Genomic DNA, 288,358 nt, shown 5'->3' with positions numbered 1-288,358 from the left:
CAAGAACCGCTGAACTGGGCCCTTCAAGGCAAGAACCGCTGAACTGGGCCCCGCCGTCTCAAGAACCGCTGAACTGGGCCCCGCCGTCTCAAGAACCGCTGAACTGGGCCCTTCAAGGCAAGAACCGCTGAACTGGGCCCTTCAAGGCAAGAACCGCTGAACTGGGCCCTTCAAGGCAAGAACCGCTGAACTGGGCCCCGCCGTCTCAAGAACCGCTGAACTGGGCCCCGCCGTCTCAAGAACCGCTGAACTGGGCCCTTCAAGGCAAGAACCGCTGAACTGGGCCCTTCAAGGCAAGAACCGCTGAACTGGGCCCTTCAAGGCAAGAACCGCTGAACTGGGCCCCGCCGTCTCAAGAACCGCTGAACTGGGCCCTTCAAGGCAAGAACCGCTGAACTGGGCCCTTCAAGGCAAGAACCGCTGAACTGGGCCCCGCCGTCTCAAGAACCGCTGAACTGGGCCCCGCCGTCTCAAGAACCGCTGAACTGGGCCCTTCAGGGCAAGAACCGCTGGCCCTTTGGCAGACGTGGCAGGGCAGGATCTATCTCGGGCAGGGCTGCAGGATGTCCTCTGGCCAACTTGCCTCCTCCAGTGGCAGTGGGGTCTGTTATGGACTGTATGGACTGTGGCTTTGCTCTCCCCAGGATGGCCCAGTGGGCAGGCCACCCACTGTATGGACTGTTTGGACTGTGGCTTTGCTCTCCCCAGGATGGCCCAGTGGGCAGGCCACCCACTGTATGGACTGTATGGACTGTGGCTTTGCTCTCCCCAGGATGGCCCAGTGGGCAGGCCACCCACTGTATGGACTGTTTGGACTGTGGCTTTGCTCTCCCCAGGATGGCCCAGTGGGCAGGCCACCCACTGTATGGACTGTATGGACTGTGGCTTTGCTCTCCCCAGGATGGCCCAGTGGGCAGGCCACCCACTGTATGGACTGTATGGACTGTGGCTTTGCTCTCCCCAGGATGGCCCAGTGGGCAGGCCACCCACTGTATGGACTGTATGGACTGTGGCTTTGCTCTCCCCAGGATGGCCCAGTGGTCATGGAGTCCCCTCGTGGATCTGGCGTCGTGTACTCAAGTGGCTGAGGCGCCCCCCCTTCCCTTCCCCCTGAGGTGCCTGTCCTATTTTCTTTCTGATGCCCCTGCAGTGTTCTCTCCGTGGAGTTCTTGTCGTGGGACTGGGCCTTGCCCCTTTGCACAGGACCCCTGTGATCCACGGACAGTGGTTGGACTACATTTAGTAGCTGTATATATTTTGTACATAGTTTATTTATTTTTTGGGATTAATGGCGTACATATTTCAATATATCTGCCCGTTTATGATCTCTTCTTTTGGTCTTTGCATTATTTCGGAGGGGGGTGGTTTGTGGGTTGTGACAGTGATCTGTGGGAATGCATTGATGTGTGTGTTGTAGTGGGTGTGGGTGGGTGGGTGTGTGCCGGTAATCTTTTCCCTCCCCTGTGTCGTAGGTGCAGTACTCACCGATGTCTTCCGCGCCGCCGGGCGTGCTCCTGGTATATGAGGAGGAATAGGAGTGCGGGGATGACCTGTAACTCTGGCTCCATACTGCCGGAATCTCGCGTGGAGTGCGTAGAGGTGAGCGTTTTCCCGTTCGTAGTCTGTTTCCGCCGTGTTCTTATCGGCGGTGCTCCCGCCCCGGAAAAGGTGGCAGATTGGTGGGTCGTAATAGGGTGGGCGGTACTTTGTCTGCCGCCGGGCTGTTGGCGGGAACCGCCGCGCTGTTTGTTTGTACCGCTGTGGCGGTCGGAGTGTTAAGTTGGCGGGCTGTGTTGGCGGTTCCCGCCAGGGTCAGAATTGCATATTTTAGACCGCCGGCCTGTTGGCGGCTTGGCCGCCGCTTTATCACCGACCGCCAGGGTCAGAATGAGGGCCATAGTATATCATTGTTTGCAGATGACATTGATGCATCTAAGGAATGTGACATTGGACTGAATCAGACAACATATGTACTTGTTACAGTTTGTGCAGTCCTCAGGTCTAAATTGAACTTGAATACATCCTTTGTATCCTCCACCAATCCCTGAAGACTAAAATACCCATTGAAGTACCTTTACCGTCCATCATGTGTGAACAGCAGATATGAAGATACTTGGGGATCCAACTATATTATAACAAGGCTGATTTGTCATGGAATATTATCGTTACAGCAATAACCTCCATTAAAGGCGATGTGGACATTTGGAACACAGAACTATTTAAATCGGTGGCAGGATAGATAACCCTGACTAAATGGGCACCTAACCAAGATTGCTATATTATTTTATCAATATGCCACTGAGATTTTCTAGTAGGATATTTAAAGACATGGACAGTGTCCTCCTGTCACTGATATGGAAACATAAAAGACATATGATGATGCTGCACATGAATCGACTCCCTGTTGGAGCGACATACTAAGAAAATACAATCAGGAGCAATGTACATCCTTACTGTCCTGATAAATGCCATGTTCGGACTACAAAAATCTGGTTACGGAAGCAGGCAGTCTATCTTGACAATTTTTGGCAAACAGATGACTGGCAAAAACCCTACATTTAACCTTGGGAGAAGTAATACATCCTCAGCTACTCATTAGCAATATGCTGCTCTCACTTCTCACAATGAGAAACCGGAGGTTGATAATAACAATACTCTATTGGATCTCATAGAAAAAAACAAAAACGTATCTATCTTAACTTCGTGAAAGATGGCTTCAGGCATGGGGACCGAGCTGATGGTCAGAGATTCGAAAATAATCCCAAATCACCCACAACAACAACACAAAACTTCTAGAAATGCAAGATTTTAGCTTCCTCGGTTCAGTTTCTTGTATCAAACGTACCGTGACACCAGACAACTACCTAGGATCTACCCAGCTCTAATCCCATCTTGTTCGAGGTGCAGGGTTTCGAAGGCAGATTTCTACTGCGTGGTGTGGTCGTGCCCAGTCAGACCATTGTTCTGGGAAAGAGTTGTAGTCATATTAGAGGAGGCACTGAGTAGGACAGGGCTGCCTAATCCTGATTTGTGTCTGCTGCGTCTAACGCCATGTTCTGTGAAAAAGAAAACAGGCAACATATTCCTGTATCTAGCCCTGGTCCTAGATAAAAAAAAGTGCACAGCTACGCATTGGAAATAGGCTATTGCATCTCATATTGCCCGGTGGGTGCATAAGGTCAGATACTGGCCGGAGATCGAAGGTGCAGTGCTCAGAGCAGAAAAACACAAGAGGAGTGGCATGACAGAGTTTACTCGGAATAAATTACACAATCTTTTATGACTGCAGCTAACTATGGCAGGGTGACATTATCTCACAAAACTTGGAACTGGCACGTAGGATGCACACAGAACGAAAACAACTTTGTCTAAAGCAATAAACACTATCTACATTCGAATGAGGGCCCCCAAATAGTCAATATTTCAACAGCACCAACCAAACTATCAAGGTATAAACAAAGATCCATAGACGCATGAGCAGGCTAATTTATAATTGTTTAAGTTAAGTGAATTCATAATCTTTGTATGCTTTTATGAAGCTTCTCGATATGTCAAGAAGAAATGACAACTTACAAGGAGAGAACTCTGTGGAATTTTATCCCAAACCAGACTAAGCCTATAACATGAATTATTACTAAATGTAGTATTGAAAAGAAGTGTGGAAGCTTATGTTTTGTTTATTTTTAAATACCAATAAAAACCTATTGTGAAAAAAAACAATGGGGCAGATTTACTGAAAAGTGGAGCAGCGTGGTGCCCGTCCAAACTTGGCAGCACCGTGACACTTTAGAAACGCAGGGATACGCCATATTTAATATAGTGCAAGGGTGTCTGCGATGAGGGTCTTGATTGTTTATGTGCAGGAAGGTGCCCCTTGCTGCACATAAACAATCTACAATAGCGTAATTTTTGAATGATTGTTTTTGTGCAGGAAGGGATTCCTTCCTGCACATAAACATTCATTCATGGCCTTGTGCTCTTTCTATGAGTGCTGCCGAAATGTATTCTTCTTTGTTGTGCCCTCTAATGCCACCCCTCGGGTGGCGTTAGTTTTTGGGGCTGCCACAGAGTTACACCTTGTAAATTTGGAGTAGAGTCAAAAGCAATGGGTGTTGGTGTGAAATGCCCACAGCAACACCGGTTGCATGCCTCTCTGCTGCAGAAATATCCGTCGGAAGGGCTAATATTTACAAGGCGGCATTAAGCCACAAAATGTGGCTTAGCGCCGCCTTGTAAATGTGGTGCACTGCACAGTGCCACCGAGTGTCACAAAAAAGTGTCGCTCCGTTGGCGCTAAGGCCTTGTAAATCTGGCCCAATGTATGTTGTTGAGTAGATATGCCTACTGCATGGCTCTAGTATATCCCCCTACTCAGTGTTAGACAGTAAGGAGGGAATGGTTTCTCCCTACAGGTTTTGATTTTTCACCAAGAGTTAACTAAAGCTCACCTGTCTAGTGGTTTGAGATCCTAGAGCACATCACTGAGGTTAGGAGGGGCACACCAAGGTCATCTCACTCCTTTTAAAGGTGAACGCTGTCCTTTTGTCGGGCTGAGAGGGGCTGGCATTGGTGACAGCACATGGGTTCAGTAGAAGGGATAGGCCTTTTATACCTGGCACCTCCACAGGAGAGATTACGACTTTCCTCTCCTAGTAAAAGGTTTACCTAGTCCACTCAACAAGGTCATTTGAGAGCACACAAGACTCCACACCTCATTCTGCTGAATATACAAGGCAAAGGCTATGGTGATGACAGCTTGGCTAATTTTGTAGTTTTCCTTTTCCTCACACCAATAGATGCATGTGTCCATCTACCTTTATCCTTGTATCAATCCATTAACAAAAAACAAAACATCCATCCATACATCGATTCTCATTTAGGTATCTATAAGTCCTGCAACATCCATATATGCTGTCAAGCAATATATCAATCAGTTGTTTATTTCAGGAACTTGCCCATAAACCATACCAAACATCATATAAAAACACACTTGGAAAATAAGAAAAGCTTATTATACAATAAATATTTCTAAAAATGTCCAACAATAAAATATAAATTACAATCGACTATTATGAAAAGTTGTAGTGTGACTGCTACAGCTGAGAGTTACGGCCTCATTACAAGGCGGGCAGTCCTAGGACCGTCAGCCTCACGGTGGCAGTTGAACTCCCGTGACTGGCGGTCTGACCGACAGATTACAAGTTTGGCGGGCAGACCCACCTAAAAGCTGCCACCCCTGCCGGAATCACAGATCCCGATGGGGTGACGTCATTCTTGGTTGTAGTCAGCCAGAGTGGCGCTGAACTCAGCGCCCCCTAGCTGATTACAACCTTGTTCTCCACCAGCCTTTTCATGGCTGGGACCGCCATAAAAAGGCTGGTGGAGAACAAGTGCTGGGATCCCAGGGCATGGGAAGTGTAGGGCCCCCCTGCCCAGCACTGTTAGAATGCACACTGTTTGCTTTGAAGACAGCTTCCATTCCGAGGGTGGTGGTCGGCCCTCTCTGTGCTACGAGATAGCACTCGGCTCCTATAAGGGAGCCGAGTGCTCTCTCGAGGGACTGTTCACACTGGTCTGACTGGAATTGCAATTTTCCTCCAGCCAGCCCGACGGGAACACTATAATAGGGCAGGGGGGATGCCACTGCCATGGGGGTGGCGTCCTCCCCACAAGTTTGGCGGTCCCGTGGTGGGACTGCCAAACTCCTAATGAGGCCTTTTGACAGTTAGACCTAGTATTCCCAATCAGGTTTCAATAGAATAAAGTGCTGAGTGAAAGACCATGCATAATACCAAACTACTGTAAACATATTAACATTATGGTAAAACAAAAATAGAATGCAATAATTCATGGAGACAATACATACGATTTTCAAACCATAGCACCTGACTTTTTTCCTGAGTTGCCACACTGTATATGAATGTTGGCTAATACCAAAGACTATAAGTGGACTGGTATCAAGCCGTAGAACTCAACAAGCCTCCTTAAATTTTCTCACACTAATAGAAATGCAAAGTGGCTTAATCCAAGTCCGCCTAGGTCTATCATACAAAACAAATAACACTTCTTCGACATCCTCAATCACATGACTACAAAATTTGCAGACTGCTGATTTGGAACAATTAAATTTCCAACCATTTTTACATTTACTAACGAGCAAGGTGCCTATCCTAAATTTTATGAAGAACTTGTGGGGCTGGGTGGTTCGATCACATCCATATAAAATTCCTTTGCATCTGCAGGTTTAAGGGATAGAAATTCATTAACCATGCCCCCGGCTTTAACTTTACAATGATGTGCAATGTTTTTTACTACTCCAGAAGGCAGTTTTTATCATACCCTTGGTGCCCATATTAATTGACGAAGGGTTACTCCAATAGGCACTCAGGCCTAAATCGTTAAGATGGATTTAACATACTTGAACCAAGGTATAAGGTGTAGCTTACCCTTACTTCAAAATTTCCTTTGCTGCCAACCTATAGTGGTGTAACTCTGGGGTGGACCACAGACTAACCCACTATAAAAGGGGTTTCAGCGATGCCACATCACCAAGCCTTTTAAGCAGTGTATCAAAGAATAATTGGGTCACAGGAGTGCTCTGTGGTAAACTAAACAAGGATCTCACAAAACTATTTTCTTTGAGGATCAAGCCTTTGGTATTTACAATCCCCTAGATTTCTGCCCCAGAGAGTGGTGCAGCCTGGGCTTTTGCCCTTTACACTTCAGTGACAGGCGAGACATATTTAGGGGTAGTTGCCTTGAGCCTCTTTGTGATTGTGGAAGCACTATGTAGCAAAGTTAGCTCACTTTTTAGGATGTGGGATTTTCAAATTCTACTTTTATCAATTCTAAACCCCCAAGTAACCAAATTTGTCTCACATTTGCAGGGTTGACGCCTTAATTGAAAACCCACCCATACAAGTTCTATGGGGTTTGAGTGTCATAACCTTAGTCTTTGAGGAATTCACCTCCAAACCATGAATTTCACACAACTTGGTAAATTTTGTTAAGCAGGTTTTGGAGCTCAGATGGGGTTTGAGATAGCAGAAGAGTATAATCCGTGAAAAGCAGCGCAGGGTTGGAACAGCCATTCAACCTTGGAGAGTCGTGTACATATTCACTTAGGTATTTAACATCACTTCTATACAACTAAAACAATGTTGGTGCAAGTATACTACCTTGGCGCACCCCACGGTTAGAAGGTATGTGATCAGTCAGTTTGCCACCCAACTCACACCTAACTTGAGCAAAGGTGTTATCATGTAGTCTGATGAGTATGTACTACAGAGAGTGATCTATGTCCATAGTCCATAGTCGCTAGGTTGGACCACAGATTCTGTCTTGGGACAAGGTCAAATGCTGATTTATACCAAGTAAAGATGGTCTTTGTAGAGCCTAAGATATTTCAAAACAGTATGGTCAGAATGAAAGATTTGATCCATTGTGCTCACCTTGGTGCAAATGTCTGCCTGTAAAAGGGACTGGATAGAGGCCTCATCAATCAATCCAGTCTAAAAGTCTAATCAAAACTTGGCGACAGAACACCTTCTCAAGGTTATTAATAAGACTGATGGGCCAATAGTTATTTGGTACTGCTCTGTCTCCCTTTTTATACAGTGGGATGATCTAGAGAACTCCACAAGGAATCAGTGATTTCCCCTCCTTCCGAAATCCCATTTGACAGTGCATTTATGTAGGACACCCAAATTGTGGGTTCAGATCGAAACCGATTACCTGGGACTTTGTCAGGGCTTTGTGCCTTCCCAGGCTCCATAGCCTGAATGGCTCTAAGTGCTTTTTTGAGCAAATTGGATCATCAGTTGAGACGTTCTCCAGGTTTTGCTCCTTTGCCTTTAATGCGACTATTCCTGTACTGACTTGGGTGTCAGTAAAGTGGTTCATATATTCAGTCATCCACCTATCTAGCTAGGCATTCAAGTCACCGTATTCTACCTATCCAACCATTCATGAACACAAAAGCATGAGCTCTGTTGGAAATGACCATCTTTTGTGTGGTATTCCCCCAGATTTTTGCCTTCCTTATCTGAATCATTTTTATGTTGGCCATAGGGCCATAGGACTGCACTATTTACTCCTACTAATGAGTAGTAAAGTGCTTGTGCTCTCCCTTCTGAACATGGTAAAATTTGAATAAACCTAATTGGGCCATTTAATTTACTTATATGTCTGTAGTACATGTACCTAGATCCTGTCACTTAAAAGCTCCTACTGGGCTGCAGCGCTCATTGTGCCACACACTAAACAGTCCTGTAAAACATATTTCCAGGCCTGACTTTGCAGACTTTGGGGATCATTATGAACATGGCGTGTTTACCGCCGTGTTCATGCTGGCGGTCATTTCACTGACAGCCAGCCCCCCTGGGACCCCGCTGGCCGCATAATGAACATTCTGCTGGGCCGGTGGGCGAAAACATTGTTTCCGCCCGCCGGCCCAGTAGGATGCATGGACGGGACATTGACGGTGGCTCCACATGGAGCCGCCGTCAATGCCTCTGTGCGGCGGGTGCAGCTGCATCCGTCATGCAGATCACTGCCCGTAAATCGGGAAGTGACCTGCGCGATGGGGCAGCCTTGCAGTGGAGGAGGGACGCCTATGGCGGCCCTCCCTGTGTTGTTTATATGGCGGTTCAGACCGCCATGCCGGTGGCGGTCTTTTCCGCCATCGCCGGCATGGCGGTCTGAACCGCCATGTGCATAATGAGGGCCTTTGTGTGCAGTTTTAAATGTCCATTTCGACTTGGCAAAATAAACCTTTTGCAAGGCCTATACCTTCCTTTTTTAACACGCATAAGTCACCCTTAAATTAGGCCCATAGCGAAACGTTGGGTTACATTACAACTTGATAATGCTCAATTTTGGTTTAGGAGCAGCTAAAACAAATTCAATGACAAATTTTAATAGTAATGTAAAATCCAACGTAATGGTAAAGTTGGATTGTATATCAACAGTTTGAACAATACATTTTTAGGAACTTGTCTTTTTCCTGCCTATGCCAAATGTGTCTTTCTGCCAGTGTCATGTGACTGGTGCATTGCTTCACTGTGATGAGATGTGGATTTGTCCCAGAGAGTGGACAAAAGACTTGGGTGTGGAGAGGTGTTTTCCTCCTTAGACATGATGGCATGGGGGTTGTGCCAAAACCCTTCCTGAGCTTCAAAGGGTGCCTACTCAGTCACTGGAATACCTAGCGTGCACCTTGGCCTGACTCCCTTTCTTTTACTAGTCTTTTACTGCCTCCTTTTCTTTTACTAGACAACGTGACTCAATACCCAGTGGGAGGGAGAAGCTGCCCTAGAACTGGTTTGGAGTGCTCACAAGGAAGGGGTTGCCAAAGCTGCTCTCCTTATGCTGTTTTTAAAACTTGTTTGTGATTACATGCACTCTGGCAGACAGCAGCATAGATAAGTCAGTCCTAACAACTGTTTCGGAGAAAGAAACAAACACAGTCACTTGCTATGTTTGTCTTACTGTTTTACGAAGACAACAAGTAGTAACAAGTTAAAGAGCCTTCTCACCAGACTAAGGCACTCTCTTTACTGTATTTGTGCTGCTTCGGAATGGGTAAATTGTGAACAAGTTATACCGCTGGTCCAGGTGGACCACTACTTATTAAGTTTATTAACAAATAGCTATCATCTTACTTGGAGGAACAGAAGATTTTAGATCACCGACTGGATGAAAAACAACTGGCTAAAACTCATCACAGACAAAACGGAAGTGCTGATCTTCCAGAATGATACCTCCCCATGGAACAACTCCTTGTGGCCTTCCAAACTAGGACCTGCTCCCACTACGACAGACAACACTCACAACCTCAACATCATCCTGGCCAGCAAGCTCACCGTGAAGAACTATATCAATGCAGTCTCTTCTTCCTGCTTCCTCACTCTTCACATGCTCCGTAAAGTCTTCAAATAGCTCCCTATTGACACCAGGTGAACCATCACTCAAGCCCTAGTAACTAGCAAACTGGTCTACGAAAACACACTCTACGTAGGAATCTCCAAGCACCTCCAGAAGAGACCACAGACCATTAAAAATACAGTTGCCAGACTCATCCTCGACCTCCCCAAACTGACCCACACCAACCCCTACTTCAAGAAGCTCCACTTGCTCCCCATCCAGAAGAGATGTCAATTTAAGTTGCTGATCCACACCTACAAAGTCCTCCACAATCAAGGACCTGCATACATCAACCTCTGCCTGAACTTTCACCAACCCTCCAGACACCTGTGCTCTGTATCCTGCTCCCTCACACATACCCCTGCATCTGCGGCAGCAACAGTGGAGGATGCTCCTTCTCCTAACTCAAGGCAAAATCCTGGAGCAACCTCCCCTTTTACCTACGGACCTTATTCTCTCCTCTGGAATTCACGAAAGGTCTCAAAATCTGGCTTAACTGAGCCCCATAGCAGCTTTGCTCACACAGGTGATTAGACGCGTTCTAGAAATCCTGATTGATTGATTGATTAGATATATAACTCAGTCTGGTTTCAGGACATTTTTGTACGGATACAGCATTGATTTACATTTTTGAGGAACTGTGAATTCTAGCACACAGGGGCTTGTCATAGGCCTGCTTCAGCTAGACCTGTCAGCCACATTTGATTCGGTCTCACATAATAAATTAATTCTCAGGATTACTAAGGTGGGTGTTGGAGGCACATCTGGGGTCTGGGCTACTTCATACTTGAAACAATGAAGGCAGGCAGTTCACTTGGCTCTCGCCTGTTATGAATTCATTGCATTGCATTGGGGAATCTCCTAGAGTTCATCTAAGGGTCTAGCACTTTTTATTTAACTTTTATGTTAGTCTGGTAGCTCTACTAACCAATATATTTAAGGTACTGAGCTACAAGCTATGCAGAAGATAGGAAAATTGTAACATAATTTGATTATAATGCATCCCAAACATTGGCCAAATTTCATGAATGCATGACAGCAACTACCACCTGGCTGGCGATAAACCTTTTAAAATGTAACTTGAACAAGGCAATAGTCTGCTCTATGTGCTAGGTCATTAGGTTTTAAATACTTTCCCTACCAACTTTGGCCACCACTGCCTGGCCTTTTCTCCTCTCGTATTTGGATGCAGATGTTTCCCTAAGTAAGTAAACTACATGTCAGCTGTATGATTTCACCAGATGAGGGCTCTTGTAAAATTCAGGGACCACGGAGCTCATCAGCTACACTAGCTCAGGATGCTTTATACTGGCTACCACTACCCAAGTATATCACATTCAGATTACTCTTTTAAGTATTTCAGGCCTTCCACCAGTATGGCTCTGGGTCCTTGAAACAGAAATTAATCAAATATGTTCCAATGCGTAGGCTTAAATCACCTTTTGCCAACTTCCTGGCAGTGTACTGATTAGTTGCTCTAGTGATCCTACATTCCTTGTCAGTGCTGCAGCACTTTGAAGCCAGTTGCCTGAACATTTGCTCCTTTGCAAATGTTCATGCCTTTCAGAAGAGACTTCAATACCTGCCTCTGTTCCCTTTAGGCTATGACTTACTCATACTTATCTTTTGCTAATGTTCTTTCGCACGAGGATACCTTTTTAGGTAACAGATTGGTTGAAAAAACTTATCTACATTACCTGACATTATACATGTAAGCCACGTGCACATCAATTTTCCTCTATGAGCCTGATTACGAGCTAAGGTGTTATTTATCGCGTATGATAAAAAAAACGATAGCACGGGGTATGTTATTTATGGGGGGGGCGATACATAATCAATCAATCAGGGTCTTGTTTAATGTGAACTTGTCACCCAAGGGGGTCTTCAGACACTGGTGTGCTGCTGCGGGTCTTGCGTGGCTGGTGATGGTCGAAGAGCCAGGTCTTGAGCTGCTTTCTGAAGTCCTTCAGAGGAGGGGCTGTGCACAGGTGGAGGGCGAGGTTGGTCAAGGATTTGGTGGTGAGGGAGAGTTCTCCGAAGCGTTTGCAGCAGATGCATGGGCGAGAGTGGCTAAATGCAGTTCTCTGGCTGGTCGGTGAAATATGAGGCGGTTGTTGATGTAGGTGGGTTCAGCATTATGGAGGGCCTTGTAGGCGTGTGTGAGGAGCTTGAAGAGGCATCTTTGCTGTACAAGGAGCCAGTGGAGGGCCCTTAGGTGGGGAGTGATGCTAGTTCTTTTGGGGAGGTCAAGGATCAGTCTTGCTGCACGGTTTTGGATGGTCTGGAGGCGGTTCAGGAGCATACTTCATGGTTCCGGTGTAGAGTGCGTTGCTGTAGTCGAGGCAGCTGGAGATGAGGGCCTGGATGACAGTCTTTCTGGTGGAGACTTGTATCAATCGGAAGATCTTGCAGAGCAGGCGGAGGTAGTGGAAGTAGGCAGAGGAGACGGCATTGATCTGTTGCTTCATGGTCAGCTGGGTGTCAAGGATGTTCCTGAGGTTGCGTGCATGGCTGTAGGGCATGGGTGGGGGACCGAGGGTGGATGGCTACCACAAGTCGTCTCAGGGGTATGGCTTGTTTCCAAAGATGAGGATCTCTGTTTTGTCTGAGTTTAACTTGAGGCAGTTGATTCTCATCTATGTAGCGATGTTGTTCAAGGTGTTTTGGAAGTTGGTGTGTGTGGTCTCGTCTGTGAAGGAGAGGACGAGTTGGGTGTTGTTGGTGTAGGAGATGATGTTGAGGCCATAGGTGCATGCTACATTGGCTAGAGGAGTCATATAGGCATTGAAGAGGGTGTGGCTGAGGGAGGAGCCCTGGGGCATGCTACAGATGATGTCTTTGGGGGCAGAGACGAAGGGTGGGAGGGGATCAGCCGGAGAGGAAGGAGGAGATCCAGTTGAGTGCGTTGTCTTTGATGCCGATGCTGTGGAGTATGGTGATGAGAGTGTGGTGGAAGACGGTGTTGAAAGCTGTAGATAGGTCAAGGAGGATGAGGGCTGCTATTCCCCCAAACTCGAGGAGGCATTTAATGTTATCGATTTCCACAATCAGGGCAGTCTCGGTGCTGTGTTTTGGCCAGAAACCGGATTGAGATGGGTCGAGCAAGTTGTTGTTTTCTAGGAAGTCTGTGAGTTGTCAGTTGATGGTCTTTTCCAAGTCTTTGTCGGGGAATGGGAGGAACAAGATGGGGCAATAGTTTTTGAGCTCACTGGGGTCAGCGGAGGGTTTCTTCAGGAGGGGCTTGACTTCGGTGTGTTTCCAAGCATTGGGGATGCTAGCAGTTGCAATGGAGGTGTTGAGGATTTCTGTGAGGGAGGCTTCAATTTCTTCTTTACCTAGGTTGTAGAAGTGGTGTGGGCAGGGGTCCATGGGGGACCCAGAGTGTATGGAATTCATGATGATGATTGTGTCTTTAGTAGAGAGCTGCTTCCATTCGGTGATCTGGTAGGGGTGTGTGGGGTGGGTTAGGGTGCAGGGTAGGTTGAGGTCAGTGGGCTGGGGATTGAAGTTGCTATAGATGTTGGAGATCTTGCGGTGGAAGTAGTCCGATAGTTTGTTGCAGAGGGCCTGGAAGGGGCGGATCGTGTTCTCAGTGGCAGAGGGGCAGAAGAATTCTATGATGATGCTGAAGAGTTCTCCGGCATGGTTGGCACTTGCCTCGATGCAGGTGGTGAGTGCTTCTTTTTTGGTCTCCCGGAGTCGGTGGTGATATATGTTGAGGGCGGACCTGAAGGAGTTGAGGTTGGTGGGGGTCTTGCAAGCGCCAGTGTCTCTCTAGTTGCCTGCAGTGACGTTTGAGGGTCCAGAATTCTGGGGTGAACCATGTGGCTTGCTTGGTGGGCTTGCTGCTGGTGGTGCTTTTCAGGGGGGCAATGGTGTTGGTGGCAGCTGAGAGCAAAATAACACCTACTACAAGTTTATGGGGAATAACATGCAGATTTTAAAGTGTTTAACACACTAAAATCTGCATGATAAAGTAATGCCATATTGTTTCCCCTGTTATATTTCAGCAGCTTGGGCCTGCTGAAATTTAATGAAGGTTGAGTTATTTAGCCATCCAAAAACTATCGGATGCATTAAACACCTTCATACTCGTAATTCCGACCCATGCATAAACAGGAGTTTACGCATGGGCTGGAATATTATGAGGGACTTGTAATCAGCCCATTTTATTTTAAAATACAGGGGTCTATTCACAAAGGTATTTTGGAGTACATAAAAACTTGCTCCTGTACTACTTTTTTTATTATCCTTGCATGCCTTTTTCTTCCTTTTTTCAAATCTGTTTTATTTATTTTCAGGCACTAAAACAATTGGTAAAAGCAATGCAAGTAGAGGATTTGAGCCCTGAAGTATAGTTAAACATGAGAAAAACAACCCCAAACGTTCCCTCCCAACCCCCCTGGGAGCACCCATGTACATCTGTCATCTATCAGAATTAGAACAATATTATGTAGGACCTGCTGCAGCTTTTACGTCTGTGGGCGTGGCCGTACCTGTGTCTGTGAGGCGTAAAAGTCTCAAGTGTTTGGGGCAGGTTAGTTCACGGAGTTCCGTGGACAAGAGGTTAATGTATGATTTCCAGAGTTCCCTGTAGGCATCGCCTTGGGAGGTTAATACCAGAGATAGCTTGTCCATCCCCAGAATGTGCCATGCTCTGTGTACCCAAGTCGAGTGGGTAGGTAGTCTCCAATGCCTTTTTGAAGCAGCCCGAAAATATCTATAATGGGATTATTCAGGGAATAGCCATATGCAATTAATACAAGTGGAAAGGACTGTGCTCTTTGCACATTTACTAATAAAGAGTTTCGTGCATGATTTACAAACGCATGTAAGAGTACTACAGAGGTTAGTGCATTTTTATGTACTACAGAATGCATTTGTGAACAGGCACACAGATTTTCATGAAAGAAACCTTTGACCCCGCTGCTGTCACACAGTTGGAGCTGTTTGCACGAAACAATCATTTTACTCTTCCTGAGATAAAAATACAGCCACTGGCAGGACTTAATTGTTACTCTTTCCTGGAAAGCCTAAGTGGCTTGTAATAATCCTGCGACCTTGGATCGCGGACGTTAATTATGTTAAAGCCACAACGAGGAAGCCTCTGGATGTTATTGAGCCTGTACTGAATCATGCACAACTTAATCAAACCTATTTTGCCTTGTCTACCATTTTCCTTTCAGGCAAATGATACTTCAGCTTCCAAAGCAACTGCACTGCTTGCTCATGTATTTGGCTCGATCAATGTAGTTTAACCCTTCGTACCTTCACGTCACACTCAAGGCGCACAATGGAGGCAATGAGAGGTTACATGAAGCGGTTTAACCTGCGTAGTGTACGAGGATAGGCTTATTTATGCCGTGAGTGGGTCATAGGTGTATGCGTGGTTTATGTGGTATGTGTTGTTAGTGCCTCCAAATGGGTTTTGTCAGTCCAGGAACTACTAAACCATCTCCAGAACCACCACCAACATTCAGTTCTGATCTGTCAATCTCACTTGTTAGGGACTCAACACAAATAGAGCCGAGTAGCACTTCCAATGGGACAAATACTGGGGGGCAGCTGGGGGAAGAGGGGAAGCCTACCTAGGTGTTCTAAACCTGTCTTAGTCATACATAAAATCACTCATTCAGAGACAGTCACACGTGCTGCAGTCCTTGTGGCTTCTACACACATAGGGATATGAATGATGGAATTAGGGACTATTCCTGGTTCCAGAGGTTCTCATCACATCAGGCTTTCCTTTCTTTTTCTATATGTTTCATTGTTTGGTGTTGCAGCAGATATGCTAATATGAGAATAATATGAGAATATGCTAATGAGTTGCACAAATAACTAATGAGAAAAATTTGACATTTGATTAACAGTAATTGAAAATAATGTGTAATGTGCAAAATGTGCCCATGGGGAATGGACACCATCTGTGTTAACAGTACTAAATAATGTGAATGTTTAATAATTATACTAATGTGTTGTAATGAGAGATATAAATTTATGTTATGATGCTTCATATCCTTAAATTAGCTATACCAGAGGCCTAGTCGGCACTGGGCCTTGCTTGTTTAAACATGGAGACGCGATGAGCTGCCACAGACTGGAACTGGAGAAAAGAGACCTTGAACTGTTCAGAGTTCACCATGAAACACTGCTAGAAAAATCTGCAAACTCACCAGCGGACAGGAGACAATCAGAACAAATTGATACAATTATGTGTAGAGTAGGCTAAATGTACTTTCCCAGGACTCGAACAATAGAGCTACAGACTAAGAGTTGGGAGAAACAATTTAGTTACCCGAAGAAACCGGATGATGTACTCGTCGACAAGAGGACCAATCATGTTAATGGAACTTGACTCTCAAAATAACGTAGACAAGAGGTAAACAAAAATTATAGGATAGAGTCATAACCCCTGATAAGGTTGACCAATGGGAAATTTGTGGAACGGACTGAGAGACCCTAATAAAAAGTCATGACATGAGGGGAAGAATCAGAACATAGAGGCGAAAGTTGATGACGTCAGGAGACGCTGTCCGAAGTGTTGAAACTTGGGCTTGCTTCCTGTGAGCCCAAGTCTTATTGATGACTGATGACCTGGAGATGAAGTCTGACTCGTTGCTGATCTATCTTGGATAGGTAGTTATAACCTGACTGACTAATGAATGCTTTTTCTTTCCAGGTACCAACTGCGCTGCTTTAAAATGTTTTTCTCTTCTAGATAGACTTTTCTGAATTTAATGATTTTGACTAAATTGTTTTAGCATGAAGACCCACATGCTGATGCTAATTTGGAGATAGGTAGGCTGGCAAGGGTGACTTAGGGTGACTTAGACTTACTGACTCATAATGCTGAATTATTCGATTGCTCATGAATTGCTATGCTTCGTTTAACGTTGGGTGCAGAGAAAGTGCTGAGAATTCATTGCTTTTGTTGCTAATAAAATTTGGAAATCATGATATTGTTGAAGAAAGTTTTATGATTAGAATTGTAACTAATAGGGAATAAAACGAACTAACTTTCATATGAGTGATGGTGGTTTTTCTTATTAGACTAGTTCAGGGTAATTTAAGTTGAATGCTTGACTAGGATACCCTATGCGATCCAAAAGATTCATCAACCTATGCACGTCCCCTTGTAAGTTTACTTACTAAGGACAAGGCGCGCTAGCAGTTTTTGGTAGCAGAGGATGGTTAGTTTCCTTAGGGAACTAGTTAAGTGTTGAGTAAAAGGTTATGGTGGTAGTTTAAATTTTATTATAGTTGTTTAGATTTATGAGGTTTGAATTTTGTTTGTCTGAAATGATAATGGTAGCAAAGATGATGTTCCCTTAAGCCCAGAAATGACTTTCCCATATCCTCGATCCCGTGAGTAGGGTTGGGTATGTACCTGGCGTATTTGAGATAGTACGAGATTGGTAGAATTGCGCTTGTCTAAGCTTAAGCAGATCGCAGGTGAATTGTGATGTATGTGAGGTGAAGAGTAGAGAGTTTGCGTACTCCAGTTTATAGTTAGTAGGACTGTGCGTACTCCTAAATGGTGTGCGAGTAGAGAAGCAGTTGAACTTCATATGTGTGTGGCGCTTTGTGCTAAAAAATTGTCCACATGGTTGTTGGTGATGTACGGACCCTGCGTGGTCTAAGACTCCGGCGTATATTGACAAGTGTATGAGACACTTGGGTATATGTTGTAATCTGTCTGGTTTAGTAGGTTGATCAGGCACGGTCAACAAGTCTGAATGAATATATGATGAATATAAGAAGCTTCGACTGAGATTTGGCGAGTCCTATGTGCACCAGGACAGACCCAAAGATTAGTTGAGAGTAAAGTTTGCGGGTCAAATTTTACTTGCGAACGTGGGGGTCTGAGAAAGAGGAATAGCTAAAGTCCCAGAGAGTGCCTTTTAGTGAAAATCTGTAAGGTCCCTGAAGCGATTGTGTCCCTTCCTGTAGTAAACCAGCCGATTTGTTCTAGTTATCATTTGGTGAAGACGCTTGCAATATAATTGCATTAGTTGAATGAATTTGAGTCGAGGAGGGCGAAGCCGCAAGACTTTGTCAGCCGCTGTGTGTTAGTGTGACGTCTGTGTGTGCTGCGCTGGGATATGTCGGTCACTGAGAAGAGCCGCGACCGTATTGGCAGCAGTCCACGAGAGGCAATTGGTTGAACGAACGGGTGAAGGGAATCTTGGGAGTAAAAGTCATTTCACTGAATGAATTGTAATACATAAAACTGGCAAAATGAAGTTTTTCAAGGCATTTAGGAGTGAGTTGAGGGGTGAATCTTACATTAAGGGTTCAGTGAGGGAACAACCCCCCCGGAGGATAGTCCAGCACATCTCGTAATGACAGAAAAGGTCGTAGCTTCTTGTCTTTGGTTAAAGCAATGGCGCGCATTGACAAAGAATCAAGGAACCTTAGCATTTCCAGACCTGGAACATTTAATTTAAGGGTTCTAGACCAGTTGCGATTATCATTGTATGGCATAAGACCGTTACTGAGACCAACACAGTTCGAGGCTTTAGCAGTTTGGGAGCTAGTGGCCAGACAGCAGCACAAGCTGAAGACCAATAGAAGGATAAAGAACATGGAGATATCACTAGCCGAAGCTAGGTGGGATTGGGAACAAAAAAGTTGAAGAATTGCAAACCATGAAGGAGATTAAGGGGGTCATTCTGACCCTGGCGGTAATTACCGCCATGGCGGAGGTCGGCGGTAGCACCGCCAACAGGCTGGCGGTGCACCGCTGGGCATTCTGACTGCGGCGGTTCAGCCGCGGCCAGAAACGGAAAGTCGGCGGTGTCCCGCCGACTTTCCGCTGCCCTTGAGAATCCTCCATGGCGGCGGAGCGCGCTCCGCCGCCATGGGGATTCTGACACCCCCTACCGCCATCCAGTTCCTGGCGGTTCTCCCGCCGGGAACAGGATGGCGGTAGGGGGTGCCGCGGGGCCCCTGGGGGCCCCTGCAGTGCCCATGCCAATGGCATGGGCACTGCAGGGGCCCCCGTAAGAGGGCCCCAAAAAGAATTTCAGTGTCTGCCTAGCAGACACTGAAATTCGCGACGGGTGCAACTGCACCCGTCGCACCTTCCCACACCGCCGGCTCAATTCTGAGCCGGCGTCCTCGTGGGAAGGGTGTTTCCCGCTGGGCTGGCGGGCGGACTTTCGGCGGTCGCCCGCCAGCCCAGTGGGAAAGCCAGAATGACCGCCGCGGTCTTTCGGCGGGAACCGCATGGCGGGCGGCGACCGCCGTCCGCCGCGGTCAGAATGACCCCCTAAGATGTTCTCTGCAATCACGGAAGTTGACGATTCGGATAAGGGAGACGATAACAAGGAAAGGGAGAATGAGGAGAAAAGAAAAGGGAAAAAGTCTTATGTAGACGATGGCGATTCTGATGTAGAAGATTACATTACACAGTTGCTGAGGGATAGACCTCCACCTATGACAACTTATGCAGGGAATCCGGGGGATATTGCTACAGCCCCTCCTGCTTCTCCTGGGACATCCCAGGGAGCCGTGGGTGCTGTACAAACAGAAGGAGGACAGATACCAGAGGTAGTGCGCAGTACGCCAGTTGCAGGAACGAGACCTGAAGCTCAAGTACAAGTACCTACACCTTCAGCACCAGCGATTTACCCGAATGTACCAGCTCTTGAGACTGTTTAAAATATTGTGGTGCCGTGGGAGCAGGTGCATCTGCAGCCAATACTAGTTCAGACAGACCCAACACCAATGTTACTGCCGCCAGCACAGATACAGAATATGCCAAGACCTAGGGGGTCATTCTGACCCTGGCGGTCATCGACCGCCAGGGCCAACGACCGCGGAAGCACCGCCAACAGGCTGGCAGTGCTTCCTGGCCAGTCAGAAAAGGGAAACCGGCGGTTTCCCGCCGGTGTTCCCCTGGCCATAGGAATCCGGAACAGGATGGCGGGAACGGGTGTCGTGGGGCCCCCTAACAGGGCCCCATAAAGATTTTCAGTGTCTGCTTTGCAGACACTGAACTTCGTGACGGGTGCCACTGCACCCGTCGCACCCCTTCAACTCCGCCGGCTCCATTCGGAGCCGGCTTCATTGTTGAAGGGGTTTTCCCGCTGGGCCGGCGGGCGGCCTTCTGGTGGTCGCCCGCCGGCCCAGCGGGAAAGTCAGAATGACCGCCGCGGTCATTTGACCGCGGTACGGTCTTCTGGCGGTTCCCGCCAGGCGGGCGGCTTCCGCCGCCCGCCGGGGTCGGAATGACCCCCCCTAATCAGTTAACTGGGACATCAGTGGATCTTGCACCAGTTATGAATCAGGCAATGGGAGTACCACTTACATGAAGCACAGGCTCTAGTATAGCTCCAGATGCAATATCGCTACTGATTACTGTTGGTCCAGCGGTACCCTTATATGCTCAGAAGAATTCAGAAGCAGGGGGACAAACTGAGATATCACAGAACTTAGGGAGAAGGGGAGCGGAAGACTCAGCACCGATTACATGATCCTCAAGTATTTGTCCGAGTGAGCTTAAATCTCCTGTGGGATTTAGTCCTCTAGTGGCATTACCAGATGCGAATCAGAGTATGAGACTTTTGACATCACAAGCTGTGGGGACAGGGGTACAACAGTTGCCTTTGGTTAGTGCGAGTAACATTTCATTACAAGGGTTGACAGCACAGCAGTTAAATAGTTGGCTGGACAGTTTGAGTTCTTCGCAAGGTGCCTCAAAAGGGGAAGAGAAACTGAATCGAGTAGGACTAAATATCGAGGCAAATGAATTGGTTGAGGGAACAATAGGATTAAACAGGTAAGAATCCTATACTGAAGAAGAGCTGAGGTATTTGTGTCCGAGGATTACAAAGGAAGTGGGAAAAATACACCAGAAATTAGTAGAGGTAGCAGAGAATCATGACATTGATCTTTGCTGCAACATTGGCTTGTGGGACCTTCTTGGTCAAGAATTAAAAGAGCAGCAATGTGAAATGGCCACAACAGGAGCTCTGGGACTATTGTGCATGTGATTACGTTATCCCTCACCACAAACTAGGGAAATGATCCATGCCACTTTCAGGAGAGAGGCCACTCCTTTTGCATCAGATTGGGAATGGTGCAGGGAAACCATGTATCCTCAGGGAATACCCATCTGCAGCTCAGGATGGAACTTCTATCCAGCTGTCTGACCCTTTGTTCTGTCCTAGCACTGAGCCACTTCACAGGTGGAGGCACACTGAAAAACCACCTGGATGTAGTAGGAATCCTCCCTTTTCAGGGATCATCATCCTTGTCCAGATCCATCATTCTCAGCCAAAGCAGAATTAAGACATACTTATTCAACCACCTGAAGACTAATGCACTCCATAAGCATGCTGGCAACCAGCCCCTGCTTATACAGTATATTAAAACACCCTTCTGTCACAAGGGGTAGCTAACAAATACATAAAAAAGTATGATGTCTGTATCCATGTAAATAAAGGCATCCATCATAAGCATGCACTGGTAATGGTATCACTCCACTAATCTATTCACTGTGTTCAACAAAGCACGCACTCTGTAGGGAGGAAAAGGGGCCGCTTGATTACCAATATGACTGCAGTAGCAGTCAGTTCTAATAGTTAGTGACCTTAACCTGACGCATGTACCCAAGCTTCAGGTGTGCAAGGCCTTTCCTCTGGTTACTGTGGCAGTCACCACTGCTTAGTTTGAAAAGAAAGAGTGCCGGTAACTGCAGCTTTCAACAGAAGCAATTAAACATCAGAGTGCCAAATACCAAGGATCCACTTCCAGACATCCTTTACCCAGTGCTTAATTTGTAAATGAAAAGGTACCGGTGCCCAATGCCCGCCTCTTAAACATGCGGCTGCTGCAATTAAATGTGCAAACACGGAATACTGAGGCAGGGTAATCCTGCAGCCATCTCGGGCCTCTTCAATCCATTTAAAACTACTCCCTGCCCTTTCAGCTCACCACAGCAGCTTTCTGCTTTCTCTCATTGTGACGCTTTTTCGTTTTTCTCTTCCTCAGTCTTTCCCAAATGTGTCTTTTGCTTGCAGCAAATGCTTGAGGCAGAAGACTGAGCACCGGCCCTAAAAAATAAGTGCTGGTGCTCAGCACCGGAAACAACAAGCACAAATTAAGCACTGCCATCACCCCTTTTTCTCTCTCTCTCTTGCAGATTCTTGCTTTCTCCCTTTGTTCCCATTTTGCTGTCTTTCTCTTTCTCCATCTTTCTGATCTCAGTGTTTTTCCCTCTCTTGCACTCGGTAAATATGTGATGTGCAAAAATAGGTGCTGTTCTCTTAAAAATAAGTGCGGGTGGCCCCCACTTGCAGCCACTAGCTCAAATGAAGCACTACATGCCAGTAACCATTGTAGGCTGCTGTTGTTTACCACTGGGATCCCATGAACTTGACTACAAACCTTTTGTCTGTTTTTACCCTTGAATGGCTCAGTATTTTGATCATTCAAGGAATATACCAGCAGGTGATGGTGTTTTTGAAACTTGTTTACAGTTTGACACAATAATCATGCTCCTGGGTGGTCATTTAACCATGGTCTGCCAGCTCAGCAGTGGCCGGGGTCTCCGCTCCCGTGGCAGAGGCCAACTTCCATAATAAAAGATGCTCATATGCCTTACAGCGACCTCTGTGAAGAAAGAGAATATAGTGGTAGGATGAGAGCACTTTTGTTACTACTAATATCAAGTGGGCCATCATGTTTCACTGCACTGCCCAGCATTTATTGCTATTTTTCTCAAACAAAACACCAAAGCAGGAGCTTGCTTCTTACAAAGAAGCATGCAGTGCTCCTAATGTGGTCCTAATTCACATGGAGGTTACAGCTTGCTCCTGGGGGCCATTGTGGACTTTCCTTGCCTGGGTCTACCATGCCTCACATGGTGAACTCGTGCAAGAAAAATGAATAATGGAACCTATCCTGAATAGGGCACGACAATCCGTTGGCCCAGTAGCAGATGGACTGCGAGGTCAGGCGTTTCTACTGGCAGAGCGAGGTGAAGTTCTTCCATTTGTAAACCCTGTCTAAATGTCACATGGTTTTTTAGGTGGTAGCACTTATTGGATAACCTCTAGATGACTCTCTTAATGTTCAGTACAAGCTATTTGTTTTGGACAGAATGTGACTTCATTTGCACGCAAGTAACACAGGTATGTTAAAATATTAATAGCATTATAGACATTTGTATCATACAGGTCGGCCATCATAAATAATACGTAGCCGTAAGAAAATTTTGGGTCTAAATTCTTTAATAGTGACTGTATTTCTCAATGATTCTATGTGCAGGACAGAATGTTAAAAATGTATTAAGGATGCTAATTTATGTGTGCAGTGTAGTCAACGGTACTGCATCAAAACCTCCTCCGAGGATAGAAAAATGGATGCTCCAGATACAGGACTACCGATGTCGGTTGGAGTATTGCCCAGGGTCTGAAAATCCAGCGGATTATCTATCTAGACACCCACGAGCAGCTTCAGATGAGGAGATGCACGATGCCCAGGAGACAGAAGAATATGTCAAGTACGTCTCAGAACGATCGAGACCACTGCCCGTCTCTCTCAGTGAGATAGTCAAACCTACCGCTAATGACAAGTGTTTTCAAAAGGCACTTTCTGCAATTCGAACCAACCAATGGTATGGGGTAAAGAGACAACTGCCATCTCTTGGTGCTGAGTCCCAGCAGATTCTTGGAAGTTTGTATAACGTTAGAGACAAACTTACAATAGATGTAGATAGATGTCTGCTCCAAGGATGCAGGTTGGTTGTCCCATCATCTCTCACTGCCAGGGTGGTGCAATTAGCCCACAATGGACACCAAGGCATGGTCAAGCCAAAGAGCCGACTGAGGTCTCAAGTATGGTTTCCTCCCATTGATGAGCAAGTCGATGAAGTGGTGAAGTCATGTGTGTGGTGCCAAGCCTCTGGTGAGTCAAGCCGCTCTGTCCCAGTTAAAACTGAACCCAGTCCTGATGCACCGTGGGTGTCAGCCAGTCTCGCTTTTGGGAGTCTCCCAGATGGTTGCCACACTATGGTTGTGATCGATGATTTCTCCAAGTACCCTGAGATGAAAATTATACCTTCTCTCACTGCTGAAATAGTGGTATCTCAGATGGAGAAAATTGTAGCCACCCATGGTCTTATCGCTAAAATCAAAACCGATAAGGGCTCGCCTTTTCAGAGTCGAGAAATGGCTGAGTACTTTAAGAACACTGGCATTCGCCATCATCGGATCACGCCCCGTTGGCCTCAAGCCAATGGAGAAGTAGAGCGTTTTATGAGAACTCTTAACAAAGTAATCCGTATTGCTCATAAGAGTGGTCAATCCAGCGACTATGGCATTTATCGCCAGACCCCTCACTCAACTACTAACCGAGCTCCTGGACATGTAGTTTTTGGGCGAACAATTGTTGATTCCATCCCACATCACAGGTCCTGGGTCCTACCAACTTTAAACAAGGACCAGGTTTTTGAACGGCGTTTGGCCACCAACAAGTATGCCAGCTACAAAAGACGTGCTATACGCTCTGGCCTTAAGGCAGGTGACAAAGTGTTGCTGAAAGAAACGTCATCTGGCAGCAAGTTCTGAATGTCTTTTGACACAGTTCCGTGGACTGTCATTCGTCGAAATGGATCCTCAGTTGTGGCACAGCGGGGACCTGTTGTTGTTACCCGTAATGTTTCCTTGTTCAAGAAATTCTGTTCTCCAGCCACTGATGTGCAAAATCATGATTTCCCAATTCTTCATGATGACGATGGGTTCATACAGAGTGGTGTTGCTACTAGTGACCCCTGCTTGCCTGTCTTGAATGATCCAGGGCCGGCCCCTGTTCCTAATGATGTCACCTATAGAGAATCAAGTCAAAGCTCTGTCCTGGGGAGGTCAAATACTACCAGATATAATTTGCGCAGCAACCCGACTCCCTCCACCAGACTGCATGATTATCTCATAGATGTTTGATATATATATATATCCCTGTGTTATTTCTTCATTTGATTTTTTGGAGGAATGTAGTGTCGCATACCAGTGATGAAACTGGTGCCAGGACACTACCATCAGTGAGGATCAAGGGTGTGGAGGTTTTCCTTGGCCCCACGTGTTTTCCCCCCTACGTTATTTTCCGCTATAGCGTGGTTTTACCCTGCTGTCTTCAGGGCTAGTATATAATAAAAGGGCGTGGCTGTAAGCGGAAAGGCAGGTGATGCGGAGCGGTCCAGAGGGTCGTCTCCATATCATAAAGCGCTGCTGCATCTGGCGCGGTCACGACCCATAAAAGAAACTGAGTTACTCCTAAACATACAATAATGTCGGGAGGTGCCGACATTACATGCAGTTTGTCCTAGGTTCAAAGCAGGTCATAGAGCAACTCATTGGGTTAGAGCCCAGGTAACTGAGTACTTTCCCAAATACCTAATAGCACTCAAAACTGAACTGAGTTCCCAGCACCCAAGAATATCTGGCTGACAGACACCGTCCAACTGGTGCCAAAAGTCAGTATTCTAAGAAGGAAACTATGGTGCTGGAAATATACATAGCCTCTGAAGTATAAGTGTTAGGGACCTGTACCTTGTAAATGTCAGCTTGAAATGTTTCATTGGTTTGGGCATCAATGAGACCTGGTGCATACATCGGTTCACACTGGTTTAGGTGTAAAGCCATACTGAACTTTAAAGACAATGGGCCATATGTATCATGCATTTTTGGGGTTGCAAAACAGCCGGACCGGGCCCTTTGTGACCGCAAAAATGCATTTTGGAATGTATGAATTCCAATTTGTGATTCAGTAACATGTTACCAAATCGCAATTTGAAATTGTGCATACACACCCATTCGGTATTAGGAAGGGTGTGTCAAGGGCATCCCTTTCTAATACCGAATCACAGCGGTATGCATGAATGTTTTGCGACTGAAATGCGGCCACAAAACATTCACATTTTAACACCTAATTCAAGTAGGTGGTACCCCATTCGTAAATGGGAGGGGGTCCCCAAGGGACCACTTCTCCTTTGTGAATGGTAACAAATACATGTTTTAAGAGCAGGCATTGTTCCCAAGGACCACTGCCTACTCCTAAAAAATGAAAAAGAAAACTTTTCATTTTTCTTTTTAAGACTCATCCCATTTTTGCCCTATGGAAAAATTGGCTGCATTTTGAAAAAAAAGATTGCTTTATTTAAAAGCAAACACATACATGGTAGTCTGCTGAGAGCAGCAGGCCACCATCACTGTTATTTTTGAGTTTCCTAATGGGTCACAAATTGCGATTCAAAGAGAATCGGAATTAGGAAATTGCAATTTGGAATAATTATACATATGGCCCAATATTACTGGAACTATACATCATAAATAGATTGTCCAAATAGGTAAAGAAATAGGCAAAACATAATATACACAACCAGTGCAACACAATCAAGCACTTATGATTAAATAGAAAAAAACTTGTGTGGTAAGGTTTACATAGTTGTTTAGAGTTCTGTGCCAGTATCTATTATAACACTCATATGTTACCATGGTGAACTCATCTTTGTTGAGGGTTTCAAATGGAATGCTTATTAATGAAAAAAGGGAGCTCTGGAAACAGTTGGAGAAGCTGGGACCGGAGTTTCTCTTACTTCAATAAACAACATTTCGACTCTACTTGAATGCTTGGACTTCTTATAGAAGAACTAACTTCCACACCTTGTTTCCTTTTTGAGTATTTAGAAATGCATGCTTCCATCAAGTATGTCAAGAGGAAGCAGGAATTCACCAATACAGTAAGATCTTTGATGATTACAGCACGTATGTGATCCTCAGGTGTACAGGCATCACAGCCTGGTCAATGTCAGCTGGATGCAGACTTACGTGCAAAAGCTTGTTCCCTGAATTACCCCACACACAGATCCCAGTCAGCTGGACATTGCTCTTGTCCATATGAGGGTACCTTATGTCATCCTTTGGCATCTCAAAGTCTTGTCTTCCTGTTAGAACATAGTTTGTTCTCTGTGTTCTCAGATTCATTGCATCGTCTGTGTGGGAAAAGTTAAGTGGGTAAGGATGAAGCGCAGCAACTTCCAAATTCCTGATCCTGGTTACACATCTGTCCAAGTTGGTGCTGCCGAACGTCATCTGAAGTCCAGAACAGTTAAAATGCTTGCTTAGGATGGGCCTCTACTTATGGAAAAACAGAAATCACTGGTAGGAACACACTGCTAATCACAATACGTGTTGTGTTCAAAATGTATAGTTCTAGACAAATCATCTTTCCCCCTTGGTATGCTGCCAAGACACACCAAATACTTAAAGGACATGCCAGCTGGAAGGACACATGATAGGCCTCATGAGAATAGGCCTTCTAATTTCTAGAATGTCCCAATCATAGGACAAAAGGGCAGACCACATATGACCACATTGATGAGTAATAGGGCAGATAGAATGCAAAAAACCCAATAAGGAATAACTTACCACTAAGCAGATATAGGTCTCAGCAGTCACACCCGGTTGGCAAGTCCTTTATTCTCTAGTCAACATATGGCCTGGCACGATGCAAATGCCAATCTACTAACCTACTAAGACTGAATGCGGAGATTGCTTGACCAAGCTTTATTTAAGATGTCCATAAACAAGAAGAACTTCCAACCTGTCCTGCAATCTCTACATATTAGCTGGACATAAGACACGCAATACATGGACCGCCTTACATGATACATTTACATCGCTTGCATATTGCAGTACATAACAGTTCCCTTTCTTTTGGCCTCCTTCGCCAAATAACATCTTCATTTCAGATGTTAAGACAGGCATAAAATTGTATTCATTTTGGAAAGTCAATATTATATTGAATTTTAAGAAAGCTTTCCTCATGTTACAGGCCTATTTCTCTGATACATACTTTTGGAAAGTTATGATCAACCATTAGTCATACACCTGCAAACGTGAATGGAAGGAGTAGAAATTATTTTCAAAGTGCAATTAGGATTAGAGAGGGACTTGTCTTACTCTACACTTCATTAACTAAAAATATGAGATTTATAAGGTTGCATTTTACGCCTGTGGCTTGTTGGCGTATGTATTTTATTTGATGGAGTCAGAAGAAAGATGTTCAGGAAATTCATGGAAGAAAATATTCGTAATGTGTTAAACCTGGTATCCTTGACTTGGTCTCTCCTAACATTTTGCCTGTACTTCCCAGGTTATTTCTGTGTGCTGGACTCTGTTTTTGCTGTTCTTGTTACTCTGGGCACTTTACCACTGCTGACCAGTGCTAAAGTGCAAGTGCTCCCTATGTGAAATTGTATGATTTGGCTTTTCCATGATTGGCATATTTGATTTACTAATAACTCCCTAGTAAAATGTGCTAGAGGTGCTTAGGGTCTGAAAATCAAATGCTACTAGTGGACCTGCTGCACTTGCTGTGCCACCCCCATGAGTAGCACTGTCTCAGTAAACATGGCTCAGACCTGCCACTGTAGTGTCTGTGGGTGCAGTTTTAAGATGCTAGTTCGACCTGGCAAGTGTACCCACTTGCCAGGCCTAAACCTTCCATTTTTATACATGTAACACACCTCTAATGTAGGTCCTAGATAGCCCCATGGGCAGAGTGCGGTGTATTTTAAAGGTGGGATGTGTTCTGATGTGTTTCACATGTCCTAAGTGAAATAATGCCAAATTCGGTTTTTACTGTGCAATGCCTATCTCTCTCATAAGTTAACATGGGGGCTGTCTTTAAATATTATTAAAGTGCAGATTCCCTTTGAGAATTTAGAGTTTGGGTTCTCTGAAATCACAATTCAAAAATACATCTTTTAGTGAAGTTGTTTTTTAGATTGTTAATTTGAAAATGCCACTTTTAGAAGTAGGCATTTTCTTGCTTAAACCATTCTGTGACTCTTCCTGCTTGTGGATTTCCTGTCTGGGGCAGTTTGACGGTTGGGCTATTGGTACATTACCTCTAGACAGTGAAACAAAGGGTGCTGGGGTGTAGTCTGCATATCCTGGTGAGCCATCTGAGGGGGGAGTGGTCATTCACACCTGAAAGGCCTGTGCCTGCCCTCACACAATGCAGTCTCCAACCCCCTGGTATGTGCCTGGGGCCTGGCCTGGGTAAGGCAGGATCTTGTGAACAAGAGAGACTTTTCTTTCAAGTTTGCCTACTTCAAAGGCAGAAGGGGTATAAGTAGTGGACCCAAATCCCCAGACTTTAGATCACTTTTGGAATCAAGAGGAACCTCTGCCAAGGAGAAGAGCTGAGGAGAAGTGCTGCCCCTGCCTGTGACTGTGCTTTGTTGGGCTATCCTGCAGTTGCTGCTTCTGCCTGTGAAAGGGGACAGAGACTGGACTCTGTTGTGCATTCCTGCTTGAGAGGAATCACCAAGGGCTTCGAGTAGAGCTTCCCTCCTGATTTGAAGCCTCAGGGACAGCAAAGGCTTCACCATCCAGTTTTGAGTCTACATGCTGTGGACTCTAGCTTGCCAGAGTGTGCCATTCCAATTCCTGGGCCCCTGGAAGTGACTTTCTCATGAAATCCTGTGAAACAATGCCAGATGACGCCGTACGACTTCGCTAAGGACGACGATGCACGTAACTCACAATATCGCCTGCACCTGAAGCTGTGGACCTCGCAGAAGCGTGATGACTCCAACGAATCCGCAGGCCTTGCATCACTGCAGCTGCTGATCTCGCACGACTTCACTGAGATCGGAGTGTTGTAGCACCAACGTTCGTGACACCCTACTCCGTCACGGCGCCTGTGACCCCGTGGCATGAGCGCGACCCTGTGAGGTCACCCTGCAGCATCGTGACTTCTCGGACTTCGTCTATGCCGGAGGTGTCAAGGGACTGACAACTCACAATCAACGCCACCTCACCTCCACTGCTCTGCAGTAAGGACCCGACTCCGCTGCGCAACGCCTCTGCTCCTCTGCCCCATAGCACCAGACCTGACGCTGCATCGGATCCAATGACGCCTTGCTCCCTGAATCTGTGCACGACCTGTTTTCTACTTGTTTTACAAAGGTACTGTACTTGGGGATCCGTATGACTCCTAAACGGTGCCTGTGGCATCGCATTGTGGGAAACGACTCAGCCACGAAGCCACTTAACATCAAATTGCACCATTTATGCCTCTAGGCACTATTGTTGTGTTTCTGAGTGCTACGATCATATTTTTAATGGCGTGTTGTGGATTTTTATCATATTTGGTCTTGTTTATTTAGATAAAATATTTACTACTTTTCTAAACCTGTGTTGTGTAATTTTGTAGTGATTCACTGTATTACTGTGTGTTGGTACAAATACTTAACACATTGTCTCTGAGTTAAGGCTGCTTGCTCATGCCAAGTTACCAAACGGGTCAGCGGGGGTTAACTGAGTTTGATTCTCCTTTACCCTGACTAGAGTGAGGGTCCTTGCTTGGACAGGGAGCAACCTGACTCCCAACCAACGACCCCTTTTCTAACATAATGTTTATGATTATTATGGTTCAATTTAAATTTGGCCAGAAACAGAACTCTTTCATTCCTGTACACTTCTGGAGTGAGATAAGATTGTATGGTAGCCCTCCTCTATGCTTTCGCTGTATAGCCTTAGTTTTACCAATGATCCATAAACCCCAAAGTTAAAAAAATAAAAATCCAACAAATTGTTGCTCAGATGGATGGAGCAGTTTTGCTATTAGTTATGTTGAATGGCCTGCAAGTATTAATAGACTGGCTTACTAGGTACATGGAAATGAAGGAGCGATAATATATCTCTTTTAATTTTTTCACACATTCAATTGTAAGCGTGAAATTTTAATTACATTTTGTCTAAAGAAAAGTGGTTCACACAGATGTCCCATCTGAGACAGTTTCTCCTCAAACAAATCAGCTGTTAGTATCTTGCATGCCATCTGAACGCAACGTATCTACTGAATTTTCATACAAAATACCACCAAGTAAAATTCGTGAAATTTCTTTAAATTGTACAACATTCCCGAAAAAAACTAAATTTTGCACACACCTAAACTGCTTATAATATTCATAGAGTCTGACAACAGAAAGTCAAGAAAATCTTCCCACTTAGATGCATCTATTGCCAAACAGAAATCAATCACTCAGTCAATCAATCAAAAAATTTATAGAGTGCGCTACTCACCTGTAAGGGTCTCAAGGCACTGGGGTGGGGGGAAGGAGGAGGGAGAGGGAAAGCCGATTACTGTTCGAAAAGCCATGTCTTGAGGTGTTTTCTGAAGAGCAGGAGGTTCTGAGTCTTGCGGAGGTTGGTGGAGAGGGAATTCCAGGTTTTGGGGGCGAGGTAGGAGAAGGATCTGCCTCCAGTGGTGGCGTGTTGGATGCAGGGGACTGTGGCGAGTGCAAGGTCGGTGGAGCGGAGGTGGCAAGTGGGAGTGTGGAAGTTCACTCTTTCGTTGAGGTAGGTTAGTCCAGTGTTGTGGAGGGATTTGTGTGCGTGGATGAGGATTTTGAAGGTGATCCTTTTGTCGATTGGAAGCCAGTGAAGGGATCTGAGGTGAGAGGAGATGTGTTCATGGCGCGGGAGGTCCAGTATGAGGTGGGCGGCTGCATTCTGGATCCTCTGGAGTTTTCGCTTGCGCTTGACTGTGGTGCAGGCGTAGAGGGCGTTTCCGTAGTCTAATCTGTTGCTGATGAGTGCATGGGTGACGGTCTTTCTGGTCTCTATGGGAATCTATTTGAAGGTTTTTTTGCAGTATGCAGAGGGTGTTGAAACAGGAGGAGGTGATGGCGTTGATTTGCTGGGTCATGGAGAGGGAAGAATCCAAGATAATGCTGAGATTGCATGCGTGGGTTGCAGGTGTTGGGGGGGATCCTAGGGCGGTGGGCCACCAGGAGTCATCCCATATAATTTTGTTGGGGCCGAAGATGATGATTTCGGTTTTGTTGGAGTTTAGCTTGAGGTGGTTATCTGTCATCCATTTGGAGGTGTCAAGGAGTCCGGCGTTGAGGTTGGTTTTGGCGGTGGTAGGGTTTCGGGTGAGTGAGATGACGAGCTGGGTGTCGTCTGCGTAGGATATGATGGTGATTCCGTGTGGCCGGAGGATGTTGGCGAGCGGGGCCATGTAAATGTTGAAAAGGGTGGGGCTGAGGGAGGACCCTTTGGGGGGGAATAACACTCGAAAGCTCTTATTATTTAATATTTCAATTTTCAAATGAAATAGTTAGTGCGACTAGCTCTACACAAAAGTGCTTTGGGGATTTAATGATTCAGAGGTAGCACAGAAAGTGAATGATAGTTTAGTTGTCTTTACAAATTATGCAAATTAGTTAATATGACAATTATCCTTCATTATTGGGCATACCGCATATTTGTGACAAGATATGAGTGACTCTCTTAACTTTGTGGACTTTTGTCTCGATAAACCCACATGCCACAATTTATACATGGATTTTAAAGGGTATCATGACCTGCTGTAATGTATATAAGAGGTATTTAAAGAAAATAGGATGAAATGAAATTTAATAAATCTGGTGCTTAAGGATCGACAAAGGGTCCTAGAAAAAACCCTAAAGAACGAAGAAATTGATTTATAATGTGTACTATCTAGGGTCACAAAATCAAAGGGAAGATTTTAGTTCAAGAAATTCTCTCTTTCTCGTAAACATTCTACATAATGAAAACAAAATTGACTTTATTAAGTGAGTTTATTTCTCTTCCTTTGCCGTTCATTGACGTTTCTGTTAAACATTATATTTGTATAAAGCAATGAAACTGATTAGGTTCAAACAAATTGTATGAACTCAAACTTTTTTTTCTAATAGTTTTGAGAATTAAACATCATCTCACTCACAACCACTATAAACAAACAGCACTGCAGGGTAAATCAGCCTTTCCACGTTTGCAAGTATGCCCAGTGAAACACTTCCACTTTCATGCTTGCATCTAATCAACTCTGGTGACTCACTATCTGCAGGCTGTTGTGTGAACTATTCTAGTTCTGTAAGAGACTGACTATATCAGGCATAGTCAAAATAGGTAATCTCAGGAGTTAAGGTGACTTCTGAAATATGTCCTGCCTGACAGGCTAATCTGAGCACATGCTATTGAAGTACGTCCAGAGTTGGAAGGGATATTAGGTAATTCCCTGGCTTCTGACATAATCTAAAAGCAGGACTATGACAAGATTTGCCTGCACCAAAGGCATCCTAGAGTTGCTCACAATGTTGGATCTTTGAGTAGAGTAAAGCCAAGGCAACTCCATTAGTGTTTACAATGTGTATGAGATTGTTCTTCCTACCCTCAGCATCCATCTGCAGCATTATGAAACATTTTTGCAACAGTTTCTTCTTGGATGCAGGGTTTAAATCTTACTCTGTCCACTGGTGTAACTACATCCTTACCATGTTATGTTGTAGCTGCTGTTATTATGGTATCAAAAAGCTCTTCTTTAGATCATCTCACATCAATTCAGGCCTTTTATCTGTTTGCCAACTTAACTTGTCAATAAGGTCCTTTACTACTTATAGGTCGCACAGAGGGCTTCAGGCTGTCTGCTTTATAAACATCAAAGATGTTATCTATTTGATGCAGATTGGGTTAATTATACAGATTTTGTATGTAGGTAAAGAATGTCATGGAGTTGTCCAGAAAGGCATTCATCTTCTCTGGTGCAATCATACCAGGAATAAAAGACTTGGTGGTGGAATCGCTATCATCTTCAAAAAATGCATCCAATACTCCACCACCTTAGAAAGCACCACCAGCAACATGGACCACCTGACCTAAAGCTCCTCATCGCCTCCAACTGCACTCTGAGCAGCACCCTCATCTACCATCCTCACGGACCACACACCAACTTTGGCAGCACTATTGCAGACTTTGTTATCCCCTGGATCCTCAACTCAAGTGCCTTCATCCTCCCTAGCAGACTCAAGTACCACCTGCAGGACCTCATTGATCCCAACATGACCAATCTCCTCAAGGAAATGTCCGAATTTGGGCTCATCCAGCAAGTGGAAGGCCCCACACCTGTTGCCAGTCACCTACTGAGGCCCACCTTCACCAGCGTCAGCAACATCCCAGTAGGTAAGCCCCCATCAATCACCACATCACTTTTATTGTACCCATGCCGCACCACCGCAGAAACAAGACCACCAAATTTCACAATGGGACTGGAACAAGATCTTTGAAGTATCTGCTCTTCCAAACTCCTACAAGACTAGCCTCGACATCAGCAACTTTCTAGAATCTATCTCCAACTTCAACTCAAGAATCACCACTTGCACAGATAGTTTGGCTCCTCCCAGATGTAACAAAACCATAAGAAGAAATTAAACACTACTACAAATAACTTGAACACCGAGTGAGTCAAAGTCAGAATTTTACTGACAAGAACATCTACAAATCCATCCTCAGACAGCAGCATCAGCAAATTAAATCTACCAAACGCTAAGTGATTAATGACCACATTGAAAGCAGTCTTATCTGACAGAGATTTCTAGCTGCAGATTCCTTACTTCAGAATTCCCTGGCGTCAGCTTCGAATCCGGAATTTTTCTGCTGAGCAGTATCCTGGTGGCGTAGTTCAGATTTGCGTGTGGAGTCCGGCTCCGCGTGGAGTCGTCAGCGTCGTTGGAGCCGTCTGTGACATCACAGTCTTCTATATAGGCACCACCCCAGCGCGCTTACGTCAGTTCTTTTCCTTCCATGCTGGTTAAGTGCAGGTCCTGATAGAGCTACCCTTTTTTCGACATTTCTTCAAAGATTTTTTCAATTGTCTGTGTGAATGACTTCAAGGAAGACCGGATTCAAATCGTGTGGCGCATGTCATCGCGCCATGCCGGTCACTGATCCACACCAAGTTTGTATATGGTGCCTCGAAAAGGACCATGATGCAAAGTCATGCTTTGAAGGTCGGGCCATGGCTCCGAAGGCTTTGAGAGAGAGATCTCTCCAACTTCTAGCGGCCCGGCAACCGTCTTCGATCGTTGCGACTCAGAGGAGATCACGGTCCCGCTCTAGGAGGCGGTTGCGGCACCGTTCCAGGAGCCCCAAGTCATCTTCCTCACATTCAAGGTCATCAGAGCATTCAGGTAAGAAGCACAAAAAGAAGAAGTCCAAGCAGTCTTCTACTTCGCCATGCCCGTCAGCCGACAAGGCATCCAGGGAACATCAACGTTCTGAGCGTGGTTCCGCAGAGTCGTCACCAGAGTCGACTCCACGTCTTCCCCCCTCATCGGGAACCAGAGCGACCCCAGCTCAAATGAAGGAATTTTACAAGGCTATGTTCCTTGTTTTTGAGCGGGCTGCACCCTCGGTGGGTCTTTGGGCCCCTTGGGGTCAGCAGGGGCCCCATCAGATTCGACATCAGTGGCTTCGGCCTCAGCACAGTTGGGGACCCCAGGATCCGATAGTGGATCCGGACCGGTGCTGAATTCTCTCAGTTGACCTCCTCCGGCACTGGACCCGACGTCCACGCTGCCTCCACCACCAGCACCAACCTGAGGTGGTAGCCCCATCCTCATTCTGGATAATCTGGAGCCAGAACAACATTGTGCGACTTCAATGGCGCCAATTAGGCCCAGATCAGTGTCTGAGGCTTATTAAGAACAGCCAGGCACATGTGAGAAGTGGTAGGGGTCTGAGGACCCTTTGGAATATGGATTGGAGCATGAGGACTGGTATGAGGATCTAGGGGAAGCCAGTGGACTGGATACTATCCAGATACTGGCATGCTTTCTCCTCCCGCTGTGGCTTCGGAGGAGTGGGGCATCTTATGCCATGGTGGTGCGTAGGGCAGCTGAGGTCTTGTACCTAGACTTGCCTGCGGTGCCAGTCAGGACTAATCTCCTGAAGGAGGTGCTTCAGCTAGTGGTTTCTACATCGGAGCTGATGTTACCCTTCAATTAAGCCCTCACAGATGTCCTTCTGTGAACGTGGTCCAAACCCATCACAGGGGCTCCTGTGAACAGGGCAATTGGCCACCACCACAGACCAGCTCAAACTGACCCTAGTTTCCTTTCCGAACACTCCACCCCGGAGATCTTGGTGGTTCAAGCATTCACTTCCTGTGGTGCCTTCCCTTCCACTCCCCCAGATAGGGAACCCAAGAGGCTGGACCAACTTGGAAAGAAGTTGTTTTCATCCTCAAGCCTGGCATTGAGGTCGGTAAACACCTGTTGCCTATTGGGCAGTTTTTCCCATACTTAATGGGATACGGTGGCACAAGTGCTGACCCAGGTCCCGGAGGGCGTACAGGACACTCTCACCTAAGCTGCCAAGGATGGGAAAGATGCAGCCAAGTTTACCATCAGGTGTGGCTTGGACACAACCGACTTGATGGGCAGGGCGATTTCTTCGACGGTGGCCCTCCGACGCCATGCCTGGCTACATACCACTGGCTTTTCGGGTCGAACTTGATGGACATGCCTTTTGATGGCTCACGCCTTTTTGGTGAGAAGGTAGACTCTGCGCTTGAAAGGTTCAAAGATTTTCAAGCTACGGCCAGATCCTTGGCCTCTCAGCGCCAGCTCCTCAGCAGTCTGTCTCTCGCCCCTTTCGAGGCTTCGGGAGGGGCGTGGTACCATGCCAACCACAGGTTAGCCACCGCCCTCCGGCTTCACAGTATCCCGTACGAGGACGAGGTCATGGTACCTTTAGACAAGAGGGTCTAGCCAGAGGTCGGCCCTCACCCAGTCCCCCTCTTCCACAATTCCAAAGCCCTCCTAGTATAGTTCTGCAAGACCATGTCTGCCCAGTTGGAGGGAGGATTCAATTTCATCTCCCTCACTGGCGGTCCATAACATCAGACAAATGAGTCTTGCAGATCATACAGAAGGGCTATTCCCTCCCCTTCCAGTCTTTCCCTCCCTCTATCCCTCCGGTAAAAGAATGGCTGATGGAAGATCACTTGATGTTACTCCGGAAGGAAGTTACGGCTCTTTTGGCCAAGAGAGCCATAGAAAGGGTGCCGATGTCAGAAGTAGGCAGTGGTTGTTATTCCCGCTACTTTCTGATTCCCAAAGGAACAAGGGTCTTCGCCCTATTCTGAATTTAAGGGATGTCAATCTCTTCCTCAAAAAGGAGAGATTCAAGATGCTCACTCTTGCTCAGGTCTTGTCTGCCCTAGATCAAGGAGACTGGATGGTAGCGTTGGACTTGCAGGATGGGTATTTTCACATCCCCATCCTGCCCGCTCACAGGCGTTACTTGCGGTTCAAGGTGGGCCACGAGCACTTTCAGTTTACCATGCTCCCCTTCAGTCTCACCAGTGCCCCTCCGGTGTTCACCAAAGTGATGGCGGTGGTGGCAGCTCATCTGCGCAGGTTAGGGATTTCAGTCTTCCCCTACCTGGACGACTGGCTGTTGAAGGCTTCGACGGCCCAGGCTTCAGTCTACGGCGGACCTCCTGCAGTCACTGGGGTTCACTAAAAACGTGCCGAAGTCACACCTGACTCCCTCTCAGAAGCTCCCTTTCATCGGAGCTATTCTGAACACAGTACATTTTTGGGCCTATCCTCCCGAAAAGCGAGTCCAGGATATTCAGGTTATGATAACGATGTTTCCGCCTCTATCCTGGACTTCAGTGAGACTGACTTTGAGGCTGTTGGGACTCATGGCTTCCTGCATTCTATTAGTCAAACATGCCAGATGGCATATGAAGGCTCTGCAGTGGGACCTGAAGTTCCAATGGGCACAGCATCAAGGAAAACTTATTGACATGGTTCAGATCTCAGAGGGAACTGCAAAAGACCTGCAGTGGTGGTTAGTGAACTGTGATTGGGTCAAAGGCAGACTCCTCTCCCTTCCCAACCAGATCTCACAATAGTGACAGATGCATCACTCCTGGGATTATAGATCTATGGTGTCTGGCGGAATCGGGGCTTCATATCAACTTGTTGGAGCTTTGGGCAATCTGGCTCGCATTAAAGGTATTTCTTTCTGTTGTGAAAGGTAGTGCAGATGTTCACGGACAACACTAAAGGAATGTGGTACTGCAACAAGCAGGGCAGTGTGGGGTCGTGGACCCTTTGTCACGAGGCTCTACGTCTCTAGACATGGCTGAAACAGCAGGGCATAACCCTGGTGGTTCAACACCGGGCAGGTTCTCTGAACGCCAGAGCAGACAAACTCAACTGGTGATGCTTAGCAGATCACGAATGGTGTCTCCATTCGGAGGTGGCACAAGGACTCTTTCAGCAGTGGGGAGTGCCTTGGTTAGATCTGTTCGCCTCCAAAGAGAACTTGCAATGTCAGCAGTATTGTGCGTTGGAGTTTCCAAGGCAGCTATCGCTAAGTGACGCTTTTCGTCGCAAGTGGAGTTTAGGCCTCCTGTACACCTTTCTGCCCATACCACTTCTGCCCAGAGTTCTCAATAAAATCAAGAGCGACAAGGCCCAAGTAATCCTAGTGGCTCCGGATTGGGCACAGAGAGTCTGCTATCCAGAGCTTCTCAAAATTAGTATCAATCCTCCAATCAGGTTGTCTCTTCGGGAGGATCCTCTGTTGTAGCAGCAGGGGAAGGTTCTCCACCCGAACCTGTCATCTCTGCTGCTTCATGAATGGAGATTGAGTGGCATCAGTTGATAGTTTATGACCTACCTCCCGAAGTCTGTAATGTAATTCTGGCAGCCAGGCGTCCCTCTATCAAGACGGTTTATGCCTGCCGTTAGAAGCATTTTGCATTATATTGCACAGGGAGGTCTATTGATCCTCTTTCTTCTTCTCTTAAAAATATCCTTCTTTTTATTCTGACACTCGCCCAAATTGGTTCCTCCTTGGGGACTCTTAAGGCTTATCTTTCTGCCTTATCGGCTTTTTTTCGACTACCTGATCAACAATCTTTGTTTAAGTCTCCTATTGTACAGAGATTCTTAAAAGGGCTTTGTTAGACCTGACAGCGTTAGGGTGGTCACCCCTATGCCTGCCTCCCTCCACTTTTTCGACACTGTTTTTGCTGGCTTTTAGACTCTGCGCACTTTACCACTGCTAACCAGTGCTAAAGTGCATATGCTCTCTCCCTTAAAACATGGTAACCTTGAATCATACCTGATTGGACTTTTTAATTTACTTATAAGTCCCTAGTAATGTGCACTCTCTGTGCCTAGGGCCTGTAGATTAAGGGGGTTATTCTAACTTTGGAGGAGTGTTAATCCGTCCCAAAAGTGACAGTAAAGTGACGGATATACCACCAGCCGTATTACGAGTTCCATAGGATATAATGGACTCGTAATACGGCTGGTGGTAAATCCGTCACTTTTCCATCACTTTTGGGACGGATTAACACCTCCTCCAAAGTTAGAATAACCCCCTAAATGCTACTAGTGGGCCTGCAGCACTGGTTGTGCCAACCACTTAAGTAGCCCCTTTTCCTTGTCTCAGGCCTGCCACTGCAAGGCCTGTGTGTGCAGTTTCACTGTAACCTCGACTTGGCATTTAAAAGTACTTGCCAAGCCTAAACCTCCCCTTTCTCCACATATAAGTCACCTCTAATGTGTGCCCTAGGTAACCCCTAGAGCAGGGTGCTGTGTAGGTGAAAGGCAGGACATGTACCTGTGTAGTTTACATGTCCTGGTAGTGTAAAACTCCTAAATTCGTTTTTGCACTACTGTGAGGCCTGCTCCCTTCATAGGCTAACATTGGGGCTGCCCTCCTGCAGTATTGAAGTGGTAGCTGCTGATCTGAAAGGAGTAGGAAGGTCATATTTAGTATGGCCAGAATGGTAATATAAAATCCTGCTGACTGGTGAAGTTGGATTTAATATTACTATTCTAGAAATGCCACTTTTATAAAGTGAGCATTTCTTTGCACTTAAATCTTTCTGTGCCTTACAATCCACGTCTGGCTGGGCTTAGTTGACAGCTCCTTGTGCATTCACTCAGACACACCCCAAACACAGGGTACTCAGCCTCACTTGCATACATCTGCATTGTGAATGGGTCTTCCTGGGCTGGGAGGGTGGAGGGCCTGCTCTCACACAAAGGACTGCCACACCCCCTACTGGGTCCCTGGCAGACAGGATTGAACTGAAAGGGGACCTGGTGCACTTCTTAGCCACTCTTTGAAGTCTCCCCCACTTCAAAGGCACATTTGGGTATAAAACAGGGCCTCTGCCCTACCTCATCAGACACTTGCTGGAGAAGAAACCTGAACCAGAAACTACATCCTGCCAAGTAGAACTGCCTGGCTGCTCAAAGGACTCACCTGTCTGCTTTCTACAAAGGACTGCTGCCTTGCTGTTGGCCTGCTGCCTTGCTGAACTCTTGTCTGGCTGTGAAAGTGCTCTCCAAGGGCTTTGATAGAGCTTGCCTCCTGTTCCCTGAAGTCTCAGGACCAAAAAGACTTGTCTTTTTCACTTGGACGCTCCGTGCGCCGAAATTTTAGACGCACAGCTTGTTCCGTGGCGAGGAAAACGCCGCACACCGACGCTGATCGATGCGACGCCTTTGGGACGACCGGAACTTCGATGCACGGCTTCGCAAGGACAACGCCGCCCGACCTCCAGAGGAGAAATCGACGCGACGCCTGCCGTGAGATCGAAATTTCGACACGCAGCCCCGCAGAACGACGCGCAGCTGGAAAACAAGCAGGAAAATCCAAGCACAGACCCGGGACATCTGGTAATCCCCGCGATCCACAGAAAGAGACTGTCCGCGCGCCGGAAAACGACGCACGACTTCCCCGCGTGAAAAATAACGACGCAAGTCCGTGTGTGCTGGGGAGAAATCGACGCGTACACCCTTTTTCCACGTATCTCTTCTTCTGTCGCCCTTTGAGGAGATTTTCCACTCCAAACCAGGTACTTTGTGCTTGAAAGAGACTTTGGGGGTGATTCTAACTTCGGCGGGCGGCCTGTTCCCCCACCAAAATACCGCTCCGCGGTCGAAAGACCGCTGAGGGTATTTTGGGATTTGCCCTGGGCTGGCGGGCGGCCGCCAAAAGGCCGCCCGCCAGCCCAGGGCAAATCAACCTTCCTACTAAGATGCCGGCTCAGAATTGAGCCGGCGGAGTGGGAAGGTGCGACGGGTGCAGTTGCACCCGTCGCGTATTTCAGTGTCTGCTAGGCAGACACTGAAATACTTTGTGGGGCCCTCTTACGGGGGCCCCTGCCGTGCCCATGCCATTGGCATGGGCACGGCAGGGGCCCCCAGGGGCCCCGCGGCACCCCCTACCGCCATCCTGTTCCTGGCGGGCGAACCGGCAGGAACAGGATGGCGGTAGGGGGTGTCAGAATCCCCCATGGCGGCGCAGCAAGCTGCGCCGCCATGGGGGATTCTAAGGGCAGCGGTAAACCGGCGGGAGACCGCCGGTTTACCCTTTCTGACCGCGGCCAAACCGCCGCGGTCAGAATGCCCTTCGGGGCACCGCCGGTCTGTCGGCGGTGCTCCCGCCGACCCTGGCCCCGGCGGTCTGAGACCGCCGGGGTTAGAATGAGGGCCTTTGTTTGCTTTTTAAAGACTTAAGATACTTTATATCACTTTTCAGTGATATCTCTACAAATTCACATTGCAACGTTATTCGTTTTGACCTACAATTATCCTGATAAATATTATATATTTTTCTAAACACTGTGTGGTGTATTTTTGTGGTGCTATATGGTAATATTGTATGATTTATTGCACAAATACTTTACACATTGCCTTCTAAGTTAAGCCTGACTGCTCGTGCCAAGCTACCAGAGGGTGGGCACAGGATAATCTTGGATTGTGTGTGACTTACCCTGACTAGAGTGAGGGCTTTTTCTTGGACAGGGGGTAACCTGACTGCCAACCAAAAACCCAATTTCTAACATTGGTGATCAGCGGTGAGGATAGGACTTGTGTTTGTGCAGTGACATACAGTAGCTAAGTATTTCACTACCTACCCACAGTTGAAGGTCAACTTGATTTTTATCTCTTTTTGCTAAATTTCGTTTTTTTCTTCCTGACAATTTTCAAAAACTAAATCCTCACTCAACATGTCTCTGACTGGGTCTCAAATGGGAGACTTTGACCTAGTCCTGTTGGATACATATACGGTCAAACAGCTAAGAGGGTTCTGCAGGGCAATGAGGGTACCCACCCAAGGGGCCTCCAAAAAGGAGGACTTTCAAGTGGCGCTGAGGGCCTGGGCAGAAGCCCATTTAGAAGAGGATGATGAGGAAGAGGAGCCAGAAAATGGCCCTTCAGAGGATTTGTTGCTATCTGTGGATGATGTTACCACTGCAATTGTGCCCCCTTCCAGACCAGGGAGCAGTGTCTCTGTGCAAAGCCTGACCGCAGAGGAAAGGAGAGAGGAAAGGGAGTTCCAATTGCAAATGGCAAAACTGAAAATTGAGGCTCAACAGGAGGAAAGAAGGGCTGAGAGAGAAGCCAAGCAAGCTGAGGCTGAAAGAGCAGCCAAACAAATTGAAGCTGAAAGAGAAGCCAAACAAGCTGAAGCTGAAAGAGCAGCCAAACAGGTGGAAGCTGAGAGAGCTTTGGCTGAAAAGAAACTATTGTTGGCTCATGAACTGAGTCTCAAGGAGCTGGAGATCAAGGCAAGACAGTCTGAATCCAGCAATAATGGTGGCAGCATACAGACAGGACCTGCTGGAGAAAAGAAGGTTCGTATACCCAAAAATGTGGTGCCCAGTTTTGTGGTGGGAGATGACATAGATAAATGGTTAGCTGCTTATGAAGTTGCACTAAGGGCTCATGAGGTTCCTGAAGGGCAATGGGGGGTAGCTATGTGGGTATGTACCGCCATTGGGGAGGGACACACTTCTCACATTAGATCAACCTGATCAAAACACATACCCACTTCAGAAAGCCACTTTACTTGCCAAGTTTGGGCTGACCCCTGAGGGATACCGTCAGAGGTTCAGAGACAGCACCAAACAAACCACACAAACATGAGTAGATTTCTTTGACTTTTCCAGTAAGGCACTGAATGGATGGGTGCGGGGCAACAAAGTAGATGATTATAAAGGGTTATATGACTTGATTCTGAGAGAGCATATGCTTAATACTACTTTTACAGAGTTGCGCCAGCACTTAGTGGATAGTAAGCTGACTGATCCCAGGAAGCTTGCTGAGGAGGCGGACCTCTGGGTTAGCACTAGAGTGTCCAAGAAGGTACCTGGGGGGGACACCCACAAAGGTGGTCAGGGTTCCCAACAGAAGAAAGAGGGGGGAGATAAACTTACAGATAAGGAACTCTCCAAAGGCCCCCAAAAGAATTCCCAGGGAGGGGGTGGCAACCATTCCTTTTCCAGATTTGGGAAAAAGCCAGGGACATATGATAGGTCAGGGAAATCCAACCCCAAATGCATGGAGTGTTACCAGTATGGTCACTATAAAGGTGACCCCCAGTGCTCCAAGAGAGTACCGTCCACTACTGGACAGACACCTGGGTTGACTAGTGTAGCGCTGGGGGGAGATGGACCCAGATAGCTTTGGGGAACAGGTAGAGATTTCCCTAGTGTCCCTGGGAGAAGGAGAAATGGTGCCCAAAGCCCACATGCCCCAAAATACTTCCAAGTACAGGCAGTGGGTAACCATTGATGGGCAGAAGGTGAAGGCTCTGCGTGACACAGGAGCCAGTATGACTACTATCAAGAGTCAGCTGGTGTCAACAGAGCAGATAGTCCCTAATACATTCCACCAGGTCATAGTCGCTGACAATCGTGAGAGTCACCTACCGGTGGCTCTGGTTCCCTTTGAGTGGGGGGGGTCTCTGGTACTCTGAAAGTAGCTGTGAGTCCTGCCATGCCTGTAGATTGTCTGTTAGGCAATGATCTTGAGCATACTGCTTGGAAAGAAGTGGAGCTCAGATCTCACCTGGAGATGTTAGGGTTACCTGAGTGGGTCTGCATGACCACACGGTCCATGGCTGACCGAGAGGGAAGTCAAGGGCGTCTGGAGCCTGGAACAATGGCCCAGAAAGCTGCCAAGAGGAGGGGCAAGGGGCGCGGGAAACCGGTCCCAGAAGTTCCCACAGTGGTTGACGGGGCTCCTGAGGAGGAGGCTACCGAGCCAACTGGGGAAGACATTGCCACCCTAGGTGACCTACCGGAGCTTGCTGATGCGCGAAGCAAGCCTTAGACCAGGCGGCAGATGAAGCCTCTGGCGATCACCACATATATTGGGAGAATGATCTCCTCTACAGTGAGCCTAAGGTTCCGGCCTTTGGGGCAGCGCGTATGCTGGTGGTCCCCCAGTGTTACCGAACCTTCCTACTGGGTCTGGCTCACGACATTCCCCTAGCAGGACATTTGGGGCAAGGCAAGACCTTTGACAGGCTTGCCACTCACTTTTATTGGCCCAGAATGAGGACAAACTCAGATAAGTTCTGTAGATCTTGTCCTACCTGCCAGGCCAGTGGTAAAGTAGGGAAAAGGGTTAAAACCCCCCTGATTCCACTTCCTGTCATTGGCACCCCCTTTGAAAGGGTGGGCATCGACATTGTTGTTCCATTGGACCCCAAAACTGCCTTAGGCAACAGGTTCATCCTGGTTTTGGTGGACCATGCCACCCGTTACCCAGAGGCAATCCCTCTGAGGACCGTAACTGCACCGGTGGTGACCAGAACTCTGATGGGAATATTTACCCGTGTGGGATTCCCAAAGGAGATAGTGTCTGACAGAGGCACTAACTTCATGTCTGCATACATGAAGTCTCTGTGGGATGCGTGTGGTGTAACCTACAAGTTCACCACACCCTATCACCCCCAATCTAATGGTCTTGTGGAGAGATTCAACAAGACCTTGAAAGGCATGATTGGTGGCCTACCTGAGGCCATGAGGCGTAAGTGGGACGTCCTCTTACCATGCCTTCTCTTTGCTTAACGAGAGGTCCCCCAGAGGGGGGTGGGGTTCAGTCCCTCTGAGCTTCTCTATGGGTACCCTGTCAGGGGACCCTTAAGCATTGTCAAGGAGGGGTTGGAGAGAGCTCCAAAGGCACCCCCTCAGGATGTGGTCAGCTACATGTTGGCCCTCCGCAACCAGATGACCCGCTTCTGGAAAGAGGCACAAAGTAACCTTGAGGCCAGTCAAGAGGTAATGAAACGCTGGTATGACCAGAAGGCCACCTTGGTAGAGTTTCAACCTGGAGACAAAGTGTGGGTAATGGAGCCAGTAGAGCCTAGAGCTCTCCAGGACCGCTGGTCTGGCCCATTTGAAGTAAAGGAGCAGAAAGGGGAGGCCACTTACCTAGTGGACCTCCAAACCCCTAGGAACCCCCTAAGGGTGCTCCATGTCAACCGGCTAAAGGCTCATTTTGAGAGGTCTGAGGTCAACATGCTTCTGGTCACAGATGAAGGAATGGAAGAGGAGAGTGAACCTCTCCCCGACCTCTTCTCTGCCCAAGAAGGTGATGGTTCAGTGAAAGGGGTCATCCTCTCTGACTCCCTGACTCTAAACCAGAAAGGAGACTGCTATGAGCTGTTGGAGCAGTTCTCCCCCCTGTTCTCCCTTACTCCTGGACTGACCCACCTCTGTGTTCATGACATTGACAACGGTGACAGTCTCCCTGTGAAGAACAAAATTTACAGGTTATCGGATAAGGTGAAAGCCAGCATCAAGGAGGAGGTCTCCAAGATGTTAGCTTTAAGGGTTATTGAGAAATCCAGTAGTCCCTGGGCCAGCCCAGTGGTGTTGGTACCTAAGGCCACTGCCCCAGGTGCGAAGCCAGAACTTCGGTTCTGTGTTGACTACCGGGGTCTCAACTCAGTCACCCGGACTGATGCTCACCCCATCCCCCGAGCTGATGAGCTCGTTGACAGGCTGGGCGCTGCCAAGTTCCTGAGTACATTTGATCTTACTTCAGGGTACTGGCAGATCGCCCTGACTGAGGGGGCTAAAGAGAGATCTGCATTTTCAACCCCTGATGGCCATTACCAGTTCCGGGTGATGCCGTTTGGGTTGAAAAATGCCCCCGCTACCTTCCAACGGTTGGTTAACGGGGTCCTAGCTGGCAAGGATGCATTCTGTGCAGCCTACCTGGATGACATAGCTGTCTACAGTTCCAGCTGGGAGGAACACCTGCTCCACCTCAAGGAGGTGCTCCAGGCCCTGCAACAGGCAGGCCTGACCATCAAGACTAGTAAGTGCCAGATTGGGCAGGGTTCCGTGCTGTACTTGGGACACCTAGTGGGTGGTGGCAAGGTGCAGCCACTCCAGGCCAAGATTGAAACAATCAAGGCCTGGCAACAACCTAGAACTCAGACTGAGGTGAGCGCCTTTTTAGGCCTCACTGGATACTACCGCAGTGTAGTGGTACCATTGTGTCACTCTTGACAGAACTCACTTCCAAGAAACAACCTAGGTTGGTGAATTGGACAGAGGCTTGTCAGAAAGCCTTTGACTCCCTGAAGGAAGCCATGTGCACGGCCCCCGTGCTCAAGGCCCCTGACTACTCCCAGGAATTTATCGTGCAGACAGACGCTTCAGAGAATGGCATAGGGGCGGTCCTAGCACAGCTAAATGAGGAGGGCCTAGACCAACCAGTAGTCTTTATTAGCAGAAGGCTATTACCACAGGAACAGAGGTGGAGTGCTATTGAAAGAGAAGCTTTTGCTGTGGTCTGGGCACTGAAGAAGCTAAGACCCTATTTGGGACTCACTTCCGGGTTCAGACAGACCACAGGCCCCTCAGATGGCTCATGCAGATGAAGGGTGAGAATCCAAAACTCTTGAGGTGGTCCATTTCCCTACAGGGGATGGACTTTACGGTGGAACATCGCCCAGGATTGACCACGCCAATGCTGATGGTCTCTCCAGATACTTCCGCCTTAGCGATGAGAGCTCGCAGGAGGTCGGGTAGCTCTCCCCACTTTCAGCTGGGGGGGACACATGTTAGACCTGACAGCCTTAGGGTGGTCACCCCTAACTTTTTGCCTGCCTCCCTCCACTTTTTGGACACTGTTTTTGCTGGCTTTTAGACTCTGCGCACTTTACCACTGCTAACCAGTGCTAAAGTGCATATGCTCTCTCCCTTAAAACATGGTAACCTTGAATCATACCTGATTGGACTATTTAATTTACTTATACGTCCCTAGTAATGTGCACTCTCTGTGCCTAGGGCCTGTAGATTAAATGCTACTAGTGGGCCTGCAGCACTGGTTGTGCCAACCACTTAAGTAGCCCCTTTTCCTTGTCTCAGGCCTGCCACTGCAAGGCCTGTGTGTGCAGTTTCACTGTCACCTCAACTTGGCATTTAAAAGTACTTGCCAAGCCTAAACCTCCCCTTTCTCCACATATAAGTCACCTCTAATGTGTGCCCTAGGTAACCCCTAGAGCAGGGTGCTGTGTGGGTGAAAGGCAGGACATGTACCTGTGTAGTTTACATGTCCTGGTAGTGTAAAACTCCTAAATTCGTTTTTGCACTACTGTGAGGCCTGCTCCCTTCATAGGCTAACATTGGGGCTGCCCTCCTACAGTATTGAAGTGGTAGCTGCTGATCTGAAAGGAGTAGGAAGGTCATATTTAGTATGGCCAGAATGGTAATATAAAATCCTGCTGACTGGTGAAGTTGGATTTAATATTACTATTCTAGAAATGCCACTTTTAGAAAGTGAGCATTTCTTTGCACTTAAACTTTCTGTGCCTTACAATCCACGTCTGGCTGGGCTTAGTTGACAGCTCCTTGTGCATTCAGGCAGACACACCCCAAACACAGGTTACTCAGCCTCACTTGCATACATCTGCATTTTGAATGGGTCTTCCTGGGCTGGGAGGGTGGAGGGCCTGCTCTCACACAAAGGACTGCCTAACCCCCTACTGGGACCCTGGCAGACAGGATTGAACTGAAAGGGGACCTGGTGCACTTCTTAGCCACTCTTTGAAGTCTCCCCCACTTCAAAGGCACATTTGGGTATAAAACAGGGCCTCTGCCCTACCTCATCAGACACTTGCTGGAGAAGAAACCTGAACCAGAAATGACATCCTGCCAAGAAGAACTGCCTGGCTGCTCAAAGGACTCACCTGTCTGCTTTCTACAAAGGACTGCTGCCTTGCTGTTGGCCTGCTGCCTTGCTGAACTCTTGTCTGGCTGTGAAAGTGCTCTCCAAGGGCTTGGATAGAGCTTGCCTCCTGTTCCCTGAAGTCTAAAGACCAAAAAGACTTCTCTTTTTCACTTGGACGCTCCGTGCGCCGAAATTTTCGACGCACAGCTTGTTCCGCGGCGAGAAAAACGCCGCACACCGACGCTGATCGACGCGCCGCCTTCGGGACGACCGGAACTTCGACGCACGGCTTCGCAAGGACAACGCCGCCCGACCTCCAAAGGAGAAATCGACGCAACGCCTGCCGTGAGATCGAAATTTCGACACGCAGCCCCGCAGAACGACACGCAGCCGGAAAACAAGCAGGAAAATCCCCGCACAGACCCGGGACATCTGGTAATCCCCGCGATCCACAGAAAGAGACTGTCCGCACGCCGGAATACGACGCACGACTTCCCCGCGTGAAAAATAACGACGCAAGTCCGTGTGTGCTGGGGAGAAATCGACGCGCACACCCTTTTTCCACGTATCTCTTCTTCTGTGGCCCTCTGAGGAGATTTTCCACTCCAAACCAGGTACTTTGTGCTTGAAAGAGACTTTGGCGGTCATTCCAACCGCGGCGGGTGGCGGTAGCAAGCAGCGCCACCATGGAGGATTCCCTGGACCAGGGGAAAACCGGCGGGAAACCGCCAGTTCCCCTTTTCTGACCGCGGCTTTACCGCCGCAGTCAGAATGGCCCATGAAGCACCGCCAGCCTGTTGGTGACCGCCAGGGTCAGAATGACCCCCTTTGTTTGCTTTTTAAAGACTTAATATACTTTATATCACTTTTCAGTGATATCTCTACAAATTCACATTGCAACTTTATTCGTTTTGACCTACAATTATCCTGATAAATATTATATATTTTTCTAAACACTGTGTGGTGTATTTTTGTGGTGCTATATGGTGGTATTGTATGATTTATTGCACAAATACTTTACACATTGCCTTCTAAGTTAGGCCTGACTGCTCGTGCCAAGCTACCAGAGGGTAGGCACAGGATAATCTTGGATTGTGTGTGACTTACCCTGACTAGAGTGAGGGCTTTTGCTTGGACAGGGGGTAACCTGACTGCCAACCAAAAACCCCATTTCTAACAGGCTTGTACATATGATTCCACCTACGCCTAATGTTATACCCCAGTGGGACATTAATCTGGTGCTCACTTTTCTTATTTGTGCTCCTTTTGAGCCTTTGCATAATTGTCCTCTCGGCTGCTCACCATCAAAACAGCCTTCTTCGTGGCGATCACATCTGACGGAAGGTTAAGTGAGATGCAGACTTTATCATTAAAACCGCCGTATCTCACGGTATATCCTGATAAGGTAGTCCTCAGAACTCGTGCCTCATTCCTCCCCAAGGTGGTGACCCCTTTTCATCTTGGTCAGGACAACACCCTGCCCACCTTCTTTGCTCCACTGCATCCCTCTAAAGAAGAGGAGCATCTCCACCCTCTGGACCCAGAAAGTGCATTGTCGTTCTACCTTGACCACACAAAAGAGTTCCGGGTGGATGACCAACTCTTTGTGGGGTACGTCGGTGCAAAGAAGGGTCGGGCAGTTCAGAAACTAACCATTTCGCACTGTATTAAAATCTGCTATTCATTGGCTAAGAAGCAGCCTCCTGAGGGCTTGAGAGGTCACTCTACAAGGGGGAAAGCTGCTACCATGGCGTTAGCTCGAGGCGTACCCATCCTAGACATCTGCCAGGCGGCAACATGGGCTTCCTTGCAGCTAGATAGAGTCTCTACCGAAGGTAAGTAACTTGTTCAACCGTGCCACGGAAATCTTTGCCATAGTGAAAGACGTCACATCTCTGGCAGCAAGTTCCACCAGCATAGCCCCCTCGCAGGACCTCTGCACCTAGCTATCGCTATTCTTCAGTAACAAGATCACAAAATCTGCAGGCCCCAAACTGACCCTTCCAACCTTGCAGCACTCCTGCCCATTACTACAAACACCCAGAGGACCACTCTGACCCAACATCACCACTCGCTCCTAAAGCCTGAAATAACCTTCTCCTACATATCAGGGCCACCTCCTCAATTCTTGAATTCCCCAAGAAACTGAAGACCTGGCTCTTCACCTATCCATGACCCTGGCACGGCCAAAACAGATCCTGCTTCAGCACCAGGATGAGGTGAGCACTACACAAATACACATAATATAACATAAAAGGTGCATATATGATCTTTATATCCAAATAATGATATGCACCATCCTCTTTGTCTTCTGTTGGAACCTGTAGGTGAGGCTTCACTTTGTTCTGTCTTTTCTGCTTTTTTCCTCTTTATCACTCTTTCACCCTTTTTGTCTGTTATCCTCTTTTTGCCTGGTTTTCAGTTTTCTTCCTTTCACTTTCTCGCCGTTTCCCTGCGCTCCCCCACTGCTGCTGTTGCTCCTGCGGCCACACCCCCCTCCTTTCGAAGCACTTCCCATCCTCCCAACTCCCAGCTGACCAGACACTCCCTCCCCTTTTTAATGGTGGCAGTGCCCCCCGCCTGGACCACACCCATGCCATGGATACTGGTTCCCGCACCACCCGTTGTTACATCGCAAAGACCCTTCACGCACTGAACACAGGATGCTTCACAGCCTGCCATCTCGCATCACCAAGAGACACCCATGGACCTTTCTCCTGCTTCAGCTGCCACCAAACCCTCACCCTACATGAAACGCCAGACCCTCCTGGCACAGGACCATCGAACACCCACCCTGAGCACCTCAACTGCATCCTCCCCAACATAGGCTCCCTCCACAAACATGCCGTAGACCTCTGGGACCTGCTAAACTCCACCCGCCCGGACATCACGTTTGTCACTGAAACATGGACAAACCCAGCGTCAGAACCGGATATCGCCATCGCCATCCCAAGCGACTATTAATTGCTCCACAATGACCGGCCCCCTTGACCTGGCAGCAGACTGACCATTGCACACAAAACCACACTTCGCCTGACAACCAATGCAGAGGAACACTCCCCCCTCATGGTGAACCTTCATTTCCTCATCCATGTCACCCTTAACTCCACCTTCCAAGGCACCTTCATCTAAAGGCCAGCCGGCCCCTACCCAGCCTTCATCGAGTCCACTGCCAACATTATAGCTACCCACGCACTCGCTTCCATGGACTACCTTCTCCTCAGTGACCTCAACTATCACATCGACAACCGCAATGACCACAAAACCGCTTCCCTGCTCGAAAACTTTGCCACAATCGGCCTCAAGCAACTGGTCACCTCACCAATACACATCACTGGGCACACATTCAACCCCATTTTTTCCTGCAGCAACAACATCACCGTCGACAACACCTCCACGCTACACTGGACTGACCACCACTGCATTAATTTCTCATTCACCACACCTACAGTCCCCTTCTACACCGTCCAATCCCCACAAAGGAAATGGAACCAGACCACCAAGGAACAGCTCACCAACACCCTCAGCAAGTCATCAGCTCTCCACGACACAGATGCAAACATCTCAGGACAGAACTTCCACCAATGGGTCTCCAAATGCACCATCCTAGCGCCACTCTGAATGACCTCAGGTAAACACAACATCAAGAAGGCCAGCTGGTTCTCTCCAGCACTCCAGGACTCCAGGCACACCTGCAGATGACTAGGAAAAAGATGGAGAAACAGCAAGTCCCCAGAGGACTTTGTGGCCTTCAACTCTGCCATCAAATCCCACCACCACCTCATCAGACCCACTAGGAAAGCCACCCTGCAGGACCGTATCAGCGTCACCACACACAATAAAAATCCTGTACATCTTCCACTCAGGTTTCAGGAGCAAACACAGCACGGAGATCGCCCTCCTCACCGCCACAGATAACATCTGCTTGCTCCTCGACCAAGGCCAAACAGCAGCCTTCATCCTACTGGACCTATCGGCCGCCTTCAACACAGTCTGCCATCACACCCTCTGCTCCAGACTCTAGGCACCCGGCATCCGCAGCAAGGCCTTACAGTGGATACGCTCCATCCTAATGGCAGAACAGAGGAAGTCAGAATCCCGCCATACCTTCTTCCTGAGCCTCACACTCTTCAATATCTATATTGCCCGCTTGCGTCCATCGTCAAAAGCCACAGACTGAACATCATCTCCTATGCCGATGACACCCAGCTGACCATCTTGCTGACTGAAAACCCGACAACTGCCAAGAAGGATTTCCACAATGAGATGAAAGCCATCACAGCCTGGATGAAGGAGAGCTGCCTCAAGATCAGAACTATCAAGGCTGAAATCCTCATCCTGGGGACCTCAACATCCGCCCGGGGCGACTCCAGGTGTCCTGCTACACTCGGTAGCCTCCCCACCACAACATACCACGCACACAACCTCAGCTTCATGCTGGAGTAATCTCTCGCCATGACCCACCAAATCAACTCTGTTGCATCTTCCTGTTTCCACATACTTCGACTTCTCTGGAAGATCTTCAAACGGATGCCAAACAACTGCCGCAAGACCATAACCCAAGCCCTGGTCACCAGCAGACTGGACTATGGTAACGCCCTCTACACTGGCACCACCCAGAAGAATTTGAAGAAACTACAGCACATCCAGAACACGTCTGCCAGACTCATCCTGGACGTCCCCCACCGCAAACACATCAGCAGACACATAAGAGAACTCTACTGGCTCCCCAGCGAGAAAAGGATCAACTTCAATCTCCTTGTCCACGCATACAAGCCTCTCCATGACCTGGAACCCACCTACCTCAACCACCGCATCACCTTCTAGTCCCCTGCCAGACCTCTCCGCTCCACTCAACAGGCAATAGCCACCATACCCTGCATACAGAAGACCTTGCCTTGAGGACGATCCTTCGCTTACCTTGCGGCAAAGAGCTGGAACACCTTGCCGCTCTACCTCAGGCAGTCACCATTGTTACCTCAATTTAGGAAGGACCTTAAGACCTGGCTCTTCAAATGAAGCACAAAGGACTGACCTCCACAGTGCTTTGAGAACCTTACAGGTGAGTAGTGTGCTCTACAAATGTCTGATTGATTGATTGATTGATTGATTGGCTTTAGAGTTCAATGAGCCATGGTCTGTCAAATATAGTGGAGAAATATTGTTTTCATGACACAAAAGTCATATGTATCGCTTTGATTAATCTGAAAAGCTACAAACAGTTCAAGGAACTTAGGGCCAGATGTACATAGCTTGGAGTTTGCGATTTCCTAATAGTGAATTTTTGAGATTTGCTATTAGGAAATCGCAAACAGCTATGTACAACAGTGTCTCAGGCACTGTTTGTGATTCCCAAATGGGTTGCAATGGACCTGCCTCATTAATATTCATGAGTCAGGTCGCAATTTGCGACCCATTGGGAATGGCCACAATCACAGGGATGGTGGTCTGCTGGGGTCAGCAGACCACCATGTCTGTGATTGCTTTTTAGATAAAGCAATCTTTTTATTTTTTGTAATACATCCTGTTTTCCGTGGGAACACTGCCTGCTCTTAACAAATGTTTTCACCAAAATTCACAAAGGAGAAGGGGTCCCATGGGGACCCTTTATGTTTGCGGATGGGTCACCACCTCCTCTACAAAGTCGGTAAAGTATCTATGCTTTACCGCATTCTGGTCGCAAAACATTCATACATAGCAGTGCGATTCGGTATTAGGAGGGGATGCCCTAAACACACCCCTTCCTAACACTGAATCGCAAAAGCAAACACCAGTTTACCTGCTTGCAAACAGCCCGATAGGATGTTTGCGACTGGTAAAATGCTTTGTACAACCGGCCCATAGTTCTATCTTGTTTTAGTGAGTTTAATGCTACTAAAAGAATTACCAGATTTTAATGTTTGTAATTAATGGATGAAGTACCCTGACTAGAGTGAGGGCTTTTGCTTGGACAGGGGGTAACCTGACTGCCAACCAAAAACCCCATTTCTAACAGGCTTGTACATATGATTCCACCTACGCCTAATGTTATCCCCAGTGGGACATTAATCTGGTGCTCACTTTTCTTATTTGTGCTCCTTTTCAGCCTTTGCATAATTGTCCTCTCGGCTGCTCACCATCAAAACAGCCTTCTTCGTGGTGATCACATCTGACGGAAGGTTAAGTGAGATGCAGACTTTATCATTAAAACCGCCATATCTCACGGTATATCCTGATAAGGTAGTCCTCAGAACTCGTGCCTCATTCCTCCCCAAGGTGCTGACCCCTTTTCATCTTGGTCAGGACAACACCCTGCCCACCTTCTTTGCTCCACCGCATCCCTCTAAAGAAGAGGAGCATCTCCACCCTCTGGACCCAAAAAGTGCATTGTCGTTCTACCTTGACCACACAAAAGAGTTCTGGGTGGATGACCAACTCTTTGTGGGGTACGTCGGTGCAAAGAAGGGTCGGGCAGTTCAGAAACTAACCATTTCGCACTGTATTAAAATCTGCTATGCATTGGCTAAGAAGCAGCCTCCTGAGGGCTTGAGAGGTCACTCTACAAGGGGGAAAGCTGCTACCATGGCGTTAGCTCGAGGCGTACCCATCCTAGACATCTGCCAGGCGGCAACATGGGCTTCCTTGCAGCTAGATAGAGTCTCTACCGAAGGTAAGTAACTTGTTCAACAGTGCCACGGAAATCTTTGCCATAGTGAAAGACGTCACATCTCTGGCAGCAAGTTCCACCAGCATAGCCCCCTCGCAGGACCTCTGCACCTAGCTATCGCTATTCTTCTGTAACAAGATCACAAAATCTGCAGGCCCCAAACTGACCCTTCCAACCTTGCAGCACTCCTGCCCATTACTACAAACACCCAGAGGACCACTCTGACCCAACATCACCACTCGCTCCTACAGCCTGAAATAACCTGCTCCTACATATCAGGGCCACCTCCTCAATTCTTGAATTCCCCAAGAAACTGAAGACCTGGCTCTTCACCTATCCATGACCCTGGCACGGCCAAAACAGATCCTGCTTCAGCACCAGGATGAGGTGAGCACTACACAAATACACATAATATAACATAAAAGGTGCATATATGATCTTTATATCCAAATAATGATATGCACCATCCTCTTTGTCTTCTGTTGGAACCTGTAGGTGAGGCTTCACTTTGTTCTGTCTTTTCTGCTTTTTTCCTCTTTATCACTCTTTCACCCTTTTTGTCTGTTATCCTCTTTTTGCCTGGTTTTCTGTTTTCTTCCTTTCACTTTCTCGCCGTTTCCCTGCGCTCCCCCACTGCTGCTGTTGCTCCTGCGGCCACACACCCTCCTTTCGAAGCACTTCCCATCCTCCCAACTCCCAGCTGACCAGACACTCCCTCCCCTTTTTAATGGTGGCAGTGCCCCCCGCCTGGACCACACCCATGCCATGGATACTGGTTCCCGCACCACCCGTTGTTACATCGCAAAGACCCTTCACGCACTGAACACAGGATGCTTCACAGCCTGCCATCTCGCATCACCCAGAGACACCCATGGACCTTTCTCCTGCTTCAGCTGCCACCAAACCCTCACCCTACATGAAACGCCAGACCCTCCTGGCACAGGACCATCGAACACCCACCCTGAGCACCTCAACTGCATCCTCCTCAACATAGGCTCCCTCCACAAACATGCCGTAGACCTCTGGGACCTGCTAAACTACACCCGCCCGGACATCACGTTTGTCACTGAAACATGGACAAACCCAGCGTCAGAACCGGATATCGCCATCGCCATCCCAAGCGACTATTAATTGCTCCACAATGACCGGCCCCCTTGACCTGGCAGCAGACTGACCATTGCACACAAAACCACACTTCGCCTGACAACCAATGCAGAGGAACACTCCCCCCTCATGGTGAACCTTCATTTCCAGATCCATGTCACCCTTAACTCCACCTTCCAAGGCACCTTCATCTAAAGGCCAGCCGGCCCCTACCCAGCCTTCATCGAGTCCACTGTCAACATTATAGCTACCCACGCACTCGCTTCCATGGACTACCTTCTCCTCAGTGACCTCAACTATCACATCGACAACCTCAATGACCACAAAACTGCTTCCCTGCTCGAAAACTTTGCCACAATCGGCCTCAAACAACTGGTCACCTCACCAATACACATCGCTGGGCACACATTCAACCCCATTTGTTCCTGCAGCAACAACATCACCGTCGACAACACCTCCACGCTACACTGGACTGACCACCACTGCATTAATTTCTCATTCACCACACCTACAGTCCCCTTCTACACCGTCCAATCCCCACAAAGGAAATGGAACCAGACCACCAAGGAACAGCTCACCAACACCCTCAGCAAGTCATCAGCTCTCCACGCCACAGATACAAACATCTCAGGATAGAACTTCCACCAATGGGTCTCCAAATGCACCATCCTAGCGCCACTCTGAATGACCTCAGGTAAACACAACATCAAGAAGGCCAGCTGGTTCTCTCCAGCACTCCAGGACTCCAGGCACACCTGCAGATGACTAGGAAAAAGATGGAGAAACAGCAAGTCCCCAGAGGACTTTGTGGCCTTCAAATCTGCCATCAAATCCCACCACCACCTCATCAGACCCACTAGGAAAGCCACCCTGCAGGACCGTATCAGCGTCACCACACACAATAAAAATCCTGTACATCTTCCACTCAGGTTTCAGGAGCAAACACAGCACGGAGATCGCCCTCCTCACCGCCACAGACAACATCTGCTTGCTCCTCGACCAAGGCCAAACAGCAGCCTTCATCCTACTGGACCTATCGGCCGCCTTCAACACAGTCTGCCATCACACCCTCTGCTCCAGACTCTAGGCACCCGGCATCCGCAGCAAGGCCTTACAGTGGATACGCTCCATCCTAATGGCAGAACAGAGGAAGTCAGAATCCCGCCATACCTTCTTCCTGAGCCTCACACTCTTCAATATCTATATTGCCCGCTTGCGTCCATCGTCAAAAGCCACAGACTGAACATCATCTCCTAAGCCGATGACACCCAGCTGACCATCTTGCTGACTGAAAACCCGACAACTGCCAAGAAGGATTTCCACAATGAGATGAAAGCCATCACAGCCTAGATGAAGGAGAGCTGCCTCAAGATCAGAACTATCAAGGCTGAAATCCTCATCCTGGGGCCCTCAACATCCGCCCGGGGCGACTCCAGGTGTCCTGCTACACTCTGTAGCCTCCCCACCACAACAAACCACGCACACAACCTCAGCTTCATGCTGGAGTAATCTCTCGCCATGACCCACCAAATCAACTCTGTTGCATCTTCCTGTTTCCACATACTTCGACTTCTCTGGAAGATCTTCAAACGGATGCCAAACAACTGCTGCAAGACCATAACCCAAGCCCTGGTCACCAGCAGACTGGACTATGGTAACACCCTCTACACTGGCACCACCCAGAAGAATTTGAAGAAACTACAGCACATCCAGAACACGTCTGCCAGACTCATCCTGGACGTCCCCCACCGCAAACACATCAGCAGACACATAAGAGAACTCTACTGGCTCCCCAGCGAGAAAAGGATCAACTTCAATCTCCTTGTCCACGCATACAAGCCTCTCCATGACCTGGAACCCACCTACCTCAACCACCGCATCACCTTCTTGTCCCCTGCCAGACCTCTCCGCTCCACTCAACAGGCAATAGCCACCATACCCTGCATACAGAAGACCTTGCCTTGAGGACGATCCTTCGCTTACCTTGCGGCAAAGAGCTGGAACACCTTGCCGCTCTACCTCAGGCAGTCACCATTGTTACCTCAATTTAGGAAGGACCTTAAGACCTGGCTCTTCAAATGAAGCACAAAGGACTGACCTCCACAGTGCTTTGAGAACCTTACAGGTGAGTAGTGTGCTCTACAAATGTCTGATTGATTGATTGATTGATTGATTGGCTTTAGAGTTCAATGAGCCATGGTTTGTCAAATATAGTGGAGAAATATTGTTTTCATGACACAAAAGTCAAATGTATCGCTTTGATTAATCTGAAAAGCTACAAACAGTTCAAGGAACTTAGGGCCAGATATACATAGCTTGGAGTTTGCGATTTCCTAATAGTGAATTTTTGAGATTCGCTATTAGGAAATCGCAAACAGCTATGTAAAACAGTGTCTCAGGCACTGTTTGTGATTCCCAAATGGGTTGCAATGGACCTGCCTCATTAATATTCATGAGTCAGGTCGCAATTTGCGACCCATTGGGAATGGCCACAATCACAGGGATGGTGGTCTGCTGGGGTCAGCAGACCACCATGTCTGTGATTGCTTTTGAGATAAAGCAATCTTTTTATTTTTTGTAATACATCCTGTTTTCCGTGGGAACACTGCCTGCTCTTAACAAATGTTTTCACCCAAATTCACAAAGGAGAAGGGGTCCCATGGGGACCCTTTATGTTTGCGGATGGGTCACCGCCTCCTCTACAAAGTCGGTAAAGTATCTATGCTTTACTGCATTCTGGTCGCAAAACATTCATACATAGCAGTGCGATTCGGTATTAGGAGGGGATGCCCTAAACACACCCCTTCCTAACACTGAATCGCAAAAGCAAACACCAGTTTACCTGCTTGCAAACAGCCTGATAGGATGTTTGCGACTGGTAAAATGCTTTGTACAACTGGCCCATAGTTCTGTCTTGTTTTAGTGAGTTTAATGCTACTAAAAGAATTACCAGATTTTAATGTTTGTAATTAATGGATGAAGTACCCTGACTAGAGTGAGGGCTTTTGCTTGGACAGGGGGTAACCTGACTGCCAACCAAAAACCCCATTTCTAACAGGCTTGTACATATGAGTCCACCTACGCCTAATGTTATGCCCCAGTGGGACATTAATCTGGTGCTCACTTTTCTTATTTGTGCTCCTTTTGAGCCTTTGCATAATTGTCCTCTCGGCTGCTCACCATCAAAACAGCCTTCTTCGTGGCGATCACATCTGACGGAAGGTTAAGTGAGATGCAGACTTTATCATTAAAACCGCCGTATCTCACAGTATATCCTGATAAGGTAGTCCTCAGAACTCGTGCCTCATTCCTCCCCAAGGTGGTGACCCCTTTTCATCTTGGTCAGGACAACACCCTGCCCACCTTCTTTGCTCTACCGCATCCCTCTAAAGAAGAGGAGCATCTCCACCCTCTGGACCCAAAAAGTGCATTTTCGTTCTACCTTGACCACACAAAAGAGTTCCGGGTGGATGACCAACTCTTTGTGGGGTACGTCGGTGCAAAGAAGGGTCGGGCAGTTCAGAAACTAACCATTTCGCACTGTATTAAAATCTGCTATGCATTGGCTAAGAAGCAGCCTCCTGAGGGCTTGAGAGGTCACTCTACAAGGGGGAAAGCTGCTACCATGGCGTTAGCTCGAGGCGTACCCATCCTAGACATCTGCCAGGCGGCAACATGGGCTTCCTTGCAGCCAGATAGAGTCTCTACCGAAGGTAAGTAACTTGTTCAACAGTGCCACGGAAATCTTTGCCATAGTGTAAGACGTCACATCTCTGGCAGCAAGTTCCACCAGCATAGCCCCCTCGCAGGACCTCTGCTCCTAGCTATCGCTATTCTTCAGTAACAAGATCACAAAATCTGCAGGCCCCAAACTGACCCTTCCAACCTTGCAGCACTCCTGCCCATTACTACAAACACCCAGAGGACCACTCTGACCCAACATCACCACTCGCTCCTACAGCCTGAAATAACCTGCTCCTACATATCAGGGCCACCTCCTCAATTCTTGAATTCCCCAAGAAACTGAAGACCTGGCTCTTCACCTATCCATGACCCTGGCACGGCCAAAACAGATCCTGCTTCAGCACCAGGATGAGGTGAGCACTACACAAATACACATAATATAACATAAAAGGTGCATATATGATCTTTATATCCAAATAATGATATGCACCATCCTCTTTGTCTTCTGTTGGAACCTGTAGGTGAGGCTTCACTTTGTTCTGTCTTTTCTGCTTTTTTCCTCTTTATCACTCTTTCACCCTTTTTGTCTGTTATCCTCTTTTTGCCTGTTTTTCTGTTTTCTTCCTTTCACTTTCTCGCCGTTTCCCTGCGCTCCCCCACTGCTGCTGTTGCTCCTGCGGCCACACCCCCTCCTTTCGAAGCACGTCCCATCCTCCCAACTCCCAGCTGACCAGACACTCCCTCCCCTTTTTAATGGTGGCAGTGCCCCCCACCTGGACCACACCCATGCCATGGATACTGGTTCCCGCACCACCCGTTGTTACATCGCAAAGACCCTTCACACACTGAACACAGGATGCTTCACAGCCTGCCATCTCGCATCACCCAGAGACACCCATGGACCTTTCTCCTGCTTCAGCTGCCACCAAACCCTCACCCTACATGAAACGCCAGACCCTCCTGGCACAGGACCATCGAACACCCACACTGAGCACCTCAACTGCATCCTCCTCAACATAGGCTCCCTCCACAAACATGCCGTAGACCTCTGGGACCTGCTAAACTCCACCCGCCCGGACATCACGTTTGTCACTGAAACATGGACAAACCCAGCGTCAGAACCGGATATCGCCATCGCCATCCCAAGCGACTATTAATTGCTCCACAATGACCGGCCCCCTTGACCTGGCAGCAGACTGACCATTGCACACAAAACCACACTTCGCCTGACAACCAATGCAGAGGAACACTCCCCCCTCATGGTGAACCTTCATTTCCAGATCCATGTCGCCCTTAACTCCACCTTCCAAGGCACCTTCATCTAAAGGCCAGTCGGCCCCTACCCAGCCTTCATCGAGTCCACTGTCAACATTATAGCTACCCACGCACTCGCTTCCATGGACTACCTTCTCCTCAGTGTCCTCAACTATCACATCGACAACCGCAATGACCACAAAACCGCTTCCCTGCTCGAAAACTTTGCCACAATCGGCCTCAAGCAACTAGTCACCTCACCAATACACATCGCTGGGCACACATTCAACCCCATTTTTTCCTGCAGCAACAACATCACCATCGACAACACCTCCACGCTACACTGGACTGACCACCACTGCATTAATTTCTCATTCACCACACCTACAGTCCCCTTCTACACCGTCCAATCCCCACAAAGGAAATGGAACCAGACCACCAAGGAACAGCTCACCAACACCCTCAGCAAGTCATCAGCTCTCCACGCCACAGATGCAAACATCTCAGGACAGAACTTCCACCAATGGGTCTCCAAATGCACCATCCTAGCGCCACTCTGAATGACCTCAGGTAAACACAACATCAAGAAGGCCAGCTGGTTCTCTCCAGCACTCCAGGACTCCAGGCACACCTGCAGACGACTAGGAAAAAGATGGAGAAACAGCAAGTCCCCAGAGGACTTTGTGGCCTTCAAATCTGCCATCAAATCCCACCACCACCTCATTAGACCCACTAGGAAAGCCACCCTGCAGGACCGTATCAGCGCCACCACACACAATAAAAATCCTGTACATCTTCCACTCAGGTTTCAGGAGCAAACACAGCACGGAGATCGCCCTTCTCACCGCCACAGACAACATCTGCTTGCTCCTCGACCAAGGCCAAACAGCAGCCTTCATCCTACTGGACCTATCGGCCACCTTCAACACAGTCTGCCATCACACCCTCTGCTCCAGACTCTAGGCACCCGGCATCCGCAGCAAGGCCTTACAGTGGATACGCTCCATCCTAATGGCAGAACAGAGGAAGTCAGAATCCCGCCATACCTTCTTCCTGAGCCTCACACTCTTCAATATCTATATTGCCCGCTTGCGTCCATCGTCAAAAGCCACAGACTGAACATCATCTCCTATGCCGATGACACCCAGCTGACCATCTTGCTGACTGAAAACCCGACAACTGCCAAGAAGGATTTCCACAATGAGATGAAAGCCATCACAGCCTGGATGAAGGAGAGCTGCCTCAAGATCAGAACTATCAAGGCTGAAATCCTCATCCTGGGGACCTCAACATCCGCCCGGGGCGACTCCAGGTGTCCTGCTACACTCGGTAGCCTCCCCACCACAACAAACCACGCACACAACCTCAGCTTCATCCTGGATTAATCTCTCGCCATGACCCACCAAATCAACTCTGTTGCATCTTCCTGTATCCACATACTTCGACTTCTCTGGAAGATCTTCAAACGGATGCCAAACAACTGCCGCAAGACCATAACCCAAGCCCTGGTCACCAGCAGACTGGACTATGGTAACACCCTCTACACTGGCACCACCCAGAAGAATTTGAAGAAACTACAGCACATCCAGAACACGTCTGCCAGACTCATCCTGGACGTCCCCCACCACAAACACATCAGCAGACACATAAGAGAACTCTACTGGCTCCCCAGCGAGAAAAGGATCAACTTCAATCTCCTTGTCCACGCATACAAGCCTCTCCATGACCTGGAACCCACCTACCTCAACCACCGCATCACCTTCTAGTCCCCTGCCAGACCTCTCCGCTCCACTCAACAGGCAATTGCCACCATACCCTGCATACAGAAGACCTTGCCTTGAGGACGATCCTTCGCTTACCTTGCGGCAAAGAGCTGGAACACCTTGCCGCTCTACCTCAGGCAGTCACCATTGTTACCTCAATTTAGGAAGGACCTTAAGACCTGGCTCTTCAAATGAAGCACAAAGGACTGACCTCCACAGTGCTTTGAGAACCTTACAGGTGAGTAGTGTGCTCTACAAATGTCTGATTGATTGATTGATTGATTGATTGATTGATTGATTGGCTTTAGAGTTCAATGAGCCATGGTCTGTCAAATATAGTGGAGAAATATTGTTTTCATGACACAAAAGTCATATGTATCACTTTGATTAATCTGAAAAGCTACAAACAGTTCAAGGAACTTAGGGCCAGATGTACATAGCTTGGAGTTTGCGATTTCATAATAGTGAATTTTTGAGATTCGCTATTAGGAAATCGCAAACAGCTATGTACAACAGTGTCTCAGGCACTGTTTGTGATTCCCAAATGGGTTGCAATGGACCTGCCTCATTAATATTCATGAGTCAGGTCGCAATTTGCGACCCATTGGGAATGGCCACAATCACAGGGATGGTGGTCTGCTGGGGTCAGCAGACCACCATGTCTGTGATTGCTTTTTAGATAAAGCAATCTTTTTATTTTTTGTAATACATCCTGTTTTCCGTGGGAACACTGCCTGCTCTTAACAAATGTTTTCACCCAAATTCACAAAGGAGAAGGGGTCCCATGGGGACCCTTTATGTTTGCGGATGGGTCACTGCCTCCTCTACAAAGTCGGTAAAGTATCTAGGCTTTACCGCATTCTGGTCGCAAAACATTCATACATAGCAGTGCGATTCGGTATTAGGAGGGGATGCCCTAAACACACCCCTTCCTAACACTGAATCGCAAAAGCAAACACCAGTTTACCTGCTTGCAAACAGCCCGATAGGATGTTTGCGACTGGTAAAATGCTTTGTACAACTGGCCCATAGTTCTATCTTGTTTTAGTGAGTTTAATGCTACTAAAAGAATTACCAGATTTTAATGTTTGTAATTAATGGATGAAGTACCCTGACTAGAGTGAGGGCTTTTGCTTGGACAGGGGGTAACCTGACTGCCAACCAAAAACCCCATTTCTAACAGGCTTGTACATATGATTCCACCTACGCCTAATGTTATGCCCCAGTGGGACATTAATCTGGTGCTCACTTTTCTTATTTGTGCTCCTTTTGAGCCTTTGCATAATTGTCCTCTGGGCTGCTCACCATCAAAACAGCCTTCTTCGTGGCGATCACATCTGACGGGAGGTTAAGTGAGATGCAGACTTTATCATTATAACCGCCGTATCTCACGGTATATCCTGATAAGGTAGTCCTCAGAACTCGTGCCTCTTTCCTCCCCAAGGTGGTGACCCCTTTTCATCTTGGTCAGAACAACACCCTGCCCACCTTCTTTGCTCCACCGCATCCCTCTAAAGAAGAGGAGCATATCCACCCTCTGGACCCAAAAAGAGCATTGTCGTTCTACCTTGACCACACAAAAGAGTTCCGGGTGGATGACCAACTCTTTGTGGGGTACGTCGGTGCAAAGAAGGGTCGGGCAGTTCAGAAACTAACCATTTCGCACTGTATTAAAATCTGCTATGCATTGGCTAAGAAGCAGCCTCCTGAGGGCTTGAGAGGTCACTCTACAAGGGGGAAAGCTGCTACCATGGCGTTAGCTCGAGGCGTACCCATCCTAGACATCTGCCAGGCGGCAACATGGGCTTCCTTGCAGCTAGATAGAGTCTCTACCGAAGGTAAGTAACTTGTTCAACAGTGCCACGGAAATCTTTGCCATAGTGAAAGACGTCACATCTCTGGCAGCAAGTTCCACCAGCATAGCCCCCTTGCAGGACCTCTGCACCTAGCTATCGCTATTCTTCAGTAACAAGATCACAAAATCTGCAGGCCCCAAACTGACCCTTCCAACCTTGCAGCACTGCTGCCCATTACTACAAACACCCAGAGGACCACTCTGACCCAACATCACCACTCGCTCCTAAAGCCTGAAATAACCTGCTCCTACATATCAGGGCCACCTCCTCAATTCTTGAATTCCCCAAGAAACTGAAGACCTGGCTCTTCACCTATCCATGACCCTGGCACGGCCAAAACAGATCCTGCTTCAGCACCAGAATGAGGTGAGCACTACACAAATACACATAATATAACATAAAAGGTGCATATATGATCTTTATATCCAAATAATGATATGCACCATCCTCTTTGTCTTCTGTTGGAACCTGTAGGTGAGGCTTCACTTTGTTCTGTCTTTTCTGCTTTTTTCCTCTTTATCACTCTTTCACCCTTTTTGTCTGTTATCCTCTTTTTGCCTGGTTTTCTGTTTTCTTCCTTTCACTTTCTCGCCGTTTCCCTGCGCTCCCCCACTGCTGCTGTTGCTCCTGCGGCCACATCCCCCTCCTTTCGAAGCACTTCCCATCCTCCCAGCTGACCAGACACTCCCTCCCCTTTTTAATGGTGGCGGTGCCCCCGCCTGGACCACACCCATGCCATGGATACTGGTTCACGCACCACCCGTTGTTACATCGCAAAGACCCTTCACGCACTGAACACAGGATGCTTCACAGCCTGCCATCTCGCATCACCCAGAGACACCCATGGACCTTTCTCCTGCTTCAGCTGCCACCAAACCCTCCCCCTACATGAAACGGCAGACCCTCCTGGCACAGGACCATCGAACACCCACCCTGAGCACCTCAACTGCATCCTCCTCAACATAGGCTCCCTCCACAAACATGCCGTAGACCTCTGGGACCTGCTAAACTCCACCCGCCCGGACATCACGTTTGTCACTGAAACATGGACAAACCCAGCGTCAGAACCGGATATCGCCATCGCCATCCCAAGCGACTATTAATTGCTCCACAATGACCGGCCCCCTTGACCTGGCAGCAGACTGACTATTGCACACAAAACCACACTTCGCCTGACAACCAATGCAGAGGAACACTCCCCCCTCATGGTGAACCTTCATTTCCAGATCCATGTCACCCTTAACTCCACCTTCCAAGGCACCTTCATCTAAAGGCCAGCCGGCCACTACCCAGCCTTCATCGAGTCCACTGTCAACATTATAGCTACCCACGCACTCGCTTCCATGGACTACCTTCTCCTCAGTGACCTCAACTATCACATCGACAACCGCAATGACCACAAAACCGCTTCCCTGCTCGAAAACTTTGCCACAATCGGCCTCAAGCAACTGGTCACCTCACCAATACACATCGCTGGGCACACATTCAACCCCATTTTTTCCTGCAGCAACAACATCACCGTCGACAACACCTCCACGCTACACTGGACTGAACACCACTGCATTAATTTCTCATTCACCACACCTACAGTCCCCTTCTACACCGTCCAATCCCCACAAAGGAAATGGAACCAGACCACCAAGGAACAGCTCACCAACACCCTCAGCAAGTCATCAGCTCTCCACGCCACAGATGCAAACATCTCAGGACAGAACTTCCACCAATGGGTCTCCAAATGCACCATCCTAGCGCCACTCTGAATGACCTCAGGTAAACACAACATCAAGAAGGCCAGCTGGTTCTCTCCAGCACTCCAGGACTCCAGGCACACCTGCAGACAACTAGGAAAAAGATGGAGAAACAGCAAGTCCCCAGAGGACTTTGTGGCCTTCAAATCTGCCATCAAATCCCACAACCACCTCATCAGACCCACTAGGAAAGCCACTCTGCAGGACCGTATCAGCGCCACCACACACAATAAAAATCCTGTACATCTTCCACTCAGGTTTCAGGAGCAACCACAGCACGGAGATCGCCCTCCTCACCGCCACAGACAACATCTGCTTGCTCCTCGACCAAGGCCAAACAGCAGCCTTCATCCTACTGGACCTATCGGCCGCCTTCAACACAGTCTGCCATCACACCCTCTGCTCCAGACTCTAGGCACCCGGCATCCGCAGCAAGGCCTTACAGTGGATACGCTCCATCCTAATGGCAGAACAGAGGAAGTCAGAATCCCGCCATACCTTCTTCCTGAGCCTCACACTCTTCAATATCTATATTGCCCGCTTGCGTCCATCGTCAAAAGCCACAGACTGAACATCATCTCCTATGCCGATGACACCCAGCTGACCATCTTGCTGACTGAAAACCCGACAACTGCCAAGAAGGATTTCCACAATGAGATGAAAGCCATCACAGCCTGGATGAAGGAGAGCTGCCTCAAGATCAGAACTATCAAGGCTGAAATCCTCATCCTGGGGACCTTAACATCCGCCCGGGGCGACTCCTGGTGTCCTGCTACACTCGGTAGCCCCCCCACCACAACAAACCAGGCACACAACCTCAGCTTCATCCTGGATTAATCTTTCGCCATGACCCACCAAATCAACTCTGTTGCATCTTCCTGTTTCCACATACTTCGACTTCTCTGGAAGATCTTCAAACGGATGCCAAACAACTGCCGCAAGACCATAACCCAAGCCCTGGTCACCAGCAGACTGGACTATGGTAACACCCTCTACACTGGCACCACCCAGAAGAATTTGAAGAAACTACAGCACATCCAGAACACGTCTGCCAGACTCATCCTGGACGTCCCCCACCGTAAACACATCAGCAAACACATAAGAGAACTCTACTGGCTCCCCAGCGAGAAAAGGATCAACTTCAATCTCCTTGTCCACGCATACAAGCCTCTCCATGACCTGGAACCCACCTACCTCAACCACCGCATCACCTTCTAGTCCCCTGCCAGACCTCTCCGCTCCACTCAACAGGCAATAGCCACCATACCCTGCATACAGAAGACCTTGCCTTGAGGACGATCCTTCGCTTACCTTGCGGCAAAGAGCTGGAACACCTTGCCGCTCTACCTCAGGCAGTCACCATTGTTACCTCAATTTAGGAAGGACCTTAAGACCTGGCTCTTCAAATGAAGCACAAAGGACTGACCTCCACAGTGCTTTGAGAACCTTACAGGTGAGTAGTGTGCTCTACAAATGTCTGATTGATTGATTGATTGATTGATTGGCTTTAGAGTTCAATGAGCCATGGTCTGTCAAATATAGTGTAGAAATATTGTTTTCATGACACAAAAGTCATATGTATCGCTTTGATTAATCTGAAAAGCTACAAACAGTTCAAGGAACTTAGGGCCAGATGTGCATAGCTTGGAGTTTGCGATTTCCTAATAGTGAATTTTTGAGATTCGCTATTAGGAAATCGCAAACAGCTATGTACAACAGTGTCTCAGGCACTGTTTGTGATTCCCAAATGGGTTGCAATGGACCTGCCTCATTAATATTCATGAGTCAGGTCGCAATTTGCGACCCATTGGGAATGGCCACAATCACAGGGATGGTGGTCTGCTGGGGTCAGCAGACCACCATGTCTGTGATTGCTTTTTAGATAAAGCAATCTTTTTATTTTTTGTAATACATCCTGTTTTCCGTGGGAACACTGCCTGCTCTTAACAAATGTTTTCACCCAAATTCACAAAGGAGAAGGGGTCCCATGGGGACCCTTTATGTTTGCGGATGGGTCACCGCCTCCTCTACAAAGTCGGTAAAGTATCTATGCTTTACCGCATTCTGGTCGCAAAACATTCATACATAGCAGTGCGATTCGGTATTAGGAGGGGATGCCCTAAACACACCCCTTCCTAACACTGAATCACAAAAGCAAACACCAGTTTACCTGCTTGCAAACAGCCCGATAGGAAGTTTTTGCGACTGGTAAAATGCTTTGTACAACTGGCCCATAGTTCTATCTTGTTTTAGTGAGTTTAATGCTACTAAAAGAATTACCAGATTTTAAAGTTTGTAATTAATGGATGAAGTACCCTGACTAGAGTGAGGGCTTTTGCTTGGACAGGGGGTAACCTGACTGCCAACCAAAAACCCCATTTCTAACAGGCTTGTACATATGATTCCACCTACGCCTAATGTTATGCCCCAGTGGGACATTAATCTGGTGCTCACTTTTCTTATTTGTGCTCCTTTTGAGCCTTTGCATAATTGTCCTCTGGGCTGCTCACCATCAAAACAGCCTTCTTCGTGGCGATCACATCTGACGGGAGGTTAAGTGAGATGCAGACTTTATCATTAAAACCGCCGTATGTCACGGTATATCCTGATAAGGTAGTCCTCAGAACTCGTGCCTCTTTCCTCCCCAAGGTGGTGACCCCTTTTCATCTTGGTCAGAACAACACCCTGCCCACCTTCTTTGCTCCACCGCATCCCTCTAAAGAAGAGGAGCATCTCCACCCTCTGGACCCAAAAAGAGCATTGTCGTTCTACCTTGACCACACAAAAGAGTTCCGGGTGGATGACCAACTCTTTGTGGGGTACGTCGGTGCAAAGAAGGGTCGGGCAGTTCAGAAACTAACCATTTCGCACGGTTTTAAAATCTGCTATCCATTGGCTAAGAAGCAGCCTCCTGAGGGCTTGAGAGGTCACTCTACAAGGGGGAAAGCTGCTACCATGGCGTTAGCTCGAGGCGTACCCATCCTAGACATCTGCCAGGCGGCAACATGGGCTTCCTTGCAGCTAGATAGAGTCTCTACCGAAGGTAAGAAACTTGTTCAACAGTGCCACGGAAATCTTTGCCATAGTGTAAGACGTCACATCTCTGGCAGCAAGTTCCACCAGCATAGCCCCCTCGCAGGACCTCTGCACCTAGCTATCGCTATTCTTCAGTAACAAGATCACAAAATCTGCAGGCCCCAAACTGACCCTTCCAACCTTGCAGCACTCCTGCCCATTACTACAAACACCCAGAGGACCACTCTGACCCAACATCACCACTCGCTCCTAAAGCCTGAAATAACCTGCTCCTACATATCAGGGCCACCTCCTCAATTCTTGAATTCCCCAAGAAACTGAAGACCTGGCTCTTCACCTATCCATGACCCTGGCACGGCCAAAACAGATCCTGCTTCAGCACCAGGATGAGGTGAGCACTACACAAATACACATAATATAACATAAAAGGTGCATATATGATCTTTATATCCAAATAATGATATGCACCATCCTCTTTGTCTTCTGTTGGAACCTGTAGGTGAGGCTTCACTTTGTTCTGTCTTTTCTGCTTTTTTCCTCTTTATCACTCTTTCACCCTTTTTGTCTGTTATCCTCTTTTTGCCTGGTTTTCTGTTTTCTTCCTTTCACTTTCTCGCCGATTCCCTGCGCTCCCCCACTGCTGCTGTTGCTCCTGCGGCCACATCCCCCTCCTTTCGAAGCACTTCCCATCCTCCCAACTCCCAGCTGACCAGACACTCCCTCCCCTTTTTAATGGTGGCGGTGCCCCCCGCCTGGACCACACCCATGCCATGGATACTGGTTCCCGCACCACCGGTTGTTACATCGCAAAGACCCTTCACGCACTGAACACAGGATGCTTCACAGCCTGCCATCTCGCATCACCCAGAGACACCCATGGACCTTTCTCCTGCTTCAGCTGCCACCAAACCCTCACCCTACATGAAACGCCAGACCCTCCTGGCACAGGACCATCGAACACCCACCCTGAGCACCTCAACTGCATCCTCCTCAACATAGGCTCCCTCCACAAACATGCCGTAGACCTCTGGGACCTGCTAAACTACACCCGCCCGGACATCACGTTTGTCACTGAAACATGGACAAACCCAGCGTCAGAACCGGATACCGCCATCGCCATCCCAAGCGACTATTAATTGCTCCACAATGATCGGCCCCCTTGACCTGGCAGCAGACTGACCATTGCACACAAAACCACACTTCGCCTGACAACCAATGCAGAGGAACACTCCCCCCTCATGGTGAACCTTCATTTCCAGATCCATGTCACCCTTAACTCCACCTTCCAAGGCACCTTCATCTAAAGGCCAGCCGGCCCCTACCCAGCCTTCATCGAGTCCACTGTCAACATTATAGCTACCCACGCACTCGCTTCCATGGACTACCTTTTCCTCAGTGACCTCAACTATCACATCGACAACCTCAATGACCACAAAACTGCTTCCCTGCTCGAAAACTTTGCCACAATCGGCCTCAAACAACTGGTCACCTCACCAATACACATCGCTGGGCACACATTCAACCCCATTTGTTCCTGCAGCAACAACATCACCGTCGACAACACCTCCACGCTACACTGGACTGACCACCACTGCATTAATTTCTCATTCACCACACCTACAGTCCCCTTCTACACCGTCCAATCCCCACAAAGGAAATGGAACCAGACCACCAAGGAACAGCTCACCAACACCCTCAGCAAGTCATCAGCTCTCCACGCCACAGATGCAAACATCTCAGGACAGAACTTCCACCAATGGGTCTCCAAATGCACCATCCTAGCCCCACTCTGAATGACCTCAGGTAAACACAACATCAAGAAGGCCAGCTGGTTCTCTCCAGCACTCCAGGACTCCAGGCACACCTGCAGACGACTAGGAAAAAGATGGAGAAACAGCAAGTCCCCAGAGGACTTTGTGGCCTTCAAATCTGCCATCAAATCCCACCACCACCTCATCAGACCCACTAGGAAAGCCACCCTGCAGGACCGTATCAGCGCCACCACACACAATAAAAATCCTGTACATCTTCCACTCAGGTTTCAGGAGCAACCACAGCACGGAGATCGCCCTCCTCACCACCACAGACAACATCTGCTTGCTCCTCGACCAAGGCCAAACAGCAGCCTTCATCCTACTGGACCTATCGGCCGCCTTCAACACAGTCTGCCATCACAACCTCTGCTCCAGACTCTACGCACCCGCATCCGCAGCAAGGCCTTACAGTGGATACGCTCCATCCTAATGGCAGAACAGAGGAAGACAGAATCCCGCCATACCTTCTTCCTGAGCCTCACACTCTTCAATATCTATATTGCCCGCTTGCGTCCATCGTCAAAAGCCACAGACTGAACATCATCTCCTATGCCGATGACACCCAGCTGACCATCTTGCTGACTGAAAACCCGACAACTGCCAAGAAGGATTTCCACAATGAGATGAAAGCCATCACAGCCTGGATGAAGGAGAGCTGCCTCAAGATCAGAACTATCAAGGCTGAAATCCTCATCCTGGGGACCTCAACATCCACCTGGGGCGACTCCAGGTGTCCTGCTACACTCGGTAGCCCCACCACCACAACAAACCACGCACACAACCTCAGCTTCATCCTGGATTAATCTCTCGCCATGACCCACCAAATCAACTCTGTTGCATCTTCCTGTTTCCACATACTTCGACTTCTCTGGAAGATCTTCAAACGGATGCCTAACAACTGCCGCAAGACCATAACCCAAGCCCTGGTCACCAGCAGACTGGACTATGGTAACACCCTCTACACTGGCACCACCCAGAAGAATTTGAAGAAACTACAGCACATCCAGAACACGTCTGCCAGACTCATCCTGGACGTCCCCCACCGCAAACACATCAGCAGACACATAAGAGAACTCTACTGGCTCCCCAGCGAGAAAAGGATCAACTTCAATCTCCTTGTCCACGCATACAAGCCTCTCCATGACCTGGAACCCACCTACCTCAACCACCGCATCACCTTCTAGTCCCCTGCCAGACCTCTCCGCTCCACTCAACAGGCAATAGCCACCGTACCCTGCATACAGAAGACCTCGCCTTGAGGACGATCCTTCGCTTACCTTGCGGCAAAGAGCTGGAACACCTTGCCGCTCTACCTCAGGCAGTCACCATTGTTACCTCAATTTAGGAAGGACCTTAAGACCTGGCTCTTCAAATGAAGCACAAAGGACCGACCTCCACAGTGCTATGAGAACCTTACAGGTGAGTAGTGTGCTCTACAAATGTCTGATTGATTGATTGATTGATTGGCTTTAGAGTTCAATGAGCCATGGTCTGTCAAATATAGTGGAGAAATATTGTTTTCATGACACAAAAGTCATATGTATCGCTTTGATTAATCTGAAAAGCTACAAACAGTTCAAGGAACTTAGGGCCAGATGTACATAGCTTGGAGTTTGCAATTTCCTAATAGTGAATTTTTGAGATTCGCTATTAGGAAATCGCAAACAGCTATGTACAACAGTGTCTCAGGCACTGTTTGTGATTCCCAAATGTGTTGCAATGGACCTGCCTCATTAATATTCATGAGTCAGGTCGCAATTTGCGACCCATTGGGAATGGCCACAATCACAGGGATGGTGGTCTGCTGGGGTCAGCAGACCACCATGTCTGTGATTGCTTTTTAGATAAAGCAATCTTTTTATTTTTTGTAATACATCCTGTTTTCCGTGGGAACACTGCCTGCTCTTAACAAATGTTTTCACCCAAATTCACAAAGGAGAAGGGATCCCATGGGGACCCTTTATGTTTGCGGATGGGTCACCGCCTCCTCTACAAAGTCGGTAAAGTATCTATGCTTTACCGCATTCTGGTTGCAAAACATTCATACATAGCAGTGCGATTCGGTATTAGGAGGGGATGCCCTAAACACACCCCTTCCTAACACTGAATCGCAAAAGCAAACACCAGTTTACCTGCTTGCAAACAGCCCGATAGGATGTTTGCGACTGGTAAAATGCTTTGTACAACTGGCCCATAGTTCTATCTTGTTTTAGTGAGTTTAATGCTACTAAAAGAATTACCAGATTTTAATGTTTGTAATTAATGGATGAAGTACCCTGACTAGAGTGAGGGCTTTTGCTTGGACAGGGGGTAACCTGACTGCCAACCAAAAACCCCATTTCTAACAGGCGTATACATATGATTCCACCTACGCCTAATGTTATGCCCCAGTGGAACATTAATCTGGTGCTCACTTTTCTTATTTGTGCTCCTTTTGAGCCTTTGCATAATTGTCCTCTCGGCTGCTCACCATCAAAACAGCCTTCTTCGTGGCGATCACATCTGACGGGAGGTTAAGTGAGATGCAGACTTTATCATTAAAACCGCCGTATCTCACGGTATATCCTGATAAGGTAGTCCTCAGAACTCGTGCCTCTTTCCTCCCCAAGGTGGTGACCCCTTTTCATCTTGGTCAGAACAACACCCTGCCCACCTTCTTTGCTCCACCGCATCCCTCTAAAGAAGAGGAGCATCTCCACCCTCTGGACCCAAAAAGAGCATTGTCGTTCTACCTTGACCACACAAAAGAGTTCCGGGTGGATGACCAACTCTTTGTGGGGTACGTCGGTGCAAAGAAGGGTCGGGCAGTTCAGAAACTAACCATTTCGCACTGTATTAAAATCTGCTATGCATTGGCTAAGAAGCAGCCTCCTGAGGGCTTGAGAGGTCACTCTACAAGGGGGAAAGCTGCTACCATGGCGTTAGCTCGAGGCGTACCCATCCTAGACATCTGCCAGGCGGCAACATGGGCTTCCTTGCAGCTAGATAGAGTCTCTACCGAAGGTAAGTAACTTGTTCAACAGTGCCACGGAAATCTTTGCCATAGTGAAAGACGTCACATCTCTGGCAGCAAGTTCCACCAGCATAGCACACTCGCAGGACCTCTGCACCTAGCTATCGCTATTCTTCAGTAACAAGATCACAAAATCTGCAGGCCCCAAACTGACCCTTCCAACCTTGCAGCACTCCTGCCCATTACTACAAACACCCAGAGGACCACTCTGACCCAACATCACCACTCGCTCCTAAAGCCTGAAATAACCTGCTCCTACATATCAGGGCCACCTCCTCAATTCTTGAATTCCCCAAGAAACTGAAGACCTGGCTCTTCACCTATCCATGACCCTGGCACGGCCAAAACAGATCCTGCTTCAGCACCAGGATGAGGTGAGCACTACACAAATACACATAATATAACATAAAAGGTGCATATATGATCTTTATATCCAAATAATGATATGCACCATCCTCTTTGTCTTCTGTTGGAACCTGTAGGTGAGGCTTCACTTTGTTCTGTCTTTTCTGCTTTTTTCCTCTTTATCACTCTTTCACCCTTTTTGTCTGTTATCCTCTTTTTGCCTGGTTTTCTGTTTTCTTCCTTTCACTTTCTCGCCGTTTCCCTGCGCTCCCCCACTGCTGCTGTTGCTCCTGCGGCCACACCCCCCTCCTTTCGAAGCACTTCCCACCCTCCCAACTGACCAGACACTCCCTCCCCTTTTTAATGGTGGCGGTGCCCCCCGCCTGGACCACACCCATGCCATGGATACTGGTTCCCGCACCACCCGTTGTTACATCGCAAAGACCCTTCACGCACTAAACACAGGATGCTTCACAGCCTGCCATCTTGCATCACCCAGAGACACCCATGGACCTTTCTCCTGCTTCAGCTGCCACCAAACCCTCACCCTACATGAAACGCCAGACCCTCCTGGCACAGGACCATCGAACACCCACCCTGAGCACCTCAACTGCATCCTCCTCAACATAGGCTCCCTCCACAAACATGCTGTAGACCTCTGGGACCTGCTAAACTCCACCCGCCCGGACATCACGTTTGTCACTGAAACATGGACAAACCCAGCGTCAGAACCGGATATCGCCATCGCCATCCCAAGCGACTATTAATTGCTCCACAATGACCGGCCCCCTTGACCTGCCAGCAGACTGACCATTGCACACAAAACCACACTTCGCCTGACAACCAATGCAGAGGAACACTCCCCCCTCATGGTGAACCTTCATTTCCACATCCATGTCACCCTTAACTCCACCTTCCAAGGCACCTTCATCTAAAGGCCAGCCGGCCCCTACCCAGCCTTCATCGAGTCCACTGTCAACATTATAGCTACCCACGCACTCGCTTCCATGGACTACCTTCTCCTCAGTGACCTCAACTATCACATCGACAACCGCAATGACCACAAAACCGCTTCCCTGCTCGAAAACTTTGCCACAATCGGCCTCAACCAACTGGTCACCTCACCAATACACATCGCTGGGCACACATTCAACCCCTTTTATTCCTGCAGCAACAACATCACCGTCGACAACACCTCCACGCTACACTGGACTGACCACCACTGCATTAATTTCTCATTCACCACACCTACAGTCCCCTTCTACACCGTCCAATCCCCACAAAGGAAATGGAACCAGACCACCAAGGAACAGCTCACCAACACCCTCAGCAAGTCATCAGCTCTCCACGCCACAGATGCAAACATCTCAGGATAGAACTTCCACCAATGGGTCTCCAAATGCACCATCCTAGCGCCACTCTGAATGACCTCAGGTAAACACAACATCAAGAAGGCCAGCTGGTTCTCTCCAGCACTCCAGGACTCCAGGCACACCTGCAGACGACTAGGAAAAAGATGGAGAAACAGCAAGTCCCCAGAGGACTTTGTGGCCTTCAAATCTGCCATCAAATCCCACCACCACCTCATCAGACCCACTAGGAAAGCCACCCTGCAGGACCGTATCAGCGCCACCACACACAATAAAAATCCTGTACATCTTCCACTCAGGTTTCAGGAGCAACCACAGCACGGAGATCGCCCTCCTCACCGCCACAGACAACATCTGCTTGCTCCTCGACCAAGGCCAAACAGCAGCCTTCATCCTACTGGACCTATCGGCCGCCTTCAACACAGTCTGCCATCACACCCTCTGCTCCAGACTCTAGGCACCCGGCATCCGCAGCAAGGCCTTACAGTGGATACGCTCCATCCTAATGGCAGAACAGAGGAAGTCAGAATCCCGCCATACCTTCTTCCTGAGCCTCACACTCTTCAATATCTATATTGCCCGTTTGCGTCCATCGTCAAAAGCCACAGACTGAACATCATCTCCTATGCCGATGACACCCAGCTGACCATCTTGCTGACTGAAAACCCGACAACTGCCAAGAAGGATTTCCACAATGAGATGAAAGCCATCACAGCCTGGATGAAGGAGAGCTGCCTCAAGATCAGAACTATCAAGGCTGAAATCCTCATCCTGGGGACCTCAACATCCGCCCGGGGCGACTCCAGGTGTCCTGCTACACTCGGTAGCCCCACCACCACAACAAACCACGCACACAACCTCAGCTTCATCCTGGATTAATCTCTCGCCATGACCCACCAAATCAACTCTGTTGCATCTTCCTGTTTCCACATACTTCGACTTCTCTGGAAGATCTTCAAACGGATGCCAAACAACTGCCGCAAGACCATAACCCAAGCCCTGGTCACCAGCAGACTGGACTATGGTAACACCCTCTACACTGGCACCACCCAGAAGAATTTGAAGAAACTACAGCACATCCAGAACACGTCTGCCAGACTCATCCTGGACGTCCCCCACCACAAACACATCAGCAGACACATAAGAGAACTCTACTGGCTCCCCAGCGAGAAAAGGATCAACTTCAATCTCCTTGTCCACGCATACAAGCCTCTCCATGACCTGGAACCCACCTACCTCAACCACCGCATCACCTTCTAGTCCCCTGCCAGACCTCTCCGCTCCACTCAACAGGCAATAGCCACCGTACCCTGCATACAGAAGACCTCGCCGTGAGGACGATCCTTCGCTTACCTTGCGGCAAAGAGCTGGAAAACCTTGCCGCTATACCTCAGGCAGTCACCATTGTTACCTCAATTTAGGAAGGACCTTAAGACCTGGCTCTTCAAATGAAGCACAAAGGACCGACCTCCACAGTGCTATGAGAACCTTACAGGTGAGTAGTGTGCTCTACAAATGTCTGATTGATTGATTGATTGATTGGCTTTAGAGTTCAATGAGCCATGGTCTGTCAAATATAGTGGAGAAATATTGTTTTCATGACACAAAAGTCATATGTATCGCTTTGATTAATCTGAAAAGCTACAAACAGTTCAAGGAACTTAGGGCCAGATGTACATAGCTTGGAGTTTGCAATTTCCTAATAGTGAATTTTTGAGATTCGCTATTAGGAAATCGCAAACAGCTATGTACAACAGTGTCTCAGGCACTGTTTGTGATTCCCAAATGGGTTGCAATGGACCTGCCTCATTAATATTCATGAGTCAGGTCGCAATTTGCGACCCATTGGGAATGGCCACAATCACAGGGATGGTGGTCTGCTGGGGTCAGCAGACCACCATGTCTGTGATTGCTTTTTAGATAAAGCAATCTTTTAATTTTTTGTAATACATCCTGTTTTCCGTGGGAACACTGCCTGCTCTTAACAAATGTTTTCACCCAAATTCACAAAGGAGAAGGGGTCCCATGGGGACCCTTTATGTTTGCGGATGGGTCACCGCCTCCTCTACAAAGTCGGTAAAGTATCTATGCTTTACCGCATTCTGGTCGCAAAACATTCATACATAGCAGTGCGATTCGGTATTAGGAGGGGATGCCCTAAACACACCCCTTCCTAACACTGAATCGCAAAAGCAAACACCAGTTTACCTGCTTGCAAACAGCCCGATAGGATGTTTGCGACTGGTAAAATGCTTTGTACAACTGGCCCATAGTTCTATCTTGTTTTAGTGAGTTTAATGCTACTAAAAGAATTACCAGATTTTAATGTTTGTAATTAATGGATGAAGAGAGAGATCTTGTTTCTAGTGATAGCCATTTCTGTGGGCTTTTCACATTTACAAGTGATTTTTAGAAGATAGCTGAATTGTGAACCATGGCAGATCATGAAAGATCATGTGTACTGTCTACATCAGTGTCCAATCTTTGTATTTGTTGGCTACTCCTAGACCTAGAAACGGCGACTTTCTGGCATCTGATGGATACCCTTGGCACCTTAAAGCCACCTTTTGGAAACTGATGTGCATCATTGATACTAAATCAGCACCACTCGCAACTGACTATTTCAGAATGCCCCCAGTATACCGTCACCACCATTGCTTATGGTGGGTACCCTTGTCTTTAGTGGCTGTCGCTTGCATCTTGTGTATATATAAACATAGGTGACACATTGTGGGCATCCCTGGAATACCAGTCATCCAGGCCATACCAGACATTCAGAGGCCATTCCTAACATTTGCTGTTATATGTTCCCCATTCATGACATGCAATGATGATGCATGGGCATGTGTGGCACAATCTATCCATGTGGGGCAGTTGGAAAGGTGAGTCCCGGATGAAAATTATAAAGTGATATTTGGAGACCAACTATTGTTATTTACAAAAAATAAAGAGCCTGTGTTACATACTAACAGAGAGTGGTTTAAAACAGTGACAAACGTTATTTGCAGAGAAAAGGTGAGCTGTGTTTTTTAGGAAAAAATAGCGTATTAAAAAACAAGTATTAAATGGCAAAATATGGGCTTTTTTAATAACTGGCAAGCTGATGTTTGGGGAAACATTTTAATTAGTGATCAAAAGTCATAAACTGGTTTCAAAGAGGAAAATAGTATATTTGATGCTGTGGGACAAAAAGAGTGCATTTCCAAACTGTATAGCAAGTTGATATTTGAGTCATGATTCATACACGCTTTAGACCATTTACTGCTCATATTACAGAGGGTACCTGCTATTCTTCTGGTTATTTCATGACTCATTTGGAATATATTGATATTTGATGACATAATTACTGTTACTACAATCTGACTGACGTACCGTAACAGAAGCTGGCTGTCTAAGAAGGTAGGGTATCTGTACCCTGAGTAGCAGTCTCTAAGATTTGTCTGAGGGACAGCTGTGATAAATAAAGCTTGAGACTTTAAAATATGTGAACCTTTTATTGTTGTCATCTTGCCCTTTTCAAGTTGATTCTCGGTCATATTGTTAGACTGTCAGTAAAGTAGTAACTTTAATGTTTCAGTAAAAAAAAAAATCATATACCACATAAAATCAAATGCAATATATAAACAAATTCAGTAACGTTCATAAGAATATACCTCATTAAGACTAGGGAAAAGATACAACATATAAAAACATTAACAATCTGCGACCTGAAAAAACATTTCACAATGCGCTAAAACCTATTTTGGGAATCGCAAAATAGGTTAGTGATTTGGTATTAGGAAGGGGTGTGTTAAGGGTGTCTCTTCCTTATAGCGACTCGCAGTGGTATGTATGAATGTTTTGCAGTTGCAAAACATTCGCTTTTTACCACCAAATTTAATTTGGTGGTAACACATTTGCAAACTGGAAGGGGTCCCAAAGGGACCCTTTCCCCTTTGTGAATGCATGCAAAAACGTTTTTTTAAGGGCAGGCAGTAGTCCCAGTGGTTAAAAACTGAAACTGAAATGTTTCATTTTTCTTTTTGAAATGCATCTTTTTTTCCTTTAGCGATTCCCATGAATATTAATGAGGTAGGTCAATAGTTAGTAGAGTATCTCATCATGATGGATCACATTTCATGACTGCCACCGGTAGTTCGTTTGGGTCTGAAGCACCCAAATTATGGGAAGAGGTAATAAGCCTTTCCGTTTCTGATTGTGAGATAGCATATTCTTCCAGCCCTATCTTGAAGTCTGAGCCCTTCCATTCACTTTGAGAACGGCCACACAAGTCAGACAGGTAATCTTTCCAGCACTTACATGAGATGGGATAATCCCGGCCTAATTTGTAACACACGCTTTCGATATCCTCTAGTAACCAGAAATTTCTTACGTTTATCAAGGAAATTGCATCTGGAAGCTCCATTCACATCTGTTCTTGATGGGTTTGTTTAATCCTGATGATTTCCTTTTTTGAATGACCTCCGAGTTCTTTCACCAGCTAGATATGTCCACTGAAAAGCCCTTCTTATTAAGGAATCTCAGATTTTGCCTATATTGTTTTTTCAATGAATATTTGTGGAAGGGGCTTCATAGTTTCTCAATTTTTATTCCCTTCTTGCCTATTGTAGTTTGAAATTAAAAATACCTGTACGAAGATTATTACAGTTGAAGATGCCCAGAAAATGATTAACTTGTACAATCATAGTGGATTTCACGAATTCAATAACAAAAGGCTGTTCCCAAATCTTACGTAGCAGGATGTTCAGTTTAGAATTCCAAAAATCATTTTTTTCTCCTTTTACTAAAAAGTGCTCCTTATTTAGATTGTTGGCCAAGTCAAACCTTTGACTTTTTTTTGGAAATTACAATATGCTGAGGGTTCTGATCACTTTCTGCTCTTATAATTATTTAGTTATCCTTGATTCTGTTAAATTCTGCCACATGAATGAATGTGTAATCCTCTGGTCCTGAAGATGACTTGAGCCAGCTGGTATTTAACATATCCCTATACAATTTAAACAGTCAAGATCATAAAAAGCTGAACTAATCATATGCCCTGACCACTTTTGTTTTGGCAAAGGTTGCTCCAGGTTCTTTGAAGTTCAGATCATCGTCCTCTTGTCATCTGCTAAAGTGCCTGCATGTAATAAAATGTTATTATAACCACCAGTAAGTAACACATCATGTTTTTGCTGAGCAGATTAGTATTTCAATTTGATTAAATATTGTTAGAATTTCCTTTCTATCTGGGGGGGGGCATGGGTAGAGTGTGCAACCAAGATGGCCTCGAGAGCACTCTCTCCAGCTGATCAAGAGCACCTTCTAACAAATACGGGAATCAGGTGGCGTGAAGAGAGACAGGCCTGCAGTATTGCTGCAGCTCTGGTGACAATTTTCCCCAACTAAGCTGTGTTGGGAACACCAGAGCACCAAGACGGCCATCAATGTAGGTCAGGAAACACAATGGGCCCTGCCATGCTTTTCACATTAGTTTATGGGTTAATCACTATGATTATTGGAAAGTGGGTTCACCCACGTCTTCTTCCATATCATACCGGAGGATTTCTGGAAAGACTCTCGGGTTTATACACCATCATCTGGGCCTCATCATCTGAAGGTGGCATAATCTTTGGAGACAAAATGGTTGCCATGGATACCACTTTATTTGCTGCTTCTAAATGACTGTAAATCATGTTTTGTACTTCACTGGGTGCTCCTAATTCCTAAACGAGGTGTCTGAATACATATTTGTCTCTGCTTATGGGGCATTGTGACTCTCTGTGATTGTGGCTATCCTTCACAAATGGAGTTTGGACCTACGCATGATTTCATTACTACACTTTCTAATATTTCCCTTGGTCATAGACATGTATAATCATTGCTAATAACCTCTACCTCAGGCTAACATCTACGAGAGGTGTTTCATTGGTGATAATTACCTCCTTCCATATAAAGATGACCAAAGGTAGGGACAGAGAGCTGAAAGATTCCAAAGAGCTCAAAAGAGACCAGAAAAGACCTAAATGTATGCCAAGTTGCCAGACTCGCCATTGAAATCCAAGTCAGATCAATCTGCTAATATGGACCTTATTCTTCAATGGCTCACTGCCTTTCATGAACTGGCTTAAAGCAAGAAAACTAATACAGATCTGAAGAAAACTGACATTCGATGTCAAAGGAATGATTTCAAAAGTCTTGCTAAAAGGATCACACAGGAAATGGATCTCACTTACTCTGAATATTGCCTTTAACTCATAGGATCCCCTCTGGTATACCCACGGTGGACTCCTCCAAGAGCAAACAACATCCGAGGACCATGATCTTTATACCTCTCAGATATCAACGTGGAGAAGATTCTGAAGAATATGAAAAAAACATCAGTACATATCTTGGGAAGGGAAGGGTTTTCTAGCCCTCAGACACCAACTTAGATCTTTATCCATACAACATTCCTTTGTTGGTCCTTCTTGCTTCAAAATCATCTTCAATGATAAATCCAAACTCTTTTCGGATCCTGATGATCTCCAGAGGTTCCCCCAAGATATTAAAAATTCGGATATGGACCAGTGAGCTAAACCAGTTGTGATTTCATTTTATGTTCATTTGGCTCTGAATGTGAGGCTTAGTCTGTTTCCCAGTTAACATGGATTAATGTATCTCCTTTAGCTTCCTACAAATTTGGGATCTCAACAGCTTTCTAACACAAATGTGCTGTATGGATCAATATTGGTTTACTAGTATGATGTGTATTTGAGTTTTATTCTATTTTGTCTATAGCAACTAGAAGCTACAGAGATATATTCTTTTCAGAATCAGTGGCAATACTGAACTCATGCTTTTCACTAATGTTATGCAAGTTCCACGTTACTTTTTTACTTAAGATACTGAAGACAGTCTGACTTTTAATGATTTTTTTGCCTGTTTTATGCTCTGCAGGGGTTTCCATAGACTCTGTGCATGCAATTATCATCTATTTGTCCACAACTGCTATCTTTATCTTTGCAGGAGACCTCCTCATAGCGCTCCTGTTTTCCTCTCATTCGTCAAATATGTTGGGTGGGTTTCTGAGCTTTAGAGCTCCTTTGGAATGGGGTGGGTGGGTTCTTGGTTATTTTTGCATATTTCCCTTTTCTTTTCTTCTTACCTGTATTAGCCAACTCCCTAATAACTGGTTAATTATGTTGCTATTCTACCTTCAGGCAGATTCTTTTATGAGACTTCTTTGGCCTTTATTCCGACTCAGTCTTTCATGTCTGCCACATTTATTTCATGTCAATCCATTCCACCGTGTTATGTAGAGTTCCAAAAGGATAGCTTATACAATACTGTACACTGTATCCTTGTTGCTAATGATATGGGTGCTTCCAACATACACTCACATAAAATACCCCCCCTTAATACCAAGGGCCTTAACAATCCTGTTAAAAGAAGGAAAACAGAAGATTACTGCTGTAAACTCAGGGACGACATCATGCTTTTGCAGGAGTCCAAATTAGATCATTCAGCATATCTGAAACTCAGATATCACTGGATAAATGATTGCTTTGACTCACCTGCATGGCATAAGGAAAATACAGTTGTAACCCTTACTTAACAAAAAATTCGAATATTTCAGCCACCTTCCAAGAATGTGGCACCGAAGGCCAATGGCTGATTGTTTTAGCCAAAAATGGAGGCGTTGAATTCTGTATCATGAATTTTTAAGCCCCTAATGTGGTAGATTATGAATTCTGGTCCTCTCTCAACAAAACAATTACAGATCTTCCACAACCTGATGGTATAGTTCTGAGGTGAGACTTTAATCTTTCCTTGGATGGCTCACTTGACAGCTTACCTCAAGTCAACTTTTGTCCCAACTGATCACACGGCCAACTTGCAAATGTATGCACCACACATAAATTAATTAAAGTTAGGAGGATCCACAACCCTGCAAGTAGTGAGTAAACGCTTTACTCACACCCTAGTTAATCCTTTTCAAAGACTGATTACCTTTTAGTAAATGACCAACTTCTTCAGCACTGTCTTCTCCTCAGATGGAACCAATTGTGGTCTCAGACCATGAGTGCATTTCTCTCGAATTACAAAGGAGTGCTCTTGCCCCAATATCTTACCAGTGGAAAATGAAGGTTGTCTTCTTTCCCCGTTTCTTTTTGCCCTATCCATTGAACCTTTGCTTGAATTAATTAGAAATTATTGAGTCATCAAAGGTATTTATTTTCCCTCTGGTCCACAAAAGGATGAGACCTAGTCTGTTGATGTTTTCATCTTTACAGAAGAGGAGGATAAGGCTGTCCGCTGCATGCTAAAAGTAATCTCTGTATCCTGCTACACCCGCAACGAGAAAACTGAGGTCTTCCCAATTAATATACATTGCTTTTTTTCTTTATATATTCAAAACTCTGGCCTCCAATGGCCTATCAACTCACTAAAAAATGTAGGTATATGTTTTGGGAAGGACTTTCATGCAACCCTGCAAATTAATGAAGCAAAAAACATTTCATAAATTGAAGAACTGATCACACAGTGGTCACCAAAATTCAATACTTGGAGGGGTAAACTTGAAGCAATAAGAATGATATTTGTGCCCATAATCATTTTTCTGATTAGCATGCTAACTTTTAAATGTTTAATGACTTCCATAAATCAATAGATAACATTTTGATGGACATTTTGTGGAAAAGCAAAAGAGCCAAGATTTCCATTAAGAAACTGAGAATGGATAAGGAGGAAGGGGGAGTTAACTTCCCAGATTTTCTTAGATATCAACAGGCAAGTTGGGAAGGCAAGGTGTCTACTGGTTTTCTCATGCCATCTCTAATATTCCCACATGGCTTTCTATGTAGAGAGAGTTGACTGCTCCTCTTCTTTTATGTGCTCTTCTGATGATTCACAATACTTGGACACAATACACAATACCTCAATCACTTCTCACAATACGGGATACCATTGACTCCTTATGATCTGTCGACAGAAAACTATCACAAACACTCCCTAAATCAGAACTAGCTTCCTTGTTATTCAATAACCAGATCAAAATAAATGGTTAGGAGGATTTTCAAAAGAAATGGAGGTTGAAAACCATCCCTCTTCTCAAAGTTCTTGGTACAGAGCCTGTTTATTTTGCTGTTTTACTGAACAAATACAAACTGTGCAACCTAGATTTTTACACTTTCTTCAAGATAAAATCTGCTACCATTAAGTTAGGCCCCATCTACAAACCTACCTATCCACAAATTGAGCGCAATTTCCTTAAGATAAGATTTGTAGCTTTTAAAATATATAACCTTTCCCAGGTCTCAAAAATATGAGCAACAAAATCTAGCTGCAATAACTGGAGTTTGATTTTCCAATTGGAGACTGATGTGGTTATACCCCCTCTGCATGGAAAAATATGTAGTTCTTCTTTTGTAGGGAAGATCACGACTACCCATTCACAAATGAGCCATTGGATTGTACACAATATCTATTGGACACCATTTAAACTTCATAGGTTGAGGTTATAAGAATCAAATCTATGTTGGAATTGTAAATTGGGTGCTGGTGACACCACTCACATGTTTTACTACTGTAATCATGTCCGCCACGTTTTGGCAACACATAGAAACCATGATTCAAAAGATTTTTAATGATCAGTTTCTCATAGATGCCCCTATAACATTATTAGGTATACATGCTTCCTCTCTGTTTGAGAGTTTTTCTGCCCCTTATGCCAGATAATTCATTTACTACTCGCCGTTGGTACGAAGTTGTTTCTTTCTGAATGGAAAACCTACTCCAACCTTTCCTCGCATACTTGGTGGTCTTGAGTTTGTTTTCTCAGCAGTGCAGATAACTCATGTTTCAAAAAATCATGTCTCATCATCATCATCCAGGAAACTATGGAATGCCTTATTTAGTTATTTACAAAAGAATAAAATACCTTTATATTCTTCATTAACTTTGCTATATGTTAACACGACTTCAAACGTGGAACATCGGGAGGTGGTAACCCGCTACTATGTTTTGTACAGTTCACTTTCTTTCTGGCTGAGCATTTTGATGTCTTGAACTAACAGATACATCTCCCTTTCCTCCCTCTACCCATTTACTGTCCTTTATTTTTTTACTTTTCTCAATATTAAAATTGTAGTTGTTAGCTTTGTTGCATTTCAATACCTACGGCTGTTACTATTCCCCAAGTCATTGTGTCTTTGAACTTCTCATTGACATAACTTTTAAGTTTCTCTAAAAATTCTTGGGTACCGTTCTTTGTGCTTATAATATTGCCTTTACTTTTATTTCAAGATGCATCCATTTAGTAGTGTGCCGTATCATACCTTTAAGTAATTATGCCTTTAATTATGATTATATTTTTACTGTACTGAAACGCTGCATGATACAAATATTCTTTCAATAAACACTTTTGAAATCAAAAAGTTATTTTCTATCCTTTGTCAGTGTAGGAGAAATGTATATGTTAATTAATAATTAACCAGATCTCAAATGTTGACTCAAATTTAACCAGAACTGTAAGAGGATAATTTGCTTTCAACAAGATACTGTAGATGTAAATTCCCAGTTCACAACACAGCAATACTAACAAACCACCACGTGGTCTTCTTTTTCAGCCTTAAGTTGCTGGAACACCAAGATTTATATAGTTTTGAAAAACTATATCTTCCATTTTCCACGTCTCCTGTGAAGAAATTATATGATATGAGTTAAGGAATAAATGCAAATTATGGTGATGTTCGTTCAACTGATTGCCCAGCACTACTTTGTTCTGAAGAGCATACTTCCAGGGAGACTAGGTTACCATTTGGCCCTCTCTTCGTCTGGAGTTTTTTTTCCTGAACACCTGAGAAGTTTACCAGCCTTACACCTTGATGAATGTTTGGAACAGTAATTAGAATTTGCTAGGTCGGAACCCTTGACTGTCGGCAAAGGAGTTAGAGCCACCCTCCTTTTTGACTTATTTGTGAATCTTTTTTTAGTAAGTGGGGTGGGTTATTTTATTCTTCTTGTTTTATTATTGTTAGACTGCAAATCAACTTGGAAGAGACAGGATCGAAAAATGAAGCAAAATGGAAGGCTAAATTAAAGGAATATTCAATACAAATCAAAATAGCACATGTATATTTGAATATAAATTTTTCTTTAAAGTGTCTGTGATTCGTCAATTTTGGGTGTAAGTTTCAGTAACAAATAATCACATTGGATATTGTTGTCTTTCAGGGCAGACTTTCCTCAGGCACCTTGGAAGGGCTGGCATTGCTTCGCCCACGAAATTAAATATTTGATCACTATCCCTGCCTTGCTTACTTTACTCATCTCCTCATTACAAAAGGGGATAACCAATGTAAGCTCTATTTACTTTAAATGTTCACCAGCTGCCAGTAACATCACAGCAAATAGTCAATTCATGGACACTGCAAGTGGTTTGAATTAATTGTTTACCAAGGCCATACAAACACATATAACAAAGACTGACATAATTAAGTGCTAGTTTGTATTATATGTTCATTTTGACTCACAATACAATAAAATGGAAAGACATATTTATGTACAAGTTTAAAACCAAAATGTGAGTACCTAATTACGGGCATAATACATGTTATGCAAATAGGTAGTCCGCATATTCAGACTTTGTTCTGTCAAGATTGAACACTTTAATGCATACTGTTTATTAAAGAGTTGGAATAGGCAATATGGTTACTAGGAGATTTCAGAACAGATGTGTGCCAATAAAGAATCTGGTGAGCTGCAGGAGAGTTAGTCACATCTCAGGTACATCTCATATGAGACTGACTCCACCTCCGCAACCATTCAGAGGCAATGGCCCATCAAGAAACCACCAGCCTGCCAGCAGGTACCTGATTTCTGGACACATCAGATTGTCTTTGATTCATTACAGTCAGGAAAAATAGTCCATAAAACAATTTTGTTGTCCACTTCATAAAACTGTTTGACTTTTATAGGTGAAAAATAATTATCAGTGAGGTAAGCGGTAGCTGGCCTAGCTTCAACATTCACCTGTGACGTTACACAGGAACAAGACCTAACTTTGTCACATAAATCCATGTTGTTAGGAGAACACATGTCCATTCCTGGGCTTTCTTGTGACAAACCAAATCATTATCATGAAGTGTGTTGATAGTGCATTGGATGCAAATCAAGACTACACCTCCCAGAGTACAAAAGGGAACCAATTGAAAGTCTAGGACTGGAAGAATGATTTGGAATGACTTGGGGGTGAGGTGACAGCCATAACGTGACTTTTTGGACTGGGATTGATACTTGTGTTCAAAATGACAGTTAGTATTGCGAGTATATCATGCCACTCATACTAGTGATCATGGCATATGAACATTTGATTATTAAAAGTATGTTAGGGAAAAAATGCGTGCTCAGTATACAAAGGAAGAATGAACCTAGGAGACAGAGCACCACCTGCATCCCCAGATGTTCCATTTCATAGAAGGGCTTGAGAAAAAAGTTGAATAAACTTAATGCAGCAGACCCACTCTTGTGGGAATTCTAATTGGCCACTATTGCAAATGGTTTGTACTGAAGGGAGTTGCTCGAATGTGGGTTGGAACGTGTAACGAACCGCTATGTAGCAGGTGTGAGTTGATCTCAGTTGTATCTTGAGTCCTATGGCTTTGGTTGACATTCTCATTTAACTAATATATTTCTATTGTTTTTTTTTCATCTGGACATTTATATTGCAATACCTGTAAATCCATATTCAGAAAACCGGTAAACCGATCACATATTAATTCATGTAATTCATTTGATGTTTTCAGATTATACTTAGAATAATTTACACAACCAAATTTAGTGAGGGCAGGTTTATGCTCAGAGTGAGATTATTTTAGCTTAGATCAGGTGAGGGTAATTTATCTCAGATCTGAGAACCAGATCCATGCCATGTTTTCAGTACATCTATATAAGATACATTTATAAGTAATTTATTTAATGAAACTCATTTACATAACCAGTCGTTGTCCTAAAAAACTGGGCCCAGATTTATCAAAGGATTCTGTTGCCTTTGCGTCAAGCAAGGTAACCTAAGGGCAACACAACCAATAAGTCAGATTTACTAAGCCATGCAAAGCCACCTTGCGTGGCCCTAAGTGGCTTGGTAAATCTGGAATAGCGCAAGGCAGTGCAAGTCGCTGCCTTGTGTTACTTTGCAACAGGAAGCGTTACATGTATGGAGAGTGGATGTCCTCACGCATCCAACTATGCTTTTTGGCACATTCTTCGATTTACCAAGGCAAGTAAACCTGGGAATGTGTCAACATGGTACACCTTCCCAATATAGGAATTCTGAGGAGAAATATCTCTATATATCTCCTCGTAGTTTCCTCTTTCTTAGTGTGCTGCAGAATGCAGCATATTGAGAAAGAAAGGATTGTTTTTGTGCAGGTAGATGTCCTTGGTACCTTCCTGCACAAAACAGTCCTGTCTGGAACGCAGGCACTCTCGCAACATGGTGCAATGGTCCCTGCATTGGCGCTAGGCAGCACCCAGTGCACCAACCCAATGAGTGAGCAGGAATGTGCCATATATTGGTGAATATTGCACATTCCTGCCCTCCCCATTTAACACAGCATAGCAAGTAGTCTTGCTGGGTTGTGCTGCGTCTAATAACGATAAATCTTGCCCACGGTGTGGCTCCTGTCACCTTGGACCTATTTTGTACACCTCTGCCTTAGATGGATATTTATGAATTTCAATCCAGTCCATTATTTAAACTGGGCATAAGGTAGCTAGATAGTGTACTTACATGGCTGTACTGGAAATCAAAACCAATTCTGGCACAAATGTGCAAAGCAACCTCACACCAGAGGTGGCAGTGACTAGAAAGGAGCCATGGGGTCATGGTTGGGTCATGGCAGCCCACCCTGCTTTGAAAGCAGGTCTATCACCGACAGCCCACCAGGAAAATGCTGGGCTGGCAGACCATTTTCCTTTTCTAGGTGAATCTTTAGAAGCTAAAGGCTAAAGTGAAATTTTCCCTAAAATATGTATATGAAATACTAGGCAAGCAAAAACAGTTAGGTTGAGGGCATAGCCCTTATACAAGAGTGAAAGAACTTCGCCCACTGCTGCTTGGGAATCCCTGAAAAGCGAAATACGTATAATACAAAACAACATAAAAAACGTGTCAATGAGCCACAGGCAAAGGAGACATGAATGCAACCTCAAGTTGAATACAAACATTATGTTAATAGCAAATTCCAGGCTTCCGTGTACAATACAATTGCCATTCATTTTGCTACATTTGACTGCATTTAATACCTACAAAGTAGAATCAAAGAGAACAGTGCGTTTAAACAGCTAGCACCAGAGAATTACATACTTTTTTCACTGACACTGTGCAGGAAAATTACCAGCGTCATTCCCAACCTGTTACAGCACAGGAAGGTAAATATTTACATCAAATACAATGTCTGAATATTTAAAATATTAGAAATGCAAAATGATTCCCTTTTTTAAAACAGCATATAAGGAGACCCAAAAGAAATAAAGATAATTCTTAAATATAATAATAAAAATAACCCAACTGAATTGGGCATGGATTGTTCGAAGAGCTTGCCCAGGAGTATTAGTGCACAGTATTGAGCATGCCTAAAAGAAGTACATTTTATAGGAACTGGTTGTAACAAATATGTATTGGTGTTCTTTAAGCTGCTTTACCACCTACTAGTCTGTCTATGAACATGGCTGTATTCTATTAAATTTTATTTAAAGTGTCACCCACTAATGAAGGCCCCTTCTATAATATCCAGTACACTAGCAGAGTTGCCCTCATTTGCACATCTGGGTGGCCCAGTGTAAGCTCCATTACACAGATTGCACCAGGCCATGTTCTCCTCCCACGAGAAACCCACAGATCTTCCAGTAGCCCCTACGGTTGGGGGTTGCTAAAGAGGGGCTATGCAAGCCCAGGGTGTCTGTTTCCATATAGAGGCCAGTGCACGCTTGCACCAACCATCACCAGAGGCCTCAATGTTCCTTGAGGTATGGCAAAACCTCTAACTGCCCCACAACTCCAGGGGACAATAGGCTCTCTAAAGGCCATATGCATTCTATTAAACACCCACAGAAATGTGAAACCATCGCTCTCTGACTTTCTAACAAGGTTTAAGAGCTCAAGTGTACATTGAAATGTTTTGGATCTCTACTCCTGACATAGACACTTGTTCAAAATGGGCCATTCAATGGGAATACTTAATGGCAGCAGGGAACTCTCTAGTGTGCCCGGTAGGTCCAAGGTATGGCATTGGCTGACATCCCCTCATTGTGTCTCCTCAATACAATATCAGCAGTAGACTGCCCCCATACACACCCTTAAGTAGAAATATCTGTAGCAAGTCTTCTGCAGCTATGAATCACTGATCAGCAATACTTAGCATAAATAGCAATAATTAATTTACCAAACTGGGCAGCTCTCTATCGCTTCCTGTGCAACTCTTCTGCATTTCATGACAAAAGTTCCTATTCTCTCAAAGTCCTTTTTGAAGAAATGTGTAGCTGATTTACTGACAGGTACATTATTGCTTTTTTCCTCTACTCCTAAGTTATGGGTGGTTAACACATTTTACAATATGTGTAATATTGTACTTTCTTGAGGAAGTATCCATAGAACTCTCTACAAGTGGTAATGCCCACATTGTGCAAATATTTTAGATTCATAATTACAAGCGTGCCAACTTTAAAGAAGCTGATAAAATTTCTTACCTTGCCCTCGATAAAACAAATTAACCTATAAACAGTATCTTGTTAGAATAGCCACATTTCGGCATGTGACCTTCCAACATATTAAAATGTGGTGCCCTATATGCTTCATTCATTTCCATACAAGTTATTTATGTGTTTGTCATCTTATTAGCTGGTTGGTACATGTGTGGTCGCCATGTGCTTAACAGAACAGAGCACATGGATCAAGGGCTAAATATAAGATAATTAATTTAGGACCATGAAATACACCTCAACATTATGGTAGTGTTTTCTAGAAACAGATATGCAAATCAATTGACAAAAAGAAGGAGATTAGTCAATGTCTTGAAAGTTTCATTCAGGAAAGTAGGCTGCTGGTATTTTTCATGTATGTTACGTGACCCTTAGGTGGTTTTGACCTTTTTAAATAAGCATGATCTGCAGGTAAGATGTTTGTTTTTACAAGCATTAATAGCATTGAGGAGGTGACTGTAGTTGGCCCTTTTTTTATATAGATCAATGTATTCACTAGATACAATTTTTCTGTTTCTTGAATGGATTTAAAATTGATTCACACTTATCTGAATTGGATTAAGGAGCTGATAGCCACCAGCACGAGCTATATAATACCATCTCCCTCAGATTCTACCCCTTCACTGGTTATTCAAAAGTCACTTTTGAAACTTGTATAATACCACAGCTCTCTAGAAAAATGGGAATTACAAATACATATGACCCATTAGTAGGTGTGAATCCACTACGCCAAACATTTAGTATTTGAAATATTTATATATGTATTTATATTCTATAATTAGTAGGCATGTTTGCAGGTGTGATAATAAATTTTATGTATTTTAGAAATGTGACATTATTCAATATATGGTGAATTTATCAAATGTGACAGGTTAAAAAAACATCACTTTACTCGAATGTTGTGTAGTGGAAAGCAAAATGAGTGATCCAAAGCCTTGTAAAGCAAGGCATCTACCACACACCAGGTATCAACATAACATTTATGGAGCAACCTATTTAAATTCTTAATGGATGTCTCTGTCTCATCAGGAAGCAATACCTTCATTGGAGACTTTGGGGGTCATTCCGACCCTGGCGGTCATGGACCGCCAAGGCCGGGGTTGGAGGATGCACCGCCAACAGGCTGGCGGTGCATCAAGGGCAATTCTGACCGCGGTGGTAAAGCCGCGGTCAGAAAAGGGAAACCGGCGGTTTCCCGCCGGTTTTCCCCTGACCCTGTGAATCCTCCACGGCGGCGCTGCAAGCAGCGCCGCCATGGGGATTCCGACCCCCTTCCCGCCAGAACCAGGCTGGCGGTTTTCACCGACAGAACCAGGCTGGCGGGAACGGGTGTCGTGGGGCCCCTGGGGGCCCCTGCAGTGCCCATGCCAATGGCATGGGCACTGCAGGGGCCCCCCAACAGGGCCCCACATTGATTTTCAGTGTCTGCCTAGCAGACACTGAAATTCACGACGGGTGCAACTGCACCCGTCGCACACCAGCAACTCCGCCGGCTCCATTCGGAGCCGGCTTCCTCGTTGCTGGTGCTTTCCCACTGGGCGGGCGGGCGGCCTTTTGGCGGTCACCCGCCAGCCCAGTGGGAAAGGCAGAATGACCGCCGCGGTCTTTTGACCGCGGTACGGTCTTCTGGCGGTTCCCGCCAGGCGGGCGGCTTCCGCCGCTGGCGGGGGTCAGAATGACCCCCTTTGTTCTGTACTGGGGAGATCTAAATGATGTGACTGTGTTGCACCTCTCTTCTTTTTTTGTATGAAATAATAATGACTTAAAATACTTGAGATGTTCAGCCTCTCTAAAGGCTTAATTCAAGACCTCCAACTTGCTGTTGAAGAGAAGGTTAAGGCTGAAACTCTGATCTCTATTGATTGATCTGATCACTTCCTTGTCCCCTTCTGTATCCTTTCATCCTGTTGTGATTTCAGACCAAACAAAGATACCCAAACAAAGGGTCATCAATCTTAACAACATCGACCTTGGCACCAAGAATACACCCTAAGCTCCAAAGGTTGTCATGTTAAATCAAGAAATCAATATGTTTTGTGAAGCAATACTCAAAAGGTCTTGACAGGGATCATGAGCAAAAGAACTCTTAAAAACTGAAAAGAATAGAATTCTAAAAATCAACGCAATGGAGTTCAAGCAAAATGAAAAAAAGAAAGGAATACTTTTAGAGCTACAGAGTGGGCATGGAACACAAATTCTTTCCCTCTAGCCCCTCTGGCGCTAGCAAATCTGAGTGACAAAATAAATTACAAACAATACATTTTTGTCCAACTTTATCAAAAAGGATATTGGCCATGCAAACGTTTTTGAGCTAATAAATAATTCCATGCAAATTCCTTATGAGGGGAACACCATCTTCTCCAAAACAATCCCAGAAATCCAAAGTAATTTGCTCATCCTAGAGAGAAGCATCCAAATCAGAAATGCTTAGCACTACTGCCAATCAAAAACATCCTATGTTAGTGTGCCCATGTCTTCTATACATTTCAGTGAGATTGGCTCTACAGTCTTAGCACACTGGACAACCCTAATTAACTCCTTCTGTCACAAAACTCATTGCCCACACTGCTTAAAAATTAGATGTCCTCACACTTGAAAAACCGAAGAGTGGAGATTCAAAGTATCGAAACAACTTTCCTCAAAGTTCCACCTAACCCATTCTTGGAAAATTTGCTGAAAGCAGAGTACAGGCTCAGCTCACATTTTTAATAGCTGAAAATGTCCTCCCTGATAAGCTTCTATCTGGCTTCAGAACAGGAAACAGCATAGAAACTGCAATTCTAAATATAGAATGATAGCTGATGCCTGCCATACTCCACTGTTTGGATAAGGATGTCGCCTAAATATTTACCCTTCTGGATCTGTTGGTGGCATTTGACACAGCAGATCACTTCACTTTTCTTGAGATTAAGGTGAAAAAGGGGTGAGGCAAAAAGTCCTCAGATGGTTCTTTTCAAGCCCTATAAAATGTTGTCAACTCATAAAATGAAGGAACTCTCTAACTCCAACATAATAATGCATACAGTACATCTAGTGCCTCTAACAATAGTTCTACATAAAGCTTCTAGTATAGCCTCTGGTGTAGCAATTGGCACACAACAAGTTGGCCATATCTCTTCAACTTTAATCACACTATTTTGACACCCTCCAATTAGGCAAGCAGGTATCTGTCAACTAGCCTGATTCTTCACTCTTGTCCCCAAGTCTTCCTGGTCCTGGATTTGACTATCTCAGGTTGGCAGAGAAACAACTTTGGAGCTCATTTTCGAAATTCAATCATTCAAGGAGAAAAAGGGGCTGATTTAGAGTTTAGTGGGTAGTTAACCCATCCACCATATTTATATATCAATGCTGGACCTGCTGTGATCTCTATGCCTTCAGAAGAATTTCCATCACAGTGGTTACTCTGAAAGTATTGCATGTTTGTTTCATGGCCACCATCTTTTAGAAGAAGGTGCACAGAAACTGATTTTTTTTCCAAAAAAATAACTCCCAAAGCAGGAGTTCGTTATCAAAAAAAGAAAAAAGACCAATGACCCTCACACCCTGGGAGTTTTCTCCCAGGGTGTGGGAATCATTTTTTTCTGTCTGGTAAAATGCAATCTACTCGATCAGAGTAAGCTTTCCAACAGTAGAGTCAACTAGGGCACCACCATCAGAACAATGGTCTACCTGACTCATGATAGACTGTGCAGACTGAGGTTTTGACAGACAGAGTACATTGGCACATTTGTCCACCAACCTTTTAGTCAGCCCCAAAGACACTAAAGCAATCCTTCTCTTTGAGTGGCCTCAGTGGGTGAAACTTCATACCTCTGGCCATCAGGACATAAAGGGGCATCGTAAACAGAACTAAAGTGGGTGCTGTTGCAATGCTACCTTACAGGGCAAAGGACCATTTCAGTCCCAAAGGCTTCTACTCTGGAAAACCTACATTCTGTCATGAAATCTGATGCTATTTTGTGTGTTCACAATATTTTTCACTATTATTTGTTTTAACATGCATTTTTCAAAGTTCCCACTAGGCTAACGTATTTTTGTGACTTTGCTTGGTGTAAAGTGCTCTACACTAAGAGCCAGATGTAGGTATATATGATTTTGTGACTCAGAAATTGCGAGTCAGAGTGACTCGCAATTTGCGAGTCGCAAAATCATATGCAGAATGGTGTCCATGACACCATCTGCGAATCGCAAGGGGGTCGCAAAGACCCACCTCATTAATATTAATGAGGTGGGTCGCAATTTGCGACCCCCTTGCGATTCCCTGCACTCACAGGGATGGTGGACTGCTGGAGACAGCAGACCTCCATGTCTGTGACTGCTTTTTTAATAAAGCAGTTATTTTTTTTTGTATTGCAGCCCGTTTTCCTTAAAGGAAGACGAGTTGCAATACAAAAGAAAAAATGAAACCATTTGGTTTCATTTTTTCAGAGTAGGCAGTGGTCCATTGGACCACTGCCTGCTCTGAAAAAATATTTTGGGCGACATTCACAAAGGGGAAGGGGTTTGTGAATGAGTTAGCACCCATTTAACATGGGTGCTAACTGCGAATTGCTTTGCGAGCGCGTTCGCGGTCACAAAGCAATTCTGCATCGCGGTGCGGATCGCAAATAGGAAGGGAACACCCGTTCCTATTTGCGAGTCGCATTCTCACAAAATGGGAATGTGCATCTCGATGCCTGTTTTGCATGGTGCAAACTGCGAATTTCGCAGTTTGCGCCATGCAAAACGGTTGCTACATCTGGCCCTATGTTCCTAGTTCCTGCTACAGAAATCTGCTATTAAATAAAGATTAACAAATAAATATCCTAAGATATACTGGAGAAATTGTCTTGCCTTAATGAATAATAAAATACATGTGCTACAGTAAAGTCTATGCTGAAATATTTCAAATATGTAATTTACTAAGGGGTATATGAGGACTTGGATTCGTTAAACTTTGTTGTGGTATTCATGGTAATTTGTGAGTATAATGACCTGATCAGGACTCTGTTGTAAATTAGAAATTCTTCATGTTCAAAATGATGCAATAGATATTGTCTGAAGGAACATTGTCATAGAACCTCCCTAGCTTAGTAGGATCAGAGATGATGAGCGAGGAAGCAATTTGTTGCAGGGTCAGACTAGCCCATAAGGCAATCAGGCAGTGCCCAATGGGCTCTCTGTAGGCCTTTTTTATGGTCTGCTGGGCCGGTTTTTACTGTGAATTCCCTTTTTTTAAAAACAACAAACAAATGCATGCTGCCTTTCATATCTTGCAAGACAATTATAGAGTGTGTTTCCAAGTTAAAAACTGCCCCCCTTAGCAAGCATAGGCACCTTTTTAGCTTTATAATTCACTAATGGGGGCACTTTTATTTTGGTGCCTGGCCCTGTCCCAGTTTGATCCTGACTTGTTGTAGACTTAGGTAAACATCACTTGTCTGCTATGAAGTGTGTGTGTGTGTGCTTTGGGGAGGGGGTGTGAATGATCAGTTTTCACTGTTTGCAAAGATACAGCAGTAGTAGCTGCAGTGTGCCTGAAGACGTATACCACGAAAGTGAGAGAGAGATAATTACAAATCTGCAGAGACAAAGTGCCAGGTGGAAGTCTTGAAGCTCATCTCTCATTTACAATTAGTGAGCTACTATGATAATCATACCTTCAACCACGAGTCCCTAAAGTATCAGTTGTCAGCTCTGCCCATAAACAGCCCTTGGAACTGCTCAGGTGCCAAATACTCATGTCGTAATCAAATTGCATCGTAGACAACATGGATGAAGGAAAGGTATAAGGTGGGAATGTTGTTTTCCCGATGTATTGGTGTTAAGCTATATTTTATTTTTTAAATATGCTTGTAGTTTTTTTAGAAGTTAAAAATTGAAAGGCTGTTTTTTCATTACAAGCTTCGACAAACTGTTTTTTTAACATACTGCAGTATTCCTATGGAAAGACATCAGAAGCTATGTTTTTAACTTAGAAGACTGAGAACAGAAAACACTAGCAATATGTAAAACAAGTACGGTATTATCCGAAAACCGATGAATGTGTTGACTCTATTTACAGGTTAGTGCTGATTTCATAAATCAACATAGTTACAACAATATATGGAAACCGTAAGGGAGAGTGTTTCTTTTTTGGCTCATTCTAATAAACTACACTTACAGGATCATTTGTAAGTTATTAACAGGTTAACTATCCTACGGTATTAGGACTTATAGTTAAGAAGCTGTGTGAATTGGTTGTGTGGGAAGAGGAGACTATTTGCCTAAGCTTGCATTATTTGCATGGTTGTTATTCAGAGTTATATTTCTCATAGAGGGGTTAGGTTATAAAGCACATGGGACTATCTCTGCCTCTCCCACTACTGCCTAGAAGTACTGAGGTGGAGCGGAGGCACTATTTTAAGTTACAGTCATTTTAGTAAATAATTGTTGATATTTATAAAACACTGTTCTGCAAAGCTTCCTTAAGATTGGTATCTGTGTCTAAGAAATTAGGTTGACTTAAACTTGAAAATTGAAACCCCCACTTCTCTTGAGGAATACAAAATGCTATATATTTATTTAGGTAAAACGGGAGGATTGCACGTCAAAATAAAATCAGTTTTTTCGTCTGCCCCAACTGACCCTCATGAAAAATTCAGAAAGGGCTTGCGCTTTTCCAATCATGCATAAATGCCAAGTAGAATACCATATAATTATATAACATAAGCTAATAAGTGACTATGAGGAAGGTCTGTGGTCCTGTTGTGTCCCTCTAAAGGTTTATACCTTCAATTCGAGCCATGTACCTCTGATGTCTTGGCTGTTGAGCCATCCGGAATGATTAATCTGTTACACAATCCCTCTTCCGCCATCTATCCCACCGTTTCACCACGTCCACGTGCAAAAGCGAAAAGAAAAACAACTTCAAAGTAAGGAATTTGCTTAACAGAGGAAAGCCTTGTCATCAAATTGTTCCATGAAAATTATTCAAATCCTGCCCCTCTATGGCTTTTCCTATCCCGAGATTGTGCTTATTGATCCATGTCTAACCTGATATTTTATGCTCACTTATTCCAATCAATCCGTCTTACTATCCCATGGCATTCTGTTACATCTATATTGTTTTTTCTCAATCCAAGGTTAATTACATTTTCTACACCTCCATTTGTTGTAGTTGTGAGCTTCCCTATCTCCATGGCCATCCTAAATGTTTGCTGTTCCTAATGGATGTCGGTAGAAATCATTTGGAAACTCATACATGATCACCACTTACTACAGAAAACTAAAGAATAGGATGGGTTTCCAAAAGTGAATAACCATGGAAAAACTTAACATCAAAACTTGCAAGATCTTAAATGTTATATGGGCTCTCAAGCTCTATCCCACTGTGTGACTTTCAGGGATCATCTGACAAGCACGATACAGGCTTTTCATTAGCCAACTTTACCTGCAGAACTGACAATCTTATTTTTCCTTCTGGGCCCTAGCGAGATTAGGAATAAGTGAATACACCAGCCTTCCGAGATCCCGATAAATGTATTGGTTTCTCTTCGCTTAATGTTTTGCAAATTCCTGTGTTGCATCTGATGGGTTTCTTTTTCCACTTCTCTCCATTTCCATTTCACTGTGCTGCAATGCTTGCAGTTGTTGCAAAGTGTTTTCTAAAAGTGTGTCCTGATTTGTTTCTGTCCCTTTTTATCTGTAAAAGATTGGACATTGAAAGTAATAAATCACTTTATTTGACTAATTTGTTGTTATGGGTTCTTCAAGAGATTTTGCTGACTGAGTCAGTAAAAAGGAATTTCTTCAAAATGCTGCAGTTCTGCAAGGCCAGGATTAAGTTACTTAGGGGTAGTGCATAGTGTTGAACGTGCCACAGACTTGTAGTTATACAGCACTGACATGGCTAGCAAGTTGGAGAAAGGTTTTAAGACTCAAGAGATGACTTCAATGTACAAGATAGTTTCTCTCATTTGGATTCAAAGTAATGGACCTAAGTTAAGATGGAGGTTGTGATTGTGGGGTGTATGGGGTCAGTTTTATTTCCTAATGCTTGTACATTGTTGCTGGCGCTGGTGACTGAATACAAGATAAAGTTAAGGTTTCTTGGATCTATCAGGAAATATTCTGCGAGGTACACTGCCCCACTTTTTCATACTCCAATGGAACACATGTACTACTAGTAACAAATATGAATACCATCAAGAGTCGTCCCATCCCTAGAAAAAAGGAAACAGGTTTTCCCAAGCATGTTGTTGAATTGATGGTAGGGGGGCTGGGATGGGGGTGGTTTAAATAGCTCCAACCTAGTAGTCAGATGGTTACAATTTCCTGAAATGCAGAATGTCACAGGGAATCTTTGGTGAAATTGAGCCTGTAACCTCCAAATTATGACTACACAAATCATATGACTAAATAAAGGTAGCAGGGAGTGGAAAAATGTGAGCATGAATAGGTGTATTCTTCTAACAAGCATCCCTTTAAAATGGAAAATATTATTTAAGTCATGTGTAGAGAAGACCTGGTCTCCAATGAGAAGCAATGTGAGCAGCCTCATTCAATAGATATTGGCTTAGCTTTCCAAATAGACTGTCTCTTTACCTCAATTCCTTTATTCCATTGGATGTCAGCGTGAAAAGGGAGCAACCAATCACAACAGAAATGCCCAGATACCCACAGGTGATCAATGTTTAAAAACACTACCTAGAAAAAGAATATGCTGATATCATCTGGGCCTCCTTGTATTCATAAGCAGTTGTTAAGCAAAAGGCACTTAATTTCCTATCAGTTCATTTCAAATGAAACGTTAATGATCCGCATTAGCCCATTTGTGGTGTGTTTTTACAAAGAGTTTGGCCCTGAGCATTTATCTGCAAGAACTTACTTTTAAGTTTCTTTCATTGGTGAGCATAACCAAAGAAGTGATTGGATTACACATGGCAATGCAACCAACATGTTAAATAATTCATAGAAGACATATTATCACACCAAAAGTAGGGTTATTACATTACACCACTGAAGCGACAACTATTTTTCTGGATGAGCCCGGCACCGCAAATCTGAACTAGTTTTTCCAGTGATGAAAGGCCTAGTGTAGGCATCTCCTGATATGAATGGAATGTTAGAAGGTAAGGCTGCAGTAGTGTCACCTGATGAAATCCATCCCTGAGAAAGGGGAAAAGCGAGAGAGAAGATTCTACAGAGTTGGTTCCTGTTGGTCAGGTGAATGTCTTCAAAAAGCTGTTTTGAATCCTGAGTTGAAGAAAAAAATCATTTTCTTGGTGTGTGTGATGTTAAAACTTATAGTAAAAACAGGTTCATTGCGTTTTATGGCAGGAAAACATGGAAAAAATTGCAATAGTTGCAGAACTGGTAAAAAGATGGAAATACTAAATCCTGTCATATTAGACATTAGTTCTAACTTCTACCCGTCCAATTTTGACTAGGATAAAATGAACTTACAGCAAAAGGCAACTACACACCAGCTACACAATGAGAAACACAAAATTATATAATGGATGTAACACAAACAATGTCCTAGTAGGTGGACCAGTTGTGGCCAATGTCAAGGTCAGATGGTTTTAGGGTGAGCTGGCTGGACTAATCGTAGGACTGGACGCATCTGACCGACTATAGTCACTGACAGAGCCTGTTCTAGAACTGCTGCTGCCCCGGCTCTTCAGCATGCCAGGGTGAAATGTGGCATGGCGCCGGGCATGTTTTGTCAGGTGATCACTACGCATGAAGCGTTTCTCGCATATGGGACAGCCAAACTTCTTCTCGCCGGTGTGTGTGCGGTAATGCCGAGCCAGCTCATCAGATCGCGCAAACTTCTTGGTGCATTCCTGCCAGCTGCATTCAAAGGGCTTTTCACCTAATGGAAACAATGACATTGTATCATTAATTCAATGTGTTTTGAGGTCGGAACCTACACTACATTTAAACCAAACTTCTGTCAAGATATCAACAAGCATTTATTAAGTTCACTAGAGTTCAATAGAGCCTCATATAGGGGGTCATTCTGACCCTGGCGGCCGGTGACCGCCAGGGTCACCGACCACGGGAGCACCGCCAACAGGCTGGCGGTGGTCCCTCGAGCATTCTGACCGCGGCGGTTCAGCCGCGGTCAGAAGCGGAAAGTCGGCGGTCTCCCGCCGACTTTCCGCTGCTCGGGGAATCCTCCATGGCGGCGGAGCGCGCTCCGCCGCCATGGGGATTCAGACACCCCCTACCGGATGGCGGTAGGGGGTGCCGCGGGGCCCCTGGGGGCCCCTGCAGTGCCCATGCCAATAGCATGGGCACTGCAGGGGCCCCCGTAAGAGGGCCCCGCAAAGTATTTCAGTGTCTGCTATGCAGACACTGAAATACGCGACGGGTGCCACTGCACCCGTCGCACCTTCCCACTACGCCGGCTCAATTCTGAGCCGGCGTCCTCGTGGGAAGGTTGATTTGCCCTGGGCTGGCGGGCGGCCTTTTGGCGGCCGCCCCCCAGCCCAGGGCAAATCTCAGAATCACCGCAGCGGTCTTTCGACCGCAGTGCGGTGTTCTGACGGGGTTACTTTGGCGGGCGGCCTCCGCCGCCCGCCAAAGTAAGAATGACCCCCATAATTTTACAGCAGTGACTGTGCTAGGTAGAAATTACACACAGGCAAAAAATAATAATACTGTTAAAAGTCGCTGAAATGTGTCTTTAAAAGCCTAGAGAAATGTTTGTTCAATATTTTGTTATTGAGGCGAGTGCAAGTATGTTTTCTGGTTTCCTTTAAGCTCATTTTTGTCTCTTTCTAGTATTTTGCTCGTATGGTAAGTTTGTTAAACCTCAATGAGCTGCGTATTTGTATGGCTCGCTACTCTTTGTGTATCTTTTAAACACATTGTTGGTAATGTACAGGATTTTAGACTGGGATATATGTGTATATATTTTTTATTTATTTATGTTGTTCTTGTTTTAACCATCTCTCTGTGATTAATATATGAATGAATTCTTCCATATCATATCCGTTCTTATTTCCCTTTTGTATAATTATTTCTTCCTTTCACTTTTCTTATGCTATTCTTTTTGTTTTTTTGTTTCAGCTTCAACCTTTACTATCATTCTCAGTATAATTTGTTATCTCTACTTAATCTGTATAGTATGTCCTTATCCTCGGTTGTGTTTAGGCCTTCTTTGTATTTAGGGGTTTGTTATAAATAATTTTGATACACAACTATATATACGCATTACGCAATCTTAAACCACTGTCACAATTAAGTTCGAAGAAAAGTATTTAATTAAAACATGTAACTGAACAATAAATATAGTTGAAAATCAAAATCAGTGAAATACAAATCAGGAAAAGACATTTCATTGAAAGTATGGTGAATTGAGTCGTGCATTCGGACTAAAGATTCGGGGAAACGCTAGGATCGAGATTAGTATCAGGGTAAAGCTTGAAACAGTTAAAATTACAGTAGATCAGAATAAGCCATTGGGTTATAGCAGGGGTCAAACTTGGAACTTAGAACTTGGAACTTACGTTAGGGTTAGGTTACCATTAGAGGATAGTAAACAGGTTGACGGTTAGGTGAGTGTCAGGTTATGATTGTGGTCAAAGGTTAGGGTTGGTTTAATGGTGGAGTTGGGATAGGATCAAAGGACAATAGTCAGATTTTTGAACCTTACTGTGTGCGAGGATGAACCACTAAGAAAGACAATAATTAGTGTTTTTATATGGACATGTTTGCAGTTCATTTCTACTAGCAGTGGCTGATTTGGGAGGAAGGACAGTCACCCTTTGAACCATTCTGATAAGATTACCAATTCGGGAAGCATTTTAGCGAGAGATTAAGGCTGGAATGGTTGGAAACTACTCCGACCTGAGCTCAGAAGGTGTTCCAGTGGAAAGGAGCCAAGTAGAAGAAAAAAACAAAAAGTGATTTTGGACACAGCAGAGTTTGCTTACTCTAATATGGTAACTGTTGCCAGATCATAAAGATTTAGGTTGCAGTATAGGGAGAGAAGACTGGAATTACATATGTAAGGGCAGGTTGTGGATAGTTTTGTAGACAAGTTAAGATAAGCTTTGCAGGTGGTGGAAAAGCAGCCAAGTTGTAGATGATACTGGGGGGGGCAGGTCTATGATGACCGAGGGTGAAGAGTATGCAATTTGCTAAGCTGACAACTTGTAACAGTAGTGTGCTTTGTTTTTTGTGAGTTGATAACATTGTAACAATAGAGTGCCTTTTTCATCCGTGGCTCACAGCCGTTCTCTGCTGACACAACTATGTAGGGAACACTAGCTTTTACGCCTCCTTAAACACAAAACTGTTCTCCGACACACAGTGGAACCTACTTACATTATATCTGATGTGCTTTCTGTTACAAGGTGATATGTTGATACATACCACTTCATAATTTAGCGCTGAGGGTGGAAACACAGTGCAGGGAGAATGAGCGTGTTAGTTAATAATGTTTTTATTCCTTTCCAGATTTTGGATAGTTTGTTTGAAATATTTAAGTTGTACGCACAACACACTGGACATTGTTACAACAAATGGATTACATACACACATACCTCTACCGGATTTCATGTATTAAACTGTTGTACTCTAGATTGTACACTATATTATGCTCCTTAACTCCTAGCAGTTGTTACCAAGCGGGTGCAGACTTTCTGAATGCTGTGTGATGCATCTGCATGCTTTCATGAATCTCACAAATCACCTAGGGGTATATATGCTCACCACTGCATGACACATGTATGTCAAGGTATACAGTTTTATGGTATGTACCGAATGATACATCTAAGACTGTATGCCAATTTCAAAACAATAAACAGATTTAAACAAAAAATTAGAGTGCCTTGTTCATTGTGAATGTTTTCTTGGGGAGTTTCAAATTGAAAGGAAGGTGGGAACATACTTATAATAAGCAATTGATGTTATGTAGCTGTGGCTTTGGTAGAGATAAAGGAGTCCATCTCTATTCAGGAATCAAAGAGCACTGAAAGGGTTTATGGCTGTGGAGGAGGGAGCAAGGATTTCTCGGGAAAGAGGTACAGGGTTTTGTAAAGGTAGGCAGGCAGGGGTTATGGGAGTACACGATTTCCTTTCTTAGAGTTGTTGAGCATGAGGGAGAACAAGATCATCCAGTACTGGATAGCTGTATGGCAGGTAGAGATTTGGGTTGAAGTTGGGAAATGGGAGGAGGAAAGATAAAAAGATTCAAGGCCCTCTGCTGTCAACTGCTTAGGCTCTAAACATTGTTTCAGGGGCCACAAAGTTTAGTCTGTGATGCGACGAGGGCCGCATTGATGCCAGCAAAGTGGCAGTCTTGGAGGGGGGGAAAGGAGGCGGTAAGGTGGGTGTTTTTCATGTGTAATAGTAACCCAGGCCACCCTATGAGTGCAAATAACAACTGGCCTGCCTCTTAGTTCACTATTCGCAATGTTGTCAGTGTGTGGAGAAGACTTCAATCAACCTTTAAAGAAATACTTGCCTGTTTATTTTTTTTATTTTTTTTATGTAAGTGCTGAATCGAGTGAACAGCTGCTGGGTACTGCTGTTGATCAGGGGGCCTCATATAAAGGTCAAGAGGGCCGCATGCGCCCCCGGGCCGTACTTTGAGTATCACTGCTCTAGATACTTGCAGGGCAAATTCATTCAATGTGCGCCTATTCACACCTGAACTCTTATTCTTTATTCCATTTGAAGAAAGCACAGAACGGGAGTTCCTTTTCTTACTGTCCCGTGTCTCTTTGGATCTCTCAGGGGTTTGTATTGGCATACCATGTACATCTTCCCTTTTTAGGTCAGCTTTTAGTATCATCCATAGGCAGGAAGCCTTTGCTAAACAACAATCTATATTTTCATTCATTCCTTTATTCATTGTTAGTATACAGATATTAGAAGTTTTTGCAATTATCATTTCAGACTTAAAGAAATGTGAATAGAGCCCACAGGGCAGTGAGTTGTCAAACAGAGGGACAACTTCCTAGACAAAATTAATCCCTAGAAGTATATTCCTCTTCATATGTGTGCTGCAGAATGCATCACACATCGAAAGAGGAAGTGACAAGGAGGACTAAAGATATTTCTCCTTATTAGGCATCTGCCCAGTAGGTACACCATTTTGGCAAAAACTGGTCTTTGTAAATCTGGTTTGTGTCAAAGCACATGGGTAGATGCATGTGCACACCCATGCCCCACCAATGCAGTGCCTACCTGATGCAAACTAATGCATTACCTTGTGTTTCCTTGTATTTACTGAAACATTTAAAGCTGCTTAGTAAATGGCAAAAAGGATTTTGTGTTGGAGCTGTGCCACAACAGTTAAGAGACCCTGATACAAATTCACAGCATATCTGGACCTAAAAATTACAAGTGATTGGCTGGGAGAACACAAAGCCAGTATATAAAACGTAAACACAGTGATTGTGGCTGTGTGTACTAACAATACCTTATTAATTCCTAAAGAAGCACTTCTTTGCAATCTTACAATAACAATAGATTGAGAAAAAAACAATAAAGATCTAAACCCAGACTTTCAGTTTGCATGTAGTTCATTGATGCCACTAAACAAGTCACTGTGCTATAGTAAAAGACTTGCAACTTATGAACTAGATGTTACACATTGATCTCAGCATCAAAAGCTGTACACCTAATATACTTAAAAATACCAATCTATGATCTGCATGTTACATGATGTGCAAGCACATTATGATACTCTGACCCAAATGTGTGACTATACACAACACAGAACTCTCCCAGGAACTGGGTTAACCACTGGAGTTTTCTCATTGCTATTATAACCCCTTCAAGATTGATAGGGCACAATGATCTCTATATCAGATGTCTTAAACCTGTAAGATAATTTAAAATACAGCCTCTTTATGCATGGACTTACTGTCACATATACCATTGCTGCCAACCTCCCTGCAGCAGATCTTTTAAAAAATAAATGTATGTGGACTGCCAGACTCCGCTTTTTAAGCTCCACCAGCCCCATTTCCTCTGCCACACCTTAACCCCCAGTTGTTGGGTTCCCATGGTACATTTGTCCAGTTCCAGCACTGGTCCCGACCTTTGCAGCATTGAAAAAAGTTGTCTTTTGAGCATCGCACAACTGGCTTGGCGTACACATCTTGCCATATATGAATTGTTCAATAAGGGCCCTGCCTGCGGTTTTGGCTGGCACAGATTCCACTGCGTCCTGCAATTAAAGAGAGATGCGCTGGAAACCTTGTCAGGTGTGTCTCCCATTCCATTATGGCAATCCTGACACAGGGGAGGGCTACCAAAAGGTGAGACACAATGAATGCAGGTGGTAGAAAAACCTGTAGGCAGGAGGTGGAGTGGATTTACACTGTAGTCCCTAATTCAAGAGTGGAAATTTAAAAGATGCATTAACATATATGGGCCATGTAAAAGATGCTCCCACTAGTGATGGGGTGTTAGGCTGGGGCCCTGCTGATATTAGCATACCCATGACCATGTGACTTATGTAAACCAGTGTCTAACAAAGCAGATGCTTGGAAGCCAAGGCCAAATCTGGGCTTGCTGCCGAGTTTGTTGTGTTCAGAACCCAATTACACTATGGCTCTGCAACTAGAATATGTGGCAGGCTCATTCACCAGGGGCATTTCACCCCTTGAAACCGTGTATTCACATATTTGTGACTCGGTCACAGAGTCAGAATATGTAACAGCACCATGTGTAGATGATGTTTCTAACATGACTCCAAGGCACTTTGCTGATCGTGTCTGTAAATCACTAACACACACGGAACTCATTTAGTTGCGTTGGCAGAATTACCCTGATGTCTACCAAGGCGCCATTATTTTGCGATAAAGCAGGCACATAATTCCGCACGTGAGGGATTAAAGGCTGAAGACAAAACGCACAGTTCACTTGCGTGGGGCACTGATTTGTCAAGGAGTGGTAGGATGCGTGATGTTACACAGCAGAGTTTAATTCGTAGTTTGCCAAAATGCAACATCCTGCAGGGAAGTAATGCGGATTTCACCGGCTCTATTTTCAGGCAGCCACACAACCAAAGCTATTTATACACGTTCTATAAAAAGTCATTCGCCACGCCTCCCACATCCAAAACTGGAGTCCTGCGTCTGCGGGACGACCACAGAGGAAGAAACTAATTCAGTGCCAGGACAATTCTACTCTGTGACCCTGCTCACTGAAGGCCAAACTAGTCTGAGGAAGCAAAATAAAGGTAAAAAGCTGAACTGACAAAACTGAACGCGCTCCGCTTTCTACCTAAACATATATACGCTTGTTCAAGCAGCCTGCCTTTCTTGGCACTGGAAAGTGACCAGTAGGCAGGATGCGGATGGCACAAGGCGAAAATGGGCGGAGCTTTCATGTCTGAAACCGGTAATGGAATTTCAGGAAGGGTCATGGGGTAACCTTGGGCTCATTATAAAGCTGCAGTTTTAATAAAAGCCCATCAGCAATTACACAGTCTTAAGGGAAGAAATATGGAGTGTATTGGAGTGGAGACCAATAATCACACAGAAACATGGACACAAATTTACCAATATCTGACGCAACACAGCTGCTGCACTACCTTGCGTCAAAGAGAGAGAGAGGAAGTGTGCTGTATCTCTAAGATATGGCGCATTTGTATTCACTGTCAGCGCTGGAACACTTTTGGCTGCTATGCCCCAACACACACACACTTGCGCATGTGTCTCAAAAGCACAGATTGTGTTTTGGAAGGAGACCCTTCCAATATAAAACTTAACCTTTGAGACTTCTCTTACTTTGTATGTGTGATGTACAATGCAGCACACAAGTAACGTTGGGCAAATATGAAGAAATAAAAATATTTCTCCCTGGTACACCTGCCTCAAGGAGGTGTGCAATTTCTACGCAAATCCCTTTCTAGAAATATTATTAGATAGCAATTTGCATCAAAACCTGTGGTAGGTTGCAGGGGAATGCCCATGTATCACTCATGGAACCACCCCTTTGATACAAAGTAGTGCCTAGCACACCTTTGTGTTACTTTGAGGTACTTTCCAATACAAATTCTGGTTTGTGTTGGATAGTAAATCTCATCCTAACAGTTTGTGCCGGGTTTGCAAATCATTTGTGACGCAAACAGTAATCAAAGCTGGGCTACAGAGAATAATTGAAAATGTAGCCTACCAGGCTAAAAGCGTGAGCAAAGAAACCCTGTAACACATACCATTCCCGCAAAGCCACAGATGCGAAATGGTCAATTTTTATATCTATGTGTAAATACTTGTGAAAAACAAGCCCATATGGAATATTTGCACCCAGTTTGTTTGTGCTATAACCCAAAGTAATTTGAGTTTCATGGTCAGTTACCACTTGGCATGAAATGTTGGTATTTGCTCTCACGTCCAAATAGAACAAATTGTAAAATCAAGAGCAATGCACATTTGTGCTTGATTTTACATTTGCCGGTGGATCTAAATCAGCAGTTAGTCATTTTCTAAGCATTTGTTCTTGTGCTCTGATTACTACCCAGAGAGGCGAGTTCACAATTTTGTGTTGCACAATGTTTAAAATACCATGCAGAGCCACATCTCCTGAGATTGGCAAGCTGCTGCTGTCATCCTCTGGACTGGTGCTTTAATGAAGCAGTCGTATGTGACACTCAGCCTCACACCATGCTGCAGTGCTGAGTGTGTGCTGTCTTTCATAGGATGTGTTCCAGGACAAATCCTTATGCCTTATCAAATTTCACAAAGATCCCACACATTATATGTGTGTTGGGTGCTTCAGAATACATGTAATATGTAGGAGTTTTCTCAGAAATTAAAAATTTCTTCTGCTGCTTTCTGCTTCAAGAAAGCATTAGTTTTTGATGCAAAAACTAGTTTGGTTGCATTAATATCTGTGGGTACTTGTGCTGATCGGCTTAAGTAGAGTTCCAATAATGTCCCTTTGGTGCAAAGCAATACAAATAACTTTTTTATGTTAAGAAAAGGGACCTTTCCAGCACAAAATACATTTGGTACTGGCAAGTATATACCAACGTGTTGTTTTGCATGACTTTCCATCAGCTTTCATCACTTTGCAACAGCACAAAACTTTAGTAAATAAGGACCTGCGACTCTCCAAATTCTACTTCTTCCCCTTAATTTCTGGCAAGTTCCATGTATACAGACATTTATTTCTGAAGAAGAGTTTCCTTATGCTATTCTTGAAAATCAGTGTATTTATATTAAGTGTATTCTGACTGCATCTAGTGTTTTCGTGCGTCAGTCTTTTGCACTGGGTACTAAGGTCCCCCTGGGAGATCAGAAATATAACACTCATCTAACTCTTTCATGTGATGCATGCACACAACTGAACACAAACATAACCGGACACGCACGTACAAAAACAAGGATGTAGAATGTTTTTAGCAATTCTTTTAATTTTATTTCGAAATTCCCTACCTTATGAAAATGGTGTGATTTGTTTAGAAATGTTGCATCATACAAAGTTTGTCAGATGCTAAACCTGGCAACCTGTAGGTTCTCCTAACACAGTTTGAGGGTGGTAAACTGCAGTGTTACCACCAATAGATTCGCCACTGGCATTGCAGCTGGAAACTCCCTCATGACAGAGCAACCACCAGCATTTAGTGACAGATATGGCTGAATTGACAACCCTCCTTGCAACTGAAGCAGTGGAACATTGTCTGCCACCCTTGACATCCTAATCATGCCTTATGTGCATTAACAGAAACAATATAATATGTGTTTTAAGTAAAGTGGTGCACTCAAAGTCAATAACAAAGTGCATTCACTGTAGTGATAGGGAAATCATGTATTGGATGTATTGACCTGATTAACTGAATTGTAATCATTGAGTACAATATTGTAACCACCCTCATGTTATTTGAAAATATTTGCATATAGGACAATAACGATTTATGTAATGTGTACACTAATGTTGAAGATTAATGTTTAATTATAAGTCTGCATCACATCTATGCTTATGTACTGATAAAGTTTGTATTTATATTAACTGTCATGCAATCCGGATTTAGAAAATGTAATTCACATTTTATTTATGTGGAGTTTAATTTGTGCACAGTATATCATGAAACTAAAAGCGCATTAGCTAATGTTAGTTTGGCTACGCCCGAATTTCCCTAACGTGAGAAACTGTTTGTCATTTTCTGCTAATGTGTCATTTTCATTGTAGGTGCATGCTCATGAAATGTTAGTTTGGAAATAGATGTGCTATTGTTTTACTAATAGAGAGTCAGAGAAAAAGGCCTTAAATACAGAACATTGGGAGCTTGAGAGTAAAATGACAGTTCCTATTCACACATGTTGCAAAAGATGTCCACAGGACCAAGGACAACAGCGTTCTCAGGATTGCTGTGGGAAGCTGCAGGTGATGTTACAAGTTGCACTGTGGGACAGGATAGCACAATGGAGTTGTAGTGGAGTGATGAAAAAGACAATGCCTAACCGATTTTGTGATATTAACTAGGGCTTTCACTAACTGATTGTAGGACACTTTCTCCTGGACTTGAAGGGTTATAGACCTCTTATTTTCCCCTTTGCCCCATGCTTTCTGAGTGTGTCTTAGGCTTACACTTAACTAACTCACAACACTCTTGACCAAGCTTCTGAAAAGCTGACACCTTCCTCTTCATTTTTTCAAACTCCTTTTTGTCTTATTTTCACTCCTTACATTTTGTCCTTGTATTTTCTATTTAGATCTTTTTCAGCAAGATTAGCCTTTTAGGAGATTTCCTGTAACTGTCCATAGATGTTTTTAACTTGCACTCATGTATAAGAGAAATGCCCAGCATCCGTTTTCAAAGCACCAGATACTAATGCTGATATTCTTGTATCACAGCTACTGAGTTCTTTATTTGCCTCATGCTGATGTGTTTAAATTTCTTCAGAAGATTTGGCTACCCTATAGTGATAGTGTATCTTTATACCATATTAATGAGATTTGTTTACATTAACCTGAGCAGTAATTAGTAATGAAACCCTTTCAGTTCATTTCTGTTTTGGGTCCTTATTTTGTGACCAAATTGATTGCACTGTTACATTAATGTTGATTTAATGTTACCTGATTCCCTAGTGAAATCCCTTGCATGGGTTCAAAGATCCTCGAATTAGAGCATACGAAATGCTCCATCCATAGGGAACAGAGGCAGGAAAAAACAATCAATGTCTCCTGTAAACTGGTGGAAAACACTTATCATATGTTAGTAACACTAACACAGATTTTTGGTTTTCCTAATACAACTCTAATTTTGGAGGTTTTTCTTTAAAAGACAAAACAAAATATCACCAGTCGTCCATGTCACCATGGCCTAGCCAAGATGTCCGACACTGCGCTATTCCACTGAATATGCTCCAGCCGTGTCTTTAGAAGTAGTGTCAGTGAAAAGTTTGCACCAAGTCAGCATTAAACTCTTGATAAGGTGCATGTCCTGCAGCAGGGACAGCAAAGCCAGTGCTTCAACCCCCCTAAAAGCTTGCCAATGCACATGCTGACCTATAACATGGAGTTTATCAATGTTCACTTCCCAGGTCTTTTTTTACATCATTTTACAATACCATTACTAAGAGGCATGAGTTATGGGATGTATTAACACCTTCACCAAACTCTTGTACCTTTTCTTAAATGTGCAGTAATTTCTTTGACAGAACTTGCTTGAAAAGTGACAATGCACTGTAGGATCTCAGTGACAACACAAATAACTGATTTATCAACAAAATCCTAAGCACTCCAGGACCTCTTCACAGCTTAACTCTGATGCCTTTTCCGCTCCCCTTCTATAGCTAAGATGATGAACCTACCCCTCTGGTTCCATTCTTTCACTAAGGACAAAGCTCTCCTTCATGACTTACACGTAACCCAGATTCAAGTTAGGGTCCACAGTGATGCCATCTCTCATTTGTGAAAGACTGCACAGATATACATGCTAAGGTAATAGCCTATAGTAACAACTCCTCCTTTACTTCAGGTATTGCCCTCAACCCACTTTAACCATTCTCACCCCTTGTCTAAATAAGACTTCTCTTTAATAACACTGTCCTCTCAAACTACCTCCTCATTCCTGACCTACCCCAACTCTCAAAAATGTCCAACAGAAAGTCTATAAAGTGCAATAGGATTCTTGAACTTTATACATTTCCGGCTCTTTTCACCAGGGCATGAATATGAGACAGACTTGGTGACATTGGGTTGTTATTCTGTCCACTGCTGACCACACAAATGGCTCTATAGCCTTGCCTATAAACACTTTCCTATTCACAACCTTCAACATGGTGTTGGGTGTATCATGTTGGAATGCAATACAGTTTTGGGGGGAGACACTGGTATCAGCACAGATGAACTTTCACGTAAATGGATGACAAAATCCTTCTCTATACTCACTACGAGCAAAAGAGTACTCATTAATTGGGTAGGCAACAGCACCATAAAGATCAATAGCTGCAAAGCTGAGGTCCTTTCCTGGGTCACAAACACCTGCTACATCCTTTTGCCTCTATTTCACTTACCCTCACCAAACTTTGGCATACATTTTCCAGCTTCAAAATTGATACAGGCTTTCATTTTACATAAGTTTACACTTTATTACTGGCAGTTCACAGCATGTCACCTTGTAATCCATGCTTGACTTTAATATCCCTATTTCAAAGACCTGTGCACTGGTATCAGTATATTCAAATTAAATTGGTCAATGTAACTTCTAAAGGTAGACCATTGGCTTTTTGAGACCTTCCTCCAACATTTACACTTACTCCAGATAAAAGCAAGGGTAACACTGCAGATAAGTTCCCTCACTGAGCGTGCCTGGTTGCAACAGCCCTCGATGTCTTCAGAACTAAATAGCCTCATAGATATCTTTCTCATTTCTGCTGTGTACCAGCAACCATTTCCTGCTTGTGTCCAAGGCGTAGGAGGCCAAACCTTTTGCTGTGGTTGCTGTTAAGCTATTAATCAAATGCCACTTCCCCCACTACAAGATTATATGCTTTTTTGAAAAGCTGTGTAGTCCTTCATTGTATTTTTCATTTAACATCTTTAGCATCTTTTCTCCCTGATTCCTCTCTTTTGCCAATTGCCTCTTTTTGCTGTGTTCATCCACATAAAGATGCACCTAGAGCTGATTTACTACCAGTTAAATAGTAAAGATACTCTGAAGATGATTAGGAAAATAAATGATATACATATAGGAACAAAAACTAAATAAACTATAAGTCCAAGACTGGAGTGGCCCACTGGGGAGCAAGACTCTTAGCAGACACAGTCCAGGCCCACATACTGAGTTTAAGGTTGTTAGAGTCTTTTCTGTCCCTGAAGCTCTGATCAGGAGCAAAAACTGTTCAGTTTAATCCTACATCTCCAATCTACAAGAAATATTATTTCTTTAAAACAAATACCCTCACCCAATCTGAAGTCGCTAGCTTCATTGGGTCTCTTCTTTCACTACGAAAACTCATTCAATGGTAGAAGCTGCTATTACCATACCTCACTCAACAGGTAGGTGATGGAAGGAGCTGTTATGGGTGTTTTGCTGTTCAAATTGAAATTCCTTTGAAGGAGAGGCATAGGTGTGCAGCGTGCAGGGGGTTAGTGACATATAGAAATAAAACTGCCTTATGGTGGACTTCAGTCGATGTACCCAATAGGCAGGCTAAAAATACAGGGGGATGAAAATGTACAACCCTATTTCAAAAATTTGAGTCAACATGTTTCTGCCCATCTTTCAACCTTAGTTTTATTTAGCGGACTAACTACTTTTAAATGTCCTGATGAATGTCTCAAACTCTGCAGGCTCCAAATGGTTAGGACAAGAAAATGCCAACTTTCCAAAAGTGGCATTTTCAGAATTTTGACCTAATGTATGAATTTACCATTAGAGAGAGTTTTGAATTGAAATTCTTTAGATACCAAACTTAACATTCCTACTTGCTTCCAATTGGAATCTATCACTTATTAATTGTAATAGGGTAACCCAGTGGGATCGTATTGCAGAAGCAGGCCTTGCAGCACTAAAAATTTGTAGTTTTTCAGAACATGTAAAAGTTAAAAGAACATGTCCAACCTTAGAAATACATGGCATCCTGCTCTTTGGACTATTTAAGGCCTACCCAAGGGGTGACTTAAATGTATTAAAAAAGGAAAGGTTAGGCCTGGCAAAATGTTTCTATTGCTAGATGGAAATTGCAGTTTAGAACTGCATTCTCAAGCTGCAATGGCAGGCCTGAGACATGTTTAAAAGGATACTTTAGGCTGTTTAAGTGGGTGGCACAATCAGTGTTACAGGCCCACTAGCAGCATTTAATTTACAGGCCCTGGGTACATGTAGTATCACTTTACTAGGGACTTACAAGTAAATGAAATGTGTCAACTGGGTATAAACCACTTTTACGATGTATTAAGGAGAGAGCACAAGCCCCATTAGCACTGGTTAGCTGTAGTAAAGTGCACGGAGTCCTAAAAGCCAACAAAATGTGCTCAGAAAAGAGGAGGGTGAAGGCAGTAAGTTTGGGGGTGACCTTGCAGAAAAACACCACGTCAAACAACTTGCTTAATTAATATTCATTAGGCAGGTCACAATTTGCTACCACACATGAATGACTGCTATCACAGGGATGGTGGCCTTCAAGGGACACTAGATCGCAATCAGTGGGAATGCATTGTAAAACTGAAAACGTTATTTTTCAAAGCAGACTGAGGGGGTCATTCCAATGGATGACCACGGAAGCACCGCCAACAGGCTGGCGGTGCTTCCCTGCCCATTCTGACTGCGGCGGTAAAGCTGCGGTCTGAAAAGGGGATCCGGCGGTTTCCCGCCAGATTTTCCCTGTCTGGGCTGAATCTCTTGCAGCGCCGCCATGGAGATTCCGACCTCCTTCCCGCTACCCTGTTTCTGGTGGTTTTTACCGCCAGGAACAGGATGGCGGGAACGGGTGTCGTGGGGCCCCCTAACAGGGCCCCAGCATGATTTTCACTGTCTGCTTAGCAGACAGTGAAAATCGCGACGGGTGCAACTGCACCCGTCGCACCCCTGCAACACCGCCGGCTCCATTCGGAGCCGGCTTCTATGTTGCAGGGCCTTTCCCGCTGGGCCGGCGGGCGCTCCTTTGGCGGGCGCCCGCCGGCCCAGCGGGAAAGCCAGAATGGCCTCTGCGGTCTTTTGACCGCGGAGCGGCCAAATGGCGGTGACCGCATGGCGGCGCGGTCAGAATGACCGCCTGAGTTCCTTAAAGAAACTAGGGCTGTTTTTCCTCATGTTTATTTAATTACCACAAAATACAGACAAGAGAAGCTTTTAAAAACAAGCTACATCATATCAGCTGTGTCCAATAAAACAGCAGGGTGCGACAACAAAATGAAAGTTTTCAGATTTAGAAAACTTCAGTGAGAGCAGTAGGAATGGGCGAAAGTTTCACTCCATGGAATTCCATGGAGTTACATGAAAACTCTGCAAGATTCCACAGAGTTTCACAAATGGCCAGAAATAGCCACATGCTGATTTTTAGCGCAGAGAGCTAATCTGTGCTAAAAAATCAGTGTGAATGGCACCACGTGCCAGGACAGAGGGGGCTGCTTCTGGAGTCAATTTTGCTGCCACTCGTGTAGATTTTCTATTCGTTTGGCAGCTTTCTGGCTGCGAACGGTTGTGATCGCTCACATTGCAGAAGTGTCACCTGGTACCCTACTAGTGATTGAAACAATTATGCTAGGGGACTCCAAATCTTGCTTGTGCTTGAGAACTTACCATTGGCGAGGCGTGCACGAGAAAAAATTCCACCATGCAGCAGTTGGCAAAAATTGGCCGAACTCTGCGTTACATAGAAGGGCCAAAATGACATCCACCCCAGAATTTACCACCCACCCATGAATAGCAAGAAATGGTCCCCTGGACCACCGCCTACTCCTCCTAAAGCTGCCACCCCGGCACCAAAAGGGAAAGGAGTTCAAGGGGGACTTGAGAGTTGTCACTGATCAGTGGTTTTGTGACTGGAATTAGGGTCACAAACCATTAATTCATAGGCTGCCAAATCACAATTTGGAAGGAACCCTCCACAAATGCTGCTTCCAAATTAGAATTTGGTAATCATTTCTAAACACATTTTGTAAGTCAGTAAAACATTTCTGAATCAAAAATGTGTATATTAGTTTTCGCAGTTGCAAACACAGCATTTTTCCAAGTCAGAGGGTTTGGGACTGCAAAATTCCTCTGTACATCTGGTCCACAGTTCCCGTCAAACCTTAAGCATGAACTGTTTGCGCTCTGCTTTAGCTGAATTGTAATATGTTGTACTCCAAATGAAATATCTATCAGGAGAGAGAATGGAGAAAACAAGGGACCAAGTGTGATAGAAGGAAAGCATTTTACATATACACATGATCATTTATTGACAAATCTGGTCTAAAATAAACACTAATACTTACGCAAGTCACCTCTTTGAATTAATTTGTGTAACCTGCCAACATTATTTTTATGGGCGCATTACGCTTTAACATTTGGGAATGCATTCCTGCTTTAAATTCTCCACAAAGTCATGGGCCAACTCAACCTGGGTAATTTTATGTGGCTTCTAGGAATTACAAAATCAACCTGACAAGATATGACGCAGACGATTGTGGGTCAATGAATAATATTTTAGCATCTACAGCATGGCGTGCCCCAGATGTTGAGATTAAAGATACGAACCCTGGGAACATGTAATTGTCTAGATATTTCTTTGCAACTCTCGTTGATTTAGTTTCTCCGGCACTGTTACTGCAGCTCTCACTCTGTCTCTTTTCTACAAGAGACCTCAGTAAGAAGCATAAAGTCCTCTCAGATTCCTGCAACTTGAAGCTGATCTTCAAAGATGGGAGTTGACTACTTTTCCCGCCGCACACTCTACTCCATCTTGTTTCTCCCACCTTCTCCGACTGCTTGAGCACCAATACACCAAACCTTCACTTTCCCTCCTCCCACAGGCCTTTAAGGAAATCAACATCCACCCACCCATCCCCTCGCCCTGACTTCAGCAGAAAAAATGTATATTAAGATTAAACTCTCAAAATGGCATGCCCTCTCTACTGAACTTTACATAGCAGAGCAAAACCATTAGTCAATGACATCTGGTCCTTAGTTTTGCTTGACAAGGGTTTTCACTTCGCACATGACTGAATCCTATCTGGACTACATAACCGAGTATGATAACAGACAGAGGAGTTTTAAACTGTAGATTGTTAATAACACACAATATAATAATAAACCTTAAAATTCATCAAACACCCCACCCCATCCAACACCCCACGCTTTAAAAGAGTTGTGTTCAGGAGCCTTCTGAATTAAGAACACAGAAACCTGTTTTTCTGCCAAAATGCCTATCGCTTATTTGGTATATGTTTAATGTGCTGTGAAACTCTAAAATGTGATTACGTCATCTCAAAATATACATATAATATCATGCCCCTTCTTGTGGAATTGTATTTAAAAAAGCACAAAACCAAATGCTTTATAAAAGGCGCATCGTTTTAAAAATAAGAAGCTAGAAACCAGAATCATGTTTAGGCATCGTGCATTTTCTGACAAAAGAAATCCGACCTGTATGCTTTCGGCCTGGAATTCCTAATTATGTCTGACAAGTGCTCCTCACAGAAAAGCATGTCTGCTTGCACGTGACATGACGGGGAGCTCCTCGGGGATGTGCGCATATTATTCCTAGAGGCGGCGTAGAACACAGTCAGTGCTCCCGCTCTTCATAGTACCATCTTAAAACGCTTGTCCTTTTCAGTGACAGGTTTTCCAATGTACGAATTTGTCTGAGCTGAAATGGAGCTAAGAGACCTGTGAAACAAGCCCAGGTCAAATGATAGGGCTGCAGAGGCCTTTAAGTCAATCTTGCAGAGCACTCCTCTACAGTGCCATGAATTAGGGAGCTCATGCTGTGAATAGCCACAGGGTAAGTATTGCAGTTAAAAGAGAGGATTAAAATGACAGTGTATAACATTCAGATCAGTTTGTCCCAAGGGTATCTTGTAACGACAGCGTCGCAGAAGCGCTTTATCAGAAACATTGCCGACTGCAAGTCACTCCATTCCTTTGGCACCATTCAGAGCCATGAGTTAGCCTTGAAACATGGATAGTTAGATTTTTCAACTGTGATGTCAGGTTTTACCTGGTGGTAATTGCTTAGGTTTACCGGTGCACAAATAGTAATACATACTAGGCACAATATGCCATTTGTGCATGTTAGTCGCCATTATTGTATGTCTAGGTTACATAAAATGGCGATACCACATACAAGTCACAAAGCAAATATTCGTGCCAGGGTTATCAGCACGTGTTATTTGCATCCACATGTAAATAACCCACTTTGTCACTCCATGGATACTCAATACATATATTCACTGTGTTTGTGTAAAGATATGCAGAAAAGTAATGCTAAAAGAGAAATAAGTGTAATACATTCTAAAAGACTGTAAAAATTTACTTTGGAGCAAAAATAGAAAACATAATGCCCATGCAAAATGTTTACAAGCACAGCAAACACTGACTATATGATTTTCTGTACAGTAGTGTAACCAAAACTAATTTATACAGCCCACCATGCCCACTTGCCCACCTAATGAAAGGCATCAACGTAGTTATGCCTTACAGTCATTAATAACCAAGTAGGATGCTTATACTGAGATGGAATGAGCTACCAAGTTGCTGAAGACAATTGATACATTTGGATAGGGAGAGAAGTATAGCAATTGACACCTTTTGTTAAAACTCATTTCAAAATTAAAAACACATTTTCAGTGACCTCTGTGATGTATACACCACCCAGTGGCCTTGACTCAAAAGCAGTTAACTCTGACCTGGAACAATTGTCCTCATCCCCATTAAGCCATTAGACCCTATCAGGATAGGCTACCCCTCTCTGATCCTTAAGGAGAATAATGTATAAAACCTGAAGTGTGGTTTCCAATGCAGACTCACTATGCCCCTTCTGTGGTAGATCAAACTGTCATGCTAGCCTACTTGACCATCCCTAAGGTTGCAGCCTTCTCTAACCCTTCTGCGATACATCAAACAGGCATACAGTTCTACCAGGCCGCCTTAAAAGTCACATGGTCTTGGGAGAACCCAGCAACCACCACGAGGGAAAGAAATAGAACTGTACATCCACAATGAGGTGGCTAGTCAGGTTGTTAATACCTTAACCTAGCTATTGTTGCTGTAATTTCTTTTAAGTATTTTAACTACATGTATTTATAAAACTAAATACACAGTTTCACAAAAAAATGTAAATCTCTTTGGAGAAATATCTTTTTTTCATTGTTTTTAAATACGTGGAGTACTGAACAAAGCTCTCATTAGCAGGAAAAAAGATAGCCAGACCCCAATTAAGTCTAACTTGTGCCAATAAGAACGCATGGTGCACAATGCTATCCTTTCGGAAATATAGAGAAATGTTAAAGGTCCAAAGTGACTTCCATATAGATGACCATGAACATAAGTGACCATGGCTTGGTAAGAGCTGCTTGCTGGTCGAGCTGAAAGATGTTACTTTTGGACACAGAAATCTTTTTGGAGGCCAAAATTCTTCAACAAGGCAATCCCATCTGATGCGGCCATTTAGGGATAAAATTGACTGGATATATTGATTGAGTGCTCTTGAAGTAGCCTCAAACATTTCATCCAAAACAACTTTGAGCAGGAAAAAATGCTAAATTGAAGCTACCTAAACTGAGTCTTTTTGTGTTTGTTTGGCACCTAATCTTGTCCCTCCTCTGAACTGTTCTGACTTTTACCTTTAATAAAAGGTGCAACATGTTCCATACTCTCTGTGCAAGTCCATGTTTTCCAGTAGCAGGAGGTCTTTAACAACAAATTCTTTAGGTCTACAGGCAAACAACCAGTTCTAATTGGTCCATCATAATTCTCTGTGGCAGGCAATTATTTTCTCAGTCTCATACTTTTATATTCTGATCACAGAAAAGAACATCCATGGTAAAATAAAATACAGGAGCACTGTTCAGTTCCAAATAGTAGGTTGGAAATCTTCCCGGTACGCAACAGCTTCCTCTGTCTTGGGACCATTTGCACCATCCCATCAGAAACAGGAAGTTCCAGAGGGTAAGCAGTTTTCTCAGGACGACCCTGAATCTTATTAGGACCAACAGGGTAGCAGGGGACCAGTGCCACTAGCCCTGGAGAAAAAGGCAAGAGCAGACATCCAACCAGCAGAGGCTCAGTTATGAAGTGCACTGGCCTTTGGACACTTTCTACATTGTGCAACGGAACACTGAGGATGGTGCACAAATATTCTGCTATGTTTTGACAGTTTTGTTACTATTTTCATTTCAATGAGATGCTCTGTCAGAGATACTGCCTTTATCAGAGGTGTCCTACCTAAATTGTAAACTATATTACAAGTATTTATAATCCTTTTCTGGTGGGGCATATTAACACTACCTGGTCTACTTCCAGGGTTTAGAGAGCATGACATTGCCTAGAAATATTTAAAGTTGAAAAGTGATAAGTAAGTTGTACCTGCATGACATTAGATTGATCCATTTAAATTCTAGAACCCCTTTCAATGTGTCTGACTACTCTCCTTTTCATTGGAATGTTCTTCATTTCCATAAAAACCTGCTCTGGGATATTGACCAGGCCAGCTCATGCCAGTGAAATATACCTAACCAACATGAACCATAAAGGCATATTTATGAAAAGTTCAGGCAAGGCAGGGCAGCAACCAAAATTGCTGCACTTCATTGTGCAAATGGGAGAGAGCTAAACAGTTACATATCTACTAATATATGGTGCCCTTATGCTCTCTACCTCTGCTAGTGCACTTTATACCGTCTAGCGCCAACACATTCACCCTTGCATCATGGTTCAAGGGTGCCTGCGTTACAGGGAGGATTGCATTTGTGCAAGAAGAAATAACTTCCTGCACAAAAAGAATAATGAGAGGCAATTTCCTTTTTATATGTAAGATGCACTAGAACTAGAGGTTGGAAACCTACCCAAAAGGGAGGACTATGCAACAAGAACAAGATCAAATACTTATTAGTGCAAGAGTGCAAGAGTATAAATAACCTAAGTGTGAGAAAGTGGGTTGTTTGTTGACTGGGGTGTGAACCCTGGTCAAGCAACAGCCACAATCTGTTGCAAGTTGCCCCAGAAAAAGTTACTAAATTAACATGTACTTGACACAGCAGGCAGTCCTCTGACAGTCCTTCCACAGTTCCAGTAGTGAACTGAGGAGCAAGTCTGAGAGCATTATTTTTATGCCCTGTTGCCCTGCTCCTAGAAGTTGGGAGAAGATTCAGAAGGGTTCTCTGAAGTTCCAGGAATTTCCTGCCTCCCTCGCCCTGGCTCCTAGCTGCCTGCACTGACAATACAGGGTTGGTAAGCCTATTGTGTGGTGACAGAGCCCAGCCTATTCAGTTGCAAGTGGGGCTGTGCTGAGCTCCGCCCCCATCAAGTCAATTAATGGACCATTCAGGCTCTGCTAATCTCTCTATTGTGTGACTGTCTGGGGTGAACCCACAAAGTCCCAACTGTCTGTCACATCCAGTCATGTGACCTAAGGCAGGTTACAGGCACAAAGGGTTAAGGGCAGGAAAATGCCAACTTTTTAAAAGTTGTAGTTTCAAACGTGTGATGATAATCCAATTTTACCATTAAACAGGGTTAATCGTTACAAGTTCATAGGTACCAAACATGACATATCTAACACATCTGGTTTAGGAATTACGATGTATTAATTTTAATATGGAATCCCCAAAGTTGCCCTATGGCAGGGGTAGGCCTCTTAGTAGTGAGAAAATGAATTTGGGAGTTTTTCACTACTAGGCCACACAGCACCCTGCCATATGCGCTAATTAGGGTCTCCCTTAGGAGTGAAACATGTAATAAAAGGGTAGTTGAAGGCTTGGCAAGGGGTTTTAAATGCCACATCCACATGGCAGTGGGACACTGCCTTCAAGCTGCAATGCAGGCCTGGAACAAGTTTCAAGGTGCCACTTAAGTGGGTGGCACAATAAGTGCCGCAGGCCAACTGATAGCATTTCATTTACAGGCCCTTGGTATATAGTATAACACTCTATAAGGGACTTACATGTAAATTAAATATACCAATCAAATCATGTTTAGGTGTGTGAGCACATGCACTTTAGTACTTGTTAGCAGTGGTAAAATGCACAGAGTCCTAAGGCCAACAGAGCAAAGATCCAGACAAAATGGAGGCACGTAGACAAAAGGTTTGGGGGAAGCCCACCCTAAGGCTGACAAGTCTAACACTAAGTGATGGTTGAAAGCTGTGCTAGAGAAACAATTTTACATACAGTGCCAGTTTTAAGTAGGTTTTGCTACGCACATAGTAGACCATCACTTGCACATGTGGATTTTCTTGGTCCATATTTCTTAAATGGATTGTGGATACTTGTCTCAATATGTTGAGTTTGAACTAGTGATGTGAACACTGTGCTTTGGCATTTGACTTTGAAAATAGATAAACCCCCCCAGTTTATTTTTACTGCTCAAAGATCATACACTAAATATGGAATGGTTTGCCATCAGAAGAAATAATTTCCAAAACTGTGAATAATTTCCAACACAGTGAATTTCTCCTAGTGCACGCTCTTCTTTTTTTTTTTTTTTTTTTTTGGTGGGGGCGCTCTCGGGCCTCTGTTCTTCTACTGGTCAATACATTGAAATTGTCTCAAGAAATACTGTTTCATATTTAAAGATGCTGCTAGAGGTTAATCAATATTGCATTGGTGTCTCTCCATTAATTAGTAAGAATGTGTATTAGTTTCACCTTCAAAGGTATCACCTTGGAAACTTTCTGTCGGTTCTATGTCCGTCAGCAACCCCAGTCCAACTCTCTCAAGGAAATAGCATCTCTTTTAACTTTAGCTTCTATTTAGAGGTGAACACAAATGGTCCACGCACGTGGTCTTCACGTGTAATTACAGAGATCACGCATCTGCGAAAACACAATAGGAAAGCATGCAGAACTGTTGCAAAGACGGCCTGCGCCACTTAGGCCCTGATCACAACCAGCAGGAGAAGGGTGTGAATTTCTGGGAATAGCAATTGGGTAGTATCTGGTGTTTACTTGGTATGCAATCTGCCCCTCATTTCTCTTTCCGGATTCGAATGGAGCATAACACGTGTACAGAATAATTGGTTTTGACCATTTCTAGGCGTGTAATTAGTGCTTCTGTGCTATTTGCCTATCCTGAGCTGGAAGAAAAAAATAAGGGTGTGCCTTCTGTGCCAAGGTATCAATAACGAAGTGGATTCAAGCAGTAACATGCACCTGACTCGGAATTACCTCAGAAATTTGGATTGAACAAATGAGACAGATTCACAAGTAAACATGCATTCTGCGACCAAGTGCAGATTTAACTATTTTTGCAATTCACAAACATGCCCAGTTCTGCGCCTAACAGGATGCACCAGCCGCAATGCTGTTTTATCAGTGCATAATTGTACACCCAGACAAATATTTATTGGAAAAGGTAGTCCCACTGTGCTACTGCATATTTTTCTTTTCTTCTTGTCTTTTTCTTTCACTTCAAAGACATGTTTTCCTAGGCGAAACCCCCTTCCCCAAACCTCTACGAATTTTGAGGACTTACTAAATCTATGACCATTTCAATAATGGGAAAGTGTCTGAGAGGAATTTGTGAAAGGCCACAAACTCTGAAGTTTCCGAAGGTTCACACAAACGCTCGAGGCAAACTATGCCTTGATCTTCCTGTTTCCCCACCCCCTCAATTGTATGGGATTTACTACTGCCTTACTGTATGCATACTTGACATACAATTTCTCTAGCAGTAAATGCATACACGCCTGTTACATGACCGGTAGTGCTGGACATGCAAGAATTACTGCAGGAACACACGAATTGGGGGTACAGGTGATTCATCCAGCTGGAGTCATCGATTGCAGAGTCATAGGCAAATGTTTAATGAAAGTCACCCTAAGCATTGTTTTTTTCTAACATGGAAAAAATTGGCATCTTGGAAACAAAGTGATAGTTAAGATTTTCATTCTTACTTCATTGGTCAAAATAGACTGCATGCTTAGGAGGTTACTGCACCTAATGCTGAGAATTTCATTTTAGGGTATTATATTAGTAAAATAACTCATGTGAATAAGGCACTTGCTGGAAAGAGCTGTGTAATCTCTAGTCATACATTTGAATTATTAAATAGCTCAGAGGGTTGGTATGTTTGTTTCCAAGAGTTACATGTAATACGTATATCACTGATTTCTATGGCAGATAAAATAACGTTATTCTACAGGTTATGAGTTAGAAGTAAAATGGCTCAGTAAGGAAAGCATCACTTGCAAACATGTATGTAGCCTTCATGGCATAAATAAATGCTTATCATTACATGTCAAAACATTCACTTTTTATTTTGTGCTACACAATGTAAATGACTGTAAATAGACAGACTGAGGTACCACAAATTCCTACAAATCAAACATGGTTTCCAATACAGAGATTCTGAGTGAAAAATATTTAGGGCCCAATTTATAATTTGGAGTAATCTCCGATAGCCTGGCAGAGGATTTAAAGTCCGCCAGGCCACGACTACTCTGCCCGCCAAATTCAGAAATTATCCCCAAGTTGACTGTAATTTCCAAGGCATTGGCAGAAACTTCCACCATGGGGGTTCCTGGCAAAATATTTTTGAAGTTAGCTGCATGGCTCCATCATTTTGAGGGAGCCGTCCATCGAACTGTTTTCTTTTTGAAAATACAAAAGAAAATGCTCCCCTCTCCATAGGAGTAATTTCCTTTGGCGATGAGAGTAATTTGCAGTTGATCACAGCAAACATCCGACTGCATATAAGGCTGGCAGACCTCAGTCTTAGGGGTATGGATACTCTGTCGCTGTTGCAACAGAGCATCCATACTGCTAAAATCGAAATCAGGCCCTTAATTCTCACTTTATCTCTTGGAAACTTGTGACACAATTGTTGTACCCGCAGCATAGTAGAGTGGGACATTTTTAAAAGTCTCATTGATTTATGTTGTAATGATGGGTCTGGACAGCGAGGATGTCTTCATTACGTATTTATTAAGCACAGTACATAAATGTGACCTCCACCTCGGCCAGCTTGAATCAACCGTTCCCAGGCAGAATCTCACGTTACTAAGACACGTTTTCTGGCCTTTTTCCTCCCAAGAGAAAAGTTGCGCCCATCTATTGCTTCTAAATAGTTATCAAATACATCTATCCATTCTTCCCATTCAAGCGAAGGCTCACCAGGTTGAGGTAAAAACAATGGTGGTGGCGCAATGGAATGCAAATCCATGTTGATGTTGACACCTAAAATACAAATATCAAAAATATCAAAGTAATCTTCCCCGTAAACAACAATAATGCAATAAGAACATGAAAATATACCAAGTCAAATTTAAAATCTAAAGTTTTCCAGATTGTGACCAGCTTAAGTCCATGTCAAGTTGATGGTAAGGTCCTTTCCTCTAATACCGTAACACCGGAACCACTTGCCGTGAAGACCTCTTGAGATAAAGAACGAACACAGATGAGACTACACACCACTCCGCGCCCACCATGAAAACTGAGATGAGCTCAAGTCCCACACGCTGCAGGATGTGACCGCACACCACTCCGCGGTCGCCGTGAAGAACTGAGGTGAGTTACGCGCTGCAGATTGCGCTGTCCACGCAGCCAGTCTCGCGCTCTGTGCTGAAAGAATAACAGAGCCAGTCTCGTGCTCTGCGCAGAAAGAATAACAGACACCACCACGCTCCACTCAGCGCGCGTGACTTATAATTACCGTTGGCTGTGTTTCCTTTACACACAGTACCTGCGCTGTACTGTATGCGCAAGATTGTAGCAATTTAGCGCTAAATTGTAGCACAACACTGTATAGTAACAAGGCAAAAGTTAAAATTCAACGAGTCCCTTCTTTTCCTTTTTCCGGACTCTAGCGCTCTGCGCTGAACGAAAGTCACACTCCACACAGCGCCCGCAACCTATAACTACCGTTGGCTGTGTTTCCTTTACCCACAGTATCTGCGCTGTACTGTATGCGCTAAATTGTAGCAAGACGTCGCTCCAACGATATCCTTTCTCTTCCCTTTTGGTCTCCAGATGACCACAGCCTCCGTTGATTCCTTCCGACAATCCTAAACTTTAATCACCATCAACAATACAGCTGTATTGTAACCAGGCATAGATTCAACGAAGTCCTCTCTTTTCCACTGCACGCTAGTCCGTTTACTCCTTGAGGATAGAGGTCACACCACTTCTAGGTCGTAGCAGCTGGCTCCAACTCGTCGCCAAATTTATGTTGTAATGATGGGTCTGGACAGCGAGGATGTCTTCATTACGTATTTATTAAGCACAGTACATAAATGTGACCTCCACCTCGGCCAGCTTGAATCAACCGTTCCCAGGCAGAATCTCACGTTACTAAGACACTGTTTCTATAACAACCTACCAACATTCTATTCTAACCAATAGCACATTATAACAACTTTCCAATAGAGGAAGGGAGTACGTTTTAACAGAATTGCAAAAAAATGGTAATCAGGGATGAATCTGGATATAAGCTAGGAGTTGTGCTGCTCATTTGACATCCGACCACTGCCAGTAAGATACACAACTCAGAACTAGCAGTTGTCCAAGCAGTGAGCCATTTACTGCTGTGCTGCACCAGTCTGCATTTTAACTTGGTAGAAACCCTGGATGTTTCCCCATGTCATGACAGCGCTTCCGGGCACTTACAGGAATTCTCAGTGGGACCAGACCAAGAACGGATTCCAGAACCCAATAGCAGTTACTCTATTCCAGCACTGATGACTAGTATAAAATGGCCATTTTGAGCCATAAACATATGTTGAAGCTAACTGGACCTTATCTCTACATTTGAACTGCGGAGTATATTGGGCACAAAAAGTCAGACACCTGATACTACTGGAGTTTTAACTGGGGAGTTTTGCACTTGATTTTTACTCACTAGTATAAATTACCCCCATGAGTAAGAAGATTTGACTTTTAAACTGCTAACAGAAACAAGCAGCACTTGTTGAAGAAAGAGCTTGTATTTTCTTCACTAGGTTCCACTCAGGGGCCCATGACTGCTTAGAAAATGAAATAATTTTGACAGATTAATAAAGTGTTTGTAAATAAAGAAGCAACTTTGGAAAATGTAAAATGTTAAGAAAATTTAAAGGAATTTGCTATCGGAGGCTAAAAATTAAGTTGGTGTCCTCTGTTGAAGTTAGAAAGGCCCCAGCCTTCCCATGAAACTTATTTTGTTTATATTTGTTTGTAAATTAAATGAAATAAAATATTTCATTGTGTGTATTTCTTTGATGAATGCCTGTTTCTGCATTTTTGTTCAAATCAATGAATTTGCTTAAACTTGGGCCCTGGGCTTCCAGTAATCACTCTGTGGGAGTCTCTGGATTCTAATAATTATTCAGTGGAGGTTCCTGTAGTTCAGTAATTATTAAGAGGGGTTCGCAGAAGTCAAAAGGACAAGAACTACTGCAGCAGACCAAATAAGAATATTGTCTTTATGTAACCCATAGTTCACAATGATATAGTTTTAAGGTTCTGCAAAGAACAGGTATCAGTCACTATTATCAAGCTCAGTAGGCCTCATTTTCTGACATTTGGATCCTTAAAGATAAAAATCTAAGTGCCTCTATCAGAATCAAAACTTGCATCTCTACTTCTTTTTATAGTAAAATATTTGCTTAGTTTTCATATTCTGGTGGGGAAGTCTGAGTACTTAAGGTAAGAGCAATTATCATGACTTTATGGGGTTGGTACTCAAATTACTGACCTCAGTAGATTAAGAAGTTTAACAGCAATAACTCACTGGGCTGTCTCTTACAGTACACATTTGCCCCTGTTTTATTCGTGCATTAACCACTCAACGTACTGGCCTTTGTTTGTATGACCTGACTTTATAACAATTCTTTTGTGCACTTCTTCAAATACGCACTACTCAAGTAATCTCGAATGTACACGTTGTTCCCTAATTCCAACACTGATGATTAACACAGTGTCAACAATGCAGATTTCCAAGGCGCTGGCTCCTGTAGGAAGGCGAGGCCGCTGGATCAGAGGGAGGGTGATCACAGTTATTTGTTGCTGTGCCTTAGTTTAGTTACCATGGCTGCAGCCGGGACCTCGGATTCCCAAAAGATAGAGTGCTCTACCTTGGGAACAAATATGTTCAAGATAGCAGTGCTTCCCCAGCAGATGGTACAGTCTGTTCAGGAGAGGCGTGGGAGGGAGGGTGAATTTCAAAGGGTTACTATGAAGACAAACTTGTTGTTTTGCAATGCAAGAAGGTATTCGCTTGATTTGTTTTACGATTTACAGAACTAAATTAAGATTAAAACAAATACACCTCCTTTTACCCAAGACTGGTCAATTTTAGTACCACGGCAATAATCATACTTCACATGATTTACTGTCTGCACATATGACAGTCAGGTGATTCTGTTCCCTTTATACTACCTGTATATTGAAGTCTAGGGCTCACATTATTAGGTGCAGGACATTTGTAACCTTGAAAACAACCAACATAATTAATTTTACCTAGTTTTCATGTCTTTTCCAAAATAACAAAGAGGTGATAACTGAAACTCTTAAAGAAGCTCACCTTTTGCACCATAAAGGAAACTTTTATCGATCTCTGCCTCCCTATGCCTGTCTTCTAGCCTGTTTGTTCTTTTTGGCAAAGGTTTTAGAAAAGTGTCAAGTAAATACAGCCTGATATAACTACCATTCCACCTCAATGACATAGACTGCGTGGCATGGCAGGCCCCTTCATGCCTCTGTTTGCCATAGGATGTTTTTTTTGCTGGTAGTGGAAGATGGAAGTGGCACATTGTTAGAAATTGGGTCTCTAGTTGGCAGAGGTATGCACCTTGTCCAAGTAGGGACAACAATCTTAGTCAGGGTAAGTCACAACACAACCTAAATTATCCTCTGCTCACCCTCTGGTAGCTTGCCACAGAGCAGACAGGCTTACCTTAGAAGGCAATATGAAAAGTATTTGTGCAATAACTCATAGAGTAACACAGTGAAAACACCATAAAAGTACTCCACACCAGTTAAGCAAAATAGATAATATTTATCTGAATAAAATAAGACCAAAACGAAAAAAATCCAATATGCACAAATCAAGATACCACTTTTTAAAGGTTTAGATGAGTCTCAATCCTTAAGAATCAGTGGTTGTATCCTTTTCACACACAGTACCTGGGATGCGTCAAAAATAACGATGCAGAGGGCCGCAGAGGAGGAGATGTATTGAAAAGTAAAGGGATGTGTCAATTTTAATGGCGCGGCAAAGGCGATGCGTCAATTCTTTCCACGCTGCAAGGCGATGTGTCAGTTTCCGGCAGGCAAGCCTTGGTTCCTCACAGTGATGGGGGGATATTTTTAAGCCCTAGGAGGATGAGTGAAAATCCAGCACACGTTAAGAGGCAACAGGCTCTGTGTCGATCTGGCCGACAATGCAGTGATCTTTCAGCCACTAGGCAGGCGCTGCGTCGATCCAGCAGGTGTTGCATCAAATTGTGCAGGTGTTGTGTTAATTTTCCGATGCACTGGATTTTCTTCTTTTTTGTGAAGTCTTCGCTAGCCCTGAGACCTCAGAACAGGAGGCAAGCTCAATCCAAGCCCTTGGGGAGTACTTGTGGAGAAAGGCAGAGTCCTTCTAGCAGAGTCAGGGGTCAGCAGGCAGCAGGGCAACAAGCAGGCCAGCAGTACTTCCAGTGAAGCAGTCCAGATGATTCCTTTGGGCAGCCAGGCAGCCCCTCTGCTAGAGTCCAATTGTAGGTCCAGAAGTGTATGATATGGTGGGGTCACAGACCCAGTATATATTCCCCAAAGTGCCTTTGAAGTGGGGGAAACTTCAAAGAGTATTTCTGAAATGCACATGTTCTATTTCAACCCAGCCCTGTCTACCAGGAGCCCTGTGGGGGATCATCAGTCCTTTGTGTGAAGGCATGTCTTTAAAGTGAGTGTTAGTGAGCCCCTCCACCCTTCCTGCCAAGGAAGACCCATCAATATGCAGATGAATGCAGATTCAGCTGAGTATCCTGTGTTTATGGCTGTCTGGGTGGAATGCACAAGTGGAGCTGTCATCTAGCTCAGACCAGACAATGATTGGAGACAGGCTGTGAGAGACAGAGATTATTAGTGCAGGGAAATGACTACTTTCTAAAAGTGGCATTTCTGAAATAGTAATCTAGAATCCAACTTCACCAGTAAGTAGAATTTCTCACTACCTTTCCAACCGTACCAACCATGACAAGTTTATTCCTCTCACAAAGCGTATAAGGGGATTTCTCATGCTAGCCTATGAAAGGAGCAGGCTTCACAGTAGTAAAAACAACTTTGTTTTTTTTCACTATCAGGGCATGTAAAACATATAAGTACATGTCCTGCCTTTTACTTACATCGTATCCTGCTCTTTAGGTTTCCTACGCCCTACATTTGGAGTCTCTTATATGTAGGAAAAGGGGGTTTTATGGCTTGGCAAGTCGTTTTAAATGCCAAGTCACAGTGGCAGTGACACTGCACACACAGGCTTGGCAATGGCAGACCTGAGACATTGTTAATAGGCTACTTATGTGGGTGGCACAATCAGTGCTGAAGGTCCACTAGTAGTATTTATTTTACAGGCCCTGGGCACATCTACTGCACTTCACCAGGGACATATGGATAAATTAAATATGCCAATTGGGTATGAGCCAATGTTACCATGTTTAGGGGAGAGACAGCACAAGCACTTTAGAACTGGCCAGCAGTAGTAAAGGCGCAGAGTCATAAACCAGCAAAAATAAGTTCTGAAAAAATGGAGGGAGGCAGGCAAAAAGTTGGGGGAAGACCACCTTATTGCTGTCAGGTCTAACACACATGTTATATCTTTTCAAGCTGTCACCTCTGGAATCCACTTCTCTCTTTAACCAGCTTTGGTATCTTGGCTGCTAGTTTCTTGCCAATAACGCTCAAGAGGTAAGATTTCCTCCATGACATCAGTTTCACTTTAATCAACAGGATTGGTGCCTCCCCATACAAGCTTGTAAGATGCCAGTTAAAAAAGTTGCACACCTTGAGCTTGGAGCTCCCACCTCTGCATACATTTGAAATGTATCCTCAATTGTCTATTCATCATGCCTTTTAAAAATGTCATTTCTATGCCCCTAGCTCAACAATGTATTTGCCACAGTAACCCAGACCAGTTCCATATCTGTAGAAAGAGTGTCAGCCACTGGACAAAGTACCCGAATAAAGACCAGCCACTTCAACTAAATAGCTCTTAGACAAATGGATGTTTTTGCTTTTCTAGTTAACCTTAACATTAGGTGAAATCTACTGCTGTCTGTTCCACAATTGTTAACTCCAAGACAGAAAGCCTCACTTTTATTTTCACTGACTACTGCAGAATATCTAGCTGCCCTAATGATTTCTGCTATCCAGTCCATCAATTTCTAACTGTGGTAACTTAGACAAAGGGCCTGATTACGATCTTTGAGGATAGAATACTCTGTCATAGGATATAATGGAATCATAATACGGCAGACTGAATATCCGTCAAGTTTGTGACACAGTAAACCCTTCCGGCAAGATCATTATCAGGCCCAAACTTTGTTTAGTAAGTTAGACATACTCTCTTGATCACTGTAACACATTGGGTTATTGATTGAGGGTGTGGAAATCTTTCTCAAGCAACAACCACAATCCTTGTCAGAGTGAACCATAAAAAGTCACTAAATTAACCTGTGCTTAACCCTCTGGTAGGTAGGCACAAAGCAGTCAGGTTTAACTTAAAGGCCACATGTAAAGGTTTTATGCAGCACACAAACAGTAATAAAGTGGAAACAAAGTATAAGACAATTCCCACACCAATTTAGGAAAATAAAGTAAATTATAATAAATAAAATGATACCAAAATAACAATCAGTAGAACTGGAGGTATGCAATTTTGATGTTTTAAGTAAGTATAATGCTTTAAATAAGTATAGTGCCTAAAAACACAAAGTGCCACTCGTGGTCATCCGGTCGTGCTAGGCCAGGGAAAAGGCATAAGCTCAGGCTGACCATGATGGACTGTGGGCTCGATATAGGAACCAGCTTAATCCTGCTGAAAAAAATTACCTTCTCAAAGTCCAGGGTGAAGGGACCAGTTCACATGGAGGAGGCCGCGAGGAGCACGAACGTTGACGTTGTAGCACAAAGAGCAGGCAGGGCATTGCAGACAGTCAACACTGTAGCACAAAGATCTAGTCAGGCATAGTAGACGGTCATTGGCGGAACTTCAGGTTGGAGGTCACTACGTGCTGTTGTTGCTGTATCGAGAATTGCAGATCTCACATTGCCCATCGTCACTGGCTGTCGCTGTAGCACAAGGAGTCAGGTACACTAGAGCTTCATGTTCTCGGTCATCGTGGGCAGCAGTCTCGGTATGAACAGGCACGTCCGTGATTTGCAAGGGAGAAAAACTTAAGGATTTCCTCCTTTTCCTACAGAGGAATGCACTCTGATGCCAGCCCAGGGTCCTGGACCTGAGGAGACACCTCTTAGGGATCAGAAACTCACTCTAGCAAAAGCCAGCAGTGCGCAGACAAGTCAAGTATAGGTCCAGACAGGTCCAGTTTCAGCAGGTTAGCTGGGGAGTTGCGGTGAGGCCTCTGGAGCTTGCTATGTCCTTGTAACTCAAAACAGGAGGTCAGCTAAATCACCATTGTAGTAACTCAGATCTTCCTGGGGAAATGGAGATGGTACAGCTATCCTTTGGCAAGGCAGTCCTCAAGCAGCAGGACAGTACTCAGGTGGTCAGGACTCTAGCAGCAGTGTAGTGCTCTGGTAGCAGAAGGGCAGTCCAGTGGGGGTGCAGGCAGTCTTGCACAGCCAGAAGGATTCCACAGGTTCAAAAGTGTACTGAAGAGGTGACTTGGAAGGTCCAATATTTATCCCAAGTATCAGCCTTTGAAATGGGGATAACAGCCTGGCTACACCCACATCTGGTTCTAAAAAGTGCCTCCCTTCCTCTAACATGGCTCCATATAATTTAGGGTGACAAAAGACTGGTGTAAAGACCCTTTGTGTGTGCTGGAGGTAGCCCTTTGAAATGTAAGTGGGGCAGGGAACAAATCCACCCCACCCATTCTGTAAGAATGCCCCATCCTGAAAGCATCTAATCCCTCTTTGTCTCACTGTTTGGATTACACTAAGGCCAACAGCCAAGCTATTGTCAGTCATATGACCCAGGATACAGGCAGCAGGCACCAAACTGATAGGACAAAAAAACGTCAACTTTCTAAAAGTGGCATTTTCAGAATTGCGACTTAAACTCCAGTTTCAGAATAGAGTCCAAACTTGACATCTCTATCTGTTCCAATTCGAAAGTTAGCACTTACGAATTTAGGAGTTTTTCACAACCAGGACATATAAAACTTAAAAACACAAGTCCTACTTTCTAAATACAATGCACCTTGCCAAATGGGCTGTTTAAGATCGATCTTAGGGGTGGCTTACCTGAATTCAAAAAAGAAACATTTAGGCCTGGAAAAAGGTTTGTTTTGCCAGGGTGAAATGTCAGTTTTAAAACTGCACTGGATGCTGCACAATAAGTAGTGCAGACACACTAGTGGCATTTAATTTACAGACCCTGAATACATGTAGTCCACTGTTCTATGAACTTATAAGTAAATTTAATGTACCAATTGAGTGTAAATCAATTTTGCCATATTTAAACGAGAGCACGCATGCACTTCAGCACTAGTCAGCGGTGGTAAAGTGCATAGCATGTAGTCATAAACACTCTTCAAGACAGTATAGGCCATATTTATTACACCTTCATGCAATGCAAGGCAGCAAGTAAAGTTGCTGCACTGTACTGCACTGAGGAAAACAGAAAGAGTTCAAAAGTGCCATATCTTCTAAGATATGGACTCTCTGATAGCACTGGTGTACTTGTGGCTGCCTACCAAGGCAAGCACTCTTGCACTATGTTATGGGTAGGATTGAGTTATCCCTTTCTGCAGAAAAGCAATACAAAGAGGCATATTGCTGTTTCTATGCATGATGTGCCAAAACGCATAGAAAGAAGAGGCAATGAGTAGAAAAAACATATTTCTCCTTATTACGGCTCAATCTGGTAGGTGTACTGATTTCACATAATTACAGCTTTACAAACCCTATAGTTCCACCCAAGGATCACCTACCACTAATAAATGTACCACAATGCAGTGCATGCTGCTGTAGTGCATTACACTTCTTTACAAAATCACGCAAGTCCACGCAAATCAGGCCTTGTGTGGTTTTGAAAATCCCAAATAAGCATTTATGTTGCCATGCATCACCTTGTGCGAAGCAAGGGCGATGGAGAGGCTTGGTAAATCTGGGCCTCTGTCTTGTTCCCAAAATTCTAGGCTACTCCAGAATATTATTGGGAGAACTTCAACAGATGCTTCTTGTCAGATACACCTTTCAAATATATTGACAAATGTGACAGTCTCCACTTTATTTTTATTCCCAGAAAGCCACATTCCTTTTTCCACCAATCTTAAATGCTGTTCTCCTTTGTCTTTAAAAGGAAACTGACACTACGTATTTCGAGATCTCTTATGGCTCACTCCTTCAAATAAAGTCTCCACTTTCTGTGCTCCACACTGCGCACCATATCTGGCACACATAAGCAGTTCAGACTTTATTATTATTCTTTATAGCCCATTCAATCACTGTTTGTCGAACAATTGAAGCCACAATTGTGTAAAACTGGTGACCTGGGCTCTCTGGGGGATATCTAAGATGTTGCCAGGACCACGTGATGCTTCCCAGTGGGATCCTGCTAACCAAGGAGGGAACACCTGTGACTCTGCCCACACGCATCATGACCACAGTCTAACAGGGAGTACCGCTGCAACAGAAGAAGGGAAGAAACAGACTGTCTACCACACAGTCTACAACTTCAGCAAAAATAGTGCATCCGGTAAGGGAATGCACTTGGAAATTTTAACGGGAGGGTTCAAACCACTGATTGTTTTTGAATATTGAATGGCCCACACTATAAAAATCCTAGAAGCATACATTTTCCTTTTCCAATGCTAGTTATTTCCCTTTTTCGAAATTTATTAGGGAAGAGTTACCACTTGGCAGCTGCCATATTTCTCCTCCTGACATTTCAAGTACAAAAGAGGCACAGGATCCTTTGTTGCTTTATGTAGAGTATTCCAGTGAGTACAGGTACAGTGGAGCACCTTACATGTGAATGTTTGCATCTATTGGAAGATTTCTTAAGGTCTAGAGCTCCACTCAGCCACTCCAATAGTGCTTGTATTTGCAGCTGTTTTAATGCTGGCATCACTTTGAGTCTGAAGGTAGATTGAACTCACTCATGATATATATTCGTTCTTGTCAGGAACTTGTAAATGCAAGTGAGTGCAAACCGAGAAAAATGTGCAAATATTACAACCAAAACACACGAAAGATATTTGTACGTACTGCCTCTCATTTACTACAACAATGTATAACTAGGTAACTAGCATACAAGACTTAGGAAACAATTGGCGCAGTTATTTGAACTGTTAAGTTTTTGCGGCTTGACTAGGCAGCAAGGGTTAAACAATCTGATTCTGTGACAACTCTACCCTGCAGAAAATGGGCCACATGTAGTTATTTATTTTTTATATTTTTTAAGCATATTTTCATGTTTTTAATTCCAACAATATATTAAATCAACACAAATAGGCGTGCGTCAACAGCAAACGCAACAATTATGCACAACATCTGTACGTGATGATACATCAGTTGCACAATCTATTTCACCAAGACCCGCCCTTCTATTGCCATCCAATTTCACATTCTTTCCTTTTCCCTCACACTTACTCACTATTTTGAAGGGAAACAGGGCCAGATTTACTAATTACAGGTTGCAAAAAACTGATTTCAATTTGCGACCAGTATTTTTTTGGAGTAGTAACGACTTTTATGAACTAACCAACATACTAATAGGTCACTTTGTACAAAATTCTAAATTATACAGGGCCGCAATCTGACTTACCTCTTAAATAATATTGAGGCAGTTTGACAATTGCAGCTCACTCTGATTTGTGGTCATCATATGGAAGATGGCCTGATAAAGTCAGAGCAGACTACCATGTCTGTAATCACCTTTAAATAAAGTGAACGTTTTTATATGCAGCCAGTTTTCCTTAAAGGAAATGGTGCTGCATTTAAAAATAGTTCTGTTTTTTTAGCTGCCTGCTTTGAGAGTTGACAGTGGTTCTTGTCTTCTCTCCAACAAATTTCCTTTTAACATTTGCAAAGGACTATCAGAATGGCTTATCACCACATATCATGATGTGTTACGACTTGACAACAGTCGCAAAACACTGAGCACATACCAGTTTGGAATGGATGCCTTCAATATGCCACTTCCAATTTGCAAATCGATATCCAGTTCTAAAACTATTTATTGACTCTCAAAAAACACCATTACTACAAGGCAAAACAATATTTTTGCAGTTAATTCAGACTGTCTGTGACTAAAACATTTAGCAAACAAACACAAATGATTGACGGAATGCGGAACCAATCAAACATTCACACCCAGTCACAGATCTGGATTTAAAACATCAATTCTTTTGCTCACCATGCCACCCCAGTTTGGACCCAGCCGTATAAAAATCAGTCTTGACCCTGTTCCCCATGGGAACAGCCCAGCCCGAACTGCCAGGCCAGGTCCTTCCTGGATTAGAAACAAGCATCCTTTGACCGTTGTCAGGGTACCACCCTTCATCAGCAAGCCTAGCTTGAATCAAGTGGCATAATAAGCCCGGATCCACGTCTGGGCATACCCGGCGCACTTAGGGTGACAAAAACAAACAAATACAAATGAGTAGCAGAAAAACAATGGCTTTAGGCCCAGATCTCTGTACATGGGGGTGAATGTTTGACATTGTTCAGCATTCCGTTCATCACTTGTTCTTTTTGCATTTGTCACCCTAAGTGGGAACATAGTGCACATAGACTTTCATCACAGGCATATGCATTGCAATTTTAATCCTGGATACAAGATGAACTGCATAGTTCAGGATCTACAGAAGCCACATGAAAGGTACCATGGCAATGTAACCTAAAATGTTTCTGCAGTAAGGAAGTGGGCATGATAAAGACCACAACCAATGAAAAGACAGCTATATAAGTTAGCAGCAAAGACATCATTTAGTGGCATATTTACAAGAAAGTGGTGCACCGGTCTTGATGCACCACTTTTCTTGTGTCGCCACTCCCCCACCTAACAACACCATGGTTGCACCATATTTACAATATGGCGCATCATGGCGATCGTTAGTCCAATAGCGTCAACATTTTTGACGCTATTGTGGTGCTTTGCTGCACTAGAGCCAAAAATGTTGATGCTAGTGCAGCAAGCATAGGGAGGCCCATTGATTAAAATGGGTGCATCTTTTTAATGCCTGCTCTGAGCAGGCATTAAAATAGATGGAAAAATGGCACAGTAAAATGTTGTAAATTTCACTACACCATTTTTTTGGGCCTCCCTGTGTTGGATGCTCCCCTTGCAAGGGGTGTACAGTGGTGCAATGCAGGCATTGCGTCACTTTGTAAATACGGTGCAGGGGAAAATTCACCTTAGTGCCGCCTTAGCAGAAAAAAAATGATGATACAGCATCAGAAGTTGGTGATAGGAGCTTGTAAATATGCTATTTGTTTGAGGGCGAGTTACAGGTCTTCCTCAGTCGATCGCTCATTTGGCTATTACAGAGACCAGATCTGGATTTAGGTCTAATGACGCGGGCCATACTTTCAAGATGGGATGTCTGCTCTGTCTTCAAACGTGAGGGTTTTAGCAATATTCCTGTTGAGAGTTGGTTCACAAGAAGTACTTAAAAGTGGTAAAACATGGGAAACAAGTTTGAGCCGTGATGTTCTTTACAAATATTTGTTCTAGCTCCAGAGCTAATTGGATATGAGAGAGAAAAGAGACCAGCCTCTGAAATCAACCCTCAACAGACAATTTAAAATAATGCAATGACAATGGTAGAAATAGTGAACCAAGCCCTCCACCAATTCGTTTTCCTCAGTCTCTCAAGAAACCCTGCTATGAAATAGGTCAATGACTTGAATCTATAAAAAAAATTCTCCTTTGAGTCATTGTTGCTTTATGTAAAAGCCTGGCTAGGTTTATAAATTATATAAAATCTGGCATATTTCAGGTGTGGAGAATGGTGGTGAGATTAGTGAGACTGAAGGAAAACCATAAAAAATAATCTCACCACTATGGGCCTCGAAAGTCATTACATTAGTAGGAGAGGCCAAACATCAATTTGTTTAAAACAGGTAAATACAGTCTGCTAATGAGACGGGGTCAAAGTTAGTAAAGGAAATCTGAGGGTGCCCGCTCACAGGCAGTTGATTTTGATTTAGCTAGGTATGTTGGCTTCAGTTATTTGAGCTATGTAGATTTCTTGATGAATATTTTCTAGCTGTGCAATAACAAACACCAGGATTGACAGAGCACCACTGAAGGAGTGATAATGGTGGCCTAGGCAACAAGTTTACATTTTCCCCAAACACCCTAGAAAGTATTAGAGCCAAAAGAAACAACAAGACATTAATAATACACTGTTATAATTTTTTGTCTTAAGCCTTATATGGGTTGTAACATTTTTCTTCCAAGGTTAGCCAATATACAAGAGCAGGGCTATATGTGGAAGAGTTGTTTTGCGGGTACGTTTTATTTGCATACTTGCCATAGGAAAAGTAGTGTGTGGACAACCCATATATTTAGGTTTTGAAGAAAGGAAGCATGGGTTTTCAATAAGAAATAAGTAGCATGCATTGAAGTCTGTCTAAGACACAGCTGCCCAGTCTATGGGCACAGTGTGTTGTAAGTTGTTAACAATAATGGATTCATGGCGGAAGACAGTCATGCCAAAAAGAACTTTGAGATCATTGGATCAGATCAAGGAAAAGGAGGTGGTGAGTATTCCAGCATATTCTAAATAAAACATGAAATAGAACGTGTGGCCCAAGTAGTGCGAGTGTTGTGTCACCAAAATGTAACAAAGTTGGTGAAGCTTTCTATAAAACTATTCAGCCCAGGCACTAAGGTTACCTGTGTCCATCATTTGTATAGGGAAGGCTGGTAGTGGAGCAATACATATAGCAAAAAACACTCTTGAATGCAGAGACGAGCCCAAGGGAGATAGCACTCAACAGTAATATGGTGTGAAGGTGGCCCAAGTGCCTCTACTCTAACAGATGGGGATTACATATTTTACATGGGATTACATATTTTACATGAGCGATATAAGGAGAGGTTTCCTGGATCATAGCTATACCATCTCCCTGCATTCTGTGAGGTTCTTAGACGTAGGATATTCTAGTGGAGCTGCTTCTGCGATCAACATTTTATCCAAATAAGAAACTTTAAGCTGAAGTGTCCTGCATGTGCCTATCCGTTCTCACTTTCATTTCAATCTTTGTATGCAGTCCATTGTTTATTGATACAACCTGCATGGGTCTGCTTCTGTGTATCTGTGATTTAGATCTGCCTCTCATAGGGACTCAGACATTACCTAGACACAGCATACGTACCATGTCCGAGGATCTGTGAGTTTTTTGGTGGTTGATGGCCACCATCTTATGGATGTTGAATTCAGGATATACTGAGATCTTGGTCACATTGTTGTGCAAAAAGGATCAGGAAGAACCTTTGTGGCCAGAAATCATGGGCTGTTTAACCTCACTTTCTAAGCTGGTGTGGAAATCATGGGTGCTGCTGGATGACACTAGAGACTCAAGCTGCAAAAATCACCTTACACCTATATTGCCCATCTGTGTATCCTTAAGAAAGATCTTCCCAGTCATCAATTTAAATTCAAATATCAGTGTGACAAATGCAGTCATCTTATTAAGACTGGGTTACGTCAAGTCCTGCTACCTGGAAACCTCAGGAAAAACGTCATCAACTGCAGCTCAAACAGCAAGAAAAAATAGCACATTTCACCGTTGTGCTCAGATCCTTTCACTGGCTGTCCACCTCTCCAGAGTAATTTTTAAAACCATAACTATCGTAACTAATTTATGTATTTGTGCACCATATGAACAAATTAACAAAACATGAGATACCCACTGAGCCACTCTCTTTGATTGACCTGATCAAAAATAGAGAATGTTTGTGACCTGCGTACCTACAAAGAGGACTATCTGAGAGGAATGATTTGCTATGGACTTTATATTAAGGATGAGCGCAAGCATTAGAGATGGTGACTTGACTACCTTGTGCATTTGCTGACATTGGAGGGTGTGTTTTGCATGATCGGCTAGTGAAAGAGAAAGCTGTGCTTTAGCCATTTGACAAAACATCAAGGAGTAATTATTTAGTTAAAACATCGGAACAGATGATGCACAACATTTACAAATGAATACACTTGCAAGTGTGCACACCCGGAGTCTACAGCCAGTCTTAGACTAAAAATAGGGGCATTTTATTCTTAGGAGTTAATCAGACCCCTCCCACTCCCATATGAAGGGGGATGGATACAGAAAGAAACTGCCATCTCACCACATCCCTTTCATGCATTTTGTAAGCGCGAGACAGTCTATATATCCCATAGCCCAGCGCTTTCTCAACAACTATGATTTCAATCTCAGTCTATAGAAGTGTTGCATTGTTGGGAAGCTGCACCCAAACGTTAAAGAAAATAGGTACAGATGTACTAATTGCTGGTCACAAGAACCTAGATGCAATTTGTGAACAGTATTTCTTCAATGATTAACAAAATTTATGAACCACCTAATGCACTAATGGTTTCGTTTTTAAAATCCCAAATAGGCTTGGTTTGCAATCCAATGTACCTCATGAATATTAATGAGACATTGTGAAAACAGCAACTCCCTCTTCACAGGGATGATGGTCTGATAAGATCAGAGCAGAACCCCATGTCTGTTGGCCTTCTAGGGTCAAGCAGACAACCATGTTTGTGCTCGTCTTTCAATAAAGTCAACTTTTTTTATATGTGGCCATCAAGGAAACAGTCCTGCATTTAAAGAAAAGGTTTACTGCTTTTTAGAAGTTTATTTGAGATATGGCGTTGGCGCCCTGAACCATTGCTACTCCCCAACAAACTTTCATTCGTAATTAATTTGCAAACAACTTTCAGGGTTAAGCAACATTTTTTGCTGTAAATTTAGACATCTAGTACACCTGGCCATAATTCTTCGAATTGATGCTCTAGTCTCTTATTGTGGCTAGGACTGGTTCATCATTTATTTTATTTTTTTGCAATGCTTGAAAGAATAGCTCCAGAGTTCGGGGAGGTTTTAGAGGTCCATTTACAGCGTGAAGGTCCACTAACTGCGTGTAGTCAACGGTGTGTGGTTTCTTGACAAGAGTTTTGCCCACAAAAAGCAGCACCGGAGGCTTGTTAAAGACTCTTTGTAGTGATTGTAAGAGATCTGTAACATAATCTTGTAAAATAAAGTCTTGACATGCGGTGCGGATATCTCATTCCAGTCTTTAGGATCTAGCACTCTAAATGGAAGAGTTAAATTTGAGGTAAATTATTCTGAAACCACTATAGTACATGATATGCTCTTCGATTAAAGACGGTGCACAAATGTACATTAAAACCACATGTTCGTTATAAAACAGTGTGCTGTATGTGGACGTAACAAAGTCTTGTGCACTATGATTTTTGTGGAGGAAGCAAACAATTATTTTTTGTGCATTATGAAAGAATGCTGCAATGTCAAGGTATTATTTTAAAAGAAAACTCTAGTTACAGAAATTGTTTTGTGTTTAAAGCTCAAAAAGCCGTTTGTGTATTGTGCTCAAGCAATGACTAGCAATTAACTCATTGACGGATTGACGAAAACTAACATAAGGACCCACACAGACCCATCAGGACCCAAATGCTTTCATTCTTTTATTAAGGCTTTTCACAATGCTTCCCTGTGTCTGCACGTCTTGTTTTAGATCACGTGACTTTGTCCTGTGGGTTTCAAGTAGTATCGGGGACATGTTCACTTTAAATATGATGTTTCACAATGTTTTTGTTAGCCATTGTTAAGAAAGCCGAGTCAGTCAGTTCACTGGATCATTTCTGTACTCGTGCGGGATTAGATAAACAATGGATGTGTACAGAATTTGAATACCTACGCCCAAGGTGTGACATGAGCTGTCAATATATTGTTTCTATCCCTCCCTGCTAAAGAGATAGTCTGGGTGAATGATTCAGGCACTATCCTTTCAATGTCGACTCCTATTGGTTGGTATTGCCTACAGCAATGAATTGTGTTGATATACTTATTTTATTTAATTCCTTTTGCGTCAGGCACCCATGTTGAATTACACTGACTAATCAGAAAAGTTTGGAACATTATTGCGTAAATACGAAGATATGACACATACAGTTATACATAGATCTGTCCTCACAGTCTCCTTTAAGTGGGCAATGACTCACTAGCAATAAGCTATTTGTAAAACACTGTACACCATAGTTATAACTTAATTACTAGTTTATTTTATAATTTGTAACATTGTTCATTTCATGGATTTGCAAAGTAACTATCTAGCAACAAGTCTAATACATTTTAAGCATCACTCCACAAATTAGTTAGCTACTTTTGAATAGATAAATCCATATGCTCAAAATGATTTAATCTAATAAAGCAATGAGACGTTTGTCATTCCGTTAAAGAGCTAAATGTGATGGATTAGTGCTTGAGACGAGGCCTAGTACACTGTATTAAATAACCCATATCGTTAGGAAACATGGGGTGCAATTTACTAAACCTTATAGATTTATATGCAGGCATCAATCAAGGGGCTGATTCCCAAAAGGATTTTCGAGGGCAACCACAGGTAATGTGAGTGCTGCACAAGGTGTCGAAGTTGCCATCTAGAACCCCAACCTTAAAACTCCATTTTATTGATTCATGAGCCTCCACAGCTTTATGCGGTGTATGCCCCCTGTTAAAACCAGTACTACTGGAGAATAGTCTTGGCAGGAACCGAAGACCGTATTGCTTTCTGCTTTCTGCCACAGGCTTTCTCTCCCGCTCACTGAATTAAAAAAATATACCTCATGTCTTGCTACTTTCTTCCATTTCTTTCACCATCAATTCCTCCTTCCTTTCAAACTTTTAAAATTAAGTATATCTCTAGACACTCTCCCTCAGTATGCCCCACTCCCACATATCCAAATGTTATCCAGCATCTTGTAGCCTCCCACACATCCCTAGTAGGATTGCCATGCTAGGAGGCTAATACGATCCTACCATAATGACAGCAGAATAGATTTCTTTACCACATCTAAGCAAAAACACATTCTCTTTTTCACAAATTCTTTGGCTGAAAAAAATCCTACAAAACGTTTTTTGCAAGTATTTTCTTCAAAAGACATAGGGGGTCATTAGGAGCTTGGAAGTCTTTTGGGAAGACCGCTGCTGTGGCGGCTGCCAAAAGACTGCCATTTGGCGGTAATCCGACCAACATATTAAGAATTACACTGTGAAGTCCGGAAAAAAAACAGCCACATTTTCGAAACTGCAAGGACACTGGAGGACAGAAAAGAGGCGGTTCCACCACTAGCACTGCCAGCCCAACAAAAATCCTACCATCAGATTACGATCTCCAAATAACAACAACAGTTCTTCCATGGCGGAAAACCACTGGCAGAGTGAACCGCGGCGGTCTCAACTCACACCACACTGAACATCACACCACATTGGATAGTTTGAATATCCCACACCTGACACACATCCACACACTGGACACACTTACACACTCCACTATATAACACACCCCTACACAAACCACAATCCTTTGCAAACAAAACACCACTCACAGCCACAGAGGATCAATAACGAACACAGATTTCCTAAAACAACTTCTGGCACCTATACACATTTCACCACATATACATCACACACCTGCAAAACACACAATTTACTTTTACATAGAACACACAACAACTGTCAGCCACTCACATCACAGCACCTGCACCACTTATGTTTTATTCAGCCTTTTTCTTTTACACTACCTCACCATCTTTACCACCACTACCATGTCCTCACAAAAACACCCACATTTCACTGACAAAGACGGTGGAGAAAATTGTCAGGGTAGAGCCACACCTGTTCTGAGCACAGGTCCAGCAAATATCAATAGCCAGGAAAATAAAGCTGTGGCAAAGAATAATCAACAGTGTCAATGCTGTAGGCACCTACCCACGCACAAGGGAGGACATCAGGAAAAGGTGAAATGATCTTCGGGGGAAGGTGCGTTCCAGGGAATCCAGGCACCAGCTGGGAGTACTGAAGACTGGTGGTGGGCCCCCGCCTCGTCCACCTACTTTCACATCTTAGGAGGAGAAGGTCTTGGACATACTGCATCCTGAGGGCCTTACAGGAATACCTGGGGGAGTGGAGTCTGATACGTCCCCACAGCATTCATGTCACCAAATTGTTTCACCCTGCATGCTCCCACACCACCTTACCCCACCTCAATTAACAAACCACCCACAACTGCTTTGTTCAGATGTCCTAATACCCCTCTCTGGCATGCCACATGTCCACTAAACTCATCTGGCAGCACAGCTCTTGGGAATGGCATGTGAAGTACTAGGAACTGATAGCACTACAACTCCCAGAAGGCAATATCCCACCATTATGAAAACCTGAACAGTGCACCAAAAGTGAGATGTCATGAGTGTGAAACTAACTACCAATCTATCCCATCATGAATGCCCAACTGTGACACAGGTTATGGCAATGACAGCAATGCAAAGGCCCACTCCCACTATCATTGCAAGCAAATCAAAGCTACAGCTGAATGCCCCATCAAACTGCCCTTAGAACAAAGATTCCTGAGACTGAAATTTACTCCCCTGAGCTGGAAATCTAGATGCCAAAGGGGATGCACATCCAGTACATCCAGCTAGAGGTCAATGTCTATTGCTTACTCCCATACTGTGTCCCTACTCTGGCACTATTGTGCAATGTCCAGCTTTTTTTGTGCCATGAATCACGCCAGACACTTCACTAGGCAACAATGGTGAACACCCATGTCAATAGTCAGACATCATAAGATGGTATCAACAGTCTAATGACTACCAACCTAGTTTAACATCTTTAAGCATGATATATGGTATTGAAATTACAGAGTCTCATGTTGAACTAAGTAATGTTTTGCAGCAGCTGTCATTGTTATTTCTGATGATCATGTTAAGGCACTGTGTGCATCTCACAGAACATCACTAATACTCTAAATGAAACATCACTTGTTGTATCACTTAGAGCAAGTCTGTGTTCCACTTCTCCCACAGCCATTACCACCATGGAAAGGATGCCAGAGACTGCCACTACCCCTCGGGATCAAGGCCCCAGTTAGGACAACAACCCTGGATGTGTGGACATTGGCCCATCACTGACACCTGTTCAGTCCACAACTGTCAGCCTCACCCTGCCCACATCGACTCCTCCCAGCCCTGTTGCATGAACATCACAGGCAACCATTCACCCCCAAACCTGTGTCCCAAGGACTGCTTCATCCATTGTGTGCTCCCCCCCCTCCCCCAGTACAGGTACCTTATCTCACCTTGTCACTCCTGACAATGATGGTCCTGCCGCTACTAGAAGTGGGCACACAGTGCCAGGGGCACAGGCTCGTGGTGGTAGGGTGCGTGGGAGGGATTGTGTGAGCCAGAGAATGGGGGCTCCAAGGGACAATGCTGACCAGGAACCATCTCCCAAGTCTTGGGAGTGTACCAAAATTTCCAAGGCATGATGGGCCAGGTAGTCACCATGATGGGGAAATCCGACAGCTACAGAGGGATAACCACCAGGAAGTTATGCAGCAGGAGCAGGGACAAAATGCCATCCTAGCTTCTATTGTTGGGGTGCTGAGGAACATTAAAACCACCCTGAGTAGATCCGCCACACAACATCAGGCCTATTTCCCTAGTAATGACTCTTCAGGTCCTTCAACATCTGCAGCTGCTAGTAGAATGGAGGCCCTGCCAGGGGAAAGACATGCCTCAAACACCCGATCATCTGTAGCAGAGGAACCCCCCTGCAAACGTGGTTGTCTACCCAGACATCCAGGAGGAGCAGATGCAAAGACTAAACACACTGCCAGAAAGTAAACTTCCTCTTACTGGTTCCTCTCGTGTGCCACAGATACACCCTGTTGACTGTTCTGAAATGTAACTCCATTTTCCTGTGGTGCAAGGAAATTGGATTTGTGTTTCCTAATGGTGCAACACCTAGCCTGATGATTTCAGCCACCATGACTGAAACCTTCACTGTTTACTTTGTGTGTTTTTGGTTACTATTCACACATATTGTTTTCAATCCCCCAATAACTTACACAGGTCTTGGGTAAGTGTCATTTATCAACCATGTGCAACTGTCATGTATGCCAGCTCTAGTATCAATATGTCCCTCTGTATTGTACAGCCTTTGTTATGGACATCACACTTGTACTGTATAACCAGGAGACTCATTACATTGGGACTGTAACACAGACAGAAGCTTATACAGCTGCATCCTATATCGCCACACATTTATTTCTAGATTTGCAAACAGCAGATAGAATAGTACTGTTAGTGACTTATGATTGTTAGCTTAGGTGTCATACTCTACTAACCCTTAGGATAGAGAAGTTAAGGACATGTCAGTCTTCGTACAAGCCTTGAAGAATACAGATTGTCCTCTGTAGCGCCATGTAAAGCCTTATCACATCACCATACCTTAGCTTCCTAATAATCATACCTGATGATACAGACAGAGATCAGTACTGATGTCCCCCATACAAGGACCTTTCACTTACATTGGTCACATACCTGTAGGCTTGCCACTCACCTATGTCAGTCCACAGAGACATGCACAGTAGTCTGTAAAGTAGGAACAAACTGATAGCTATATTACAGGTAGGTCACATACAACAGAAACAATTATGATGATAGAGGATCTGTTTCAACATTTTCACATGTTTCAGACACATATGGACACACATGAAACCATCTGACCACCTCCAGTACCAAACAGATGTTCTTGGTGGGAAAACACGCTTGCCCCCTGGGTGTCCTGGCAGTCTGGCCATCTTAGGTACACACCACATACTCATGCCAATCAGTACCTGGTTTCATCCATGTCCACTTCTCATGTCTGCCTGCAATTCCCATCTGCCTCTAACACTGTCTGTGACTTGCCAATGATAAAGAACCAAACAGAAACTCAGCAAATCTGTGATTGACAGAGATAATGGAGAGGACATAACTGTAAACATACATCCTTTCTGACAAGCCATTTACACAAGTGTGACCTTGCATATGCAGTAACAAATTAGGACACAACATACCACTCTGTTCTGTACACAATACCAAATGACAAACTGCATGCACAACTGACTCATTGGCATTGGAGCTACCTAAGACCTCGTAGATGATGGTAAATAGGAGGTGGCATGCCAGCCTTCAATTCTAGGTCACAAAATGAAATCTCACCATTAAGAAGACATCACATACCTTGAGTCAGTTGAAGTACTGATTAATGAGATCTGCCCTGAAGTCTCCAGATTCATCTTCATCTGGCTCATCATCACTTGGCAAATCTGCATTTCCACCCACAGGTTCTGCTACCTCCCCCCTCATCTGGTGTGAATGGTATCTGGCGTCTCAGGGCAAGGTTGTGAAGCATGCAGCAGGCAACAATTATTTCACATACCATATTGAGTGAGTAGAGGAGGGCTTCTCCAGATATGTCTAGACAGCAAAATCTTACCTTCAGGAGCCCAAAAGTCCACTCAACGACAGGCCTTGTCCTTCCATGGGCCTCATTGTAGCGAACTTCCCCTGGCGTGGTTGGGTACCTCACTGGTGTCAACAACCAAGGATGGTTTGGATAGCCTGAGTACCCTGTAAGGAATAGGTGTAACAACACAAACATATATCTAGGACAGGCACATTTGTGATAGCAACAGATAAACTTAACAAACACACATGTCAAATGTGACTTACAAACCAGCTAGGCCCCCTCTGTGTTGAGTCGAGTCATCAGCAGTGGGATATTGCTGTTCCGCATGATGAAGGAATCATGGACTGATCCTGGATACTTCACACTGACTTGTGAAATATACTGGTCTGCCAAACACACCACTTGGACGTTGATGGAGCGGTAGTGTTTCCTGTTCCTGTATACCTGTTCATTGGCACTGGGGGGGGGAACTAAGGCAACCGGGGGGCCATCTATGGCTCCAACCGCATGTGGAATGTGTCCCATAGCATAAAACTCTGCCTTCACATGGACCAAATCCGCACTTTGGGGAAACCATAATGTAGCTGTCCAGGTGTTTCAACAATGCACACAGTATATCCTTCAAAACTAGACTGAACATGGGCTGAGACATCCCTGCGGTTAGGGCCATTGTTTTCTGAAAGGACCCAGTGGTCAGGAAGTGTAGCTCTGACATGACTTGAACGATGGGAGGTATGCCATTGGGATTGCGAATGGCAGGCATCAGCTTTGGCTCCAACTGATCACAAAGATCCATGATTGTCTGCCTATTCAGGCAACCGATTTGTATTATATGTCTGTCCTCCATGGTGTGCAGGTCTACTATTGGGCGGTACCCTGGAGTGTAACTATGTGGAAAAACAAATACATTCTAGTTGACTTTTACAATGTACACATGATGAATATGTTCATATACAAGTCTGTCGGTGTCAGATACAACATATGACAAGTAAAGTACATCATTTTGCTATGCATCCTATGACACTCCTCTTGGTTCACATTCCCTGAATCCTCTAATGTACTATACATGCATATTTATAAGTGACTGTCAGTGCTTGATAGTCCAACTAAGTTTACATGTGAAACATATTTGTTGCACCTATGCTACATTACCGACGCACATAAGATGTTGAGAATAGGTGTACATTTCCATTACCACTAATCCCTCTGTCACACAGCTTTTACTATTCACATGCACAATTAAACTACTGAACATGAGGGCAGCACTTACTGATATTTCGCACAATATAGGGAATCATTAATGACACAGATTCCAATACATTTCCCTACATATAATTGCATCAAAATGGCAGCTGCCTAACCTACTGTACTGGACATGAGGAAGTGACCTAACTCCGCAGGCGGATGCTGTCATGGTGGTAGGTGGTTACAACCGTGGTGGAGATTGTCATTGGAACACATTTCTGTCTTTGACTGCCATGGGCAAATGGCGATGTCTGCCGGTGGTGATAGTTCTGTACGTGGTGGAAATGACCATCATCTTCTGCAGTATTGCTCACTTGACTCCTGACACTGTTGCCAGCAAGACCTCCACACCGAAGCTGCTGTGTACTGCCTCTGGGAGCTATCATGCCACGTCCTGCAGGTGATAGGGCCCAGCCTTCACCCCAGAAGACCTGGACAAGCTTGTGGAGGAGGACCTACCCCTGTATAAACAGCTATATTGTGCATCAGAAGAGCAAGTGAGTCCAATGGTATACCAATGTGGGAAAGTTTGAGTGTATGATGGTGTACATGAAATGTGAAGTAGTGAAGGTTTTGCCACTCATGTCTGGGTGTATGGAAATGTGTACATGTGCATAGGTAGACATACAGTAGTGTCACATGGCAGATAGTCTGTAGGCTAACTTCCTTCATACACAGCATAGATTGCAGCATAGACAACAATGATGGTGTGAGAAATGTTTTTGAAGACACTCCATCTTATGGACAATCATATGGCCTGGTCATATGTGTGTAGTTAATACCAGGTACTAATCATGCATGTTGTATGGGACACTCCACTTCACACATGGGCTGCCTGCAGATGCTAAATTGTGAAGGAGTTTGAACTTAGAGGATGGAAATGTTTGCCTACTTGCTGTGACTGAAGTGTTCTGTATGGTGCATGTAGACATAACTTTCTCCTTTTTTCTGTGTCATCTATGCAGGTCAACGCCATAAAAAAAAGGGAATCTGGTGTGCCATCACCAGCGGAGCACCCACTGTAGGAAGTGGTGGAAGGACCTGAGACGTCAGGCCTGGAATACCGCAGAGGTCCAGCTGGGGATGTCTTCCCAACGAGAGAAGGGTGCCTATTGGACCTTAACCCCCATAATAGCCTGTAGTTTGGCAGTGGCCTACCCTGAGTTAGATGGTCATTTGAGAGAAGCACAGCAGCCACAAGGAGGTAAGTACTGACTACACACATTTAAATCCCTTTGCCAGGTCAGTGTTTGATGTGTAAGTACAGTGGTGGCTCATGAGAGGGAAAAGGGGCAGGGCGGCACATGGCGGGGTGGTGAGGGGGAACATGACAAAAAAATATATAATATAATTTAAAAAACATACCTTTTTGGCCTGTACCTCGCCACTCCCATACGCTCCTACACTGGACTGCTGGCACGGGCTCCCAGCCTGCCCTGGGTCCAATCCTAATGCTGCTTTCATGCTGCTGGCAGCATGAAAGCAGCATTAGGATAGGATGGAGTGCCCAGCCGGGGCACTCCGTTGCAGAGTGGATATCTCTGCCTGCTGTCTCCAATCTAGCAACTCAGTGCCTGCATTGCGGGGTTGAAGAGAGCCCAGTACACATGTGTGTTTGGCCGGCCCGAGATAGCTGGCTAAACATACATGCACCCTGAGGATGAGTGCTGTGCACTCTCTCTCGTCCTGGTCACAGCATGATGGCCCCTTTCACAATAAAATGATAATAAATGTTGTTTATTATCGTTTTATAGTGAAAGGTTTGCAGCTGCTGCTACTGGCGGGGTTGGGGCAACGCTCCTCCACCATAGCGGAAGAACCACCCCTGTGTAAGTATTTAAACTGTAACAATGTGCTAATTGCTAAAAATAAAGGGTCTCCTAGGAACACATAGAAGTACAGTTGCTACCACTGATACACAGGTGTGGACATGGTATTGTGTATAGGGAAATTTAACTCATCTATGTTAAGCCTATTGTATCAAAGCATGTGGTGATGCACATGTGACAGTGTCATATGTGTACATCTACAGAGCTATACATATGTGGAATCTGCTGTGTCATCCTTACCACCTACCGATCCATAGTCCAGATATCCTGTAGGTAAGTTGTCCAGCTCTCTGGTCTCAGTCCATTCCTATTCCATTGGCTCTAGCTCTATGTGCAACATAGGGACTCACAGGTGAGATACTGGCCAAATATTCCTGATTTGTGAAATAGATGTAAACTTCATCTGAGGGTGTTATCTCATTCAGTAAGTTCACATGGCATACGTGCTACTCATACTTAAAGGTGTGAGGAGGTGTCCCTATTGTTAAGTGTGGACTGTGAATTGGCAAATGTGATGTTTGATCAGGATGAACATCCTACATGATGAAAGGCATGGTGGTAATAATACATTCCTAGTACAAGATATATCATACTTGAGTTCATACTATCTGAATATCTATACATGTTGTTGAGAAGGTAAGAGGATAGCCTGCAATTCACTTAGCCAATTTAATGTTGCCCATGCTACATAAGGCAGAACATCTCGTACAATGGTGCTTCCTGCCATTTGTAAGATTTAAGATTAAGGTTTGGCATACTTACTTTTGCTCTTCTGATTCTGTTTTGGAGTATTTTCATATGGATAAGCTCATTTAACCATAACTTCATAGTGTTGCAGGTGTTAAATGTTTGTTGAATGGTATATGCTGGCAGTCAAATTGCTGGACTCTAGGTGTATGTGTCAATCATAGTTACTTTAGAAGTGGTTACTGTCAGTGTAACTGAACTCCACAGATGTAAGGTGACTCATGTCTGAAGTGTTGATAGTGATGTTGGTCATTTGATCTTGTCATATTGAAGTTGCTATTCAGCTTGATTAGTGGAATTGTATGTGGCCTTCATGCACACAACAGGTATCCACTGTTTTGAAGTTGTGGGTATGGTACCTGTGGTTGTCTGTGGGTGTATCCTGTGTGCTAAGTAGACCCCTATTGCTGTACATGACTTTGTTTTCTATGTGAGAATGACTAAAATGAGTAGGTCCAGAATGTCTGTGTAATCCTTGGCAATAACACAGTTGATACATGTGTTGCTGAAATGGATTAGGAGTCTAATATACTTCAAAACTGGCTATGCCAAATTGAGTAGATGCATCTGAGTTTTTTGCCATTGTGAATATTATAGACACAGTTACATTTTAGAGATGTGATAGCTAAGCAGCATGCAGTTTTGTAACTGGAATGTGATGAGATAACTTTTACAGAACATGACATCTGGCAATGGACTGAACAAGTGTAGATTTGGAGTAGGTATGAATTTGAAATCAAAGTTAACATTGATTTCCAGTGATAGATTGCTGTTTCATTGTGATGTTCTGTATCGGAATACACTTCTTATGTTGCTAAAATATCTTGTGCAGAAATAGTTTGTGTTTGACCTGTACTGATAGCATGGTGATATAGTTGTCAGATAGTAAGCTTATTTTGGGTGTGACATTGTTTTAATATAAGGTTGTGGAATGAATGTTGTTGTTGGAATATGATGTTGGATCAAAATGGATTCAACCTGGGGTTGTTTTACACATAGAATTGATGTTACTGTAGTGTATGGTGTAATGTGAGTGGTATGGAAAGAATGCGATGACCTTACCTCTCTCTCTCTCTGTTTTTCTGCATCAGCAGGCAAAGGAGACAGGGCACAGCTGAATGGGGAAGCTGCTGGCCATGGGGGTGGAAGTCATGATACCACTGACACCAAGGGACCCAGTGGCCCCGAGGGTAAAGGGAGTGCCACGGGAAAGCCGGGATCCAGTTCTTCATATTCGGAATCCTCCTCCAGTGGACACTACCTGGTGGTGGGGGACCCATCTTTGACCACCCCAGCACCATCTCAGTCCGCTACCCCCCCTTACTACCACAAACCCAAGAGGTTGGGCATCTCCTTTGCCACAGGCACCTCTGCCCCTGCCCCTGCCCCTATCAGCCCTTCTGCACTCAGTGAGGAGGCTATTGACCTCCTGAGGTCCATCTCTGTGGGTGAGTCGACCATGGTGAATGCCATCCAGGGACATTTAACTCAAATCCAATAGAGTAATGAATTCTTGGAGGGCATTCACAGTGCACTGGCTGGCCTACAGAGATCCTTCCAGGCTCTAGCCTCCAAACTGATGGCAGCCAGTCACACTTGTCTCCCGCCCCCCTTCACCTTAGTCTTTCCAATCCCAAACCCCTCTTCCCCAACCCAGCCAAAGTACACAGACAGACAGGCATGCATCTACCCAAGCATCCAAGGGTAACCCAGACAAACACAAGCCCCACAAGACACACCACCGGCATGCACACAAGCAACATTCAGATGCACACACAGCAACAGTTACAACCTGCCCTGATACCCACACCAACCCCAGCATCACTGACAGCACACTTGACACACCTGCAGACACTACACCAACATTCACAGATCCAGCCACCACACCAATCCTATCCACAGACAGCACCACAACAGACCCTCAGACATCCACCCCAGTCAACACACCCCCAGACACCACAACCACTAACACACCTACATGCAGTAAATCCACCATACCTGCAGTCACCACCGCAACAGACTGTCACCCATCCACCTTGGCATCCCCCAGCACCTCCACCCTTTTATACCAAGACACATAAACACCCCCACTCACCCACCCAACAGACACCCACCACCCACAAACATACCTTGCACAAACATGCACCCCAGACATCCACACCACCACCTCAGACAACCACTCCCTCTCCCTCCACACCAAACCGTTTTGTTATGACCGTCCCTGTCTGTGTAAAAAACTTTTCCTTTCAGAGTTTTCCCTTTTCCTCATCACTCTCCCACCTCGTGATACCCATAGATGTTCTGTGTCCCTCCCCAAGTCGGCCCTACCACCTCCAAAGAAAACCCAAACTCCCCTACACCTAAGATAAAGCTAAGACCGCCCTCACAAACCAGATCCCAAAGGCCCCCCTACAAAACCTAAACCCAAACACCCCCGCCATAACCCCAAGTTAACCCCTGAGGTGCCTGCCCCACAGATGGCCTTACCTGTGGAGGTTAAATGGCAGTCAGAAGTCAAGTTCGGGGCACACATATGTGCACTGTGTCCATTAATACTGTTTTTTAAGGACTGGCCTATAGCCTTTGTTTTTCCAATATTTTGGTATATAATAATAATTTAAGCCAACTTGTTGTTGGTTTACTGTTTGCATCTTTGTCATGCATTTATTTCCCTAATACAGAGCTGTTCCTGGCTGACATTAGTTGTGGGTCTATATGTGTGTGTGTGCTGTTTGGCCTACCTGTGTTGGTTAGCCAGTATGTGAGGTTGTGTCCAGTGTTTTTGTCTGAAAGTGGTAGGGTGTATGTTGTGTGATGGACAATTGTGTGTTCAAGATTTTTGTTGAATTGGTATTGAGTATTCTTTGTGTTGAGATGTGTTTGTTGGTGTATTGTGTGGCTTTGTGTGCTTTGACTGTATGTGTGCATGTTATGTGCATGGTATGTTAGATGCAATGTTTTGTGTAAGTCGATTGGTAAGTAGTGTGGTTGTGTATGTGTGTATTTTTTTATCTGTTGGTATAACGTTGTGATGTATGTATAATGTGTTCCTGGGTAGTGTCCCCTGTGGGTCCCTGCCAAGAGACTGGTGATGGTGTGGTTGTGTTGTGGTTGTGACGTGTTATGGTGTTGTGGGGTACTGTGTGAGTGTGGGCCTGTGCAGTGTTTCCGTGCATACCTGTGTGTTTTTGTGATGTGTGTGTGTTGGCCATAGCATGGTTGTTGTGAATATGCAAGTGTGTGTTTGGCTGTATTTGAGTGTGCATGTTAGTGTGCTGTTACGTGTGAGTGTCGTCCTTGCATCCCCTTCCCGAAAGTAGGTTGTGTGAGTGTACAAAAATTGACAATCTACAACAGTAACAGGTAAGTGTGTGTACTTATGGTTGCTGTCGTCGTCGCAGATTCCAAAGTCTTTGGGTGAGCAGGAGCAGCAGGAAGACGTCTAGTTCAGGTTCCATGGCGGCTCCGGACAAGTATGGCTTCCTGAAGGTGGGTGTCTCCTTTTATCAGTTGGTTTCTGTGGTGGTGCGACTGCAGTGGAAAGCTTGGCAGTGTTTTACCTGATAATCTGTCCGGCAGAAACATAGCCTCTGCTGGCCTGCAGGTGGCTACCCCCGTCCATGGCAGCCAGACTGCAGTGGCGATGCCAGTGGTGCTTTGGCTGTGTTCTGTACTGTATATCGCCAATGTCATAATTTGGCATTGTTCTGTGCCGCCCTGTTGGCTGTACGACCACCACCGCCAACATGACTGTCCTGAGACGGCCAAAGTTATAATAAGACCTATAGTTTCACAAACCTTACAAAACTTTGCAAACTTCATGAAGTGTAAAGGTCTTAAAACTTCGCATAATGCCATTGATTAAATCAGGACCCGTAATGGTATTGATTTCTTGAGATAGTGTTGGTTGGATAGAGTTTTAGAGTCTTATTTAGAGTTTGTCAGACAGGATACCCCATCAAAAGTATGACAGCTATCCCATCCGCCAAATTACTAGCACCATAGGTTATAATGCACTTGTAATACAATTGAGGGCCACCTGCCACATTTGTGACAGAGTATCCCATCAGCCAAACTCTAAATAAGGAACTTAAATCATAATATCTAGTAGTGTCCACGTGCACTATAAAACTAAATCTTTAGAAGGTTACCCATGATCCTTGCAGGGAACAATATGTTTGTACATGGAGCTCATTTAATGGAGCACAGAAGATGGCTTCACGAATGCATCTGAAAAGAGAGAGTATAATGGCTGACATCAAACCTACAAAGGATGTATTGTACACAGTTTGGCAAATCCTTAAAATAACAAGTTTGAATTCTGAACCCTTTACCCTACCTTTATTCTTAGTCAGTCCAGCACAGAGAGTCCGAATTATACCTAGGCATCAGAGTATTATCTGTCGGCATGACAGAGTACTTTACGGAGGGTTCTCTGCCCACCGTATTTAGATATGTCCATTGGGCCAGTGGACATATCTTCATTTCCATCATGAGAGTTCCTAGAAATGCATCGAAAGTTCGACAACAAGACAGAGCCATACATCAAACTTTCAAGGTTATTATTATTTTTTTTTAAACACCAAAGTGGGATTATTTTTTTTAAAAAAACAATGTCCTCCTTCGCCATGGCAAGAGGGGCATTTTTAGTTTTTCACTGCCCCATACCATCAAGGTTTGAATGGCGAAGGCTGACAGTGATATTAGGTGGGTGGACATATAGCCAATTCTCTGACAGGTATTTATTGTTGTCAAACTATGGTCTGGCACATTTAAATATGGTGGGCAGCTCATAATCTTGATGGTAAGGATACTCCGTCTCCAATACATAAATTAGGTCCCAAATTTCTTCACTGGACACCTGACTGATTTTGGATTTAGATCTATCCAATACCTTAACACCTAATATAATTATTGAACTCTGACAAAATATGTTGCAATTAATTTTGCATGGCATTTCTGCTTATATAGAAAGTAAGCATTGAAGCAAACTGATTTTTTTTGTTATTATAAGAGAACTATGTGGCAATTCATAAAGATATTTTGAAATAAAATTTACACTGACCAATCTGTGCAAAATACATTATTGCATAGAAAGGTTTGTGAAAAAAGCTTTTCATCAGTCAGTCTTTGTAAATGTTGCTTTAATACTGGTGGAAGCATTTGCCGTTTTTCCGCCAGTCAGTTAGGTGTCACTGTCTCTTTTGCACTAGGTTGTTGGTAAAATGATGGCACAAAATAGCACTTCACAAGTTAAAAGTTCATGTAACCTCCCTTGCTCAAGAAATGTTGTGTCAAATCAAATAGGCAGGAAAGGGATTGTAGACTCATTGGAAAAAAATGTTGCTTTAATACTGCTTGGGGCAGTTGCCATTTTTCCGCCAGTCGGTTGGGAGTCACTGTCCCTTTTGACCTAGTTTGCTGGTGAAATGTTGGTGCAAAATTGCACTTCACAAGTTAAAGATTCCCATAATCGGCCTTGAAAAAGCAATTTTGGGTCAAATCAAATATGTGGAAAAGGGATTGTTGACTCATTGCAAACAAATGTTGCTTTAATACTGCTTGGGGCAGTTGCCATTTTTCCACCAGTCAGTTGGGTGTCACTGTCCCGTTTGCACTAGTTTGTTGGTTACATTTTGAATGTTCACGTAACCTGCCTTGAAAAAGCAATTTTGTATCAAATCAAATAGGCAAAGAGAGGGCCTGAAGACTCTTTGGGAAACTTTTGTAAGCATTTACCGCTTATGAATCATTTTAATTATGTAAAAGTGATACGGAAAGTCTGAAGCTGTGGCTACAGAGTAATGCAGGAGGAGGGACGGGTAGGGGGGTACGGAAACAAAGTAAAAAAAAAAAAAACAATTAAAAGAACTTACCTTGCTTCTGTCCCTTCCGCCTCCTGCCGCCTCACGCTCCTCTTCTTCCGGTGTCCCAGCATTCATTGCTGGGACACAAGCACATGCTCCCCAGCAATCCTGGTGCTGCTTTAATGTAAAATCTTGTATGAAAGCAGAGCAAGAATAGGTCTGCATGGCCGTGACTGCCACTCAGGCACAGCCCAGGGGTCTGTGCAGTTTCCCCAGCCAGGCTGTGTACTCAAGGAGAAACCTAAGTGTGCATGTCTGTTTGGCTTGCCTCAGACGGACGGCAAAACACACATGCGCACTTAGGTGCATTCTCCCTTTCTCCCCCCTCCCACCTCCTGAGGCCCAACCCCGCCGCTCCCTACAATGCTGGCTGTGTCAGAAGAAGTAAAATAAAATGATCTATATTTGTGTATGTCTGCTTCTGGCACAGCCAGTGGGGCGACACGCCTTTGGCATAGCGAAGGAGCCGCCCCTGAAAGCCTGACCCATAAATACACTCCATTACACATTGGATAAACTGATTTAGCAGGCATGTTGCTTCTTCATAGTGTAAGACATTGGTACAATGGCAGTAGAACAGAATATTGAGGGCAAAAATATTGTGAGGCTAAAATATTGTGGCAAAACTATTGTGCACCAAAACATTTAGAAGGTGAGTGCTTATAGGTAAGTGTAGAATTAATACTCTTAACTCCTCATCAACATACCTTTAAGATATTTATATAATCAAGTCACATGTATGTAAAGTTAAGTACAGTAAACCTATGTTTACTTATATAAAAACTTACCTTCACAATATTTTGGTCCTAGATGTTTTTGCCATGATATTTTGGCCCATGATAACCTGAAATAAATATACTGTTGAAGTAACTGTCTAGGACATGTCTGCAAGCAGATTAGGCAAAAATATCAAATACTGATGAAAGAGCGAAAACATTTTTTTACTTAATCACACAACTCAGCTATAACTTACAAGATGAAGTTATATACATGCACATCCGGGTCACCATAGCCCCTTGAATTTTCAGTCCCTGAAGCATCCTTTAGTAAGTATCTTTCCCAGTTGTACAAGAGCCTGAAAGCAGATCTCTGGGGGATGGGAATAACAAAGAGTTCATTATCTCTCTAACTCCAGACGTAGGGCCTGATTTAGATCTGGGCAAAGAAGAATACTCCACCACAAATGTGACGGATATCCCGTCTGCCGTATTACGATCCCATTATATCCTATAGGGATTGTAAAATGGCAGACATAAAATCTGTCATGTTTGTGATCGAGTATTCCCTCCACCGAGATCTAAATCAGGCCCAAAGTCAGTAAGGTTCTTCACTTTATGAAATTATGCCAGGCTGCTGACAATAAAATTTATGAGGGACTATTTTGCATCAGACTATTTTGCAACTGAAAAGTACACTGAATCCTCACACATTTAAGGCTTTATCTCATAAAAGCACTGTATATATAAAGCAACTTTTTGGGGCATATTTATAATGCCCTAGTGCCACCTTGCACCACATTAACGTCATAATTTTTTATGTTAATGTGGCCCAACGAGGCCGAAATCCCCATGCCTTATTTACAGGGTGGCGCAATGCATGCATTGCACCACCCTGCAACCCTTTGTGCTACATTATGCCTGCACCAGGTATAATGTATGCAAATAGGGTGTTCCCCCGTTAGTGAAGCCGAACAAATGGCATAAGGAAATCTATGAGATTTCCTTGCACCATTTGTTACGGCACTTTTAATGCCTGCTGAAGAGTAGGCGTTAAAAGGGGGTTTCCATTCTTTAGGATGCTACTCCTGCAGAGTACATCAAAAGCGTCATGAAAAATTTCGCTATTGCCCCCTACTATGTGTCATGGCACGCCATATTTTAAATACGGTGCACACATGGTGGCAGTAGGGGGGTGCTAAGGGGCGCATGGTAAGTGGCGCTGCACTCGGTACTCTGCCACTTTCCATACATCTGCCCCTTTGTGTTTTGTTTTTTCAGTGCAGCAGACATTTTAGAATGAAATTGTGTGGGAGTCACAAACCCTGTACCCTACCAAAACACATACACAACACACACACAAAACACACACAAAGCATAAGAGCGCACATATCAGATGTTTAAAATTTAACAAGCATTGGTAAAGCCCCCAGGTCTGGGCTTAATATGGTAACAAATGGAAACCTGGCAGGCACATATGTATTTTGCTTTCATTAACAGCCTCTTTCTACGTCACTGGTTATGTTGCCTCTGCCACAATTAGGTTATAATTAGGCCTTGAATACATTTTAATATGCTGGTGAAACTCATCTAATTCCTGAATTTCGTGTGGTGTGAAATTCTCAAAATTACTTAGATTTTTGAATTATGCAGTTTTGCAAATGTTTTGCAGGTCAGAGACTTGGCACAGAAAATGTCACGCCGAGAGACATTTTTAATTCCCCAAAAGTCTCCTACAGGCATCTCACAAGACTTTATTTATACCTGAAGTTCTATCTTTTGTAATAACATGTCACAAGGGATACCGCAAACACATTTTGCCTTAAAAGTAGAAAATGTTTTATGGAATACCATGAAATTCAGTTGGAAAAAATTATGCAATATCGCCCACTCTTGGTTGTAAAATATTATGCTCCTGTGGGGCTGCAGTGTAAATTGGATGACCTTACAGCTTTGTGATTCAAAATTCGGAAAAAAAATTGAGCTCAGATTAGAATCGAACATCGGTGTGGTAGCTTATCAGTAGGACCCTCAGTAAAATTCCTCAAATGCAGAGTTGCACCCCTCTTATTATTTGGAGAAGAGCTTGATCGGTGAGCTAAATGGAATCTTTTCAAAAGCAATTGATTGAAGAACTTCTTACATTTTCCATCCAGCTTGTTCTGGTCCAGGGAGGACCTTACCTCACAGTTCGGGCTGGACTGTTCCCAGGTGCATATGGCTGGGTCAAAACAGGAATGACATTCTGCACAAAAAACGATGGATTTAGGCCAAGATCTCTGTACTAGAGGTGAATGCTCGACATAGTTGAGCATTTGTCCATCAATTGTTCTTTTTTCTTTGCTTCTAAATTACAGCAATGCACAGAATTGTAGAAAGGTTTTACCCCAATTTATCAGTGATTACTTGGGATCCACTGAGGTGTTTCCTTACGATTATGTTCTTGCTGACAAAATACTTCTAAAAGACTTTGGTAATAGACTCTACAAGTTAGGGTAGGAGTTAATCCTAACTGTAAAAGCCCTGATTTCATCAGATAGATTAGTGAAGAGAATTGTATATGTTGGTTTGTGAATAGTGAACTTTGGTGTGTATGACATCTACTAATGTAATGTTCCCTCTTCTTTTCATGCCAGCACTGATATGTTAAGGACACAGACACCTACTAATATTACATTGGTGCGTGTGTGTTTTTTTCAATGTTGCTTTTGGTCTTTGATTATTTCTATGTAGTATTAAAATGGAAAACTATTGTATAACTGTTGTAGGGGTGATTGGTCATCCACATTTATGTATGTATTTTAAAGACAATTGTATAGTATTATAGCTCACATTTATGTCATAACCAACTCACATATAAGCAGAAGACCAACATTTATTCAAACAAGTCAGGAAATGCTCTTTTAACAGTGATCAGAAGGTTTGTGGCTTTAGAAGCTATTTACGTAGATCATCTGGTAACAGGAGGCTGACCTTTGAGATGCACACCTGCAGTCCTCTGTAACTATCAGAACTGTTATATGGACCAAAAGAAAAGCTTATTCTGATGGGACAAGAATGGCCTTTGTCCACCATATTTGCATTGGCAATAGCTCTACTGAATTTCAAGGTGCTGTTTTTCTGAAACAGGAGAGGTTTGTTCAAAAAGACAAAAACAAGACAATAGCCCTGACTTTCTTTGTTTTTGCTGCAACATTTTATAAGATTTTATAACTGCAAATAATGCAAAATTATCTTCTCCCACTTTTTCACAAAATAAGAGTTCCAGTATCACCTAGACTATATCTAGACTTGGGTCTTTTCTGGGATCCCTGTTTACATTTTCTGAGTATTTCCTGAGATACTGTGTGTTGCCCCAAAGACTGATTGTGAGATATGTTATAGGCATCATCAATTTCCTAAAGGAGTTGACATTTGATCTATTAAAACAAATACTTATGACAAAGGTCCTTTACAAACTCATACCGCAAATGGCTACTTTAAAGCCAGTGGAAGGCGCATTTGCAAAAACAGAATGGTTTTAGAGTACTACCCAAACCTTTTTACTACAGTGGGTAGAATTGGCTTTGCCTAGCAATTGCTTTAAGTCTGAGGAATACCTATACTGATAAACATCCACCACCTCTATGTCACAGTAGCTCCAAGTGTAGAAAACATCTACATTGGTCATTTCGAAGAACATGTCTTTTACCATGGTAGATTGTTCAGAGATGATGCCTTGTATTGAGCGGTACAGAATATAATGAAATATTTGATGACATGGATTAACAAACAAGACACACATCTATTTTTCACCTTGGTATATAGTCAGCAAAGGCAGGTTATGTGACTGCTGTCATTTTTAGAGAGACAAACACTGGAAACTCTGTTGTATTATAGGTCATATAACCTCAGAACGTCACAGGATAATTTACTGGTTTGCTAGTTATTTTGTTACAGAGGGAACTGTACTACCAGCAGTGATTTCGGAAGCTAAGTAGAAAACATTGCAGGTCATCCTACACGATAAAGCCATACTAATAAAATTATAAAACAAGGTTTCAAATGAGCAATGAGTACTCCCACAGAAGCATCCATTGACATTAAAAATAAAGACTTTACTGAGGGTAACATCACAATAGTCAATAACTTTGATGCACTGGAAATCAGGCAGACAAAAAGTGATTAAACACACTAGAGAATCCAACAGACAGGCATGTGCACACTTCCACAACCACGCTTTGCAATTAAAAGGGCTTGAAATCTAAAGGATCAGTTGGTGCATAGGTGTTCTACAGGATCAAATGATGCACAGATGACCAAAGAAAAATCGTATCCATAATAATATTACTCTATAAAAGATTTCTGTGACTGAAAATTGTCCATGCTGGAACTGAAATCTCTGCCCACATACATGTAGGAGCAAAGATATATTGAGGAAAGACAGTACAATCTGGGCCATACAAATTGCAGTAGTCTACTCTCTTGTGTGTGTAAATGAACCTACATGGGTACAAGTAAGGATACAGGAATACTTTAGTACTTTCAAACAAAGCAAGTTATCCGCCAAACGTGTGACCCATTTTAAGGGGAAAAACACAGACACTGAATTTACACAAGCCATTTTGGAATAAATTGTGAATTACACCAATGATGTTGAGAGAATCCAGAACAGGAAGCAGATTGGTTGCTTTTTATCACACAAATTAGATCCAGAACAACTTTGATGAGATAAAAACCTACGTTTTCCTCTGAACCACATGACTATGCAGTGCAATTTTGCAAAACATTTTGTTCTCCCTGATGACACTGCATTCATTTGAATTCTACAACTTTTAAATATCACTTAACATTGTCTCTATTACACATCACTTTGTTCACTACAATGTATGCATTTAAAATTAATTTGACAACCAAATATTGCACAACCATCAACATGGGATAAAACTCTGCTGGCACACGTTTTCTTTTTCTAATGCACAAAATATGCAGTGTTTTCTAAGTAGCCAGATTAGTTTCAAAACCAGTCCGTCGCCGTCCTCCCCCTTTGGTGCCACTGCAATTAAGAATGGGCATGGATTGTGGGGAGTACAGTTTCTTACACATCACATAAATTGCTTGACACTTCGGTAAAGAGAATTTGCTGTACAATTTATCAACTTGTTTATTCATCTGTAAAACGAGTCAAACTCACATTCGGGGTGAATATTGAAGTACCTACATTGATCAGCTCCTGGTATGTGTTTACAAGGTCCAATGGTGAGAAAACAATTATGGCTATTTGGCTAGAAGTTACTCTGCGTGAAAAGATTTTTACTTTTTTGGTAACGATTACTTTTGTTTAATTCATTTTAGGTCTTTACTTCGTCAGTTAGAGTAACAAGTGTATCTGGTCTTAAAACTCGCAGTGACATACAAATATCACTATGATCAATAAATCGGAGCTTTTTTTGGTCCTCTGATATTCTGTGAGAGTCAGTCCAACTGCAGTGGTGACCGGATTTCACCTGCTTTTTTTCCACTTATTGTGAGAATCGTGGTCACTTTATTTCACATCATTGTCTATGTGTTCATAATGTACTGAACAGTTTTCTCTCTACTCTGAACGACTATAAAATTCTTATTTCCTAACATAAGAGGTATTTGCAACTTGAGTGTTTGATTTATCAATACCTGACATTTTACACACAACTACACATTTGGTGCCAGCATGTTTTCTTTTTCTTTTACTTCTGAAGGCATGTGTGATGATGCAAGAGACACCTCGACCCACGAAGGGCACTGAGTATACTGAGACACCGAGTAAAAACTATTTTATGCATGCTCCCGTGAGTCTCTTTACTACTCTGTGTAACTCATCTGATTTGTAGAGAGCCACCCGGGCTTTCTTCTCTGTTTACGTTACGTTCCGCGCGTCCAGCTGGAATGCGGAACCGAGCTGTAGTAATAAACTCGGGGCTGCACTGACGCAGTTCCCCTTGAGACTACATCCCCTTTGTACGTGTCCTCATTTTGTCCACCGAATACTGTGGGGCCCAGCAACACTACAATGGCGACAAGCGGGCTTACGACACTTCTGCGTCGTAATTGAGTTACCCATAACATTGATTGAAAGAAATTCGTGACCGGCACATCCCCCGCGCGCCGCATAAAGAAATACTGAGGAGCGTGTGGCCGGACGGCCCTCGGCGGTTTCTGGGAGAGGCGCGCCGCACCCTGCCTACGAGGTATGCCCCACCTCCCCCTTTTATCAGCTTCCCAGCCGGCCCGGCACTCCATCGATCCCTGCAGTGGCCCGCGAACAGGGAAATAGATTCCGATCCTCAACCTCACCTTCGGCGCTGCGGGAAGAACAGCGTCCCTGCTGGGAGGCCCGGCAGCATCAGGAGGCTGCGTGCGATTGAAAACACACGTGCATGCCTCACAGCCAGAAGCGAGACTCTCAGGCTGTGCTCCCCAGAGAGGGGAACACAGCACAGGAGCCCGCGGGGCAGGAGCCCCGACCAAAACATGAAGGAGGGCGGAAAGCCCTGAAGGAGGATCAAATAAAAAAAATAAAAAAGGGGGATAGTAAAAAAGAAAAAGAAACAAGGGGAAACCAACAACACCATAAGTAAAATACACCAACTCAAGGAGAACAGCAAAGTGGGGTAGACCCCAAAGAAAAAAAAAATAATAATAAAAGAGATACTACAAGAAGGGGATCTGCAACCCTAAGAAAAAAAAAAAAAAAGTTTTTCTCTTTCTTTCTCTCTCTCCCTATGGAGCATGGCTAACTACATTTGAAGGTGGCCTGAAAAAAAAATAGATAAAAGAGGCACTACAAGAAGGGGACGTGCAACGCAACAATAAAGGGCCTGATTCTAACTTTGGAGGACGGTGTTAAACCGTCCCAAAAGTGGCGGATATACCACCTACCGTATTACGAGTCCATTATATCCTATGGAACTCGTAATACGGTAGGTGGTATATCCGCCACTTTTGGGACGGTTTAACACCGTCCTCCAAAGTTAGAATCAGGCCCAAAGTGCCTACAGACCGGGAGAGATCATGAGTGCCCCACCGCAAGAGAACCCCCAGCTGCCGGCGCAAGCAGGTGCCAGTGCTCATTCCTCAGTCACTGCACTGCCCCCATTTAGCCAACTGATTGGCCCGGCCACAGCTTCACCAAGATGGCGTCTATGGTTAAACCGATTAGAAAACTACTTCTGCTCCACAAGAGAGACAGATGGGGCTGTGCGCAGATCTCTCATGCTGCTCATGGGGGGTGATGAGCTGCAAGAACTGTTCGATGCACTCAAAAACACAGGGGATAAATCGGATTTTAATGCGGCAGTGGAAGCCCTTAATAAGCATTTTGACCCACAGCTGAATTCAGATTTTGAGCGTTTCAAACTCCGGCAGGCTCAGCAGATGGATGTTGAGTCAATGGACATGTTTTATGCGAGGCTAAGGAAGCTAGCAAGTTTGTGTGTAGGCCTAAATCAACAAGAGGAGATTAGAGCACAGATTATTCAAGGATGCCGGTCGAACGCATTAAGGAAGCTCATCCTACGCCAGCAAGGCATGCCTCTGGATGACATTCTGGTTTTGGCACGTTCACACGAACTATCAGCGGTGCGGGCGGATGCTATAGCGGCAGTACGAGGGCAATCACTGGCCGCTGCGTCAACCACACGCCCAGTCCAGGTGAAAAAAGAGCAGGTGGACGCCATTCAGGCTCGTCAACCGCCGGGACGAAAAGAAAACTTTGTCAGACAGGGTGCGCGCACCTGTAGGAGTTGTGGGTACGAACACAAACCACCAATGGTGTGCCCGGCAAAAGGAAAAACATGTGATAAGTGTGGCAAAGACAATCATTTTGCGAAAGTGTGCAGGTCCGGAAGAGGCTGGCAAGGAAACCAGAAAGGAAGAGACACCACGGTCAGAAGTGTAACCAAAGAGACTGAGGAATTAGGTGAAGCCCTGGCTCAGAGAACTCCAGTCTTCGAGGAAGATGAGGATGAAGACATCTTTGTGATCTCGTTCACCGGCGGGAGACAGCAGAAAAAGCGACAACCACCCATGAGTAACGTCCAGATTAATGGCAAGCCGGCGACGGTGCTCATAGACACGGGGGCATCGGTGAATGTGATGGATGAGACTCTATTCAAACAATTGACTCCAACACCCTCGCTTGCCCCAACTACCACTAAAATATACAATTATGGGGGCCGAGAGCCGCTTCCTCTAAGGGGCACGGTGGAAGTGGCAGTGTCCAGCGGGCAGGTGACAACACAGGCAAGGTTCTATGTGGTCACTGGAGACCGAGGCACTCTGTTGGGGTGTCACACGGCGGAAGAGCTGGAACTTGTGTTTTTCGCGCGACAAGTGTATGACTCCCACGCCGACCACCTAGTTAATGAATTTCCGCAGCTCTTTGAAGGGTTGGGACGACTCAAAGGAAAACGTGTCAAGCTACACATATATCACCGAGTTACGCCCATTGCCCTCAGACACCGATGCGTTCCGTTTCATCTGTGACCAGCAGTGGAGAAGGAACTACAGCTACTTGAAGAGTAGTGATTGCGCCAAACCCAAGCAACCGGGCGCCATTCGTCTCTGTGTCGACATGCGCCTTCCTAACAAGGCCATTAAAATAGAGAGGCACATAACACCTACGATGGATGACATCATAGCTGACTTGAATGGGGCGCAGTGGTTCTCGAAATTGGACCTCAATGCGGGGTATCATCAGCTGGAGAGGGACCCCGACAGTAGGAACATCACCACCTTTTTAACACACGTGGGGCTTCGGCGATACAAGAGACTGAGCTTTGGGGTATCTTCGGCTGCCGAAGTATTTCAAAACATGATTAGAGAGACGCTGTCAGGCCTGCAAGGGGTGATCAATTTGATTGATGATATCCTCATCTATTCCAAAACTAGAGAAGAACATCACCAACATATAAGGGCTACACTGCAGAGGTTGTCGGAGGCAGGGTTAACACTCCACAATAAGAAGTGCGCTTTCTATCAGACGTCTGTGGAGTTTTTTGGCTATGTTTTTTCAAAAGATGGTCTACAGGTGGATCCTCGTAAAGCTGATGCCATCCGTCAAGCGCCAATTCCGAAAAACCCCACTGAAGTGAGAAGCTTCCTGGGCATGGCAACCTATTGCGGGAGGTTCATTCCACAGCTCGCGGCTATGGCGGAGCCTCTCAGACAGCTCACCAAAGCTGGTCATCGGTGGGAATGGAGCCCAATGGCGGACAGGGCGTTTGCTGACATCAAGACAGCGCTACTAGACAAATCAACTATGGCTTATTTCAATCCTCACAGACGTACCTAGGTGGTGGTGGATACAAGTCCAGTGGGTCTTGGCGCTGTTCTTCTCCAAGAACAGAACCAACAGGAGTGGGTTCCGGTTGCGTATGACAGCAGAGCATTGTATGCAGTTGAGACACGATATGCCCAGATAGAACGAGAAGCTCTGGCGATTCGGTTGGCGTGCAAACATTTTCACCTGTATTTGTATGGTCAAGAATTCCAGGTGGTGACCGATCATAAGCCTCTTGTCGCACTGTTTGCCGGGTGCCCTCGCTTGGCGCCCCCACGAATAGAGCGGTGGACTGTTCTGTTGCAACCTTACAGGTTTACTGTTATTTATCGACCAGGAGCAAATAATCCGGCGGATTACTTATCTCGCCACCCGTCCCAAATCACGATCGATGACTCCCAAGAGAACGATGAAGAGAGCACGGAGGTGTTCGTCAGTATGGTGGTACAGTCGGCATGTCCCAATGCCTTAGGTTTAAGAAACATTGTTGATGCCACCAAGGGGGACATGATACTCAATTAGATCAAAGAAGCACTGAGTCATAGAAAGTGGAAGCTGTTCTTGGAAAAGACTAATGTAGCCAACTACGAATGCAAGTTAGCAATGCAAGGGATGTGGAGGGTGCGAGATGAGTTGTCCACAGATGGTCAAGGACTGGTTCTTTGAGGAAGAAGAATCGTACTGCCTCAGAGTTTGTGGGCCAGAGTGGTGGAACTGGCACATCAGGGCCACCCGGGCGCTGGGAAGACCAAGGCAAGATTGCGGGCAAAAGTGTGGTTCCCTGGCATGGATAGTCAGGTGGACGAATTGGTGGGGAAATGCCATTCATGCGTCATCACATCTGGAGAACCACCCTGCTGTCCAGTAGTCACTGAGCTGGCTAGCACAAAGCCCTGGACAAAAGTGAGTATGGATTTTGGGAGTTTCCCGGACGGGCGGCTGACTGTCGTCCTCATTGACTCGTGCACCAAGTTCCCTGTTGTTGATGTGGTGTTGTCCACGGCATTTGAAAATGTGAGGCCGGTGCTTCAAAAGGCATTTGCTATGTTTGGGCTCCCTGACTAAGTCAGAACAGACAATGGTCCACAGTTCAATGGACATGAGTTTTGGTCTTACCTGGAAGGATTAGCCATACATCATCGCAAGGTCATGCCATACTGGCCGCAGGCCAATGGGGATGTCGAGAGGTTCATGCGAACTTTAAACCGAGCACTCAGAATAGGTGTTGAACAAAGAGCAGACAGTGAGCAATGCCTACACCAATTTCTAGGTGCTTATCGGCAGACACCTCATAGTACTACGGGGTGTGCCCCGGCCGCGCTGATGTTTAAGGTTCCGCCTCGAGATTGCATTCCGGCTGTTCCTCAGTGGACATCCCCAGAACTGGATGTTGAAGCCACTCAGCAACGTAGAGAACGCACTAATCGAAAAGCTACTGAATGACGGCGAGGTCGGTACAGGGGCTTTCAGGAAGGAGATATGGTGGTAGTGAAGAACCGCCGGCCAGGGGGAAAATTCCAAACTCCATTTGAACCTGAACCCTGGCAAGTCATTAGTGTGTGGGGTGCTATGATAACAGCCGCACGAGGCAGGCAGAGAGTAACTAGGACTATATCACACTTCAGGAGAGCAGGGGTTGTGATCACATCCGAGGAAGAAGGAGAGATCGATGACTCGATGGCTGAACCCCCAGCAGAGGAAGGACAGACTGAAGGTGCTCAGGGAGCGGCACCAAGTGCACAACACCTTCCAGGTGAAAATGCCGGCAGGGGAGAATCACTTCCCAGGGGTGGACGTTATCATCTACGCCCCAACCCAGTGCCGAACAGCCAGCTCAGAGACTTTGCCTGTACCTTGGGGCCCTAGAAAGCAATGTTGGACCATCGTCACCAGAGGGGCATTGTACCCAGGACGTTCGTATCCTTTGTTCAGTTTATTGTTATTGTGTTTTTGTCTTATTTAGTGGGTTTTGGGTTTTCCTGTATATTTTCTCTTCTCTTCTGTGTGAAGTAAAACATGGGAGGGATGTAGAGAGCCACCCGGGCTCTCTTCTCTGGTACGTTCCGCGCGTCCGACTGGAATGCGGAACCGAGCTGTAGTAATAAACTCGGGGCTGCGCTGACGCAGTTCCCCTTGAGACTACAGCCCCTGTGTACGTGTCCTCATTTTGTCCACCGAATACTGTGGGGCCCAGCAACACTACATGATTCATTTACCTGTTTGCCTGTTTGGAAACTACAGCAGTGTAAATTACATAAGCTTTATTTATTCATTTAAATAAAGGGGTTAATAAAAATGTGTCTTTTTCCAAGGGAGGTGGGCCTCACTCCATGTTTGGCGAGGTGCCCTTTGTGGTACACCTAGGAAAGGCTGGAAACAAAGACATTGCTGGGTGCGAGCTTGATCCTTATGCAGACGAGAAGAGGAGGATTTGGGTGAGTACATCTTTGACAACATGCTAGACGATGACTTACTTGAGGGGATGAAGATCTCGATATAAAATTTAATGCAGTCTGCCCTTTAACCACACTTGATTAACAGCTCTCAAAGCAAGGCCGAGGCGAATCTGGTGCCTGAGGGTGTCTTGTCTGGTGATTGTGGTGGGACCAAAGATGTGAAGCTAAATACCTTCAAGGATTGGTGGACTATGAAAAAGACCTATATCAGGAAGGTATGAGGTACATTATATAATGTGAAAGACCTAGATGCTTCCTAATACAATTCCACCAAGAGATAGAACAGGCTCCTCTCATATTTTAACTTCTTAGGTTTGTGGTAGACAGGGATAGCCTAATCTGATCTGAATCATGGGCCATAAAAACCCTCCCTCTGTTTCGAAAAAGATATTTTGTTTTGTTCATGCGTCCACACCCTGCAGTATCTAAACTTCAATACTGACTCTGACTTGAGTGTGTTTAAATACAGAGAGGCTTTGTTGCTGAAGCAGGCAATCTGATACTGGGAATATATTGCCATTTGTATGCGAAAACATTTACTTTCAGTTTTTATTTGATTAATGACAGATGGCAACAGAACTGGGAGGGGCTTATGAAAACGTGAGCAGCGTTACTCAGAGCTGGACGCCGTGCGGTGGTGTGATAAGCAAAGCGTGCAGAAGTGCAGACAGACGCTCTGTGTTCATTCCAGCTACAGAAGCCCTCTTGTTCATCAGAGATGGATTCCAGCCAGATCAGAAGCTGTAACCGAGGAGCCATTTCTGCCTGAGTTGAAAAGACTCCCCGGTCCCAGGGTTTACCTCTGTGTGAGTCCCTTATTTCAGTGCATGCTAAGAGTGTCAGACGGGGATACAGGTGTTTCAGGAATACCAAGAGGTAACATCAGCTGGGGAAAAAGAGGTATCGTACTTAGGTTGTCATAACATGATGACTGGATAAATGATGAGACTCCAATCTGTCCACCTATACTTGCAATTCTAGGTATTACATGAACGGAAATGTCCTTCTGTAAGACATATTTTTTCCTCAGTAAAATAAGGATCATCCCACCCAGAAACAGTGCAAACATACTGCATCACTAGCCCAGGCGTAACCCCCGTTTGTGGCTTGAATGGGACTTAATGGACAGTTGTAATGAGGGGCGTGGGGTAATGTTACATTGGGTTAAAACTGCAAAGCGTGTAGCCCGATTTGGGCTGAAACAGGTTTTTCCACTCAGATCAGAATTAGCCCAAAACGTGTAATACGGAACTTTGCAGTTTTACTTCCAGGTGGTTTTACTCCTTCATTCTGAGATCTGCAGGTCAGTATAAGGACTAAAATGTGGTTTCAGTATGGCAGCATTGGTAAATCACGTATTCATAAGTTCGAACAAGTGCGAATTTCCTTAATTTCCACACAAGAGAGAACCTGCATGAATGTGTGGATGGATAAATACTGGGTTTTGGAAATTACTGTGCCAATCGGAATTCAGGGATTCATCGGGCGGAAGCCCTGAGTGTGCCCGATCCTGGTATTCCTGAAACATTCACAATGAGGCCTTCATATTGCACCCCCACATCCCTAAACTAGGACCTTTCAAATCTGGGCACCATCAATGACAAAAGATTACAGTAATATGTCAGGACAGCACGAAAATCTGGGTTGGGATGGATCACAACAGCGATATCTATCATACTGAGATAATTCTAGTGACATTCGGTGACATTTCTGCTTTATGAGACACAACTTTTCATCAGAGTGTATTTTGTTGAATCGTGGCCCCTGGTAGGAGCTGTCGGCAAATGGTTGAATAATAAGAAATCTCTGAGGCTACAGAAGTTGGTTTCTCTTCTGCCAAACTCCAAATAAAGTCCTGTGTTTAATTTGAAAGAGAATGTCCGTTTCTAGAGCATTACCAGTGATTACTAAAGCATTTGGAATGAGCCAGACGGATGATTTAGTGAGTTAAAGTCTCGCCGCTGAGATATGCGGTGATCTACCGGCCTCTAGTCTTACGCTTAGAAAGGCTGTCTCAGCCTTCCTTCCTTTCCAAGGTCAGTAAATTGAGGGTCAATAAATTGGTTAAAAATAACTGCAAATGCTTACAGCACTTAGAAAGTGCCAGCAGAACAGTATGAATATATAAATAACATGTTATTGTTTTTATTAACAGATGCCAAACAGTACAAAATTGAATAACAAACATGACTGGGAAACCCCAGTGTAGATGGGTTCTCAACCCTACATTCATCCCTCTGAAGTTTACTGTACATTCTCTTGCCTTCCTTTTCTGATGGGCAAAGACGGTGGGTCACATCGCACACCTCTTCACTGGCTCCCTTAGCTGCATTACTTACAGAATCTTCTGTTTGGCTTGTGAAGCTCTTCAGCTCTCCTAACTGTCTTCTGGAAGACAGGTCAACCTCATTAGCAGAAACGAGAATCCAAGAAGGAAATGTAGGTCTTTTCTGGATATTCCTAAAGCCAATGCATCAAAATGCTTCATTTGCAAGATTTTACAACGTCTTTACCTTCTAAGTCAGCCTAATTTACAAATGTTAAAGTTTAGACATAAATCATTTAACAGTTTCTGAGAGTTTCTTTTGAACTTGAACTCTTTAGGAACTTTGAAGGTTCTGACAAGCGTTGTGATTGTTCCAATTAGTTAAACGTATGTACTTATAGGCCCAGATTTACAAGAATCTGGTGCATCAGTATTATATATTTCTTGTGCTCTCCCACCACCACCTTACAATATGGCGCACCATAGTGCACATTAGGCCAATTGCATAAAAATGTTGATGCTTTTGTGCCGCTTTGGTCCACTAGCGTCAACAATTTTGATGCTAGTGGAGCAAAGTGCAAGGAGGCCTATTGATTTCAATGAGCAGGCATTAAAAATGACACCACAACATCAAAAATAGCATAATGAAATCTTGTAGATTTCATTGCACCAGTTTTGCAGGCCTCCTAACGCTGCAACGCCCTCCTTGCATACATTATGCCTGGCACAGGCATAATGTGGCGCACGGGGTCGCAAAGTGGCATTGCGCCACTTTGTAAATATGGCACAGCGAGTTTAGCTTTGTTGAGCCACATTAGCGTTAAAAAAAATGCTAATGTGGTGCAAAAAGGTGCTAGGGCCTTGTAAATCTGGCCCATAGTTTTTAATCTAAATTACTCTTGAGAGTGTTCTGATGGCTGACTAGGAAGTGTGTTCAACGAAATCCTATGCAAATTAGCAGACGTAAATTGATATGGGGTGATAAACAATTACAAATGTATTATCGACATGTTTAGGTCTCATATGAAATGCAGGCCTAAGAGATGCTGCAGTCGTGGGAATGTGCACCAATCAGATCAAGTTTCACAGCAGAGTGGAGAAAGTTACATGCTAGAGCAGTGCTTAATTTGTGCTTGTTGTGTCCGGTGCTGAGCACCGGAACTTATTTGTGAGGGCCAGGGCTATTCTTATGCCTCCAGCATTTGCTGCGAGCAAAAGACACTTATGGGAAAAACGGTAGAAGGAAAAACTAAAAAGCGTCATAAAGGGAGAAAGTAGAAAGTTGCTGGATGAGCTGAAGGGGCAGGGGTGGCCGTAAATGGATTGAAGAGGTCCGAGATGGCTTCAGGATTACACTGCCTCAGTATTCAGTGCTGGGAGATTTAATTACAACAGCCTCGTGTTTAAGAGAAGGGATTTGAGCACCGGCTCCTCTTTATTTACAAATTAAGCACTGTGCTAGAGTAAAAAATATAACTCAAAAAAAGGTTTCTTATATAAAACAGTTTTAGAATCATCAGTTTTAAACATGCATTTTATGGAACTAGCAACGTCGGTTTAAGAAAAGAGAAGAACTGTGTTAATCCATCATTGCTATGCGCTTGTTTCCTGATGAGTCACAACAGTTGACTAGCAAGGTTCTATGAGTAACCGCAATAGATATAATATGAGACAACTCCTGGCATAAATTACGCCTGTTTTCAAAGATCACTGCCTAAGACTCTCAATCATGTTTTCCCTTGCCTCACCACTCAAACCACCTATGTGGAAATCCCTCCTCCTCAATATAACACCGCCTCTCACATTCTTTTTGTTGCTTATTAATGTCCTTCATATAGCACTCGCCCATCATCTTTTACACTCCTCCTTCTGGACTGATCTGCTAACAATGGTCTGCCTCAACCTCCTGCCCCTTTTCTGCTATTGATTTTTACTTATCCTGTTTTCTCTGGGTTGCAGTTTTCATATTGTAAAGTGCAGCTCTGTCCCTTTAAATTGGCTTGACTTACATTAATCTATGTAACATCACATAATGTGTTATGCTGTACTGCTGAGTTGGGGGTCAATAAACATCCGTTATTTTAGTCACGCCAAGATACTCCTGCTGGGGTGAATGTACGTATTACAAATACAGGTTATGTTATTCTACAAATTCCTTAAAAAAAACACAAAACGGACAATTCTATTTCTGCACGACTTTTTTATTTGTGAGTAGTCTTCATTAGCGTGGACATGAGTCAGTCTCTCCCAAAGGTAATCCAGAAGATGTGGCTAGGAGCTACCTGAGCAATTGTTAATAAGGTTTCTTGGCTCGGATGGCTCCAATCCCTGGATATTTGAAATAACTAAGGGATGCTGCCAGAAGACTATTTCTGGACTGCAAGGATGCAGCAGTGATGGGGCCAGTTCATAGGCAAGTGGCGCACAGGTGACGTCACACTGTTATGGCAGGGCAGAACTTCAAGCAGATCTCAGGCCTCTTGCAGCTGCTGTGACAAATTATAATTTTCGTAGTTCTTTGTTTTTATCACACACCCTTTGTGAGGATGTAAGGGAACATTTTAATCGAGTAAACAGTGTAAAGACCTCTAATAATGGAGGCACTAATTATACCACGTAGCGTAACAATTACCTGCAGAAGCTCATACAGTGCCCTGGGGGAGCTGGTGTGTCTAGCACGTCCATACAGGGAGAGGAGCTGGCATCAGGGTTTCCAAATGAGAGTTAACTCAGATGCAGTGTGGTCGCCATTGACAAATTAAATAGATATGATGGTCATTAGATTTCTGAAATGTATCAAGGAATTTCGATACTCTTAGCCAAGGCCGTAGTGAAGCACCCGCTATACCAGCTTAAGCGGGGGTACCTGGAAGAGAGTACATTTTTTTATGGCCCTTCATAATTTTCATTTGTGACTCACAGGTCATTCTAAGGCAAGAGGAGAAATAAATAGATACTTGAAGAACAAATTACTGTGGCACAACTCTTGTATGGTGGGCCGAAGAAGCTTAAACCAGTGTCAGGGAGAAGGAAAAGATTGTAAAATAGTGAAGAAAAAATGAGGAGGCTAAAGCAGTGAGACGAGCAAGGGAAGGAAAGAGAACGCATATAACGAAAGAACAAATTAAAGTTTAAAGGAAGCAGGTTGGAGCAAAGGTAAGACTGAAGAACATAAGGAGGGAAGGAAGCGAAAAGTAAGGAAAGAAAAAATAAGTTGTGAAAGATGGGTAACAAAAACAAAAGACAAAAGGAAAAAGAAAGAAAAAAGATAGAAATAAGGAAAGCAGAAAAGTAGAATTCAATCATGGAAAGAAGAAATCAAAAACAGTTGAAATGGCGGTGGAAGGATAGAAGTGAAAGGAAGATTAGTGAATGTAAGGAAGATAGAAAGAGGGATGAAAGAAGGGGCCAAGAAAGGACGGGAGGATGAGAAGAATTAAGGAACAAAAGAATGGAAGAACCAGAAGAAGAATGGGAAGAAGAAAGAAATGTGGAAAGTAGGGAAGGGATATAAAGAAGGCTTCAAAGCTAGAAAGAAGCGCAGATAAAATGAAAAAATAATGGGCAAAAGGAAAGAATGATACAAAGCAGGAATGAACAGAGAATGGAAAAGGAGAAAAGAAAGAAAAATAGATATAGGAAAGAAAGATGGTGAGAAGAAGGGAAAAAATGAAAAGTCAATAATAGAAAACGTGTCATTTTGGTCAAATTCATTTAAAATGGAGTTGTAAAATGCATCATTTTGAAGAATGTCTGCAAATTTTCCTCGTGTACAATTTCTACAGGCCTTCAAATGAAGGGTCGGGATCGCTCACTTTGCTTGGACATTTCGTGTGGCTCAAAGTGGGGAGGTATTTTTTTTATGTATTCCCTTGCTCTCAGCAAACAAGAAATATTTGTTAAATGAACGTCATGGATGAGGAACTGAGGTTATAGGGGATTCCTTTAGTGGCATTACATTGCGGGATAATACGATTTTTTTACAGTGCTTAGGGAAGGCAACACTGCGATGTTAAGTACTATTATTATTATTATTATTATTATTATTATTATTATTATTATAATACGTGAGCCTGCAGTCCTGGTATAAACGCCTATCTCTAATTTCCTTATTAAATTCGCTTCTGAGGTCTCTAGCCATCTGTAAAAACAATATAATGTAGCCACTCAGAGTCCTCACCTTCTCATGACTGCTACCAGAGCCAGCAGCCAAGGTGAAATGAGGGTCACAGAGCAAAATAACAGATGCAATTTAAGCAAGAAAAATTGGTACTGGCTTTTCCTTTGTCTTATCTGTCTTTCTAAAATGAACAGTAATCAGCAAAAAGGAAATACCTATGGTAATAAGTTTATTTTGCATATAATAGGTCGGTGTAGGAAAGAGATCATTCCTGTGCATGCTTGTATTCATTCTGAGCTACAGCATCTTTTAATCTCACGTATATTAAACTGATTCTAATGTCTTTCTGCAACAAACTACTGGCTCCTTTTTGGTATGTTTAATTTTGCACTACAGATTCTCCTTTACTCCTTTATGTTTGTAACCTTGTTGTCTTTGTCTTATGAAAGAGCAATAAACCACAGATTTAGGTAGTTTGATTATATATTGAAAATAAAGTACTCTCTGCCATATGTTAAAGGGATACTGCAAGTGTCCTGAAAGTTCCATGATCTGAAAAAAATAATCTTCTGCCTTGTTCCTCTATATGATCACAGAACCTCTTGGTCACTTGCAATATCCTTATAATGTATAACAGGGGATACTTTACCCTATGTAATATTTACTGATGGTAGTTTGTATTAGTTAAGTCTCTGCTGCAGAAACTTAGTTCAGGCTGAATCCTAGATCATGAAATATATCTGTTTTAGGGCACATTAAAGTGATCAGGTGTCCCTTCTTCTCCCCTAGGAGAAACTGAGAGAGAGGGTCTCTGTCACAACTGTTTGTGAAGGTAGGCACTGCACCCATATATGTCTGGGCAGTTGCAAACCTGGTCTTTGTAAAGCAGTATGTTACACAGTCACAAGGTGTGGATGTTGGGTGCAGTTCAGCAGTACTATTACGCACCTGAACAATGCTGGGGGACAGTCTAAATCAGATGAGGTACCCCCAAATGTTCAGAGACCCATCACAGGACTGAACCACCATAAAGTGGGCCCTTGTTGTGAACCAACATTTGAAACTTCTTGTGACAAATGAAGGGAGAAAACAGTGCTCCGTGACAGCCAGGCTTGTTTAGTTATGTCTGAGGAGCACCACTTTGGAACATCCAACTAATTGAAAAATTGTGTATCTATATACTTTATTTACTGAAAAAAACAAACGTTACAGAGACATTATAGTTAGGAATTAGCATTTAAGAAAAGCTTAGAAATTCACTAAAAAAACTAAGGTTGCAGGGATGTTATAGTTAGGGTCAGAACTTACATGCACAAAACCACAGATATTCAGCTGCAAGAGTTGTTTCAATTAATTATAGCTGGTGCCCTACGATAACTGTAACTCGTGCCCTTGCCATGCACAGTTTTCTCATCACCAATTTTACCGCAAATGTTGCCAAGATATTATCAATGATGTAATTTAAAAATTTGTGAGAGTTGTAATATGTGGGAAAATTTGCTTTGTATGGCGAGGGCACAAGTACTAGTTACCTTAGGGAACAAGTTATAGTTACTAGAAAGAACTCTAACTATAACAGCAGAATTTCTATGGTTTTGTGTGTGTAAATTCTGAACCTAACTATAAAGTCCCTGTAAACTTTCATTTTTTCAGTGAATTTCTATGGTGTTTTTAATGTCGTGGGGGTTGCCACAGAGCCTGGAATGTGACCAGGCTCTGCGCCCAACCCCCCGAGTGCAGCCGTAAAGGTTAGCATGTGACCAGGCCCTGCACCCAACCGTATGCATGCAACCAACACTCCACGTGCAGCCAATCCCAGGCCATGAATGGCCTTCAGCCGTCCGCAGCAGGCGCATAGGACTACCCCCGCGTGAAGCCAACCCCTGCCACACAAGACCTTCGGCCAAGCCCAGTGGGGTTAGTGAGTGAGTGTGAGAGTGGCTACGTTTTTTTTCTATTGGGCTCTGAATCCATGGATCCGCTGTAAGTTTACACTGAATGGCAGGCGCGGCCCGTCCTTTACGGAGGCGTGGCCACGCCCCCCGTCTTTTCAGGTTTAAGCCATGAAGCGCCCAGGGTGAGTGTCAATCAGTGACACCTCGTCACAGAGTGGGGTGGGGTCAGCAGTCTCACTGACCCCATCCCACTCTGTGACTCCTGCCTTCCCTAAGCCAAGGTCAGCCAATGAGGGAATGCAGCAGTCCCAACCTTCCTGGGTCCTCCGAGGCTGAAGGTAAGTGTGTGTGTGTGTGTGTGTGTGATCTTTTTAAATTAAGGTTTGGTGTGTGCGTGCATGTTTGAATGTTGTTAATGGATGTGCGTGCGTGCATGCGTGTGTGTGTGAAAGAACAAGTGTGAGTGTGCTTCCTGCCCGCCCCCTTCCCTCCTAAAACTGCTGGCCACCACTGCTGAGGGGCTGTGCTGAGACCCCGGGTGGATTTGCAGTTCGACTGGAAAAGAAATTAGGCACTTTTTTTCCATGAGAGGTCTCAGCTCCATCTTTCCTATGGGGTCAGGAAAACTTTATCCTGACCCCTTATGTCAGTTTTTTATTGGTTTTTCTTCCCCTCAGGCCAATACGAGAAACAAAATGGCAGCCCAAACATTCCTCTCAGGTTGAAGCCAGCCAATCAGGGCCTTCCTTTTACTCAGGATCCACTGCAAGTGGATCCGAGGAGGATCCGCATTGCTTGATATCTATATTTATTTTTCCTTTAATAACTCCAAATCTACTGAACAGATGTACACCAAATCACAAAAAAGAGATCTTTCTGGACCAAGATCGAGCTTTCTGACAAATATGGTGTACTTCCATTCAGCAGTTCGAGATGTAGTCGTGTTCAAAATCCTTACGGAGAATTGCATGGGGAAAACATTTTTCTTAACCTTCATTTGACAAATCACCCCGAAACTTTCAAGATAGCAGCTGAAGTGAATGGCAAACTACTGTTGAAAATGTTGTGAAGATTCGTCAAACGGTGCAAAAGTTACAGGCAAAACAGAAACACTTTGTCTATGGGAATTGGATCCTAACTACAACTGCCTACTAGGTAATATGGCATTGCATCTGTCCTGCTGTACCGAATCAGGATAGTATCAGGAACCTCAAAGTGACTTTGCAGATGTCATTTAAAGAGGCCATCTAATGTAAGAAAAAATAGGCATTCTAAAATGCTTGTTTGATGATGTCAGATGTTGGCATAATTGAGCTGATTCCTCTTTTAAAGGTAGAGAGGGATTGCACAATCTTCCCTTACATGCCCTTTGGAACGGCTTTCTTTGCCCTTACTACCACTGGTATTCTGGTCATGAAGGCAGCAGGTGCAAGAATCAAGCACGGCTTAAAAAACATGTTTATTTCCTACAGTTTCCATTCCTTGCCTTAGCTAAGCCACTCTGCGGCAATAGGAACCAGCTGTGGCCGAAGGGTGGGACAAGGGGTCGTCCCTCATTTCTTCAAGGGTTTAATAGTGCATATTGTGACTTATGTTACCTATAGAATTTTGGCGAATCGACCTCCATGTGTGACTTGCATTATTCCCATTAGGTACAGTTGTCATATCCTATTGCTCTTAATACACAGCTGTCAGACCCTCCACTACAAATCACTTGTGTCACATTTCCTCGTGCAAATTCTAGATGCGGAGTTTATCCTGATTTCATTTACAGCAACACCATTTAGGCTCCATTTTACATAACCTAAATGCCAAAACAACAAGGAAAATAAAGAAAAACTATAGCTTCCAGATCACATTTTAAGCAGACAGTAATCAGAATTAATTCAGCTCCTCTAGCAATCGTTTGCACTTTTTGTGTTTATTGCATTTACCGATCTTTGGCTAGATTTGCTCGAGGACAGATTGTTAATTTTTAGTTAAATCCACAGTGGAAAGTTGTGTTTCACAAATGACACGATTTGATTACACTGGTGGCATTCCACATAAATCATAGGACTAAGGCTCACCCCTGCCGTGTGGTACTCCACCACAAAAAGCATAGCCTTGGGTTTCTAAATGGCGCTCGTTGGACTGGAGCGGTATAAAAACACACCTCTGTCTTGCTTCTTGCTTTGATCCATTGGCAAGACAAGAAGACTGCCTTCTCTGGTGCATGAAGGACGCAGCTGTCCGTAGGTTGATGTAGTGATTACCAGGGAGACACTTAGATAAACTGCTTTGATTACTCCTGTATTGAGGGGTCAAGTGGGCAGACATAGTGGTTGCTAGATAGTCTCTTAGACCGTTTCCTAGATGTCTAATAGAATCTATTGTTACACGGCAGGCACAGACATTTTAAAGTAGTCCCCAGGGCTGGCTATGAAGCCTGATAGACTCAAGTGGTGCCCAGGTAGACACAGGGATTAGTAGGTAATCCCTTAGACTGGTTCCTCTGATTCCTAATATTCTCAGGTGTTACAAAGGTAAACATAAGGATTACTAGGTAATTCTTTAGACTGATTCCTCTGATGCTGAACAGACCTGTGTGTTTCACAACAGGCATGCATATATATTTGTAAGTAACACATAGAAAAGATTCTGCAGCTTGATAGACTTCAGTGGCCCAGGTAGGGACAGGGATTATTAAACAATCTCTTAAACCAGCTCCTTTGATTCCTAATAGACTCAGGTGTCATATTGGCAGAAATAGGGTTACTAGACTAAAGGTAGACCAGCTCCTCTGATACCTGATGGACATGTGTTTCACAATGGTAGGCTTACGAATTTCTAGGTAGTCCTTTGGAAGCCCATTAGAACGGGTCCTTTAAATCTTAATAAACTAGGGAGCTGCAGTGGTGGGTATTGGGATTCCTAAGTGATTCTTTAGACTGGATCCTCTTCTGCCATACAGACGTCGATGTTGTAAAGGTAGGCATATGGGTTAATAGGCAGTGCATAAGACTGGCTAATTAAAGCCTGATAGACTCTAGTGTTGCCAATGTAGCCAGAGGGATTGCTAGGTAGTCTTGTAGACCGGGTCCTCTAAATCCAAATATAGTCTGGTGTAGTGTGGAAAGAGATAGGGATTAATAGGTTTTCCAGTCTGAGGTACACCTGATAGACTGAGATGTTTCACAAGTAAATTTGGGGTTACTAGGTTTTCCATTAGGCCAGGTTCACTGCTGCTAGCATGGAGAGTACTAGGTAGTTCATTAAACCATCTCCAACTATTCCTACAGGCTCAAGTACCGAATGGATTGGCACAGAGTTACTCAGTAGTATATATGATTTATAGCTGCAAAGCTTTAGGATTTGTGTTACTCATTAGGCATGTGTGAGGTCCTGAATTGATCCTCACAACAGAATGTGGTAGGCCACTTGCTTGTCAGATGCTCACTGTGATGTCCACCATGGTTCTCATCATTCTCTATAAAAACACTAGTCATTTCACATATGACATTCTTTTTTGGAATTTGCCTATCATTCTATTAGTATTAGAGTCGGTAAGGTCATCATTGAAGGGTATAGCTAGAGACCCATTTTACTTATTAAGAAAAGTGTGAAGGTGTTTTGCAAGACTATGGCAAATGTGCTGAACACAGTGACGCCATACTTGGTTAACGAAGATCAGGAGGCATTTGTGCAGTGGGGTGGTGTTGATGTACATGAAACAACTGGAAGCCATTTATCAAGTCACTATTGAAGGAGAAGATGATTTTTACCTGATGCTAGATAAGCTGGGGAAGGTGACACATTTACAATTTTTCACATGCAATACAACTTTCAGGTTTAAAGTATTGGTGAACACAGAGGAGGCACGTGCTCTACAATCACTAGAGTAACAAGTGAAGGCTGTTCACTTTTCCTAATATTTGTCGATTTTTCCATTAAGCAATTTAAGTGCTATCAGTGTTCCCACTGAGTCTGCAGATTAGAATAAACGAATTGATGTTAATGTCAATAATCTTCTAATACACCCCACAGCGTGGGTGAAAGCAAAAGAGGAGATAAGAATATCACAATTTTATTTGGTACATTGGTAAGTGATACAATTGATGGCAAAACAAAGTCAATCGTTTAGTTTACATATCAGACATATAATCAGTGAGGGACACTACAACTCGCACAAACACATTAGTTCAAAATTAATAAGATGCCCACGGGTGATAAAAGGTAAAAAAATGTGTTTGCTGCTAAGAATCAAGTATATTTTTTGCAAATCTATCTGCCTCCACAGTCGTTAAGAGTCAAGATTTTTGTAGTGCTTAATTTGAGCAATGGGTACAGGTGGGTCCGCAGACACTGTTTTTTTAGGACTAGGACTCATTTTTCATCATCAGATGTTGACCAAGAACAAGAGGGAGAAAGACATAGTAGGGGTTGAAGGATGAAGAGAAAGATGGCAAAGCAGTGACATAAGTAAAAGGCAGGGAAGAATAGAACCTTCAAGGGTAGGATTGAGATAGACAGGAAATGAGTGGGCTGAAAAAAGTGGCATGAGGTGGAATCAAGACTAGACAGCCTTGGTATTCAGCAACCATGACAGTCAGCAGCGCAGCCTTGGCGACTGGCTTCTAAATCAAAACTTTGGTCACCTGCACTAAAAACAAATTGAGCACTTGATGTCTGGGTATCAAAGAGCAAGAGATTGCCATGGAAAAACCTACGGAGAGATATGGAAAGAGCTGCAAAAGGGGACCTTCCCTCATGTTCAAGTTTAGTAATGAGCCACTCAATTGAAGAATATGAGCGATTTATTGCAAAAAAGCTGACAATCCTAGTGACATATTGAAACAATGACCCATTTTTACCAGACTGTGAGACAGCTGTGATCTAAACCTTTTTTAAACTAAGAGTATTTAATCAAACATTAGCTTTTGGTATAAAATGTGCCCATTTGTCACAGCTTCACACTTTGTTCAGTACCAGCTGGTAGGGACTCACCAGGTACCTCAGTCTTAGTCAATATGAACTGTCTGTTTCATTATGTGAGACTGATCTACTGATAAATGGTGATGCTTGGGAAGAAGAAACATTGAGGTATTTTGACTGAATCCACAAATGGTTAATGCTCTTAACAAGTTCAAGCACTTAAAACTAGAATGGTGAGCAAGAGAAAAAAACAAACCCGAATGGCAGATGACATATGAAACAGGGTGATGATGAACTAACTAGGATTAAAAGGAAAGTAGACTTCCTTGCTCAGTGTGAAAGATGGAGTCTGTAGAACAGAAATTTGGTGATATGTGGGATATTGAAAATGTTTTACTTCTTTCAAGAGTTTCTGCTGGAAAACTTGAATGATGCTTTTGAAAAAGATAAGGTGCCAGGATTTGGCTCAGTCTACATAGGGCAGAATAGGGTGACGTTAAGTCAATTTCGGGTCTCCTGCAAGTGGTCTCTAAAAATAGTTTAGAAAATTGACTCTTGTCAACTCCATTTTCTGAGAGAAAAGCTTCAACTAGGGTGCAAATGACCACCAAAGGTAATTTCATTAGAAGCTTAGGTACACTATAGGACTCATGAATCAGATTAAGAGATATCTACAATACGCTGTACAAAAAGTGTAACATACTATTATGATGCTGCCTACACTTGTCCAGTCAAGCACACATCTAGTAGAAACTGGCACTGGTGCCAACAACACTGAGAAGAGGAGTAGGCAGTTTCACTCAGGAGGCTGCACCTGGAGCGACAGGGACACTGAATGAGTAACCCATCTGCAAGCCAGACAATGAACTTACGTTTTGCCATGGACAGAGGGGTACTGTGACACTTCAAGCCCCAAAAGGGAGGGAAGAGTGTGAGTCTTTGCAGACTGAACCACTAACCTGGGACTGCACCTGCCCACAAGCTTTTACCCAACAGTCTCACTGAACCTCAACACTCCATAATGTTAAAACAAAACATAATCCTGACTGCATTATTTTGATATACCCCCATATAATGCAGTATCAATGAATGCACATGTGGCCCTGAATGTAATCAAGCATAGATGAAGGTTTTATATTAGATTGAAGCTTCCTGTAAAACGGAATATACTTCGTAATTGTAATGTTTACTAGTAGTCGCAGAAGGCATGGGGCTCAGAGTTTGTTGGACTTTTCACATTTCGTATAGGAGAGGCTTCGCTTTCAAACCTGGCAAAAGAAACCAGGAGTTTGTGAGAATAATGAGTCTAGTATTGCACATATGAATTACATCGTTTCCTCAAGGCCGTTCTTACTAGGGAAGAAGATCCTGCCTTCTGTACTGTAAATAAGTTTTGGCTGAGAGTAAAAATTGTCTATAACATAATTAATCTCCATCGCCTTGTTTTGAGAGAAAACATATACGTGCTGGTAATTTTCTATTACTTTTAGCACCGTTTTCTAGTGACAACAATAGTCAATTTAAATGACAACTGTCTTAGAGGTGTTACTGTGCTTCTTGCTATTTTGCATTACAGGTTAGCTGGAGTTTAGTATTTCCAGAGTGGTATGTTTTTTGTCTGGACAGTAATTTATTAATTGTTACTTGATGCCTGTTGAGACAGACACATCCAAACCCTCACCTTCTCCATGAGTAAGCCCTGGACTTCTTGACCTCACCACTGTAGGATCAAGTGTTAGAGGAGTGTACCTCGTGATCAGTTTGGCTTTAACAGTAAGCATAAGCTCATGACACAAGGGATAGAAGGTTTTGATCTGAGCCCGATAATACGTGATTGGCCTGGGACTCCTGAAACTTTACTACAAATAATCACTGCATTAAATAATTCTTTGGTACATAAAACAATATCTTATTTATATCAGCATTCATTAAAATATTTGCTGCATCATGATTCTTATAAGTTTGTCTATCCAAGAGCAGTGCTGGCTCTAAGGCGTTGCAACCGGTGCCACGGCACCAGGTGCTGACTTCTGGTAGGGATGCCTGTTTGCAAGTATATTATTGTTTTAAAAGCACCTCCTGCCACGTTCCTTACCTCCAGATGTTTTCAGGCAACAATAAAAAACTAAAGATAAGTCCGGTGATTAATGTTCTTCCTGAAGAGAGATCAGAATTCTGTCTACTGGACGTTTTGACTCATCATAGGGTAGCGCTAGCACGGAGGGTTATTATGCTTGCTGCAAAGAACATCTACATGCAGATCACAAAGTGCTTAATAAGTGAATAGGGCAGTGGGTTACTGCTTTTGTCAGAGAGATCCTTTTGCCCCTTGCAGTTTATAAGTAAAAGCCTAATACAGAACAGTGAACGATTAACTGTCATCAAAGAGTTGCATCCAAATCACAAGATACAGATTAGAGTGTTATGATTTTTCCCCCGTCTTTCATTAAGATAAATTCTTATTATTAAAGAGAACATCCAACCATGGTGTTACCTTTTATATTCTGAGTTTGTGTTCTTCACACATAGCACTCAAACTATACAGCCTACCGGTATGGATGACCTGTGACACCTACACCTTGTAGTCCTCTGTTTTTTGTAACATTTCCAATACACTGATTTACACATGTGTGATGATTGTCTCTGTGTAATGCCTGTGTGTTGTAAAGTGCTCTGATACCCTACACTGGTATGAGTGGCACTATAAAACTAATCAAATGTATCTGAGAGAGAGTGGTTATTGATTGGTTAAGGGTATTAGTGAGGTAATCCATGATGAAGGTGGTCATTGGGAGACTCCAACAAACATTGTTGCATGGGGCGCCACCAACGCTAAGGCCGGCCCTGTTAAACAGTGAGTCTTCTAAAACCTACCAAGCTATGAATTAGCCTGTTTAAAAAACGACATGTTATTTGATCTCTAGTAAAATAAGGGTGGGATCTCTGCTGCCCTTAAAAAGATTCAATGAGGACCTGTTGAAAATTGAGTGTGTCTTCAGCTGTCACAAAAGCCGATTTACCTTCAATTCCCCAGCACATCTGCCCTATTAAGAGATGGATGGCAGATATTTCATTGGTGGAAACTCATTTGTTTCCATCAGCGTCTCCGATAATATACAAAATCAGCCCCACCAGATTGCCTGACCTTCCACCATGTCTTGTGTGGAGGAGGGAGAAATTTAAATATTGTCTGTTTTGTGAATTTAAAAACGTCACAGTTTGCGAAGGTTGCAAAGTTTTTAAAATGCAGGAAAATCTTGAATTGCAAACACAATATTCATTTAAAGAATTTTCCTAGTAAAGGATTTTTACATGAATTTCCTTTCTGCTGGAGGACTTTCCATCAGAACGTTTCTTGACAAATGGCTCTGTGGACGTTGAATGCAGCCATTTTGGCAGGGAACCCTCAGCTGTCCTAACTCATAAATCCGAATTTAATGATTTTTCCTCCGCTGTGTTATCGGAGGAGAAAATGCATTAGAACAGCAGAATTGAGCCATCCCAACTCTAAATCACTCTACATAACGCTGTAACTATCTGTCATCTTTCTTGGCAAACTTTATCATTACTTCATAAAAGCCAAAGGAAACAAAATACAGTAAAGAAAAAAGGTGGAACTAACAAATGAGGAGAGAAAGGAAAGGAAAAAAGCGAGGGAAAATATACAAATGCAAAGGAGCCACAATAGCAAACAGATTGTAAATTATATGCTGTAATCCAGTGGCTCTTAGTCAGTGGTCCAGGGACCCCTTGGGGTACGAAACACCTACTCAAGGGGTCTACAAATGCTCAGAAAATAAAATAATGTTCAGGGATTAAGGAAGTGTATGGAAATAAAGAACCAAACTATCAAACTGAAAATGTGAAAAAGTTAAGTAAAGGAGTGAAGTATTTGCAAAGGGAGGCTAAAACATTAGGGGGCTCATTACGAGTTTGGTGGCTGGACGAGCTGACCTCCAAACTCAGAGGGATGAGGCAGCTGTCAACCTAGCTGCCTCAACCACCGGCGTGTTATGATGTTTTCACCGGGATGACCATCAGCCCGGTGGGAACACTGCTACGGTATTGGTTTTGGCTCCCTTAATGGAGCCGAGGCCAATACCGCAGCACACCAACACCCTACTAATGCGCACTGTCCGCAAAGTATATAGTGCACATTCTGAGGGTGATGGGCGAGGGGGGGGCCTGCACTGCCCATGCCATGGACATGGGCAGTGTAGGGGCCCCCCTGTAGCCCTCTTCATAGCCTTTCCGCCAGCCTTTCCATTGAACCGCCATGGAAAGGCTGGTGGAAAGGTGACTCGCACTCAGCACAGCCATTCTGAACCTAGCACCGCCATGGCCGATCATGAGTCAGACCGCCCTCAGCCTGTCGGGAACCATGTTCCTTGTTGGGACGCCAGACTCGTAATGAGGCCCTAAGTTGGTGTCATCAGATTGATTCATAGAAGCGGTGCAGTTGCATCAAAGAGAATATAGTATGGATGCTGTGTTTACTCAGTTGAGTTTGGAAAAGCCCCAACCATCCCATTTTAATGAAAAATTATATTTGTTTGTGAATTAAATAAAATATTTCAAGATTTGTGCTTATTTCTGTATTTTTGTGTCCCTGTAAGGACAAAGTGGGGGTCCTCAGATTCCACTAATGATTCAGTGCAGGGTCCCCAGATTCCAGTAATGATTAAGTGGGGGTCCACAGAAGTCAAAAGGTTAAGAACCACTGCTGTAATCTGTTAAACACCCTTCCCAGGTCTCCTGAATACTGATAATTATTACTAACAGAGCACACCATAGATTATAGTTGCTCCACACCGATAGAATTTATTATAGCATGGGTGACTAGGCAATTCCTTGTCACAAAAGATTTGGACATCTCCTGCCACCTTTTGTGAGGGTTGAAAGTTGAGCGATTATTCCCCAGCTGTTCATTATCTAAATGACTGCTATGAGACCTCTTTATATATGCACTAAGGGTTTCATTTTTAATTAAATCAGTATTTATTCTATATTATAGACTACATAAGAAAACAATGGTAACTTCAATGGAAACAGCAAACCTAGTCCCATAATTCTGAACATGCATCTCAAAATAATATCCTGTCTTGCCCTTGGGTTTTCACCTTATGTCAGGGTCATAGGGCGTGATACATATTTCCATCTAGTCGCCAATTCCTCTCCTGAGGACTGAAGGAGGACTTGGTACAGCTTACCAGTGCTTAACTAGGGGAAAAATAGGTTCAGGGGCCCAAGGTTTTTCTTGGATGCTCGCCACCAGTGTTGCTGAAAGCTACGGTCGCTGAATACCAATAACCACTAGCCTTGATTCCATCTCATGCCTATTTTTGCCACCACCCTATATTTATTTTCTTTTTATTTCACTCTTGTAGGTTCTTATTCACCTCTGCTCTTCCCCTTTGGCATTGTTTTCCTATATTTCTCTCCCTCCTTTCTTACTTTTTCTCTATTGCTCTGGGTCAAAGTCTGATCATAGCAAATAAGTCCGCATCCACAAAGGTTAAGGCCACTGAAGATCATAGGAGCAGGGAAAAAAGAATATCTTTAGGGCTATGGAAAGTGAAGAAATCCTGCTGAAAATTGTCCCAGGAAAATTTACATCATGAAACAGCGAGGTACGACGGAGGGAAGTTACTAGACCAGGGGCTCAAGTGACACCAAAAAGTCACACCGCAATTTGCTCTATTGAAATGTATTGCCATTTGCTCAATTTTGTTTCTATTTACTGACTGCTTTATAATCTGTTTACTGTTCAGTATTTTTATATTGTTTTATAGCGGACCCAGAAGAATGCCCACACATACAATGAGTACAGAATTGGCTTCTTTGAATTTGCACACATACAGGAACACTGAACCTAATCTGTCAAGAAGTTCGAGGCTCATGTTCTGCATGATAGGCAGCACATCCCCAGGCACATTATGTTCACAATAACACCAATAACAGACTGCTGCTGTAGGGCCAGTAACAGATTATACAACGCACAAAGACAGCTTCAGGTGTGATATAATTTTTCCAAAGTTCACCACTGATCAATCCCAGGACCTAAGTTAGTTGAACCACTATTTCATACTGAACATGCTGTGCAACTGTCTCTGTCTTGTCGTGGTGTGGTGGATCAATGTAACAAAAAGCTTTAGCTGCATGGCTACTCCATTTCAACTAAAAAACAGAGAACTTTTTCATATCTATTTGTGCGCCTGGTGATGCCTCAGTATATAATTGTTACCATCCAACACTAGATAAACATGCACATCTTTATCCAGCTACTGTATTTACATAACCCTAAACCTGTTTGCACTGACAATGCTGCATTCTAGTTACTCTGCAAAGAACCACAGGATAGCTACACATAAACAGCATATCAATAACTCACAAGCCAAAGAAGTGTCTTAAAGAGTCCATCCAGGGAATGATCTCACAATAGATCTCAAAACCTAAGCAGACGTCATCAAGCAAAACAGCATTCTGGAATGCCTACTGTTGGTGATTGTTGGAGATGCAGAACTCTGTATGTTCCTCTGCACACCAGATGGCCTCATTAACCCTGCTTTTAAGACACTAGAATACCCTTGCAAAACTGTTCTGCACATTCTTCATAAACATGGTTTTCCTGCTTGTAAAATGCATTATCAGTGAGCTGTTTTACTGGATTTAAATCTGGACAGTTTGCACATATTTATTATGCAGTTTATAATGACCACATCGAAGAATCTTCTACGAGCTCACAATTACAGTTTAGAGTGAAAGTTGGATGGCAAATAGATCATTTTGCAGTTGGAGTTATCCAATCCTGACAGATGCAGAAAGTAGCAGTGGGAGTAAGTGACACATTTGCCACCTCTCATGACATTTTCTCCTAGGACCCTCTTTCTTCTGCGTTGCTACTTTTGGAATTTTGTTTTCTCCAAAACCTATGTTTCCAACTTTGCTCCCACACTTACTATTTTAATAGGTACCAGATTCCACATTACTAAGGTTAACCCCTTTATGTGTCATTTAGAGTTTTTCCTTCTGGTTGAGTCGGCAGCAAATAGAGGAGGGTATCCCCAGGTATAGTAAATCAGCCAAAAGGGCACTGTGGGGGCAACCAAGGTGTGGAAAAACATATTTCAGGTTCTTCATGGTGAAACAGTAGGAATTGATCCCCTGATTTACCTGAAGGAGAATGTAAAGATCAATGTTCATGATGTCCCCAGGTTCCTTTATTTCTTAGTAGAAAATGGCAGAGGTCCTTATTCACAGGGCCAGGACGTCTTGGAGTGGTGTGGGAACCAGTTTTCACAACAGAGGATTTCTACTTTGGAAGGGTTGAAGTGGTTTGGTGACATTCAGTGATCCACAAGTAGGAGCCAGGGTCCTAAGATCAGTTTTGAGGATTTTCCCTTTTCAGAGCAATCTAAATGTCATCGGGTAGCTTGAGTAAAGCATCTGATAATGTCTGATAGTTGATAGAGGGCTTAGGTAGGCATTTAAAAGAAGTGGCAGTATGGTGACTCTTTGTTTAATGCTCACATTGGACAGGAAAGGACAAGACTCAATTGAAGAGTGGGAGACTATGTAGATCATTTGGAAAGATAAGATAAATTCTAATCCGTGGCAGCGCCTTGTATTCTAGCATCTCTCAACCTCTGTCTTAAGGAGGTATGTCGAAGGCTATTGAGGGGTTTAGTATTACCTGGTGACAGGCCTCAGGAAAGTGGGAAACTATGTAAAAACAGATATTTCAATCATGTTGCCTTGAGAGGGTCAATTGCATATCATTCTGAAGTAGACAGCCTAGGCTGGGTTAAAGCCTTGTTTTTCGAGGATATGATATGATGTGTGACTTCCTTGGGTCATAGGGGAAGTTACCAGAGGAGAGGGAGACATTTACAAAGGAATTTTGCTTGGTGTACCACTTTGACTAAGTACGCCTGGATGAGACTGACACAGGGCAATAAAATATGAAATTGCATTTTTCATTCTTTATCTTTCCAGTACACAACTGATTAGACACTTGTTTATTGTATTTTACCCTTTCAAATGAATTTCGGAACTGGTTTGTTGCTGTTTAGAGTAGTAATAGTTGTTTCTTATTTTTTACAGCATGACTTTTCTATAAATACACATTCAGTCAGTCCAAGCTGTGCACCTCAATTCATCCATTGTTCCAATAGATGTAACTATTTTGAATGCACCTCATTTGTTAGCCAGTGCACCCACTGTGCTACGTTCATCTATTAACAGTTGATAGCAATGGCATTAAGATGTGTTGTTTTTTTTTCTCTGTCAAAAAACTCTCCTTGTCAAGCATTTGTGTTGGTAACACTGGTGCTGTAAAATGCTGTTCACGTTTTCAAAGATAGCATCACCTCCCCAACCAACTCCAGATCTGCACAGTATGACTCACTGACTACAGGCCCACATATCAGTTTTTCAACTAAATGCCAAAAGAAAATGGTGATGGCAGGAATGCTTTAATTAATCTCAGTCACTAGCGATCACTTGAGATCAATTTCCATACCTTTTTTTCACCCAGTGTGCCACCCTAGACATACCCTCCATTAAAAAAAAAGCTCAACACATGTTCTGATGTGCTCACACACCTACGCAAAGCAGTACAGTTATCCAGATCTCAACTGATTGATAAAGGGAAAACCAAGGACTTTAAAACTTGGAGTATGATAGTTGGATGCCAGAAGGATAGCTTATATTGGACAAAACAAGATATCACCAAGAGCTGAAAATTCCTATCTCAATGGCACATATTGCACGTAACCATACACTGGGCTAATTGTATGACTCCAAAATCGTGTGATCTTTGTATTTACCTGATATTTGAATATGCTCTTATTAAGCATGCAAAATGCTCCATTTACCGCCTTGTAATATAAACACTAAAATTATGGGAATCTTGCCACCTCCACAGTCTGTGATTCTTTAATTGATTGTATCAGAGCTGAGCTGTTCTCCTCACAAATGAAGAAAGATTACTTCAGTGGAATTTACAAAACAACTGCATGAAACTGAGCTTCTGGTCGAGGGGTTGAAACACTACTCAAGCTGCAAATACAACGCCTGTCCTTGGGGTCAAGTTAGAAACAACCCCAAATTAACCTGTGCTTAAACCTCTGGTAGCTTGGGATAAAGTACTCAAGCTTGACTTAGAGGCAATGTGCAAAGTATTTATGCAGCACTTCAAACAACAATAAAGTAAAACCACAACATAAGAAAATCCCACACTAATTTAGAAAATAGAGCCCAAGTTAATAAATTGTTTAAGACTAAAACAACAAAAATTCAATCAGTAGAACCTGAGATATGCAATTTTATAGATGTAAGTGAAACTCGCGCCTGAAAGCACAACATGCCAACTGTGATTACCTGACAGCTGGACTGGACCTAAGTTCAGGCCGATTCTGATGGAGCCTGGGCCGGATAGGGGGACCAAGTTAGGTCCGCTTGAAAAAGTACCAAAAATCCAGGTTGTGGAGTGTTGCGAAGTCCCAGGTGGAGGATGCGTCATGCAGGTATGATTCCGATTGGGCTAAGATACGAGGTCCTATGTTGAAGATGCATCACACAGCAGCAGTTACGACATTTTGGGGCTGTTATGCGAGGTTGTGCAACAAGAAGGTGTTGAGGCTGCAGGTTCCTACATTGGGGACACAGCAACGGTTCCAAGGCCGAGCTGCAAGGCGATGTGTCCTGCTGTATCGGTTCTGCTTGGACCACAGCTGCACTGGCAGAGCACCTTGAGGACTTAGGGAAAGCAAGACTCACAGCAGACAGAGTCCAACTGGTGGGTCAAGTTGTTTTGGCGCTTTCTGTCCCTGAGGCTATGATCAAGAGGCCAGCCAACTAGACTTTGAAATCACTCAGGTTGTGCTGGGATCAAGATACAGATTCAATCCTTCTCACTCACGTAGCATAGCAGCAGAGTTTCAAGGTAACAGAGTAGCAGTCCTTTTTTGCATTGGAGCAGCACAGCAGTTCTTCTGAGTCTTCCACAGGTTCAGCCAGAGGTCTACTAAAGAGGTTCTGGGGTTCCAATATTTATACCTGGGTCAAGCTTTAAAGTAGGAGAAAGTTTTGGAGATTTCCATCCCCCAGAAGTGTTTGGATTTTCCTGTCCCCCTGTCCAGGCCCCACCTTCCTTGGGGGCACACAAGACTACTGTCAAACCCTTTGTGAGTGTGCTCAGGCTCCAACTCCCCAAACGTGACATTAACAGTGACTTACAATCCAACTTTAGCATTAAAAAAGGGTTTTATATTATAATTCTTTAGACAGTAAAGTCAATATTCCTCCCTTGAAAGTTATCACTTATTAAATGTAATATGTTAACCCAATGTTATACTATGAGAGAGAGAGGCTTTGCAGTAGTCAACAATGAATTTAAGAGTTTTTTCACTACCAGGACATGTAAAAGTTAATAATGCATGTCCAACTTTTGAAATACACTGCACCATGCCCTATGGCCCATTTATGGCCTACTCTAGAGATCTCTTATTTGTATTAAGAAGGAAGTAAGGTTTAGACCTGGCCAAATGTTTATTTTGCCAGGTCAAAATGGCAGTTTCAACTGCACACACAGGCTGCCAAAGCAGGCCTGATACATGTTTGAAAGGCTAATTAAGTGGGTGGTATTTAATTTACAGGCCCTGGGTGCAGGTAGTACCACTTTACTAGGGACATACAAGTAAATTACATGTACCAATTGAGTGTAAGCCAATGTGACCATGTTTTAGGGAGTAAGCATATGGACTTTAGCACTGGTTAGCAGTGGTAAAGTGTACAGAGTCCTCAAGTCAACAACAAAGAGATCAGAAGAATACAGAGGAGTAAGGCAAAATGTTTGGGGGAGGAACCAACCTAAGGCTGACAGGTCTAACAATAGCACTAGATGTTGCTTGAAATAGTCACACATATTGTTTTCTAATTGAAAACTGATATCCATTATAGCTCAGAACAAAACTTTCTCATTAATTTAAACATTGGGAAATCGAGCTATTTAATGGAGAAGATCATCTCCTTATCGGTAGGACTGAGCCAAGCTAAGTATCATTAATATTTGTTTGTGGAACTTCAGTTTGGTCCTGCACAATATTGCTTACAACCGTAATTATAGAGGATTACTCTTGGAAATTAAATCTCATTTTGGGTGTTAAAACGTCAGCTAAGTGGTGTCCAATGCCAGCTGCACCTAAACAATTTTTTACTATTACTTATCTGACTGAAGATGTTCATGCGAGTACTTTTCACAAGGCTCTGCCTGCTCATTAGTCGTTCACACATATTCAATACTTTAAATTGCAAAAAAGTGTGTAAGGTTGCAGTTTTTTCTTTTCATTCAGCTCATACACATTTTAATTTTAAAATTTGCATGGAAGTTCAGGAATGAACATACAGTAGGATAAAGATATCACGTGTAACTAATACCGTTATCATGAGTCTGTGATTCTAGTATTTGAGAATACAGCTAAATGGAACACTGTACAATTTCACAAAAGCCTTTTCTACACTTTGTGCATGTAACATTGTCATCACACATTTGCAGGTACTCAAAATGACATGAAACATTTGAAAACTTAACTAATCAAGTAAGACTATGAAAAGAATCGAGATCTCAAAACACAGCAAGGGTGTATGGCTAAACTGCAGAATTCCACAGCTTGGGTCTAAATAAAATATCTGCTCCCCACACCACTAGTTTCAATACTAACTACCAGTTACCCAGGAAAATGGTACAACCCCGCACTAATTCAGTACCTAAATATTCTATTTCACAGTGGTATTGTCAATGGACATTGTAAACAGTTTAGGTGTGAATCTCAAATATTCCTGAAAATGTAGGTGTTAGAGGTTATTTACCTATTTTGCTAGTTGATAAACGTTCTCTCGAGTTACATTTGTCATTTAAACCTCAGGAAAACTATGGGATTCACAGAAACCAATATTATTTTTGTGACAATAATGCCTCGAATCCTTAGCAAGAAATTGTCACATGACCAAGTGCGAAGTGAAAAACTTACATTATAAAATAAATCATTTAAATGATGTACTCAGTAACAATTCCTAGCATAATCTAGTTCAAGGGGGTATTTTCGTCCATCTAAAAAAATCAGAGGAGGAAATGTGTGAATCACAAAATCTGCTGGTGATTTGCAAGTCACAAGATTGAATACAGGCAAAAGTCACATTGCCTGCCATCCTTCGAGGTGGATAAAATGATAACATGTATTTGAGTACTAGCAACATCTGTCCTCTTAGAAAATGGCAGAAGTGTGGAATAAAGCGCCTTTTAGACAGAAATGTACACTGCATGAGGAATGGGCATGTACTCCTGCCCTGAATGGCCGTCTGCGTGTCACATTGGTATCCTGCCTTTTTCCCTTTGTTCCTGGCATCCCACTAATCAAGCCTGTGTACAAAGGCCTAGGCTTGTGCATGGAAATGCAAAGTCCAGAACCTGTTCTGTGATCTGAAAGGTCAAACCAAGAGTGCCATCATAGTGGGCACTGGACTACTATTCATTTCCCAGGTCACTCGCCAAAAGTGGTGGTGGCAGCTCCTGTTTTGTGGATCTTTAGTGTGGCCAGATCTTTCCTCAGTGTCAGTCTAGAGCGCAGTCTATTGAGAGTTCTGCTGTAATGTGACCTCCTGGTGCTGATATTCATCTTGAAAATGTATATAAAAGTGGGATCCAAAACAACCCACTTTCTTAGAAAACAAGGGGGTGTTCCGCAGAGTGCTCAAAGACTGGCTGGTCTCTGTCTCTCTTTGAGAGGTGAGAAAACGTCACTTTGCAGTGAGTTGTGCTTGTCTCTTGTCAGATTGTACATATGAAAATATCTTCTACACAAATTCACCCTAGCATATGAAAGTGAAAGAAGAGGGGTGGTAAAGGCGAAAGTAATCTAAGAGGATATGCATGTGTTATTTAAACAATAAAACTGTGTATGGATTTTTTTTTTCGTAAGTGATCCATGGTTTCATGGGAGAGTTTGTGCTTTGCTCATCCCTAGGCAATTAAGTGGCAGAGCTTGCATGGGTCAAAGCTCTATATAGAATTTAAAAAGGAACATACGATCCCTAATACCAGGAACTGCAGTACACTTGCAAGCTGCTTCTTAAGCCTGTTTACAAAGCACAGTGGAAGAGGGTGTGGTTAAGCTTCGATAATCACACCCCTGAGAAGGGACTTAACTGCTCAGTGCTTCCAAGCCCCTCACATTACCAGCAAAGGAAATATGATATGCGGCACTCAGCAATTCACCAGCAATGACCAATTACAAAACTGGTGTGTGCTTCACTTCTTACTTACAAGCAGCGACTTTGGAATATATTAACTAATCAGTGATTAACAGGTGAGGAATTAGAATTGAAAACTCATTAAGTTCTCATCTAGACTGCAAGCGAATGGTAAAAATGAATGATTGCACAACTATTGGGTTACTGCACATCCATGGAGCAGCTTTAATGGCTGTCCTCCCAACTGAATTGCCCTCTCCAGGAAGAAGCTATTTTAATGCTTTAACTCTGTCTTATTGATTGAGGCTCTCCAATGCAGCCCAAGGCCACTCAACATGTACTGAAAGAATGTCATCCCATTGGGAATCTGGAGAACGGCTATCAATACACAGTGGTGAGATCACTTTGTATCAGCATGCACTCAACATCATATCGTCAGCATCATGCACATCCTATCTGGATATTTCCCTGCCTACTCATAAATTATATCAAAAGAGTCCGTGGTGGAATGCAGTGTGATACCAAATTAACAGCACAATTAACATGAATCATATGGCTTGATTCATTCTGTCTCTCTCAAAATAATTCATTTACAGTTTGCATCCACCCTCTGCTTGGTGACATTCCATTCACTGACACTCTCCCTCTAAACCTAGGTTCTTTTTTTACTCCTATTGCTTTGCAGGGGCTGTATTACATTATGTGCTCGCAGGTTGCAACAGGCATGTGCACCAGCTTTCGGTGACCGTGAGGCATTTTGGTATTACAGAAGGGGATGCAAACCTTCTATAATTCAGATCCGGCTGATGATATCCTAAGGAGGAATTCCTTCATTTGTGTGGGGTGGTACCATGCAAATGAGGGAAACAATTTGCCACTCCACCAGTGTCATATTATGGACTCAGGTGCAGAGGCAAAAGGGACAATAGGAGGCACACTAAGGGACAGATTTATTAAGCCTTTGAGCCAGTGCAGTATTCCCAAAATTAATGCAAATTGGCTTGAACTGGCATTTACTTTCCACTGCAAATCAGGATTTGTGAGGAAAGTAGCTCCAAAGTACCTTCTGCACTACTTTGCATCAGGGGTCATCTTATGGATGGTACCTGGGAGTACCAATGTGACCACCCATGGACTTTGACCAACATTCTCTCTATTTAGAAATGTAGACAGGGTTTTGTGCCAAAAATGTACGCCTCTCTGAGACAGGCATACTGTTGAAGAAAGGTTGTTTCTCCAAACACTTCACATTTTTCATGTTCGATGTGCTGTACAACACAAACACAAACCTGGAAAAGTTTTAAACTATGCCTAAGCATAGTATTTTCTACTGGAAGTCTTTCTAATAGAAATCCTAAGCTACAAATCACGCACGCACTCTTGCACTATATTGCAGGGTATGTATGTGGAGCAAGGCTGCCTAAAGTTCACCAACACAAAAGAAGAGGGAAACAGCACAATATTTTAGTTGTTTTGCTCTCTTTCATTGATACGGTGTAGCAAAACAACTTTGATTGCTGTGCTCCATTAAATGTAAGTAAATCTGGCTCTGAGTGTGCACCTCAAAGAGGTGGCACGCAGTTAGTGCTCCCTTTAGGGCACCCCCTGAATGGGAGGTCCCACTCAGACTTCCACCTGGAAGCCGGTACAGCCACTCTCTGCACCTACTTGCGGGGGGGACATCTTTACTTCTAAAGCAGCCCTGCCAGTCCCCAGGGCAGGAGCAAGTTTGTGGTTGCCTTTGGGGGATGTGTAGTATGTGTAATAGGGCGCACTGTCCCTTTTGCGCCTGGTGCACCTAGTTAAGGCACAGAGGGACAATGCGTCCTATGTCTAATATAATGACCTATATTTCTAAAAGCAGTCTTCAGTTTTGAATGATTGCTTCCTTTCCTGCTGCGATTTCACTGGATGAAACTGAATTTCTCGTCTTTCTCCTAGTGCTTTCATTTTCCAGCATAGCACCTAATCCCAACTGGTTGCACTCTGGAACATTTTGGCAAATTCAGATATACAAATATTGAGATATGGTATTAGATGGCGGCTTCCACCCATGCAATATAATCATTTCTGATGCTATTTGTTTCTGGTAGAACGTTCTGAAGGACTAGTACCATTCATATGAACATTAATTGGCACTATTTCTTCCCACAGTATTGTAGTTTGGTGTTATTTATCTGGCGTATGTTTCCAGATGTGTTCATTCCACTCGGGCATACAGTATTAAATAACCATTGTTTCTCATGTGGCACACCCATTTAATGCTGTATATCCAGTGTTGTATATCAGGCACACATTTGTTCTCTGATACATAGATCTTTTGCTGCTACAGGAAATATTATACATGGGTTCTATAAGAGACTTGAAGGTGGGCAGCTGGAGGAAATGAAAGTCATAACTATAAAACTTCCTCGTAAACAGAGTTGACTTTGTCACAACACTCTCTTCTGCAGTGGCACCAGAGCCCAGTGAAGACCATCATTTTTGTATTTTACAGCCCAACAGCAGTCAAAGGGGCAATATATTTCATGATTGCACCAGAGCCCATAGCATCCTTCCTATTAGGGGTGAGCGGAAGTTCCAGAGTTTTACTTTGTGGAATTCCGTGCTGTTACATGAAAGCTCTGCAAGATTCTGCGGAGTACCAGGAATGGGCGCAAATGGGAACTCGCGCTGCTTGCGCTGATTTTTTAGCACCAGGAGCTGGTTCCGCACTGGAAAATCAGCACGAACAGCACCAAGAGGCACACCAGAGGCTGCTGCTTCTTGAGTTGGTCTGTCTGCCACTCGAGTAGACTCCCTAGTGGAACGGCAGCTTTCTCACAGTGAATGGTCATGACCACCTGCGTTGGGAAAATCTTGCTGGGTCCTCTCCTAGTGCCTGAAAATCACACTAGGAGATGCTAATTCTCACTCGCTTGCAGTTAGAGAGCTGCATGCGAGAACAAACTCTGCCACACGGTAATCAGCAGAATTTGGCTGGAACTCCAAGTATGGCTACAATTTCACCAACTCCGCCAATGGAGCGGAACTTATCACCCATTCCTACTGTCAGTGTCACTCCTACATGAGGAAGGAAATAAAGTGTCTTTCAACTCGGTGTGTCCTTCGTGAATGCTGCTACAATTTTCACACCGGAGTTAGCAAAACCCTTGTGGGACTTATGGGATAGGGTCAAAGGGATATCCCTGGACATCTATACACAGGCTCTTCTCATACTGAGGAAGTTAACATTCATTTCAGATACATTAGATAGAGATGGGTGGCATATGTTGCATTACTGGGATGAAAGAAAGAAGCCAATAGAGAGACTGTGAAGCTTCCCATTGAAATAGCCTTAGATATGGGACAAAGTCAAGCAAACGTCAAACTTCTAATTCAAACATCCTATGATCTCGGGCACAGTCAAAGAAATGCCCGATTTCCCACTGCCACACCGTTAGATCTCCTTGAGAGTAATTTCCCACTGAAATATCCTGGGATCTGGGACAGAGTCAGGCACATGTCAGACTTCCTATTGAAGTTGATGAAGCTGAAATGAAGGTTTTACATTTATTAGCGCATAAACGTAGTGTGAAATAATCATGTGTGACTTTAACCGAACTAATAAAGATTGTACGGGGAACAAAATGTGCCCACAGAGTAGTTTGCCAACATTTATAAGCGTGCTTTATATAACGTGATGTATTAAAAGTGCACTAATCCGACATAATCATAAACGTGTGCTATGATTTGCTTGTCTGAAATGTTTTAGCTTAGCATAACTTTAGTGGAGGCTTCGGCCTAGTTGCCTGGTCTCACGATTTAGATGCTCGTATTTTTCCAATGTGCTAATAAACGTGTATTTTGCTTGAAGCTGTACTTTTCCACTGAGATCGTTCACATGCTTATCTTAAGGTTTCGTGCCAGCCTGGCATATTTCTCTCTTTACTCCAAGGTCGATCTGCAGGTGCGGACAATGGAAGCTCAGAAAGTGAGTTAATTGGTATAAAATGTTGCAACTAGCGTACTCGTCTCCAAGGATAATGAATGCTTAAGTAAAAGCTTGAGAACTGTCGTTTTTGATTGGACAATTTGAGGCTAACCTATGAACCCTCCAATGGAAGACCCTACTGGATTTGAACTGTTGTCTATTTAAACCAGGTGCACGAGAAGAAAGTAGCCATTATCAGCTATTGCCCGACATTGCGCCATTCCGTAGCTATTATGGCCCACCTTGCTGTGACGCCATTTTGAGAGACTTTGATGCTTTCTCTAATCGAGAGAAAGAGACTTAAATGATTCTTACCCTAGAGACTTTAACTTGAATTTGTCCCTTTGCATGAAGTAATAGTTTTATTTTGCCGCCGTGAGGCAATTGCCCCGTCCACCTTGCCCCTTTGCCCCGTCCCATGCTGATCGAGAAACGGTACCTGTGAGACGAAGACTTCCTTGTATGCTGATCGTAATTGGTAAATATGAAAGGAAATTGTAAAATTGCATTGTGTTCCTTTTAGGTAACCAACTGCTGATTTTGATAAGATCCCTAGCTAGGAGTTTTTCTAAATTAACGTTGCTAAATTATTTTTTGCATGAAGTCCCACATGCCGATGCTAATTTGAGGTTAGATGAGGATTCTTTTGTTGCACGATGCAATTTGAGACCTTGTTATGCTGACTAAATGTATGCAATTAGTTCATTACAGATTATAATATTAGTGATTTGCATTGCTATTATCGAATGCCTTGTTATTCAAATGCTACATAGATTGCACCTGTTTCGCCGTTACGGACAGCTATTAATGTTCATATATGTTTATCATTTGGTGTTGAGACACATCTATATTGTGCTAGCTTTGTTAATATAGGGAAATAAATTCACTAACTTTGAATAAACTGATGTGGTTATTCCTGACTGAAAGGTCAGGGTTCGCCGAAATGTATTCTGGGTTAATTGTTAAGTGTTATGTTGATCAGGGTATTGCTTATGTTCGTTATTGATTATTGATTTAATGAAATTGACTAATTAAGGGTGCCGAGGGTCCCACTTAGCCAAAAGATTCATCGGCCTAAAGAGCGTCCAAATACAGGTAAATTATTAGTACGGAACGCTCTATCAGTAGATGGTAGCAGAGGACGGTTTCGCCTTTTGGGACCCCGTACCATTAAAGTACATGGTGTTGAATTAACGGTTTTGACTTTTGAGATCCCTCTTGAGAAGCCGGATTAGATTTTTCTTGGGTAAAAATAGATTGACAGAATGATGATGGGCTAAGTCCACCGCGACTTTCCTGGGATCTCGGAGCTTGCGAATGAAGAGAATGGAGGTGTGGAATCGGCGTTGGTGGTACTAGTGACGGTATGAGAGAAGTTAGGATTTTGCGCTTGCACAGCTTACTGCCGCAGATTGTGTGAGAAGGTTGCGAGGATTTTTTTTTTCTTTACAGAATAGCGGAGGTGCGACTCCGAGTGTAGAAGTAGGGAAGTCGTCGAACTTCATAGAAATAGCGGAGGTGCGACTCCGAGTGTGAGAGTAGGGAAGTCGTCGAATTTCATGTGCGTGTGGCGCTTTGTGCATAAAAAGGTCCACGTGGTTGTTGTTGTTGAGACGGGCCCTGCGAGGTCAAGAGACTCCGGAGTATGTTATTTTATGTTGTGGTCTGGTCGGTTTAGTAGGTTGACCGGGCGTGGTCAACGAGTCGGTACGTGTGTTAAGGGAGTGAAAGAAACTTCGACTTCGGGCTTTGACAAAATTCTAAGTGCACTAGAATAGATCATTGACAAGTTGAGAGTAGGTCTGCGGGTCAGATTTGCTTGCGAACGTGGGGACCGAGAAAGATGGAATAACTGCCGAGGCTAGTGAAAAATCCCTAAGGTCCTGAAGCGATTGTGTTTCCCCTCCTGTAGTAAACTGACAGATCTGTTTTATATTTTTGGTAGCTCGCGATACATGCAAGAAGTTGTTACGAGAAGAGCTGAGTGAAGGAGGACTAGCCGCGAGGCTTTGTCAGCCACAGTGTGTGTGAGTGTGACGTCACTAGGAGCCGCGCTGGGATAGGTTGGTTGCAGAGAAGGGTCGCGCACGGATTGGACGCAGTCCGTGGGGCTCGATTGGAAGGGGAAAGGCAAGCGAAGAGTATTCCGGGAATAAAAGTCACCTATTGATTACAAACTTTGTGAAATAAAAGACGAGAAAATGAAAATTTTTAAAGCATTAAGGAGTGCGATGAAGGGGGAGTCTTACATTAAAGCGAGCGTAGGAGAGGAGACGCCGCCCGAAGGTACACCAGCTTACATTGTAATGGAAGAGAAGGGGGTAGCTCCGTGTCTTTGGCTAAAGCAATGGCACAAGCTGACAGAGAAACATGGGAGCGTAGCGTTCCCGATACATGGGACATTCAATATAAGGATCCTAGAGAATTTGAGATTCGCGATGTACGACATGAAGGTACCTCCAAGGCCAGCACAGTTTGAGGCTCTAGCGATTTGGGAACTGATGGCTAGACAGCAACAGCAGAATAAGTTCGAGACCAGGATAAGGAAGGTAGAAAAGACACTAGCGGACGCTAGGTGGGATAATGCACAGAAGGTGTGGAGGTCAGATGTATTGCAGGGGATAAAATTGTTTCCCGCGATTACTAAGGAAGAAGAGGAGACAGGTAAGAAAGCTACCTGTAAGACAAACAGGAGGTGTTCCAAGGATAGAGAGGACGAGGAAAAGTTGAGAAGAGAAGAGGAGTTAGAGGATGAGGAGCTAATCATGCAATTGCTGAATGACCGTCCACCACCTTATGCAGAGAGTGGACAAGGACCAAGTACCAGTTCTGCCCCTCCGGCATCGGTACAGAATAGTGAAACCCAGAGTTCAGGAGCATCATCGGGATCTAAGGACCCGAGTTTACTTTTCATCCCACAGATACCGCAGGTTAGGAGAATATATCCAGATGTGCCCATGTTGAAACCAGCAGAAAATTATCAGCCGCAGGTCCCAAGGTACTACAGCAGCGATAACAGTACGGGAATGATTTTAGATCCAGCCGCACTGGGAGGACAGAATGGTCACAACCCAACACTGGCACAAGCTGAATCAACCCAGTTTTTGATGCCTCAAAAGCAGATGCAGGGGGGAACAGCACATGCTCAAATGACGGGGAGTCAGATGGGCATGCCGGCAATGATGACCCATAGTGTGGGAATGAACATGTCCCAGAACATGGGAAATGGACAGAACCCAGACGCGATATCACTACCCATTACTGTAGGTCCACCGGTACCTTTGTACAGTCAGCCTAACTTAGGTATGGGCGGTCAGGGATCAATGCTGCAGAGTGGGACAGAAAGGAGGTGCATAGAAAACACTCCAGGGATAACTCCGATAGCGGCTCAGCCAACCGGATCTGGGTCCTTGATGGAGTTTAGTCCCGTATGTGCTCAGTCAACGCTGGTGAGGTCGAGCCCCCCACTGATAATACCTCTGTCATCGAACACTGAAAAGTTGCCGCAACCATCAATGGAAGTCGATGTGAATGCTACACTGATGGGGCTGAATGCGCAACAGCTGTCACAATGGTTCAACAGTCTGAATTCCACACAAAGCTCAGCCAGTGGGAAGGAAGAAGATTATCTGAATAGGGTCAGGTTGAACATGGAAGCACAAGAATTGGTGGAAGGGACTATGGGTGTGAATAGGTTAGAATCCTACTCGGAAGAAGAGCTGAGGTATCTATGTCCCAGGATTACGAGAGAAGTGAACAAGGTACATAAAAGCTTGCAGGAAATAGCTGACAAAAACGGGGTTGACATAGACAAGACAAAACACTTGAGCAGGAGCTACAGGTTGGATTTTGGGACCACAGATTTTGAACACATGAGGTCAGCAGGCATGAAGGCGCACCTTAGAGAATTGTTGCAGAGTGCACAAGTATGGAGGTGCTTAGACAAATGGGAAAGCAGATGGGTAAAGAGAAAGGAAAAGAGGAAAGACAGTGTCCCAGAGCTAAACGAGAAAAGACCACAGAGTAGCGATGCAGTAACCATGTTACCAATGAGGGAGACAGCAGGGGGAAAATTAATACATGTACCATGGCACAGAAGCAACATTCATTCTTTTACGGATTATTTTCCCAAACTGAGAGAGAAACCGATTGAATGGTATCAACAGACTGACAGGTTTGTGAAGCTTGCAAAATGTCTTTGGGAAGACCTGAACACCCTCTTTGAGATTGTGGTTCCGGCAGATTTGTGGGAGGATTGCAAAAGAGCTGTAGGTTGGCCGATAAGTGAACCGGAGAGAGACAGGGATACGGGTGCACCATCACCTATGGTGATGAGCTTGTACTATAAGGTGATTGAGCATTTGAAGACGAAGGTTGCCGCGAAAAATGTGGATTGGCAGAAGATAGATCGAACTGCCCAAGAGGCTAAAGAGTCGATTCATAGTTACTATGAGAGGTTGTTGAAGGCATTCAAGAACTACAGTGGCACAGAAACAATAGAGGCGAAGGACATGCTTCATTTTGTGTTTAGATTTGTGGAAGGGCTGAGACCAGAGATAAGTCAGATGATAAAGTCGCATTTAATCTGTTGGCAGTCGAAACCGATCGATGAGGTGTTGAATTATGCGAAATACTGTAGCGACGAAATTGAAGTGAAACAGAAAAAGTTGAAAGAGAAGGTGATGATGATGCAGCTTAAAGCAGCTCAGACAGGTCTGCAAGGTTTGCAAGGGATGCAAGGGTTCCAACAGCAGGTACCGCAACCGCAGCCGCAGTTGCAGGGAAACATGGCGTTCCAGCCACAGGCCAGAGGCAGAGGCAGAGGAGGTTTTGTGAATAATGGTCCGGATTTGAACACTGTTGTGAATGGTGTGCAGGCGATGAAGAAGGTGATGCCGTGTCACGTGTGCGGAATTGTCGGTCATTGGAAACGCGAGTGCCCGATGGTGGTGCAGGAAGGTGCAGGTGTTAGTCAGCAAAACAATGATGTCAATGCGTTTCAGACAATGAGGGGACCGAAAATGAGAGGTCCAAACCCAAATTTTCAGACCGTAAATCAGTTGCAGGGATTACAACCTATGCAGCCGCAGCAGATGCAGATGCCTCGTATGCAGGTGACGCAAATGCAGCCAATGCAACAGCAGTTTCCCATGGTACCTAATCAGCAAATGCAAATACCTTTGGCACCAATGAGTCAGCAGCAAGTGATGGTTCCTCCACAGGTCTCGGGTCAGGTAATGAGTACAAATGGCACCGTACAACAGTTCCCATTACACAGTGAGAGTGGAATAAACAATGTATGGGAGAGTGAAAGTTCCGGAGAAGAAGGAGATTGTGTGCTTGCAGCATCCTTGGAAGTTGATCAAAAGGGTCCGTACGTGGAGGGAAGAGTAATAGGTCATCGTGTCTCATTCCTGGTTGACACAGGAGCAACACGTTCAACTGTTAAGAGCATTGAAGTACCAAATTTGCCACTCTCAGGGAGAACAGTTCAAGTGGTGGGAGTAGCAAACAGGCACCTGACAAACCCAATTACAGATCCGGTACCAGTCAGCATTGGTAACTATCAAGGGTTACACCAATTTGTGGTATGTGACTCAAGCCCGATAGCACTGCTAGGGAGAGATCTATTGTGTAAATTGGGTTGTTCGATTATGTGTTCGAACGAGGGAATAAAAATACAGACGAGCAGTGATGGGGAAGAAGAGGACAGTGTAGAGGGGGATGAAATGGAAACGGTCGATGAAGATTATCCTCTGATTTGTCTGTTCCCGATGATAACTGAAGAAGATATTCCAGCTGAATTACGGGAAACAGTCGGAAAGGAAGTGTGGGATATGACAGGGAAAGAGGTGGGATTGATGAAAGGAGTGGAACCAGTGAAAGTGACTGTAAAGCCCAATGCAACTTTTCCCCAGACCCCACAATACCACATGGCACAAGACACCCTTATGAAAGTTGCCCAGCTCATTGACGAATTTGTAAAACAGGGAGTACTGAAAGAAGTGTTAAGCAGTCCATGTAATTCACCAATCATGGGACTAATAAAGCCGAGTGGAAAGGTCCGACTCGTGCAAGACTTGAGGAAAATAAATGACATCATAGTCAAATGCTGCCCTGTAGTACCGAATCCAGCTGTGATAATGTTTCAAGTCCCTTGCGATGCTGAGTGGTTCTCAGTCATCGATTTGTCACAAGCGTTCTTCTCTGTGCCTCTTCATGAGGACAGCCAATTTCTCTTTTGTTTCAAATTCTTAGATAGAGTGTACAGTTGGTGTCGAATTCCTCAAGGGTTTTCTGAGTCACCGTCAATATTCAATCAGATTCTAAAGAAAGACTTGGAAGCATTAGAACTGCCATTCGAGTCAACCCTAGTACAGTACATCGATGACTTACTGATTGCATCAAAGACAGAAAGTGGCTGCACAGCCGATACCATTGCTCTGTTGAACCATTTGGAAAGGAATGGACACAAGGTGTCTCCTTCCAAATTACAGTTCTGTCAGAAGAAGGTGAAATACTTGGGTCACCAGATAGAGAAAGGGTCACGGAGAATAATGAAGGAAAGAATAACGAGTGTACTTCAAATGAGTCCACCAAAGACAAGGAGGGAGGTGAGAAAGTTTTTGGGAATGGTGGGTTATTGTCGACAGTGGATTCCCAACTTCTCGACTCTAGCAAAGCCTTTATTGAAACTGACCCAGAAGGATGCCTTGGATCAAATTGAGCTGAAAGGAGATGAGATGGATGCTTTTGTTGAATTGAAAGAATGCATGTGCAGGGCTCCAGCTTTAGGTATGCCTGATTACACAAAGCCTTTCACATTGTTTTGTCATGAACGTGATGCATGTTCTTTGTCTGTCTTGACTCAAGCCCATGGTGGCATAAACAGACCAGTAGCGTATTTTTCAGCTACTTTGGATCCGGTTGCAGCAGCACTCCCAGGGTGTTTGCGCGCCGTAGCAGCAGTTGGTATCAGCCTCACTCAGAGTGAAGGAATAGTGATGGGACACCCAGTAACAGTCATGGTCCCTCACTCAGTTGAGATACTTTTGACCCGCTCCCGAACGCAACACATGACTGGAGCAAGACTCACAAGGTATGAAACGATAATTCTGGGCTCACCGAATGTGCAGCTGAAAAGGTGCACTACGTTGAATCCAGCAACCTTGCTTCCTGGAGAAAATGCTGAAATTGAGAACACTGAAGACGTCGAGCATGACTGCCTTCAGGTGACTGAATTTTGCACAAAACCTCGACCTGACATTAAGGATACCAAGCTTGATGAAAATGACCAAATTGTTTTCGTTGATGGTTCATGTCTAAGAGATGGAATGGGAATTTTGAAAGCAGGATATGCTGTATGTACTGTAACAGGTGTCTTGGAAGCGGGGTGGCTTCAAGGAGTCTATTCTGCACAAGTAGCAGAACTTGTAGCCCTTACAAGAGCATGTCAACTGTCTGCATTGATGAAAGTCACCATTTACACTGATAGTCAGTACGGGTTTGGGATTGTGCACGACTTTGGACAATTATGGTCACAGAGAGGTTTCCTGACTTCTTCAGGATCCCCAGTGAAAAATGGGGAAAGAATAAGGGAATTGTTACACGCCATTCAAATGCCAGCCGAAGTTGCAGTGGTAAAGTGTAGTGCTCATACGAAAGGACAAGACTATGTTTCTCTGGGAAATGCATATGCGGATCAAGTCGCAAGATTTTGTGCCTTGAACTGTATATTACTCAGAGATTAATGGAATTCGATAAGTGAACCAGAACTTGAACCAGCTAAAGCATTTGCCTTGAAAGTCGTAGATACAATAGATGAACTAAAAACATTACAGAATAACGTCAGGGAGGACGAAAGAGATTCCTGGATTAAATCACAATGTATAAAGAGACCAGACGAGTTATGGGTTTCAAATGAGGGAAAATTTGTTTTGCCAAATAGTCTCTTATCACAGCTTGCGCGGTTCTATCATGGGCAAGCTCACCTAGGGAGAGATGCCATGATAAGATTGTTCAAAACTGATTGGTTTAACCCCAGATTTCGTCAAGCTGCAGAAGCAGTTTGCCATCGATGTGTCACTTGCCAGCAGATGAACCCAGGAAAGGGAACAGTTGTGAACGCGAGCCACATTGGCAGAGCCAGTGGCCCGTTTAGTCGAATGCAGATGGACTTCATTGAGATGCCTGTGCATGGAGGTCTAAAGTATGTGTTGGTGATTGTGTGCATTTTTAGTCACTGGATTGAGGCATACCCCACACGTAGAAATGACAGCCTTACAGTTGCAAAACTATTGTTGAGAGAGTTAATACCCCGTTTCGGATTCCCGATCTCTTTAGAATCGGATAGGGGAAGTCACTTCAATAACGAGGCGATAAAGTTACTTTGCGCAGCGCTGAACATTGAGCAAAAGCTGCATTGTAGCTATCGCCCTGAAGCCTCAGGACTGGTGGAGCAGATGAATGGTACACTGAAATCAAGAATGGCGAAAATATGTGCATCGACAAATTTGAAATGGCCTGACGCATTGCCCTTGGTGCTAATGTCAATGAGAAACACCCCTGATAGAAAGACTGGATTGTCTCCGCATGAAATTCTCATGGGCAGGGCTATGAGACTTCCTGCAGTTCCCGCAAACGCGCTTTTGAATATTACAGATGATATGGTGTTAGACTACTGCAAGGGTCTGGCTGACGTGGTTCGCTCTTTCTCTCACCAGGTGGAAGCAACCACCTTGCCACCGATCCAAGGTCTAGGACACGCACTGAAAGCAGGTGACTGGGTCATGGTAAAGAAGCACGTAAGGAAGTCGTGCCTGGAACCCCGTTGGAAAGGCCCTTTCCAAGTGATCCTGACGACAACTACCGCTGTGAAGTGTGCGGGGGTTCCCAACTGGATTCACGCCAGTCACACAAAGAAAGTGTTTTGTCCCACAGATGAGGAAGTTGAAGCGCTGAAACTGCCAGTGCCTGATAAAACAGTGCTGAGTGCTGAGACAGAGCAAAACCAAACTGAAAGTGAACAGGCAGGAACGGAAGAGAGAGAGATATTCTCTGAGGACGAAGAGACCAACTCACTTGGGGAAGACCAAGGAGAAAGTTCAGACAGCGACGAAGCAGCTGAAGGTGACAAAGAACCTGAAGCAGCTGAGGGTAGCAAAGAGCCTGAAGCAGCTGAAGGTGACAAAGAACCTGAAGCAGCTGAAAGTGATAAAGAGCCTGACGAAGGTAACGGTGACGAAGGGCTCGAAAAAGGTGAAAAGGCAGGAGAGCCTGATCAGAGGAGGGCTTTCCCAGAAGCAGACGATACAGAAAAAGAAAAAGAGAACGTGATTGATTCCCCAGAAGGAGGGGACAAGGCAGAACAGAACGAAAAGGTTCAAGCTTCCTCAGAAAAGATCGCAGGTCCATCAAATGGACATGGTGCAAAGAGGAGACTAAGCATATCACCAATAAAACAAAGGACTGAAGAAAGTGTGAACGACGGAGAAAGGCCAAAAGTGAAAGAGAAAAGAAAAGAAGTAACTGTCGTAGTACCGTCCCCGAGTGAAGAAAAAGACTTGACAAAAGTGGAAAGTACCAGCGAAGCAGAATCGAAAAGAGAAGCAAAATTTAAAAGGAAAAGGATACCGAACAGAAGATATTCCGGTCCTGAATGGGCATATGTAGTTCATGACGATTGGACTGACGAGTTTGTATCTCTTAGCCTCGAGAACGAAGAAGAAGAGATACCAATAGAAAAGAAAAGTTTTATGGACAGTGTTGATTGAAAGGGTGATAAATGACATTGTTGTCTACAATCTAACGTGATACAACCAGCTGAGACATTGCTAAACTGGATGAGACACTTGCTGAACTGATAAAAGACTGAGTTATTGCCGAATGGAGACAAATGCTGCTAATCAAAAGGTGACTGGCCTCTTGAAGAAAACTGTGTGAACATTGCGCTCGTTCAGCTTTGTAACTGAATTGCCAAATAGTTTCTTTATAGGTCCTTCTAGCTCTCTGATTCTATACAGATCATGACGCAAAACAGTAGAAAGAAATATTGTAAATATGCGTGTATAGGCTTGATTATTGCATGTGTACTAATAATAATGGCAATAGTGCTTACAATGCATGGAAAGGGTGAGAATGAGAGAATTGATGCTTCTACCTTTGCTCCTGTTACTGTCACTGAACTAACCGCATTGAAAAGACTAGAATTAGATGAGAGACACTTGCATGATAAGAAAGAACTTTCGTATAATGTTTTCTATCGCTTGCTAACAGAATATGTTGAGACTATGGATGCGAAAGATTGTTATGTGTGTACACAGATACCGACATCAGTAAAGGAAGGAGTGACTTATCACCACATGCCTCTTACATACGGGATTACATGTAGTATAGTAATGTCTAGGTTTTATGGTCAAACTAACATACATTATTTTTACTCAAATTATGATGTTACCTTTGCATATGTTCCTATGATAGCGCAGCTAAGCCAGATTGCTAAAGATTGGGATGCTAAAATAATGAGGGAATTTTTCGAGCCAATGCAACATTTTGAAACGGCTCACGCTCATAGGGAAAACCTTACCTGCTCGCTCTCTGCAGTAGAAATAAGCTTTTTAGATCGCACAGATGATAGAAGGGCACAAATGAAAGCGAAATTAGAAAAAGAGCTACATAAGAGGACTTCAGTAGATAATTATGATTTTGCCGCAATAAAGACACAAGGGAGAATTGCTTTAGATGCTTGGCATGTAGGGAAATTTTGTATATATCGAGGTGAATCTTATTATGATAACATTTTCGTAGGAGCGAGTGAGTGTAAACATACGTTTATCTTTAAGGCCAAATGGACATTCATGATGAACGGACTTGACCCTGTCATTCCAGGTGTATATTACATTTGTGGGTATAATGCCTATTATCGTCTTCCGAAGGGATGGTGGGGGAGATGTTATTTGGGTATAGTGTTCCCAAAGGTTTATCAACTGGATGACCTATCGATGATTCCAAAGACATCTGGATCCCATCGTATCTGGAAAAGGGAGACCGCAGCTGCTGTGGTAGGAGATATATTTGGAGCCATGATTCCTTCGTTGGGAGTTGTGCTGAATTCCATCAAAATAAGAAAGTTGTCTACTATAGTGGATAACATGTTGACAAAGTTTTCAGGTGCTATAATCCTGATAGATGCTGAACTTGCAGCGGAAAGAGCTATGACTCTTCAAAATAGGCTTGCCTTAGACATTCTTTTAGCAAAGGATGGCGGTGTTTGCAAAATGCTTGGTGCACGACACTGTTGTACGTATATTCCAGACAATAGTGTGAAGATTAAAACTATGCTTGCTAATCTAACAAAAGAGAGTGCAGATTTGAAGGAACTGAAAGAACCAGGAGTGTGGGAGAAGGTTGGAAAAGGACTTGCTTCAGTGGGACATTGGATTGGGGGAATTTGGAATGGAATATTACTAAAAATAATACAGGGAATTTTAATAGTACTGATTTGCATTTTTGGAATTTGGGGAATAAAAAGAGGAATAATAATGATAATGGAAAGAATTAGAAGAAGGAAGGAGGAGAAAATGATGAAAAGAATGGCAGAAGAATACAAAGCGAAAACTAGGGGAATTAAAAGGAAAAGAGAACTGACAGAATTTTAATGGAATAAAATTTGTGGGCATGGTTTGGTGTGATGACAAGTAGTCATCAGAGGAGGGATTGATGAAGCTGAAATGAAGGTTTTACATTTATTAGCGAATAAACGTAGTGTGAAATAATCATGTGTGACTTTAACCGAACTAATAAAGATTGTACGGGGAACAAAATGTGCCCTCAGAGTAGTTTGCCAACATTTATAAGCGTGCTTTATATAACGTGATGTATTAAAAGTGCACTAATCCGACATAATCATAAACGTGTGCTATGATTTGCTTGTCTGAAATGTTTTAGCTTAGCATAACTTTAGTGGAGGCTTCGGCCTAGTTGCCTGGTCTCACGATTTAGATGCTCGTATTTTTCCAATGTGCTAATAAACGTGTATTTTGCTTGAAGCTGTACTTTTCCACTGAGATCGTTCACATGCTTATCTTAAGGTTTCGTGCCAGCCTGGCATATTTCTCTCTTTACTCCAAGGTCGATCTGCAGGTGCGGACAATGGAAGCTCAGAAAGTGAGTTAATTGGTATAAAATGTTGCAACTAGCGTACTCGTCTCCAAGGATAATGAATGCTTAAGTAAAAGCTTGAGAACTGTCGTTTTTGATTGGACAATTTGAGGCTAACCTATGAACCCTCCAATGGAAGACCCTACTGGATTTGAACTGTTGTCTATTTAAACCAGGTGCACGAGAAGAAAGAAGCCATTATCAGCTATTGCCCGACATTGCGCCATTCCGTAGCTATTATGGCCCACCTTGCTGTGACGCCATTTTGAGAGACTTTGATGCTTTCTCTAATCGAGAGAAAGAGACTTAAATGATTCTTACCCTAGAGACTTTAACTTGAATTTGTCCCTTTGCATGAAGTAATAGTTTTATTTTGCCGCCGTGAGGCAATTGCCCCGTCCACCTTGCCCCTTTGCCCCGTCCCATGCTGATCGAGAAACAGTACCTGTGAGACGAAGACTTCCTTGTATGCTGATCGTAATTGGTAAATATGAAAGGAAATTGTAAAATTGCATTGTGTTCCTTTTAGGTAACCAACTGCTGATTTTGATAAGATCCCTAGCTAGGAGTTTTTCTAAATTAACGTTGCTAAATTGTTTTTTTGCATGAAGTCCCACATGCCGATGCTAATTTGAGGTTAGATGAGGATTCTTTTGTTGCACGATGCAATTTGAGACCTTGTTATGCTGACTAAATGTATGCAATTAGTTCATTACAGATTATAATATTAGTGATTTGCATTGCTATTATCGAATGCCTTGTTATTCAAATGCTACATAGATTGCACCTGTTTCGCCGTTACGGACAGCTATTAATGTTCATATATGTTTATCATTTGGTGTTGAGACACATCTATATTGTGCTAGCTTTGTTAATATAGGGAAATAAATTCACTAACTTTGAATAAACTGGTGTGGTTATTCCTGACTGAAAGGTCAGGGTTCGCCGAAATGTATTCTGGGTTAATTGTTAAGTGTTATGTTGATCAGGGTATTGCTTATGTTCGTTATTGATTATTGATTTAATGAAATTGACTAATTAAGGGTGCCGAGGGTCCCACTTAGCCAAAAGATTCATCGGCCTAAAGAGCGTCCAAATACAGGTAAATTATTAGTACGGAACGCTCTATCAAAGTTGCCTTAGATCTGGGGCACAATCAAGAATATCAGATTTCCGGCACATGCCAGATTTCCTATTGAATTAGACATTTCTGGGGCACAGTCAAGCACAGATCATTTTACAGTGAAATATGGTTAGATCTGTAGCAGTGCGAGGCATATGTAAAATTTTCCATTGAAATAGTGTTAGACCTGCAAGTTAGAGTCTGCACACGTGAGCTCCCCATTGAAAGGTCTGTAGGCATGGAACTAATCGATCACATGGCAGGCTAATGTGTGAAAAGATGGCAGGCAAGTAAAGAGTCAGTCTCATCTACATGGATCAGAACCCGGCAGGGCCAGCCTTCGAGCTGGTGGCGCCATGTGCAACAATGTTTGTTGGCGGCCCAAATGACCACCTCCGCCACGGATTCCATCAATAATACCCTTAACCACTGCATAACCACTCTCTATCAGGTGCATTTCATTAGTTTTATAGTGCCACTCATACCAGGGTAGGGTGTCAGAGCACTTTATTTCATACAGTCATTACACATAGACAATCATCATACATGTGTAAATCAGTGTATAGGAAATGTTACAAAAGACAGAGGACTACAAAAAGTAGGAGTCAAAGGTCATCCATACTGATAGGCAGTATAGTTTAAGAGTTCTTTGTCTGGAGAACACAAACTCAGATTTTAAAACGTAACACCATGGTTGGGGGTTCTCTTTCCTAATAAGAATTGATTTCTACTCAAATGAACTAGTTTTGCAACACTATCTTAAGGAAAGACTGGGGAAAAAAATAACGCTCTAATCTATACATTGCGGATTGGATGCAGCTCTGTGATTACAGTTAATTGTTCACTGTTCTGTATTAGGTTTTTACTTATAAACTGCAAGGGACAAAATGATCTCTCTGACAAAAACAGTAACCCACTGACCTATTCACATTATATTCACTTTGTGATCTGCGTGTAGACGATCTTTGCAGCAGGCATATTAACCCTCTGCGCTAGCGCTACCGTATGATGAGTCAGAACTTCCAGTAGACAATACTCTGATCTCTCTCCAGGAGGAGCATGAATCACCGGAGTTATATTGAGATATTTATTGTTGCGTGAAAACTTCTGGAGGTAAGGAACATGGCAGCAGGTTCTTTTAAAACAATAATATACATGAAGGGCCTGCTTTAGGGCGGTGCGAGCGGTGCAGCCACACCGAGTGCTGGCCTAGATAGGGGGCGCTGACCTCAGGGGGCCGCTTTGTTTAGCAATAACTTACGAACCTTGTGATCTAAAAGCACCTGCTGAAAAGTTCCTTGTGCGTCCAGCCTTCAGGAAACAATTAAAATGTCAAGATACCCCTTGTTAATGTTCCTGCTAGGGAGAGAGATCCGAGTTTTGTCTAGCAGCAGCTTTGACTCGCCATAAAGAAGTGTAGAGGGTTAGTATGCCTGCTGCAAAGAACAGAACTGTATTTTATGTGGGTAGCTGAGTAGATTATTAAAGCCAGCCTTTACAAGCGCTTCAAAACAAATGAATGTATGTGAAAAGGGGGGTATATGGAAAGATAAGGGGCATATTTGCCGGGTGGTAGTGAGTGAATCTGAGGAGGTGGTCATGGGGTGGGAGTGCCAAAAAAGACTGTTGTTGCACAGAGAGCCACTAGTGCTAAAGCAGGCCCTGATACTTGCAAACAGGTACCCTCACCCAAAGTCAGCACCGGTCGTACCGCCCTATAGCTGGCCCTGGAGCCAGGTCCATGTCAGGCTCATATCTGAAAGCCACTGAGGCTGGGACAGAGTCGTTTTTCAGAGCCAGCAGGGCTGAAGCAGAGTCAGCCATTTGTCAGGATCAACTCAGAGAGGGACTGAGTTTGTCATGTCAGGTGAATTGCTCCTGAAATGTCATTAGGTTCATGGCACTGTCAGAGTACCGGTTTTCAAAGGCACATGCATAAACAATGATTGACTCCGCCCCATGCTTTGCAGCCAATTCTGAAGTAAACCTGATTATGTATAATAGCCACCTGACAGATAATGACTTTTGCCACTTGTCGTTGCTCAGCTATCATGCGGGCAGCAGAGTGAAGGTATGTATCACAATGTCATCAGAAAAGCACATGTATTCGCATAGAGTAAATTAATGGTTTTAAAAAGCTGAGCCTTTCATTCTCCAGGTTTAAGTCATAGGAGGCATCAGAAAATAAAAATGAGCTGGTTCCTGGATTTCACCTCACGATTGGCTTTCTAGTCACTTGATGAGTAAAAGGGAGGTGTGGGGGAGGAAGGACTTGGGAGGATTTCATACGGTTACCTGTCAGTTTCAACTGCTACATACATCCCCTTGGGCCTCTACCTACAGATAGCAGGTTCAAACTTCACCAATATGCTGATGAAGTCTCTTTCCCTCCAGACTGAAGACAGAATTGCTGTTACTTGTTTTGAACAAGCAAGACGTAGTACAAACCTGGCTTTGAACCCAAACTTTAACTGAATGCCAAACTATTTAGGTTCCCCTTAGACACTGATCAATCACATTGCAAGAAACAAAGACAGTCTGGCACCAGCTGCCTGTTCTAAAGAAAGTGAAACAGTTTCTTTCAGAAAGCAACTTCAAAACTGATTTTCAAGCCCTCATGCACTTGCGTTTGGACGGTGGTAATGCCACGCTCCACAGTGGCCCCCCTTAAGTGCATCCTATAAACTACAGCAGATCTCATTGCAGGTTGGAAGAAATATGATCACATCACCTCATTGCTGATGGAACTCCATTGGGTCCCCTTGTCAGCCTGCACCATCTTTAAAACCAATGGCATAATTTACATAGCTATCACGACCGGCACTGCCACATATCTTGCAGACAAGCTCAAATTGCAGTCAGGACACCATCAAATGGGAGACTAACCCATGTAAGAAGAAAAACAAGGCAGAAGGCCTTTTCCATACATACATATTATGAACAATATGAACAATATCCCCATATACATCAGGATGACGACAAACCTGCTCCAATTTCGGAAACAGTTGAAGATGGACCTTTTTAAAGAACACTACATCTCAAAGCATTACCATTACACTTCAGCTCTCAGAATCCAGCTACTTTTCCTATCACTTGTTAACTTTATGCTTGCCTTTGGCCTTTTACAGTGCTCAATTGCCGTCCTTTGGCTAGATTCAATCTACACAAGTACGACACACATACATTCAGACAACAAATTGTTATGGTATTGTGGATAGAGTATCATTGTTTTATATTTGGAACACAGTCACCACAATAAGAAATACTTTTTCATGATAAACAAATCACTCCTAGTGGTACTGACAACCCTTTTCAATGAACCGATCAGTCCTTTTACTTGATTGTCACCATAACCAACTCAACTCAGGCCCACTGTATGAAGCACTGATTTTTCACGAAAGGCAATAAAACACTTTGCTGTGGAAGCACACACCTTCTGCAAAAGCAAAAGCTTACAGACAGAAAGATAAACATGGAGGTGGAGCCTATGCCCCTCTCTATCTTCTGTTTCTTGAAGCCCTTTTTTCTTGTGATTTCATGTGGTTTGGTGACAGCTGTGCTCAGCCACTGATAATTCACTGGGGATGCATTCTTTTTGCATGTTATGCCACTTAAGACAAAGACTCACCATGTGCAAATTAGACTATGTCCTGCTGCAATATGCATGGTACAGTCTGAAATGCAAGGCCAGCACCCCTCTTGAAAGAAACACAAGCCACCCCTGACTGGTCTCTGCATTACTGATCTCATCAGTGAGATGCAACTTCAGTCCACTGGCACAATGAGCATCTGTGAGCATACCTTGCTATGCAGTGCTTTTCACTTAGAAAAATAAACAAACATTGGCAAAGTCAATAAGTCACAGTTCTAAAATGCTAGGTTATTTCTTTTTACCAGTAGCACATATTCATGCACGCCAAGATACCTGCCAAGGCTGGCAATCAAAGAAAATCAATGACATGTTGGCTGCTAATACTAATGCACATGTTATGACGCATGTGCACACATGATAATGTGTCTGTGCATATCCATTGTGACACAGAAGGACACTTTTAATTTACTGTTCTATCATGGAAGACAGTCATATTTTATAGTAGTAAATTAAAATGTTTAAAAATAAAAGAATAATTTATTTCTCATGGTTTCTAACTTATGATTCTATACAGGGTAGTTGTGTAATCTATGTATGAAAATTACCATTTGATCAGACCTATCTATTTAGTACATGTATTTGTCTATAGAATATGTTTTCCATGTTTTTTAACTGGTACAACAACCTATTTTAATCTACATGCCCTAGGATCTTATCCTGTACAGGTGGTCATGTTCCACTTCCCAAATTAGTTTGGAAATGAAAACATAATTAATAGGTAAATAACATCTAGCAACCAGAAGTAAGTTGTAGGGTAAATGAGGAATTTCAGTTAAGACAGCAGAATCCCTGAGCTGGCCCAGGATGACGGAGATGGAGCAAGCTCAGATGTACTTTCAGACTTGCTCATGCTAATCTGATGCTAATTTGGCTATTATTTCGGAAAAAGGGTACCAAGACTCAAAACGGAGTGTTTTAGCTGCAACGGAAGCCTGGCCAGACAACTGCAGGTGTCTATTCTAGGACCAATTCATATTCACTGAATAGGTCTCATAGTCTTTGCAATGGGTCAGCAGCTCAGGGGTTTTCATTGAAATTATGTTTTTCCCACAGAATCAAAGAACAAGTTGTGAGCAATTGATTTATTAGGTGGGGTGCATGGTAAGCCACCACAAGTAATAAAGCCACTAACTTGTAAGGTCCAGTCAAATGTGTATGTCATTTAAACCTGAGCTCAATCCTTAGAAGCTGTAGTACAGAGCAGACAAAGTTAAATTAACAACATGTGTAAAGCATTTTTAAGTACCAAAACAGCTAAAAAGTTTAAGACACAACACAATAAGACCCCATTCCAATTTCTAAAAAAACAGACAGTTTTATTAAAGTAACATTAATCTGAAGGAAATCCAATAAGGGAAACAAAAGATATGACTTTGTAAAGATTCAAGTGAAAAAGCACCAAAAAAAGTAAAGCAGCAGATCGTGATGGACCCGAATTAGTTACACCAAGTAGATTGGTCAATGAAAGTCTGGAAGTCAAAATGTCAAAAAAAGTTTTTAAAGTCGCACTGATGTGAAGGAAACATTTTCAAAAGTTTCCAAACTTTCTTCTGCTGCCCAAAAAAAACACAGAAGTACACTTCTAAAGCTGCCAGGATCTCAAGGATTTCACTTAGATGCCAACAGCGGAGTCCAGGTCTAGTTACCACTGACCAGGTGGGTACTTTAGGAAATAAGGTCTCTTGAAGCTTGTTGTATCAACTTGGGCTCTGAAGGTTGGAGGTGAGTAGGGGATTGGGTTCACCCACAACTAACACTAAAATCCTATCTGAAGCACGCCCTATACCCACAACACTTCAGAGACAAATGTCTGGTAGGAAAAAAAGCATGGTTCTTCAGCTCTAGACAGGTGACACACAAGAATTTTTGTGAAATCTAGTATGCTTCCTTTGAAGAGTGGAAATGCAGGATTTGACACTGTGCTGTCAGAGCCCCCACCCCTCCAATGAGCTCAAAGGAGCCATCCCTGGCCATTCAGGTTAGTCTGTCAGTCAAAGTGACCTATTAAGTAGGTCCTGTGAGGAGTTTCACACCTCATTCATACCTCATTCAGAACAAGTACAGGCAGGAAAAAGCTAGCGAGCTAATGCAAAGTATCATCCAGGAACTTCAAGCCAGGAAAGGAGAATTTTTTTAAAGTTACTTTCCTTAAATAATTAGTAAACATTTAACAACACTGTAGACTTGGAGTTTTAATAATTATTAAAGATAGTGGTTTCTTTTTTTCTACCTAATCCTATTCATGAAATAGCAGACTTATTATTTAAATCTGTACAATGATTCCCTACATTGGACAGCTATTATTGCCACAGAGAAAATAGCTTTCATGGCCTTGTCACTGCCTGGGCATAGCAACATGAATTTCCAACACAGGATGATAGTTATTGGAAAGGGTTTGTATTCTTAAAAACTTAGAGCAGTATTTTTACAGATTCTTATGTTAATAAGCTGGGTCGATGGTTTCTGCAGAAAAGTTCATCTTGTTGTGTGGTTCCCTTATTTATTCAACTAAATTTGCTAGCAAATTTGCAGCATCCATGAGGACCAGGAGCATAAGGTGCAAACGTGAGACATCACAAAGAGCAGAATTGCAGTGCTATTTACTGTGCCTTCCCACTTGTAAAGGCCTGCTTTATAATGTCCATACTGACAAACGTTGGCTTGGGACTGCATAGAAATATTGTCTTTTTTATGTGTAATCATAGAAATAGTGTGGACCCATCTTTGAAGTTGGCTAACTCCCAAACAGGCTGTCCTACCTCATCTGGTGGATGGCAGGAGACCACAACCAGTACCATGGAGCCACTAATTATGATAAGCAGGCCCCTCAGGCTCTACTCATAGGAATCCATAGGGATCCAGCAGAGTTCCATACCAATAGTGTTCCATACCAATAATATGCCAATTCCAGGCCTATTCATTGGCATATTTTCAATGATTTTTGTTAAAGGTGAAAAGGTGAAAACAAAAATATTCATTCTTCTTCTCTTTTTTATACTTGATGTTCCTGGTAGCCATTGTAACCTCAAACATGCCTTGTTGCCGGTCTTGATGTTATAAGCATCGATAGGGGAGACCATAAAGTAATGCACAGGTGAATCCACCTGGCGTTGCTGCAATCATTCGAGTCACCGTGGACACTGTGGCATCCATGGGGGAGCCATATACAGTCAGCGTGATAAGCAAACAACAATTAACAAACTGGGCTGCCCAGGTGGTGGTGGGCCTTCACTGACATGGCAAGGATATTGTGTCACCCCATGTCAGCCTCTGCAGCCTCACCCAGAGCTACCTACAGAATGGAGCCAGGGATGGGTGGTGAACAGGAAGTGCAGGCTGTTGCATGGAGGACCTTCCCTTGATGTAGGGTGACGGGGTTTCCCCTTCCTAGGCATAGTAAGAGACATTTCACACAGGGTCTTCTGACCACAAGACTGTTATTGGGTGGCAGGGGTGGTCAGCAGAGTTTTTCAACTGACTTCTGACTCCAGAGCTCTGATGGGATGCTCCTGATCCCACGCCACCAAGAATCCTTGTAGATGACACTCTCATGTTTGTGAATTCTGTCGGCAGATAGGATCATGTAACTTTGACAAAGAAATCGAAGATGAATCAGTGAATAAATATTAGACCTTAATTCCATTATTCCATGTCCTAATCTGTGGTCTGTGGACCCCCAGGAGTCTGTAACACATTCTCAGGGGGTCTGCAGGCTAAAGTGCCTAATGCTAGCCCACGTTAACTGGCAACCCCAGGCCAATGGTAAACAGTAATGTTTAATTCATGAGGCAATCGATGTCAGTGAGAAAATTCATGCTTACATTTCTCACGTTTTACTTAATCTATTTCGTTAGAGGTATTTATTTTTTACAGCAGATTGTTTTCCTGCAGTTTGCTTTATACGCCATATTAATATTGTATTGTGTGAGCTGTGACCTTGGTCACTTAAAGGTATCTCTGTGAGTTCAGGTTGTGGGTGTTTCTACCCTGAGAAAATTGTAGGTTTGGAGTTGAGGCAGAAGGGTGTGCGGGTTTCTCACAGTGACAACCAGTGGGTAATAAAGGTGTTCAGCCTGCTTGAACATCCAATCCGTGACCTCTCTGCAGAGTGCATAGACCAATGGTGGCATGTGCCAACAGTAATTGTGATTACATGTGAAAGTGTGTGGAGGAGGTGCAAATTTGCTTAAATATTGAAAGGGCCAAAGTGGGTACAGTTTAATGTATGTGTGTGTTTTGTTCTGTTGTGTGTAGTGGTGGTGAAGTGAGTGAGATGCAAGGAACTACGGCAGATGGACAGAGTGAAAAGAAGGTGTAAAAGAAGAAAGCAATGAAGTTGGCTTCTCAGTTCACCAACCTGCCAAAGGCAGGGCTACACCCACACACCTGCTCAGCGCGAGGATACCCTCCTCAGGTTTACAAATACACATAACATAACCTGCTTGAAAAAAGAAAATGGAGGATTTCAGAATGATATGGGAGAGAAAAAGGCTTGTGTGTCCCTGGCTTCCCATAGTGAGTTTAGAGGTTCTCAGAAGTCAAACGGTTAAGAAACCACTGCCATAACTCATATCACTTAGAGTTCATGGGTAAAAATCAGGTTGGTTATATCGGAAAGAATCGCGTTGAGGGATGTTGTGCAGCATAGGAATCAGATGAGTTTTATAACCGCTTTGGGGACGCATGTGATTCAAACAAACTTGCAAGTGTTGGCAACAGAGTGTTTGGGCCTCTCATTGGACAACGAAGGATTTGGACCAATGGCCCAATGGGGAGCTGGGCTCGGGCTGCACAGGTTTTTAGCGGGTTTGTGGGGGCGGAGAGCAATGTTTCAATGTACCAACCAAGCTTAACACCCCATTCTTTTAAAATACTGTCAATGTCCGCCATTTAGAAGATTGCCATCTAATTAATATCTAAAAAAAATATTGTTACATTTCTGTTTCACATATCTAGTTTATTCATATTATTCTACCACATTCAGAGAGTCAGGAGGCCCATTCAACACATTGATGAAAATAGTTGTATGACTATTTAACAATAATACAACCTCGGCAAAACGGTTCTGACGAATCTCTTTTGTGTGAGCGAATTTTTCCACGTCCTTTACCAGGCTGATGAAACCCACCCGCTGAGAGGCCTTCATGGTGAAAAAAAATAGTATTTTTCCGGTTCTATTACTGAGGTTGTTTTTACAGCCCTCCTCCCCCGCCCTGGGACAATCCTAACAGCTCACCACCTTCGCCTTTTCAGTCGTATTTTTTAAGCCCAAATTTCACAGGCTTCACTTGGAAAATGTTATACGTGCGAAACCTACCAGGTGAGTGTAAGATTTGCACCCAAACTCAAATACTGATTCGAGTGCAAACACGCATTTGCTCCTGAGCTGGGATAACCGTCCCTCGGGGATAAAGGCCTCAGGATGCATGAAAGTTCATTTCTTTTGGAGAAAATGTCTAAATATAGAAAGATATGCACGACACATATTTGGCAATCACCACGTTATATAATGTATGGCTGGCATTTTGCATATTCCTATGTTTACCTAAAACAACGTTCCAGTCTTCATTTTAAGTATACACGTTGTATGGTAATGAACACTTTGTATTCAGACTGGGCAAGTCTTGACTTGGCAGGCTATAAATAAACTGGTTATTTAAGGAGCACGTGCAGCTTTAATGTTGTTTGGGTTGTCAGTTTCCTAGCTAATATGGGCCTTTTTTCAATTACACAGAGAATAACTCATGAGTTCATTTTCCAGTGGCAAGCTGCACTTTTTGAGGTTTTTTTCTGTCCCTGCCATGGCTTTCATCCCTGCTGAAAGCTGCTGAGTCGGCAAGACACAAGCACACAGCTTGCCCGACTACGATCCTTGGCCTGACATGACCCATATTGTCTGAGTGCTGTCGAACAATCTGCGATAATGATCTCATGGGCTCATGTGACTCCAACTACGGAGCCGGGGAAGAAACAAAACAAACCCTTTAAATATACTACGGCACAAAGCACACTCTATAACCTTTTAGTACACTGAGAATCATTTTTTGGCAAGTCAGCAACATTTTGTCTCCAAATCAGCTGATTCTAGACGTGCTGGAAAAGCTATTACATTGGCACGAGTACTGTTATATATTCAAAACAAACACAGCAGAACAAAAAATACACATTTTCTATGTAAGCGTGCCCCAGGTTCCTTCTCCTGGAGCCAGCCAGCACTAACATCTGTATACAACAACATAGGGGAACGCCTGTGTTTTAAGTAGCAGGCCAGAGGTGTCAGTCTATCACATGAAAATCTGAACATGAACATTATAAAACAGCACATGTCCTGGGTGATATTTTGTACTCCACTTTTTTCCGCATTTTTTAACTAATATTAAAGATTAATCCCCCGCTGAAAACCGCGTTAAAACCCCCCATTGAAATGGACCTCAACAGATCTTACACAGGAGAGTGTGTTAAAATAACAAAAATGTCTGTCAACGTCAATAATGAGAAATCTAGTAGAAAGTGAACACGGACGAGTGAAAAACACTTTTAATCCAGGGATGGTCGTTTTAAAATAGGAAATAGTTATTTATCAGGATGCTACGCAAATAGTACATCATCTCTACAAATTAGCCTGCAGATTCGGCAGATGCTTAAATCAATTACATTCTTACAATATATTGTAATTACGTTTGAGAGCTGGACACACTCACAGCATTTCAAATCCAATTGCGAACTAGTGAAATAGGTCCTGATATCCAAAGCAATTTCCATATCCAAGTGCTTCTAAGATGCGCAAGTAGCACTGCTTGCAAGACCAAAATCTGCTTCTCACTCAAATAGATCCTAATTTATAAAGCACTTTATGCTAGTACTTGTAACTTACTTGTGTTTCAGGTACGAATTGGTCCTAAATTTTCAAGTCTGATTCACAAAACCTTTTCTTTTCCTAGTTGTGACTCGCTCGCGGCTTTGTGAGACTGTCATATTGATACAGTGCACGCCTACCCCTTGGGAATCTCTTGGTGCTTAGACAGAGAAGGGTGCTTATTGTTACAGTTCTTCAACTCAATGGTACTCATTTATCAACCTCAGAAGGGTAAAAGGCTGAGAGGCCCACATGAATCTGTATCTCACAGATTCCTGGCGGGTATGCCTTAGTCCACTGAGCCACCAGCCCACTGAGCCACCAGCCTGGAACATTTACTCACAGAGCTGTTTCACAGAGGGTTTTGTCCACGAGTGCATGTTTCATCCGTACTTATCTGGCTCTCATCCCACAGGAATTTAAACAAATTAAAGGTCTGCTGTAGGCCATAGCACAAAATGTTTCACTGAAGTATGAATAAATCAAGTTTTACTCTAATTCAGTGATTCTTAACCTATGGTCCGGGGACCACAAAGCCTAACCAGGGAGTCCATGACTGCTTAGAAAAAGCAATGATATTACACATTAGTAAAGAATACAAATAAAAAAGCTAAATGTACACTTGAATTTTTAAAATGTTCTGTAAATGTGAAGGAATTTGAAATTGGAGGCTAAAAATTAAGTTAGTATACTCAGATTGATTCATGGGAGCAGGGCCAGTGCATCAGACAGAATATAGGGCCATATGTACGAACACCTTTCCCCATTGACACAGAATGGGAAAAACCCTTTGGTACATCTGGCCCATAGTATGGGAAATGAGTGGCCTCAACTGAAATAAGAAACGCTCCAAACTTTTATTAAAATTTGTTTGTGAATTAATTTAAATATTTAATCATTTGTATGTTTGTTTGTCAAATGTCTGTTTCTGTATTTTTTTTTAGTATTGTTTTGCTGGCCAAATCATCCACTTCCAGTAATGACTCAAGCCCATATTATGAGTTTGGCAGTCCTGGGACTGCCAGACTCTCGGTGGCGGTCGCACCACCACCAAAGCAGCGGTACGGCCTCCACATTATGACAGTGGAGAACCTGCCACGGGCTGACCGCCGGCACTGCCAGGTTGCCACCAGTCAACAGCCTGGCGGTGCCAGCGGTCTTAATCTGCCAGTGCTGCAAGCAGTGCTGACGTGGGGATTACGAGTCCCCTCTCTGCTTGCTTTTGCATGGTAGTTCCACCACCATGAAAAAGGCTGGCAGAGACGAGGTGCCGGGGGCCCCATGGGGGCCTCTGCCCTTGCCATGCACTTAGCATGGGCAGTGCAGGTGCCCCCATGGACAGCCCGTCGCACTTTTCACTGCCTCAATTACCCGATGCACCGCAACATTGTTGCTGGCTTGATTGCGAGCCGGCATCAATGTTGTGGCCTGTTTCCCGCTGGGCCAGCGGTAAACTCCTAATAGGGACAGCGGGTGGAAAACTGGAGTGGCGTTTTTTCATCCTAAAGAGTTTGTTGGGCGGCCTCTGCCATCCGCCAAACTCAAAATGAGGGCCTGAGTGTGACTCCCCGGATTCAAATAATGATTCTGTGGGGGTCCACAGAAGTCAAAAGTTTAAGAGCCACTGCTCTAATTTATTCTATTTCTCTCAACATATAAAGTTTTTTTTTACATTGCTTTCTTATTGTGAAATAAGGTTATAATGGATCCTTAACTCACTCTTCCCAAGAGATCTCTGTTCTTTCCTTCATAGTTAATTCTCACTTCATTTTCTTCACCACTGATGTCAAGCTTAATGGCCTGTTGCCTGCAGTGTTTTCCAAAACCTTTTCATGTGATGCAGAACTTCATTGCCTTTCTCCTGTCCTTGAAAAACTCCTTTCCCTCGAGCATAAGATTAAACATGGTGGTAAATGTTGCAGAAACCTTTCTTAGGCCACATTAATATTCGATGAATCGCCCCACTGGTCCCAGGCATTGATTACAAATACTACAGAATGGGGGAGGAATCATCACACCCAGAAAATGCTGAAATATACCTGTCCAAAAGCAGTTCAGAACGAAATGAGAGGAGACAAGTGGAATAGTGTTTACTACACGTATTTTTGCATGCCTCACCTTTTTTCCAACTTTTATCCTCAGATACATTTTGGCATTTTTTTCTGGTAATATCTATCAGGAAAATTGTGAGGGTGTGATAATTACAAAATGGATTGGAATTTCAATCCCTGCTCAATCTCCTATTTTCATGCGGATCTAAATGTTCTCCACTATTTATAATCATGGCCCCTACATCTTGCACAACTTTATTTCTGTGAGTGGGTGCTGTCAATTAACCCTGGCAGTTTATTTCCCCAAACGTCAACACATGTATTTGGTCGAGGTTTGTAAGCTGTGAAATATGCATAGTCATATTGTATGGCAGCATTGCTCTAGAGAGCATCTGCTGTTACTGCTGTGAAACGTTTGGTTCCTTGTTGTCAGTATTGATTTTATGTTGCATAGTGGAGTTCGGGGCAATGCATTACCTAGGGGCAGTTTTACCTTAGTGTTCCAAGCCCCAGTCATCTCCCTGCACCTCATTCACGAACAGCCGCATCCGTCAATTGTTTAATAGCTTGCCTCTTTGCCGCTTCAATAATAATTAATGTTGGCAACAATTCTTCAGAATCATGCACATTTGTCGAAGTCTAATATAATACAACGGTAATAAAATTCACACAGCTATATATTCCTTATTTATAGAAGTCACAAATCTGCATTTAGTCGCCTCAACAACTACATTACTTGGTATAAATGTATCAGAAATTCATTACAATTCTGAAGCCTCTAATGTTAATCTGAACTTGATGACTGTAAGGAAATGCCTCCTTGGCATGGTTGCCCCCTGACTTTTTGCCTTTGCTGATGCTATGTTTACAATTGAAAGTGTGCTGAGGCCTGCTAACCAGGCCCCAGCACCAGTGTTCTTTCCCTAACCTGTACTTTTGTATCCACAATTGGCAGACCCTGGCATCCAGATAAGTCCCTTGTAACTGGTACTTCTAGTACCAAGGGCCCTGATGCCAAGGAAGGTCTCTAAGGGCTGCAGCATGTCTTATGCCACCCTGGAGACCTCTCACTCAGCACAGACACCCTGCTTGCCAGCTTGTGTGTGCTTGTGAGAACAAAACGAGTAAGTCGACATGGCACTCCCCTCAGGGTGCCATGCCAGCCTCTCACTGCCTATGCAGTATAGGTAAGACACCCCTCTAGCAGGCCTTACAGCCCTAAGGCAGGGTGCACTATACCATAGGTGAGGGTACCAGTGCATGAGCACTGTACCCCTACAGTGTCTAAGCAAAACCTTAGACATTGTAAGTGCAGGGTAGCCATAAGAGTATATGGTCTGGGAGTCTGTTTTACACGAACTCCCCAGCACCATAATGGCTACACTGAAAACTGGGAAGTTTGGTATCAAACTTCTCAGCACAATAAATGCACACTGATACCAGTGTACATTTTATTGCAAAATACACCCCAGAGGGCACCTTAGAGGTGCCCCCTGAAACTTAACCGACTATCTGTGTAGGCTGACTAGTTCCAGCAGCCTGCCACACTAGAGACATGTTGCTGGCCCCATGGGGAGAGTGCCTTTGTCACTCTGAGGCCAGTAACAAAGCCTGCACTGGGTGGAGATGCTAACACCTCCCCCAGGCAGGAGCTGTAACACCTGGCGGTGAGCCTCAAAGGCTCACCCCTTTGTCACAGCACCGCAGGACACTCCAGCTAGTGGAGTTGCCCGCCCCCTCCGGCCCGGCCCCCACTTTTGGCGGCAAGGCCGGAGAAAATAATGAGAATAACAAGGAGGAGCCACTGGCCAGTCAGGACAGCCCCTAAGGTGTCCTGAGCTGAGGTGACTCTAACTTTTAGAAATCCTCCATCTTGCAGATGGAGGATTCCCCCAATAGGGTTAGGATTGTGACCCCCTCCCCTTGGGAGGAGGCACAAGGAGGGTGTACCCACCCTCAGGGCTAGTAGCCATTGGCTACTAACCCCCAGACCTAAACACGCCCTTAAATTTAGTATTTAAGGGCTACCCTGAACCCTAGAAAATTAGATTCCTGCAAACAACAAGAAGAAGGACTGCCTAGCTGAAAACCCCTGCAGAGGAAGACCAGAAGACAACAACTGCCTTGGCTCCAGAAACTCACCGGCCTGTCTCCTGCCTTCCAAAGAACTCTGCTCCAGCGACGCCTTCCAAAGGGACCAGCGACCTCTGAATCCTCTGAGGACTGCCCTGCTTCGACGACGACAAGAAACTCCCGAGGACAGCGGACCTGCTCCAAAAAGACTGCAACTTTGTTTCAAGAAGCAGCTTTAAAGAACCCTGCAACTCCCCGCAAGAAGCGTGAGACTTGCAACACTGCACCCGGCGACCCCGACTTGGCTGGTGGAGAACCAACACCTCAGGGAGGACCCCCGGACTACTCTACGACTGTGAGTACCAAAACCTGTCCCCCCTGAGCCCCCACAGCGCCGCCTGCAGAGGGAATCCCGAGGCTTCCCCTGACCGCGACTCTCTGAAACCTAAGTCCCGACGCCTGGAAAAGACCCTGCACCCGCAGCCCCCAGGACCTGAAGGACCGGACTTTCACTGGAGAAGTGACCCCCAGGAGTCCCTCTCCCTTGCCCAAGTGGAGGTTTCCCCGAGGAAGCCCCCCCTTGCCTGCCTGCAGCGCTGAAGAGATCCCTTGATCTCTCATTGACTAACATTGCGAACCCGACGCTTGTTCTAACACTGCACCCGGCCGCCCCCGCGCCGCTGAGGGTGAAATTTCTGTGTGGGCTTGTGTCCCTCCCGGTGCCCTACAAAACCCCCCTGGTCTGCCCTCCGAAGACGCGGGTACTTACCTGCAAGCAGACCGGAACCAGGGCACCCCCTTCTCTCCATTGAAGCCTATGCGTTTTGGGCACCACTTTGAACTCTGCACCTGACCGGCCCTGAGCTGCTGGTGTGGTAACTTTGGGGTTGCTCTGAACCCCCAACGGTGGGCTACCTTGGACCAAGAACTGAACCCTGTAAGTGTCTTACTTACCTGGTAAAACTAACAAAAACTTACCTCCCCCAGGAACTGTGAAAATTGCACTGTGTCCACTTTTGAAATAGCTATTTGTGAATAACTTGAAAAGTATACATGCAATTGAAATGATTCAAAGTTCCTAATGTACTTACCTGCAATACCTTTCAAACAAGATATTACATGTTAAATTTGAACCTGTGGTTCTTAAAATAAACTAAGAAAAGATATTTTTCTATACAAAACCTATTGGCTGGATTTGTCTCTGAGTGTGTGTACCTCATTTATTGTCTATGTGTATGTACAACAAATGCTTAACACTACTCCTTGGATAAGCCTACTGCTCGACCACACTACCACAAAATAGAGCATTAGTATTATCTATTTTTACCACTATTTTACCTCTAAGGGGAACCCTTGGACTCTGTGCATGCTATTCCTTACTTTGAAATAGCACATACAGAGCCAACTTCCTACATTGGTGGATCAGCGGTAGGGTACAAGACTTTGCATTTGCTGGACTACTCAGCCAATACCTGATCACACGACAAATTCCAAAATTGTCATTAGAAATTGATTTTTGCAATTTGAAAAGTTTTCTAAATTCTTAAAAGACCTGCTAGGGCCTTGTGTTAGATCCTGTTTAGCATTTCTTTTAGAGTTTAAAAGTTTTTAAAAGTTTGAATTAGATTCTAGAACCAGTTTTAGATTCTTAAAAAGTATTCCAACTTTTAGAAGCAAAATGTCTAGCACAGATGTGACTGTGGTGGAACTCGACACCACACCTTACCTCCATCTACAGATGAGAGAGCTAAGGTCACTCTGTAAACTAAAGAAAATAGCAATGGGCCCCAAACCTACCAAAATACAGCTCCAGGAGCTTTTGGCAGAGTTTGAAAAGGCCAACCCCTCTGAGGGTGGCAACTCAGAGGATGAAGATAGTGACTTGGAGGGAAATTCCCCCCCTCCAGTCCTACTCAGGGAGAGCAGGGCTACTCAAGCCCTGACTCCACAAATAATAGTCAGAGATGCTGGTTCCCTCACAGGAGGGACCAACAACTCTGAAATCACTGAGGATAACCCCAGTGAAGAGGACATCCAGTTAGCCAGGATGGCCAAAAGATTGGCTTTGGAAAGACAGATCCTAGCCATAGAGAGGGAAAGACAAGAGATGGGCCTAGGACCCATCAATGGTGGCAGCAACATAAATAGGGTCAGAGATTCTCCTGACATGTTGAAAATCCCTAAAGGGATTGTAACTAAATATGAAGATGGTGATGACATCACCAAATGGTTCACAGCTTTTGAGAGGGCTTGTGTAACCAGAAAAGTGAACAGATCTCACTGGGGTGCTCTCCTTTGGGAAATGTTCACAGGAAAGTGTAGGGATAGACTCCTCACACTCTCTGGAAAAGATGCAGAATCTTATGACCTCATGAAGGGTACCCTGATTGAGGGCTTTGGATTCTCCACTGAGGAGTATAGGATTAGATTCAGGGGGGCTCAAAAATCCTCGAGCCAGACCTGGGTTGACTTTGTAGACTACTCAGTAAAAACACTAGATGGTTGGATTCAAGGCAGTGGTGTAAGTAATTATGATGGGCTGTACAATTTATTTGTGAAAGAACACCTGTTAAGTAATTGTTTCAATGATAAACTGCATCAGCATCTGGTAGACCTAGGACCAATTTCTCCCCAAGAATTGGGAAAGAAGGCGGACCATTGGGTCAAGACTAGGGTGTCCAAAACTTCCACAGGGGGTGACCAAAAGAAAGGGGTCACAAAACCTCCCCAGGGGAAAGGTGGTGAGACAGCCAAAAATAAAAATAGTAAAGAGTCTTCTACAGGCCCCCAAAAACCTGCACAGGAGGGTGGGCCCAGAGCCTCTTCACAAAACAATCCTGGGTACAAGGGTAAAAACTTTGATCCCAAAAAGGCCTGGTGTCGAAACTGTAGTCAGTCTGGACACCAAACTGGAGACAAGGCCTGTCCCAAGAAAAATTCCACTCCAAACTCCACTCCAGGTAACACTGGAATGGCCAGTCTCCAAGTGGGATCAACAGTGTGCCCAGAGCAAATCAGGGTCCACACTGAAGCTACTCTAGTCTCTGAGGGTGGGGTGGATTTAGCCACACTAGCTGCCTGGCCGCCTAACATGCAAAAATACAGGCAGCAGCTCTTTATTAATGGGACAAGTGTAGAGGGCCTGAGGGATACAGGTGCCAGTGTCACCATAGTGACAGAGAAACTGGTTTCCCCTGGCCAATACCTGACTGGAAAAACCTATACAGTCACCAACGCTGACAATCAAACTAAAGCACATCCCACGGCAATGGTAACTTTAGAATGGGGAGGGGTCAATGGCCTGAAACAGGTGGTGGTCTCCTCAAACATCCCAGTAGACTGTCTGCTTGGAAATGACCTGGAGTCCTCAGCATGGGCTGAGGTAGAACTAAAAACCCATGCAGCCATGCTGGGTATCCCTGAACTGGTGTGTGTAAAAACAAGAGCACAATGCAAGGCACAGGGTGAAAAAGTAGAGCTGGAGTCTGGAAAAATGGCCCAGCCTACCAAGAGAAAAGGAAAGTCAGTTGGGAAACCAACTGCAACACAGTCAGAAAAAGAGAACCTCTCTTCTCAGGAAGAAGTTCTGCCCTCTGAGGGAACTGAGCCTTTGGAGCTTGAACCTTATCAGGTTGAGCTCTTAGGCCCAGGGGGACCCTCAAGGGAGGAGCTGTGTAAGGGACAAGAAACCTGTCCCTCTCTTGAAGGCCTTAGGCAGCAAGCTGCTGAAGAGTCCAAGGGCAAGAAAAATGGAACACATAGGGTCTATTGGGAAGATGGACTCCTGTACTCTGAGGCCAGAGACCCCAAACCTGGTGCCACTAGGAGAGTGGTAGTGCCTCAGTCGTTCAGAGAGTTTATTCTGACCTTAGCCCATGATATTCCCCTTGCTGGGCATTTGGGACAAACCAAGACGTGGGAGAGGTTAGTCAACCACTTCTACTGGCCCAATATGTCCCAGAAGGTTAAGGAGTTTTGCCTCTCCTGCCCCACCTGTCAATCCAGTGGTAAGACAGGTGGGCACCCAAAGGCCCCCCTCATTCCACTTCCAGTGGTGGGGGTCCCCTTTGAAAGAGTGGGTGTGGACATAGTTGGTCCACTGGAACCTCCCACAGCCTCAGGAAATATGTACATCTTAGTAGTAGTGGATCATGCTACTAGGTATCCTGAAGCTATTCCCCTTAGGTCGACTACTGCCCCTGCAGTAGCCAAGGCCCTCATTGGTATCTTTACCAGAGTGGGTTTCCCTAAGGAGGTGGTGTCTGACAGAGGTACCAACTTCATGTCAGCATACCTAAAACACATGTGGAATGAGTGTGGAGTGACTTACAAATTCACTACACCATACCATCCACAAACTAATGGCTTAGTTGAGAGATTCAACAAGACATTAAAAGGCATGATCATGGGGCTCCCAGAGAAACTCAAAAGGAGATGGGATGTCCTCTTGCCATTTCTGCTTTTTGCTTACAGAGAGGTGCCACAGAAGGGAGTAGGATTCTCACCCTTTGAACTTCTGTTTGGTCACCCTGTAAGGGGACCACTTGCTCTTGTTAAAGAAGGCTGGGAGAGACCTCTTCATGAGCCTAAACAAGACATAGTGGACTATGTACTTGGCCTTCGCTCTAGAATGGCAGAGTACATGGAAAAGGCAACCAAAAACCTTGAGGCCAGCCAACAGCTCCAGAAGTTTTGGTATGACCAAAAGGCGGCACTGGTTGAGTTCCAACCAGGGCAGAAAATCTGGGTTCTGGAGCCTGTGGCTCCCAGGGCACTCCAGGACAAATGGAGTGGCCCTTACCCAGTGCTAGAAAGGAAGAGTCAGGTCACCTACCTGGTGGACCTGGGCACAAGCAGGAGCCCCAAGAGGGTGATCCATGTGAACCGCCTTAAGCTCTTCCATGACAGGGCTGATGTGAATCTGTTGATGGTAACAGATGAGGATCAGGAGGCAGAGAGTGAACCTCTCCCTGATCTTCTGTCATCAGACCCAAAAGATGGCTCAGTAGATGGAGTGATCTACTCAGACACCCTCTCTGGCCAACAGCAAGCTGATTGTAGGAGAGTCCTACAACAGTTTCCTGAACTCTTCTCCTTAACCCCTGGTCAGACACACCTGTGTACCCATGATGTGGACACAGGAGACAGCATGCCTGTCAAAAACAAAATCTTTAGACAGTCTGACCATGTTAAGGAAAGCATCAAGGTGGAAGTCCACAAGATGCTGGAATTGGGAGTAATTGAGCGCTCTGACAGCCCCTGGGCTAGCCCAGTGGTCTTAGTCCCCAAACCTCACACCAAAGATGGAAAGAAAGAGATGAGGTTTTGTGTGGACTACAGAGGGCTCAATTCTGTCACCAAGACAGATGCTCATCCAATTCCTAGGGCTGATGAGCTCATAGATAAATTAGGTGCTGCCAAATTCTTAAGTACCTTTGACTTGACAGCAGGGTACTGGCAAATAAAAATGGCACCTGGAGCAAAAGAGAAAACAGCATTCTCCACACCTGATGGGCATTATCAGTTTACTGTTATGCCCTTTGGTTTAAAGAATGCCCCTGCCACCTTCCAAAGGTTGGTGAATCAAGTCCTTGCTGGCTTGGAGTCCTTTAGCACAGCTTATCTTGATGATATTGCTGTCTTTAGCTCCACCTGGCAGGATCACCTGGTCCACCTGAAGAAGGTTTTGAAGGCTCTGCAATCTGCAGGCCTCTCTATCAAGGCATCCAAATGCCAGATAGGGCAGGGAACTGTGGTTTACTTGGGCCACCTGGTAGGTGGAGGCCAAGTTCAGCCACTCCAACCCAAGATCCAGACTATTCTGGACTGGGTAGCTCCAAAAACCCAGACTCAAGTCAGGGCATTCCTTGGCTTGACTGGGTACTACAGGAGGTTTGTGAAGGGATATGGATCCATTGTGACAGCCCTCACTGAACTCACCTCCAAGAAAATGCCCAAGAAAGTGAACTGGACTGTGGAATGCCAACAGGCCTTTGACACCCTGAAACAAGCAATGTGCTCAGCACCAGTTCTAAAAGCTCCAGATTATTCTAAGCAGTTCATTGTGCAGACAGATGCCTCTGAACATGGGATAGGGGCAGTTTTGTCCCAAACAAATGATGATGGCCTTGACCAGCCTGTTGCTTTCATTAGCAGGAGGTTACTCCCCAGGGAGCAGCGTTGGAGTGCCATTGAGAGGGAGGCCTTTGCTGTGGTTTGGTCCCTGAAGAAGCTGAGACCATACCTCTTTGGGACTCACTTCCTAGTTCAAACTGACCACAGACCTCTCAAATGGCTGATGCAAATGAAAGGTGAAAATCCTAAACTGTTGAGGTGGTCCATCTCCCTACAGGGAATGGACTTTATAGTGGAACACAGACCTGGGACTGCCCATGCCAATGCAGATGGCCTTTCCAGGTTCTTCCACTTAGAAAATGAAGACTCTCTTGGGAAAGGTTAGTCTCATCCTCTTTCGTTTGGGGGGGGGGTTGTGTAAGGAAATGCCTCCTTGGCATGGTTGCCCCCTGACTTTTTGCCTTTGCTGATGCTATGTTTACAATTGAAAGTGTGCTGAGGCCTGCTAACCAGGCCCCAGCACCAGTGTTCTTTCCCTAACCTGTACTTTTGTATCCACAATTGGCAGACCCTGGCATCCAGATAAGTCCCTTGTAACTGGTACTTCTAGTACCAAGGGCCCTGATGCCAAGGAAGGTCTCTAAGGGCTGCAGCATGTCTTATGCCACCCTGGAGACCTCTCACTCAGCACAGACACCCTGCTTGCCAGCTTGTGTGTGCTCGTGAGAACAAAACGAGTAAGTCGACATGGCACTCCCCTCAGGGTGCCATGCCAGCCTCTCACTGCCTATGCAGTATAGGTAAGACACCCCTCTAGCAGGCCTTACAGCCCTAAGGCAGGGTGCACTATACCATAGGTGAGGGTACCAGTGCATGAGCACTGTACCCCTACAGTGTCTAAGCAAAACCTTAGACATTGAAAGTGCAGGGTAGCCATAAGAGTATATGGTCTGGGAGTCTGTTTTACACGAACTCCCCAGCACCATAATGGCTACACTGAAAACTGGGAAGTTTGGTATCAAACTTCTCAGCACAATAAATGCACACTGATACCAGTGTACATTTTATTGCAAAATACACCCCAGAGGGAACCTTAGAGGTGCCCCCTGAAACTTAACCGACTATCTGTGTAGGCTGACTAGTTCCAGCAGCCTGCCACACTAGAGACATGTTGCTGGCCCCATGGGGAGAGTGCCTTTGTCACTCTGAGGCCAGTAACAAAGCCTGCACTGGGTGGAGATGCTAACACCTCCCCCAGGCAGGAGCTGTAACACCTGGCGGTGAGCCTCAAAGGCTCACCCCTTTGTCACAGCACCGCAGGACACTCCAGCTAGTGGAGTTGCCCGCCCCCTCCGGCCCGGCCCCCACTTTTGGCGGCAAGGCCGGAGAAAATAATGAGAATAACAAAGAGGAGTCACTGGCCAGTCAGGACAGCCCCTAAGGTGTCCTGAGCTGAGGTGACTCTAACTTTTAGAAATCCTCCATCTTGCAGATGGAGGATTCCCCCAATAGGGTTAGGATTGTGACCCCCTCCCCTTGGGAGGAGGCACAAGGAGGGTGTACCCACCCTCAGGGCTAGTAGCCATTGGCTACTAACCCCCCAGACCTAAACACGCCCTTAAATTTAGTATTTAAGGGCTACCCTGAACCCTAGAAAATTAGATTCCTGCAAACAACAAGAAGAAGGACTGCCTAGCTGAAAACCCCTGCAGAGGAAGACCAGAAGACAACAACTGCCTTGGCTCCAGAAACTCACCGGCCTGTCTCCTGCCTTCCAAAGAACTCTGCTCCAGCGACGCCTTCCAAAGGGACCAGCGACCTCTGAATCCTCTGAGGACTGCCCTGCTTCGACGACGACAAGAAACTCCAGAGGACAGCGGACCTGCTCCAAAAAGACTGCAACTTTGTTTCAAGAAGCAGCTTTAAAGAACCCTGCAACTCCCCGCAAGAAGCGTGAGACTTGCAACACTGCACCCGGCGACCCCGACTCGGCTGGTGGAGAACCAACACCTCAGGGAGGACCCCCGGACTACTCTACGACTGTGAGTACCAAAACCTGTCCCCCCTGAGCCCCCACAGCGCCGCCTGCAGAGGGAATCCCGAGGCTTCCCCTGACCGCGACTCTCTGAAACCTAAGTCCCGACGCCTGGAAAAGACCCTGCACCCGCAGCCCCCAGGACCTGAAGGACCGGACTTTCACTGGAGAAGTGACCCCCAGGAGTCCCTCTCCCTTGCCCAAGTGGAGGTTTCCCCGAGGAAGCCCCCCCTTGCCTGCCTGCAGCGCTGAAGAGATCCCTTGATCTCTCATTGACTAACATTGCGAACCCGACGCTTGTTCTAACACTGCACCCGGCCGCCCCCGCGCCGCTGAGGGTGAAATTTCTGTGTGGGCTTGTGTCCCTCCCGGTGCCCTACAAAACCCCCCTGGTCTGCCCTCCGAAGACGCGGGTACTTACCTGCAAGCAGACCGGAACCGGGGCACCCCCTTCTCTCCATTGAAGCCTATGCGTTTTGGGCACCACTTTGAACTCTGCACCTGACCGGCCCTGAGCTGCTGGTGTGGTAACTTTGGGGTTGCTCTGAACCCCCAACGGTGGGCTACCTTGGACCAAGAACTGAACCCTGTAAGTGTCTTACTTACCTGGTAAAACTAACAAAAACTTACCTCCCCCAGGAACTGTGAAAATTGCACTAAGTGTCCACTTTTGAAATAGCTATTTGTCAATAACTTGAAAAGTATACATGCAATTGAAATGATTCAAAGTTCCTAATGTACTTACCTGCAATACCTTTCAAACAAGATATTACATGTTAAATTTGAACCTGTGGTTCTTAAAATAAACTAAGAAAAGATATTTTTCTATACAAAACCTATTGGCTGGATTTGTCTCTGAGTGTGTGTACCTCATTTATTGTCTATGTGTATGTACAACAAATGCTTAACACTACTCCTTGGATAAGCCTACTGCTCGACCACACTACCACAAAATAGAGCATTAGTATTATCTATTTTTACCACTATTTTACCTCTAAGGGGAACCCTTGGACTCTGTGCATGCTATTCCTTACTTTGAAATAGCACATACAGAGCCAACTTCCTACAATGACTGTATGTCAGAATATTGTAAACAGAAATAATGCATAAAATAGCGTCCTAAATATTGTTTGCAAACATACTATCCCACTAGTGTGTAGATTTTCTATTATTAACTTCAATGGGGCGATTTTATTTGTCGAATATATATAGAACATCACATTTATGCCAGGTAATATTGTGACAATGATGCCCTGGTACGAAATCCAACAGGATTGCCTCTCTTAGAAACTATAACAAGTTATTTAGGTGTCCATCATCAGCAATTACACACATGCTGGTTGGATTATCGTCAAGAATTCTGTAACAGTTTTAGATAATTATGCCCATGTGGATCATACAATTGTGATGTTATGTAAAGTTGAATAATGCGATAATCACATGTGAGGCTATGCAGGCACTTTGCAGGAGGATTAGGCAGCAGTCTCCTTGGTTAGGTTATTAAAAAAAACAGGTCTTCTTGCAGAAACTGAGAAGTGGTGAGGAGGCTCTGATGTGGTGTAGGAGGTTGTTCCATGTTTTGGGGGAGATGTAGGAGAAACTGTGATCTCTGGCTGTGGCTTTATGGATGCTGGGGTATGTGTGCTAGTAAGGGCCAGCTGAGTGGAGGTGTCTGGAAAGTAGGTGGAAATGTATGCATCTGTTGAGGTAGGCAAGGCCAGTGTTGTGTAGTGTTTTGTAAGTGTGTGTGAGCAGTTTGAACTGGGTACCCTTGCATATGAGGAGCCAGTGAAATTCTCTGAGATGTTGAGTGATGTGAATGCAGTGAGGTAGGTTGAGGATGAGCCTTTCGGCACATTTTGGATGGCTTGGAGCCTGTTTAGGAGTTTCTTGGTGATTCCTGCATACAGTGGCTTGTCATAGACAAGTCTACTGGTGATCAGGGTCTGAGTAACCGTTTTTCTGGTGTCTTCTGGTCACCATTTGAAAATCTTTCACCACATTGACAGGATGTGGAAATATGTGGAGGACACTGCGTTTATTTGGGCTGTCTTGACCAGTCTGGCATTCCAGTTGATTCGCAAGTTTCTGGTGTGGGTAGTGGTGATGGGGCTGAGGTCAGCTGGCCACCAGGTAGAGCCCCAAGCAGAGGATTTCTTTTTGAAAGTCACCACTTATGTTTTGTCTGTGCAGAGCTTGAGGCAGTTTGAGTTCATCCAACTGGCTACCACAGTTATGCAGGTTGTGAAGTTGTTTTTTGTGGAGAAGCTCGTTCGTCAGGGAGAGTGTTGGCCTTTTTTGCTTATGCAGGGTCATCCCCAATCTTTTTACCTCCTGCCTCCTATCTTTTCTGACCTCTGGCTGTTGGCTGTTGAACTCTGAGCACTTTACCACTGCTAACCAGTGCTAAAGTGCATATGCTCTCTGTGTAAATTGTATTGTTGATTGGTTTATCCATGATTGGCATATTTGATTTACTAGTAAGTCCATAGTAAAGTGCACTAGAAGTGCCAGGGCCTGTAAATCAAATGCTACTATTGGGCCTGCAGCACTGGTTGTGCCACCCACATAAGTAGCTCTGTAATCATGTCTCAGACCTGCCATTGCGGTGTCTGTGTGTGCAGTTTTAACTTTAAACTCGACTTTTTGGGAGCGGATGGACATGTGGAGTTTGGGGTCTATGAGCTCACAATTTAAAAATACATCTTTTAGTAAAGTTGATTTTAAGACTGTGCGTTTGAAAATGCCACTTTTAGAAAGTGAGTATTTTCTTGCTTATGCCATTTCTGTGACTTTGCCTGTTTGTGGATTCCCTGTCTGGGTCAGTTTGACAGTTGGGCTGGTTGCACCTCACACTAGACAGTGACACAAAAGGAGCTGGGGTGTAGTCAGCATTTCCTGATGAGCCATCTGTGCTAGGAGGGAGGGGAAGAGTGGTCACTTACACCTGCAAGGGCTGTGCCTGTCCTCACACAATGCCGACTCTGACCCCTAGGTGAGTGTCTGGGGCCTGGCCTGGAAAATCTGATTAAAGTGTAGTTTCCCTTTGGGAGCGGATGGACATATGGAGTTTGGGGTCTATGAGCTCACAATTTAAAAATACATCTTTTAGTAAAGTTGATTTTAAGACTGTGCGTTTGAAAATGCCACTTTTAGAAAGTGAGCATTTTCTTGCTTATACCAGTTCTGTGACTTTGCCTGTTTGTGGATTCCCTGTCTAGGTCAGTTTGACAGTTGGGCTGGTTCCACCTCACACTAGACAGTGACACAAAAGGAGCTGGGGTGTAGTCAGCATTTCCTGATGAGCCATCTGTGCTAGGAGGGAGGGGAGGAGTGGTCACTTACACCTGAAAGGGCTGTGCCTGTCCTCACACAATGCCGACTCTGACCCCTAGGTGAGTGTCTGGGGCCTGGCCTGGAAAAGGCAGGCTTTCACATTCAAAAGAGACTTTACTTTGAAGTAGGCCTACTTCAAAGGAGAAATTGGGTATAAGAAGGGCACCCAAAACCACAGACTTTAGAACACTTTTGGAAACAAGAGGGACCTCTGCTGGAGAAGAGCTGAAGAGCTGAGGAGAAGTGCTGCCCTGCCTGTGACTGTGCTGTGTGGAGCTATCTTGCAGTTGCTGCTTCTGCCAGAGTAAGAGGGCAAAGACTGGACTTTGTGTGCCTTCCATCTTGTGAAGAAATCTACAAGGGCTTGATTTAGAGCTTGCCTCCTGTTGTTTGAAGTCTCAGGGACAGCAAAGACTTCTCTCTGCCAGCACTTGGGGTCTTTGGAGAGACTCCTGCTCTGACAAGTTGTGCTCTATGCAGTCCCTGGGCCCTTGAAAGGAAAGCTGGTGGAAAGCCAAGGAAATCGACTTCAGAAGACTTTGGACCAACGCCGCTGCTGAATCCAGTGACGCCGCCTGCAACCGACTCCGTGATCTTCGATGGAACGCGATGACCTTCGCAGGTCCAACGCCGCTGCAGCCCCGCTGAAGTCTGCGACTCTGTGGAAGTCGCTGCACCATGTCGTGACCGACACCGCTCGAAGTGCGTGGATTCAACGTTTCGCCCAGACGCCACGATCCCCGACTTCGCGCATTGGCTTGTTTTCACTCTTCACCAAAGGTACTGTACTTGGGGGTCTGCGCGACTCCGTGTCCGGCGCCGCTGGTGTCGACTCGTTGGGAACGACTCCGTCACAATGCTGTGTTAACACCTCATCGAAGCATTTTGTGTTTCTAAGTGCTATTTTTGAGTTTAATCTTTAAAAATTCATAACTTGACTTGTGTATGTCGGATTTTTGTCGCTTTGGTCTTGTTTTGTTTAGATAAATATTTCCTATTTTTCTAAACTGGTGTTGTATCATTTTGTAGTGTTTTCATTAGGTTACTGTGTGTGTTGGTACAAATACCTTACACCTAGCACTCTGAAGTTAAGCCTACTGCTCTGCCAAGCTACCAAGGGGGTAAGCAGGGGTTAGCTGAGGGTGATTCTCTTTTACCCTGACTAGAGTTAGGGTCCTTGCTTGAACAGGGGTAACCTGACTGTCAACCAAAGACCCCATTTCTAACAGAGAGTATAATTTAGGTGTTGTTTGATTTGGAGAGTTTGTTGATGTCGTGTGATCTGATGGGGTCTGCCAGGGTGGAGTGTAAGAACGTGTTGAAGGCTGCTGTATGAGGCCGGCTATGTCTCCATAGTGAATGATCAGCCTGATCCCATCAGTAGCTGCAATGAGGGAAGTCTTGGTGCTGTGGTTGGGCCAGAAACCTGATTGCGTGGTCTCTAGGAGCTGGTGTGTATGTTTAAGTAGTGAGTGAGTTGCTTGTTAATAGCTTTCGCCATGACTTTAGCTGAGTAAGGTAGAAGGGAGATTGGGCAGGAGTTTATTAAGTTGAGTGGTGTCTGCCAAAGGTTTCTTAGCAGTGCTTTGACCATTGTGTGTTTCCAGCAATCCAGGAACACCTCAGTAGTGATGGAGTGTTTCAGAATGCAGGTGAGCGCTTCACTGATAGGAGGAGGACTTATACTGAAGGGTTGGTTAGGCTTCATCAGTGAGTGTTTCCCAGGAAGTCAGAGTATTTCTGTGGGTGTCTGTGGGTAGACTAGGGGTGAAGGTGCAGGCATTTAGTTGGATGTCGAATATGCTGAACATGATTTCAATTTTGTTGATGAAGAAATCCAAGCAGTTGTTGCAAAGCCCCTGCAAGGGGGTGATGCTGTTTGTGGTGGAGGGTGGTGAAGTGAAGTCTTTGGTGGTCTTGATGATTTCTTTGTCGCTATTAAAGTTGTTGTCTATGCACTCTGCTAAGGCTCTTTGATTTGCTGGTGGTATCCTCCCAGGACTGCTTTATATGTCTCTGTCATTTTCAAGGTGATTAATTCTCCATCATCTTTCTAATTATTTGCAGTGTTGTTTTTTTGCACGGAGTATCTCAGTGTAATTGCTAGCCTGTTTCCTTGTCCTCCTCTGTGTGTTGTGTTAGCAGGGTGCTAGTGAATCTGTACATAGTATAATCCTCAGATAGATATGTTTGATGTTGCTCTTGAGGTCGTTGGTAGATTTTGGCTGATTTCAGCATAGGGTGTGGAGCAAGTTGGATTCCAAGATTGCTTCAGCTTGGTCTGGCCAGGCGTGTGTTTGGCGTGAGATGCTGATTTGGAATTAGATGATGCTGTGGTCGGTCCAGGTGAGAGGTATGATTGAGGTGATTTCAGTGCTGTTGAAAGTTGTGAAGGCGGGGCAAAGGTTATGTCCAGTGCATGAGTGGGTCCTCTGATGTGTTGTGTCAGTCCCAGGTTCCCTTGAATCTCGAGGAGTGCAGTGGTGTTGGTGCAGTTCCTGCCTTCTAAGTGGAAATTAAAGTCTCATAGTAGGTTTAGTTGTTGGAGTCAATGGTGAAGGGGCGGAGAATTCAGTGATATTGCCGGAGAAAGTGGTTTGTTGTCCTGGAGGCCAGTAGCCAAGGGTTCCTCTCAGGGTGTAAGATGCTGAGATTCGTAGCTTGAAGAATTGTTGGTGCTACACGTAGGGGGCTGCGTTCCATGGTGTTGTATTGCAGTTGAAGGATTCTTCAAATATTATCGCAATTCCTTCTCCTGGCCTGTGTTGGTGGTCTTGACATGCAAGCTTCTATCCTGGTGGAATAGTCTAGGCAATGCAGGGTGCCAATTCAGAGAGCAGACATATTTCCAAATGGAAGAGAAGATCTGATGGGTCATTGGCCAGGATGGTCTAGATTCCTGTGACATATTTCCTGAGAGATCGGGTGTTAAAAAGCATGAATTAAAGTTTGTCGTGGGGTGTGGGTTTGTTGGTGGGTGCAGGGAGTGTTCCGTGTGTAGGTGTAGGTGAAGTAGGTGTGGTGGTGGGTGTGGTGTGCACGCAAAGCGGCAGTGGGTGCAGGCAAAAAATACCTCAAGTGCAGTGCGACAGCAGCGTGTGGATAGGTACCTCAGGTTCAGTGATGGGAGGAACGCCATTGAGTAGCGCAGGATGACGGAACAACTAGAGAAAAACTGGCACCACGGGATGGCAGAGCATGAGGGCAAAAGGCACAAGGCAGAAGAAGCAAAAGAAGGACAAAAGAGCGGAGAATACAAAATGGCCAAAGAATGAAAGAGAGATCATACAGAGAAAAACAGAAAAGAAGAGCCGAAAGGGGTAAAGTGTGAATTAGAGAGCACAGAGTGAGTGAGAAAAAAACAAAACGTACACAAAGAGTGAAAGAGAGGTCACAGAGAGAGAGACAGGACAAAAACAGCATACAAATGCAGCGTGTGAAAGACAAGAGCACAGAGTTAGTGAGAAAATGGGCAAAAGAGTGCCCAGAAGAGCTGGAGAGGGACTGTATAAATACATTACACCAAGCAGCTAACATGAAAAAACTATTTACAATTCAATTCAAAATCCAAAGTGGTGAACTCTGCCTTGAAGTCAGACCCCATCTGTGCTTAAGATAGCTCCTGAAAACCAAGCTAGGGAAAAGGCCTTTGGCAAGGACATAGATTTGATGGAAGCTAGCGAAAAACATGAAATAGAGGTTATATTTCTAGACAATCTTGGACTTTAATTCGAACTGTACAGCATAATCACGAGGTGACTTGCATTCCTATATAAAACTTTCAAATAAATAGACATATTTTCTGTAGTCAGCCACTTATTGAAGCATTTGTACCACATAAAGGTAATAAGTTAGTCCATAGTTAGCCCATTGCTCTGCAGAATTATGAAGCTATAGGGTCCTGTTATTTCATAGTTCTCGGCAGCAACATTTGAAAAGAACTGTGGTTCTTTATCAGCTGTATCAGGCAACTCTTTTCTCCTGACATACAAGGGATGAAAACTATGCAAAAAGCCGCTATCTTCTAGATATAGAAACAGCATTTCTGGTAACCACGTAAAGTCAAGTGAAAGTATGTATTGTAACAATCTGAGAAGGAAAGAAAAGAGCAAATAAAACGTAATATATCATATGTGAAACACAAAAGCAAGATTTATGCTTGAGTCTATGAAAGGTATGAAGTCCCTTTGTTGTATTCTACAATTATTTAGCTGCAAAGAGCACCTCCAATAGAAATTATGTCCATATTTTAAGGAAGGCAGTGCATATTTACTATTATGTGGAATGGTCAGCATAGCTGTGTTGAAGGGGATGGTAGCAACACGGGTACGACACTTAATAGCAGAACATATTTTCACCACTATTAAAGCAGTAGGTAGGGCATGGTCTAGAGTCTGCCACTCTGACTACCTTCCTCCAAATTTAGAAATCCATATTGGAGTAGTGGTGATCTCTGTACCTTGATAGGAACCACCATCATTGTGTTTTTTGTCAAGGTAAAAAACATTAAATGTACAGCCGTCTGTATTCGCCAAACTTTACCAAAAACAAGGACCATAGTGGGAGTTTATCACTGAATAGCAAATAACTAATAAACCCGCACAGGAAGTTTTTTTTCCTCTGGGTGTGTGGTCCACTATCAGACAAAAGGCCACCACACTGTCCACTCTGTCAGGCCGTCAGAGGACATCAAAGTCAATATACATAAATTAGGGGTAGTGGGTTAGTAGTGGTAAAGGCGGATTGAACCAGCGACGGCAGGGATTGTTCAAAATGTAGTGGACTATAATCAATGCAAGGTGAGTTGAAGGGTTGAAAGATCATAGGCAGATACACACAGGAGAGCAATAGGTCAGTAGTGAATTTAAAGCTTCTGGATCTGTTACTAAAAGAAAGTATCAAAACCTTTATATAATTAAAATGCATGACTTGATTAGCTAATCCAACAACCTATTAAAACTAGTCCGTGGAAAAACCTTACAATAAGGACACCATATGCACAGCACACAATCCAAAAGGGACCAATTAACAATAGTCAACAATTTTCCATTTTAAATCTGGGCAATAGAGTATACACATTTGGCCTGAATAAACGTACATTTATTGTAGATAAGCACAAGAGATAAAGGGGGTCATTACGACCCTGGCGGCCGGCGGTAAGGTGGCGGTAACACCGCCAACAGGCTGGCGGTCTTCCGCCAGCAATTATGACCGTGGCGCAATAGCCACGGCCATACCGCCGGCCCCTCCAACATACCAAACCCCAGGGCAGCGGTGCAAGCACCGCTGCCCTGGGGATTATGAGTCCCCAACCGCCAGCCTGTCCGTGGCGGTAAACACTGCCATAGAACAGCTGGCGGTAAGGGGATTTGGGGTGCCCCTGGGGGCCCCTGTACTGCCCATGCACTTGGCATGGGCAGTGCAGGGGCCCCCAGGCATAGCTCCGTCGCGCATTTCACTGCCCGAATTTCGGGCAGTGAAATGCGCGACGGGTGCTACTGCACACGCTGCACATCAGCATTACCGCCGGCTCTATTACGAGCCGGCAGCAATGTTGATGTGACATTTCCGCTGGGCCAGCGGACGGTAACGCTGTTACCGTCCGCTGGCCCAGCGGAAATGTCATTATAGGGAGCCAGGAATACCGCCGGCAATGGCGGTATTCTGTCTCCCGCAGCCTTGGCGGTCTTTTTCCAAGACCGCTGAGGTTGTAATGACCCCCAAAGTATTTTAAAGATTTATATTTTTGCATATCATTAATAATGTGTAATATGCATTTTCATGCACACCTTTACATCTACAGACTGATATAAGGTGACTGCCTTTCAAACAAATTTTCCTGGGGTGTAGAAGTACTTTTAATATTATATTTAGTTATGTCGCATATCTGTGTAAAACCCCATCTTGGACAAGATGGCTGACATCCCTGCCAGCCACTCGTGTTTCCCCCCCTTTGCACACACTTTTGTCACAGCCACTGCAGCACACAGCCAAGCTGAGGTCATATGAGTTTATTTTAATTGCTGTATTGTTTGCTCACAACAAACTTTTCATGGTTTGGATGTAAGATTGTTACTTGTAATCACATCTTCCTTTTCTACACTGGACCTATTCACTTGAAGAAAGTATTATTGTCAATGTTTCACATTTTGTTTGAACAACTCCAAGTGACATTAGCATAAAGGAGGTTAAATAATTTTTAAGGAATGGATTAGTGCTTATGTGCTAAGGCAATATGACATTTATTTTCTATGTGCTGATTTGCTGAAGAAATTATAGATTTCCTCACACTAAGAAGAAACTGCAGAGTTGTAGATTTAATGTACCAAACATTTATATATAAACCTCTTGTTTTTCAGAGATTTTCCTGAGCTTTTCTATTTTGATAGGGATGCTGTTCTATTTTCGCTGGTCAATGAGATTTGGAATATTTCCAGATTTTGCCTACTCTGTATAACTGGCCATCTGAGAGCTTTTATGCCATGACTCTCTACCACTTCCTTTCAATATTTGTAATACAACCCTTTAAGTTTTCATTGGTATAAATCACAGTTATTGAGTGGATCCCATTCCTTAATGAGCTGTTTAACTATGCTGATTTGATGTTTAAAGACGTGCCTTAATGCAAGGACACATTTCCTTATGAAATTAAGATTTAACGCCGTCTCCAATGCAGAAAATGTGAGAAATGTGGTTTGGGTAAAATGTTGGAGTGTCAAACTTTTAGGGTACCATATTCCTCCCACATAAGCAGACAGTAAACTCAACTCTTAGGTCACCATCCCTACACAATGTGGGAGCAAATCAGATGTGTTTGCTCTTGCAAATATCAGCAGGCCCAAGCTTCCCCATCTCATGGGAACAAGTGTGCACATGGGAATAGGGAATAAAATGCCCATTAGATGCGTTATTCTCCTTACGGGGTGAGTGCAAAGTGCACACTCTCTAACTTGCACACCACAAGTTAACACAATGTGCAGGTCTATCTTCATCTTGTCCCCCATATATGTATAACAAAAACAAGCACTGTTACATTTTGTGATTAAAAGTTAGTTTAGAAGACTCAAATCAAAATACATGCTCATAAAGTACTCTTTTAAATCCACTATTTCACAAGTATTAAAGCTAGAATGCCAGTGTATCCCTGACTAATGATTTTACTTGCAAAAGGGTACACATTAACCAATCAGACTTACAGAATGAAGCAAAATAATTTAGTTTTTCCTGTTTTAATCTTAGAAAAAGCTCATTACGAGATATTACTTTTTGCAAATATGTAAAAGTGAAGAGAGTCAGTGAGTGACAGCTGTGATCCTTTAGGGACCTTACTGGTGATGATCCAATGGCTGGTGGTTTAACAGTAGACTCACTTTGTTACTTGCTGTGGTCATGTTGCTAATGTCCTAGTTAATTCAAGCCCACTCTTAAACTTGCTATTCTTAAATGTACCGAATACACCTGAGAGGTCGCGCATGTCCAACCCTTTTTCAATTCTTTGAGCAGATTTTTGTAAAGGATGTCTCAGTGCTGCTTTTTGTGTAGAACCTACATTTGGAAATAGTTTCAGGGTTGTTCTGTTTCGAGTGAGAAGAGAGCTTTGTATTTATTTATCACAATCTGGCTACAAAATGGGAGACAGTCATTAGTCTGTAATTCTCAAGGACGTTGGGTCCACAATGGGCCTCTTCAAAAGTGTGGTCACCAATGCATTCTAAGAAGCTGGGCAATGTCCCCATTTTCAAGGAACCCCAAGGCAAATTTTGTGATGACAGGCATTAATTCTAGCTGAAAATGTGTGTTAAACATACAGGGCCATATGTACAAACACATTTTCCCATTGACACAGAATGGGAAAAACCCTTTGCTACATCTGGCCCAGAGTTGCAGAAATCTCAGCAGCTATGTCCAGTGTACTATAGTACATCAGAGGAAATCCTGTCTGCAAAGTGCAAGCGTTAATCTGTAACATCTAAAATGCAGTCATAATCCTATTAGATTAGAACACATACCTAAAAATGTGCATCACTGATTGTGACTGTGCCAGACAACCTACAGCAAAAGCATACAGAATGGCCATAACCTTCTGACATTGTATTTTCAGGTGTGGGAAGAAGATAAGCTTCCTCTACAAACCAAGCAAGGAATGTTGTTTTAGTCATAATCACCGTAGCTGTCCAACAAAGCTACGCTATTTAACTATACACCAAAATCAATAATCATTTGCCAACTTCTGTTCAGTTGTGTAGTAGCTGGATGCGTCAAACCTTTCCAAGGCTGAATAAGTCTGCAGAGTATTTGCTTTGTTCTCAAAACAAGAACTTTAGCTCAGAAGGCTAATGTTTTATTGTTAGCTTCTTGTTAGCTCTCTTTGAACTATCACTGCACACTGCATACACTAATAGTAAAGAAAATAAAAATAATAGAGGTAAATATAATGTTGCCAATTTTCTGATATATATATGTATTTCCTGGCAACGTAGTATCATAAATGCATGCAGCCATTTAAAAGTCATATATGTTCAAGGGAATAGTGGCATAATTATAGACTGATTCGTTCAGAGATTCTTGCATCTTAGGAAAGTTTACCCCAAAATGGGTGTCTAATAGCCTTCAAATCCAAATGTAAAGACAACAGTGAAGTTTTAAACACCTGCAATGGGCATACAGTTAACCATTAGAAATGGGAAAATCCAGAATAAGGATCGAGCAGAATAACGTATTAAGGTATTACCCGATTGTATTAATGTTTAACACTAACATTTAATGTGAACATTAAATACAGTTTACATCGTGGACATGCATATTGTGCATTGGTTTCACTATCTTCTGATGCTAACAGCTCTCCTTTGTTTAAAGACTCTCTAAAAAATGCTAAAATGAGAAACACAATGTATCAAACGTATGTGGAGATGCAATTAGGTCTCTGGTAAAAAGAAATTAAAGAACGAGCACAAAACCAAAAACAAAGTGTTATTTGGCTACCTATAACTCCACGTTTTAACAGCAACAGAGAGCAGGGTGATAGCTGGGAATGGGTAATCCTTAATAGGTTTTTTCGATAACCAGACCTCTTTGCCTTATTTCAAGGAAGCAGAGAGAACTTTAGTGTATAACACAAGCTTCTCCAACGAATAGCTCGTGAGCCACCATTAGCTCTCCATATAACTGTAACCAGCGCTCTTTTGTGTAGCCAAACTAGAAGCTTTTGCTTTGTTGAATTATTATATGTGTATGGAAACATGAGAGTGTGTCTTCCAGATGAAAATGTGTTCAGAACTCATAAGCTGAAGTTTTCAGAAAAATGGCTTAATGTCCAACGCACCTTACAACTGATATTTGAGTACATAAATCATGTGGTGCTGGGACAACCTATCACTAAAATAAGTACCTTAGTGCAATAGGAATTGAAGCTATGGCTGTTATGTATTAGCCATGCAGTGGAATTCCAAATTGAAAAAGCCTTTTACACATTACTGTTGGCAACCCTGCTCCATGCATTGAGGTGATCACGGCTACAAATCATGCATAGGATAGCCACTACTGTAATCTTATATGATGTGGTTAGTATTACAACTAATTATATTAGTAGCTTGGGATGATTGTGTTTGGAGATAAGCAGCTCTTATTACAGAAAATATCAGAGACCCCTGGTTTAACAAGACATGGATGATGTCCAGAGGGGAGCAGAATCTCCAATTTTAGTTATAAATTTCAAATATTGATGGTCCAGAAGGATTAGGTGTGTGCAAAGTTTGTGTAATTTGCTTCCCCATAATTATGTGGAAGTTTGGGAAATGTATGCAAAATTACACATGATTACATGAAATGCAAATCCATCAATTTTGACACAAGTGCACATTTCATGCTAAAATAGTATTGCAAAAAAAACAAAAGCACGATAGACAACACTAGCTAATGCTCTTTTGTTCCGATGTTTTCACAATTGTACAGTGAATGGCGTTTGTCGTAAATTTTTACCATAGTTGGCGCTTAACTATGTGAAGTGGCATAATTTCAGGAATTTTGTGTAACAATTGGAATGTGAAATTTCCACAATTAAATTCTTTATGCCAAATCCTTTTGTGTAGCACTTCACAAATGTTGCTAAATAAGAATTTATACTGTCAAGTTTTGTCCACGTAGCTTAAGGAAAGCCAGATAAAAGATAACAGGTTAACATGTAATTAACATTTAACCTTAATTATATCTCTATTCAGCATTATTAGAGCTTTTTTTAATGTTTAGGATCGTTGCTACACCTGGGAGAAAGATTAACTTTGGACTACTAGTGGACCGATATAAGCGGTGCAGGATGATAAAGGTACCACATACTGGAGTGCATTAGAATTCATATTTAGCTGATGGATACATTAGGTTTTCTTGATTGTTAATCTTAGTTACTAATTTAGGAGCAAGGGCATCCGTAGAGACTAGGGGTCCGTTACACATAGATTTGGTTGTAATAGAGGATGACTTAATAATGGATATGGTATTTATTTGACTGATCAGAAGATAATGATCTCACCAAATCAAAATGAAAATTAGAAATTGTAAAGATTAGTTTCTGGCCCAATCATCAAATCTACGATGTGACCAGCTGTATGAGTAGATTTGGTTACAGTGTGGTACATATAACAGTATACAAGCAGGGAAGATGGCTGAGAAGGTAACAGCCCCTGGGGGAGATCCATGTGAATTTTCAAATCTCCTAAAAGCCATGCAAATGTGTTAGAAGTAGAAAATTCATCTATTACCTAATTGACGGCCAGGAGCATCATAAATCAAAAGAAGCATTTCAGGCAGCTGTGCCATGGCCATAATCTTAATACTGAGAGGGTTTGGAAGTAGATTAATGACTCTATTTAATTTGGTGCACCTGGCTGTCATTCAATATAAAAAGTGATGATGATCTTTGTTTCCAGACACTTGTTCACTTTATGTGCAAAGAACAGTGACCGTTTTGCCACCTTTTTTCCCCTGCTGAACTATGGGTTTAGAGAGTGTAAAGAACAGCGTAGAGTTGACCTCTAGGTGCAGGACCTCTGCAGGTATTCTAGTCCATTTATTGTAACTAACCGGCACTTCACATAAAAACTGCTGAAACACTCAGGCGGTTTGTTTCCAGACACTTTGGCACTTTGTCTAAAACATGCAACCTGCAGTGAGTCTTTGGCTCCTACCACCCCTAGCCCCCAAGCCATGCTGTCCAAGTATCTGAAGAATTGGTCCTGGATGTGTATGGCCACTCTAATCCATTAATCGCCATTGGCAGCCATTCAGTACAAAATACTCTGAAATAGTGGTGAGACACATCAAAAGGAAAACATTTATGTGTACAATGCATGTGAAGTGTCTTAAGCATGATGCCGTTCTGCTATTTCGCCAGCGTGCAGTTAACAGGTGGACCAGTTACTCTACATAAAAGAACAGAGCTCTAACCTACATCTGAAGATAACACTAAAATCTATGAAAGCCAGTAAGTGTTTGTAGGCCATGAGAATTCCTCAGGAGATAAAAGGGATTTTTAAATAATTATGAGTTCAAACTTTCTTTATACACCAGATGTAGCATAAATACCCATAACCCAATCGACGAGGACTTCCAGGAGAAGTAATGAGGAGAATAAGTTCCATGAACGTAGAACTAAAGTGGCGAGGAGACTTGTTGAAAATGAATTCATCAAACAATCTACACAAGATAAAAACTGTGATAATTATCTAGTATAACTACAAGGTTCACTGTTGAAATACTGAAGCTTAATATGTTATTAGTGTGTTCACGAGTGTAAATGCTGATTTCTCTAACAATGTTCATGAATCTCAACTTGATAATTTTTTAAGATCATTTTTTACTTTTCCACTGAAGGTAAAATGGGTAAAACTACTGCCATTTTGTTATAATTGGTGCTTTATCAGCTATATTACATTCAGTGAAAAGAATCAAGGTGAATTGGTAATTTTACATGGTAGATTACCCATTCCTTTGGTTCAGGTTAAGGTTAAGAGTTTGGTTTAGACATAGGGTGTGTGTATGAAGTATGTTCAGGTTAAGGCAAGTAAGGACTAGATTTAGGATTATGCTTAGGTATGCTTAGTGTTAGGGTAAGGTTTGAAATTAGACACAGAGTTAGGGTTAAATTTAGGGCAGGTTAAGGTTTAGGCTTTGTTTTAAGGCTAAGCTTAGGGTGTGAGTTTTCCCTCATTTGAGGAGTAGGGTCAGAGTTAGATTCAGGCTAAGGTTAAAATATGGGTTAGCCTCTGGGTTTGGATTTGGATTAGATCATGGCAAGTAGTAGGGTTAGGTTTAAGAATAGTTTTAATCTTAGGGTTAAGTTTAAAGTTGAGTGTGGGGTTAGGATTCGGTTTAGGTAAGGTTAAGGTTCAACCTTAGCCTAAGGGTTATGTTTAGAGCGTGGTTTAACCTTAGTGTTAGCAATGGCATGAGAATTGAGCATTCCCTGCATCCTGCATTTGACATACTTCTTTATTTCCCTATATTTACCTCTCGTTCCCATGCCCTTCCTTCTTTCTCTCCTTGTCAACTCCAGTATTTATTTTCTTTTGTCTCCTCTTTATCTTCTCTCCTTGTTCCTCTATTACAAAACTTATTCCATCTTACTCTATCTCCCTTCTCATCTTCTTCTTTACAATAAATTGTGCATTTTACTCTCCTTTCTACTCATCTCATCTTTCTTCCATGTGCCTCTGTAATACTCACTGTTTATTGCTATATTATGTCATTGATATTATCCACTGATGCTACCTATGTTTTTTGCCCTTTTCCATCACTTTTTGTCTTCTAAGTTTTCACTTTCTGCACTGCAGATGCGAGGCATTCCCCGTGCCCACTTTTGCAGGATGGGTGTCTGTCAACAAGTTTCTACAGCGAAGTGTCTCTTCTCACGTGGATAAAGGCACTTTATTGTGAAACCTCTGCCGTCTAAGCAGTCAATCATGTTTAGCGAATTTTCAGCTGCAGAGTTTTAAACTCCATCAGCACAGACAGAAAATCTGGCGATCAAACTTAAAATGAGGTTGTATCGCTTCTTCCCTGAGCTGGCCAATACTGAGCCAATAACGAATGCCCCTTTCCATGCTCACAAGTATTGATGGCTTATCAGATGTGCTAAAAATGTTTTTTTGTTAAGTCTGCACTTGTTAGCATTAGATCTGTTAGGGCCAGATGTAAGAAACTGTTTGCACGTCGCAAATATTGCTCGACCGAAGGAATTCACCTCCTGAGTTTACTTTGCATTTTCTGTTTTTAAGCAGAAAACAAGCATGCCATGAACCTTCAACATTCACAAAATACACATCAGTCTTGAGGACTATTCCCACAGATGTTCAGAACACAGGACAGGCATATCACTGGAGGTAGTAATGATGGCTTTTCCATTGATTGATACCCATTCAGTGTTAGGATTGATTTGGTTCATCACTGGATAATTGTTAGAAAGTGGATTATTGTTAGAGGTGGGTGATTTCCACCTCAGACAAAATACCACTTGTTGTCAGAGTGAAGAAAATCACTAAAATAACCTCAATCCTGAGCTCAAAAGAGCAAACAGGGTTACCTTAGGGAAATATATAAAGTACTTAAGCAGTACCAAACCGGTAAAACAAAAGTCAAAACTACAAGCAATACAATCCCAAACGGAATTAGAAAGTAAAATTTAGTAAACAAAATAAAACCAAAATGATAAAAATCCAATAAGGAGAACTAGAGTTAAACATTTCCAATGTGGGATGCTGCTGAAAGTGTAGCTGCCTTGGTGAAACCGAAGGCAAAATACCTGAAGCATGTTGGTCCCACTGGTGCTCTGCAATTTTAGAGATTTCTCATTGATAAATAGCTCATTGATATTTTTTAAGTTCCAACACTTCTTTGTCCTAGGTACAGGAGGGAGCAAGACAAAGGGCCAGATTTACAAGAACATGGTGCATCGGTCCCGATGCACCACTTTTCTTGTGTGCCCCTATCGCCACCTAATGACACCATGGTTGCGCTGTATTTACAATGCAGTGCACCATGGTGCACCTTAGGACAATAGCATCAAAATTTTTAATGCAATTGTAGCCTTTTTCTGCACTAGTGTCAAAGGTTTTGACGGTAGTGCAGCAAAGTGCAAGGAGGCCAATCGATTACAATAGGTATGTCACTTTTATGCCTGCATTGAGCAGGCATTAAAAATGGCACCAAAAATGGTGCAGTGAGATCTTGTAGATTTCACTGCACCATCTTTGCAGGCCTCCTAACGCTGGAACACCCCCCTTCATACATTATGCCTGGCACAGGCATGGTGAAAGGGATCGCAAAGAGGCGCAATACATGCATTGCGCCACTCTGTTAATGTGGTGCAGCGAAAATTACCTCCTTGAGCCATATTAGTGTCAAACAAAAATTATGCTAATGTGGTGCAAGGAGGCGCTAGAGCCTTGTAAATCTGGCCCAAAGTCCTTCGGGTCTGAGGAGGAGTCATGGAGTGCCACATTTATGCCTGGCTCCAGCTAGTGGGTCGGAGTGACTCATGGCTCTTCCACAACAATGGGTTAAAAGTTCACAGAGACAAACATACCCACTTTTAAAGCCGTTCCTGTTTGCCCTACTGCAAACAATTCTACAGTACAACTTATTTCCAAAATTCAAGATGGGAAACCTTTCTTCTCTTGTGCGTTTGGAGCCTCTGTGTTCACCCAAAGGGGTGTGGCAATGAGTAATGAGCAGTGCCTTCCTGTGTGGTCACTCAAAACCAGTCTGGGGTAGTTTCTCTCTACCTGGTTTGCTGTCAACCTGATTACGGAGACAAAAGGGTGCTTCTTCCAGGTCTCCCTTCACATTTACTTGTGAAAGGGCCAACCCCCTTTCAAGTTAATTGAGTTCCTGGGTCTAACCTTGCTGGTCTTCCTGCAAAAAGAAGAAAGCAACACCTCCTCACACCCAAGTCATTATCGCTGGCTTGAGAGCAGTTAACATCTCTTCCACACCACATTCAGGCCCAGTGCAGGCTGAACAGTTGCTAGAGAATGATGCAAGTTAGCCTCCAGCAGCTTCAGGGTCGATAACTTTCTAAATGTTATACTTAATAAACGGTCTGACTTCACAATTAGATTTATTTTTTATTTAGTGTAAAAATAGGTGTTTAAATGGATTCTGTAGCTTGTGAAGGTCAAATGTTATACATTAAAGTGTATAATCTATACTTTGACCTTTCTTATTTGCCAGGTTAAGGCATGAACAGTGACAATCTCATTTTGGGCCTTCTCCCTTGGGCAACGTATCATTTCTAATGTTACACATGTTCTATCAATTTTTAAGCACTGTACCTGATGGGCAGGAAGGTGTGCTTTGGGGAGACTCACTTATTAATTAAAAACCTGTTTTTACCTGTCAAAAGTCTGACTTTCACAGGTATGTGCAAAATACTTCACGTTGCTGCTGTTGAACCTACCCATGGCAGGCCTCAAGCCATCTTTTTACTCCCACTGTAGTCAAGGGAACAAAAGGTGCTGCAGTCTACAAGTGGCATTTAACTTCTAGTATTCTCAATGCGTATTCTAGGGACTTATAGACAAGATAAGTCAAAATAAGGGGTAAGTCAATTTAACCATCTGTAAAGGGTGGAGCACAGGCACATTACTCCTCTTTTTATGTCAAAGCACAGAGGCCAATATTATGCACTATCCCTTTATTTCCCTCATACACATCAGCAACAAATGAATCCAGAGTCCATTTAAGCTTTAAATATGAAAAATTTGGGATGACCACACAGAAAAGGTGGACTTTTAACATTAATGCTATTTCATGTAATCGAATTTCATGATGTGCCTTGGATCAGTTATGAGCAAAATGTCTGCAGCACAGTTTGGCAAAAACCTAAATCAGTGAAGAGATGTCTCCACGCCTTTTTGCACCATTGATCCAAGTCAATCACACATGGCAGCATAAAGATACTTGCTAAGAGTCGAGAAATACAGTGAGGTACATCTGTGGGGGAGAACATTGGACAAGGCATTATCTCCTATTGGACTGCATAGGAGAAAAAGACTTCTAATCTAAGACATAAGGTGAAGGTGAGAGGATATAATTGGGGGAAAGATTTTCTGCATAGCAAAGGAGTAATTTGTTATGCAGAATTTCTGTGTCTACAAATACAAAAGTATGTATTTGTTTTGATTGACTTAATTGGTTATTTAAATGATCATGTAATTTATTGTGATATGTGCTAATTGGGCTTGAAGTAGAAATGAATTATTTAATAATTGAAAGTGTGGGTCACATCAGATCTAACATTATCAAGTCACTTAAAAAGCCAATTTAATGCTAAGGACCTCAGTTAAAAAAAGTTATGCCACGTCCACCAAACTAATCAAAACTAATGGTTCCACCATACATTTTGAAAGTGAGTAAACCAAAGGGCTTATGATGGAACAACATCACCTGGCTCTGCCAGCAAAAACGCTTGACATGGCAGCCTGAGCCACCAGCACACAGTTGTTCCACCCCATCCTATTTAGGATGGGTTGACCGTCACTGGATTTCCATTTTCTTGAGTAGAGAAAACTAACAATGGCCCTGACACACAGGGAGAAACGTTCTGAAGTGTCAAATCCACTAATTTCTTTGTTTTACTGAACCAAAATTATGAATGCCATGCAGACAAAAAAGAACACATAGCAGCCGCTCCCACATTCATCTGGTAAACATCCTGAATACGTCTCAATCCTCACCAGGCAGGGAGAGATCTTTACATATTGTGGTTGGTCCTCCACAAGGGAGGGGAGACCAGGGCCTCCACTGATCTGGTGGGCCACCCCCAATTAATAAATAATTCGATAAGGGATTTAAGCATTAGATGGGTGCCAAAGAGAGTGCTCTTTCACAACAAGAATGTCCTATTTAATGACCTAGAATTGAGCTAGAACCCGGTGGTTTGGTTAACGCCTTTCCCTGAATTCCACACACAATTTGCCACCATATCACAGCTGCTAGACATAGAAATTCTTGAGAGGTTTTTACTTATGTAAAGCAGGGTCCTGGTTGGATTATAGATGTGGAGGTAATTTTTAGATATGCAAATACTTGCCCAAATATGGCCTTCTTAATAAAAGTCAGGATTTTGAAAGCGGTGGGAGATATATTCTCTACAAGTTATATTCTCTATAAATAAATCACTTTATTGAGAGATTTACACACAAAGAGCCTTAGGTTTACCAATAAAATGTAGTTAGGTCTTATCTATACTGCTATTTCATTTTTTCTAGTAGTGCCCACAAAGCATACAAAATACCCTCTATTTTGGAATCATTTCGGATGGACCAAATAATGTACATTCAGAAGTGAAAATGGACTGAATTAGTGAATGAAATTAAGATCCTTCTCAGGAAAATTAGATCATTTAAAAATGAATAGATTATTATGTGCATATCTGTCAAAAAATATACTTAGCTGTAATAAAAATGTAAAAAATTGGTTGAAGGAGACGTTTAGGAATGTCACATCTTACATAGGTCTGAAAAGAGGAAAATATCTCCAACCAGATGCTGGATCTGTAACATAAAAACAGTGCAAATTGATGGTTTCCAACATCTTCACAACTTCTCAAGTCTAGGCAGCAGGAAGAGGTGGCTAATGGTGTTGAAAGTTGCAGAGAGGTCAAGAAGCATCAACAGAGTAGAAGTGGCCATCAATAATCCTTGCAGTCAAGAATCTGGGGTTCATTTTGAGTTTTGCTGACAGAAAACTCCGTCTGCCAAACTCCCGACAGGGAGGCTGCCGCCTATGCAGCAACCTCCCCGCCTGAGTTATTAAAGGTTTCCCACTAAGTTTCAACCCACTGGCATAGTGGGAAACAGGCTACAGCATTGTCTCTGGCTCGTAATCGAGCCAGCGGCATTGCTGTAGCTAGCAGGGTGCACCTGCACCCCGCAATGTTCACTGTCTGAAAAGCAGACAGTGAACATTGCAAGGGTGCTGGGCAGGGGGGCCCCTGCACTGCCCATGCCAAGTGTATGGGCAAAGCAGGGGCCCCTGGGGCCCCTTAACCTTTCTCCACCAGCCTTTTCATGGTGGTGTTTCCGCCATGAAGAGGCTGGCAGAGAATGAGGTCGTAATCCCAAGGGCAGAGCTGCTTGCAGCGCTGCCCTGGTGGATTAGGATCTCCGTCACCGGCAGACTGCTGGGATCCAAAATCCTGGCGGAGCTGACAGTTCCCTGGAGATCCAACCACAAGGGTTGTTATGTGGTGGTTGGGCCGCCACATCTGGAGTGGTCCAGGCCACCACGTAAGTGTGGTGGTCGTAAAACCACCAGACTCGTAACTAGGCCCTCTATGTCTAACATATGTTACTGTGTCCTTACTGGGTCTACAATATAACTGGAAATCACCCAGAATGATATTGGACTCAAGATGGGACTAAAGATTAATTGCAGCAGTATTTTCACGAGAAATGAACGATGCTCCTGTAAAAACTTAGAACTGAGGTTAGATCTCAATAATTCCTTAATGACTATTTGATTTGTTTGGTTACAGTATGAATAAATTAGCACTTCAAAGGCTGCCAGTTTTTTCCTTGTAGGCACCCAATTTTGGCAAAGTGATTTCAGTGTGGTATGGCTGAAATGAGTGACCACTTGTGTTCCCATGTAAGGTGAGCAGGGGTGCAAGAAGGAGGTAAGCCACATAGGCTAAGCCAACTCCATCACAGAAACAGTAGACTGCATTTCCACTATGGTAGACAGAACCAGTTGTGTTTGTTTCTCTGCTGCATTATTTCCAACAAGATTTTGTTGAAATCATTCTGTCTTAGTACAAGACTTCTTATCCCTTTCTAATTTAGGTCAAACATGATATTCCAAATCCGAGTGGCCTACTGCCAGACAAAATAAACCTTTATTACATAAGAAATATAGCTTTGATGCAGATGACGGTCTAGTAATTACTGTTCATGGATAGGCAACATAATGTTGATGAAATTGCCACACGATCTCAGGCTAAATAGGACCTTGGAGACAAAGTCCTACTGGCAGGAAAAAAAAAAGCACATCTGACACCGCCCCCCAACCCCAAGTGGCCTCCAAGCTCTTGTCTTCAAAGGGAAGAGAAAGAGGCACAAGGAGGGGCCATATGAGGGAATTCTGTGTCTCGAAGGGAGACATTAGGGACATAAAGTAGGCACTGGGGTGATAAGGCTGGCTGGAGAGACATGAAGGTCGAAAGAGAGGTACCACGGCCTAACAAGGGCGCTGTAAAACTTAAATGGGACTGAGGAAAGATGTAGGGGCTTTGAGGAAAACTGAGGGTGAGCTTAGAAATACAGAGGATGTGGGAGGGCCTATTATATGGTGGCAGGGGGCAAATCATCATAAGCCACGGGAGACGCTTGGGCATTGATCAGGATATATTAGGGCTGTATGCAAGCCACAAGGTTGCCATACTAGAGACACTGGCAAATCCTGGAAACATATGAGGCGTTGATTATAAGTTATGGAGGTGACACGGAGCTGGCTGAAAAGAAAAAAATGGAGGCCAAGGAGAAAACATGTGGACGCCAAGGAGGAACTGATGTGGGGGCATTGAGGGAGATATGAGGCTAGTGAGAAGAGTGGGGTAGACAAGCGGCACTCATAGGAGAGTAGGGGGAAAGAGAGGGAGACCTGCTGGATTCAGATGGCATGGTAAGAGTTTACAGAATATGGGACAGTCACGGTTGGTATTACTATCATTGTATAAACCCTTGCAAGTGTACACTTGCAAGGGTGTTTACACCCTCTTAGCCTGACTGACTTAACTGAGGGTCTCTAAAATACAACAGTGGAGGCTTTTTTAGATCTGGTAGATCTGTCTGTCGTATTTACAAAATCAACAAAGATACACCAATAGAGTGGCAATGGGTCAAACCCTACCAGCCACTGCCTGTTGCAAGTGTCAGTCTCATTTTGGATCAAAACAACTCCCTGATGCAGCCACATGCTAATAATGACAGGGATTAACTACTTCTAACTCTTGCTATACATGAATGCTCACTGAGTAACCCTATGCAAACCCACACTTTAATAAGCTGAACTACGTATTTCGCTTACCTGCAGGAAATATCTATTGATGCACATTTAACTACATGGTAAATAAATACTTACACAACTGCACTGCAACAGACTTCTTTTCACACACTACTCTATTCATGCCCTGCCTTGCAACCTCTAACTGCAGGTAAAGATCGCTACACTACCACATATCATGACAGCACATCATTGATGTCCTTTCACACTACACCTCATCAAAACAAACACCTCATGTAACGCCTGAGCACTAAACAGAGTGCTCGGTTCCCTAATCCTAGAGACTCAGCCAAACCAGCATCACTCCACATTGTTCACACAACAACCTTCTCTTGCTCGTCTGTAAACAAAAAAGAAGAGAGAGTGAGGCATCCCCGTGATCAAAACACTCATGGCCATCCCTACTCCTGGATGGAATTCCGGTACCATCCAACAAATCATCCTCATTGGAGTATGTTGGAAATGGCCTCTCTGCAGGGTCACCCCCAAACTTTTTGCCTTCCTCCTACTCTTTTTCAGACCTAATTTTTGCTGGCTTTAGGACTCTGGACACTTTGCCACTGCAAACCAGGGCTAAAGTGCATATGCTCTCTCCCTAAAAACATGGTAACATTGGTTCATACCCAACTGGCATATTTAATTTTACTTGTAAGTCTCTAGTAAAGCATACTACATGTGCCTAGGGCCTGTAAATTAAATACTACTAGTGGGCCTGCAGCACTGAATGTGCCTCCCTCATAAGTAGTCCCTTAACCATATCTCAAGCCTGCCATTGCAGGGCCTGTGTGTGCAGTTTCACTGCCACTTCGACTTGACATTTGAAAGTACTTGCCAAGCCTTAAACTCCCCTTTTCTTGCATATAAGTCACCCCTAAGGTAGGTCCTAAGTAACCCATAGGGCAGGGTGCTATGTAGGTAAAAGGCAGGACATGTACAAGTGTGTTTTATATGTCCTGGTAGAGGAAAACTCCTACATTTGTTTTCCACTACTGTGAGGGATGCTCCTTTCATAGGAAAGCATTAGGGCTACCCTCTTATACTGTTTGAGTGGTAGATTCTGATCAGAAAGGGGTAACCAGGTCATATTTAGTATGGCCAGAATGGTAATAGAAAATCCTGCTTATTGGTGAGGTTGGTTTTTATATTACTACTTTAGAAATGCCACTTTTAGAAAGTGAGCATTTCTCTGCTCTTAAAATCTATCTATGCCTTACAGCCTGTCTCCAATCGCCCAGACAACCACAAACACAGGGTACTCAGTCACACCTGCACTCATCTGCATACTTAATGGGTCTTCCTGGGCTGGAAGGGTGGAGGGCCTGACACTAGCATTTCAAATGCTACTGGCCTTCCCTCACACAATGCACTGCCAAACCCCCTACTGGAACCCTGGCAGACAGACCTGTACTGAAAGGGGAACTTGTGCACTTCAAAACAACTCTTTGAAGTCTCCCCCACTTCAAAGGCATTTTTGGGTATATAAACTGGGTCCCTGACCCCACCAACTCAGACACTTCTGGATCTGAACCTGTCAAGAGGAACTGCCTGGCTGCCCAAAGGACTTATCTGGACTGCTTTACTGAGAAGGAATGCTGCCCTGCTGTTTCCTTGCTGCCCTGCTGCCCTGCTGCCCTCTGACTTTGCTGAGAAGTGCTCTCCAAGGGCTTGGATTGAGCTTGCCTTCTGTTTTCTGAAGTATCAGGGCCAAAAAGGCTTCATCTCTTCAGGAAACTCCTTGTGTGCAGAAAATCGACACACAGCCTGCTGGAAACGACGCAGAGCCGTTTTGTGACCGAGAAATCACTGCACAACTGAGCCGGAACAACGCAGCCCGACTTCCCGAGTGAAGAATCGACGCAGAGCCTGCCTTGCAACAGGAAAATCGACGCATAGCCCACTGGATCGACGCACAGCCGCACCGAAATGACGCAGCCCGACTTCCTGAGTGAAGAATCGATGCAGCGACTGCCGTGTGACAGAAAATACAACGCATCACCTACCCGATCAACGCAACACCTGTGACTTCTTCCCGCCCTCTCAGGATTCTTCCCTCATCGTCCCTGGGCGTCAAAAAGATCCCCACATCACAGTGAGGAACCAAGACTGCGCACCGGAAATCGACGCAAAGCCCCTTGCACGTGGAATGAAACGACGCATTGTCTGTGCTGCACCAGAAAATGTGACTCACTCCCTATTTTTCCACGCATCTCCTCCTTTGCAGTCTCCGTGTGTGTTATTTTTTACGCAAACCAGGTACTTTGTGCAAACAAGAGACAACTGTTGACTTCTAAGATTTAAGTCTCTTTTTAATCTTGCAAAAGTGATATCTCAACTTATCCTTATTGAATCTTTAGTGTTTTTACCTTAATTTAACCATATAAATATCATATATATTTTTTTAACTGTGTGGTGTATTTTTGTGGTGTTTTCATTGTGTTACTGTATGATGTATTGAAGAAATACTTTACACATTGCCTTCTAAATTAAGCCTGACTGCTCAGTGCCAAGCTACCAGAGGGTGGGCACAGGATAATTTGCATTGTGTGTGACTTACCCTGACTAGAATTGTGGTTCCTACTTGGATAAAGGTGTATACCTCTGCCAACTAGAGACCCCATTCCAAACAGAGTATTACTGAGTATCTGAGACAGCACCATACAAAGCTAACGTATTGATTATCTACCACTATGATCATACACTCCTTTCATGATCTAGCTCTGTCTTCTCACTCACATCAATCACACTAAGAGACTTACACTTATCACTCTATAATCAACTATACCATACTGTTTTCCCATAACATTGCTCCGATCTCCCATTAATCAGCGTGTACCATTCACTGACTCATCAGCTAAGGACTCCCTTAGTCCTGGACTGATGGATAATGAATGTACCTACTTTGTTCCCAAAATAAGCCCCTGCCCATATAACCATGACTTTATACGCAATAGTTAAAATCCCCCTAGCACATCTTCCCTCAAACATCAGTCCCATCATCACTTTTGTGAAACGTTTCTCATTGAAATGTTACTGTCAATTGATTAATAAAGAGATTCCACAAGTTATTCCCATATTTTTGCAAATTTTCTTTGAGCACACTTCAACAGGTTTTTCCTGGAAATTACAAAATGTGTTTTGTAATCCCAGGCAAAAACACATGCACACAACTGGATTGGGATTTCTGTAAATCCTACCCAACCGGATTGGGATTACTGTAAATCCTATAATGAGTGCTTTACAAATATATGTTATGTTATGCTACCAAAAACATCTAAGGCCAAATTCAACGGTACAGCTGACACAGGACCAACAGGAAAAAGGTAATGCCCTATTCCAAGAGCAGACCTTTGCTTGTTTTAGTCTCACCAAGACCTTCATCATGAGTAGTGAGTGAAGCAATAACTCCAGGTGTAATTCCACCACCAACAAATCTGAGTGTCACCAGGCCTGGAAAGACTGAGTTTGCAAACTCAAATAATTCTGGGCCTGAACACCACACACCTTTACATGCTGCAAGGACAGGGGCAGCAGCACGGTCTGGCCCCTGCCTAGCTGCTGCAGGAACACCCTACTCCCCCCCAAGAGACTGAAGCCTGCACTGACCTGGACCCATCCTCCACACACCAACTAGCCCGTCCACTGACATTTTCTGCACCAAAAACTGTCAGACTCATAATGAGGGCCCAAGTGAGACCACCTCTTGTCCACTGCTAAGTAATTATTTTCATAGTGCTTAGCCATCGTCTTGACTAAGAAGATTAGGGAGTGGTGGTATGAAAAGGGAGTGATTGGTGAAGCCCAACTGAAAATTTCTGAACCCAGGTGATTAATGTGTGAGCCCTGCCTCCACTTGAAACTTCAATAGGGAAGGAGGATGCCTCTGGGACAAGAACGGCTAGGTACCCATGTAAAAATAATTCTGTCCCAGACCAGAAAAATGTTTATTTCCATCAGGGTGTGTAGGAGGAATCTGGAGGTCATACCCAGAGATCAGAAGTCTCCTAACAAAATGGGAAGCCTGCCTGGAGTCCTGCACACAGGGTGAGGTCACAGTGCCAGTGGAGCTCTGTATGCCACCTGAATTCACAGCACAGAGCTTTCCCTCTGAGGGTACCACGTCTCTTTGGAGCTCACAGAGGGCCTATGCCTGAAGCATCTCAACTGTGATGCACAGTCCGCTCCCCTGTGACTTCCCACCCTTGTCCATGCCTTCTGCTTCCTCACCATCCACTTGCCTTGTAACCCCCATGCATCCACCTCCAGTATCACCCATTTCGCCTTTACCACCTATGCCTCCCATATCCCTCCACTCTGCCTTGCACTTCTGTGCCTCCCAATGCCTTCTAGGTTCCCATGCCCTGAGTGCCTTCAGTGGTCCCTACATTCCTTATACCATGTTGCGCTTCTCATTTTAAACTCCTAGCTCTGACACTAGGCTGGATAAGGTGACTGACATCCATATACAGTCTCTCGCACAACCTTCACCACTTTCTGGGATCTTCAAGGAAACAAAAGCAAAGGCACATGGCTTTGAGGTAAATTGTTTCTGATCCAAATCTGGCATTGCAGTCAAGATTTCTGAGTAACGGTTCAAAACTGGCAGGTGTCCAAGATTTTTGAGTGATGGTGTAAATGTTATCATGTCTTAAGGGTTACTCAACAATGGTGTGAATTCAAACATGCATTTATTTTTTCATAATGACTGAAAATCTGAACATACAGCAAAGATTATAGAAAAAAGGGTTATATCTACTAATTCAGGATTACTGATGAACTGGACAAATATGGACAGGCACCAATGATTACTAAGTAATGAGGCAAATTGGAAAATGCATTAAGAATTAATTAGCCTGATTGTCTGGAGAGGCTCCTTAGCCCTAAATGTGTGACAGAGTCTTGGAATGTGGCTAGATTCCAGCCTTACTATGGAGCACCAAGCCAAAAAACATGCCTCTAATTGCTTTGGTGTTCTGAGACTGGTTAGAAAAGTATTAAACCTTCTTCCTTTTTTAGCTAGAAGCCCAATTGCCCAGGCTGTTATTATCTTGCGCCTAGATTATAGCCTGGTTAATGCCCTGTATCTTGGCTCACCCTTTTATTGATTAAAAGGTTGCAGGTCACACAGAATGCTGCTGCACGTCTCTTCATGAATCTCCCAAGACACCAATCTGCAAAAAAGGACCTGAAAGATCTTCACTGGCTTCCAGGAGAGCAGCAGGTATGAAGCAGGGGCTATAATTTAAGATTGTATGCATTCTGCACAAATCACTCCATAAGAGAAATCCTGCTTTGTTAAGATCGCTAGCTATCCATTATATTCCAAGGTCACTTAGATCTTTCTCAGCTCAGTTGCTACAGGTTCCCAAGATCAGCAGATCCCTTTGGGGAGGCCATTCATTATCCTATCGGGCCCCCAAACTTTGTAACACACTCCCCATTGAATTACGCCAGCTGTCCAAGTGTTCTCTTTTTGTAAGGCCTTGAAAACCTGGCTCTATAGTAATTAATTATTTTGGTGGTGAGCTGGTTATAATGATGACTGTTCCAGTGCTGGGAGGCCTTCGGGTAGCTATGCGCTTTACAAGGTTCATAGAATAGAATAGAATAGAATAGAATAGAGTAGAATAGAATAGAATTGGTGCAAAGCTTATTTACGTGTAAGAATCATACTCAAATATTATGAATAAAGATGCAATTCCAGGCACACCTTCAAAGATGTCTGAGTATTCCTGCAAATTGTATCACACATTGAGTAGGGCTGAGTGACAGTGCACATTTAGGCATGCCATGAAAATTAGTAAGTGGTGATATGAATCTGAACATGCACTAATGGGTACTAAATGAGGTGACAAACCTTGATATGCACTAGAATCGCTGAGCGCTAACTTGGCCACACACTAATGATAAGTGGTGGTTCCAAGATGGATGGCCCCGCCCCCATGACTTTTAAATGATGGTGCAAAGCTGTGCCAGCGCTCCATATTTCTAAGCACATATCTGAACAAACATTCAGGACTGAGTGATGGTGTAAATCAAAACATGCACGAAGGATTGCCGAGTGATGGGATACATTTCAACACACACGAATAAGCATTAAGTAATGGGGCATATCTAACAAATGCAGTAAGGATTAATATGTCAAAATCCATATCTACACACTCTTGTGTAAAGCGTGTACTGGTATAATCGTGGTAATTACCGAAATGTTATAAGCACTCTTTACGTAATGTTGTCTACCAGTATTGTAACACTTGCTCTAGGAAAATGGTCGTACGCTTTTGTACATTGTGAACATTCTTGGCACAAGTGTGCACACTCATGGTGTAATGCCTGCAATGGCACGATGCTCGAAATTGCTGGTATGTTATAACACTGTGCTCTGATGTGATGTTACATGAACTAATGTGTTAAGATGCTATATACTGTTTTTGTAGTTCGCCTTCCAGTGTGCGGGTTATTCGTGGCACCGACATTCATTTTAAGTATAGGGAAGTGATTACCGTGATTGTTATAGGTACTTTGATATAGTGCTTAAATTACTCAAAAGCGGCTGGGAGAAACCCCTACTTTGGAGAATAAGGGAGTGACGCAGGTCTGATTGTTATGTTTGGCGGCATTTGTGGCACGCAATCATAGCACTGAGGTTAACACTGTCTTCTGGGCGCGGCAGACATGAGTGGTATGGGAGGGGCGAAGAGGGGCTTATAGACTGGCCGGTAGTGGGTGACTAGTGTCCAGTTACTTAGTTAAGCTTCAGCCCCTTGTGTTTATGAACCCTAGATCACGGAACAGAGGCCGTCTTGTTAATTTTATTGCAGACGGTTCCATAATACTGTAATACTGTGCAAGGTGGGTGCGGCCCTGAGGACACATCTTGCAGTGTTCCAAGTTTCAACATATTTCACCACTGCAGGCTCGTGCTGCGTTTATTAGAAACAGATGTGCTCTTCCTGTGGACAGGGTGTGACAGAGCGAGAAGTCAGTACACGTCGGCCAGTGCCAGCCACCCTCATGCTGCGCCCGGACTGACCTGTGTGCGTCCTCAGATGAGCCTTCAGGTGCGAGGACTTGCCGTACACCTTGCAGCAGCCGGGGTCGGGGCACTTGTGCTTTTTCTGGGGCAGCTCCGGGTCGCTCCGGTCCCTCCTATGCTTGGGGCTGAGTGTGCCTGGCTGCCCTGCGCCCTCGTCGATCATGGGGAGGTCGCTGGGCGGAGAAGGGCAGCGCATCTGGCCGCCGGGCTCCCCTCTCCCCGCCGAGCTAGGGCTGTGCTGGTTCAAGTCTGCCAAGATACTGGCCACGTCCAGCAGAGAGGCAGTGTCCCCAGCAGCCTCCCCCGAGGGAAAGACGAAGGGATTCCCAGGTCTGGGAACCGAGGGCAGCGGGAGGACAAGCCTGGGGGCAGCGGGAAGGGCGAGGGACGGTGCCGGTGCCCCAGGCGTGGGCGCTGCAGGCAGGGCTGGGGACGCACCTGGTCTGAGGGTCAGAGGGTGCGCCCCGGGGCTGGTGGAAGCGTCCCCCCTCGGGTTGTGCAGGATCACACGGCTGGACATGGATACGAGGCACTCGGCTGCGAAGTGGTCCACGAAGGCTGCCATTCCCAGAAAGCCCCTGTCCCCCTAACTAAAAGGCGCCGGTGCAGCTCTGTTTTACCGGTGGGAGTGCCACATGGGGCCACGGGGCACTTTACCCCAGAGCTCACACTCGCCGAGCCTTCCCCTGTACAGCCATGTGCTGCTCGGCGAGAAGCATCCCAACCAGGGAGGTGTGACTGAAGCCGGTCTGCCCTGTGGTTACATAAGCAGTGACAGCGGTAGCCCGTTAGAGTCTCGCCCTCACACGGGGGTGTGGTCTGCAGGAGTGCCTGATGCTGCTGAGTGAGACTGGGAGCCACATCCTGGGCTGGGCCCACGTACAGTGCACAGTGTGCTGCCAGCTGCAAGAGCACAGCGAGGAACCCCGGGCTGGCGCCTGCTCAGGCACAGCACACGTCTGTTTCGGCATGACGAGGTGCCTCCCGCTGCTGCAGGACACACTTTGCATCGCGTGCCGCAGAGCGCAGCTGTTTCTGTGTCACGTGGCCCGGCATGCCTCGCTTCAGTGACACACCTTCCCCACAGTGTCCGGGAAGTCATGAAGCCTTTCTATAAATGATGTAGAACGACTCATGCACAAAACTCATTTAAAAAATATAATGGACGAGCCACAGAAAAAGACGCGCAAAGGCTCGTCTTCATAATTAGAAATTAGGAATAAAAGCAGCAGCGGCACAAACAAGTGTGCGCTAACCAGAATCCTGCTCTGTGTATTTTTGGTAGTCATACAGTCCAACATTTTAGAAGAGGTTAGTGTGATATAAAAAAATATAATCGGGTTAATTTATTCCCCTCATTAATTTATGTTGCAACCGAGGTAATTTCTGGAGGGAGACAGCCAAAATAAAGCCATTTGGGTTCTAAGAAATCGTGAGTCTTTCGCCTGAATCATGCATGGTAGTGTGTGCGTTATAAATGCCCTGATCAACAGGCCGATTGTTTAGTTTCCTGTGAGGAACACTGGAAGACATTTGCAGAGGTAACGTGGGCCTGATAACCAGAGAAATTACGCAGCAGGAGAGGGCCAAATTATGTGGCAAAGTTGAGTAAATTGTGCAGCAAAAAAGGCAAATTATGCAGCTTAATGGAGTACATTTTGCTATAGTACTATTTCTTTTGCACTTTTACACTGGGTATTGGAGGAGGCCCCTCTTTAGTACCAGTTTAACACCCTAATATAGTAATAAGCAACAGAAAGGTGACCAGTCAGCCTTCAGCCTTTGCAAAGGGCCTTCCACTGTACGGCAACACGTCACTGCATTTGTAGTAACTTTTGAACCATTTGAACCAGAAGCAACATTTTTTGTTAAAATATGCAGATTAAGAAGCAGATGATTGATTACATGGCAAATGATGCAAATCTATAATTATGCGAAAAATGCACCAGCTGCACAATTGCATAATTTCAGTGGCACTGTATATATCAAAGAATGAAAAGAATGAAAATGGAAGTGCCAGAACACCCCTCAGATAGCCATGGGGTAAGAAGGGAGTACAGGGCCTCATAGAGGTTGAGGCCTTTTATTCCTACTGTTGCGATGCATGATTAACTATGGATTCTGAGCAACTGGGCCAAATACCCCTTCAGCACTTGACTCTCAGAAGTAGCGTGGGTCTAGCAGTCCAAGGCCTCTCTGGGGGAGGTAGATGCAGAGAGGTGAACACAGGCTTACAACTCAAAATATGTTCAGTAGTCAAGTTAAAAACATTCTTTTACAGTAAAAGGAGAAATTATATACAGACACAAAGTAAAATAAGGCATACACAAATAATACACATAGGGGGTCATTCTGACCCTGGCGGTCATGGACTGCCAGGGCCAACGACCGCGGAAGCACCGCCAACAGGCTGGCGGTGCTTCCTGGCCAATTCTGACGCCGCGGTCAGAAAAAGAGAAAAGGGAAACCAGCGGTTTCCCGCCGGTTTTCCCCTGGCCATAGGAATCCTCCATGGCGGCGCTGCAAGCAGCGCCGCCATGGGGATTCCGACCCCCTTCCCGCCATCCTGTTCCTGGCGGTTCCACTGGCATGGGCAGTGCAGGGGCCCCCTAACAGAGCCCCATAATGATTTTCAGTGTCTGCTTAGCAGACACTGAAAATCGCGACGGGTGCCACTGCACCCGTCGCACCCCAGCAACTCCGCCGGCTCCATTCGGAGCCGGCTTCATCGTTGCTGGGTCTTTCCCGCTGGGCGGGCGGGCGGGCGACCTTTTGGCGGTCGCCCGCCCACCCAGCGGGAAAGTCAGAATGACCGCTGCGGTCTTCTGGCGGGGGAACTTTGGCGGGCGGCCTCCGCCGCCCGCCGAAGTTGGAATGACCCCCATAGTCCCCTGAGGTCAGGGCTGTAGTGGTCGACAGGAAAGTCCTTCAGTCCCACTTCATTCTTGCAAACTGTAGTGGTTATTCCCCATCCATAATAGGTGGCATTCAGATTAAACTCAACTAGTAGTCCGCGTCGCAGGAGACCCACTCCGACTCTCTTAAAGTCAAGTGTTCCAGTCCCCTTCAGCGCTATGCAGCAAAACAAGTTCCCCTGGGACCTTTCAGCCCTGAGAATAGTCTTATCCGTTCATAAAGGGGTTGCGCTACTGTAATTCCTTGGAGCAGTTCACTCTCAAACGCTGCATCGGTTGCTCTGAAGGAGCAGTGGCTGGAAAGCCATTGCATTTCCTCCGTAAGACAGTAAGTTCCTCTGATTCTTCTCACAGGTAGGGGGAGTGATTGTTCTGGTTCCAGACCTCAGTCAGGGATCAGGCTGCATAAGTCACTACTGTGACCTCTCCTCTCAAAGATGTTTTTGGAAAATGGGTTATTGGTAAGGACAGGTAAGTACTTCTTAGGGTTCTGGGGTACAGAGGGAGTCTCTGTGGTGGGCTTACCACCTCCCTCCTAAGGTTTTTGGGGACCTGACCCCCCTTTCTTGGAGTCTTCCCCCTGGGACTTGACAACCACCCTGGTTCTCAACCACTCATCAGCTGCCGCCCCCAGCTCTCTTGGGTTGGTCAGCTTAGAGTCCACTAGATGCTGGCGTAACCTTTATTGAATACAATTGGTTAAGATGTGCTCTCTCATGATCAGATTGTATAACCCCTCATAAGTATTTACTTTGTTACCATTAATCCAGCCCTCTAGTGTCTTAAGTGAGGTGTCTACAAAGTCAACACAAGACTGGGTATTGACCTTCTGGGTGTCCCTGAACTTCATCCTATACTGCTCTGGGGTCAGACCAAACTTTTTAGTTAAGCATCTCTTCATACTGGGGTATGAATCTGCCTCCTCCCCCCTCAAGGTGAGAAGCCTATTCCTCCCAGAGTTGGGGACCAACTCCCAAAGAAGTGAACCCCAGTACTGAGGCTTAACTCCCCTCCTCTGGAGGGCCCTCTCAAAGGCCTGCATCCACTTATCTATGTCATCCCCCTCTACATAGGCAGGAACCACCCCCTTGTGTAATCTGGGAAAAAAAAAACACCCATGGACAACTCAGCTTCTCTGTCGCTGCCACCATCTCTTTTCTCTTTCTTTGCCCACTTTTTCTCTTCTAGGGCCAGCTTCTGTGCCTCCAAAGCTATAAATGCTAGTTGGGCCTGCAGCTCTCTATCCCTTAGGGACAGGTTCTCTCCTCCTGAAGGGACCCCCTTCCCCGAACTAGCTTTGGGTATGCCCCTAGTGACTGTGTGCAACGAGGACCGGTCTTCCTCCTCCTCACTTAGGCTCAGATGCCCTCCCTCCCCTGAGTGGTTGGAGCTAGCATCCTCCCCTTCTTCTTCCCCCTCTGGAGCTTCATCTGAGCCTACTTCTTGGGCCTCAGCCCATGCTGTCAGGGATTTAATCAGGACATGCTTCCTGAGGTCAGTGGTTGCGGGCAACCCCCTTGTAGTACACAACCCCCTAAGCTGGACTACTGTCAGTGTGGGTAGGCTAGCCAGATCAAGCTCCATGGTTCCCTAGTTTTGTGTCAACAAAAACGTTTTGCAAAAATTGGAAACAAGAATTTAGAAAAATAACAAAAATTCAATAATTGAAATTAATACTAATTAAAAATGAAATTTTTTTTTGCACTAGGACAATTTAAAGGATTTTAAATTTGTTTTACTTAAAACTGTAATGTGATACTGAACACAAGTACATGATCCCACCGCTGCCACCACAAAATGTTGGAAAATGGGTTATTAGTAAGGGCAGGTAAGTACCTACACTTAGCAATAGGCCACTAACCTCCACTTAGGTCCAGTTAGATCTCAGTAAGTTAAACTTAGTTCAACCCTTGGTAGCTTGGCAACGAGCAACAAGGCCTAACTTAGGAGACAGAGTGTAAAACATTCAAATATCACAAAACAGTAATTAAATAAAACACAGGAAACTGTTTAAAAATCCAAAATCAATTTATATAAATAGGAAATATTTTAGCTTTAAAATGACACAAAAATTAATAAAATCAGATAAGGGGAACCGGAGATGTGAATTTTTAAAGAATTTATGCTTTCTAGCTCATAGAAGCAACTAGCGCTCAAAGGGTTACAAAAAAAGGTCACAGTGGAAAGGAAAAAAGTCCAGAGTTCAGGCCACCCACGAGGTAACACTGTCACATTTACTTTCAGAAGTGTTTGATACAGGAAAGTGGTCCACAGCACAGCCACGGGTTCAGAGGCTTTGGTGTGCCTCTTGGGGTCTTGGGCTACAACTCCCACAATGCACCTCTTCAACCTATGGAGTTGCTCCAAACATCTCCAAACTTCTGGATCGATCTGCTTCCAGAGGTCCTTTTTGTGTACTTGAAGTGTCCACAGCTTGATCCAAGGTCCCAGAAGCTCTGAGTTGCTCCTTGGGAGTTTTGACTACAATTCCCAGAATCCTCAATGGCCACTTGACGCTGGTCAGCTGGGCTCTGCTTGCATGACTTGATGCAGGGGACTCTGGCAGCTCCTTTGTACCTGTAGCAAACAAGGAGTCCCTTCTTGAAGCAGTAGAAGACAGGTAAAGTCCTTTTAGTGGTGAAGACCGAGTGTGCAGCTGGTGCAGTCCTCCAGAGTGCAGTGTCCAGGTGCAGGTCAGGGGTCCAGCAGGGCAGTCCTTCTTCTCCTGTAGTTTTTCCTTGTTGGAATTTAATAGGGATCTGAGGTGTGGGTGCAGGTCTGCCAGTTTTATCCTTGCTCCTGGGTGAAAAACAGGGGGTCCTGGTTCTCAAATCAGGGGCAGGGTCCTTCCTCCTGTGATGACCACTTCCTGGGAAGTGTGGCAAAAATCAATACCACGGAACAACATTCCTCAAAAATCCATTATGGCTGAAAGTGATTTTTGGAGGTTACATCTGGCTGAGCCAACCCACTGTTGTGACTAAAAATCCTAAACATACCCCTCTCCTGCCCTCTCCTAATCTAATCAAGGGGGCACCTAATTGCCTGGGTTTGCAGGATGTGAGGGTGTTGCTGGGTTGCTCCAAATGTCCTTCTCTGCCTTTGAAGACCAGTTTGGCAGCCCTCCTCCTTCCTGCTTCACCATCTGCTGAGGGGAGATCTCCTCCCCCAGGCACATTTCTTTGTGCTGAGCCAGACCACTTCACACCTCAACAATGCAGCCTGGCCAGGCTGCCAGAGGCTGGCCAATCAGAGCACAGCAGTAAAAACACTGCAGGGCTGAAGTTGGCAACTTTTCAGATAAAGTTTAAAACTCTTTACCTGAACAAGTTATATTAAATCCAACAACGGGAAGTTGTGGGATTTATTATAACAATTAATTTGATACCAAACGTCTGGTATCTGTTACTTAAGGAGATTTTTAAAATTAAAATAAAGTCTCCCCATTCCAGCCTATGGAGGCCATTCACTACACTGAGGGAAAAATTAATTTGGCTGTTTTACCTCACCAGGGCTTATAAAACAATTTTATCTGGAATATGGGTTGTCAACTTTACTCTACACACATGCAATGGCTCGATTGCTGCAACCATGGAAAACTTCACATTAGCCTCCTCTTGCATAAAGTGTTGCTGATTTTAAACTGCACATGGACAGCCTGATTGATGCAGCTGCCATCTCTTCTTACCTTGCTATGGGGATCGACTCTCCAGGATACCCTACCAACCCTTGCTCCTTCCAAGGTTTCTCTTCTTTCTTACAGGCAACACTGTTCTTAGCAAGCAGGCAGACAGGCACTGGTGCCCCAGGCCTCGAGGGCAGATGGTCTTGGATTTCCCAGGGTGATGTTGTGTGTCCTGGTCACAGGCAGAAGTTCTGCATAGCTTCTCCTCCTCGACATACAGCCCAATTGTCCATTTCCAGGCACCAAAAATAGTCAATTTCCAGACACCAAATGTGAGTTAGGGTCTGAGTCTTTGAAGTTTGTGTTGGGAGTCTGCTTCTTTTTTAAGTCCCCACTCCTCTGTCCTGCCCTTCCTCCAGAAAGCAGTCTTCTGCAGCAGAACCAACTTAAAATCTGAACGCCCCACAATACAGGTCATGGGAGTGCATAGAGGTTCACACCTGGATGTATGTCAGCCACAGTATGTGTGCATCAGAAGGTTATCCCAGGGCTCCAGCCCTACTCTATATGATTCACTTATCAGCCTCATTTACTACATGAGATATACTCAGGCCCCTCTCCAGTGACCTTTCCCCGAATTAAAGAACACCCATTAAAGTGTGCTGAAGAGCTTGGCTTTTCTTCCTCGACTGTGTGCCCTACCCAGATCTCAGGAATGCGACAATCCACAAATCTGTGTAGAGGGATTGCTCTACCTGTAAATGCTTCTTCATTCAGCCTTGGGGCTCCCAAAATAAAGCCAAGAGTCTTCCATATATTGTACCAGTCACATGCACACATACACACAGTGCACACATGGGCACTGCAGAGCGTTACATACTTACTTGATGTAGGTCAAGGGTGAGCTAACCAGCATAACTTTGCATGAGTGAGCTTGTAGGCCTCACTCCAGTGACATAGGTCAAAAAGGCCTTTTCACTCCAACTGATCATGACCCCGTATGCTGTTACCACAGTGTTAATTTATGCTATGTCATGTGGATTTGTAGAGGGCGGCTAATCACCCGTGAGGGTAAGCAGGCACTTAACTCCTGGCAAAGGCTGTAGCCTTTCACCAGTATGAAGGTATCTCTTCGGTCGCCCCTCCCAGCCTAGGACTGCAATCCATGAGACAGGGCGATGTCATGGCACACACCCATGATCTGTGTTAGCCCATGATGACAACAAAAATCAGCACCGGGGATCCAGACATCATGACAGCTGAGGCACTCAGGGCTGGGGTACATGCCCATCACCATATTGGGGACTTTACCATCCCAAGAGGAAGTCTAACTTGCAGCAATTAAGGGTCACTCACAGTGTTACACTTAAGACATGATAATGTCACACATAATCACCCCAAAAACTTCAAAATGGTAAACATAAGGCGATGGAAAACCTGGCAGCCCTGCACTTTATAATGCTTAGTACCATTTGCCTCGAATAGGGTGCTAGCCTATTGGCATTTGTTATGTTTATGGATTCCACAGACGTAAGTGCGGAGGAGCACGAAAAGTGGGACTATCCCTTGCATTTTTGGCATAGCCTCAATGATGTAGGGAGCTGAATGAACCCATGTATGAAATAAGTGGGGCTATACCCAAACTGCCCCTCAGGAAACTAAAGATAGCCTTTGGATACTGCAGCAACCCTCCACGCTGGGTTTGTCCCTGCCCAAGAAAAGGAAAAACTTATTTGGCATGTAGAAAAGCTAAACATTTTGCTAAAGCCTGCAGGTCTTCAAGTACTAACAAAAGAACAAGATGCACCCAAAGTCGTTAGAACAGAATGACTGTGAAGTACCTAGAGACGAACCAAGAACTTCATCAGAAAGATGAGTCAGATATGGAGTCTGAGTTGGAACAGGAACATCTTATCTCTGTAGTAGAAAATATGGGAGAACAAAAGGCACAATCACACTGCTAAAATTAACTACCTCATTGACAAAGGTGCCACTTCATGTGTCATGGCAAGACTAAGCTGCTCTGTGGCCTGGTCCCACATGCAACACCAACCACAGCAGGGTCTCTGCTAATAACAGCAAGTCTCCACTGGACTTCGCTGGCACTTCCCCACCAAGGTATCATACGATAAATAAACCATTGTCACCTGCTCCTTCATGACAGCAAAAGTTAGCACTACACTGGTCAGCTGCAAAGGGGAAGAAGTGTTGCACCTTATGACTTTCACTTTTGGGGTACATGCAGGCACTGTTGACAATATGGTACACTACTTTGCTGAGATGTTCAAGGTTATTGGCTGCCAAAAGCAAAGAGTGACAAATCAATATAGCCAGTAGCTTTACGGCACATATGAATTGCATTTCATGTGAGAGAACAAAGGAGAAAGAGCTCAGCACAGGGGAAGTAAGCAGTTGCGTGGCTATGAGGTTACCCAATAAGGCCATTAAAAGAGAGCACCACCTTACCTCAATGGTGAACGACCACGTGGTAAAAGTAAAGTGTGAAAGATGATTTTCAAAATTAATCTTAAAATCTAGGTATCAGCAACTGAAACTACACAAAGCATTCAGGTACATCAGTGCGTTTCCAACACATGTGAGGCTCTGAAGGTGCCAGTGCTTGAACTTTGGGATATCCAGTGCAGCAGGAGTATTTCAGGAATGTATTAAAAAAGTACAATTAGGACTCCTGGTGTGTTGGACATAAGCAATGGCATTCTGCTGTATGCTGCTATAATGGAAGAATGCAGTTGCCTGCTGGCTATTCTTAATGGAATTAAAGAGAGTGACCTCACCACACCTTAAAAATAAATGTGATTTCCTCAAACAAAACTGACTTTTTGGCTATTGCTTCACCGCCAAAGGAGTAGCCCCTGAACCGAAAAATGTACACAGTGTTAAAAAAGCGGCTGCCCCAAAACATTTCATCTAAGTCAGGAGTTTCAAAGTTATGGTCAAGTACTTTACAGATTTATTCACAATTTGAAAAAACAGATTAATCCTATGTGTGATCTCCTGAGTACAGATGCACAGTGGAAGTGGAGTGAACGATAAGCAGTGTTTCAGGAGACCAAAGACGCATTATCAGCCAAGACCACCATGTTCTACAATGACCCCAATCATCCTGCTAAACTGCTAATGGATGCCAGCCTAATGGAACTAGCAGCAGTTCTGCTTCAATAGCAGAAATCTGACCATCGGATGCCTGTAGCATATGCTAGTCGAGCACTGAAACCGAGCAGCCATGTTCTCACACTGAAAAAGAAGCTGTAACCAAACTGTGGGGGTACCTACGCTTCCATATGTACCTGTCTGGCAGTCAGTATCAGGCATGTCCCAAAAACAAACAGCTAATTCCACTTTTAAAAAGGACCACACCAAAGCCACAACCCCACAATGAGAAGTGGATATTACTGCTTATGTGAGGTAAAGTATCATCCTGAATAAGAAAACCTTATTGACTATTTCTCACTACACCTAAGAGACCCTGCAAATGCTGATGTAACTCAGGCAGAGGAGACAAGAATACGCCTGCTTGGGAATAAAGGAGTCTAGGCCTTGTCCATTGACAATCTAGGAAATCATTGTAATAAGCCAGGCTGACCAGTGTCTAAATCTGATAAAACAAACTCTAATGTCCAATGAATGGAGATCCTTGAGGGCCACTCTATTGTAAAGGACAGCTGTAGCACAAACTTTGCTTTCAGCACTTCATCATGTAAAAACAAACTATCAATAACCAATGATGGGCTTCTATTGTGAGTAAAGCAACCTACCATATCAAATACTGTAATGCTACAAGTGTTAGGTCTAGCATACATCTGACACCACGGTATAGTGAAAATAAAGGTGACGATTCAACAAAAGGAGTGGATTGCTGAGATTATAGCCCAAGTTGAGGGAATTATGGCAATTTGCCAATCATGTCAGGCACAAGGACGCCTGACCCTCCAGCACCGATCATCTCAGAAAAACTGCAGGCTATTTGATGGGCATGGCTCAGTGCTGACTTTATTTGTTTGCCAGACAGGCAGCACTTAATGGTGATGTTGGTGACTACAGTAAATATCCAGAGTTAGAGTTTGTCCAGTCCACAGCAGCAGTAGATACAATATGAAAGAAGGAAAATAATCCTCACAGCACATGTACTGCCACAAGGAACTGGACCCGACAAGGCCACCTTTTGAAGGCCAACAATCCACGCAATACCTAGAGTCACTGAAATTTAAGCACAGGAAGATAAGGCCTGAGGAAAATATATCAATAAAGTAAGACAGAACAATTTCACGCAATAATATGGTTTTAATCAATTGATCAGTTGGGAACATCAGCCAGTCTCAAAAAGAGACAACAGTCTGAAATTCAAAGTTATGGATTGCAAGCAGTGGTAAATATGTTGTAAAAGCCACAATTACATGAGTTACAAATTCCTGTATGATGTAAATAGCAAGCTGGGCAGATAAGATATTGTCAACATACGTCAGTATTTCAAAGAACTGTGTACATGTCCATGTTTAGCAGAAGCTGTAATTCTCGGAATAAGGGTGAGTTAACATAGAAAAACATTTTTGGTTTTCTGTATAGCGAGTGCTTATCTTTTGTTTGACGTCATTGGACCCAGCCCAGCCTATCTTATGTTAAGATATTCTCAACAGGTTTGAGCTAAGGCAGAATCCACCCTAGTTTACACCCTGTGGGCAATGACAAGGCAAAACCATATTTGTCTGGGAACCTCTTGGTGTGTTTCTTAAAACTAATGTGCACTATGAGCTATATATTTCTGCTTCAGTAATCTTTTTCAGCACATCCATTTATTAGGCTCAGTATGGTTCATAACTTACATAGATTTTAAAACTATCCCTCACCTGAAATGTTTGTATTGGGGTTTGGGACTTTATATTTGTGTATATGTCTATAAAATATATTGCTATTATTTCCCTACATCAGTCCACCCCTTGTTGATTCTTCAACTATCTTTCCCATCTTCCCATCTACTGGGGGATCACCTTATGCTCACTATTCTATCCCTCAACATCCTTGGCGCTTTTCCTAACCAAAAAGGCTTCTCACATTTTAGCTGTCATCCTGATACAACATACTATTACCTGAAAAATAAGACACTTGAAGAGCAATATCACTATAAAAGGCTACAAGGCCTTAAACAACCCCAACATCCAGGATGGCATCCATTCAAATCAGTCCTCAAACCACCCGTCAGGGGCCCCCCTTCATCGACCATTTTCATGTGTAGGTCATGCAATTTCTAAATGGCGTTAGTCAATATCCCATTGTTCACGTCATTGGCCGGCACATAAGTGCAGCAGTCTGCCCCAATCTTCTGACACACCCCACTTCAATGGCCGTCATTATGTCCAATTCATATCTGTGCTGCATTACCATCAGTCTAAGAGCCCGGAGTTCTCCCTCGATGGCATTAAATCCATCTCCAGCTGCATTGATTGTCTTCATTAACATCCAGCTGCCACTCTCAAGCAGGTCACAGGATTAATGGATTAAAGCTCATAGTAGGGGCTGACCCTAAAGCATGATGGAAAGGTCTATGCATGAAACACTAATTTCTCCAGATCTGTTTTCTAGAAGATGTTCTTTCAATCCAAAATTATTTTGAGTTATTGCCGTTCTCGCAGGCAACTTCATTCCACTAAAGCAGCTCAAATGATGCTCCTTGTGAATAACTCTAGACATCATGATTTTGAAATCGAAGTTCTTTTAAATTCAAGTACATCACTAACAGATTGGTTCTATATTTAGGGTTCAGATGCTGAAAAAAGTACACTGCAAAACAGATCCGCATCTTGTAGCACCAAGAACCCCTAGGATTCCATGCCAGGCCAGATGTAAGTATCATCATCATCATCATCATCATCATCAATCTTTATTGTCAGAATAATTAAAATTGTTACAATATGTAAGAGAAACAGGTTAAAACATGACAGTTATGCATGTGCAAAATAGGATACATATTTAAGTAAAGTAGTACAACCTGGCTTTGTCAGGAATTTGTCATCTCGTCACTAGGTGGCACTTATAAGGGCCCTCTACGATCCATCCTTTATACCAGAATATGACAGAACATTTCCATCACATTGCAATCCTACCTCTATTTGACAGTCCAGTCCAGGTTTCCTTACTAAAACCTACCTAGATCACATCCTAGAGGTGGTGCTTTATTCTGTATCTTAGTTCCAGACACCTAAGTTTATCCTGGCCCTTTCATAAATGTATTCTTGGCTTCTCCCTCTTGTCTTTTATCTGAATTCCGTTCCAGGCTTTTCTGTTTAAATTGTTGTGCCTTATGGCTTTCCTGTTTCTATATTCCTAGCACCTGTATTATTCCCTGCACCTGGCTCTCACACTGTATTGGTGCTCCTCCCCCAGGCTTCCACCTATTTCAATCCTGTGAGATCTGGGTGCAGCGACTTGCAAAAGTTTTTACTGAAGAGGTTCATTGTGTTTTGATGCTGTCCTGCTGCTGTGCTTCCAGGCTTGCTCTTTGATTCTGTCTTCTTTGGTTTCCCTTATTTCTTGTTTCCTCATCACAGTCCATTCCTACCAGCTCCAGTCCTCACGTTCTATCCTATTCTCCTTCCCAACTTCTAGGCACTCTCTTGTATATGTTAAACCCATCTTCCTGAATACTTTGTCCATGCAGAGAGCAAGTACTGTTTTAGTTAGGCTTGTGCTGTGCTCATTATGGTCCCAGACAGACTTTCAGTGAAATCTAAGTAACAAGTGATAACTGGTAGAAACCATGAGCAAAATGAAATCACAGAAAAGAGGGGTTGTAGGAGGTTTAAGGTCAACTATATCACCTTCCTATCCTAATAGATATAAATAACTTGAAAGATATACCTAACCAAAACTGAAAAGAAAGTGAGCCAAATACTTTGAACCAGTGTGCAGAAAACCCTTACTAAAGACAACTACGCAGTTTTAAAAAATAACAGTTGTCCACAAAAAATAACAGTTGTCCACATTTTGTGGCATCCTCATTATGAAGTCCTTTATCCAGCGTGACCTTGCATCTGCGTGGGCTACATCTTTATTCTTCTGTTTGTAACCGCAAACTCAACATTCTAAACCAAGAGTACATTGAATTCCACTCAAACAACTATGTCACACTTCTACTGACTCTGTTTGGAGCCAAAAGGGTTCTGTCATAAAACTTGCAGGACACTACATAGCTCTTCATATGAAAAGTTTGAAGGCTTTCACAACGAAATTGATATTTAAATTATGTAATGGACTGCTCCAATGATGTCTTTCTCTGTGAGGCTCCTGTGATAAGCTTAACAAATGTGGTGACACATAGAGATAATGATTATTCCAGTATCAGGCATCTGTAGGCCTGCACATCACAGACAATTTTAGCTATCCATCAAGGTCACATGGCCCTCATCAGGACCAAAGTTCCCATCCTAATCTAGGTTCCCAAAAACCACTGTGTATGTCAGTCATGAGTGACATACACATCGGTTTTGGGAACATTGAATAGGAAGGGATCTTTGGTCCTGACTAAAGTCATGTGACGCAGATGGGTAACTGAAATGGGCGGTAGTATGTTGATATACAGATGTATGATGCTGGAATAATCTTTCACACTGTTTCTTAATTTTACCAGATGTTCTCATCAGTAAACACCATATTAGGGTTGCATAGTAGGTATTTTTAGTAACACTTTCTTTGCAAAATCCCTCAGACTTGTAATATAAAGAGCACCCTTTAAGGGCCTCTCCACATGTATGCTCATTCTGGATGAAGGACTCCATGATGAAGCATTCCCCAAACGTGGGTGAAAATCCTTTTTTCTTTAAACAACATAGTCATCACTAGTAGGAGGTTTCTGCACACTGGATTAAAATATTCAGGTCTCTTTAATTTCCATTCTTTTTGGCTATATATTTTGTGGTATTTATATCTAAAAGGAAAATTACCCATACATTTAATTTTTGTCTATTTACACATTACATAATTTATAGAGCTGTTGTCTGCACCTAGAATGTGTTCTGGAGGATGTCCCTTACAACATGTAACTGACATCATATACACTGTGGGACAGATGTGGCAACATTTTTGCATGTCGCAAACAGCAAATTTCGCTGTTTGCAACGTGCGAAAAGCACATCGCGATGCCCAATCCCCGTTTTGCGAGTCAGTAACTTGGTTACCGACTCGCAAAACGGGACTGCGAGTTGCAATTAGGAAGGGGTGTTGCATTGCTTTGTGACCGTGAACGCGGTTGCAAAGCAATCACAGTTACCACCAGTGTCACACTGGTGGTAAACCATTTGCAAAAGGGAAGGGGTCCCTATGACCCATTCCCCTTTGTGAATGGCATGGAAAACATTTTTTCAGAAAAAATTATAGTAAAACGTTTCATTTTTTTCGTTCTGTAATGCATCTCGTTTTCCTTTAAGGAAAACGGGCTGCATTGCAAAAAAAAAAAAACTGCTTTATTTAAAAGCAGCCACAGACATGGTGGTCTGCTGTCTGCAGCAGGCCACCATCCCTGTGAGTGCTGCGAGTTTCAAGAAGGTTGCAAATTGCGACCCACCTCATTAATATTAATGAGGTGGGCCTTTGTGACCCCCTTGCGAGTCACAGATGGTGTCAGGGACACCATCCTGCATACTGAATTGTGACTCTCAAATTGCAAGTTTAATGTTTTGCATTTATTCTGTAATCGTAAGTGCACCTATAATCATGTATTGAAAAGTGTACACTGAGGGGCATATTTGTACTCCATTTGCACCAAAGTTGCGTCATTTATTTTATGCAAATTCAGCTCAAAACAAACTCCAAATGTATTTTTTGACACTAGACCCGTCTACCATCAACATTTTGGAGTTAGCACCATTTTTCAGATGCGTGAACCAAAGGAATCAGTAGAAATGCCAGCCAAGGACAAGACCTACCTAACCCAATGGGCCAAAGTAGGAGCAGACAGGGTTTTTGAAAGGAAATAAGGAGCTAGGAAGAGGAGGAGCTTCTGAGACCTGCAGTTCGTGAAATGTAATTCTTTAAACAATTGCCAATACACAATTTGGGTTGAGAGGGGTAAAAAGGGTAATGGATTGACAATAAATGTTTGTTTTGGTACGTCTATTGACTGAACATAAACTCCTAGGGAGGAATAATGGAAAGAGGAAACATCAAGGGCCAGATGTAGCAAAGGTTTTTACCCATTCTGTGTCTATGGGAAAAAGTGTTGGTACATATGGCCCCAAATGCGTTAACATCAGAGACACGTTTGATAGAAACCAAACACAAAAGCATAGTCAATTTAGCAGATAAATGTTTGAGAGATAAGTCAGCATTGTCTGGCCATGAAACAAACAAACATTCTACCAAGTTAACATCCCGCATAACATTATACTTGGAAACAGGAGGTATAGCAAAATGTACTCCATTTAACAGGTGACAAACCAGCGGGTGTTCACCGATAGGTCATCCATCAACTCTGACATGTTCTGCAGATATTGCTGATCTGTAAATATTAATGACGTGATAAGCTTTCCCTTGAGATGCCAGGGAAGCTAGAAAATTCACTAACAAAGTTGCTTGACATGGCTCCAAAGATCTAAGAAAGACAATTGAATACTAAAGAATGAAGTCTCCAGTCACTTTAATCATGAAGTTGTCTGGAAAACCAATTGGCCACCACGTTCAGTTTGCCTGGAAGAGACACTGATTTGACAGAGATGTTCCTTTAAAGGCAAAATTCCCAAAGACTCTTGGAGAGAATTGTCAGAGGTTTGGACCTTGTACCTTCAAGACAGTTTATGTCCCTCATCGTCAACAGATTGTCCATCTGTTAAAGGACTGTGCATTTTATTCTGTCTTTTATAAAGGACTGGATGGCAAAGGAACCTGCAAGGATCTCTCAACAATTGATGTGCAGTACTGACTCCTGAAGAGCCCATGTACCTCCAGTCGAGTGTTGACCACATCTTGCACCCCAAACTGTCCCCTCCTTGCATCTGACTCTAAGACAAGATCTGTGGGTGGGGGGACAGAGAAAATTCCAGGCATCTAAATGACTCAACCACCATGAGAGTTCTTCCCTAGAAATTCCAGACTTTGGCAATGGAATCAGTGAAGACATTTGAATATTTATTAGTACTCCTAGTCTTAATAAAAGATCTTGACATAGATGTAGATGGACTATAAGACATGATTAAGAAATCATCTAGCTAGCCAATGAGTCTTACACCTTGACTTCTAAAGAAGGCTACTACTGGTTTCAGACTCAGACTCAAACTGTGGGGGTACCTACGCTTCCATATGTACCTGTCTGGCAGTCAGTATCAGGCATGTCCCAAAAACAAACAGCTAATTCCACTTTTAAAAAGGACCACACCAAAGCCACAACCCCACAATGAGAAGTGGATATTCCTGCTTTTGTGAGGTAAAGTATCATCCTGAATAAGAAAACCTTATTGACTATTTCTCACTACACCTAAGAGACCCTGCAAATGCTGACGTAACTCAGGCAGAGGAGACAAGAATACGCCTGCTTGGGAATAAAGGAGTCTAGGCCTTGTCCATTGACAATCTAGGAAATCATTGTAATAAGCCAGGCTGACCAGTGTCTAAATCTGATAAAACAAACTCTAATGTCCAATGAATGGAGATCCTTGATGGCCACTCTATTGTAAAGGACAGCTGTAGCACAAACTTTGCTTTCAGCACTTCATCATGTAAAAACAAACTATCAATAACCAATGATGGGCTTCTATTGTGAGTAAAGCAACCTACCATATCAAATACTGTAATGCTACAAGTGTTAGGTCTAGCATACATCTGACACCACGGTATAGTGAAAATAAAGGTGACGATTCAATAAAAGGAGTGGATTGCTGAGATTATAGCCCAAATTGAGGGAATTATGGCAACTTGCCAGTCATGTCAGGCACAAGGACGCCTGACCCTCCAGCACCGATCATCTCAGAAAAACTGCAGGCTATTTGATGGGCATGGCTCAGTGCTGACTTTATTTGTTTGCCAGACAGGCAGCACTTAATGGTGATGTTGGTGACTACAGTAAATATCCAGAGTTAGAGTTTGTCCAGTCCACAGCAGCAGTAGATACAATATGAAAGATGGAAAATAATCCTCACAGCACATGTACTGCCACAAGGAACTGGACCCGACAAGGCCACCTTTTGAAGGCCAACAATCCACGCAATACCTAGAGTCACTGAAATTTAAGCACAGGAAGATAAGGCCAAGTTGGCCTGAGGAAAATATATCAATAAAGTAAGACAGAACAATTTCACGCAATAATATGGTTTTAATCAATTGATCAGTTGGGAACATCAGCCAGTCTCAAAAAGAGACCACAGTCTGAAATTCAAAGTTATGGATTGCAAGCAGTGTTAAATATGTTGTAAAAGCCACAATTACATGAGTTACAAATTCCTGTATGATGTAAATAGCAAGCTGGGCAGATAAGATATTGTCAACATACGTCAGTATTTCAAAGAACTGTGTGCACGTCCATGTTTAGCAGAAGCTGTAATTCTCGGAATAAGGGTGAGATAACATAGAAAAACATTTTTGGTTTTCTGTATAGCGAGTGCTTATCTTTTGTTTGACGTCATTGGACCCAGCCCAGCCTATCTTATGTTAAGATATTCTCAACAGGTTTGAGCTAAGGCAGAATCCACCCTAGTTTACACCCTGTGGGCAATGACGAGGCAAAACCATATTTGTCTGGGAACCTCTTGGTGTGTTTCTTAAAACTAATGTGCACTATGAGCTATATATTTCTGCTTCAGTAATCTTTTTCAGCACATCCATTTATTAGGCTCAGTATGGTTCATAACTTACATAGATTTTAAAACTATCCCTCACCTGAAATGTTTGTATTGGGGTTTGGGACTTTATATTTGTGTATATGTCTATAAAATATATTGCTATTATTTCCCTACATCAGTCCACCCCTTGTTGATTCTTCAACTATCTTTCCCATCTTCCCATCTACTGGGGGATCACCTTATGCTCACTATTCTATCCCTCAACATCCTTGGCGCTTTTCCTAACCAAAAAGGCTTCTCACATTTTAGCTGTCATCCTGATACAACATACTATTACCTGAAAAATAAGACACTTGAAGAGCAATATCACTATAAAAGGCAACAAGGCCTTAAACAACCCCAACATCCAGGATGGCATCCATTCAAATCAGTCCTCAAACCACCCCCTTCATCGACCATTTTCATGTGTAGGTCATGCAATTTCTAAATGGCGTTAGTCAATATCCCATTGTTCACGTCATTGGCCGGCACATAAGTGCAGCAGTCTGCCCCAATCTTCTGACACACCCCACTTCAATGGCCGTCATTATGTCCAATGCATATCTGTGCTGCATTACCATCAGTCTAAGAGCCCGGAGTTCTCCCTCGATGGCATTAAATCCATCTCCAGCTGCATTGATTGTCTTCATTAACATCCAGCTGCCACTCTCAAGCAGGTCACAGGATTAATGGATTAAAGCTCATAGTAGGGGCTGACCCTAAAGCATGATGGAAAGGTCTATGCATGAAACACTAATTTCTCCAGATCTGTTTTCTAGAAGATGTTCTTTCAATCCAAAATTATTTTGAGTTATTGCCGTTCTCGCAGGCAACTTCATTCCACTAAAGCAGCTCAAATGATGCTCCTTGTGAATAACTCTAGACATCATGATTTTGAAATCGAAGTTCTTTTAAATTCAAGTACATCACTAACAGATTGGCTCTATATTTAGGGTTCAGATGCTGAAAAAAGTACACTGCAAAACAGATCCGCATCTTGTAGCACCAAGAACCCCTAGGATTCCATGCCAGGCCAGATGTAAGTATCATCATCATCATCATCATCATCATCATCATCATCATCATCAATCTTTATTGTCAGAATAATTAAAATTGTTACAATATGTAAGCGAAACAGGTTAAAACATGACAGTTATGCCTGTGCAAAATAGGATACATATTTAAGTAAAGTAGTACAACCTGGCTTTGTCAGGAATTTGTCATCTCGTCACTAGGTGGCACTTATAAGGGCCCTCTACGATCCATCCTTTATACCAGAATATGACAGAACATTTCCATCACATTGCAATCCTACCTCTATTTGACAGTCCAGTCCAGGTTTCCTTACTAAAACCTACCTAGATCACATCCTAGAGGTGGTGCTTTATTCTGTATCTTAGTTCCAGACACCTAAGTTTATCCTGGCCCTTTCATAAATGTATTCTTGGCTTCTCCCTCTTGTCTTTTATCTGAATTCCGTTCCAGGCTTTTCTGTTTAAATTGTTGTGCCTTATGGCTTTCCTGTTTCTATATTCCTAGCACCTGTATTATTCCCTGCACCTGGCTCTCACACTGTATTGGTGCTCCTCCCCCAGGCTTCCACCTATTTCAATCCTGTGAGATCTGGGTGCAGCGACTTGCAAAAGTCTTTACTGAAGAGGTTCATTGTGTTTTGATGCTGTCCTGCTGCTGTGCTTCCAGGCTTGCTCTTTGATTCTGTCTTCTTTGGTTTCCCTTATTTCTTGTTTCCTCATCACAGTCCATTCCTACCAGCTCCAGTCCTCACGTTCTATCCTATTCTCCTTCCCAACTTCTAGGCACTCTCTTGTATATGTTAAACCCATCTTCCTGAATACTTTGTCCATGCAGAGAGCAAGTACTGTTTTAGTTAGGCTTGTGCTGTGCTCATTATGGTCCCAGACAGACTTTCAGTGAAATCTAAGTAACAAGTGATAACTGGTAGAAACCATGAGCAAAATGAAATCACAGAAAAGAGGGGTTGTAGGAGGTTTAAGGTCAACTATATCACCTTCCTATCCTAATAGATACAAATAACTTGAAAGATATACCTAACCAAAACTGAAAAGAAAGTGAGCCAAATACTTTGAACCAGTGTGCAGAAAACCCTTACTAAAGACAACTACGCAGTTTTAAAAAATAACAGTTGTCCACAAAAAATAACAGTTGTCCACATTTTGTGGCATCCTCATTATGAAGTCCTTTATCCAGCGTGACCTTGCATCTGCGTGGGCTACATCTTTATTCTTCTGTTTGTAACCGCAAACTCAACATTCTAAACCAAGAGTACATTGAATTCCACTCAAACAACTATGTCACACTTCTACTGACTCTGTTTGGAGCCAAAAGGGTTCTGTCATAAAACTTGCAGGACACTACATAGCTCTTCATATGAAAAGTTTGAAGGCTTTCACAACGAAATTGATATTTAAATTATGTAATGGACTGCTCCAATGATGTCTTTCTCTGTGAGGCTCCTGTGATAAGCTTAACAAATGTGGTGACACATAGAGATAATGATTATTCCAGTATCAGGCATCTGTAGGCCTGCACATTACAGACAATTTTAGCTATCCATCAAGGTCACATGGCCCTCATCAGGACCAAAGTTCCCATCCTAATCTAGGTTCCCAAAAACCACTGTGTATGTCAGTCATGAGTGACATACACATCGGTTTTGGGAACATTGAATAGGAAGGGATCTTTGGTCCTGACTAAAGTCATGTGACGCAGATGGGTAACTGAAATGGGCGGTAGTATGTTGATATACAGATGTATGATGCTGGAATAATCTTTCACACTGTTTCTTAATTTTACCAGATGTTCTCATCAGTAAACACCATATTAGGGTTGCATAGTAGGTATTTTTAGTAACACTTTCTTTGCAAAATCCCTCAGACTTGTAATATAAAGAGCACCCTTTAAGGGCCTCTCCACATGTATGCTCATTCTGGATGAAGGACTCCATGATGAAGCATTCCCCAAATGTGGGTGAAAATCCTTTTTTCTTTAAACAACATAGTCATCACTAGTAGGAGGTTTCTGCACACTGGATTAAAATATTCAGGTCTCTTTAATTTCCATTCTTTTTGGCTATATATTTTGTGGTA

General features: G+C 43.9%; 1 protein-coding gene across 1 annotated transcript; it reads right to left on the bottom strand.

Moving 5' to 3' along the window:
• Window positions 1–99,678: 99,678 nt before the first annotated feature.
• On the bottom strand, window positions 99,679–267,839 carry KLF13 (KLF transcription factor 13). The gene is made up of 2 exons (XM_069222098.1): window positions 266,869–267,839; window positions 99,679–100,961 (listed from the first exon to the last, which is right to left on the bottom strand). The coding sequence occupies exons 1-2, from the start codon at window positions 267,434–267,436 to the stop codon at window positions 100,669–100,671; spliced, it is 861 nt and encodes a 286-aa protein (XP_069078199.1). The 5' UTR covers window positions 267,437–267,839; the 3' UTR covers window positions 99,679–100,668.
• Between the last annotated feature and the right edge of the window lie 20,519 nt (window positions 267,840–288,358).

This window comes from Pleurodeles waltl, chromosome 3_1 (assembly GCF_031143425.1).
Source record: "Pleurodeles waltl isolate 20211129_DDA chromosome 3_1, aPleWal1.hap1.20221129, whole genome shotgun sequence".
Lineage (NCBI taxonomy): Eukaryota > Metazoa > Chordata > Amphibia > Caudata > Salamandridae > Pleurodeles > Pleurodeles waltl.
The sequence above is the reverse complement of the archived record's forward strand: the minus strand, read 5'-3'. Positions and strand labels throughout refer to the sequence as shown.

Bases quoted from the DNA above. Each gene is read 5' to 3' on its own strand.
- KLF13 (XM_069222098.1), bottom strand. From the start codon at position 267,436: ATGGCAGCCTTCGTGGACCACTTCGCAGCCGAGTGCCTCGTATCCATG. The intron at 100,962-266,868 runs GTCAGTCCGGGC...TGTTTCCATTAG, and splicing joins TCATCTGAGGACGCACACAG to GTGAAAAGCCCTTTGAATGC.